This window comes from Neltuma alba, unplaced genomic scaffold (assembly GCF_004799145.2).
Source record: "Neltuma alba isolate B1F8T4 unplaced genomic scaffold, ASM479914v2 tig00013209_pilon, whole genome shotgun sequence".
Taxonomy (NCBI): Eukaryota; Viridiplantae; Streptophyta; class Magnoliopsida; order Fabales; family Fabaceae; genus Neltuma; species Neltuma alba.
In genome coordinates this window covers 1-244,185 of record NW_021637514.1, presented here as the reverse complement: position 1 = coordinate 244,185, position 244,185 = coordinate 1, and the positions used below count along the sequence as shown (strand labels likewise).

The 244,185-nt window shown below is 33.5% G+C and overlaps 19 protein-coding genes, 1 non-coding gene and 6 pseudogenes across 34 annotated transcripts; 10 read left to right on the top strand and 16 right to left on the bottom strand.

The window, feature by feature from the left end:
• Positions 1-4: 4 nt before the first annotated feature.
• On the top strand, positions 5-5,976 carry LOC114735472 (protein FLX-like 3; annotated as a pseudogene).
• Positions 5,977-8,724: 2,748 nt separating this feature from the next.
• LOC114735481 (phospholipase D alpha 4-like) lies at positions 8,725-12,722 on the bottom strand. The gene is given in 5 exon segments (XM_028923181.1): positions 8,725-9,209; positions 9,685-10,879; positions 11,444-11,952; positions 11,955-12,003; positions 12,393-12,722. Coding segments are annotated over 5 exon segments (2,283 nt in total). The 5' UTR covers positions 12,480-12,722; the 3' UTR covers positions 8,725-8,766.
• Positions 12,723-18,832: 6,110 nt separating this feature from the next.
• LOC114735465 (inactive protein kinase SELMODRAFT_444075-like) lies at positions 18,833-24,780 on the bottom strand (annotated as a pseudogene).
• A 23,027-nt stretch (positions 24,781-47,807) lies between these two features.
• Positions 47,808-49,841, bottom strand: LOC114735480 (inorganic pyrophosphatase 1). Its single transcript, XM_028923180.1, has 4 exons — positions 49,564-49,841; positions 49,140-49,261; positions 48,832-49,033; positions 47,808-48,354 (listed from the first exon to the last, which is right to left on the bottom strand). Exons 1-4 carry the CDS (start codon positions 49,699-49,701, stop codon positions 47,998-48,000), a joined length of 819 nt encoding a protein of 272 aa, XP_028779013.1. The 5' UTR covers positions 49,702-49,841; the 3' UTR covers positions 47,808-47,997.
• Positions 49,842-58,321: 8,480 nt separating this feature from the next.
• LOC114735471 (uncharacterized) lies at positions 58,322-59,581 on the bottom strand. The gene has a single exon (XM_028923173.1). The coding sequence runs from the start codon at positions 59,579-59,581 to the stop codon at positions 58,322-58,324; it is 1,260 nt and encodes a 419-aa protein (XP_028779006.1).
• Positions 59,582-66,012: 6,431 nt separating this feature from the next.
• On the top strand, positions 66,013-72,789 carry LOC114735475 (vacuolar protein sorting-associated protein 51 homolog). The gene is made up of 20 exons (XM_028923174.1): positions 66,013-66,189; positions 66,429-66,568; positions 66,842-66,896; positions 67,031-67,138; positions 67,377-67,475; positions 67,633-67,710; positions 67,877-67,954; positions 68,191-68,313; positions 68,404-68,504; positions 68,597-68,664; positions 69,396-69,469; positions 69,597-69,663; positions 69,934-70,040; positions 70,433-70,702; positions 70,815-70,931; positions 71,376-71,447; positions 71,539-71,589; positions 71,816-72,043; positions 72,128-72,304; positions 72,470-72,789. Exons 1-20 carry the CDS (start codon positions 66,013-66,015, stop codon positions 72,566-72,568), a joined length of 2,289 nt encoding a protein of 762 aa, XP_028779007.1. The 3' UTR covers positions 72,569-72,789.
• An 8,857-nt stretch (positions 72,790-81,646) lies between these two features.
• Positions 81,647-89,885, top strand: LOC114735477 (serine/threonine protein phosphatase 2A 55 kDa regulatory subunit B beta isoform-like; annotated as a pseudogene).
• Positions 89,886-101,758: 11,873 nt separating this feature from the next.
• LOC114735455 (NADP-specific glutamate dehydrogenase) lies at positions 101,759-121,743 on the top strand. 9 transcript variants are annotated; one of them, XM_028923157.1, is made up of 17 exons: positions 101,759-101,764; positions 112,099-112,102; positions 112,989-113,519; positions 114,145-114,274; positions 114,386-114,587; positions 115,484-115,570; positions 115,647-115,706; positions 115,785-115,871; positions 116,547-116,618; positions 117,036-117,091; positions 117,461-117,546; positions 117,797-117,887; positions 117,972-118,129; positions 118,229-118,320; positions 118,983-119,063; positions 120,139-120,212; positions 121,304-121,743. In XM_028923157.1, exons 3-17 carry the CDS (start codon positions 112,997-112,999, stop codon positions 121,377-121,379), a joined length of 1,875 nt encoding a protein of 624 aa, XP_028778990.1. In that variant the 5' UTR covers positions 101,759-101,764; positions 112,099-112,102; positions 112,989-112,996; the 3' UTR covers positions 121,380-121,743. The 9 variants fall into 9 exon arrangements, with proteins under 9 accessions (XP_028778990.1, XP_028778991.1, XP_028778989.1 ...); XM_028923156.1 differs by lacking the exon at positions 101,759-101,764 and having other exon boundaries at positions 112,002-112,352; positions 112,888-113,519; positions 114,163-114,274; XM_028923155.1 differs by lacking the exon at positions 101,759-101,764 and having other exon boundaries at positions 112,003-112,315; positions 112,916-113,519.
• LOC114735457 (dof zinc finger protein DOF3.1-like) lies at positions 104,700-106,319 on the top strand. Its single transcript, XM_028923161.1, has one exon. The coding sequence runs from the start codon at positions 105,247-105,249 to the stop codon at positions 105,901-105,903; it is 657 nt and encodes a 218-aa protein (XP_028778994.1). The 5' UTR covers positions 104,700-105,246; the 3' UTR covers positions 105,904-106,319.
• Positions 121,744-123,326: 1,583 nt separating the features above from the next.
• LOC114735454 (uncharacterized protein At1g51745) lies at positions 123,327-130,567 on the top strand. 3 transcript variants are annotated; one of them, XM_028923147.1, is made up of 5 exons: positions 123,327-123,650; positions 123,765-123,838; positions 124,016-124,339; positions 127,342-128,375; positions 129,074-130,567. In XM_028923147.1, the coding sequence occupies exons 3-5, from the start codon at positions 124,149-124,151 to the stop codon at positions 130,159-130,161; spliced, it is 2,313 nt and encodes a 770-aa protein (XP_028778980.1). In that variant the 5' UTR covers positions 123,327-123,650; positions 123,765-123,838; positions 124,016-124,148; the 3' UTR covers positions 130,162-130,567. The 3 variants fall into 3 exon arrangements, with proteins under 3 accessions (XP_028778980.1, XP_028778979.1, XP_028778981.1); XM_028923146.1 differs by having other exon boundaries at positions 123,327-123,838; XM_028923148.1 differs by lacking the exons at positions 123,327-123,650; positions 123,765-123,838 and adding an exon at positions 124,469-124,570 and having other exon boundaries at positions 124,285-124,339.
• Positions 130,568-133,277: 2,710 nt separating this feature from the next.
• LOC114735463 (uncharacterized) lies at positions 133,278-133,989 on the bottom strand. Its single transcript, XM_028923168.1, has one exon. It carries the CDS (start codon positions 133,883-133,885, stop codon positions 133,634-133,636), a length of 252 nt encoding a protein of 83 aa, XP_028779001.1. The 5' UTR covers positions 133,886-133,989; the 3' UTR covers positions 133,278-133,633.
• Positions 133,990-135,456: 1,467 nt separating this feature from the next.
• LOC114735462 (60S ribosomal protein L28-2) lies at positions 135,457-137,641 on the bottom strand. 2 transcript variants are annotated; one of them, XM_028923165.1, is made up of 4 exons: positions 137,583-137,641; positions 137,340-137,498; positions 136,690-136,853; positions 135,457-135,876 (listed from the first exon to the last, which is right to left on the bottom strand). In XM_028923165.1, exons 2-4 carry the CDS (start codon positions 137,485-137,487, stop codon positions 135,736-135,738), a joined length of 453 nt encoding a protein of 150 aa, XP_028778998.1. In that variant the 5' UTR covers positions 137,488-137,498; positions 137,583-137,641; the 3' UTR covers positions 135,457-135,735. The 2 variants fall into 2 exon arrangements, with proteins under 2 accessions (XP_028778998.1, XP_028779000.1); XM_028923167.1 differs by having other exon boundaries at positions 137,595-137,613.
• On the bottom strand, positions 136,099-136,188 carry LOC114735482 (small nucleolar RNA R24). The gene has a single exon (XR_003739273.1). It is a non-coding gene; the product is annotated as a small nucleolar RNA R24 (small nucleolar RNA).
• A 294-nt stretch (positions 137,642-137,935) lies between the features above and the next one.
• LOC114735460 (ESCRT-related protein CHMP1B) lies at positions 137,936-138,935 on the top strand. Its single transcript, XM_028923163.1, has one exon. The coding sequence runs from the start codon at positions 138,058-138,060 to the stop codon at positions 138,667-138,669; it is 612 nt and encodes a 203-aa protein (XP_028778996.1). The 5' UTR covers positions 137,936-138,057; the 3' UTR covers positions 138,670-138,935.
• Positions 138,936-144,401: 5,466 nt separating this feature from the next.
• On the top strand, positions 144,402-149,277 carry LOC114735456 (IAA-amino acid hydrolase ILR1-like 4). Of its 2 annotated transcripts, none has more exons than XM_028923160.1 (6): positions 144,402-144,468; positions 144,648-145,032; positions 145,426-145,551; positions 146,188-146,502; positions 147,866-147,994; positions 148,588-149,277. In XM_028923160.1, exons 1-6 carry the CDS (start codon positions 144,443-144,445, stop codon positions 148,993-148,995), a joined length of 1,389 nt encoding a protein of 462 aa, XP_028778993.1. In that variant the 5' UTR covers positions 144,402-144,442; the 3' UTR covers positions 148,996-149,277. The 2 variants fall into 2 exon arrangements, with proteins under 2 accessions (XP_028778993.1, XP_028778992.1); XM_028923159.1 differs by lacking the exon at positions 144,402-144,468 and adding an exon at positions 144,499-144,542.
• A 546-nt stretch (positions 149,278-149,823) lies between these two features.
• Positions 149,824-151,002, bottom strand: LOC114735458 (glycosyltransferase BC10-like). Its single transcript, XM_028923162.1, has one exon. It carries the CDS (start codon positions 150,603-150,605, stop codon positions 149,982-149,984), a length of 624 nt encoding a protein of 207 aa, XP_028778995.1. The 5' UTR covers positions 150,606-151,002; the 3' UTR covers positions 149,824-149,981.
• Positions 151,003-151,018: 16 nt separating this feature from the next.
• On the bottom strand, positions 151,019-151,598 carry LOC114735461 (uncharacterized). The gene has a single exon (XM_028923164.1). The coding sequence runs from the start codon at positions 151,579-151,581 to the stop codon at positions 151,042-151,044; it is 540 nt and encodes a 179-aa protein (XP_028778997.1). The 5' UTR covers positions 151,582-151,598; the 3' UTR covers positions 151,019-151,041.
• A 2,443-nt stretch (positions 151,599-154,041) lies between these two features.
• LOC114735478 (uncharacterized RNA methyltransferase BT_0643) lies at positions 154,042-161,459 on the top strand. 3 transcript variants are annotated; one of them, XR_003739272.1, is made up of 12 exons: positions 154,043-154,436; positions 154,898-155,140; positions 155,951-156,112; positions 156,709-156,818; positions 157,486-157,594; positions 158,283-158,438; positions 158,565-158,680; positions 158,826-158,992; positions 160,058-160,188; positions 160,276-160,412; positions 160,667-160,913; positions 161,036-161,459. XR_003739272.1 is itself a non-coding variant. In XM_028923177.1 (11 exons), the coding sequence occupies exons 1-10, from the start codon at positions 154,101-154,103 to the stop codon at positions 160,381-160,383; spliced, it is 1,638 nt and encodes a 545-aa protein (XP_028779010.1). In that variant the 5' UTR covers positions 154,042-154,100; the 3' UTR covers positions 160,384-160,412; positions 160,751-161,459. The 3 variants fall into 3 exon arrangements, 2 of the variants coding, with proteins under 2 accessions (XP_028779010.1, XP_028779009.1); XM_028923177.1 differs by having other exon boundaries at positions 154,042-154,436; positions 160,751-161,459; XM_028923176.1 differs by having other exon boundaries at positions 160,667-161,459.
• A 256-nt stretch (positions 161,460-161,715) lies between these two features.
• On the bottom strand, positions 161,716-166,601 carry LOC114735470 (ELF3-like protein 2). Its single transcript, XM_028923172.1, has 5 exons — positions 166,383-166,601; positions 166,027-166,131; positions 165,203-165,945; positions 163,663-163,714; positions 161,716-163,332 (listed from the first exon to the last, which is right to left on the bottom strand). Exons 1-5 carry the CDS (start codon positions 166,599-166,601, stop codon positions 162,349-162,351), a joined length of 2,103 nt encoding a protein of 700 aa, XP_028779005.1. The 3' UTR covers positions 161,716-162,348.
• Positions 166,602-175,172: 8,571 nt separating this feature from the next.
• On the top strand, positions 175,173-176,435 carry LOC114735469 (transcription factor bHLH87). The gene has a single exon (XM_028923171.1). The coding sequence runs from the start codon at positions 175,173-175,175 to the stop codon at positions 176,433-176,435; it is 1,263 nt and encodes a 420-aa protein (XP_028779004.1).
• A 6,094-nt stretch (positions 176,436-182,529) lies between these two features.
• On the bottom strand, positions 182,530-187,757 carry LOC114735467 (probable LRR receptor-like serine/threonine-protein kinase At1g05700; annotated as a pseudogene).
• Positions 187,758-193,263: 5,506 nt separating this feature from the next.
• Positions 193,264-198,478, bottom strand: LOC114735466 (probable LRR receptor-like serine/threonine-protein kinase At1g05700). The gene is made up of 13 exons (XM_028923170.1): positions 198,412-198,478; positions 197,783-198,323; positions 197,025-197,515; positions 196,795-196,933; positions 196,623-196,694; positions 196,479-196,550; positions 196,287-196,367; positions 195,145-195,296; positions 194,687-194,901; positions 194,422-194,545; positions 194,173-194,235; positions 193,899-194,088; positions 193,264-193,791 (listed from the first exon to the last, which is right to left on the bottom strand). Exons 1-13 carry the CDS (start codon positions 198,476-198,478, stop codon positions 193,404-193,406), a joined length of 2,595 nt encoding a protein of 864 aa, XP_028779003.1. The 3' UTR covers positions 193,264-193,403.
• A 3,052-nt stretch (positions 198,479-201,530) lies between these two features.
• LOC114735473 (probable LRR receptor-like serine/threonine-protein kinase At1g05700) lies at positions 201,531-207,246 on the bottom strand (annotated as a pseudogene).
• A 5,113-nt stretch (positions 207,247-212,359) lies between these two features.
• Positions 212,360-216,005, bottom strand: LOC114735474 (serine hydroxymethyltransferase 3, chloroplastic-like; annotated as a pseudogene).
• Positions 216,006-218,790: 2,785 nt separating this feature from the next.
• Positions 218,791-222,974, bottom strand: LOC114735464 (LRR receptor-like serine/threonine-protein kinase IOS1). Its single transcript, XM_028923169.1, has 13 exons — positions 222,893-222,974; positions 222,278-222,815; positions 221,512-221,990; positions 221,162-221,300; positions 221,007-221,078; positions 220,819-220,890; positions 220,660-220,737; positions 220,328-220,485; positions 219,987-220,231; positions 219,779-219,905; positions 219,622-219,690; positions 219,342-219,531; positions 218,791-219,202 (listed from the first exon to the last, which is right to left on the bottom strand). The coding sequence occupies exons 1-13, from the start codon at positions 222,972-222,974 to the stop codon at positions 218,791-218,793; spliced, it is 2,661 nt and encodes an 886-aa protein (XP_028779002.1).
• Positions 222,975-236,782: 13,808 nt separating this feature from the next.
• LOC114735479 (LRR receptor-like serine/threonine-protein kinase IOS1) lies at positions 236,783-241,630 on the bottom strand. The gene is made up of 13 exons (XM_028923179.1): positions 241,555-241,630; positions 240,940-241,477; positions 239,782-240,254; positions 239,431-239,569; positions 239,278-239,349; positions 238,958-239,029; positions 238,784-238,864; positions 238,405-238,574; positions 238,047-238,285; positions 237,831-237,957; positions 237,672-237,740; positions 237,391-237,580; positions 236,783-237,197 (listed from the first exon to the last, which is right to left on the bottom strand). Exons 1-13 carry the CDS (start codon positions 241,628-241,630, stop codon positions 236,783-236,785), a joined length of 2,661 nt encoding a protein of 886 aa, XP_028779012.1.
• Between the last annotated feature and the right edge of the window lie 2,555 nt (positions 241,631-244,185).

The window sequence follows — 244,185 nt, the reverse complement described above, 5'->3', positions numbered from 1 at the left end:
GGAGCTTCATCGGATGAATCTTGCCATTGTTGACCTTCGTTCAGAACAAGAGCTGCGTTCGAGGGAGTTTATTGAGAAGGGACTGGAGTTGGAATCTGAGCTGCGGGCGACAGAGCCTTTGAAGAAGGAGACTACACAATTGCGAGCTAAGCCCAGAAACTTAATAAACTTAGACAAGAGCTTGCAGGCAAAGTTCAGACACTCACCCAAGATCTTGCAAGGTTACAAGCTGATAATCAGCAAATTCCTATGCTGAGGGCCGAGATTGAAGGCCTGCATCAGGAGCTTATGCGTACTAGGTGTGTGGTTTAATTTCTAAAGGAGTTTTCAATTTGAATGTTTAATCTCTTTCGTGATGTGCAATTTCGCAAAACTGCTTTAAAATGATTTTTTTTTTTCCAAAATTTTTTAGAACCATGGTTGACTATGAAAAGAAAGCAAGCGCGGAGTTGATGGAACAGAGACAGGCAATGGAGAAAATAATGGTTTCCATGTCCCGAGATGTGGAGAAATTACGGGCAGAGCTGACTATTGCTGAGGGCAGACACTGGAACGCAGGTATGGGATGTTTATTTTTCTTTGTTCATTACTCTGCAGATCTTTGATGATCCTTGTGAGATATATCATCATCGTGTCTCTTTAGTTGGTTAACTTTTTAGCAATACTGTTATTAGAATATTATTAAGTTGAAATTTGGATTGAACAAATGTGCTGAATAATTGGAAAGTAAACTCATTCAATTCGAAGACCTGGAAGGAGGCATATACTGAAGCCCTAAATAACAGGGTGAATATTAAAATAATTTTTACCAGATGAGACTTCTCGTGTAAGTGTTTATTGTTGCTCTATTGTACATCATGGACTTTTTCTTGTCTTGCTTCTTCATTTATCAAGGTGGGCCTTATGGTACAAGATATGGTGGCTTGGATTTACCAGTTCCATATGCCGATGGATATAGTTCTCATATGGTATGTTGTGCCCTCTAATTAAAATTTAGTTTATTCTCAACTTTTTTGGGTTTCATTTACGCTTCATGTGCTGCTGTGTCTAGGGCGGTGCTGAGAAAAATCCATTGTATGGACGAGTTCCTCCTTCAGGGGGACGACATGAGAAGCCTCACACATCTCGCCGTTGAGATATGAGTAATTGCTGTTGGAATGAACAAAGGCACTTCCTTCATTTATGGGAACATCGGAATCTGAGATGAAACTTGAAGTTGCTTTTTGTGTGCTTGCAGCATCAAGGGTCAATTATCTGGATATGTTTTAGTCCTAAACGACATATATAAGGTTTTAGACTCTTAGTGTTGCTTTTCTTTTAATCCTAGGTACTCTATTGCTGCAATACATCTTAGTTTATTACTATGATGGAAATCTATGTTTCAACAATGATGGATAGTTTTCCTCCTTCTTACTGTTGTTAATGTTTTTTTTGTTTTTGGCCCGATTATGAATTAAGTCTTTCTTCTCTATAAAGTCATCTTTTCTATCAGTTGAATTGGAACCTGGAAGGCCTTGTTTAGGTTTTTTAACTCCTATGTGCTGAATCATGTGTGCTGAAGTTCATTGTACAGCAAGTATCTCATTCTCAAGCATTAGAAGACTATGTAGTTTGTGTCCTTGACATCAGAGTTCCTGGTTGAAAACCTAGACACATTTAAATGAGCTATGCTGTTTGATACATTCCATGTTAAGGAGTATGAATGAGTGATTTCCGCTTTAGTCTAGCATTTGGTACCTGGAAATCTGGTACTGAAATTATCACCATGCATAAGTCTATAGAGGATTAATCTTTTGTGTTTATGTATTCTCGCTGATTTAGTAATGTAAGCAGAACAAAAAGTTGCGTGTTGCCAGAAAGCAGAGTGTATTTTCTTTTAGGTTAGATTGATATATATATATTTTTTTGGTTACTTTAGGTTAGATTGATAGTTAATGTATATGTGACTATTCCAAACTAGATTGGCCAAACATGTGAGTGCTGATGTTGGTGGCATGAAAGCTTTCATTTGGCAGTAGTCAGTGTGATCATGGAACTGAGAAGGGAACAACCTGCGTACAAGTTATTGAGAAATGGGAATATCAATTTGTGGACCGCTTTTTATTACTGACAACTTCCTGGCCGTGCAAATGAGATGTCCTTTTCTCAGACATAAAGTTGCCTTCTTGATGAGGAGTTTGTGATTTATGGGACTTTCTTGGTTCTACTTCTGGGGAGATGTTCATATGATTGTGATCTTGGGAGTGTTTAGGTTGACATGTATAAGCATCTTTTGCTCCTTAAGTTATCTGCTGATGAGACCTGGAAATTGTCTATATTATATCTGAATAATAGGAATGCGTTGCTGCTCTACCTACCCACTGGGTGATAAGAGCAAATAGTGACAACATTAGACTAATCTAATGTTAACCCAGGTATTGGAAAGTCAAGGAGATAAGGGAAATAAAACAAAGCACAGAAATAAGGAATCTCTGACTTTTGAGAGGCCAGGTCCCCTCCATGTCCAAAACAGTAGCTTCTTCCTTCGTCTCCTCCTGGTGCACACAGCCCTAGAAAACATCTTACTCAGCCCTTGCAATGTCGGTAACTTTATTAGCCTCCAACTCAGCATTTCCAGCCAGCATTGATGGTGGGCCTATGGTAACCTTCCTTCTTGCACTTCCTTCTGGCCTCATTTGCTATCAATTCTATGATTGGGCCTCCTCCTTGAGTAGACTTGGCCATAAATGTACGTAGGTCCATCATCTGCTAAGTTGCCTGTGTACTTTTTTTTTTTTATTTTTAATACAACGGAAAGAAAAAAAACAAGGAAACTAAATAAAGTTGCTAGAGTTTAGAATTTCTCTCCAAGCATATCAGGACCATAAGTTTGAAGGCCCACTTGCCGTTATGACCAAGCTTAGCAAGGAGTCCTCCAGCTGGTTTTCTTCTGTCGGGATGGCTTGCATTTCCACATTCCAGCTTTGAGCAAGCAGGCTCTTGGCCTCAGCAACGACATTCCACTCAGAATGGGTACCGTGAGTGTCATTTCTAACACCATTCCAGTTGCCTGTAGTACTTGTAACTACTGCTTTTTGCTGGCATGAGAAGAGGGCAATTTAAGCATATGCCCTGCTGCTTGGAGTGGTGTTTATCTGTTTTCTTTGAAAAAATGCACAGCTGGCCTTGTGTCTTTGAGTAGTTTTTTGAGAATTTGTTGCACGCTAATTATGTTGATCTATTGCCGGAGGGTTGCCAGAAGCATAATGCACTAATGCACTCGAATGGAGCTGTTACAGAAGTGTATAATGCACTGCCTGGTCTACACTTGAAATCTGATTATTTAGTTAGATCTTGGCAGATGCAAATTGTTAAACGGTATAAACAATGCACATCTGAAGGCTTGCTGCTAATCTGAAGCTCGTAGGCAAGTATTCTGCTTCTTGGTCTGAATGATGTAACAAATATGGAGCTGTGCTTTGCGTGATCATGCTGAATATTATCATGTAAGGCTCAATAACTGCATTTTAAATTTAATTGTTGCTCATATAAATTGAGCTATAGTATTAGATCATCTTGACATTTGTTTCAAGTATGTCATCTAACCGTAAACGTCAGTTTAGAAGGATAGCAAGGAACTTCAAATCCTAATTTAACTGGATCAATATTATAATTTATTTTATTGATTAAATTATACAATCCAAAGCAGTGACTTTTTTCCCTCCATTTCTTTCTATGAGATTGGCCTTCTTTTTTATGATAGGATCGTACAGGTAGCAGCCTATCTTCTTTGCTTGCAAGAATAAAGAGATCTGATTGGGTTGTTAGTTAATTTTCCATTGGGTCTGCTTTTGGAGTTTTCTGGGGTTTGTTAGACAAACCACTTTCTGAAATAAGATATTCAAATTAGTTTTTTGGGATTCTTACTGATTCTCCTTCCACAACCGAAGATTGACCTTCCTCTTGTTAAGTTGGCACAAGTTTTAGATTATGTGGTATTGGTGGACACCTCTGATGGTCCACATAATGGTCCTCCTGTTTGCATTATGCTGTTATTTTGGAGGGAGAAGAAGAAGGGAAAACCGGATATCCTATTTGGAATGTGAGGCTAGAGAAGTAATTGGATGGTATCAAGCCGTGGATGATGTGAAAGAGCGCCTATGGTATTATGGTTTTGTTGCTTGCTTTGAGCTAGCTGAAAAGTTGTAGGATGATAAACCTTTCTTATATCTCTTAATTAGCCTTCTAGTATTAGCAAGAGGTGCAGATCTTAGTTTGTGCTGGTGACAATCCATGGTGAACTATGAAATCATTTAATATTGTTTACTGTTTCTGGATTTGGCAACCTCCTGGTTTCCTTGGAGCATTGGTAGCTGAAGCCTCAAACTAATGTGCTTTCTTTTATCATTCTTCTCGAGTAAATGACTGAACTTCTTTGCAGTAAAGTCCACTGGTTGTTACTTTTTTTTCTCAGGTTTGCATTTGGCAGCATTTAGACTTGGATGAAGGACGTGGAACTAGGGCTGGAAATGTTTTAGGTCAAAATGAACCAGTTATTAATTTTTGCTGATTTGAAGTAGTCTGAACTTGTGCAAAGAAAGTCACTAGAGGCTCTAATGAGGGGAGAGTTGAATGGATAGTTTTTAGTCTTATGAAGAGATGTAAAGGGAAACCAGGAAGGACACTCGAAGTAAGTTATCAAATGCGATCTCTTCATGAAAGATGTTTATTAAGAGTTGTTGATGGAGCATAATAGTGTCATATGACTCGTGAAGCTGACTTTACTTCATAGGATAAGGGAGACCAAGGACACCAAGGAAGTTATCAAATATGATCTCTTCGTGAATGATACTTCTAAAGATTAGTTGATAGAGTAATAATAGTCTCATTTGATTCATCTAGCCAACTTCCATTGGTAAGATATGGTTTGTTTCTCGTGAACAAGTTTTGTTGTTAGGGGAACATGAACGGTCATTTTCCTGGTAAAAGCAAAGTCTATTGTCCTTGGTGATGATCTTAATCTGATTTCACCCAGACCGGAAGATGTGGATGTACATCTCAATCTGATTTCCATCTAGGCCAGAAAATGCGGGTGTACGCGTCTCTTTTATCAAGCTTTGAGGCGATTGACCACATACGAATCTTCAAAAGCTACTGGGATACTCAGTAATATATGTGATGGATGCTAGGGATTTGGAGATTGTTGAAGATATTTATGAAACCTATTGTGGACTTCTACTTCACAGCTTAAGATTTTGGGATGAAGTGGTTCATTACATGATATCAAAGAAAATAGGAGTCTCTTTGTAGTCTGCTTGTGTGGTGCTCAACTTCTCATCATTACAACATAAGGCGGTTCCCGCATATTGGTTTATGCGGGAACTGGCCCCCGCATATTGGTTTATGTTGCATTTTTTTATCCTTCTATTATTTTGTTATATAACATCACAAATTATGCTTTTCAATCGTCTTTTGCTTATGATACCTAACTATGAATCTTTTCTCAGTAATTGATCTGCATATTTGAGTCACTTGCCATTTATTTGAATCTAATATTAAGTTTATTATGGATGCAGATGGGAGACTCGTAATCCTGTCCAACACTGGATGATTTGAACAAATCTCCTATTGGATTTCAATAGGCTTCTGATTGTTTCATGGGGAAGCTTACTCTGGGCTGAACATTTCGTTCAGTGATGCAGGATGTGGCGTGAATTATATTTTAGTATTCCAAAGACTACTTAAATATCGTTCATGCGACAAGCCCATCAACAGAAATAGGTGACATAGCTCAGCGCAAGGTTAATGTGGCCATAAAATGTTTGGTTGTTGCTAAGCATGTCACAATAGATCATGTAAGCAGTACTACCTCCGGTTCTTTATAGGAGCTAGTTGACTAAAATGGTTAGATTAAGAAAATTAATTAAATTAGTTATTTATAATAAATAAGTATTGTCTTTTCTAAAATATTTTTATTAATAAATCAAGTGTATTGGCTAGAACTATTATTATCATAAAGACTATTTTGTGAAAAAATAGATAAATATGAGAGACAAAATAGATTGAAGTCTCATGCTTAAAAACACAATAAAATTCAAATAAGCTCTTATATTAAGGATTGGAGATAGTATGATACTGTGGCTACTTAAGAGTGTTCTATTGCAACTTGTTTAGCGGCAGTTGGATTGGTTACTTCGCTCTGGGCATGTCACCTCCTCATTTCTGTTTATGCCTGTGTTAACGGGCATCATGTGGGAATATTATTGAAAACAAAACATTTCTTGAAAAATTAAAATGAGATGTCTGTCAGCAAAGTTAAGTCCAATTGGTTCATAATTTATAAGGTTATGAGTTTAAATTTTGTTGTTGATGTGAGAATAAACCAAAGAGAGAGAGAGATGTTGGACCATGGGTCGTCAATTGACAAAATATGTCTTTTATAGACCAAAATGTCGATTTAGTTGATGATATGTTTGGCCTCCTAGTGATGGATAAAAAATACCTTCCTGTTGAGTGTTGATAGAGTTATTGAATTGATACTATGAAGGATTGGCATTGCTCTATTGTTAAATACTGTCAACTATCCATCAAAAAACGTAATTATAGAAACCCCAGCAAAGGGTAGGCATGGATGTAGAATGAAAAATGACAGCATCGCCATTCTATGTGCTTACGCTTTTCTTTCTGGTGGTTGGGGGGGGGGGTTTATTTCTTGTATATTTAACTTCCATCACCAAAGGGAAGGGGTCTCATATGTCATTGTCCAGTGACTTCTCAAGAGTCGTGTAAAGTTATGACGATTGATTGAATCGTAGTCCCTTTTGATATTATTGCATTGCAAATATTATTAGTTCACTAGGCGGCGGATTTAGGGTAAATCATTCAGAATATTCATTTGGATGATTTATGTTTGGGCTTGCATGATCTTTTGTGTCCTTCAATGATCTCATACGGCCGCAAGATTTTCTCAAGCCCATAATCCAATTGCCTTTTTCAATTATTTAACTTACAAGTGATCAATTTTATCTATTTCTTTATCTTCCCGTGAATCGTATGTTTGCAATGACAGGGGCAGAATTTTCTCAACCCAATCGACTATATAGAAGATATAAAAAATAAAAATATATATAATATAAAATAATAGAAATAGATGATATTAAATATATAAATAAATATAAAAAAGAAATCTAATAAAAAATATATACACTAAAAAATATATACAAATATATACACAAAGATCCAACAGTATCCAATAATATATCGAAGTAATAAATAACATCATATAATTATTTGAAAAGATTTAAGAAATTGGTTATGTAATGCCATTTGAGACCCTTTCTCAGCATATTTTTCTTATTAACAAACAGGAAAAAATAAGAAAGTTTAAATACTTAAGAAAAACTATATTGGAAGGTTAAAAAAAAAAAAACCTGGGTATAGGTTCCCCCGCATTAAATTTCAACATCCAAGCATTATTTTTTCATTTTTTTAGCTTCTTTGCCATGGCGTTAGTCATACCCTGAGTAGTCTATGCCTCAGAGTTTTGTTACAATATAAATTAAAGTCTATCATAAATAATGATTTTGGGTATTCTCTATTTAAAAATTACGTCAAACGTGCAACAGCTCTATGTAGCGTGTGTTTGGATTAGCGGTGGAGAAGTAACTTTTTTTTTAATATGACTTTTACAGAAGTCAGATTGGATAAAAGCAACTTTTTTGAACTTATTGTATAAGTCCGTTTCAGTGACAGAAGTCAGATTGCAAAAATGTGATTCCAAACACATCCCAAATCAAAAAAGCTCCTTTTGCCGGTAGAGAAGTCAGTTTGAAGGTCCAGATGTGATTCCAAACACACCCGTAAGTGTTAGTTCTCAGGCTTCACAAAAAATCACACGGTAATTTTAAGTAGGGACTAAAATACTCCTCCGGTCTTTAATATAGGATCCAATTCTTGAGTTGGTTTTGGTCCTAAATATAAGACCCATTTATCATATTTATCAATTTTCTCTAAATTACCCCTATGGATGCTCTCTCAACCATAATTAAGTAAAATGGGGAGAGTGGGTATTAAGAAAGATGATTATGGTGTTTTAAGAAAAATGTGTCACTTTTCTTATAATTAACCAACTTACCTAACTTCCTTAATCTAATCAAATTAATTAAACGGGTCTTATATTAAGGATCGGAGGAGTATTAACAATGTCCTTGTACTTTTAATGTACCAAATGGCATTCTCCTTTTTCGTCAACCTTGTTTGTTACCTTCAAGATCTTTAGAAGCATTGCATAGTTGCGATATTAAGAATTGATCATTTAAAACATAATGAGTTTTATTTTTTTAAAAAAATAGTATAAGTTCAACTATCAATGAATTGTACATAAGCTCAGAGCTATTTACAATATTTAAATAAATAAAATATTATACTCTCAGTGTTTTAATTTTATGGAGGATTTGGATTGGTTCTTTAATTTTAAAAAGTTATTTAGTCTTTTAATCACAAGTTGGTAATAAAAAATAATAACATTGAGATCTTAAATATTAATAAAATATTTTTAAAAATAACCATAATTATTAAAAAAATTATTATTTAAACTTAATAATTATACAATTAAAGTAATAAAAATGTAAAAAAAAAAAAACAATTGCATAAAATTAAAGACCGAACGTATGCTTTATACAAAGTTAAAGAATCAGAAGTACTTTGGCTTGAGATCAACATTCAAATTTTTTTAAATTATGCTATTCTAATGTCTTATTAGTGTTTCAAAGCCCATGTGTTGTGAGGCTAAGTAGTGGAGATGGGAGGCAACACCTTCGATCTCTTCCCCTTCACTGCACATTCAGTGTCAGGAAAACGACCCTCACACTCATGCACATCTAATACCAAACCTTCCCGCGTCACCTTCAAAGGGTAGCTCACCAGATGAATGCCTTCCATATCCACAATTTCTTCGCCGCTGTAGATTTCCCACATCCGATCTCCGATCGATCGCATTTTCCGAACGCATTCCAAACTCTCCGGCTCCATCAACCATTCCTCTCCGCACCTACTGTGCTCGTACCACAATGACATCCTGTACGCGTGAATCTCGCCACGATTGATCGCTTGGTTGTTGGAATCCGCATCTTGTGATTGGTAGCAACCTATGGCTATCTCGGTGTCTCTTTGCCCATCCATGGATCTCTGGTTCACGTTGGCTGACCCTATCAACATGTACAGGTCGTCCACTGCAAATAACGGTCGAGAAGGTGGTTAGATCTTCTTACCTGTCTGAGCTTTGGAAATGGGTGGTTGTGTGGTGAATGAACTTAAATCAGGTATTTACACAAGTTTCAGGTAGTCCCGACAAGAACAAATCTTTATCATCTAATTCATTTGGCTGTTTTCGTTAGATTTGCACGTTTTGAGATTAAAGCAAGAAAATGCGTTTTTGGTTTGCTTCTGAGCCCTCTGATGAATATTTTTTCTCAGGCTCGTTCAAAGGCAAGATGAAGTTTTGGTTTGTGTTTAGTCTTCCATTGATTGGATTTATCCACAAAAGATACTAATATATTGAGCTTCATCCCGCTAGCCTATATAGTTCAATATCTAAAGTCGGATTTATTCGGTGAAAAGGGCCATTTTCTTCAATTCTACGTAAAAGAGAGAATTTACGTGATGAAAAGAGGTTAGTGATTTAAATATAAGGTTAATCTTTCTTACCTATCATGAGCTTGGAGTGGACATACACCATGAACCTTCTGCTCTTTTGGGCCTTCCAATATTGTGTTTCAGGATGAGGAGAATGTGGTGGCATGTACTCCCCTTCTCCCTTCTGTTCCCTATTTGCTAGGCAAAAGAAATTCAAGTAGTCTCTTGGGTGCCCTACTTCCCTGCTCTCTTGTATTGCTTCCCCAACCAACCTATACATCATTGCAATTGTTTCTCTGGTCCAATGCAGAATTTCCTGAACTGTTTCACTTTCAGGTAATCCTTCTGGCCACATTGGAATCACTACATACACTGCAAACCTCTCCTTTGCTTTAATCTTACTCACCACCTTGAGTGCTATCTCAATGGGAATCAAATTTATGCATCCACTATGCCTGTCTTTGTCCCACAAATGGCATCCCCCAACGAAATACTGGTTTTCAATGTATATAAACCTATCAGCTCGCCTGATTGCTTCAACATAAGCATCATGGATGCTCCTCTCCACAGTAAGCTTTCTAAACAACTGGTAAGCAGAGATATGGTCAATTGACCTATATACTTGAACTTTCCAATTCCTCTCAATGGGAATGCTTGAACAAGTTTGGGGCATGAGGTTTGCTAAGGCACTTGCAGGCACTAAAAGGGAAGGATCACACTGCTTTGTCCATCTTTGCTCGAAATTTGTTAACACATCCCAAGCAGCACCACCTATAACACAAGCATGAGCATCATGCCAAGGCGATCTTGGCCCTCCTTTGTTAAGGCTAGCTCCTGCTATATTTGTCTGATAGAAATCATAGCAATGGGATTCGCTATTTAGTGTTTGAAACAATGAATGCTGCTCTGTGTCGTACCTGCCATCACACAAATCTAAGCCACCAACAAAGCTTATAATTTCTCTATCATTCACAGATTTCGGTGCTTTGGCATCAACGGTTATAGTCTTCTGATGGTGAGAAAACAATGTGGGGAACTTATGGTGTAATCTGGGACACTTTCTGCATATAACTTTCGTATGTTTGAAGTATGCAAAAGCATCCTCATCATGAGTATTCATCATACCCTTGTTCTTCATAAATGACAAAGATGTTTCATCATCCCAAACCATCACCCTCACTGCCACTCCTTCTTCTGCCTTCCTTTTTAACAGCTCACCAAGCTTTACTCCTCTCGCATATGGGATTTCCGTTTCAGGATCTCTGACCTGCTCCAAAAGCATATAGATTTCTAAAATAAATATAGAATGAAAAAGGGGGCGAATTACTCTATTGATTCCTATTCTTCTCAAATTTTAATTTACTCTTTATAATTAAAAGCTTGTAATTTAGTTCCTACAATTTTAAATTTTAATTTAGCTTATGGCCCAAAGAAAAATTTATTTTTAATTCAATCCCTGATGTTCAACCTTCATTTGGCAAAATTATGTGGACAACCTTAAGCCATCTCGATCTCAGATTATATATAATTCACATTAGCCCGCTTGAGACACTTTGATATGGATGGCATCACATGTCATACTCCTGAGTATGGTTCATATCATTATCTGTCTTACTCTTGTTCTTAACATAAATCGTGTGTATTTGAGAATTTAGAAGACGTATGGTTTATTGCACTAATAAAATTTAATAGCACCAGGAATCCAATTAAACTGTTAAACTATATTGACGGAACTAAAATTTGATTGAACTCGTGAAGACTAAGAAAACTTAAACCAAAAAAGGAACAGAGAAAGGAAAGAAAAGAAATTTTGGAATAAGATAATGATTACCAGAACCATCTTAGGATTAAAGGACCACCCTGCAATATAAACGAAGTACTTTGCACCCTCAATGGCTTTGTACACATCCTCCCATAGCCTTCCTGGAGGTCCACAATGATCAAAAGGAGGTTGATAAGTGAAAGAATGGTGAGCATCATGGTAAAGCTTGACCTGACAATTGGACCTTTGTGGAAACGACGCATCCCTTAAGCCATGAAATTCCCCATCCCTTAGCAGCTTTTCCCAACTTGGTTCAAGCCCTGCTGGTTTGAACCATAATAGAAACCTTAACTTGAGTTGAGGAATAGGTTTTCCATTTTCCATGTGGAGAGGGAAGAAACCATTGATTAAACTTTCTTCCTTCAGTAACTTCTGAGCTTGAATATGAAATCTCCCCAATATGGAGCATGATGTTTTCAATGTGAGGATGATAATCGAATCTGCTGGGTGAGCACATGGGATCTGAAAGGTTTGATTCCAAACACGATCTCTTTCTTGACTCGTCGTTGCTACCTTTTGTTGCCTAGCTTGATGGTCACGTATGCAGGTTTCCCATTTGCACGAATACACTGACGAAATAACAAAAAAATTGTAAGAGTTTGCAGAGAGACACTACAAGAATTTCACATTATGGCCAATGCAATTATGTAATGATGAGCGGAGAGATACATGATTAGCCTCGTTGAACTTTGAGTTCTTTAAAAATGGAAAAGCATGCTCTTCAATTATCAATCTTCAAGATTTGAACCTTTTAGCTCATATTGGATATGTTTCATCAAATTTTATCATTCAATGTTTCCGGATGAATCAGAATTAGTATAGCAATGGATAGAATATGATCTTGAAAGGTGACAGTTGAGGGAAGTTTAATCCCATTATCAGTTGAATTGGTGTGTGCAAATGACATAAAGGAATTGTCGTATATGTTTCCACAATAGTTGTATTATCTGGAGCTTACATTGAAGGGAAATGCTGGTGCATGAGGAGTAGCATTGAAGATGGTGGCTTCAATTGTTCCATGGAGGAGCTCAAGTTTTGTCTCCATTGCCTTGACCTCAAAAATTGCACGAGGGTGAAATTGAGAGAGAGAGGGAGAGCTGTCAATTTTGTTTTGACTTAGAGGAAGTGTAAGATATCATTACCGGTAAATGCAATGAAGGTCATATATAAAGGTAGGTGAGTTTGGTGCTGCAGAAGAAGCAAAGGGAATCTTGGGATGCAATGGAACATTCACCAGTTTGGAAAATCTTGTGGACTTTCTAGCGTCTAGCCGTGATGGCACAGCCAATCTTCAAGTATGTCCATCGCAATTTTTTGCTTCAAGTTCAAATTTCTTAAACCGTGATCACAGTTTTTCTTGCTTGATAAGATTAAACTATATCGCCCGGTCATGTACGTGTTTTCTCTGTATTTTTACATCATTCACTCGTCACTTAAGAAACTGCTGATTTTATCGGTTTTCGAGGAGACCAAATCTATTGGAGAAACATTTCGACAGTAACTAGGGGTGTTCACGGGACGGGACGGGACCGGGACAGGCCCGTCCCGGTCCTGTCCCGGTGAACAGGGACGGGACAGGGTTTTAGTCCCGTGTCCCGTCCCGTCTCGTTTTGTCCCGGTCCCGTCGGGACGGGACGGGACGGGACGTCCCGTTCCCCTCCCCTTTTTTTTTTTTTTTAAAAATACTATAATTTTTTATATGAAATTTTTTTATGTTATAATGCTTATTTTTTGTTAGGCTTTTAAAGATAAAAACATTAAAAAATATTATGTAGAAAGCTCAATTATATAGTATAAAAAGGTGTAAAAACAATACTGTAAAAAACAATACGATAAAAGAAACACTATATATGGTTTTATGAATTATTTTATTGAGGAAGGAGATATTGTTCAGATAATATTACAACTTAAGAGTTAAAAATCACTATAATAATAATTATTATTATTAATAAGTAAATTGAATAATCTAATAATAATTATTAATAAATAATTTTTTAAAAAAAAAATCCTGGGACGGGACGGGACGGGACGGGACAACCCCGTCCCGGTCATTGTCCCGTCCCGTACTTGTCCCGTCCCGAAATTTTTTTTGTCCCGTCCCGTCTCGTCCCAAACTCACCGGAACCGGGACGGGACAAATTGAACACCCCTAAGTAACAGGGTGATAAGTTATTACTCTAAACTCTCGAGAAGATTCAAATCCTTGTATAATGCCATCGAACTTTGTAACACATTCTCTTTCTCCGTGTACACTGAGAGAAACTTTTTTCTTTAAAAAAAATTAAAAAGTAGATACTAACGTCTAAAGTTATAAACGGGACTAAATCCATAACCTCCTATTTAGAGGAGAGTTTTCATACCACTAGGTTATAAGAGGTGATGTATATCAAGGGAGTTTGAATCCTAAATCTCTACCCCATCCCACACCCCCCTTGCTATATAAGCTAGCTTCAAGAATTTAAAGTAAAACTCCCTCTTTAATTCACGGCTTAATTTAAATTAGTAAATACATTTTGAAATTTGTTTCAGTTAAAGATGATCACACAAGGCCACGGAGTTTTAATTATTTCAGTCAGTATTATTGAATTAAGTAAGCATCTTATGGATAACTTGAATCCGATTTTCTCTTCTACATGTCAGTTCAAAAAAACGTTTTATAGTCAAATGTTCACTTAATAACTCTGTAAATGGACTATTAACTTAAAGAAGTAAATGATGGCTTTCCTAAAATGTGAACTTGGTTATCACTTCTCCACTTTTGGGTAAACACGGATTTGAAAGAAATATGGACCTGAGTTGCTAGCGGCGGCTGAAGTCTCTTTTAAGGTCAATTTGTCCACTCTCACACGTTGTGCTTTATTAATAACAAACAAATGCTGGTTAACGTATACGAAAATACTATGAAACCCTACATTTTATAATGATTCCCTCTTTTTTTTTTTGGTGAACTGTAATGAATCCCTTTTTCCTCTCTTTATTTTGAGTTTTCTTAAATTGGATGTGTGCCTTGGGGAGCATGGCGTTGTCTTGGTGACTAAAATTCTAAATCGAGAATATGAAGAATACACACACACATATGCATGGTTACTTTCCTTAGTCAGTCATGGCGTAGGCAAGTTTACAAAGAGAACTCAATTCAACCACACAAAAAAAAAAAGCCACGGCAAAGGTGTAAAACTATTTTTTGGATTATTTTAAGTAATCAAATAATTCAAGAATTGGAAGGGGGGAAAGGATTAAGAATAAAAGTTGAATTATTTATGTTAATTTCTAACTTTTTCTTCCTCACACTGTCTATTGTGGACCTGAAACTGATTCATATCTCATTACAACGATCTAAATAACGCGACGCAATTATATTTTATCAATAATCAAATGATATTCTATCTTTCTTTCTTTTTTTTTAATAGGCGTTATGCCTGCTTTTCTTCTTATATGATCATTTTAAATTTTTTTTTGGGCATAATAACACATTCATCTCAACATCATTCCAATATAATTATAGCTCATTGATAAATTTATTTAAATTTAAATGCCTTTTTGTATTGAAAACATTTAAGTCACTGTGCTAACCATGGCATACGAGTCGAAAATGTTTGTCCATCTTTCTTCGTTTAAGATAAAATTGTCATCTTTAATTAAAATAAATAAATTAAAACCCATTCAAATTGGATTTAAACAGTAGATACATGCATTTGCCTTTAAGATAAAGTATGGAAAGATCAATTTTTTTCAATAAAAAAAGATCAATTTCTTTTTATTTAACATGCGCTTGTTTTCGTCCCTAACGAGCATTTGCGTGCCCTTGTTTGAGAGAATTACAAGTTTGGAAAAAAATTACTCCCCCCAATCCCAACAACTACCGTCCCTCTTTTATCCTTAAATATAAACAACATTTACAAGTTATCTTAAATTTATATAGCAAATTTCTTATTTTACCCACATTCTCTCTTTCATAATTCTCTTTATTATAATAATTTTCTTATACTCTCTTCCCCCATAAATAAAGATATTTTGGAGAAAAAACCTCCAATTTTCACACATTTATTATCTTTAACTAATTTTAACTAACTTTTTGATCTACATGATAGAGTGTAAGACTACCTATAAAAAGGGACGGAAAGAGTATATAATAATGATAGTTTAGGGTCCTGTGCGTGAGTGCACGCGTACATATATATATATATATATATATCTCAATTTTTTTGCGTCGAAAAGTTAGTTTATTTGTTAATATAACATTAAGTACTCTCCTTATCTTTTTTTATAAGTAACCTTGGACTCTATCATATAGATAAAAAAAGTTAGTTAAAATTGGTTAAAGATAATAAATGTGTGAAAATTAGAGGTTCTTTCTCCAAAATGGTCTTATTTATAGGAGGAGAGTATAAGAAAGAGAATAACAAAATTATTATAATAGAGTTATGAAAGAGAGAATGTGTGATGGAAAGAAATGATGGTTTGAGAAATGAGATAATAAATATATTGAGTATTAAAATAAGTAATAAATGAGGCAAAATAAGAAAAAAATTTTACACAAATTTAAAACAACTTACAAGTATTATTTATATTTAAGGACAAGAAGGGGATAGTAGCCGTTTATTTATAAAAAGGGACGGAGGCAGTATAATTTAACCAACAAAACGTATTCCTAAAAGACCTCGTTTAATTATTTGCATTAGAAATGATTTACTAATTAAAACTCTTTTTATTATGTACAGTTAATAGAAGTACTACCTCCAATCCTAATTATAAGAGCTAATTGATTAATTTGAGGAGATTAAGAAAAGAAGTTAAGTTAGTTATTTGTAATGAATAGATGTTGTTTTTCCTAAAATATCCTTGCTAATCAAATACTTTAGTTAAAACTATCATTGTTAGAAAGACTATCTTAGAAAAAAATACATAAATATGAGAGACAAAGTGGATTGAAGTCTTATATTTAGAATCAAAAGAAAAGTCAAATACAGTCTTATATTAAAGACTAGAGACAGTAGTTTACAAAAAAAAAGTTATAAATCTGAAAACACATTGAATTCGGGCCTAACATTATTGAATTGAGTATTAACGTACTTCAACTAATTTTAATAAAACCAATTTGGTAAGATAATTAAATATATGATATATTAATTACTTTTAACTATTTTCTTTATTCATGTCAAACTTATATTTATGGCCGACTGGAACTCTTAAACTTGGCACATCAAAAAAAAAAAAAAAAGGACTCTTGAGGTTCAAGGGAGCATAACATAAATAATGGGCTCCTTCCAATCCAAATATAGAGCTCTTTGAAAATGGCCCATGTCATAAGTTATTTGGTGGTGGGTTATTAACAAAATCTCCCCCCCCCCCAGAAGATATTGACCTATTGCAATTTGCTTGGAGATTTGAAAGATAATGTAATATTACCTCCAATCCTAAATATAATAGTATGAAACTACATATTATACTTAAGGGTAGAGGTAGTATTTCTTTGGACTCTTAAATATTTATTTAGTCTTATTTACATGTTATTTCTAACATATTTTTTTTGGCACAACTCATAGTATTTTTAATTTACTTTGGATTTGAGATTAATCTTTATCAGACCAGAAGCGTTAAGATTAAAGCTCTCCTAACAAGTCTGATTCTCCATATTCGAACTTGTATTCTCTTTCTTATGAGAGTGAGACTGCTTACCATCTCAATCAACAACTTGTTGATTATTTATAACGCAGTTTACTAGAACTAAGGAAAAACTCAAACATCATCTTGCTTTAAAATTTAATAATTTTTCAACTTTACATTTGTATATCTTTTTTTAAAAATAACAATCTACATAATAATAAATAAATAGTAAAACAATATATTCATACTCAAAATTTAATGATGTGATTTTCAAAAATTATCTCTTTATCTTATAAATAAGATTAAAGGAGTATAGGCCAAGTCATAAAATGTTTCATTTTCAGAAGAAGAAAAAATTAATAAACTAGCTACCTCTTAATTTTAACATGATAATCAAAGGCGTCTCGTCATATGAACTAGAAAATAGTTTATTTACAGAACTTCATGCAGCACGAAGACCTGGAATAGGTTGTCATCAAATTTTGAAAACAGAGAACAGACGCCACTAATTTCTGGGACATAGAGACAAGGGGAAGAACAGACAGGATTTTTAGGGATAAGGTGAAGAATAGGATTTTGTCTTCAGTCAAAAAATGCCATAACATGTGAAGAAGCGACATTTGACATTTCCTATTAATAAATGTTGCAGTAATTAATTCTGAACTTCTCGGGCTTCTTGTCATCATCAGCCAACTAAGATTTTATCTGTCTTTCATCTTTCAAATTTCAAAACTTCTGACAGTTCTTTTCCCCCCAAAATCACAATCAATGCTTGCAGCTTCTATCGCCATCCCTGTCCGTGAGCTTTAGATCCTCACAGCTCTTTATTTTGACACTCATAAATAATACTCCCTCCGTTTCTTATTATAAAAGACAAATAACTAAATTACGTTGATTAAAAAAACAGTTAAAATTAGTTGAGGACAATTAATGTGTAAAAAGTATAATATTTTTTCAACAATACCCCTATTAATAAGGAGAGAGAGTATGAGAGAACAATTAAATTATTAAAAGAAAGAAAAGTGGGAGGGAGAGAGAGTATGAGTTGGAAACAAATAAATAGAGGTAAATAGGAAATTAATACAAAAAAATAAGAGACAACTTTTAAGTCTCTTATATATAGAAACATACCATAAGCATCAAATGACTCTTATAATAAGGAATGGAGGGAGTACTTGTCTTGTTTACTTAATTATTAAATTAATTTTAATTATAAATATAAAATCTAATTTTTATATTTATTAATTTTTTTAAATTACTCTTATTAATACTTTCTTATTCATAATCAAGTAGAAAAAAATAGAATATTAAGTAAATAATTATCCTATTTTAGAAAACAAAAATCATTTTTTATAATTAACTAATTTATCTAACTTATTTAATCTAATCAAATTAATTAAATAAATTTTATATTAAAGTAAGAGTACATCTAAATACATTGCAAAGGCATGTAGCCCTATCCATTTCTCATGAATGAGGGGGTTCATGGGGCAATTGCTTATGGATGTAACCACATAAAATCAGAATTCAAGCATGCATACACATGCAGCCTTTAAATGGGAGAAAGATTGAGATAAAAGAAGCATTGAAGCCTTCTGGATCGGGCAAGCCATTTAAACAAGGCCATTAGGCCGTGACTTTCTTAAGGAATTTCAAAAGCATCTGTATATATTATCTCCTAACCTACTTTCCCTTCCCCTATTATAAACACAGATGCAAAAATTACATGACGGCATTGCAGAGAAACGGGAAGCCAAAAACCACCAAAATAATAGAAGCGAGCAACATATTTCAGGCTTCTAGCATGTGATCATGCAGTTTTTCAATGTCAGCCTACTTTACATATATCACCATCTTCACATGGAAGTTCGCCTAGGCTTTGTCCCTTTCCCGGTAAGCAGACCTGTATTTCTCCAGAGAAAGCTTTCCACTGAATGAAGATTCCAGGGGCTCATCCAGCAGGGGACCACTGTAATGATGCTGCATCTGCTGCTCTGCCCAGATCCGACCACTCCGGTTCCCGGCATCATAACCAGCACTTGTTAGGTAATTTGCCTCCATGACCATGTCACCCTCGAGCATTCGCAGAACCTTGAGTAAGGAAGCATACACATGCAAAACAAGTTAGCAGAGCAAACCAGATGTCTGAATTTGAAGTGAAATGCGAGGGTTGAAGATTTTAAATATTTAAACTTAATAATTGTTTCCAATGATGCCGCATATTTCTTATATATAGTCATTCAGAGGTGCACCAACTGAATTTCTACTCATGTCAACTTTATATGTAGCCACCAATCAGTTCACACAACTCGGTCTCGTTAAAAATTGTCTCTATCCATGTCACTTTTGGCACAAAGGGAGAGAAGGGAAAAAAGGTACGTGCAGGGGACCAACCCTGGAAAGGGAAAATTTGGAATGCAGTTTTTAGGTGTTTTAAATGAGATTTTCCGACAGAATTACGACACAAAGGAATCGTTTAAAGCCATAAATAACATGACCGTTATTGGCAAATAAATGAACTTCGCCTACATCTTCTCCTTTTGGAAATAAGGACATCTTGAGACAATGATTAAGAAGACAACCTGAGAAAGAGGATATGAGATTATACCCCATTGACTTCTACAACGGTCAACTAGTTAAATTAAGTCCAGTGAATCATGGAAATTGTTTGATTAATTAACATACATCCACTTCCTAGTTCTGAAAAGATATGTTCAAAGTTTCTCTTTACCTGTGACATGCGAGGTCTTGAATGAGGATCTCGCCGTATGCATAATGAGGCAGCATGCAGCATGCAATAGACCTCATTTTCCGAATAGCAATTTCCCAGCCTCGGATCAATCAGTTCCTCAATGGCATATTCCTCTAACAGGGGTCGCGCCTGTTCAATATCCAAATGCTCACCATTAACCCAAGGCTAGACATCAACAATAAAATATACTTTTTGTCTTTCCTTGTCACTCAGTGTCATGCTTCTCATTGACAATATATAAAATTAATAGACCACCAAATCAATGACGAAAACATAAATAAGAATTTCAGAAATAGGCCCAACTTAAAAGCATGCAAGATTATACATCGTTATTATTAGTTAAGTCTACTCTTTCTTTGCAGACCGAATCTAACAAAATTATCATACTAAGTTAGACGCTGTTATCCTCTAGGCTCTAGCTTACCCATTCAGTAAGACACTGCTGCCCTTTAGGTCGATTCAGATCCACAGCTTTCCGCCCAGTAACAAGCTCCACTAATACCACTCCAAAGGAATAAACATCAGCCTTTTCAGTGATTTGGCCACTTTGAGCATATTCTGGAGCCAAATACCTATATAGAAGCAGCAAAGATTGGTTTCAAGTCCACGGTTGCATTGAAAAATAACTGAGTATTACAAGTTTACAACACTTACCCAAACGTTCCAATGACTCTAGTTTCCACTTCAGTGTCTCCATCAGGCTGCCACCTTGCCAGTCCAAAATCACCAACCTAGAATTCAAAAAACAAAAAATAAAGAACTATTAGAAGAGAGACATATCTGATGCACCTCAGAATATGGCTTATACATTATGGCACACAGTCTGTAGGATGCTCTGATAATCCAAACATTTTATTCCACAGAAAATTCTTAAAATGTTAGATAACCTATAATTACTTAGCTCATTGACATAATGAATAAAGAAACATAATTATGGAATAATGGTGACTTTTATTTCCATTTCTGCATTATATAAAGGAGTCAAAAGATCCAATACCAATGGTTCAAAATCATGGGTGATGAGAATATTATTTGGGCGCATGTCCCGGTGGATAATGCAACCCACTCTGCATTCTTCATGAAGATATCGCAGCCCTCGAGCAGCTCCAACAGCAATTTTTTGCCGTGCAGACCACTCTAATACATCCCGTTGTCTCCCTGAAAAATTACAAGGCACTAGCTCAATTGTCAAAGGATAAAGAATGGTAACATTCATACATAATAAATCATCATGGCGTTCATCACAAAGTATCTGACTATCTAGGATTTTGCATGTCTGCAGTAATAATGACAAAAAAGATCACGCTCCATCCCGTTGTTTAGATATAATGGTTAATTACTATCTCAGCATACATTTAGCATATCTGATTTCATTTCCCAATTAATTAGCTAATTATGAGATCTTCAATTATAAGTATAATAAGCATACAATAACTCATTAACTGACGGACTACATTTATACTGCATGCTCAATGACCTCAACAGTTTCAAGCCAATAAAAACATGTATTGTTCCTTGACAGCATATGGTATAAGACAAGAAATTACCATATAAATGAGAATCTAGTGATCCATTGCATATATACTCATAAACCAGTAGCCTTCTCTTATCCTCTATACAAAACCCAATCAGCATAACAACATTTCGATGCTGGGCACAGCTTAAGACTTCTACCTCTGAGCAAAACTCATGATCACCCTGAGAACTTGCCAATTTATGTTGCTTGACAGCAATGACTTGCCCATCCGATAGAACCCCTCTGTGAACAGATCCAAATCCTCCTTCGGCCAAGAAGTTGGCTTGTGAAAATCCCCCAGTAGCAAGCTCTAACTCAGCATAGCTAAACCACCTTGGAGGTTTTCCAAAACCGGTGCTTTATGTTGACATATTGAGCATAATGGAGGTGGACCAGGAGGAGCATTTCTAGATAATGCTATTGCATCTCTTACATTTCCACTGAAATCCAAGTCACTTCTAGAGGTCGAAATTTCAAATCCAGAATCTCTCTCAAGCCTGGAGAGCTTTTCAAGCAAGGCTCTGGTTGTAGATGTTTGAGGCTTCTTATGAGATCTCTCAGATCTTTCATCTGCACATTGAGATGATCGTTGATGCAGAAGCATTTCTGAGATCCAAGGCTGGAATCTCAAGCTCGCTGAGGATGTGGACATATTTTCACTGTCTGTGTCCGAATTAGTATCATCAAGTTCTTCATTTTCCTTAATTGTCTCCTCTTTCTTTAATTCACCATTTATCTCTGAGACAAAAAATGGTGAAGTTCCAGGGTCTGAGCTTGAAACTGATGAGGTGCCACTTCAGTTGCAGTAAATGGTGTCTCTTGCTCCGGGCTGCTTGTTGGGGTGACAACAGGTGCTTTTATGGAGTTTAAAGATTCGCTCTTCTGTTTGGCTTGTTTTCCGGGCATTTCTTTCTCAGAAGGTAATGGACTGGCTTCAGGATCCTTCTTTTGCGATCCAACCAAATTCAAGCGGAGAACTTTTGGTTGAGATCGCTTCAAGCAACAATGTTGCATTGCAATTCTTCCATGCAGCGTTTTTCCTCATGTTTGAGATCTCTGCAAAATAAGCATCAAGCCAAGAACCATCAACAAACATTATAAGAATCTCATAACAACATAGTAAACCAGAAAGAAGAAATTAACTCGTGATTACATTTTGTAGTCACAATAGCACGCCTTTCTGAACAGAAAATATCTGTTAAAAAATGTATTTATAAGGAGGGGGAAAAGGACGATTACTTGTCCAAGACAACCCAACTGGCCTGGACTTTCTTGGCCTCTGCAGCTACTCCTCCACAAGGAGATCCAGGTACAGTTTGAATCTTGACATTTATCTGTTTGGAAAATTTGTATAAGAGGGGTAAGCCGCCAACATTCAATATGCAACAGGCTCTAATATATCAACGCCACTACTAACCTTATTTGAATCATAGACATCATGAAGCCGAAGGATCATCTGGGAGCAAGAATCATTGATATCGCACTTCTTCTCTGAAGTTGTTCCCGAAGGAGACTTCTTGTTACCGCTGGCGCAGTCACCAGCAAATCTTGGAAACATCCATAATCTTCTACCTGCGTATTCACAGACTAAATGTTAATTGCACGTGTGGAAAGCACCGGAAAGGTTCAATTACTTGTCAACAACACTAACAAATTGACATATCTTATGTAACAGAAGCATAAAACTCACTTGTAAAATAAATTAAATGAAAGAGAGAGACAAAATTACCTGAGCTTTGTGGAGGCAAAACCACTAACAAAATAATGCAATCCCCAGGTTGAACAACATGAGTTAGAGACCAGACAAGAGCAGTCTTAGGGATTTCCTTCGATGCCTTAACGGCAACAATGACCTTCTCAGCACCATCAGAATCTTTTTCTTGCTTCCCTCGCTTCTGTTCTCGATTCATGAGCACCAATAATCCTCAAAAGCAAGCAAAATGTCTTGTTATAATAGTTTATCAATGAATAACCATTAAAGCATACGTTGGTAAACAACAACTCCAATATCTGCCACTAGGACATTAACACCGTCATGCCAATGAGAAGAAAAGAGCCGCACTTAAACCCACTTTCAACTTTCTCAATCTAGCTTTTTCTGTCACGAATAAGAGTGCTTCAGTAGTACGGTCAAAATAATAGTAGCAAATCCGTGAACAATCAGATGCCCTTTTGGCTCAGAAAGCAAGAAGTTGCAGTTCGAAGCTAAGAGGCCACAAATTTGATGTATTTCAAGGCTTTCTTCAAATTAAGAAGATTCATAGCACTGTTTAGCATGAGATGTAGAAGACACAGGAGCCACAGGAGGCCTTCCAGTCTAGGACACTAGAATGCGATTGTGCCTTCAAATCAGCAGGTCAAAATATTAGAAAGAAGCAGCTTAAAAAAGGAGAAATGGATGTGCTTTGGATCCAACTAGTTGGCTCCACTATCGATGAAAACACTAGTTGGCAAAGATTCCACAACACAAACAGTATAATGTCTTCATCTTCCACAGAGAACGTCAAATCAACACCAGTAAGACTGAAGGTAGACGCCGTTTTGTTTAGCTCTCTGGGGAAATGGAAGTTACCTTCAAGTTTTACACTTTACCCCTGCACAGTCCAGATTCAACTTGGATTAAAGAAAACGAACCGGGAAAAAGAAAAATTAATACAGAATTAGGCAATGTGAAGAAACAAATAGCAATAAAACATAAAAATATGAATCACTTTTCAACGGCCATTTTGTTGCTTTAGAAGATCAAATGCATCATTGGCGACTAAAAAACAAAAACAGGAGGAAAGAATGGGGACGCCAGAAATAAGATCCAAAACAATTATTTTTCTTTATTGCCTATCAATTCTGCTTACTGCTTAGGCATTTAAACGAACGCCCACGAAACAGAATAATATTATACACTTTTTTATCATTATCAGCAGCATCGTCACAGACTTTCCAGCGAAGAAAAATAAATAACTCCCAGCCCCGGGGGGAAAAAATCGACAAGTAACTTAGTGAAGCCTGTCAGTAACAAGACGGAAGTTGATTAAATTCGCAAGAAAACGAACACCCAACAAGCCCCATCAAAAGATTTCACAAAGGAAAGAGATAACACAGTCCGGCCCGGTTCTTACGGTTCAAGAAAACTGGCAGAAACTAAAGCTGAGAAATATTGCTCTGCTTACTTCGCTGTACTTCACATCACAGAATGTGGAAAAAAATCAAATACGGTTGAAGCCAGGCAGAAGAAGAACCACTAAAACGAAACAAATATGGGCCATTTAACAACAACGAGCCCACCTCAAGAAGAAACAGGAAAGTGGGTTGAGATGAAAAAGAGCAAGGACAAAATAGAATTCTATTTTTCAGAAAGAAGCCCGGGTAAAGAAAAGGGTAAAGCGTAAGAGGAGAAGCAAAAGAAATCAGCTTAATTGTGAGCTGTGAGTGCTAAATGGAGAAAGAGAGAGAGACACAGAATGGAAGAGAACAGAAGAAGGAAAGATAGAAATGCAAGGAGAAAACGCAAATCTTGTTTTACTGGACAAGGTAATGGAAGGTGAAAAGCATACATACATACATATATTTGCAGAGAGATGAGATAGAAGTTTGAAAGAAGAAGGGGCTCAGTGCCCAAAGTGAATCGAGTTGCAAGCAGGGGGAGAGAGAGAGAGATTGGGAATGGCGTAAATCGGCGTTGAGAGGTCGAGCAGATGAGGCGCCCTGTTCTGGCAGTTTTATTTCGGAAGTGACCCTCGTTTCTGGTGAAGCATTCAATGCATGAGATCTCATTACTGTTTGTTTGAATCGCAGTAAAAGCCTCCGAAACTAAATTTACTCAGGTTTTTTGGCCGGCAAAAATTCGCTTGGTTTTTTGGTCTTACAGGAAAAATTAATCTTTCACTGGTTTGCAACTTAATATTTATATTTTGATTCGATATAATTTAGTCTTTATAATTTTGATTTAGTTGTAACTCAATTCCTTAAATTTCACTTGCTGCAATTTGCTGCAATTCGGTCCTTATGTTTTTAATTATTTTATAATTTAATCCCTCTTTTTATTAAATATATAATTTTATTTTCAAAAACACAATTATTAAATTATAAAATGGATAAAACTAAAGTGGCCGAGTTACAGCAAGTCAAACTTTTAGGATTGAATTATAACCAAGTCAAAACTGTAAGCATTGAGTTGCATCGAATCAATGTATAGTGACTGAGTTGCAAATGTATTAAAATTATAAGAATCAAAAGATTAATTTTTTCTTTTTTCTTATTGAGAAGTGATTGCGCGATTTCAATTTACTGAGCTATTCTAATATAAGACCTAACTTACAGTGTGATTTACATTATAAATAGGTCTTATATATAAGACAGGAAGTGAACATCTCTATCATTACAAATTCGAAAATTTATTCACCTCATTTTAATAGTTAATACTTTAATTTTAACTTAAAGAGGTACTTGGTATGAATTAGATTAAACAGCCTAATGATAGTTTTAATTTTAATGAACAGTGAAAATACAGGGAAAAACCGAAATGAAAGTATAATATAATAAACAGATTAATATTAATATAAGTTTACTAAGAAATTGACTGATGTCCAATCTCATAAAAACTTGACTTCATATATCCCATTATAAGTAAGAGGATGTCATTGATTTATAAATAGTACTTTTGTAAGTTCTCTGGTCAAAAATTTAAACAAATTAACTTTATGATTTTAATTTTACTATCTCGTTTTAGTTTTACCTTATATTATTGGATAAATATGCAAATTTGTCTTAAAAATTTTCACTCACAAATATTGGGCATCCGAAAGTTTTTTCGGGAGTTAATTTATCTTAAAAATTTAAAATCATAATAATATTATCTCTTATTATTAAAAATATTAACGATTAATATCATCATTTTAATGGTAGTTTTTTTAATAATAAAAGGTAATATTATAATTATTTTAAACTTCTAAAACAAATTTTTTTAAAAAAAAACTTTCAAATACCCAATACTTTTAAGTAAAAACTTTCAAAATAAATTTACTCATTAACCCTATATTATTTGGAAGGGTACATATACCAAATATCATTTTGTTTATTACTGTTTTTATTATTTTCCATTAAACTTTTTATTCATTTCAAAAAAGTACCCTCGCCATCAGTTAAAAAGTATTCTCAATAAATGAATCAAAATTCAATTTTTAACCTCCGATCCTAATTATAAGATCTTATTTGTAGTTTACAAATAAAATTTTATAATTAGGATAAAAAATAGAATTGTTTATTAAGCAAATTTAGCTTAAAATAAATTCTATCATGCGCTCAAGAAAAGGCTGCTTTTAATCTGAAAAATATTTACTTCTTGTAATGTGGGTAAAATTTGCTGTTGAGAAAAGATTTACGGACTAATTTTCAATTTAGGGAAATAAATTAGTTAGTATACCAGATAATATATTTATTTTCTTCGACATTGACTTGTATAATTATTATATAACTAGTACGGGTGTATTAAATACATGCGTGATATTAGTACCCGAGTCGTAAATGATTGAACTCTCAATAAATGCAATATCCCAACTACCCAATGAGAAGCAATGCGAGATTAAATTGTACATAATTGTGGTGATGGTATGGCATTGTCAACTAATTCATCCCCCCATTTTATGCAAGGAAAAAAAATCTAAAAACCTAAAAATACTATGCATAGTAATAAATTTATTATATCTCTTATCCTTAACATAAGAATTAGATAACTAATTTAGAGATATTAAAAAATTAGTTAAGTTAATCGTCTGTAACAAATATATTGTCTTTCCTAAACTATCATTTTGAACATGTGCATTGACATTATCTCTTGGCAAGAACTCTTCACAATTAATATGAATATTTTAGTTAAAAAAATATAACTTTAGAAGATAAAATAAATTGAGGTCTTATATTTAAGATCAAATCTAACCTCCTAACTAATTTTTATATTAAGAACCGGAGGTATTATAATATTAAAAAAAATAGTGAAAGTGGTAATACTACCTCTTGTTATTAATATAAGACTCAATTAATTAATTTGAAAAGATTTAAAAAGTTACTAAATTACTCAATTTTAATATACATAATATATGATTTTTCTAAAATACTTATATAAATCATTAGAATATGTCAATTTATAAATAAAATAAATTAATTTGTAAAAAATAATAAATATAAATAATTAATTTAATAAGTTTTTTATTTTTTCAAATTAATAACTACGTATTATATTAACTAGCAGAGTTAGTATATCAAGTGTAAGTATTTAAGCCATTAGCAGAAAACATTGATCCTTTTTGTTCTTGTCTTAGATTCCGTTCCAAATAGACAGGTTAATATCAATTTATACAAATATGATTATAATTGAACAAATAAAAAATGAGCGACGCACAGGCCTTTGGGCGAGGGGAATGGTGAGGATCAAAAATATGCCAAACAGGAGAAAAAAACCAGAAAATTACAGTTTTTGGTTTAAAATTATGGTTTTAGAATAAGTGAATTCATTCTATTTTTGGATCAAATTAAAGAGTATGATTATACCTGTCAGAATAGATCTCAATGGTAATATGACTTTAACATCCTCAATTATTTTCTATGAACATATTTAATCTCATATCTTATAAATATATATACACATATTAATTCTTTATTAATTATATTATTTTTATATTATTAATTATGTTGGTAAAAAATATATTATTAACAATTTCATTCCTTCAAATTAAAATTTATTATAAAATCTATCTTATAATTATCATATTGACTTATGTTCTTTTTACTAATTTGTATATATAAAAAACACTTCTAATAACAACTATTTAAACACTTTCATTTTATTAAAATCACTTGTTCACAAAATCTATTTTTTATAAAATTTATTTTCTAGAAGTTATTCTTTAAATCATGATTTAGTTTCGTACAAACGCTTCTTTTTTAAAAAAAGCACAAGAGACGGGGGTGTTGGGCGGCCGGGTCAAAAGAGAAAAAAGGTAAATAGATCCAAAAAAAATTTTTTTTTTTTCAAAACGACAACTATTTATTGATTTCTTATGATTATACTTTGTTTATGAAGTTTGTCTCATCCTGACGTGCTTCCCACCCGACCCCACCCCTCTCAGTCCCCGGCTCTCAGCTTCGCCTCACGAACTCCACGCCAAGGCCATTCCCTCTGTGGACCCGACTCGATCTTCTTCTTCCCCTCCTTTTTCCAAATTTCAAAATAATCACAACTTTTTGTCTTTCTCGTTCAAACAATCCCCGCCCTCCATTTTCTCCGATCCTATTTATAAAATATTTTTAGTATATTTCACAAATATTAAAAAATTTTAAATTTTTAACTTTATTTATATTTAGTATATATTATTATAAAAAAAAATTTTAACCTTATAAATAAGACCAAAAAAAATCTCATCTCTTTGTTTTATAGATAAGACCATAGGAGTATATGCTAAACTATTTTTTAATTTTTTAAATATAATAATTTGTGTTGGTCTAAAAATGATACGAACTGAGTTTTTCATTCTAAAAATTATAATAATAACCGTATATATTTATATAGCATTTTGCAGCAGGCGGGACAAGCACCCCACGACCTGCTCCTTTAGTGCTACACAATCCGTTTAAGGGGGGTGTTTGACAATATGAAAATCATGGTTTCAGAAACACTTTTTCGTAAAACGAGGCAAACTCCTCTATATATTTACTTCGTAAACCGTAAAAACACTTCTAAAACCATGGTTTGGTTTCTATCCAAACACCCCCTAAATCTGCACTAAATTAATTGGAGGAACGCACGAGCTAATGGAGATGTCATCTCCCTACTTCCTAGCAGCAGCAACAATAATAATATTACGTTCAATAATTAATACAAAAGCTCATTTGATTTTTATTTTAGTTATAAATATAATATTTAAATTTATTTTATCTTTCATATTTATTTATTTATTTTATAAAATAATTGTTATAATAATAATTCTAGTTAATACATTTGATTAGCAAAGATATTTTTTAAAAAATAATACTTATTTATTACAAGTAACTAATTTAACTAATTTTTTTAATTTACTTAAATTAATCAACTAAAGGATTAGAGGTAGTGGTAATAGTAGTAGTACTAATAATGATGATAGTGATAATGTTTATAATAGATTCAACTGCAGTAGCCCCCACATTAACCACTCATGTAAATCATCCTTGCTATTTGATTAAAAATTACAAAGTCAGGACTAAAACGTAAAAGTCACATTACATGAAAGACAAAGAAAATCACTAAGAAGATTCAGAAAAATCTGCTCTAATAAGGTGAACGTAGCACCCAACAAGAAGGGGTTTCTGTCACACATCAATTCTGATTCCAGCATTCGACCCACTTTTCAAAGGAGTGCTATCCATGAGGGATCCTTTGTCTATGTCAAACTTAAGAAACATTTATGATTGAAAACCAAGTTGGAGTAGACAAGGAACACCAAACCTTTTCATGTGTACTGATATGTAACAACCAAAAATTAATGTTCTGAAGTTCCATCACATTTTTCACACATCTTGAGATTTTTACAATAGAAATCATCAATAAAAATTTAGGTTTATTAGGTAATGAAGGGAGGGGGACTTGCCACGTGCCCAGTTGCATGACCTTCCAAGCTTTTAACTTTCTTATTAATAGTCTATATTATAATCCACAGGAATTAAGTTTAATGGAAGAAACTAGTTTTTTCTAATATAGCGAATCAAAGTCTGATTTTTTATTAAAAGAGATGTTCATATTTAGTGTGTAACAATATTTCGAACTGAATTGCTTCTAATAGTAAAATACATCTTAACAAAAAAATTATAAAAATTTTACATTTTTATTGTTAGAATTTGCAAACTTCATATTATACTTCCTTTCTTATCTAATATAAGATTTAGTTCATTTATTTTATTTTACTTCGCAGTGATTAAATTAATAATATATAATCTATATTTATCATGAATTGTACGTGAAGCAGGTTTTTATGGGAAAAACGCGAGCAGGTAAAATGAATTAAAAGATTAAAAAATATTTAGTCAGAAATGTTTGGCTAAGTCTGATATTAAGTATCGTCTTTTATGTGAGTTACTATTGTTCGCTACTTAATTAAAAAAAATTATCCTTATGTTTGTATGATGGAAATAGGGAAGGAAATGACAGTAAAAATTTTAATGAATTTAATTAAAAAAATTAAAGAAGTAGAGTAATAAAATTTTGATAAAAAATATTTAAGATAAAAAAAAGTTCTTGGACTGGAAAATTGACAGAATTTTAGAGCATTGAAATGAGAGGGATGGTGGGCCAGACGGCCTTACACGTCAGGGGGAGTGAGAACTGAGAAGAGACATGGGGCGTTGGAAACGGTTTGTCATAGACGACCGAGGCTGGGCATAGGCTCTACGACGTCGTCTTCTCCTGCTCCATTTTGGCGCCCCCTATCCCGGATCGTGTCTCTTTGTTTTCCTCGCCTCTCTATGTATGCCCCTTATTTCCCTAAATTAAAAATATATATATATATATATACTACTACCTCCTATCAAAATATACATATTAATTGATTAATTTGAATAGGTTAAGAAAATAAGTTAAATTAGTTATTTATAATAATAAGTGTTGTTTTTTTAAATATCTTTGCTAATCAATTTTATTAGTTAGAAATATCATTATTAGAAGAACTATCTTAAAGAAAATAGATAAATAAAAAAGAAAAAATAGATTGGGGTCTTATATTTAAGATTAAAATAAAAATCAAATGAGGTGTTATATTAAAAACCAAAGGTCGTACTTCCAATTTTTAATATTAGATCTTATTTGATATTTAACTTGATCTTAAATATAATATTTGAATTCACTTTATCTTTCATATTTATTCATTTTTTAAATGATTTTTTTAGTAGTTGCTCATAATAAATATTATATTAAATAATAGTTTTAGTTAATACACATAATTAGTAAGAATATTTTAAGAAAAATAATTTATAATTATTATAAATAACTAATTTAATAAAAAATTTTAATTTATTTAAATTAGTAAACTAATTTTTATACTAAGAGAGAGAGGAAATATAAAAAGAAAAAGAATTGGCGGAAGGGGACAAAGTTAGGAAGGAATAAGATACTAGTAATTGAGAATATGTAGGGCAGTGAAGATCATCTTGTTTCTTACAAAGTCTTTATTCTTGACTTAATTTAATAATGTCTTGTCTCATCTGTATGTTGTGTCCCTGTAGCTGCATGTGTCGGATCGGTGATTAGTGTTTTGCTTTTCCACAAAATGCCACAGCGTTCGTCATTTTTTTTTTAAGTTATTTTTCCGTTTTTTAATATAAGATCTATTTAACTAATTTAATTAGATTAAAAAATTTAGGTAAATGAGTTAATTATAAAAAATGTGACATATTTTTTCTAAAATACCATAATCATCTTTCTTAATACCTCATCTCCCCCTTCTATTTGATTATAGTTAAGGGAGTATCCATAAAGGTAATTTAGAAAAAATTTAATAAATAATAAAAAATGGATCTTATATTTAAGACCAAAATCAAATCAATAATTGGATCCTATATTAAGGATCGGATGATTAGTATTTAACCTCTTTTCAATCAATTACATTTTAGAGATGTATATGGTTTTAATGCGTTTTTTTCCATTTGTATCTTCAATTAGTTCAATATGAATTACTAGCTCTGGTCTTTAATATAGGATTTTGTTTAATTTTTATTTTGATCCTAAATATAAAACTCCAATCTATTTTGTCTATCATATTTATGCATTTTTTTTCAAGGTAGTCCTTCTAACAATGGTAGTTCTGGCCAATATACTTGATTAGTAAGGATATTTTAGGAAAGAATACTACTTATTTATTACAAATAACTAACTTAACTTCTTTTTTTAATCTCCTCAAATTAGTCAACTAGTTTTTTATAATTAGGACCAACGGTAGTATCTTTTTCTTACGCATTTTCGATAAGAATACATTTGAAAAAGTTCGTTGTTTTCATGTTGCTTGCTTTTAACTGCCTTCTTAAATTATATAATTAGGTTATTTGTAACTTATAAAAAAAATCAAAAGGATTACTTTAATCTTTATTAATATACGACACATCAAATTTATCCACATTTAAGACTACAAATTACATCTTAGAACTGAACACGAAAATTGCCTTAAAATTTAATTAGGAACTATTTGTTTAAAAAATAATATAATTAATATCTCATTTACATTTAGTCACTGAATCTCATTTATTTAAAAAAAATCTTATCTATAATAGAATAAGAGGGAGTATGTGATTTAATTAATGATCATGCGTGCTTGCTTCTTTGTTTGGTACTTGGTTACTAAGGACAACTTAAAATTGTTAATTGAGTAAAACACACATAATAGAAGGATATAATAAAGGGACTTCTGGGAAGATGTGTTGGATTGTTAGTGTTATTGATTCTAAAACATGGTTTGTTCCACAAGCAACGGTGCATGCATTTCTTAATGGCTGTGCCTTTTGTCATCCATCCAAGTTTTATGTTTCTTTCATAATTATTGCACTTTCTATTGTCACATCCAAATTCAAACCTACAACTTGTTCTTTTATACTACCTCCGGTCCTAATTATAAGAGCAAGTTGACTAATTTGAAGAGATTAAGAAAGTAAATTGAGTTAGTTATTTGTCCTAAATAGGTGTTGTATTTCTTAAAATATCCTTACTAATCAAGTGTATTGACTAGAACTATTATTGTTAGAAGGGCTACTTTGGAAAAAATATATATAAATATGAGAGATAAAATGGATTGTGGTCTTATATTTAGGATCAAAATAAAAGTTAAACATGATTTTATATTAAGGACCAGAGGTATTATAAGTGACTTAAAAAAAACATATTTATAAATACGAATCATTTGTAAGATAATTAATAATCTTATTTTAATTTTATCCCTATTGAATACAATAAAAAATATGTGAAGAAAATGTACATCATATTTTTTCCAATATTCTTTTTTTTAGCATGGGCAATGTGAAGACTTTTAGAAAAAATGACAAAAAAGTACATGCTGAGTTTCAAAACCCACAAATTGATGATTTTGACATATAAAAATCATTACAAGAATAGTCAGTATGATCTATTAGTTTTTTTTAATTTAATAGATTTTTTTTATCATTTTTTCAAACTTTTATCAATTTAATGCATTCGTGTGATGTGCAAGAATGAGGTATAAGTGATTTATATGTAAAAATAGGGTGGTGTTAGGCACAATCACATTCTCTAACAAGAATGGATCAATTTGAATGATAACATATATCTTCATAACTTAATATAAAAAGCTACTTAATTAATTTAGAATTATTAAGAAAGTCAAATAATAGCACATTTTTCTGTTTATTGATATAATACTTGAAATTTCTCATGATCCCCATTCAAGCCAACTCAAGGCTTCACAAACTTTTTCCTTTCTCTTTCGCCTTATAGGATAAGGTTATTAATCAATATTATATGAGTCATCTTAGGGCAAAAAAAAAAAAGTATTATATGAGTAGTTTATTATCAGAAACATGTCCAGTAGTTACTTCAATGCATGCATTGTCCTCACCATTATATTTATTATTTAAATCCCAATACATAAAAATAAAATAAAAAATTAGAATGAGGTTGATCCAATTCTTTTCTTGGTACAGTATCCAACCTAGCTTATTGAGCACCCCACTTCATATTATTATAATACTACCCTTAAAATATAATTCCTAGTTCATAGTTAAAACTTGATTAATTAATTAATTAATTGATTATGAGGCTAGAGTTTGAAATTAAACAAAGCTTGATTCCAAAGTGTCTTCTTGTTTGTTGCGGAATTGGATAAACAAGCACATATAAGCACTCTCAAGATCAAAACAGACAAATTGCCTCAACTTCACAAATTAATTATTTAATTAACAGGATTCATACCCAAAATTACATTATATATTTGCACCTTCCAACACTTTTTCGCTTTGATCTATGCCCTAATTTACGCTTAATTATTTTACTAATTACATAACTTTTATAATTATAATATAGCATGTGATTCTTAATTTAGAAAAAAAAAATACAGGATGGAACGGCATATACTTAAGAAGGATTCAGAATTTAAATCAGTACCATAGCTTTTTTGACATGTACAGAGTTTAAGTGTTGAAAATAAATAAGAGACACCACATAGTTTTGGATTTTAATTGATACGTACGCCAAGTTGAATAATCCCCAAAAAAGGGATTAGCGATAATTAAAGATATCTTAATTAGGAAATTTAAGCCAAGCCATGAAATTCTTTAATTTAATTCAATGCGGACGCGTGGGAGCATGGAATCCTAATTCCAAATCTGAGTATCCCATTCTTCATTTAAATAAATTAACTATTTGTCCGTTTGGGATGGCATTTAAAAGTACTTATAAATACGTTTTGCATTAATGGGAATAAAATTTTTTTTACATATTCACTTTGTATTTTATAAATTATGATTGAAAAAAATTTATAAGCTATTTTAAATAGATCGGCTGCATGGTTGACACAAAAATGAAATAAATACATATGGTATGTAATTTCATCTGAAATTTGTATGCTCCATGTAACTACACAAACATATATATATTATAAATAGATGCATTATGCTTCAAATAAAGACATCACATTAATATTTACATCAACATATTAACAGTCTTGCTCCGTGTAAATGCCCATGACCAAGAGAAAAGTAAAATCATTTACGAGCTCTAATGATCTACTTAATCAATTTGAATATATTAAAGAAATTAGTTAATTAGTTATTTGTAATAAAAATGAATTGATTTTTCTAAAGCATCCTTTTTAATCATGAATATTCTTGAATAAAAACCCCGTGTAATTAATAAGGATACTTTATGATGAACTACAAATTTGGAGGGACAAAAATGCATTAAAATTTTATATTTATATTCAAATTAAATCTCCAACTAGTTTTTATATTAAGGATAGAGGTGGTATGAAATATCATGAATCTTCATGCATAGCATTACACTGAGTTTAAAAATGAGTTATATTTATGAACAATATAGTTTGGTAATGATTTTATTATACATTTTGAAATCTGGGGAGATTAAAATGAAGGATACACGCTGGCGCATGCATACACACACGCTTATTTATTGAGGAAATTATTAATAAAATTTTTTGCCTTGGGAGGGCTGAAAGCACATTAAATGTTCCGGGCCTCAAGCTGTCTAGGAAGACAGCAATATATCCTCCAGCTCGCAAAACACACACACGACAAGTTCCCACACGCCTCTCTCTCTCTCTCTATATATATATATATATATATTTATATATGTATGTATGTATAAGTGTGACCCCATGTCATCGCAAGGGCTAGGGAATTGTTTTCTTTTTAAACAAATCACTTAATCCAAAATTATAGTGTACCATTTCTCTCAATTTGAATTTGAGACGGGTCACGCTTAGGAGCAGGGTAGGACCATGTTCCTACGCATGAGTTGCTTCTACCTCCTTTTTGCATATCAAAAAATGTAAAAGTTTCCACAGCTGCTCCTATTAAAGAAAGGGTATTAACAAAAATATGATGTGCATTTTCTTTCACATGTTATCTTTATAGTATTTAATAGGGATAAAATTGGAAAAAAATTATTAACTACTTTCTCTGATCCTAAATATAAGACCCATTTTGTAATGTAAATTACATTACAAAATGGGCCTTATATTCAGGATCGGAGGAATATCATACAAGCTGCTTATATTTAGGAATCAACTTTTTTCTCCTATAAGTGACTTACATATAGGATGTGAGCGGCATGTCTTTTACATCATGTTTAGATTGAAAAAAAGTTAAGAAAAAAGAAAATATGGAAGGATTGGAGTGTTTCCTTTTTTTTGGATGGGAAAAAAAGCGAGGAAAAGAAAATAAGGGGAAAACATTAGATCATGTAAGGCTAAAAAAAGTTAAGGATTGCTAATAAGGTTTGGAGTACATATGACTATGTAAGGTTCATGTTTTGGTCAGTTTTTGCCTCCTAAATCCTACCCTTGTCCTCCGAACTTCTCATGCTTTTATTATACATATACTCTCTTAAGTCTTAAATATAAAACTTATTTTATAGTATAATTTATACTATAAAATAAGTCTTATATTATATACCTTTTCGCTTGTGTCTCTACATGTCTCCTCTCACCTCAACGGCCGGCTTCCCACATCATCTATAATTCAACCCCCTATATCTTTACCTTTTTTTAAAGCACAAGGCTTTTGGTTTTGTGGTTCCTTAGCTGAATTCCAAGGAATATAAGAATCATCATCTTGTATCACTTCAGCAATTTGCTTAAATCCCCTGCAATCATAATGTATATATATAGTATTCATATTATATTCCCTCGTATATATACAGATATCCTGCAATTTTCTCCTTAAGCTCTCTGTTTTTCTCCTAGACACAAATCTAATTTTATATTGAAAACAAACATGTTCTCGACGCTCTTAAGCTCTCATTTGATGCGCCTCGATTCTTGTTTTTATGAGTTAAGAATTTATAATTAAGCTGCATATCTTCATCAGATATTGTAATGTAAAGACCGGCAAATCGGGTCTTGATCATTAGAAGTATTCCTCCGGTCCTTAATATAAAACCTATTTAACTAATTTGATTAGATCAAGAAAATTAAGTAATTTAGTTAATTATAAGAAATATGACACTTTTTTTTAAAATACCATAATTATCTTTTTTTCATATTCTCCCTCTTTTTCTATTTGATTATAGTCTAGAAAGTATCTATAAGAGTAACATAGAAAAAATTGATAATTATGAGAAATAAGTCTTATATTTAGGACTAAAATTAACTCAACAATTAGATCATATATTAAAGACTGATGGAGTATCAATAATTGAGTTTGATGATGATGATATTACCATGAGATGCAAATTATGCCACCATATTTCTTTAATTTCCACTAACTCTTAAAAAGTTATTCAATCACACACATACAACAAAAGTGAGTTAAAGAATTTATGTTAAAAAAAAAGAAAGCTCATATCTTAATGACATTTTAGAGTTTTGAATTACATAGCTATAGTGTCACTATCACGAGTCTCAGATCGGATGAGTTTTCTTGAAAGAGAGGCCTTATAAGGCCTAATTGAGTTCCCCAACCCTGCAAGCTAATAACTTTTAGGTCCCGTTTAGTACAAAACATTAAAAGTGATAGATAGAAACTAGAATTGTAATTGAGAAAAATTATTAAAAAAAATCTTTAGTATGAGTAATTGCTTGTCACATAGGATTAGGCAAACCCATGAAAATAGGATTGAAGAATATTACTTCTTCCTATAGTATTCCTCAATCCTATATACATGGGTTTGTCTAATCCTATGTAACAAGTAATTTTTCATACTAAACACTATTTTCTCAATCTCAATCTTTATTCCTCACTTTCAACATGTTGTAACAAAGGATACCTTAGGGTACAGTTTTGTAAGAATGTAACTTGTGTTATTTACAATGGTGTTTTAATTCCATTGAGAGTCCATCAGCCGAAAAGGGTTGACAGCAAAAGGCCAAGTGAAGCAGTTAACTTTTTTGGCCCTGTAATTCTTCTAAAGACTTGTACTTCGTTTGAGTTACAAATATACAGTTTCAAGTCTAACGAGGTTGAATATTTTATCATATCTCCCCAAAATCCCAACCCACATGCACTGGCTGTAGTAATAGAGTGAAGATAGATCGTGAGCAACAAATAATCTCACTGCGATTGGCTTTTAATGCAGGCATACGTACGTGCCAGCTTAGTGATTCATGAATTATTAATAAAAGAAGCCAAGGGGGTGGGGGCATTATTGTCCTTCACACGCACAAAAATGGGTTACAAGACAAACAATATAGGACGTTTAGGCTGTGAGCATTATTTTCATATATAATCACTACGTCATTTCCATTTCTAACCCTAATTATTAATATTATCCTCTGCCCTACCACGTACAAATTACAACCCACGCCATGTTTTTTTTTATTTTCCTCGTTTCATGCTTCCTGCTGTCCCTTTTTCTGTTGCCACATAAACTTGCAGGTCTCACTCTGAAAACTCATTTTCCAAACACAGTATCCATCTTTGTACGTATATATGTCTCTTATTATCATCCGTCTGTCATATATAGATATATATATATATATATTTATATATTCGTGCCTGTGATGATGATAATAGAGCAATGAGTGGATAATAAGACTCAAAAAGAAAAGGGGTAATCATCAAACAGTTACCATTTTGATTGAAGAAGCAGGCGAATCAGAAAGAAGTTGTGATTCTGTGATCTGCTTCTTCCAGTAAAAGGCTGGATATAATCAACTATATATATATATATAGCAGTAGCTGGTCATCATTATACTCTTTTATATATATATAAATATATAAATATATATGAAATGTTAGTATACGTAGAGGTTGGCATAATGACATTCGACAGTCCCACGTTGTAATCAGTAGTTGTGTTCCTCTTCACCATCATTAGTCTAAAGTGTTATCTTATCTGGTTATTATTATTACTATTATCGTAGTAAAACTAAAACATGCTCAGAACTAATAATTTGTACGAGTAAATTAATTTTGCCTTATGAATATACCTATGGGAGCCTTGGCTTTAGTAGCATATACAGAGGTACTCTTGTAAGACAATAGTTGTATAACAATATTTTATACATAATTCTTTAAAAGACATTTTAAAATATTCTTTAATTAATCCTTCCACATGCAAAGTACCCAGCTCAAGGCATTGCCGACTATATATATATATATATATATATATGTCATATGCTGGAAATTAAGGAATCTGAAAAGCCAAATGGAAGAGGTCAAAAACAGAGTCTCTGTTCAAAAAGGCGCAGAGAGAGGGTTTGTGTAAACAGGGCATGCATATCATAACGCAAACACAATAATGATAGAAAGAGGGCGGGGTCCATTTAGGGTATGTGGCCCCACATGCCATTAAATTCATAACAAGAAGCAAAGATACCCCACAGATTCTTCCTTCTTCCATCAAATCATTGTACATCTGCTTTCATGACTCTCTGATCTCTCCCGCATCGTTTACCTTTCCCCTGCTTTTTTCTTTGTCTCTTTTCTATCACACCCTTTGATTCCTTATACCCTATCTTTTGTGTCATCTTTTCATCCTCTCTTTAATCTTCTAACCTAACACACAGATATTGGCATAAAAGTTTGAGATCTTTACGTGTTTATTAACTTTCTGGGATTTGATTTTCTTAAGGTTTGCTCTCAATAATAAGGTTTCTTTCTTTTCCCCCCCTCTCTTTTGTGAATTTAATATTTGAGGGATCATTGCATTATTGTATACATATACAGGATGGATCTGTTATAAGATTGTGTCTGTTGAAGACTATGCCTGTAAAAGACAAAATTTTTGCTCTCAACAGACACAAGCACACAAAAAGGTTGACTCTTGTCCCTTGCCCAGATTAATTGTCCTCTCTCTCTCTCTCTCTCTGATTTTTCATCATATTCTTACAAAACACATGTGACGTCTCACCAGGAGTAGAATTTTATTCTAGTTTTTCATGTGACATTGCTCTACCAAATCATACTGGAAAGGAAACTATTGATAGTAATTCTACTTGTAAATGGTTAGACAGAAAAATTTCTACACAGGAAGGACCAAACGGGCAAAGAAAAAGAATTATTAAGAGACTAAACTAGCAACCATCCATGAAGAACCAAATTAAACTCTGCAAAGAAACATGTTAAACAATAATAAATGATTAAACCAAAACTGGATTTTGCCCTTTGATCCAGCGAGACGAGTTTCATAAACCAAACGAGCAGACTGGCCACTAATAAAGCACTCTAGAGTTTGGGCCTACATAATGGATCCTAAACGTTAGATTGGGCCCAACATTCCCCACACTTGTGTATCTGGATAATGCGATGTTTGGTTTCTGATTCAGCCAGGTGTTCATAGGTGGGAAGATTTATCATGACAGGAGAGACTAGTCTCCCGTAACATGACCAATGTAGGTTTTAATTCTTATTGAGAAAGATATCCATATTTAGTGTTTGATAGAGTCTTGAACAGGATTATTTCTAATAAGATAATATTTATACTTAGCAAAGAACAAAAAAGGGTAGACAGTTGACATACTAATAGAGAATGGAATCTGGAATCTAAATCCCATTGCAGGAAACAAAAGCAGTAATGCCACGTTGATCTGGCAGCATACTAAACAGAAGAGAACTCTAGGATTTTATGAAGAAATCACACTAGTATTCCATATAAAGGAGTTTGATACTCCTTCGGTCCTTAATATAACACTCAATTCTTGAATTGGTTTTGGTCCTAAATATAAGACTCGTTTTTCATATTTATCAATTTTCTCTAAATTACCCCTATAGATACTCCCTCAACCCAAATCAAGTAAAAGAGGGAGAGGGGGTATTAAGAAAGATGATTATAGTGTTTTAGGAAAAATGTGTCACTTTTTTTATAATTAAGTAATTTATCTAACTTTCTTAACCTAATCAAATTAGTTAAATGGGTCTTATATTAAGGATTGGAGGAGTATATGGGAAGTTCTTCCCCTTCACACTCTTGGGACTCTTTTTATACAGACTTTCGACTTAGTTTCAAACAGGGATCATGACTTGGCATCCTTTACATGATATCAAGTTGACATAAGATTCCGACATGACTAAAAATGAGAAATTTTAAACCAAAAAAAAAAAAAGGATGAACGGTTATTATCTTTGGTGATTAATAAAGATGATGTGGCGAATTTTGAGAAGTGGCAAGAAGATATGCTGTTGAACAAACATACGTACGGAGTGTTGAAGGCCACTTAATGAGGGTGAGGTTAGAATTAATGTAGATGCCCGGCCCCTCTTCGTTGTAGTTTTGTGGGTAAGTGTGTCCCCAAAAAAAAAAAGTTTCACGTTTTGCTTAAAATTGGGAAAACCTTAGATTATATATACTAAGATACGAGTTTGGATTGGTGAAACAATCAAGAGGAGGAGTGATTTCAGATGCATGACAATGAGAGGAGCATGCGCGACGAAAATCTTTAGTGGTTTGATCATTAGCTATGATTTCTTTTTCTTGGTAGCAAGATAAGACAATCAATAAGCCAACCCCTCAACTAGCTCTTACATTTAAAACTAGAAGTTCATTAATACTACTTCCGGTTCATCATATAAGAGTTAGCTTAGTTTTCAATTTAGCTTTAAATATAAGACTCTAATTCACTTTGTCTTTTATATTTATCAATTTTTTTTCTAAGATAGTCCTTATAGTAATTGTACATATTAAATATTCAATCAAATGTTAGTTCTAACTAATACATATGATTATTAAAGGTATTTTAGAGAAAACAACTCCTAATTATCGCAAATAACTAACTCAATAAACTTTTTTAATCTACTCAAATCAGTTAACTAGTTTTTATATTAAAAATCAGAGGTAGTAGCATATTGAAGGGCAGCAAAAAGAATGAAACTGCTAGAGTTAGTTGCTTTCTTTATTTTCTGTTTCTGATTATTGAGGGTAATGATTTTCATGAAAATCATTGAAGGGAATTAAAAAAAAGCAGTGGACAGACATTTGACAGTGACTGACATAATCTTTAGCATGAACCTCAACAAGATCCAGCAGCCTAGAAATTTACAATTTAGCAGAGCTTGAGTTGAGTCTGTAGCTTTTTCTTAAAATTTACAGATTAATCCCAATAATGGTTTAATCAAGGTCCATGTAAAGGTTTGAGCAAGGAAAACTAAAAGATGCTCAGAACTAATAATTTGTACGAGTAAATTAATTTTGCCTTATGAATATGTCTATGGGAGACTTGGTTGTATATACAGAGGTACTCTTGCAAGACATTAACTGTATAACAATATCTTATACGTAATTCTTTAAAAGACATTTTAAAATAGTATTGTTTAATTAATCTTTCCACATGCAAAGTACCCAGCTCAAGGCTTTCCAACTGTATATATATAAATATATATATATCATATGCTGGAAATCAAGGAATCTGAAAAGCCAAATAGAAGAGGTCAAAAACAGAGTCTCTGTTCGAAAAGGCATAGAGAGAGGGTTTGTGTAAACAGGGGATGTAAATCACAACGCAAACACAATAATGATAGAAGGAGGGTGGGGTCTATTTAGGGTATGTGGCCCCACATGCCATTTAATTCATAACAAGAAGCAAAGATGCCCCTCAGGTTCTTGATTCTTCCTTCTTCTCTCAAATCATTACATCTCTGCTTTCATGGCTCTCCGATCCCTCCCCCATCATTTACCTGTTTCCCCTGCTTTTTTCTTTGTCTCTTTTCTATCACACTCTTTGATTCCTTACACCCTATCTTTTGTGTCATCTTTTTCACCCTCTCTTTAGTCTTCCAACCTAACACACAGATATTGGCATAAAAGTTTGACATCTTTATGTGTTTATTAACTTTCTGGGATTTGATTTTCTTAAGGTTTACTCTCAATAATAAGTTTTCTTGTAGATTTTTCTCTCTCTCTATTTTGTGAGCTTAATATCTGAGGCATCATTGCATTATTATATACTTCTCCGGTTTTAAATATAAGACCCATTTTGTAGTGTAATTTTTACAATATAAAATAGATCTTATATTTACACTACAAAATAGGTCTTATATTTAGGATCGGAAGGAAACATATACAGGGATGAATCTGTTTGGAGATTGTGTCTGTTGAAGACAGTGCCCGTAAGACAAAATTTTTGCTCTCAACAGACATGAGCACACAAAGAGGTTGACTCTTGTCCTTTGCCCAGATTACTAGTCCCCTCTCTCTCTCTGATTTCTTACCATATTCTTACAAAACACACGTGACATCTCACCATGAGTAGAATTTTATTCTAGTGTTTCATGTGACATTGTTCTACCAAATTATATGTGGAAGGAAATTATTGATATTAATTTCACTTGTAAATGGTCAAACCAAAAAATGTCTAAGGGTGTGTTTGGATGAAACCAAACCGTGGTTTGGAAAAGTGATTCTGGAGAATAGATTCTGGAAAGAATAGATTTTATGAAAAAGTGATTTTGAGAAGTGAGAGTATTTGGATAGTTGTTATCAGAAGCACTTTTTATATATACAAATTACTAAAAAAAAAAGACATAAGTTAATATGATAATTACAGAAAAAATAGATTTTATGATATATTTTAATTTGAAGGAATAAAATTGTTAATAATATATTTTTTATTAACATAATTAATAATACATAAGATAATATAATTAATAAATACTTAATATGTATATATATTTATAAAATATAAGATTAAATATGTTTATAAAAAAAATAACAAGATACATATCCTATAGGCTTTCACACTCTCCCTTTTTTCTCCAAAAGCAAAACATTTTTGCTTTTTCCAAAACCACGGTTTGTGCAAATTGGGTGGGTGTTTGGGTGACTTATCACCCAAACCATGGTTTGGGGTGTCACCCAAACGGTGCCTAAATAGAAAGAACCCAACGGGCAAAGGAAAAAAAAAATTAAGAGACCGGACTATTAATCATTCATGAAGAACCAAATTAAACTCTATAAAGAAACATGTTAAATAATAATAAACGATTAAACCAAAATAGGATTTTGCGCTTTGATCCAGCGAGAAGAGCTTCATAAGCTAAACGAACAGACTTGCCGCTAATAAAGCACTCTAGAATTTGGGCCTACATAATGGATCCTAAACGTTAGATTGGGCCCAACATTCCACAAACTTGTGCATCTGGATAATGCAATGTTTGGTTTATGATTCGGCCAGGTATTCATAGGTGGGAAGGTTCATCATAGCGGAAGGGACATGGCAAATCAATATTTGAATCATCATTAAAAAAAAATGTCTATATTTAGTATCTGATAGTATCTTAAACATGATTGCTTCTAATAAGACAATACTTATACTTAGCAAAAAGAAAAGGGTAGACGGTTGACATGCTAATAGAGAATGGCTCTTCTAAGATTCGAGCTCAAGACCCAAAAAGATTTAACGGAGCCTTACACTGCTAGACCAAGTCTTTGTTGTTGGAACTCTTTTTATATACTTTCAACTTTGCTTACTTTCGAACGGGGATCATGACTTGGCATACTTTATATGATATCAAGTTGACATAAGATTCCGACATGACTAAAAATGAGAAACTTTAACAAAAAACAAGGATGAAGGGTCATTATCTTTGGTGCTCAATAAAGATAATGTGACGAATTTTGAGAAGTGGCTAGAAGATATGCTGTTGAACCAACATGCATATGGAGTGTTGAAGGCCACTCAATGAGGGTGAGGTTAGAATTAATTTAAATGCCCGGGCCCTCTTCTGTTGTAGTTTTGTGGGTAAGTGTGTCCAAAAAAGAGAGTCTCACGTTGCTTAAAATTGAGAAAACCTTGGATTATATATACAAAGATATGAGTTTGGATTGGTGAAATAATCAAGAGGAGGAGTGAGTTCAGATGCATGACAATGAGAGGAGCATGCGCGACCAAAATCTTTAGTGGTTTGATCATTACCTATGATTTGTTTTTCTTGGTAGCAAGACAATAAATAAGCTAACCCCTTCAACTAGCTCTTGTATTTAAAACTAGAAGTTTATCAATACTAATTCTGATTTATAATATAAGAATTAATTTGACTTTTAATTTGGTCCTAAATATTAGATCCCAATCTATTTTGTCTTTTATATTTATCATTTTTCCCAAGATAGTTCTTGTAGTAGTTGTACATATTAAAGATTCAATCAAATGTTAGTTCTAGTTAATATATATGATTATCAAAGGTATTTTAGAGAAAACAACTCCTAATTATTACAAATAACTAACTCAACAAACTTTTTTAATATACTCAAATTAGTTAACTAGCTTTTATATTAAGGACTGGAGGTAGTGGTATATTTGAAGGGCGGGAAAAAAAATAAAGCTACTGAAGTTAGTTGCTTTCTTTATTTTCTGTTTCTGATTATTGAGTGTAATGATTTTCATGAAAATTATTGAAGGGAATTGAAAAAAAAGAAGCAGTGGACAGGCATTTGACACTGACTGATATAATCTTTAGCATAAATCTTAACAAGATCCAGCAACCTAAAAATTTACAATTTAGCATAGCCTTGGGTTGAGTTTGTAGCTTCTTCTTAAAATTTACAGATTAATTCCAATGATGGTTTAATCAAGGTCCATGGAAAGGTTCGAGCAAGGAACACTACAACAATGCATGGAGGCATATATGGATTTTAACAATTCAAGTGTATCTATCTGTTCTACATTACTGAAAGAAAAGAAGCTAATCAACCAAATCCTTTATTGAATTTATTTTATTCTTCCTGGAAGATCAAAGAATATGAAAGACCTAATCATCAAGAAGCAAAGAGGAGACATGGAGACAACATAATTGCATTTATTTTAAACACCAAAGTGACCAAATTCTAAATTTGTGTAGAAGGCCAAAGAAGTTGACAAGTCAAAGAAAAAAAGGAGAAGGCATGAATGGCGTAGGACAAAAGTGTCGTCATCTCATCTTAGTAAGATCACATAATATAATGTTTGAAAGATGATAGTACATCCGCTACTAAATATATAAGAGCTATATAACTAATTTGTAAATATTAAAAAAATAGTTAAATTAATTATTTGTAATAAATGAATGTTGTCTTCTTTAAAATAACTCTATCAACTATATGCATTGAAATTACTTCTTGATGAATACTTATTAACAATGTAATCATTATAAGCATTATTTAGAAGAAAATGAATAAATATTGAAAAAAAAGTATGTTGAAATCCTATACTCCTCCGGTCATAAATATAAAACCCTTATACTCAAGTATAAGGTTTTTATATTTAAGATCAGAGGAGTATTTAAAATCAAATTAAATTTTTAACTAACTTTTATAAATAATAAGGATAAGATGCACTGATGTTTGAAAAAATATATTGGACTCTGACCAATTTAAATCAAACAATGTAGAACTGTAAAAGCAATGAAGATCTACCAGTGAGTTTTTAACCTAATTTTATGCTGTGAGCTCAAATTTAAGATCTCCGATTAAACCGGCACAATCTGCTACTAGCTGAACTATGCAATGTATCCAAAGATTTTAGATGCGATTGTTTTAGCATTTGTGGCCATCAATATTATTTTTCTTGGTTGAAGTTGACGTTTGAAAGTTGAGGTACACTGATTTGATCTCTGCTTTTTCTTTTTTTGGCTTACAATTGATTCGATATTTATTAAAATTAATTAATGTGGACCACTAAATCATGGCTATCTCATATGGAAGGAAGTCCATTTGGGTATTGGTCCCCATCCCCAGATTTTGAGAGCTTGTTGGATAGATCGTGGATGAAAAATATCCAAGCATTTAAATCATATCTTTTGGTCTCCAAAATAAAGTCATATCTTTTGGATCAATCATTTAAGTGGTAGGAAGACAATAAATTAAAGTTGGATTAAGAGTAATATCAAACTATATATCAATTTATAAGCTAAGTAAATTAAATCTTACATTTATAATTAAAATTAACTCCCTAGTTAGTTCTTACATCTATCATTTATCATTTATTGGGAGAGTATTTCCATACTTTTGAGCTTTTTTCATATTCAAATTCATGAATATCTTATGAATTTTTGCGATCCTATCGTTATTTAACTCGCAAGATTTTTTTCCTATGATATAATGTAATTCTGTAAAATAAGTATATATTTAATTAAATTTTCATCTTTTTTATTCTTTAACATTTGATTTGGGGCATTTTTATTTTTTTGTATACATTCTACTGCTTTTTAATTTTGTTATTTAAATATATACTTAAAATTGCTTGTGCATACCTTATCAACTCTACTTTTTGCACTCACAATCCAACCCTTGCTGAGATACTTAGTCCTTACTCATGCCCAAAAAAAAACAAAAGAAAACGACTTAAGTTTGTTAATATTTTGGTTCTGTATTAGGGAGAGAACATGCAAATAGGTCCAAATGAAATTGGGGATTTGAGATCAAGTGGGGAGAATGATACTATTAATATGTGTATTAATTAATAAAAAGGTAATTTTAGAATCTGTTCTGAAATATTCTTGATTATATTAAAAATTAGATTAAAATATATATTTAAAAAATAATGGGGAAGTCTCTGATTAAAACAAAACTGAAGGATTATCAACATATTTTTTCTAAACATTGCATACCTTAATATTGATGATATTAATATCCAACTAAGATATTCATATACAATTCAAGGTTGGAAAAAAAGACTTGTTCAATATGATGGCAATAATGGAGAATACTAGAGAGACGAAAACATTCATTCATTTAATCATTTTTGACACCTCATATCATGGCCAAAAAAGAGCCATATGATTTGACTGTGTTATAAACCCTCTTAGCCCACACTAATAAAAAATGCCAAACAAGAAAAAACAGTTGTTTGGCAAAGATGAAGTGAAGAATCTCACAATTGTCCATACTCCTTTCTGAACCGGGAATTCTGTAATCTCTTTTGATTATTGAACACTATAACCACAGGCCTTCTTGGACCAATTACACCATTAGAGACATCAGTTAAACCTGACTTAGGGAAAGACCCTAAAAAAGGACTATTTGAATCATGTTACATTTTCAAAGATGTTAAATCATTGAATCAGCCATTACTGCTGAACTCGGAGAGCTTGAGGCAGAGCCTCATGAGCAGACACACAGAGAGTCTGCAACTTGCAATCAGCTGAGATGAACTGAGATGCTTCTTCCTTAGAAATCTTGTTGATCAAGTGAATCAAAACCCTCTCAAGCTCTTCCCCATCACTCCATTCATGGATTTCGGCCTTCACAAGCGAAGGGTCTTTGCATATCAAATCCCACACAGGAAAGTTCTTCCTTGGCATCATGAAGTCTCTCTCTTTCAGCCTCAAGCTTGGGCAGTAGTCCCCACTTCCATCACCAAGATAGATAATCCTCTTGCTTCCTTCAGGGCATATTGAATCTTGAATCCTCTCTATGATCAGACCCTGTAATGGAAAAAAGATTGAATCAATTACAAATGATGTATAAACAGGAAGGTACCTGAATTTATCACAAAAAAGTATAAATTTTCCGATCGGATGTTGATTGGTGGTTACTTTATTCCAAGTGTCTAGAAAATTTTATAAGTATTGCTTATTTTGACTATTATGTCTGAATTGGAGCATACGTCAAACTTTAATCATTATTTTTTTCCTCCTCAGTGTTGAATATAATGATCTCTATTGAGGGAGCAAAGAATCCAGATTCTTCCGTGTTGACAAGCTTTTAAATACAGCACAACTCATGTCTAGATTCTTTGGTGGGGTCACTGAGGCCGGACCCACTTGTATGTTTGCCAAAATCAATTCAAGTTGTTTGATTATGATTAATAATCAAGGGTGAGTTTTCTTCTTCTTCCTCTTCTTCTTCTTTTTCCATCTAGAGCAGAAAAGCAAGAGAATTGAAGGATGAGAATAGAGTACCTTGCACATGTTTGGAGGGCAGAGACTGCATCCATGGGGAGCTTTGCTGAAGTCATGATAAGGCAAAATCCTCAACCTTCCTTCCTCATTAACATAGCCAGGATTAGTGTTAATCTCAGAGAAGCACTCCTTTATTCCCAAATGCTTCAAAATTGTCTCAATGAAGAACATATTTGCATCACTCACAACCCTTAAATCACACCTGTAAAACAAAAACGCCACCATATATGTCTTCTTCTCCCAAAGGAAAGAAAAACAAGGAAACAGAACTTATGTTTGTTTAAATAGAAGAAGAGAAAGATGCATACCCTAAAGCAAAAGCTGCTTTAATGGCAGGGACTACTCTGGGATGTATAGGAATCCTCTTCAGGACTTCTTCAATTTTCTCAATGGTTACTCCTTGTGAATGAAGCTCCATCATCATCCTATCCTATAAAATCAGTACCGGAAAAGGAAGACAGTTATTTCTGTCATAAAACAATAATACCAGAAGCACAAACTTTGGAAGCAAAACTTGTGACACTAAAATGACCCAAAACATTTTTCGTACTATGACCCCAACATCAATGAAATGCCTCAGGGAAATTTCACAATTTCATCCTTCAAGAGGCAATGAGATGATAATATCCTTGAGAGAGCGGATATTCTCTGAACTTGAAACAAAACCAGACTTGCATGGGCCATCATCATTGAAGAAACAAAAGTTTAAATCTTCCCAAATAAGAATCTTACCATGAGAGAGTTCCAAGGCATGGTGGGAAGAAGCTGGTTGAACAAGTCCGTGGCACCGAGCTCGTCGATGACCCAATTGTCACTATCGCAGTCAACAATGGTCTTGTCGAAGTCGAAAACCACCACAATTCCAGACATTGTTACGTAAATCTCAATGACCCAGAAGAACAAACCCTATTGAATGTCTCGTGGTTCTCTCAAAATCAATTCTTGGCGTGGATCCTACAACTCTTGGGACGTGGGTATTTATAGTGAACACCATGGCTAAAACCTAACCCCAAAAAAAAAGAGAACAAAAAAACGGTTCTTTTGATTCCAAAGGAATATTACCTTTAGGGCTTAAGGAGGAGGTTACCGTGAAGGTCCCTATTTCTTGCAGATTGCGCTCTCTGGAACATATCTTTCTCCCGAATCAAAATCCTGACGGCTAGATTTCAAATCTCATCATGTCCGTTGGATCTGTTGCCTTCTAGCTTTGGTCAGTAGAATCGAACGGTGAAGAGATTGGAAAGGATTCTAAGCCAAGAGACCAAAAACGCGGGTGGGAACAAAATGGAATATTCCAAAGGAATTCAATTTTAGGTGGCCACCTTTGAATTGCACTTGCCACTGTCTCCAAGAATATTCTGGGTATGGTTCGGTTTCGGTGATCCTTTAAGAAACTGAGGAAAAATTATAATTAGGTCCTATTTAAGAAAATTAAATAAAAAAAATCTCTTGAAATTATGAAATTATTCTGAAGTTTTAAGAAACCTTTTTACAATAAATTTTATTTGTTTAATTATCAAATTATCCTTTTTTAAATTTGTATTGACAAATAAAAGAGTAGTGGTTGACAGCTTAGAGTATAATAATTGACAACTATCGTGGCTGATTTGACAACTCATGCATTACATTTTGTGATATGCTAAAAAGAATATGTTTTCAAACCAACTGTGATAGTTGTCAATCATTATATCCTAAGTTGTCAATCACTGCTCTTTCAATTGTTAATACAAACTTAAAAAAAAAAAAGAAGGGTAATTTGATAATTAAACAAATAAAATTTATTGTAAAAAAATCTCTTGGGATTTGAGAATAATTTTATGATTTTAAAGGATTTTTTTGTATTTAATTTCTTTGGACGGGACCTAATTGCAATTTTTTCAAAATTTATTTATTTCCTAGTGAAAGGAATTTATTATTTAAAATTGCTAATTTTAGGCATGTGCGGTGTTTGTACAAGTTTCCAAGTGGATGAACGTGACCGCGTACAAATGTTTGAGCTCAAATTGGATTCTATTTGCTTCGTTCTCACATTTGTATGTTTGTGATTTTGTAAATTATTGGTAAATATGTGATCAAAATTCAAAGTGGAGTCTAATCTTTGTCACCATGTGCTTGAGGATGATGGATACATCACCCTCCACCCTGCAATGTTTATGTTATTTTGAATTTTCCCATGGCTATTAGTTTTCACATGTCGGTCAAAATAATTAATTAATGTAAAATACCATGAAAATAAATCGTAGCATGAAATTTCTAACACGGCGTAGAACCATGTTCCATTTGACCAGTTCTATTTAATAATTACTAACACTGTTAATTTTAAAATTATCAAAATTTAACCATAAAGATTAACAGCTAATCTCTTCGTCTTTTTTAATAAATATGGTAAATTATGAATGTTAATGAATTTAATTTCAATTATTTGGATTTAAAATATATTTTGGATGGAGTTGTTCTTATTTTTATATTTTAATTATTTAATTATATACTTTTTAAAGACCAATTTATTAATAAAAACAAATTCTTACGAGTTTATAATCTGAATTTACGATCGAAGTTTACATTGCAAATTTAACAATCTTGATAATGTCCCTAAACATAAAAAAAAACAATTTTTTTTGGTCTGAAATTTTAAATTGGTCTTTTTATTTTTACTCCTATTAAATATATGTTACTTATTATTTCTCTATAGTAAATTTTCACTCATTATCTTTCTTTTTTTTTACAGATAAAAGTATAATTAAAAAGGTGTGTGTATATATGTTTTACGCATTTATTTTTTAACTAATATTTCGAACCATGTGATGCATAATTTTAATAGTTATTTTTTTTATAAAAAGTAATTTGAAATTTCAGTTTTAATTTGAGGTAGGCAAGCATCAGGCTCACCGTGATATATGTTTAACTTGAGATAGTAAAGTCTTTATTATTTGTCATTTAGAGAAGGCACATCTTTGTGCATTACAGCTATTAGATTTAAGCTCTTTGCAAAACCTAATCCTACAAGTAATCTCAATAGATCAATTCAAACTTTTAATATGATAAGACTGTCCACAAAATTATTTATTTATTATTCATATCACAAAGCATATACGCACAAGTTGGATCTTAAAATTCAGTTCAAAAAATATTTATAAAGATACTCATAAATTACCTGTTGATAAAATTCTTGTGCCAATGATGATATTCGAACCTATGCATCTGTGAAGAGTGAATTATATCCTTATTAACTTAATTAACTTATTATGGCAAACCAATACCTGATTCTAATTACTAACCCATTTTTTAAATTGTTTTTATTATCATGTAAAAAATAACAAAAATACAAGTTTGTTTTGTGGCAGTCATAATTAGCTTTATTGTTCTTAAGGTCTATTTATTTTTGCATCTTGATAATATGTTTTTATTCATTAACCAAAAAAATATATAAATTGACTGGTTAGAATTATATTTTTCAATTAATTGGACAAATAAGCCTTTTGACTTGCTTTTGCATGTGAATTGCCTCAGTTAATGAATGAAATTTCTGGAACCCTATTCTTTTCTTTTACCAAGTCAAATCTCTAAAAATTGACTAAAAAGGGGATGAAGTCTAATTTCTTGGGAGTTAATCCATTAGATTTCTCCTGATTGATTATGACCAGTGTTCCGTCTGAAAGAAATTAACTTAGCTCAAACTAATTAGACTTTGGTCCCCTTTAAGGACAAAAAGTAAATCTATAATCAAATTATCATTAAATGACAATTAAAGAATAATTTAATAATGAATAATCAAAGAATCTTAAACCTTGATATCAAATAGCGTAGGTTAATACTCCTCCAATAGTCCAATCCTTATGATAAAAACTACGTGATTGATAAAAATTATTTTTCATACGTGCAATCAATATGATAATTTTAAAAAAATTATAAATTCGAGTGACAAATTGAATTGAAATTTAAAATTTTATATTTAGAGTCAAAACAAATTTCTCAATTAAATCTGCTATTTAATATCAAAACACTTTGTTGAGTTTGGTACTTTTAAATTTAAGTTTTAAAAATAAATGAGTGATTTATCTTTAATATACATCCCATGCCACAAAGATAATGATGATTCATATTTTTAAATTTTGATATTCAATCTTTAATTAATTTAGTGGGTTTGGATGTACCAATGGGTTTTGTCCTACAGATTTTGATGTTCCATCTGCGTCATCACTACCATTATTAAATATTAATAACATATTATAGTTGATCATGACAAATCAAATTTCCTCACGCGTGCATGTTCTTCCCATTGCTTGCAAAGTATTAAAGAATTTTAAAAGGCTTCAATCATGGAAAACGTTAATAAATTTTAATTCTTTTTCACTAAAAACACAGGTAATATAGTAGTCTATATAAGGTTACAAGTGTGATCGAATTTGCAACTTTCTACTTATAGGAAAAATTTTATGCCACTAAATCATAAGTTATTAACAGGGTTATAAAAATTAAATAATTTAAATTATAAAGCTTATTTTGTTGATTTCATAATTTGAAAGATTATTTTATGTTATCATCCTGCAAAATAAAATGCCATTAAACTATTAAACCAATGCACACACCCATACATATATGTATATAGATATGTTTGGTAATAGCTTTGCTTATAGGCAAAGTGACGTCTCTAATTGTGATAGGTGATTATGTGTTTGTGGATTGATTAAAGAAATTATTAAAATAAACTAATGATTATTTTATATGAAAACTTAACTCCCACATTAATATGCAGGTAATATATGGAAATCTACTTAACCTAATGAGATTAAATTTGTTGCTGAATATGGAAATATCCAAATGACGGAAATGAACTATGTGTTCAACAATTTTATACAAAAATAATATTTATGTTTTTCATGTTCTTAGTTTATTAATTAGTTTATTTTATGATTTTCTTAATTATAAATTGAATTTTCATCTAAATAAGTTCTTTTGAAAAGATTGAAAGAGGATTCAAGCAATCCTGCCGTGAAGTGTCACTTCGAAGAGTTTGAGAGAGACTCAAATTGCGAAGTATCAGCCCGTGCCAATTAAGTACTTTTTTTATTGCACGCGCGATAATTTTAAATATTTGTTTGAGATTATTATTTTTAATTCTTGAAATTGAACTTTTTTCCCTAAAATTTAAAATTAATATCTTTTATTCTTGAAATTTGAGTTTATTTTATCTTGATCTCTGAAATTTATTTTATTTTAGTTTGCCTAGATTTCAAGAACTCCGAGTTTTAAGGATGGAAATTAAATTTTAAGAATTAAAAATTGTATTAACACTATTTCTTTTGTAGAAACTAATTAAAAATTTCTTTTAATTTTAACTAAAAAATTGCATTTAATTCTATCTCTTAAATTTATAATTTGTTTTAAATAATTTCAATTAATTATACATATTAAAAGGAGATTTTTATCAATTGCTAGTTTTCAATGCAAATAATTAAAAAAAGTATCTGAAAAAAATATACACATTTTTATAAATAATTTTTTAATGTAAAATAGCCATCTAATTTTAGATTTAAAAACGTACGGAGCGTGATTTTCTTCCCTTCCCCTAAGTGTAGACTTAGAAGAGATCTTAAAAGAGAAAGTACACGGACATTTAAGAAAGTAACATTTCATTGAATTTTAAAAATTTCAACATTAATCTTAATTTGAAGATTTAATCGAAAAAATGTTGCGAAAGATTATTTCCTGCCAAAAAGCCTTGGTCTTTGCCTTTTTTTTTTTCTTAAAAAAAAATTAGGATTCACAGTCCTTAAACGTAATTAAAAATTTTAGAATTTTGCTTTATAGATCTGGATAATTTTGAATATTTATTTTTAATTTTTCCTCATATTTCATAATTTATAGTATATACACACACACATGAGAGATTTGTTTAAAAATAAGTAGGTGAACCTACCACTTGTTTTGAAGATGATAACATGCCTACCACACGTGTCATCCTACTAAGGCTTCTTCTAAAGTTGCATGTCATTTTAATTAAAAAAATGGCCAAATAAAATGCTCCTTCATGTACGTATTTATAATTAAGTTTATGTGAATAAATAATAATAAGCGTGGGTTTGTGAACACTTAAAATACATGTTTTTACATTTTACAAAATAGAACTCTTTTCACGTATTTATATGGTACAGTACACAAGTTTAAATACATAACATTATCTCCAATTCTTACTATAAAAGTTAGATAATTTGAGGATATTACGAAAATTAGTTAACTTAATCATTAATAATAAATATACATTAATTTTTCTAAAATATCTTTATTAATCATGTGACATTAAACTATTTTCTAATTAAACCCTTCTAACATATATCACTCTAGTCTTAAAAATAAGTGATTGTAACACATTCTCATATGCTAAAGAATGCATTAAATTAACACTTTTTTTCAATTTTATCCTTATTAAATGGACAATTTTTTTTTTTCAATTTTATCCTTATTAAAGTTTTCTTTCTCTCTACATTTACAAATCATTCTTATATCTCTCCATTCTTTTTTCTTCTTCTTTCCAATGTGAATTAAATAAGAGTAAAATTGAAAAACAATAATTACATATACTACAAGTGACTTACATTTAGGATCAAAATGATATAATTAATAAGGTTAGGAAAATGATTATAAATTTAGCAGATAAAGTGAATTAAAATACTATCTACAGTCCTATTTATAAGATCTTATTTGTAATTTATAAAGAAGGTCTTATAAATAGGACAGGAGGTAGTATTATATTTATAAAGATCATGTTTAGTTGTAATTATTATACTAAGGATCTTTTAATCTTTAACGAATATTCCAATTCCAATTTCTAAGAATACTAACAATTTGTACAACTTTAGCATTTTTTTCCTTTTTATTTATTTATTTTTTAATAAATCTCCCAATCCAAATCCTTGCGGGCAGTGAACGCTGCATCAGTATTGGGTTTGGTCACGTTCCATTTTTTTCCAGTTTGATGCTAAAGAATATTCATAAATTCTGATCCTTTAATGTTAGATAAACATCAAATCAAATATTATATTAATTTTATTAAACACTTTTCCAAATCAAGCAAATAAGTATGTCTATATAACTAGCCGTGGCTTGTTTAAATGATTTGCCATCTATTTTCCCTAAGCAAGGTTTTAACTTCAAATTTCTATGAATAATTAAAGAAAACTAGCCCAACTTAATTTGGATTAATCAGAGTCTAAAAAAACTTTAAAAATCGGTTATTATATATCTAATAATTACCGTCCGCAGTGCCGATGAGCACCGAGTGCTCAGCACTCAAAACATCCCCGTTTTGAGTGCTGGGCAATAAACATATTTTTTTTTTTTCAACGTTTCTTCTTCTTTTATTTTACAATGTAACATTTTTTTAAGCACATGCAGCCTTTCAAAATTTCCCAATGTATTTGTATTTATCCATATTTTTTACTTCATCCAAATATTACTGGAAGATATTCTCTTTAATTTAATTACTTTTTAACTTTATTCATGTTTAATATATATTTTATCATGATGATAATTGATCTAACTATAATAAATGAAGAGTACAAAATTACATATTCATATAAAAAATTTAATTAACTTATAAATAAGGTCAAAATTTTTTTCTCTAAATAAATAGGACCATATGAGTATTTTATCATTTAATCAGAAATATGATTATCTATTACTACTTTTAGTCTTTAATATAAAAGCTAATTTGGCATTTTATTCGGTTCTAAATATAAAATCTCAATCCTCTTTATTTCTCGTATTTATCTATTTTTTTTAAGGTAGTCCTTGCAATAGTTACACATGTTAAATATTTCATCAAATTAGCTAATACGCATGATTAATAAGGGTATTTTAGAAAAGACAATACATATTTATTAAAAATAACTAACTTAACTAATGTTCTTAATCTACTCAAATTAGTCAATTAGTTCTTATATTATAGATCGGAGATAGTATTTATTTTTATTCTTAACTCTTCTTCTTAATAAATGGATTGTAAATCTATAAATTTTCAGATAAAGTGACATCCAACATTGATATTATTTGTAAATAGTATCCAATATTTTAATCTTATTTGTGGTACATTTAATTTTTTTTATCCAGTGTTTTTGAAATTATTTTTCAGCTACATCCAAGACCACAATATTATTTATGATTTAGAGGTGCTAAATACATTATAAATAAGATTAGGGTATCAGATGCATCGCATATAACATTAGGATACCGTATATACAAATGAAAAATAGTATAAGGATACTAAACACTGTTTTACTCTAAGTTTTTTCACACATCAATACCATTTTATTTAGTTTGGGTACTCTTTTAATAATGTCCGATAAGGTTAAAAAAAAACTACAGATGAATAGAATCAGGTTGAGAAATTATGGGAGATTGCTGCATCTTGCGTGTCAGATGGGAAAAAAAAAGTTGCAGTGAAAAAAAAATGGCTGCCCAGCACTCAAAACCGAAACATTTTGAATGATGAGCACCAAATGCGGACACCTAATAATTATAAACTGAACCTTGTTTAGAACATTCCTTCCAAGAATATATATGCCCTGTTTGAATTATCATTGGAAATCATTTATAAACATATTTTATATCGATCGAGATAAACTCTTATCATATATTTATTTTATGTTATGTAAATCACGCTTGAAATGGGTCCATAGAAGGTCAAGTGCCTTGGAATGACAATTTTTTCACTGGCAATGAATCCACCTAAATTAATATATTAGTAAACCAGGCCCAATATACCCCAAAAATAGGCCCAACAAGCCCATCAAGATTGAGAGGATCTTTGGGGCCAAGATGGAGAATCTTGGCTCCGCATTTTCTTCTTCTTCTTTTTTTTTAATTACATAGAGACAGGCTTCAACCTGCATCACAGCACCAAACACCCCCCGGGGGGCCCCAAAACAACACGCACAGGGACCATTCGGCCGAACAACTGGTGGTTGGGCTCCGTATTCTCCGAAAAGGAGGGGGGAAAAAAAAAAGCGATGACTAATATGACTTATCCAGTAATCCAAAAAAAAAAGAAAAGAGAAAGACTTATCTCTTATATTTGGTTAGACCTCCATTTATTATTGACAGAAGGCCTAAGGCCTTGAATGAAACGAAATTATGGTATGCATACAGCTCCTTTGGCAGTTAAAATTTACAACACAAATAATTTCAGTCACTTGTGCTGCAGGCCATAGTTGAGATTCTTTCTCCCTCCGAGGTAGTTAGGATTTTTGCGAGAATGGCACAACTCAAATGATGTCAGTGAAGTTGATATGGTGAAACACGTCAATTGATATTTGCAGTTTCCCAGAGACATTCACCTACTAGTATAAACAGAGTGGGAAAATAAAGTGTCAAAAATGAAGTAACCGAACTCATTCTGGAGTTCCATGATTCTTTTGACCATCAATGATCAAAGAATCACCATAAAAGAAGTATGCAAGAAGCAAGATATGGCAAGCCAGTATTAATTTTCTCAATGGCTAATACCATGGACGAAGTACTTGTTTCCTCTGTACCTGAGTATCCTGTCTTCTGCTCCAACACACCATATATGGCCTTCCAGATCCAAGTTTCCTTTCATTTTTGCAGTTTCCCAGACAAACTTGAATATTCCAAGTGCCTGGTCTAGCTGCTTCACCCCACGCCCAATCATTTTTTCGTCATCTGAGGTCAAAATTCTTCCCATGGACAAGCAAAACCTATCTTTAACTCCACTTTCATAAACCCCACCACGTATATCCACTTCAATATCTGAAACTCTTCTGTATAGGTAATATAACAATAGAGTGAACAAACACCTAGATGAGTGTCCTAATGTTTTGGTAAGCTTCTTCTGCACTAGATTTTCTTGATGTCTAGCTTCCTTGTATCCGATACTATTGTCAACTATAACATCTTTGATTTGAGAGAGACCCTCCTTCATTACCTCGAGCTTGGTCACATGCAACTTAAGCATAGTTTCGCTTCTGAAACATTCAATCAAATCATTGATCATCTCGAGAATGTCTTGCCATTTGTGGGGATCAGAAGGATCAAGGGTTTTAGAAGGTGTGAGTTTCATCCATGAGGCAGTGTCAGGATCAGAGGGAGCTGCAGTGTCAGTCAGAAATTTCAAGCAGTTGTGAACAATTTGCTTACCCATTAGAGTACTTTTGGTTGATCCTCGAACAGTTAACAAATCCAAATCAACTTTCATGGCATTCAGAATCTCCTCAAGTGCACCTGTCCATACACGGTGCTGGGTCACTTGGGGGCACACTGTTAAGCGAACTGATTTCCTCTGTTGAGCGGTGACATTGAGAGAATTGCTTATTTTAGTAAGTGAATCAACAACCATAGGCTCTCTAGCACTTGCTTTGCTGAAAGGAGATATTGAATCTTGACTTGTTTTCTGTGCGCGTTTCACCTTTTGCTGAAGTGACGGACACCCAATAAAGGTCCGGACAAGCGATTTCAATATACCCATTTCTTCTTGGATTTTATCATCAACTATGATGGCATTACTGGTAACATCAACAAGCCTTCCATTAATGGCATCCACGTTTTTCAGCAGATGTGTCAATTGTGAAATCCTCGGAAACACATTCGCATACCATTTCAAAGGCAAGACATCTTGGGAAGAAAAAGATTCTTCCAAAGAGTGATATAGCATCGATTTCAGATTCATAACACCAGATTTCTTAGTTCTCATATGAGTGCCATTGCAGAGTAGCTTATGAAATCTCAAGGCCATGTTACTCAATGTCACAAGATTGACCTAAAAACCTATTTTCGCAAATGGGTCGTCTGGTTTATGTGTGTTCGGAGATACAACATCATTGTGGCGTTAAATCAAACGGATGGAGTGCACTTCGTTTCAAAACCTTGAAGAGGCATCATTATTGAATCACCAGTACTTTGGGGAATTGGCATGCACCACAACAGCTCTACCTTCCCTGTTTCAGCTTAGACTTCGTCTACAAAGTTAAGCATTTGAGATATTCAAAGCTCCCGAGCAGCTTAGAATTCAAAGGGTTTTAGATTTTCAGGTCGGTTCAGCGGTGGTGAGGTGTGGTTTTAGGACTTCAGGTTGGCAAATGGGATTGAAATGTCAAGATGCGCCCCTTACTGGCAGGAGCCAAATCATGGCATTTGAAGCAAACCTGTAGCCAGTTTATTCAGTCCAGTCAGCAGCAGAATTCACAGTTTAAAATTCATTCAAAACCCAAATTCAAACTCAACAATTGGAGCACAACAAAAATAGCCATGAGTAATTACCAATCAGTAGAAACCAAGTTTTAATATTTGTAACAAATTCATAATAAATTTTGAAAACAACCAGAAACCAAATTCTGTCATTTGCACCAAACAACCCAAAAAAAAAAATCAACAAAATGCAAGAAACGTCAACATGTTGTAATCAAAATTACCTATCAAAAGACAGAAATATCTCTTCAAAGCCGCATCATTTTCAAAATTTTCTGCTTTTCTCCTCCTCGATTGACTTGCTCGCAGCGCGCTGCGGAGAGGTTGGGAAGAGGAGGAGGTTGGTCCCAAGGCAAGAACGATGGAGGAAGCTGTCCGACATGGAGAAGGGCTGCGAAGAAATTGGTTGCTGCGGATGAAACGATGAAAGCAACGCAACGACATCGTTTCCGTAAGTGTATAGAGAAATCTAAACCGTTGGAATACGAAAAATCTTAGCCATCCATTAAAGCAGTGCTCATCCTCTTGCTTCAAACATTTGAAGTCAATTATGAAGTCAAAAGCCTGACACTAATGGCATTGATACTCTTCTGCAAGTAAGACCTCGCGCAACTGCGAAGGGCGAAGGGCGAAGGCTGCGATCGAATCAGGGCCGAAGGCCGAAGGATCTGCGAGACTGCGACTGCCTAAGTGTTAAGTGATTCAAGCGAAGAAGAAAAAGCAAACACGAAGATGAGAACTGGAAAGTGTTAGGATTTGTTTGGAGCTCCGTTTAAAACAGATTTTCAAACAAGTTTATATAAGTCGATATAAAACTCTCCTCACATGCTTATTTCGTATTCTGTAAATCACGTTTAAAAAGTTAGGTACAAGTCAATCTAAATAAACCCTAACGCTATGTTTGGTACGGGGTTTTCAGAGGGGAGGGGAGGGAAGTTGCTCCCCTCCCCTTGTTTGGCTGGTATAATTTTTTAGAAGGGGAGGGGAACTCCTCCCCTCCCCTTGTTTGGTTAAGATGTTTTTTAAAGAGGGGAAGGGTTCTTCTCCCCTCCTCTTCCCTTCTAGCCTCCCCTCCAAAAGTGGGGTTTTTTGGAGGGGAGGTGAGAGATGATATTTTAATTCCTTATATGCCCTTTCGATTTGTTAACCTCTAATCAGTCATAAACATTTTTACATAAGAGAGTTCTTTTGAGTATCTAATAAGAGGTTATTAAGATAATTATCTCCAAAATTAGCGAGCATTTGTAAACTTTTTTTCTCTTCTTCTAATTCTAAGAGGCCGTTGGTATTTTCTTTCACCTTCAAGGTCTTTTCTCTGATTGAAATCTATCACTTGTAACTTTTTATCTTGATATTCTATAAGTGTGTGACTGTATCTTGCAAATCAAAATTAGTGAATTGTATTTTATATATATAGTTATATCTTAACAAAATAAAAAGTGAGAAAATTCATTTAAATTTTATGAGGCTAAAATAGTCAATTTTTTATTAGAACAAAATAAGGTATTATTAAAATTGCTCCCTCCCCTCCCCTCCAATCAATCCAAACAGGAGATCATTAAAATCCCTCCTCTCCCTTCCCCCTCCCTCCCCTCCCCTTTACAGCTATTCTCCCCTTTCCTCCCCTCCCCTTCCCTTGATTAAAATCCCTCCCCTCCCCTTCCCTCCGTCGAGCCAAACATAGCGTAAGGGTCTATTTGGTTTGAGGGGAGGGGGGGGAGGAGAGGGAGGGGAGGGAGGGTTTCATCCTCACCTTGTTTGGTTTGATTAAAAAGGAGGGGAGGGGAGGGTATTTAATGATCCCTTGTTTGGTTCAAGGAGGGGAGGGGAGGGATAGTAATAATCAATTTACCATTTTACCCTTACATATTAGTTTATGTTTTTTATTGATATATTATATAAATTAATTTACATCTTAATTTAAATCATATAATTTAATAAAAATTCAGTCTTATCATGTTAATATGTGTATTAAAAATTGGTACAGTAATTTTTTATTCTAATTAATATAATAATATATTTAAAATAATCAAATTAACAAATTTTATATGCTCTAAGAAAATGAAATTTTATTTTCTTTAGGCTATCTTTTTTTCCAGCTTTAAAATATATTTAATAAAAAATATATTTATAAAAAATTAATTTTATAATATTATAATTTTTTATTTAAATACTTTTTTATTTTTAAATAATTTTTATAATATATTTTTAATTATAATAATGTATATATTTTTTATTTTTTTACTTAGGATAATATATTTTTTATTTGAAATAAATATTATAATAATATATTTTATGGGTAGAAGTGGAATATTAAAAAAACTACAAGGGTATAATGGTCCAAAATTTTGGCTCCCCTCCAAAAACCCCCAATTTGGAGGGGAGCCAAAATGGGAGAGGGGAGGGGACATTTTGGCTCCCCTCCCCTCCAAAATTTTAAACCAAATGAGGGGAGGGGCTCCCCTCCCCTCTCCTCCAACCAAACACACCCTAAGTGATGCCAAAGTTAAAGTTGAGTAGTAAATAGCTCACATATGTTGTATCAAATTTATCATTATAACCATAAAAACAATAATAATAAAAACTTGACTTGATAAGATAATAAACAAATTTTTAAGAAGGCTTGAACCTATTTTTATATTGAAACAGGTCATGCGTAAAGGCGTAACACTGTTTCTATATTGAAATAGGCCATGCTTCTGTATTGAAATAGAAGCCAGGACTCCTGATAGCCAGTCATTGAATGGCAAAATTCTCTCTGCGCATTAAAAATACTATTCTTCTGGTCTTTAATATAAGACCCATTTAACTAATTTGATTAGATTAAGGAAGTTAGGTAAGTCAGTTAATTATAAGAAAAGTGACATATTTTTCCTAAAACACCATAATCATCTTTCTTAATACCCCCTCCCCCTCTTCTACTTAATTATGGTTGAGGGAGTATCCATAGGGGTAATTTAGAGAAAATTGATAAATATGAGAAATGGGTCTTATATTTAGGACCAAAACCAACTCAACAATTGGATCCTATATTAAGGACTGGAGGAGTATTAAAAATAAATATGCACCATTAAAAAAGCTAATCACAACATTAAGTGTAAAAAAAAACAAATAACTCGGTATTAACACACTCAAGTTATTGATGCAAAGCACACTTGGGAACATATAATGTAAAAAATACCACGTGTTGGGATCCACGAAGTTTAATTTGAATAACCCAAGTTATTTGATTAAACATTTGACACTTTTTTCTCAATTATCATTGGTCCTAGTCGATGTTTTTATCAAAACAATATGACATAAATCCATTAATTATTAGTAATTATTATTGAAAGGCGCATCTACCTTTCTTTATAACATTCTCCATTTCGTTTGATACAATGAAGAGTGACTAACCCTTGCTTGAATTGAGAGAAAATTAGGAGGGAAAGAAAATTAAAAAAGAAAATATGAGGAGAAACAAGTTTTTTCTTACTTGGATAGGAGAGAAAATGTGAGAGGAAAGAAAAGTATGAAAGAAAATAAAGTGGGTCCCATGCCTCATTTTCTTTTCAAATTTTCTCTTCATATATAGAGAGATTTGGAAAGAAAAACAAGAATTCCATGACTACCCCTCTCCTCTCTTCCTCTCCATATTTATTTTCTTTTATTATATTCAAAAAGTTATTCACTTTTTATTTTTTATCTTAAAATAATATTTTTATTAAATAATTTGGTTTTAAAATATGATAATATGAAAATATATATAAACCCAATAACTTGATTTTAAATTATTTGATGATGTTAATGTTAATATAATTTTTCTATTGCAGTATTTCATTTAATTTAACTTTAAATATAATATACTTTGATCAGGACATTTTGGTCATTTAGTGCTTATTTGGTTTGATGCAATGCATTAGTATTCCCAGTAATTTTGATGCAATAACCTCTTTCAAGCGTTTGGTTGGCATAGTTAGGTGGTAAAAGAGATTACAAAATACATCATGATTACTTCATACAAGGTAATAGGGATTACATCCATAATAATAAAGAATAGGGATTACACGTGTGAATCAAAAAAAGACAATATTTGCCCTTACCTTCTTAATCATCTTCATTGACCACTGCCAACCCTCCTCCACCGGTGGCCTTCCTTCTGTTGAGGACACCCCTCTGTTAACTGAACAACTTCATCTTCCCTGTTAACTTCATCATCATGAGGATGAAAATGAAAAATGAACCAATGCTAGCAAAAAGTAAAAACAGAAATATAAAAGCAAAGATCCAGGCAATGAAAATGCGACTAGAATAATCTTTACTGGAGATGATGAAGATGACGCACTTGGACATGAAAGAAAGTAGGGGTGAGGATTTTTTTGGAAGTGGGATGTTTTTGTTTCTAACTTGTGGGATTAGTGATTCTACTCATGTGACACACCTGGATTGGAAAGAACGTAGGGGGTGAGGAATGATCACTCCGGGGGAGGAAGGATGAAGATGAGTGAAGGCTAACAGTGATGGGAAAGTACTCCTCCGGTCCTTAATATAAGACCCATTTAACTAATTTGATTAGATTAAGGAAGTTAGGTAGGTTAGTTAATTATAAGAAAAATGACACATTTTTCCTAAAACACCATAATCATCTTTCTTAATACCCCCTCTCCCTCTTCTACTTGATTATGGTTGAAGGAGTATCTATAAGGGTAATTTAGAGAAAATTGATAAATATGAGAAATGGGTCTTATATTTAGGACCAAAACCAACTCATGAATTGGGTCCTATATTAAGGACCGGAGGAGTATTATGTTAATGGACGAGGAAGAGGAAGAGGAAGGAAGCAGTAAATCAAAGAAAAAATTTATTTGTGTAAGGGCTTTTTTGTAATTTTAATTGTATTTGATTAAATATAAATAATAAATTTAATTTTATCATTCTTAATATTGTGCCAAACAATTTTATTGTAATCATAATTGCATTACCTTATATTCCCAATCATTCCATTCCATTATATGATCATTGATCCCATGAACCAAATGGGCCATATTTACTAATTTTCTTTCCTTTTTATTTTCTCTCATCTATCTAAGCAAGAGGGATGATAATATCTTCCTTTCAGTTTTTTCTTCTTTTTATTTTCTCTTTTCCCATTTTCTTTTCTCTCAACTTTTCTCCTCATCCAAACAGAGTATAAGTCTAAAAATCAAAACATTGTACTTGTCCCACATGTTAATAAACAGTAAGATTCCAAATCATGAATTCATAAATAATAGGGCTTAGATTTAAAAAAGGAATTAGTTTCTCATAATATGGTAAAATAATATTCAAATTCCTTTAGAAAAAATTAAAAATGCCAAACTATTTTTATTATTATTTTTTTCCAATTCAATGCTTGAAATAAGAAAATTTTATATATCTCGAGTAATGTTATTTTTGAAGCTTTGTCCACTGACTAATGTGTGGTTACGAAACATAAGATTCATAACAAAGTGTACAATTAAATGGTGTGATTCCCCCTGTATTCTCTATATACTATTCCCGATCTTTAATATAAGAACTAGTTGATTAATTTGAGTAGATTAAAGAAACTAATTAAGTTAGTTATTTGTAACAAATAAGTGTTGTCTTATTTAAAATATCTTCACTAATCAAGTGTATTATTAGAATTATCATTATTACAGGGACTATTCTAAAAAAATAGATAAATATGAGAGATAAATCGATTAAGATTTTATATTTAAGACCAAAATAAAAATAAAATAAAGTCTTATATTAAGAATCAGAGGTAATATTATTGTAAATTTAATTTTTTTTGGAGCCACATCTTCGTTACAGTTTAATGCGTACCCCTAACAAGACGATCCTTACGTGCTACGTACCTGCAAGGAGGGACGGAAAGTTCCAGTCCGATCACGGAAGGGCTTCATTAGCCATAAATTAAAACTCATCTTCTCCAATTCACGAAACAGATCGGAGGAGAAAAAACAAAGAAACACAAAAATGGGTGCAGACGAGGTACCGCTAGACGATAAAGCAAAGAGAATGAGAGAACTCCTGTCCAGTTTCTACTCTCCAGGCCCTCCAATGTCGCCCAACTCCAGAAACATCTCCAAATACGCTTCGCTCGACGACATTAACTCCACCTCCTTCGATCCTGGTCAATACATGAATCTCGTGGTAATTCTTCTTCAAAACGAATCACTATTTATTTGTTTGCAGTTTTGAGATAGACTTTAGTATGACATTCTTTCCTATAAGAGGCTGATGAAGAAAGCAAATAAGATCGCTGAGAAGTGCACTAGGCACATAACACCATGTTTATGTTGAAACTTGCTTTCGTTGTGGAAGACGAGTTTGAATTCGGAAAGCAAACGAACAATCGAATTTCTTATTGCGTCTGTCCATAAACTATGAAGGCACAAAAGTCGAATTTGGAAGGACTACTCCAGAGGCACGTTGACTTGGCCGCTGAAATAAAGAATCTTGACACTGATTTGCAAATGTTAGTCTACGAGAATTACAATAAATTTATCAGCGCTACCGATGCCATCAAGAGGTATATTTTTATTAGTTTCCTCCCTTGGGCGTTGTATTGTCAGCAAGCTTTTGTTACATCACATTACATTTTTCAGCTTGCTGGCTGTCACAATGCCATGAAAATACTCATACATTTTTCAGCTTGCTGGCTGTCACAATGCCATGAAAATACTCATAGAAGTCTCATCTGATCCTAATGTTCATCCTATTTTTTTCTAATAAGTATGCGCTTGAGAGAGTAGCGCATTCTTCTCCTTACCTTAAATCACGATAAAATACACCTGACTTACAGGATGAAAAGTAACATTTCAGGGATGGAGGCAAACATGGAACATCTTCTTGAGAAGGTAAGCTTCGCATAAATCTATCAAGTACATGTTGAAATTTATGTGTTCCATAATCTTTAAAAAAAGAAAAGAAAAGAAAAGAAAGTAATGATAAGTTTGATGGGAATTCACGTCCCCCTTGCCTCTTAATGCAGATATTATCTGTACAGTCAAGAAGTGACAGTGTTAACACTTCTCTATTTGAGAAGAGGGAGCATATTGAGAAACTGCATCTCACGTGCAATCTCCTTCGTAAGGTTCAGGTATTAAAACATTGATAAAATATCACGGCGGAACATCATTGATCAACCCAAAATTTTTGTTTTTGGTTGTCATCCAGTGATACAGTCGTGAGTTTTTCGCTTAATGGAGCCAACAGTGATGATGCTTGTTGTTTATGTTTTTGGCATCAATAATTTGCATTTTATCACGTAACATAAATCTAACTCTAGATTTTTTTGCAATATGATGCACGCACTTTTAATGCTTGTGAAAGAGCAGTTCATATATGATCTACCCGACAGACTTAGAAAGTGCATTAAATCAGAGACCTATGCAGATGCAGTCAGGTTTTACAACGGAGCAATGCCAATTTTTAAGGTTGTGTTTCGATGACAGCTTTTCAATCCGTTGGCTAGTTTTCTTTTGCGTTTAGCATATATATTACCTTTATATGCGATTAAGCATATTCTTTTTCACATTACGCAATGAATCTCTACCTCATGAGAGATAAATTTCTCATCTTGTTCTTTGTCAGGATTATGGGGACACATCATTTCAGGATTGTAGGAGAGCCTCTGAAGAAGCGATATCTATTATTGTGAAAAAATTGCAGGTATTCACCATCATAATCGACTGTTCATATCTGCTTGCTATTTCTTAAATATCTATGATTTGCAGTCCCCTTAAAAACTCTGAAATCATGCCGTCTAAATAGCTAGTATTCATAGTATATCTGAGAAGCTCGTTATGATGAGTTCACTACATTTTTTTCCAACCAGGGAAAGCTATTTTCAGACAGTGAGTCAATGCAAGCAAGAGCTGAAGCTGCAGTGCTCCTTAAGCAGTTGAATTTTCCAGTTTGTACTGATTTTCTTTATATCAGAATTACTCTTCGTATTACTTTTTTTTTTTTTATTCTTAAAGTGTAGTGTAAAAAGGCGAAAAATATTCTCCTATGAAATACATTTGTTGCCTGCATTTTCTAGACAGTTGGGGGATCATCCTTATCAAGGGTAGTAATATTAAATTGCATGAAGTGTTACTCTATATTACTCAAGGTCATATGATGATAAGTTTTTCTATCTACGGGCAGGTGTCAGACTTGAAGGTAAAGCTACTTGGTAAGTTGGAACAATCTCTTGCAGATATCGAGCTGAAACCTAAAGAAACAAATAATGCTTCTCTGGATCCTTCAGCCTTTTCCTCAGTTCATGAGGTAAGACAGACTTGTGTAAAATCATTTGCATCTGAGAACAGAAGTTAAAGAGAGATATAGACACCGTTTGTTTTCATTTCCTTATCATAGACTACCATTCATGAATTTGTGGAGGCAATTCGCGCTTTTCAAGTAATATTTCCTGATTCAGAAGAGCAATTGGTGATACTTGCTCGAGACCTGATTACCAAGTTAGCATCTTCATTCATCAAACTTACTGTCTCGATTTACTCTACGGAGATTATTCAACTGTGCTTTCCCCCCACCTTTTTAATTGTTTTAGGCACTTCCTAATTACTGAAGAATACGTGAAGAAACCAATTTGTGCAGCAGATTTGCTTGGGCTTCTTCGTAAGTCCCCCCCCCCCCCAAAAAAAATTTGTTCAGTTTTTTAAATGAATATGCATAACTATCTATCATTAATCACAAAAGACTATACAGACTACAATATGCAACAGAAACAAAGATAAAACTTCGATCAATATAAAGACTTTGACGCTACTTTGAGTATGAGTTAATTATGTTTGTGATCTTGCATTAGCTTTCATATGAATGGGTATATTTGTTATTTCTCATATTTTAAGTTTTATATTAACATAAAGACTTTTTTAAAAAAAAAATCATGGTAGGTTTTTAAACACCATTAATTTAAATTACATCTTTTATGCAAAATTTTATTAGATGACTGGGACAATGCCTTCAACAGAATACTTTGAAATCTCTATAGTTTACTTTCTAGTTTGAATGGGTTTTCCAGCAAGATTCTCAAAATTTATTGTTTACACCTTCTTTAATAATCTTGCAGTGATTTAGAAAAGTGTTATTTCAAACATGCGGAGATCTTCTCAAGTGAAATGATCATGGCACAGAGAAAAGCTTAATTAAGTTTTGTTTTTCAATAAAGGGAATCACTCTATTATTTCAATTGGTTCTTCTTAGTTCTTACATCTACCCATTAGCCATTTTCAAAGATATCAATTTGTGTGCTTGTTACTTAAACTCAGTGAAGTTTAATTTTGGATACTAATTTTCATGCTTTGATGATTTCTTTGATATATGTACCACGCGTAATTTGAACGCAGGAGTTATTTGGAACGATGTGCTCCAGATGGATGAAGTCCTACAGGAAGCAGATCTCTCTAACTATTCTCATGAGGTCCTACCGTTACTGGCGGAAATCCCATCTATGCCTATAATCCTTCCCCCTGCTTTTCTTCAGAACGTTATCCTTGTCAAGTTCATATCTCCAAGACGGATTTCAATGATTAACCCTTTATTTTCAGGCTGCCAAAGTTGCCATCAGGTTGTTTGTTAGCAGCACATTTGCTCATCTTCTGCAAGACGTCTCAGGTTACTTTCATAGCTATCTATGCAAAAGGCTTGTGAATTCTAGTTCTAGCATGAGGTTTTGAATACCAACACTTTGACAGCATAAGAAAAGCAAGAAAACGAACTTCTTGGAATCAATTCGTGATAGGGTGACTGTTTGTGAAATAATCTATGAAACAATATTGAAATCATTAAATCTAGATATATGTTCACGTAGTTTCCATTAGCGGAAAATTTTATTTAATTGAAAACCTTTTTTGATGACCGCAATCTGAGTTCTCTGTTTGGTAGATTCCCTCTTGAAGGTTCTGAAAAAAGATGGAGCAGAGTACTCTCTGGAAGATGCTTTAGATGCTAGCTCAAAAGCTGTTCTTGAAGGCAGTAGGAATATCTTACTTGTACGTTTTGCTATACCATCCCATCCTTAATATAAAAACTAGATAACTAATTCGAAAAAATTATGAAAATTAGTTAAGTTGGTTGTTTATAATAAATGTCTGTTGACTTCTTTAAACTACCGTCTATCTTCTTTAATCATGTATATTTGGAACCATACCTTAGTGGGAATCTCTTATAATCAATAGGTATATTTTGAAAAAAATGTGAGACAAAATGGATTGAAGTCTTATATATAGATCACTAATCCTCAAATAGCTTGGATTTATAGTAGTTTGCATTTATATCTATGTGTCCATAAAATTCCTCTTATAATTTATCTATCTGGGTTTCATATAATTCTCTTTCTTTCTTTCTTTTTCTTTTTGTGCTTTTTGGGATTGGATCATTCCAGGACTTCTGCAAAGTTCTAGATGACGACTTGGGCCTCTTAGCTAGACTAAGGGAGTTAATTGTTGATTTGGTTAAAGAAGGGTTTCTAGACTTTTTCAGGCAACTTGAGGATCAGTTCAATTTATTATCAGAAAGCAATAATTCTTCAGCCATTCAAGATCATAGTTTGACTCAGGGAGCTCAAGGTGACAAAGCTTCTGCTGGTCTTGTCCTGGTGCTAGCACAACTTTCTGCTTTTATCGAACAAACTGCTATTGAAAAAATTATGGTGGTAAAAATTCATCTGATGAGCTTAGATTAGATTCCTGAAAAAACATCAATATTTGGTTAATTTAACTTCCATAACCTCAGGAGCATGAAATACAAATCCGTGTATTTTTCAGGAATTAGCAGTTTCCTTTTCTCGTTGTGGTGCTAGAGGCCATGACCATGGACCTGCATTTATTGCCGGGGAAATTTGTCAAAAATTTCGGTCAGCTAGTGAAAAATTCCTGCACCTGGTATAGCTTCAATTTCGTAGTTTTATTCAATAGGCCTGCAATTTGCATGGATTACTTCTGAAAATTATCCTTGTTTGCTTGGTTGCAATTTTTATTTCCCATTAACAGAAGATGAGAAATTACGGATAGCCATTTGGATTTTACAGTGTCTGTAATAGTGAATTTGACTCTCAGGCAAAAAAAAAAAAAAAAGAATAGTGAATTTGACTCAAAATAATGTCGTGTCTTTGAGTGTTTTTAAATATAATGAATGCCACAGTTGTAGATGTCCAAGTTTAGATTTTAGGTTTTCATCCAAGTTTCAAACTGCAGGGGACGGAATAGAAGATGAAAGCACGGGGAGGAAAAGGAATGATTGAATGGGAAAGAAAAAATTACCTTCCAGTAAATGATATACATAAACACATATGAGAACTCACATATCCTTTGTTTTACTCTTTTCAGTACATAAATATGAGAACTCTAAGGATTTCACTTCTCTTGAAGAAGCGGTTTACCACGCCTAATTGGGTGAAGGTCAGTCTGATATATGTCTTTGTTTCAAATATAAATTCTAAGTGCTTAGTTTTTAAAATAGCTTGACAAAGTGTTTCTGTGCTTTGCACAGCATAAGGAGCCTAGAGAGGTTCATATGGTTGTGGATTTATTTCTTCAAGAGGTGGGTATATCTGTCTTTTTCTCAATTATATATTCCATGATTGATGTCTTTTCAGTCAAAGTATTTCCGAGAATTGTACTTGTCATTTGTGTCCTTTGTAATCATCTGGAACATATGAGCACAAACACTTAAATCTGTACTGGATATATATTTGACAGCAGCAACTAACAGAAGTTGAAGCAAAATAAATTATCTTTAATTTTACTTCTCTTGTATTCTTTTTCAGCTGGAATTTATCGACAATGAAGTGAAGCAGCTTTTCCCTCAAGGCAATCGCAAACATCGTGGGGCTGGGAGTAATGGAAGTAGTAGCTCATCAAGGAGCAATGCCTTGCGGGAGGATAAATTAATTCGGTCAAATACCCAGAGGGCAAGAAGCCAGCTTTTGGAAACACATCTGGCGAAACTATTTAAACAGAAAGTTGAAATTTTCTCTAAAGTAGAATATACACAGGTATTGATTGTGTAGTTGAGGTGATTTAAAATTTAACTAACAGGTTCCAAACCATCTCATACTGAGTTTGCTCACAAACTACAGGGATCCGTTATTACCACCATAGTTAAACTGTGCCTTAAAAGTCTGCAGGAATTTGTCCGACTCCAAACTTTTAACCGGAGTGGATTTCAGCAAATTCAGTTAGATACCCAGTTCTTAAGGACTCCTTTAAGAGAAGTTGTTGAAGATGAAGCTGCTATGGACTTCTTGCTTGATGAGGTTGGAAAAATAATCCTACACTAGATTCTAGTTTTTAGCGTAATTAAATGTCCTCTAGGTGCCCTCCATCTCTTTTTTTTCACATTGGGTAATTTTTTGTGAACTGATCACTCTATCCTCCTTTCTGTGTCTGCATCTATATCTCTTGTCATTTTGGGGGCGCAGGTTATTGTTGCTGCTGCAGAGCGGTGTCTTGATCCGATACCTCTGGAGCCTCCGATTTTGGACAAACTCATACAATCGAAGTTGGCAAAAAAAACTTGAGAGCTGAACTGAAATCCTGCCCCACACGTTTTTTATAGTAGGCGAGGCAGAGTTCAATTTTGATCGTTCTATATCTACTACGTATGCCATATTTCCCTTGGATTATTTTTTATGACATGGACAATATAAGGTTGAGGTCAAGAGAAGCAGCATTCGCAGCAGTTGTTCTGGTGGCATCCTCTCTGTTGGAATAATTCATTCATTCATTCATTAAACATTCTGGTCTTGGTCAGTAGTCATCTCATGTGCAACCGTTATTATATGGGTCTGCCACTTTTGTGCTATTGCTTACATCCGGTATCTGGTATTAGAGTAAAACTATAGCAATAACAGCAATTGACTATTTCATTCTATTCCTGTGGCAAAAACAGTATCCGGTACTTGATGATGCTCCGGGTCGGTTTCTTAGAGTGGCCGTGCTTCAACATCTTTTTTATTCCTGTGGCACAGTGTGGAGAAAAAAATAATAATAAGCACAGTGATATCCTGAGATGTGAGCGAAGCTATAAAATGAGTGAAGTATAAGGACATTCTGTCCTCCCATTTTATTATATGCTATGTACTTAAATAACCAATTTTAAAATATTAAAAAATTTATTTAAGTTAATTATTTGTCACAAATTTGTGTTGGTTTTTCTAAACTATCATTTTCAATTATATATATTGAATAGGAGCCTTTACAATTAACAAGGATATTTTCAAAAAAGATAAAAGACAAAGTGAACTAAGATCTCATACTTAAAATTAAATCTAACCATCAACTAGTTTTTATATTAAAGACTGGAAGAAGTATTATTGAGCTTAATTTATTCTTTGTAAAAAATTTTACATCAAATTTGAATTTACTTAGACATTCTAAGAATATTGCTTTTGAATGCCGATCTATTAGCTCTCACATACTGCAGTCGGAGTCAGTCCCATTTTCAGCTTTCACACATTACAAGCTTTCAACAATGTCTTTTCCCCCCCAATGTCCTAAGCAAAACAAATTTCGATAGGATAATACGGTTTCCCAATGTACTAGGACCCTGGTGCAGAAAGATGTTATGGCCTTGCAATCCAATTGGTTCCCCCCCCCCCCCCCCAAAAAGGTTTTGTCTTCTCCGGTACCCAAAAAAGGGGTTTTGACAGGATAGCCTAACAATATCTCCCTCAAATAGGCTTGCCATCAGCATTTTTTTCTGAAAAATTTAACCAATAACTTTGATAACATGTAACTCTTGTGACTGCGGCTCAAGAATAACAAAGATGATAATTGACGAAGTTTTGTTCTGAAAAAAACCCTTCAGGTCAAATAAAATTCTAACCGAAAAATTGACTCAGGCTCTATTTAAGATTAGGTAAAAGTTAGATTGGATAATGTGACTTATGTTTGAATTGATTTTTATGAAAGTTAGTTTGTAAACTAGAAAAATTGTTTAGATTATGGTTGGATAACTAAGTTTAGTTTGTAGAGCAACTAAAATAGGTATAAATTTTATTAAATAATTAAAAATATGAATTTAAAAAATATAATAATTTTAAATTATCATAATAGCAAAAACTTATATTTAATGAATATAATATATTTAAATTAGAAATACTGTAAAATTTTTAAATCAAATAATACTACCTAACTGTGAAATTTCACATTCAAATTTTGCATGGATATCAAGTCCAATCTCATTTTAAGGGGTTGCCTTTTAAAAAGAAAGCAAAATGCATGTTATATAATTAGATAACACACCGATAGGCAGGGGCATAAAGGGTAAAAACAAAAGTAAAAACGCACACAGCCCAAAAACACGATTAATAGGCACCTACAAGCTACTTTTGCGATTTTGCCTTCTTATTTAGTTATTTTTTTGGCAGATTGTGACCCATAAATCAAATATCCTAAAAACCTATCCAAACATCCCATAACATGTGCAACGTACTTTGAAGTTATAAAAGCTGCCTAGCCACTATTGAAACGTGGATTCAAATAGGCACCAAGTTTTTGTAACATCTTTAAAATGCACCAAATTCACAAACAAATCAGACAAAGTAAAATGGAAGAGATTCACAAAATCACAGATTCTCAAGATCAAAAATCATTTACAGAAGCTTTTAAAATCCAGATTCCTATGCTTCCACGACTAACCTCAGGTTACTTATAAAAGGGCAACAATTGTGTAAACATATATATATATATGTATGTATGTATATTAAAAAAAAAACAAGGTTATTACTACCTCCGATCCTTAATATAAGACCCTGTTTGACTTTTATTTTGGTCGTAAATATAACACCTCAATCTACTTTGTCTCTCATATTTATACATTTTATTCCAAAGTAACCCTTTTAACAATGATAGTTCTAGTCAATACACTTGATTAGTAAGGATATTTTAGGAAAAACAACACTTATTGAGGACAAATAACTAATTCAACTTATTTTCTTAATCTCCTCAAATTAGTCAGTTGGCTCTTATAATTAGGACCGGAGGTAGTATTAATAAGCAATTACATTTGACCCTTTTTGGTATCCTAAACTAACACGTAAGAAACTTATCCTTCAACGATAACCTACTCTTGCATCCACCATCCACAAATTCATGAAGTTCAACGGATTCCAAACATTCATCTAAGCATACATCTACAACAAACATCATGGTAGTATAAGATATGTACCAAAGGAAAATAAATATGGCAACGCTTCTCCACAACCAACCCAATTTTCCGATCATTGCAAAATAATCAACATCACAAATTTAATCCATATGACATTTAAACGGGTTCCACAGTCGTCAGAAGTCACAGTGAAAATCCTAATGCAGTAACCTTTTTTTTTGAAAAAATTACAATGAGATTCTAAAAAAAATTACTGGTAAGTTCTGATGATAAGTGAGTAGTTATCATTTATTACTCCTTCGGTCCTTAATATATGACCTAATTGTTGAGTTGGTTTTGGTCATAAATATAAGACTCATTTATCATATTTATCAATGTTCTCTAAATTATCCCTATGGATACACTCTCAACCATAATCAAGGAGAAGAGGGAGATTGGGTATTAAGAAAGATGATTATGGTGTTTTAGCAAAAATGTGTCACTTTTCTTATAATTAATTAACTTACCTAACTTTCTTAATTTAATCAAATTAGTTAAATGGATTTTATATTAATCAGAAGAGTACTATGAAACTTGTTATTACAAGTTATTCTTTTGTTATTGAGATTTTTTGATAATTATATTCTTTGTTTGAGGCTTTATTGTAATTCTCCTTAACTTTTTACTCCGTTTTAGAAACCAAATTGTTTGAATCATTTGATGGTCATGGACGGCTTCAAACAATGTCCAGGCAACATCCTTCAACTAAGCTCTTCTTGTTGCATTATTGAAAGAAACAATCTTGGCACCATGAACAAAGACGAATGTATCTTAGACTATACTAAATCATCAACGCTATATTGTAAAGTAATAAAATTTAACCAGCACACTTCCAATAATAAGTCGGTGTCTTCACAAGAATTTTCTTTAGTTTTTTTATTAAAAAGGCCAAACTATTTTTATTAGTTTTTTTTCCAATTCGACAGTTGAAATAAGAATTTTCTAGATATTTTTATATATGCAGTGGTTTTTTGAGGGCACCGTTTTTTTTTTGGGGGGGGGGTGTTAATGATTGGAGAGGTGGGAGGCATGTGAGTGTGAAATAAAAGAAGACCATATGCCCTACACAAAGGGAGGTGTTTGGTCAATTCCAAGAAAGCTTTTGTTCATTCGACATGAAAACTTAACTCTTCACTTTAGGGAACATGTCCTCCTTCTAAGCAATCTCTCTCTCCAGCTTCCTCTTACTCTAATCCCATGTGTTCCAACTATCTTGTAATTATTTGAGTCTGATTCGTCTTTAACATAAAAACTAAATAACTAACTTAAAAAATTAAAAAAAAATAGTGAAATTGGTTACGTGTAACAAATATGTGTTGATTTCTCTAAAGTACCATATTTAATCATGTACATTAAAACTACTTCCTTACAAAGACTTCTTATAAGTTATAATCAATAAGATATTTTGAAAAAAACATAATAGATTTGAGAGACAAAATTTATTGAGGTTTTATATTTAGAATCAAATTCAATTTTTCAACTAGTTATTATATTTAGAATTGAAGATAGTATAAAAATTTAATTTAGATATTTGCTTTTAGTTTAGATATAGGATCCTAACTCACAGTATTGGTTTCTCAGGATATTTCCTTTAATCATTTGTAAAGAAAATTACCTCATATTATAAAAAAAAAAAACCCCATGTGCAATTTACAGGGATAATTTGAAAAAACAAAATGAATTTAAATCTTACAATTAAAACCAAGACAAACCCTTCCCAATTAGCTTTTATCTTTAGGACTGAAGAAAGTGTTTACCAACAAAAATATCACATCAATATTGTAATTAAAATCCACAAAACATTATTTGATATAATTTGAATATTTTGTTATCACACAAAGTCATTATACATTTAGAAAATATTAGTAAAAAGCTAGGGTAAGATTTTTTTTTCCCTGGGTCAAAAAAAGTGAGAATACAATGGGAGCTATTTTTAAATGACTCTTACGTTAAATTATCTGGCATATTTGTTGGACCAAAATGTGACGTAATTAAGATATTGATATTGACATTGTCAAGAAATTTCAAAACACATGGTGGAGTAGTTTGTAATGTTAGTGACATAATGTCTCCCATTGCATAGGGAATTAAACAGTTATGTCTGCTAAAATTTAATAGATATATAAGTATTGAAATTTAAAAGATATTTTGTTTAATTAATAAATTACAAAAAGGTAAGCCTATTAAATTTAAAATAAAAAACGACTGGCAAAAAAAATAAATTGTTAAATATATATGGTGTATCCAGTAAAAATTACATCCAAAAAATAAAATCAGGCTAAAATTGTACCTAATCTTGTTTGCCTTTTTTTTTTTTCCCCATCCAACATCTTTATTTAACATTATTATTAAACTCTCGCACAAGGTTTTTTTTTTGTTTTTTGAGCAAAAACTTTCGTACAAGGTTACTCAAACTTTCGTACAGGTAAAGAATCGCGTGATGCTAAGTCATTAAATTATTCTAGTTATTATTTCTGATTCTTAATATAAGATTTAATTAATTAATTTAAAAATATTAAGAAAATTATTAAATTACTTTAAAGTATTTATATTTATTAATTTTTGAAAACTAATTTGCTTCATTTATAATTGATATATAAACTAACGATACAAATAATTTTAAAAAAATATGTAACATGTACCCCAGTTAATAATTTAATAATTTTTAAAATTTTTTAAATTAATTAATTAAGTCTTATAATATAAATTTACTCTTGCATGCCTGTAGAGTAGGCATAATAATGACATCAATTTGAGCGTAGAACGTTTCATACTTCAGATAATATTGATTTGCGCTCTAATTAATTTAACAATAAGTCCGTCCTTGATTCGATAAGTTTGGATAAGAATGAGGAAAATTTCCTCACCTTCTTCATAACACATGAAAAAAATTAAAATATCTGAACGGCATTTTGACTTAAGAAGAAAAATCATCTCATTAGTGTCAATAACTTTGTGATTTACCGGCAGGAAAGCTAATAAATCGAATCTCAGTATAAGAGTTGGTTAGGAGATTTAATTTAATATTATAAATATAGGGACTACTTGGGTTTTAGAAAAATTGTTTTAATTTTAAATATAAAATCTCAATTCATTTTATTTTTAAAATTTATAATTTTTTTTCTGAACTATTCCTATTGGAAGTTTCTATTAAAGAGTAATTTCAATACAAAATGATATTATCTCTAGTCTTTTAATATAAAAGTTAGTTGACTAGTTTGAATAAATTAAGAAAGTTTGTCAAGTTACTCCTCCGTTCCTTAATATAAAACCTAATTATTGAGTTGGTTTTGGTTCTAAATATAACACCCATTTTTTATATTTATCAATTTTCTCTAAATTACCCCTATGGATACTCTCTCAACCATAATCAAGTAAAAGAGGAAGAGGGGTATTAAGAAAGATGATTATGGTATTTTAGGAAAAACATGTCACATCTTTTATAGTTAACTAACTTACCTAACTTTCTTAATCTAATCAAATTAGTTAAATGTGTATTATATTAAAAACCAATGGAGTAGTTATTTGTAATAAATATGTGTTGTTTTTTTTAGAACACCCTTGCTATGTATTAGCTATGATTACTATCTGATAGAATATTTAACATGTACAATCACTATAATGACTATTTTGAAAAATGATTAAATATGAGAAACAAAGTGAATTGAGGCTTTATATTCAGAACTAAATTGAAAATTAAATTAGCTCTTATATTAAGGATCGGATGTAGTATTAAAGAGGATGCTTTAGAAAAATCAATACATATTTTTTAGAAATAGCTTACATAACTAATATTTTTAATTTTTATAAATTAATTATCTAGTTTTTATATAAAAAATTAATAATAATATTAATAGTAAATTCACGGCAATGGTTTACTTAAATAATTAATAATGAAGCTTTATTCCCTTGGCAAATCTACTAAAGTTCATAATGACTTGAGTACTTTTTCTAGCAACTTGGGGAAGGAAAAAAAGACTAAAGAGGACGTGTTCATTTATTTATTTATTAAAAAAAGTGTCATGCAATTGTGAAAGAAACATCATCTATCGCAATCAAGTCTTTGATCCTGCACTCTGTCCAAAAAAAAAAAAAGAAGTCTCTGATCCTGCACAAGTTTGGGTGGTGTGGTGCCTCACTGATGCTCGCTTTTGTATTTACTAGGTCATTTATTTTTTTTCCTAGCTATTAAATCATACACTTTTTTAAATACCAGGAATATTTTTAATAATAGAGACTAATCTTTCTTAAAATATTAAGATGACCAACTTCTTTTAACTAAATTTGCTCAAATGAAAATTAAAAGTTGAACAATAAATTATATGTGTATTTATATATTATAGGCTATGTGACCGCATACTGTGATGTTAAGCACCAAGTTTTAATTTGACTTCCAAGAAGGTTAATCTAACTTTCAATCAAATGTCTTGGTTCTTACACACACGCATGCAATCATATTAACACTTTACTTAGGCTTAAAACTCCATCAAAGAATATTATGTGAACTGTGCAACAGACAAGAGTCTATCACTAATCTTTATATTATTAGGGGTATTCAAGCCCGGCCCCTCCCGGTCGGCCTGTTCCGGTCCCGGCCTTTATTAGGACGGGATGGACCCGTCTCGAAATTTTTCGAGACGGGACAAAAAAGGGATCAGGATAGGACACGGGACGGGGTCCCATCCCAGTTCCTTTTTTTATTTTTATCCTATTTATATAATATCATTTTTTTCATATTTTTTTAAGATTTGAGATTGTTGTATGGAACTATAGATATATATATTTAGAGCTTTTATATTTGTTGATGATTTGAGACTATTGATAATTAGAATTTTTAGTAAGTTTTTATTGTGTTAAAAGCTTTTGTTTAGAGTTTTTAATGACTGTTATATGTAATATTTTGGACTTTTATTTAAAGGTGCCCAAACAAATAAAAAAAATAAAAAGATATTTTTATAAGGCCTAAGCCCAAACAACTATAATTAAAAAAAATCAGATTTTATTAGAAAATAAAAAAATTTAAAAAGAATACATCGGTATGTCCCGGATCCGTCCCGTTTTGACCGGGACCAAAACAACATCAGAATGGGACAAGACATGGGACAAAAATCTATCCCATTACTGTTCATCAGGACAGAACTGGAATGGGCCTGTCCTGATCCCGATCTGTGATATAAATTATTTACACACTTTGAATGAAGGAAAAAAGAGACTGAGGCCAAAAAAGGAAAAATGGAGACAATGCATGTGCGAGCCTCTTTCATTAATAGCATTAATGGAACTTGCCATCAACTTCTACTAAATATCACATGTTGTTTTTATTTTATTTTTATTATTAATATATACTATTCCTGATCTTAATTATAAGATTTCGTTTGTAATCTATAAACAAAATCTTATAATCAGAACAGGAGGTAGTATATAGTTAGAGCTTGGACTTTGGATGATCAAATTGAAGATTTAATCATCTGGATGAAAACAATACTTCTCGCAAATTTATATTTATTTTTTATATTTTTGAAAAGATTACTAAAATTTTTCTGTTACAAAATTTATTGCTAAAAGGTATTTGAAATTTACTTAAAGACTTGGTTGTAACTCTTCTTTACCAATATGCAAAATTTATCATCAACTATGCTTAAAGGAAAAAAATATTTGAACGTAGCTGAAGATGTGCTGCATATAATTGAAATAGAATTATAGCTGTTAATTAAAGAAGCTAAGTTTTTAGACATTCTTGATGTTTTCATCAATTTCCTAAATTATTAATATTTTAATTATTAACTTTTGTAAGGTTTTCAACACCATAACATGTTATTTACTTTCTTGAGAATCCAAAACCATATATTATCTTCGTCCTAAATATAAATTCGTAGTGCAATTTATATTTAGGATTGGAAGTAATAATATTTAAATTTAAACATTAATATCAAATTAATATGAAATATAAAATTTATGACTAGATATTTTATTTAAAATTATGAATGATATAACTTGCTTAGTTACAAAAAATTCAGACTTGATATAGAATATATCCGTCTAAGGATAAATTCTTTTCTACAAAATCTCAGCCGCTGGATCATGTTATTGTTCTCATTTACCCCTCGGGAAATATCTTAAAAGGAAAAAAGGCAAGGACATATAAGTCATTTGAGACGGTCTCACCTCACCTTTTTATCTTTAAGACAATTTCAATTCCTTTTACAAAGTTCTTAATTTAATTAATCAATAATTTAGTGACCATCTAAATTATTCTTAACGTCACATGATTGTGCCACACAGCCATCACAGCCCGAAGAAAAGGGGATAATGTCCAAAACGTGTTCCAATCAAGATGCGTGATTCATCTAATTGCGTGACAGGCAGGTGAGGTTAGCATAGACGAGGAAATTATATGATTTCATGCGAAAAAAACAAAGAGAAGCGTATTATTGAGAGGGAGTGGACAGGGAAGTGTGTGTGTGTCTGTGTGTGGAATTGTGATTGTTTGTGTGTAGTGCCTCTCCAGCGCCAAGGAACGGCTTGCTCAGTCATTATAATCTGGAAATCCCAATTTTCTCCTTTTAGAGAGAGAAAATCTTGGATAGAGGATTGTTGTAGGAGGAGAAAGAGAGAGAAGTTTTGGTCTTTTGTGCGTTCCAATGGTTCAACTGGAAATCCAAAGAAGGCTGTGAAAAAAAGAGAATTTTTTTTTAATTTTTTGATTATTGATGATATAAATTTTTGTTTGTTTGTTATGGATATGGATGGGACTTTGAAGCTATGATCTTGTAAGCATAGAAAGCGATCTTCGATGCAGTGATCAGATTGGCTGATTCCGTCGTGTTTTCGGGGGCCGTTGATTCGTTTTCCCGGGAAATGAACGGTGGCGATGAGGTAGTCGCAGCTCCGGCGGGTCCAACGCAACCGCTGGAGTGGAAATTCTCTCAGGTTTTCGGCGAACGTACGGCCGGCGAAGAAGTTCAGGAAGGTAATTGGAAAATTATGCTGTATTGAGGAGACGTGTTTGTGTTGTGACTGGTTGGATCCAGTTGATGTAGTGTGTCTATGTTGGGATTAGGGTTCGGTCGCGTGATTTCGATCTATTTCTGGTCGTGCCTCGTCAGTCACTTGTTGTTTCGGCTTCTGGGGATGCATGTATCGGCTCGTGGGTCGTGGTGTAATCATTGTCTGTTTGTTGGTCTTTTTTTGATTTGGGTAGAGTAGTGGGTTTCCTGAGTGGGTTTTTTTTTCAACTGTGACCCGAAGGTCTTTATATATTACATAGTTGCCTTCGTCAAGGTTGTCTTGCATTACGGATTTACTGGATTTGAATGATTGCGTGTGGAGCTAACATATGTAAGACTTAATGGTGTTTATCGTCTTGTGTTTTCAGCTCGTGCTTGTGTTACGAGCACTTCACTTCTGTTGCCGTTAATTGGCTTCTTTAGTTTGTCTGGATGTTTCCATGAGACTTTGTGTCCTGTGACAAGATCTTCGTTATTCTATATGTCTTTTATCTATTGAGTTCTCCTTCTCATTCGGATTTTGCCAAGTTATCATTAAGAGTACGCAATACGGTGTACTAAGGGAAGGAGAGTGAGAAGGTGCATCTGGGTGGCTGCACTAAACTACGTGTTATAATGTTGACTCAACACCATGTCTTCTTTCTATTTAGATTTATCCTTATTCAATTTTTGGTGCAACCACTAATATGCTTCATGGCTGGGAAACATTGTCCTCGACTGGCTGTCTCTTAATTCAGACTCCAGATGGCTGTAGGCTGGAGCTGTGGTTATCTGACACGTAAATAGAATGATAGTTGAAGCAAGAACCTTTAGCTACCATTAGGAATTTGAACTCCTCGTTAAATTCTATTTTTTCTAATGAACTGAGTAACTGTATTTAGTTCGTGGGAGTAGAAACGATAACAAAATACTGCATTGATGTGTGTGCTTATCTGGAATGCCATAAGTAAACTCTCAGATTTTGTGGATGAGAGCAGTAAACTTGTATAGAATTCAATCGTTATTTTTCTTTCAGTTACTCTTTGTGTTGAAGAGGGGCAAGGCTGTAGTTCGTAAAGAAGAACTCATTGGACAATTAAAAAAAAACTAAATTTTTTATCAATATAGATGGAAAGTCCAGACACTTTTGGTCAGGGTATAAGAGAGCTAAGGATATTTGATGCTTAAATTTATGTGAGCTGTTTAAATTTATTTTATACTGGGGTATAATTGGAAGTGTGTTGTAGTCTCTCTACTTTACTAAGGATAATTTATTTTATACTGGGGTATAATTGGAAGTTTGTTGTAGTCTCTCTACTTTACTAAGGATGGTTCAAGGTGCAGAAAAGACACTGTTCTTGTCAAACATTAACTGAGATGTAGTTCATGGTTTATAAGGAATAGAATGATTGTTGATGGGGCTTTTGGGATTTAGGGTTTCTATATAGGACAAACTCTATACATTTGGACACCATCAACAGAGTTTGGTAATCTTCTGGTACAGAATTTTTTTCCCGACAAAATACTGATACAGGGTGATAGGCAGACCTATTTTAGCTTTTGTTGCTCGATAATGTCAGACCTGAGTGTGTGGCTGATTTTAACTTTTCAGTGGACATAATTTCTGCTATTGAATTTGACAAGTCTGGCGACCATCTAGCAACTGGTGATCGTGGTGGTCGGGTTGTTCTCTTTGAGAGAACTGATACAAAAGATGTAAGTCTGATTTTCAGTTCCGTTAGTTTCCATGACCATGGCATTAAAACTTGATGTTATGTACTTGAATATTTTAATATTTATGTGCACGGTACCATACAGCACGGTGGATCAAGACAGGATTTGGAGAGGATGGACTATCCTCTAAGTAGGCATCCTGAATTTCGTTACAAAACAGAGTTTCAGAGTCATGAACCTGAGGTAAATATCCTTCGCTAGTTAAGGCTTTTCCAATGCCCCCTGCTCACAAGTGTTAATATTAATGTATTATCATTTCTTTGTGCCAGTTTGACTATCTTAAGAGCTTGGAAATAGAAGAGAAGATCAACAAAATTAGATGGTGCCAATCCGCTAATGGTGCCCTGTTTCTTTCTATCCACAAATGACAAAACCATAAAGTTTTGGAAGGTATGAATAAATGCTTGCCTGTGGTTCTCTGAATGAATGTCTTCCGATCATGGATTACGTGCATTTTAACTTATTGGTTCCAGTTTGGTCCCTTGTTTATGTCTGGAATGCTTCGACAGCGTGTCTGTTTATGGACATATATTGTAGTTTGAGGCACTAGTCGGAATCTGTTGCCAGGGATTAGCAGAAACTTCCAGTTTGTTGTAAAATTTCTTTCCTTAGGAATATAATGAGAGCATTGTTCTATGAACCGGCGGACTTGGCATGTAGAGGAGGACTTCTTAATGTTCAAGATTTTCATTTCCTAGTTCATAGTGTTATGACCTCCTTTCTGGATGCTTTTATCTTTCAAGCACATTAAGTTTAGAATTGAAAGATGAATGTGCTTTTAAATATATCTTATTGGTCAAGCCCTGTGGACTAAAATGTCACCAACATTGAGTCTTTGCTCGTACATATACACGAAATGAATGTGGTTGGTTTTCATGTGAATTAAAATGAAGATCTATTTCCAAGGTCAATCATTTATTATTCTGCCCTTATGATTACTGAACAGGTTCAGGAAAAGAAGATCAAGAAAATTTCTGAAATGAATGTTGACCCTTCTAAAGCTATGGGAAATGGCTGTGTTGCTAGTTCCAGCAATTCATATAATCCTAGGACACATCTTGCTAATGGAGTGGATAATTCATGCAATCATCTAAGTGATGACTTCACATTTCCATCTGGGGTCATTCCCTCGTTACGATTACCTGTGGTAGTTGCATTCAGCCCTTCCATTTGCATTTCTTTTTTATAATATAATATTTATAGTATGAATTTCTCCTCCTATTTTCAACTAAGAAAATGAAAGGCCAGCATGATTCTGACAAAAGCTCTGCAATGCTTACAGTGGACCTGCTTGTTATTCTAGGAGAGCCGCAAGTTTTTTTTTTTTGGGGCCCCGCTTTGGGATTGGAGGAAATCATGTGCAAATTTATTAGTTGAAGCACAAGAATACCTGATAAAGATTGAGAAGCCACCTGAGACTCCTACTTAATCGAATTTTAGTCAATTTTGCACTTAACATCAATATTCTAAGCATGAAAAATCTCTATCGAAGTCCTAGTTATTAAGCATGAAACCATCAACTTCTCTGTCCCCCCCCCCCCGGCACCCTTCCATTCATACTTTTGGAGATTAGAATAATACATCTCAATTAAGTTTTGAATGTTTGATGAAGTTAACTTTTTACTTTCTGTGTTGATTTTTGCCCTTTGATAAAGTTCTAGTAGGTGTATGAAGCAATCCAAATTGACATGTGATTATGGGACATGTGAAAATGGCTAATGACGTCCCCCTTCTTTGGTGTAATATTATTCTTGAATTTACAAAGACAAGAAAGTAAGAAGAAATTTTGAACGTACAAGCAGGTGTAGGAGTGTTTTTCCTAGTGGAAGCAACCTGATTTTGAAACTTCTCTCATTTTTGGTTATAACCATTTGAAATGTCCCCCTTTTCACATACGCTTTTATTGCTATTGCAGTGGGAAAGGAAGGAATTCACTTTGATATGGCACTTGCCTTTCAAATGGCACTGGTCACTTGCATTTTCGGAAAAAAAAAGAAGAAAAACGTTACTGAAGGGGAAAAAAACGAGACACTAATACTTCATTTTTGTCTTAATTATTCTATTCATTACAGTTTTTGTGTTATGTTTCTTACACTTTAGAAGAGGGGAAGGAGAGAAAAGATGTTGCTGCTGTAGTCTCTTTCTCAATCTCTGACCTTGACAATTGCTTGTTGGAGACTTAGCTCATTGCAATACTAACCTGAGTCATATAACGTGTAGGTAACCAGCCATGAGACCAGCCTGGTGGCTCGATGTCGTAGAGTATATGCCCATGCTCATGATTATCATATCAATTCTATTTCAAATAACAGGTGAATATTAGAGAGACAGACGGTTCGTTGTGAAATCCTTTTCCCCCTTCTGTTACCTTCAAGTAACAATTGACTGGTTATGTATTTTGTGTTGATGGAGTGTTACTTTAAGTGATGCAGTTACCTTGTAAAACTAAACATGTTTCATTTCATGTAAAATGATGTGATCTTTTTTTTTTTTGGGGGGGGGGGGTGTATTGAATACTGATCAAATTGGATGATTTCATGATGCTCGCTTTTTGTAGTGATGGTGAAACTTTCATATCAGCTGATGATTTGCGAATAAATCTCTGGAACCTGGAAATCAGCAATCAAAGTTTTAATATAGTTGATGTAAAGCCTGCAAACATGGAAGATCTGACTGGTAAGCTGCTACTGCCATATTTTTCATGAACACCGATAGGGTTGTATTTCATAATTTTCTTTGTCTTCTGTTATCTGAGTTGCCACCAACAGGTTCTTATGAAATCTTGATCTTTTGAGAATGAGATGGAATCATAGGTGCGCATAGTAGCCTTTTTGACTGGGTGGATTTTTAATTTATGTCTTAGAAATTATGATTCTTTGTTGGTCATGATCAACAGTATGGAGAGGAGGGACATCCTTGTTGGTTTTGCAGGAGGCTGGGTATTATGATACCCTCTTGTCAAGTTTTTATAGTTTAGAAGCAACTGATCACTTCACTGAACATTGCAATCTTTTAGAAACAATATGGCGGGATGATTAACTAGGTTGCTGTTAAATCGTGGAATTTTTGTTCACTCTCGTTTCAAGGACGTCAATTGATGTTTTAAGTTCTTTGAAACATCATGACCTAAGTCAGTTGTTTCTAATTTTATATGATTTTTTTTTCCCTTTTGAATTAAACCCTTTCTCTAAGGATGTAAGAGACAATGCATTTTGCAGTCCACTGATACATTACCCTTTTATCCTTCGGTTTTTTTTTTTGGGGGCGTTCTCATAATATGTTAGGGGGAAACGAGATCTTGTTTATTTTCACTCCCTGTTTTGCTCCAGTACACTAAAAACTTCTCTGTCTTGTTCCTTGTTCTTTGCCATCTTGCCTCCTATTTGACTCATTTGATATTGGCTTTGCAGAGGTTATAACATCAGCAGAGTTCCATCCTATGCATTGCAATATGTTGGCATACAGCAGTTCAAAGGGTTCAATACGACTTGTTGACTTACGGCAATCAGCATTATGTGATTCTCATGCCAAACTGTAAGCTTGTCTTTTGGTTATGTGTTTGTTTTTTTTTTTAATTCAAAAGGTTATCTTGTTGATTCTCAATTTTTTATAGGCTCTTAATATGTGTGATAGTGGGCAAAATTACAGGAACAAAGATGACTTATCAGTGTGCACAATCAAAATGATAATTTTATGAAGTTTATTCTACCTGCATCTGTGCAATTTCATATTTCTTGTAATCTCTAAGGGGCGTTGCCCTTTGTTTCAGATTTGAGGAACAAGAGGCCCCGGGCTCAAGATCATTTTTTACAGAGATTATTGCTTCTATCTCAGACATAAAATTTTCAAAGGACGGGAGATACATTCTTAGCCGTGATTACATGACTCTAAAGGTATTAACTTCAAATAAAAAAAAATTCAGTTAAAACTAATTAAAAGCAATAAATAGGTAAGAAATATACTTTTGTTTCCAAATATGCTCTTACAATAAACTAAAAAAAGATGAAAGAGAGTATGGGGAAATGTAATGAGAGAAAGTACGGCAAAAGAGAGAGAATGATAATTATGGGCAAAATTGGGAAGAAAAGTATTAAATGTTGAGATAAACCCAAATTGAAGCTTATAAAATAGACCACACCTCTCTCCAAATTTGAAGCTTGTAAATAGGACCAGAGGGAGTATTAATTTTAGATGGGGATGCTTTGGGCTTGCTGAATTTTTACAAGCAAGGACTTTTTTATTATTTAAGTTATCGATGAATTTCCTTGCTATGTTCGTGTAATAGTGAACTGTATCTGGTTTTCTTCGGGTATCTCCTGCTTATTTTGACTTCGTTTCATATCTGAGAGATCTTATTCAAGGATTTAACTATGATGTAACCAAATTTTGTGGACTGTAGAAAGAAATTCTGCGTTATCCGTGGTTTCTCATTCGTTATTGTTGTGCTTTTTTTATTTCCGTCAGTTATGGGACATTAATATGGATTCTGGTCCAGTTGCGGCTTTCCAGGTTCATGAGTATCTAAGACCTAAGGTTAGATTCCTGTTTATGGAGAAAGGATTAAAACAAATGGATTTTTGGTCCCTTGTTAAATCATAATGGGCTGTGCTTTGTTTCAATGTGCCAGTTATGTGATTTATATGAAAATGATTCAATTTTTGACAAGTTCGAGTGTTGTCTGAGTGGCGATGGATTGCGAGTCGCAACTGGTTCTTACAGGTCTCTGATGCAAAACCATTTCTGTTGCTTGGTAATTGAAAATGTTTAGTCTGCGTCTGACATTTTCTTTTCATTAATGTACCAGTAACCTTTTCCGCGTGTTTGGCTGCACCCCGGGAAGTACTGAAGATACAACTTTGGAAGCCAGTAAAAATCCAATGAGGTGATTTTATGGGAAAGTTCTGATGCCATGTATGATACATTAAGGCACTAAAGAGTAAAAGCACAGATGTGATTAACCTTTTTATTTCCCCAGGCGACAAGTTCCAGCCCCTTCAAGGCCTTCAAGATCACTTGGGAGTAGTTTAACACGGGTTGTAAGACGAGGTTACTTCTCTATCTTATCACTCATTTGCTCTTGAGCATGTTTACACAATACAAACTTATTTGTCATGACTCCCAACATTTGGTAATCCTAATAGGGGCAGAAAGTGCTGGGGTTGATGTAAATGGGAATTCTTTTGACTTCACAACAAAGTTACTGCACCTAGCGTGGCACCCAACTGAAAATTCAATTGCGTGTGCTGCTGCAAATAGCCTGTACATGTACTATGCATAAAGGAAGGATGCTTGAAGAGGACATGTCTTGCTCGCTTAACCTGCTCGTGGTTGCTATGGAGAAGGCTTCTGTTCCCCTTCCTACCACCGTTGAATTGGAAGCTACTTTGACTACTCACTACAAAAGTGCCCTTCAGAATCTTTATAGCAGGAAGCTTCTTGAAAAAAGAACCAAAGGTGGCTGATATAAAGTTCTCGGGTAGGCAGACATGATTTTGTTCCGGACTGGCGGCGTCTCTCTTCTTCCTTGTTCTTTTTAGTTTTGTCATTCCCCGTCTGATGATCCTAATATTCTTTCCCACCCCTTTTTCTGTATCTTCTTCTCTGAAAGAAGGTGCAGTTCCTCAATGTTTCAAAATTGTGTTTGGCTTGCAAGTGAAGAAGAAAACGTGATTGTAGCTCTCCTACAACGATACTAAAGGATGTTCAATATCTGCCACTAGGATTAAAGATAAAATGTAGTTTTTCCACCCTTTTGCTGGAATTTCTAGGTGGGATGAAGCAGTTGAATCTTGCAGTGCATCATTTTTTCATTGATTATTTTTGTGTTGGAATATAATTTGACAATGTTTTAGAATATACTTTTTTGTTGTATCAGTTAATTGTACAAGAAACCTAATAAAGTAATAGTTTTAGGCTACTGCGTGGGAGATATTTGTTTTGGATTACAGACATCTGCAAGTTTTGTCCAAGTTCCTTTCTTGGTGTCTTTAACAGTGTATTCTTTTCCATCACCATGGCCTTAACTTGTATGGATTTTCATACAGGCTCACCACATAGCTCTAATATGAAAAACCCTCAATGACAACCTTTACTTTTGTAAAACGAAAATGCTCTCAAAAATAACAACCTCTACTTTCATCATTAAGCACCATAAGGAGACCCACAACTATAATCTCTAGGTTCGGGTGAAAAGTATATTAGTGTGGCCAGATTTTTTTTTTTTTTAATATTTCGAAATAAGTCAGGAATTTTTATGTTTGAAAACAGGTATTAAAAAACTTAGAACTCGCTTGCTTAGTAACATAATCATTTTCAATCACACTAATGAGTGGATAGAGTGATGGCATGTGTTAGATCTGTATGCTTTCATATGACTGTGCATCTGATGAGCTGCTTTAAATTCCAACACCCCCCCCCCCAAAAAAAGAAAAAAAAAGCCCACCTGTGAAGAGCTGGACAGGCTGATTTCCAGATTCTGGCTGGGGTTGGAGCTTGCTGGTTTTGACATGGCACTTACTGTGAAATTTGCTTTCCTGGTGAGAGTAGTATTTTGGAAAGAAGGGACGTTGATGTAGCCGTTGGGAAATGGAAGATCATTTAAATTGTGTTCATGGCACAGTATGCTGAAGCAGGAAGCAGTGCAGGTAGTAGAAGATGAACTGAACTTGAAGGCAAGTGATTCAACAGTGAATGGATTATGGAAAAGGAGAATGTATTGGCTCCAATAGGCCTTGTGTTGTTTGTGAAGAGGAAGCGGAGTTTTTCTTTGCTATTGAAATTTGAATTTTTTGGAAGAGCTGTTTGGCAGTGTTTCAAAAGAAGGAAGTAGACATTATTGGTGATATAAGGAGACAAGAAAGTGAATCTGAATTCTCCAAGATTTTAGATGGAACCTATTATGGTTAAAAACAGTTAGTTAATTTTTTTAATTTTTTCATTTTACATCTTATCTTTATTATTGATTTTGTTTTCTCCTCTAACATTTTTCAATCTTTTTCTTTCAAATAAGTCATATTCCCACAAATTATTATCTATCAAAAATCCAGTTTATATTTGTAAATCATCCGAATCACTTGCCCCTCTTGTAACACCAATGCAATAGAACAGACAAGATTTAAGTGCCTATGCTGATAGCTAAGTTAAGCTCAATTTTTCGTTTCTATTTAAGCTTTTGAGCCTATTTCAACTGTGAAATTACAAATGTATTTCAGCGCAGATTTCATGATTGTTCGTCAAAACATCTAAGAGCATCCTAGAAGCTATTCATATGCATCTCAATAACTCATGAAGTAAAATTCATCCCTAATCAAAATAATGCTTTGAACAGTACCTCTGCTTTTGTCAAAAGCTATCTTGGCTGGTTTCCCCCTTTCCAAGACTCTAAAGTAGAATAGAAAATACTAAATTCAATTTTAAATCAGATCCACTAATCTAAAGCACCCGAAATTCAAACAATTTCCAAGTGCAAAATTATCACTCTTAATAGTTCAATTCAAATCCAAAAATCTACAGAGCGAATATGAAGTTTAGAAAGTCTCCGGTGTGAACTAATCATTACCGGATTGAACATTCAGAGCAGGGCCACTTTAAGCAGAGGTATTAGTCAGCTCCCCAGTCTTACAGCTGGAGGGTAAATAACCAACTTCAAATGTCGTCTCCACATAATGCTTTAAAACATAATAGTGCATTGGATCACTAATCAATCTAGGGCTCGTTGGAACAAGACCGTAAACAATAACAGCAGAGAAAGATGAAATCAAATTATTAGAACCCTAGCATTTCAGGGGAAGAAAAACAAATATTTGAGAAGACTGGAGAGATTGGCATCAGAAGGAGAGGGAAATTGAAAATCAGGGAGTGTCAAGCCGAAGAAAAGACAAATTAAAATGATTGAGCGCACAGGAGAGGGCTAGAGAGAAATTACGTTGTACAATCGGCCTTAAGTGGGTAGAAAACGGAAAAACAGGCGTCTGGCTTGTTTCATGCTGAGAAATGATGCTGTACTATATTTGTCGTAGATCTGAGCCGTTTGTTTATTATACGGTCAAGATTAGTTCAGTAAATTGAAATTTGAGGTTCACCCTACCGAAACCAGAGCCACACTTGCATCACACAGTCAGCTTCTTCTTGCGTCGAGAAAAACATAGCAGGACGAAGCAAGATGATACAGTAAAAAGAAAAGCGGATCACTTCATTTCGAAACTGATATAAAGACGAAAACAGCAAACGCTTTAGATGATAGTATTACTAAAGTAATGTTAGGAATTGACTTTCATATTGAAGAAGCATGAACTGGAGATGCAAGTTCTGGCGTGATCAAACGTAGGGTTTGAGATGAGATTGTAACCAAGAGCTGAGAGATGATAAAGTCAATGTTAAAGTGGTAGGATGAAAAGTCCCACATCGTTTGAAGTCCTGACACCCACAAGATTTAAATATCCTTTGGGTACCTCCAACTCACGAGCTAGCTTTAGGGTTGGACTCAGGACCAAATATGGTATCAGAGCCTTGGTTGCAGGGGAGTGAAGAGCGGTGGAATGAAAAGTCCCACATCACTTGAAGTCCTGAAGCCTTGTGAGTCCTGTAAAACACCACCAACACCATATCCGCCGCTTGTTCCTGCCTTTATTTTTGTTCTCTTCCAGGTTATGCTGGCATCGGTATTCATTTTCAACAAACCGGCCGGAGAGGCTACCCAAATAACATTTCTCGTTAATTTTTTTAACAAAACTGGCATAACAGCAATTCAATTGATTCTTTTTCTCCTGTGGAGCTTGCCCTCACCCTCGCTTCTTGAGCTTGGAAAAAGTGTCTTTGAGAAATGTAAGCTCTTTGTTTGTTACATATCCGCTAAATTTAAAAAACTCAAGTCGTATTGCTTTTTTCCTAAGCAGGCTTTGGCTAATTCATAGATCGTTTTGGCCACGGATGACATTTTTAGCTAAGAGAATAAAACAAAGGAGGATAAAAAAATAAAAGGTAATGAACGACATGACAAATAACATGACTTTTCCCTGCGATAAGTGAAGGTTGAAATTTCAAAACTAAGGTCCTTACAATTTAGACCAATGTAAATTACTTTCATATATCTTTAGATCTGAGCCGTTTGTTTATTATACGGTCAAGATTAGTTGAGTAAACTGAAATTTCAGGTTCACCCTACCGGAACTAGAGCCACACTTGCACCACACAGTCAGCTTTTGGGTTGGACTCACGACCCAATATGGTATCAGAGCCTTGGTTGCAGGGGAGGGTGAAGAACGGTGGGATGAAAAGTCCTACATCAACTGAAGTCCTGACGCCTTGTGAGTCCTGTAAAACACCACCAACACCATATCCGCTGCTTGTTCCTGCCTTTATTTTTGTTCTCTTCCAGGTTATGCTGGCATCGGTATTCATTTTCAACAAACGACCGGAGGGGCTACCCAAATAACATTTCTTGTTAATTTTTTTTAACAAAACTGACATAACAGCAATTCAATTGATTCTTTTTCTCCTGTGGAGCCTGCTTTGGAAAAAGTGTCTTTGAGAAATGTAAGCTCTTCAGTTGTTACATATCCGCTAAATTTAAAAAGCTCAAGCACACAGTCGTATTGCTTTTTTCCTAAGCAGGCTTTGGCCAATTCATAGATTGTTTTGGTCACGGATGACATTTTTAGCTAGGAGAAGAAAACAAAGGAGGATAAAAAAACAAAAGGTAAGGAACGACATGACAAATAACATGACTTTTCCCTGCGATAGGTGAAGGTTGAAATTTTAAAACTAAGGTCCTTACTAGTTAGACCAATGTAAATTATTTTCATATATCTTTTGATATGAGCCGTTTGTTTATTATACGGTGAAAATTAGTTGAGTAAACTGAAATTTCAGGCTCATCCTACCGGAACCAGAGCCACACTTGCACCACACAGTCAGCTTTTGGGTTGGACTCACGACCCAATATGGTATCAGAGCCTTGGTGCAGGGGAGGGTGAAGAGCGGTGGGATGAAAAGTCCCACATCACTTGAAGTCCTGAAGCCTTGTGAGTCCTGTAAAACACCACCAACACCATATCCGCCGCTTGTTCCTGCCTTTATTTTTGTTCTCTTCCAGGTTATGCTGGCATCGGTATTCATTTTCAACAAACCGGCCGGAGGGGCTACCCAAATAACATTTCTCGTTAATTTTTTTAACAAAACTGGCATAACAGTAATTCAATTGATTCTTTTTCTCCTGTGGAGCCTGTCCTCCCCCTCGCTTCTTGAGCTTTGAAAAAGTGTCTTTGAGAAATGTAAGCTCTTCGTTTGTTACATATCCGCTAAATTTAAAAAGCTCAAGCACACAGTCGTATTGTTTTTTTCCTAAGCAGGCTTTGGCCAATTCATAGATCGTTTTGGCCACGGACGACATTTTTAGCTAAGAGAAGAAAACAAAGGAAGATAAAAAAACAAAAGGTAATGAACGACATGACAAATAACATGACTTTTCCCTGCGATAGGTGAAGGTTAAAATTTCAAAACTAAGATCCTTACAATTTAGACTAATGTAAATTACTTTCATATATATATTTAGATCTGAACCGTTTGTTTATTATACGGTCAAGATTAGTTGAGTAAACTGAAATTTCATGTTTTCCCTACTGGAACCAGAGCCACACTTGCACCACACAGTCAGCTTTTGGGTTGGACTCATGACCTAATATGGTATCAGAGCCTTGGTTGCAGGGGAGGGTGAAGAACGGTGGGATGAAATGTCCCACATCACTTGAAGTCCTGACGCCTTGTGAGTCCTGGAAAACACCACCAACACCATATCTGCCGCTTGTTCCTGCTTTTATTTTTGTTCTGTTCCAGGTGATGCTGGCATCGGTGTTCATTTTGAACAAACCGGCCGGAGGGGCTACCCAAATTTTAGATGGAATCTATTGCAATTTTTTCACTCCTCCATTCACCTCATACCATAAGGGGAGTATGTTGTGGGACCGCGGAAGTTATTCTGTTATATTCAAAACTGTTATTAACATGTTAATTATAGTCCCTTGTTCATCTTATTTAGGGTTTCTCATTCATTTATATACTTAATCCTCCCACAGTTGCTTCAATACTCTATACTGTTTTGAATTGTAACATCATTTATGCTTCTTGTTTCTTCTTCAGCAATCTTCTTTCCAAGGGTTTAGCCTAATCTCTGCGTGTGTGTGTGTGTGACGCACACACTTGGATTAAGGCTCTGTTTGGATAGCAGGCCAAACCATGGTTTGGAGACCCAAACCATAGTTTGGGAAAAATACAACCCAAAGAGGCACAAATTATCTGAAACCATGGTTTTAGGAGAAGTGAATCCATTCTACTTCTGGCTCAAATTGGAGAGTATGATTGTGCCTATTAGAGTAAATCTCAACAATAATATGACTTTAAAACCCCTTAATTAATTTTTTATAAACATATTTAATCTTATATCTTATAAATAAATATACACATTAATTATTTATTAATTATATTATCTTATGTATTATTAATTATGTTGGTAAAAAATATATTATTAACAATTTTATTCCTTTAAATTAAAATATATCATACAATCTATGTTTTATGTAATTATCATATTAACTTATGCTTTTTTTAATAATTTGTACATATAAAAAGTGCTTCTAATAACAACTATCCAAACACTCTCACTTCTCAGAATTACTTTTTCACAAAATCTATTTTTTCCAGAATTTATTCTCCAGAAGTTATTCTCCAAACCATAATTTGGTTTCATCCAAACACACCCTAAAAGATAAACATAACTGTGGGAAAGAAGACAAACGCTATGAAAATGAAATAAAATGGGGGGTGGAACCCTAGGGGCTAGCTAGGTATAAGAAATATTTTTAAGACAGGGTTAATTCAAACTTTGTTTCTCCATGTTTATTATCATTTTAGGTTTGTTCTCTTAAAGTTTAGATAATAGGTTTTAGTTTCTTAAATTTTTTTCATTTAAAGCGTAAATCTTTATAATCCAATAAAAAGTTGGATCATTTTATTTCTTGAAGGATTAAAATTTATAATTCAAAATTTAAAAAGTTAAAATCAAAATGAGGATAAACTCAAATGATTAAATCTTATATTAACCGTTTAGGATGTTACGAAGATATTTTACGCTGAAAAAGAGTATCTTTGATTTTGTTGGCGTATTAGATATTTTTTTTTTAACCGAAACTTATTAGATATTTGTTGAGCTACTTTGAAAAATAACCGAACATATTTATAATACTTAATATCACATCTTTTGAAAAACAAATATATTCCTTGGGCATCTCCATTCTTGCCGTGTTGCCTGGGCAGGAGACACGACAAGACGCGCCACGTCAGTCGGATTTTTGTAAGAAACAAATCATTTAATAATTAATATAATGTATATTTTATACAACATAACTTATCTATTATAAATTTACCGTATTATTTTTTATTTATTATAGTATAAATAGTTATTTTTTAAAAAAGAGTATATATTAAATAAGGGTAAAGTTAAAAATTATTATATTTTAATAAAGAGTTAATGTAATTTAAAGTTTTTCTTAGTCTGTGTGAAACACGTTGAAAGTATCTTATAAATAGGATAATAGGAGTATTAAAATTTGCACCATTAGTCCATTATCAAGCTAAAAAAATATGGCCCCACTTGAGATTTTTGTGATGTTTTTTACCCTATTTTTTCAACACATTTGACTAGGTTATAGATAATTTTTCTAAATATTTTACGTATTTTAATACGACTAAATATTTAAAAACGAATTAAATTTAATACTAATATGAAATTCAAATTTAAAAATTTATAATAAGATGTGTTTGGTAGTTGTATGATGTAAATGTGATTCATGATATTCCTACTCGGCTACTCCCCAGAGAATCACGTTCCTCCAAACTTTAGGGTGTGTTTGGATGACACCAAACCGTGGTTTGGAAAAGTGATTCTGGAGAATAGATTCTGGAAAAAATAGATTCTGTGAAGAATAGATTTTGTAAAAAAGTGATTCTGAGAAGTGAGAGTGTTTGGATAGTTGTTATCAGAAGCACTTTTTATATATACAAATTACTAAAAAAAGACATAAGTTAATATGATAATTACAGAAAAAATAGATTTTATGATATATTTTAATTTGAAGAAATAAAATTGTTAATAATATGTTTTTTACCAACATAATTAATAATACATAAGATAATATAATTAATAAATAATTAATGTCTATATATATTTATAAAATATAAGATTAAATATATTTATAAAAAAATATGTTTATAAAAAAAATAACAAGATACATATCATATAGGCCCACACACTCTCCCTTTTTTCTTCAAAAGCAAAAAAATTTTGCTTTTTCCAAAACCATGGTTTTGGAGTCAAAACCATGGTTTTGATCCAAAACCATGGTTTTGGTTTTTGGAGAGGCTGTTTGGGTAGCATTTTCTCCAAACCATGGTTTGGGTCCCCAAACCATGGTTTGGGGTGCTATCCAAACAGAGCCTTAGTTGAATCTGATTCTATTATTCCATCATATATAGCCAATGGAATCAGATTCTGTTCTCCCTACATTATTGTACGCAAATTTCCATGCTCCGTTTTATACACGCAATTTCTGGTCCTTCCAATTGTACTAAAATTTTATTTAAGCTAAAGTATATTTTTAGTCTTTTAATTTTACACAAAGTTTCACTTTAGTCTCTTAATTTTAAAAATAAATTTTAGTCTTCTAATCCTAAAACTATTAACAAAAAATGATAATATTGAACTCTTGAATACTGGTAAAGTATTACTAAATACTAACATATTAAATTTAATACTCCTCCGGTCCTAATTATAAGACCTAATTGACTTATTTGAGGAGATTAATGAAGTAAGGTAAGTTGGTTATTTATAATAAATAAGTGTTGTTATTCCTAAAATATCTTTGCTAATTAAGTATATTGGCTAAAACTATCATTATTAGAAGGATTATCTTGGAAAAAATGCATAAATATAAGAGACAAAATGGATTGGGTCTTATAATTAGGACCAAATAAAAAGTCAAATTGGGTCTTATAATAAGGATCGAAGGAGTATTTAAAATAACTATGATTGTTATAAAAAAATTATCATTTAAAACCAACAATTTTAGAATTAAAGGATTAAAAGTATACTTTTTAAAGTTAAAAAACTAAACTGAAACTTTACATAAAATTAAAGGACCAAATGTATGCTTTAACATTTTATTTACATGTGTCTATCGAAAAAATTATTCATACCATAGATATTCTTTTAATACCCAATTTTACTTTTTTTTTTCACGTTCCAATTCTTTGTTTCCCATATGTTAATCCCTTTAAACCATTTTTTTAAAAAAAAAATTAAAAAGTAGACACCAACTACCTGAAGTTATAAACAAAATTTACTTGTGACCTTTCTATTTAGAGTTAGAGGAGAACTTTTGTTGGTAACAAAAAACCAAAAAAAAAAAAGGTTATAAGGTTATATTGTCTCTTTAAACCATTTTCATACTCTTAGAAATTTAGGACAAAGCATTCATATGAACTAAAATCAAAATGCGTTAAATGTATAAACACTATTCGTTAAACTGACTTATAAATTATCAAACTACAGCAACCAAAATTATTAATTTAAAACTATATAGATCAAAATTAAAATTCGATCAAATCATAAAGATTAATAATAATATCAGTTTGGGTTAAAAAAAAACTTGTAATCCGATTGAAGCACATGAGAAATGAATGGTGAAGCAAACTTGAGAGAAAAGAGTACTAATTAAAGAGGCGCAGGTGGGGCTCCGTCATCTTCCAATCCATTGTTCCGCTTTTTACTTACGCTTCACTTATACTTCTCAGTTCTCACAGTCACCACCCACACTACACGCACGCACGCGCGCACACACATTGTGTGTGAACTGAGTGTGCCTTCACTCTCATGTAATTGACTCGGTTAGGAGTCGTCAGTGGTTTGGGTGTCTCCATGAGACGTGCCATGAGCACGCGCGCGCGCACACTTCTCATGTTTCTCCCTTACTTACCATCTCAATCATTTGTTTTTTTTTTTAATCCTAAATATAAGATTTTGTTTATAATATAATTTAGTTCATAATTTATAGTATCTTTCAAAAATAATACTCTGCCTTTAATAGAAGACCTATTTAACTAATTTGACTAAATTAAAAAAATTAGGTAAGTTAATTAATTATAAGAAATGTGACACGTTTTTGCTAAAATATCATAATTATCTTTCTTAATACTCAATCTTCCTCTTCTACTTGATTATGGTTGATGGAGTATCTATAGGAGTAATTTAAAAAAAATTGATAAATAGATCTTAAATTCAGGACCAAAATCAACTAAACAATTAGATTTTTTTTTTTTTAACATGGAAAGGCAAGCCGAAGCTTGAGGAAAATAACGCCTTTAAAAGGCTACACAAACGAACAACAGAACAGTCATGTTAACATCTTGTATAATTAGATTTTATATTAAGAACTGAAAGAGTAATAGAAATGAGTGGGACCGAGCTTATCCCTTCAATTTGACCAGCGAGGTCAAGAACGTCTTTGTGCAGTGCTTCTTCTTCTTCTTCTTCTTCTTTTTTTGTGGCCAACTTTTCTGTGGTGCTTCTCTCATTCGTCTTTCATACAGTTTCGCTCCCGTGACCAACTTTTGGTCAACATATTTTATCATTTTCATTTTCTTCGTCAAAACATTTCCATTGAATAAACTGCGCCTTCCATCTTTGAATTGAGTGATTCGGCTAAAATGCATCTCTTCTTTAGCTGTGCATAATACTAATTATAAGATCTCATTATAAATAAAACCTTATAATTAAAACAGGATGTAATATATTGTTAATTATATATAAATATCTCATTTAAATTAAGGTTGATTGTTAACATACTATATCTGATTCTAATTATAAAACCTCATTTATAATTTATAAATAAAATCTTATAATTAGAACTGGATCTACTGTTTTGACAGCTACCTCCATCGTGTCTTTTGGTCAGGTGAGATTCGTCTCGTCGTCTAGTGAAAATGTATGTCGGAAACAGATGATTTCATACCCACAGTGGCACGTTTATGAAGGATTTTGCATTTTAGTTTTAAATATAAAATTCTAATTAATTTTATCTCTTATATTTATCTATTTTTTTAAAGTAGTATTTATAGTAGTTGCACATTTTAAAAATTTTATTAAATGATAGTTCTAACTAATACACATAATTAGTAAGAATATTTTAAAAAAACAATACATATTTATTATAAATAATTAACTTAACTTCTCTTAGTCTATTTAAATTAATTCAATAGCTGCTATACCAAAGGGCATGAGTTAGGAAGCTGGCTGGACGTTACAGACTAATGTCTAATGGTGTGATACCCACCGGGAAAAATAAGTCAAGAGAATTGGGAAATTTTTTTTTTAAAAAAATATTTTTATATATAATAAAATTATTTTTAAAATCATAATTTGGTTCATCTAAATACTCTAATACAACATATGATATCCCTTTTACAAAGCTCATTCAAAAGTTGTCATATAAGAAATCAAAATGAAAAACTTGTCGTGCAAATTTACATTGGGTGAAAAGACGCCATCTTCAGCAGTGCATAGTGACAAAATATGTATCGGATCATAATCTCAGAATTTATGCAAAAGCCCCCTTCAGTCCAATCTAGAACGTCCCTTTCTGCGCCTTCGACAGCTTGCGTCGTTGGTCTAAAATTTTCCCTTCGCTTACGATTTGGCAAAAGCCATCCTCAGCCTCTATCTTATGTGCTCTTGCTCTTTCGAAGAATCAAGTGGTAACTTCTTTTGCTCTTACGCAGAAGAGTTTAATGATCTCTCTCTTGGCTGCAAAACCCTAACTTGTACCAGCTTCCAAGCAGATTTTGGCCTGTCATTCTCTAAAACCCATCCATTTGGGTCGGTCTAGAATCTCTCCTTTTCTTTTTTCATCTTTTCTCTCTTCTTCTTCTTTTTTTTTTTCAAACTACTATCTCCGGCCTAAATTATAAGAACCAGTTGACTAATTTGAAGATATTAAAGAAGTAAATTGAGTTAGTTATTGGTCTTAAATAGGTGTTGTCTTTCCTAAAATATCATTGCTAATTAAGTATATTGACTAGAACTATTATTGTTAGAAGGGTTACTTGAGAAAAAAATGTCTAAATATGAGAGACAAAGTAGATTGAAGTCTTATATTTAGAACCAAAAAAGTCAAACAGGGTCTTATATTAAGAACCGGAGGTAGTATTACATTAACATTTTTAACAATCCAGACTTCAATCTTTTTAAAATTGTTATTAAAATAATAAATTATAAATAAATAAATTATAAATTTTTATTAAAATTTAATTTTAATAATTTATAAATACATTAAAAAAATTTATAAACAATTTATAAAAATTAAAATCTGAACTTTTAAAATATAAAAGAGTGAAGTACCGATTGGTGGTTTCCTTGATGAGGAAGAAGGAGTTCAGCCCACGCGAAACGCTGAAGGCTTCATCATGACGTCCCTGAGCCCTCCCTTCATCAAACAAGCAGACAAAAACCAATCAAATCAACACGGTTGTGGGACCCGCCTCATTCACGCATGGCCCCCACCGCACCCTCCCCTCGCCTTCCCCTTCCATTGCGCTGCTCATGAAGCGCTGCGGCCACTCATGTGGGGTTCCTCCACGTGTCGCCGGTGTACGCCGTGGGGTGACGGTGACTCAACGCAATGTTCCGTCGTTGCTTCGCTCGACACTTGGACGTACCTGATTTGTGGCGCCTCTGATGGACGGTCCTGATTTGGCATATGCATTAACCTCCAATGATGGCCCCTTTTTGTGGGTGGGAGGTTCCTTTATTCGCACGCAAGCTGGTGGTGGACCCCACGCCTGACGGCTGCCCTGCCTTATCCCTTTCTGGGAAGAGGATACTCTCAGCGTCCCTCGGCGTTCAAATTGCAGCCGTTAAAATAAATCTAGCGCGGATCATATCATACCACATCATGATGCTATTAAAAATTAGAAATAAATTTTAAATATAGTGTAGAATTTTTTACTAGATTTCAATTAGGATATTTTTAGCATGAAATATCCAATTTTTTTCACCAGACTTATTTTAGTTAAAAAATTTATGAATGTTTAGACTCCAGACTTATTCAAATAATCATAAAGAATAAAAAAACTTAACCATCATATATTTATATATAATTTTTTGGATTTATTCATCTTAAACTGGAAGATTTATCTAAATTCAATATGATACAGATCGAGTTAGACAGAAGTATAAAGAGTGGCAAAACTATATCAAATATTTTATTTTTTAAAATTTTTAATTAAAATATTTGATGGCAAAACTCTACCTCTTTTTATTATCCTATCTGACTCAATTTATATTAATTTGAACTATTATTAAACTCTACAATTAAAACAAATAGATCCAAGAAATTAGATGGTGCACTCAAATTTTTTTTTTCAAAAAAATAGTTCTTTTTTTTTTAAAAAGCAATTTTATAGCATTAATTAGATTTTTTAAATTTTTAATAGCTTGATGATGTGGCATATTGTGAGCTTATAAATTAAATCTGATGGTAGATATTGGGACACTGAGGGACGCTGAGGGACGCGCCGCTGAGACAATCCGGACCCCCTTTCTGACTTCCTGCCACCTCATATGTTACTTCGACCGTGCCCTCTCTCCCTTCGCTCTTTGTCCCAATAAGGTTAAGACGTAATTTTAATCCAAATCTTATTGCGTGTAATTTTATTTTTGATTTTTTTAGTAATATAATTTTGATCCTAATCTTTGTTTGGGTGTAATTTTGCTCTTTAAAGTTAAAATTACATCCAAAGATCATAGTAAAATTGTACCCAAAAAAATTAAGGATAAAATTACACCTAGAAAATAAAATTAGGAATAAAATTATACTACTAAAAGATTAGAAATAAAATTATATCTCAATCCATAAGTAACAGAATAATTTTTATTACAAAGCCAAAGCTTTCACGTTATGTTTCCACGCAGGCTGACAAAAATCTGTGCCAGCTCGAGGTAAGCAAAATTCTCTTAGTAAATCATACATATTCTTCATCCACTAGTAGAATTACATTTTTACCACCCCAATCAACATGATTTACGGGAATCACATTTAAAACCATTTGTAAACATGTTTTACACAAGTCAAAATAAAAATTATCTCATATTTTTTAAATTACGAATAAAAAACTGTCTAGAAATAATTCCAAACAGGTTCTCTAAGTCATTTCAAATTGCCCTTAAGCATGTTGTTTAATCAGTTCTTTTGATGATAAACTGTACGAATAATTAGTGTAAATTGCTTATAGTAGTCCCCCATCTAAAATACCCTTGACACGCGTAGTCCGCCAAGGGTATCTCTTCATCATCAAATGTTCTAATGCACATGATCTTTTCACGGCTTCTGAATAACTATTTTATAAAAATTAAAAAAATTAGTTAAATTAATTATCTGTAATAAATATGTTTTGATTTTTCTAAAATATTATATTTAGTTATCAACTATCATCAAACAATCATCATCAACTATATTCTTAAAAACTTGTAATAGAGTATAACATTATGAGATCTGAATATATTTAATTAATAAAATTTGAATAATACTTTAATTAGAATTTGGGTATATTGAATTAAATGAGGAACATTATTATAAATGAAATGAAATTTAATTGGAGGCTCAAATAAAAAAAATTAATAATTGATAATTAATTTTTAATTTGAATATATTGAATTAAATAGAAAGTATCATAATTAAATAGTATGTTAACTGGGACCCTAAATAAATAAATAAAAATAAATTTAAATTTTCATAATAAATAAATAAATTTAAATTTTCATATGTATTTTTTAATTCTGCATGTCTAGTTCAAATATCATTTGAATGAATAAAAAAAATCACAGTCGTAGGAAGTAAACATTAATTAGAACTTAAAATATAATTAAATATTTTAGTCCGTGCATTTCGTGTGGGAGAAACTTCTAGTTTTATTGAAAACCATTGTCATTTATGAAAATTCTCATTCAAGATGTGCAATCAACATAGATCATTTGGGAATTATAATTTTGGAAAATAATGTGAATTAATGTTAACTTTTCAATCACGATTTACAAAATACAATATAAACATATAAGAAGAGTTTTATTTTTAACTTACATAAAATATGTTTATCAGTGATTTCTATCGCTCTGCTAAATAGGACCTTAAACATTGCCATTTAGCTTTTTTTAATATGGTATGGAAGATCGAACACTTGTTTTTTTAATGAATGGATTTAAACAACTTTTATAAAGATAGAAATTAAAAGTTTTTACTGGGAAATATTTTTGAACTACATCTAAACTTGAACACCCTAAGATTTGTATCATTTATAAGAAAAATTTTCATATTTAGTACTAAATATTTTAAATAGGATGATAAAAGAGACCATGCCTCAAGTAGGTTTCTAATAAAAAGATACCTATACTCAATAAAGAGAAAAATACTTTTAGTGACACACTGACACAAAAATTCACAGTTCAATGATTTTTCAATCCATGAAAATTTTAATATTTTTAAAAAATTTATAAAGGCATTAATTTTAACTCAAAGTTGGCCTGAGTTCTTGTTTAGAAATTTTATTAATTAGAACAAATGAAAAAATTATTAGGTTTTCTAATTACAAAGTAAACTTTTTAGTTATTGCCTCCTCCCCCCCTTTTATAACAACCAACGTTTCTTCATACTCGTTAGCAGTAGGAGTGGTAGGCTGTGTGGAATTGCACCGGAAAAGGATCAAGCGAAGAGCATATAGAGAGAGAGAGAGGGAGAGTTCGGTTTCTATTTGAAGCCTGGGCTGGTCGTCTCTCCCCGCAGACCAGCTTGATAGATAGCTTATCGCTGTCGACAATCTCACTCTGCAATCCAATATCTTCTTTATCCTCTTCCACTCAGTTTTTTCTCCAATTCGGTCAGATCTGTTTCCTTTTCCCCTCATCAAAATCAACTAGAAAACCCTACGAGCATGTGAACCTTTCTCTGTCTCTTTAGCTTCTTTTTCCCGACTATAGCTTTCAGTTTTTTTTTTAATCTTTACTATTTTGGTTTGTTCTACTAGTATTAAATTAACACCCGTTCCAGACCCTGAACAAAATATCCTTTCCCTTTTTGTTTTGTCATCTTCCTCACTTTCTGCTCCCTAAACTGTCCGCCACTTACTAGCTGGTTCGTCTTTTCCCTGTTCCTGTAATACTCCGACACGATACCGAACCAGAGAAGGGTTTTTGGTTTTAGGATTGGATTCCTGTTCAGGGATATAAGAAATGCAAGACCCAATGGCATTCCAGCCGATGAAACCCCAGTTTCCCGAACAAGAACAGCTTAAATGTCCGCGTTGTGATTCTACCAACACCAAATTCTGCTACTACAACAACTATAATCTCTCCCAGCCACGCCATTTTTGCAAGAATTGCAGAAGGTATTGGACCAAAGGCGGTGCTCTTCGAAACATACCAGTCGGTGGTGGAAGCCGAAAGAACACCAAACGATCGTCGACCACCAAACGCCCTTCTGCTGCTGCTGCTTCTTCAGCATCATCTCCTCCTGCATCGGTTCCACCTGCCTCAACAGCTCGTCCGGATCCTGACCCGACCCGGTTTTATGCCAACCCCAGTGGTCCCCCGCGCATCGGTGGGAGTTTCAGTTCCCTTCTGGCATCAACGTGGGGAGGTTTATTCGAGGGTCTGAATCCAAATGGGTCTGGTTTGAAAATGATGCAACTGCATGAATTTGGGGAGAATGTGGGTTCTGGCCATGCGAAGAATTCGGATTCGGGCCGAAACTCAGGGCCGGAAAGGCAGAGCAATGGTAATTCGGAGAGCTTTCTCGGTAAGCAAAATGTTGATTCAAGCTGTTGGAATGGTAGTAGCAATGGGTGGTCTGATCTTGCAATATATACGCCAGGCTCAAGCTATCAGTAGCAAGTGACAATTGACTGAACCTTTTAGTATGGCTATGTTGCTGATTCTGAGGTTCATACTTGAAAACCGTTTATCAAATGGGTGATTATAGTTCCTCAAACAGCATTTTCTGACGCTATTGGATGGAATATCTCATACCAGAAAGATCCTCTAAAGAAGCATCATCGTATAGGTAATCTAATAGCTCTCTTTTGATTTATGACCTGTTTGTGAATGGTGTTCTTTAATGACGGAAAAGAAACGAATAGAGAATCATATTGAAGGTGATTTCTGGAGGGATAGTATACATATGAATGTTGTTATGGAATGGCTGTTTTTGTGATGTGGGGGATTTGTGAGCGTGGTTTGGGATTCTAATTTATATGTACTGGATACACGTAATATGGTATATGTTTATGCATAGTTTTTCTTGAATCTCTGGCTGTATGGGATCGAGTTATGACGATTCATTTATGCATTCTCATTAACTACACTTTATGGAATGGAGGAAGATATGGAAGAAACCAAAGTGCTGAAGTTTTCTATATATTAAAAATTCCCCCCCTTGAAACCTTTGAATTAAAGTCCACATGGTTCAAGTGTTCAAGTTCGATGTAGTTTTTTTATTCCTAAAGTTGTCGGCTGACAATCTTTACCAAAAGCAAAGGATAAAGAAGTAAGGATCAACGCTATGTTAGGTGTTATTATTATCCTAATCCTAATCTCATGATTTCTGTTAAGCCTGAAAAATTAACATCTTGGCCAAACCGCATTTTATATTTAGTATCCATGAATATGTGCTCTGAGCTGGCGTCTGTTGATTATTTCAAGTTTGAATTTTGAAGTGATGTCGATCTTATCAGTTTTATGGTGTCCCAAGGGTTGCAAGTTCACCTAGAATTTATTAGAGTTTGCCTCCCAATCCTAGATGTCAACACGTTGTAGTTATCTCTATATTATTTCAGAGACATGTTTGTCTTGAAACGGATCTATTTCGAAGGTTTAGGATGTTCACATTGCACACTTAATTTTCTATTTTTTTAAATAAGAAACAGCATCTGAACTGTCTAAAACTGCCCTGTTGATTATTAGCGTGAGAGATATTGTCCGGTTCACACTTTCAGTTGTTGAAAAAATTTGATGTTATCCAAAGAGATTCAATTCAAAGGCGACAAAGTTGAAGCCTAGCGCATGAGATGGTGTCTTGTGTTAGAAGAATATAACTACCACCACTTGTAATTACGGCAAAGAAAGAAGATGTGGGCATGACGTAATAGGGTTTGAAAATTTGATTTATGACCTGTTTGTGAATGGTGTTCTTTAATGACGGAAAAGAAACGAATAGAGAATCATATTGAAGGTGATTTCTGGAGGGATAGTATACATATGAATGTTGTTATAGAATGGCTGTTTTTGTGATGTGGGGGATTTGTGAGCGTGGTTTGGGATTCTAATTTATATGTACTGGATACACGTAATATGGCATATGTTTATGCATAGTTTTTCTTGAATCTCTCTCTGGCTGTATGGGATCGAGTTATGACGATTCATTTATGCATTCTCATTAAGTACACTTTATGGAATGGAGGAAGATATGGAAGAAACCAAAGTGCTGAAGTTTTCTATATATTAAAAATTCCCCCCCCTGAAACGTTTGAATTAAAGTCCACATGGTTCAAGTGTTCAAGTTCGATGTAGTTTTTTTATTCCTAAAGTTGTCGGCTGACAATCTTACCAAAAGCAAAGGATAAAGAAGTAAGGATCAACGCTATGTTAGGTGTTATTGTTATCCTAATCCTAATCTCATGATTTCTGTTAAGCCTGAAAAATTAACATCTTGGCCAAACCGCATTTTATATTTAGTATCCATGAATATGTGCTCTGAGCTGGCGTCTGTTGATTATTTCAAGTTTGAATTTTGAAGTGATGTCGACTTATCAGTTTTATGTTGGTGTCCCAAGGGTTGCAAGTTCACCTAGAATTTATTAGAGTTTGCCTCCCAATCCTAGATGTCACACGTTTGTAGTTATCTCTATATTATTTCAGAGACATGTTTGTCTTGAAACGGATCTATTTCGAAGATTTAGGATGTTCACATTGCACACTTAATTTTCTATTTTTTAAATAAGAACCATTTGAATTGACTGTCTAAAACTGCCCTGTTGATTATTAGCGTGAGAGATATTGTCCGGTTCACACTTTCAGTTGTTGAAAAAATTTGATGTTATCCAAAGAGATTCAATTCAAAGGCGACAAAGTTGAAGCCTAGCGGATGAGATGGTGTCTTGTGTTAGAAGAATAAACTACCACCACTTGTATTATACGGCAAAGAAAGAAGATGTGGGCATGACGTAATAGGGTTTGAAAATATGAAGCCTTTTAAGAAGATGGGAGAAGCTAAAATTCTTGGGAGACCCATTTTTTCTAAATTGGAATTGGTTTGGTGGTTGAGGTGTGATAGAGTTGGCCCTTTTGGGGCTGTGCATATTTGGTGGGATTGACACAAATTCAAGTGATGTGTGCAAGAGTCACACACTAACACTGTCATGAATCATGAATTTGGACCACTCTGTCTGCCCTCACATGTGAGTTTTGATGTGTCAAATTTGTCAAACCCACTCAAGAAGCAAAAAAATAATTATGAATCAGGAAACTTCTTACCCCTTAAGTTACTTGATCACTGTCAATTGTCCTTTCTAGGCTGGAATTTTAATACAACCTAGAATGAGGTTTGAGGTGATTTGTTTATAAGATGTGTTTGATTTTAGTTTAAAATTATTAAATAAGTTACCTGCTCATACTAAAATTTATTTTTTGTGACTTCCAAGTTTCAACATGGAACTCCACAGTCATATGTCTTTTTAGGGAATATCATTTTTGAAGCACCCATACTTTTTCTTAACGGTGCTAACGGATTAATATACTGATAAAGCAAATTAAACGATATATGTATCAAATTAAAAATTAAGAAAGAGTGTGGCTATTTACAAAATAGTTTTTCCTTTTTTATATAAATGTTATGTAAGTTCAATGTGAGAGGATTGGATTGTGAGATGAAATCTACGGCCAAACAAATACTTTTTTTATTTTGAAAATAAAAAATAGTGAGAAAAGCGAAGTTGTTTAAATAATAATAATTGAGATTATAGTAGATGTGTAGGGGTGGATCAAATCCCTAAATCACATTTCAATGCCTCGTCAAATGTGTAGAGGACTGAATTTTATATGTGAAACGGACGCGTATCAATGATCCGAAGTGAGCATAGATTTTGTCACCAAAAACAAAAAGGTGAGCATAGATTTTGGTTAAAACGTACTCTATTCCTTTTTCTGTATAGTATTGGTTGGTTTCTTGAGATAAATCGAGAAGGAAAAAGGAAATTTTGATCAGCTGGCAGTCATTTTTGTTTTTGAAATTTTTAATAAATTTTTTTGATACAAAATTAAAAAAAAAAACCTTTAAGTGAGAATCAACTTCTGTATCATGTGGGCCAAACAAAGTTTCAGGTCACATTCCCAAGGATAGCCCATATGAATCGACAGCTGCAGCCCTTTTATGTTGTCATGCTGCTTAAATAATAAAAATGCTCAAACACTGGCGGGTTTAGTGCCCGACAATATCGAAATAAGATTGTTTTTAATAAGAGGATATTTATACTTTAAAAAAAAAATATTCAAAGACTAACAGGTTGGATCTAGGAGAAGGGGTTTGTTCCCTAATACGTGATAATCAAGATTCGAATACTAACTAGGGGATGTGTTCATATTTAATGTTTCACAATGTGTCAAGTAGGTACTCCTATTTGAGACATTGTCAAACATAGGCCCAATCAAAGCCCAATTCATTATTTCTATATGTGGACCATGGGCCAATCAAAGCCCAATTCCTAATCGATGTGTGCTTCATTTTTCCTTAGCCTGCTAAAAATTCTATGGTTTAGTGAAATGAGAGCTTTTAACAAACAAATAATTATTCATAAGTTCAATGCTTCTTAGATTTATATTTTTTAGTGTCAGTCCCTCAGATTTAAAAAAAATTTAAAATAACTTAGTGGGATTATTATAGTCTTTTTCTTCTTCTCTTTTTTCTTCCAGTCAAACCAAAACCAAATAAAAAAAAATGTTAAAACTCACCATCTTTTATTTCCTTAAACCCCGCGTGTCTTTTTCAAATAAAGGTTTAATAATCAAATACCGTTAATTATCATCCTTACAAGTAAATATTACCGTTATACTACTATATGTGCTTCAGTGTAATGTTTTCGTTCACTGTAATTTTCCTTATCATTTTGTATAAAGATTGTGTGTATCTTTTATTTCCTTGCAATAAAACGTTATGTAAAATTAACAGAAGCTGTAAAATGAAAAATGTTCTATGCATAAGAGTAGTCTATAGCAAACGTTATCAATTAAATGAGATAATGAATTACATTTTTTAATATGCTAATTTTTAAAATAAAAATTCAGTTTCACAATACGTGTAATTTAATTTTCAAAAATATAAATTTTCTGTTGAATAGTCTTCAAAAACATGCGCTGATAGACATCAATTAAATACTTTTCTTTTGAATTGTGTAAGATAAATGATAATTTGAAATGTTTGGGAAGACTTTCTTTTGATTGAAAATGGCATGGACAAATTGTCTTATTAAGCCATTTAGGTAACTATTAAGCGTGTGACCGATTAGACTATGTGATGTTTTGGAAGAATTCGCTAAAGCTATTGAACATTTAAATCACACTGAAATATGTGGGGAAAAAAAAAAACTAAGAGAATATAGCATTATACAAGCGAGTGAAATATGTAAAAAAATTTGAAAAAATGGTTGCATGAATTTAAAAAATAGATAATACATTATCTGGTCCTAAATATAAGACCTATTTACACTACAAAAAGAGTCTTATATTAAGAACCAGAAAAATATTATTTATGGTTTATAAATAACATGACTTCCTATAAATTTTATAATTTATATTAGAGTTAATATAATATTTGATACATAAAATTTGGGATTATTTTGATTTTGGTTCATTAAATTTCAAACTCATAATTTTAGTTTTCCACATTTATCTGTTTTAAATATTAGTTTTGAAAATATAATGGAGTTAAAATCTACTAATCTGTCATAAATAACATTAAAATAATGATATTGACTCACCAGGTGACACAAAGGAGGGAAAAAAAAATACAAATCCTCATTATGTAGCTTTTTAACTCTCCCTCAATTTTTCGCCCTCTCTTGTTTCAGAAAGATATTCATTGCATTGCATTTTGAGAATCGATCCTCTTTGTATAGTTATTATTTGTGTTGCGCTTTCGGAACTTTGTTTTTTTTTTTTTTAATTATCCATATAAAATCTAGTTAAGTATTATTTATTAGTCTACATTATCACTTTTAAATTTTGATGTCACTTTTGCAGCAGATTTTGTAGCTTTAGAAACTAATATTTATGAACTAAATTTCAGAGATTAAAATCATAGACTTGAAATTTGAGGGATCAAATTTTTATACCACCTCCGCTCCTAATTATAAGAGCTAGCTGACTAATTGAGGAGATTAAGAAATAAGTTAAGTTAGTTATTTGTAATAAATAGGTGTTGTCCTTCCTAAAATATCATTACTAATCAAATGTATTGGTTAAAATTATCATTATTAGAAGTACTATCTTGGAAAAAAATGCACAAATATTAGATACAAAGTGGATTGGGTTCTTATATTGAGAACCAAGATAAAAGTCAAATGAGGTCTTATATCAAACATCGAAAGTAGTATTAACCTTTAATATTGTATATATATTTTGAATAGCTGAATAATTTTCAAAAATCATATTTTGTCCGCATCATTATGGACGAAAAATTCTCTCAGTGACAATTTTTCATAGACTAAAACTCAGGAACTTTTTTTAGTTCATATTTTAGTTCTTCGAATATTGTAGTTCATATTTTATATGGATTTGTAATTGTAATTGACATAATTCTTTTGGCCAAATGATTGATATATTATTGATTATTGATGATGATGCCGCGGGAGAGTCAATGATTATGTTTTTAAGAAAAATATTTACACAATTGTTCTCTATATTACTAAAATACGTATGGTGTTTTGTTAATTTTAGGATGCCATTTTTGCCCATGAGTTCATCGTCTGGGATTGTCTTTCTTCTTCAAAAGTGGGAAGATGAGAGAGAGAGCTTGAACCAGTCACTTGCACTCAGCAACGATCACCTTCAAATAAAGTTTACTCCTTTATTATCATATCCTTGTATCGCCTCACTCGAGGATTTTCTCATCAGAGAACTTTCACTCAACTTGAGGCCCAAGATCTCACTGAAAATTTCGTCGTCCATTCTGCAAACTCGCTAATAAAATCAACGGAAACAAATTCGAGGGAGGATAGAATACGCAAGGAAGAAGTCTGAAACTCTGACTTGGGCTATTCTATTCCACCCTATCCGCTCAAATTTCGTAGGTATTTTAGTTTACTGATTAAATTTAGTTTCTGGGTACTTCTTCGCATTCAATTCTAACCTGTGGGTCCTTTGCAGAGATTTTGTTTTGTAATTTCTTATTGAGTTTTTTGCGCCTTGACTCGGTGTATTCAGCCGTACTTTTTTGTGTCACTGATTGCCGAAGGAAAGCTGTAATAACTAAATCCGGACTTTTGGACCCAAAAAAAAATCCGGACTTGAGAGAAAGATTAGGGGAATGTCGTGTGATCGCTATGTTGATCGTGAGCGATTTTAAATTCGACTGGGATTTTTGTTTGTAACGGTATTTTAAAATTGCCGTCATAGTATATCTGGAGTGACTTAAAGGGGGTTTTGTTCTCTTTACGTGCCACATTATAACTATTATTTTCTTGCCTGATGTGGCATATCTAAGGATCTTAGTGATCTGCATTTTCAAGTAACGTGGGGAGTTGAGAATCAGACCAACACTTGGTGTTGTTCTTGTTTGCCTTGTAAATCTTGTCACTTCTTCTTTTATCTTTATCTACCGAATAGGTCAACTACTTGCTTTATTGTCTTCACAGAGAGTATTTGATTAAAGTCGTGGGGAGGGTTGTCATGCTGAATGTTGCTCCCAGCCACAGGAGTAGGGATGAATTCTGCAATGGATGATATGAATTTGATTCAGCAAGCTCAGAGGCATCATTTGGTTGTCAGGGAGATAGGCGAAGAGATTGACTTAGAAATTGGACCTGGGGATGATGATCCTTCTTTTGGTAACGCAACTTTAATTGGTGCTCCTGCTAGAGAATCTTCTGCTGAAGAGCATGGTGAGAGCAAGCAAATGGGGATGGGTTCTCATCTTCCTAATGATGATCAGGATATGTCAAAGACACAACCAGCGAAGAGGAAAAAGAAGGTTGTGAAAAGATGGAGGGAGGAGTGGGCAGACACCTACAAATGGGCCTATGTTGATGTAAAAGATGGGACAGCAAGGATTTTCTGTTCTGTCTGCAGGGAGTATGGAAGAAAGCATAGAAGAAACCCTTATGGAAATGAGGGCAGTAGGAATATGCAAATGAGTGCCTTAGAAGAACACAATAATAGCTTGCTTCACAAAGAGGCTCTTCGTCTCCAAATGGCCTCCAAGGATAAACTAATTGTCGACAAGCCCATTTATGTCAAAGGTTGGCCATCTTAGCATTCTCTAACCATTCGGACGTGTATATAAATTTTTTTTTTTTTAAAACTTGATAACATTCTCTAATCACTTCCTGGAACACGTTGGATCATGTTTTTCCTAAAACATGAATTGTGCTAAAGACGCAATCTATCATTTACAATATTATTGGAAAATGCTCTTCTGCTGCATTTTATTGATACTTTGAAGTTAACTGAGGTACAGCCAGTTTACTTTTAGATAAATCTCTAATATGAATGTAATGTTGCTACTATTTTGCTTTTTTTTTTTTTTTTACCATTCTACTTTTCTTGGAATTCAGTTATTTTATTTATTTGAGGGGATCCTAACTTTTTGACCAAGTTTAATGTTAAAGTAGTTTTTCTTAATTTTGCATATTAAATGCTTAGGTTTTAGATGATTAGTAGTTAGAGAATTTTAGCTATTCCTGTTGTTTTGCTTGATTAAGTTTCATGAATATGAATTCAAAAAAACCAATTGCTTAGTTTTTGAAAAATTTATGTTAATTAATTGTGTGGAAATTGTATAAAATCTTTATTGGTTATATTAATAATTAATAATGCTAACATCTACATCCTTTTGTGTGTGATCTAACAATTCTATAATTGAAGCTCTTATGTCAAAAACAGCGGGATCAATTGTTGAAGCTGCCCTAAAAAGGGATCCTCATGAGGTTGAATTCATTCAGTCAGTCCAGGAAGCGGTTCATGCTCTTGAAAGAGTAATAGCCAAAAATTCACAGTGAGTTTCTTGCAAATGAATTTATAATTATTTACTTGTTGTTTCTTTTCCTCAAAACAAAGAAAGATTATACTTTGGTATTGGTTGAATACGAATTGTTAAATGTTTCAGTTATGTCAGCATCATGGAGCGCTTGTTGGAACCAGAACGCATGATTATTTTTAGAGTTCCATGGGTTGATGAGAGGGGTGAGACACATGTTAACCGTGGTTTTCGGGTACAATATAACCAGTCACTGGGTCCATGCAGGGGTGGTATTCGTTTTCATCCATCGATGAATTTAAGTATTGCCAAGTTCCTTGGTTTTGAACAGGTATTATGAATATATTTAGTATTTAATTTAATGAAGGACATTTTACCCTAAAGTTTATAATAGCTTTGTCAAATTTTAGCCAATGTTAATGTTATCACCATTTTGTTCATTTCCTATTTGACACTTGATGCACGTGGAAAAATGCTCAATTAGAATCATGTAGTATATTTGTTGACCACTGATGATATGTCAATTGTTATAGAGGTTCTAATACAATTGATAGGTTTAATATGTAACCATAATGTGCACTTACACATGTTATGCATGTTTAGAGACGAGCAAAGATGTTTACTAACCAAAAGGTTTAAAAAAGGATAATACATAGGCAAGACCAAAGAGAAAATTGAGGAGATTTGGTGCTGAAAGGTGATAGAAGATACACGAGGGAGAAAGAAGGGTTGGAATTTGAGAACTCGGGTGGCTTAGAATGAACATCTATGATTGCTGGGTTCATAAAATCGAATCTAAGAATCATTTGTTTGTTTTGTTAGATGTACTTTTAACATTGCTGGGGTGTTATTGTTTCGATATTTTCTGTGTTCTTTTGTCCTGTTTCACATCTATCTTGGAGGTTTCATGTTTTTGTGGTTTTGGACTTTCACTTCTTTCATCAATAAAAATTTCTTTTTATGTTTTTTTTTGGGGGGGGGGGTGGTGGGTGGGTGGGAGAAGAGGCACTTGTGTGCTTGTACACTTATCTTTGTTGGGGATGAAAGCTATGGGACACAAATATTTGAGATGCCCCTCATTCCAATTATAGAAGAAGCCCTTTTGCATGGTTCGCAAAACTTGAAGGGCAAGGAAAGAAATTTTTTATTTATCTTGTTATTGTAGTGTAAATGTGTGATTCTCAATGTACTGTTTCGAGATTTTTCATCATACCTTTTCCTCTACAGACTTTAAAGAATGCTTTATCACCTTACAAATTAGGAGGGGCTGCTGGTGGAAGTGATTTTGATCCAAAAGGAAAAAGTGACAATGAGGTGAATCCCTACTTTTCATTTAATATCCACTTCAGTAATTGTATGATTTCTGAATGTTATTTTGATATGCTGACAGGTGATGCGCTTCTGCCAAAGCTATATGAATGAGATGTATCGTTACTTTGGTCCTGACAAGGTAACTGGAAGTGGACTCTCTTTCTGCACATTCAAAGTTGTTCAGCATCTTTTTATTCTTTTAGTTGATGTAAAATAGGACCTTCCATCAGAGGAGATGGGTGTTGGTACTCGAGAAATGGGATATCTCTTTGGACAGTATAGACGCCTGGCTGGTCATTTTCAGGTAATCCAATCATTCTGGTTCCAAGTTATTTGGGGCTATAATAACATATTTTGCAATTCATTAGACTTGTTTCACTATAGCCCTTGAATCTATGGGTGACTTTCCTTGTGCACTTAATGTTTGCTAAATTGGGCAGTTTATTCTTCTTTTTTTCTTCCCGGTGAGGTAAGTCAGCCTTCTTGCTGCATAAGAAATAGTACTATAGCAGAGTTGATGTTTTTGCAACGCTGAAAGAAAAATTTCTATCAACAGTCCATTCCCTGACAACATCAATTTGTCTTAAGAATCCACAGACTAAGAACTTTGTCCCAACAGAGAGGCGGTGACGTAAACTATCCTTGAAAATTCTGGTTTATCTGAACCTGAAGTTGCATTATCTTTTTGTCATCAAGTGTAAATTTTATTTCTTTTTTGAAGCTGATTAACATTGATTTTTTCTCTTTTGCTTGATAGTTATATCCCTGTGCCTTTTACCTTTATTTATTTAGTTGATTTCCTCAATGTGCACAATTTAGTGTACATATTAGATGTGCAGTGCATCATTTATAGTGCTTTAACAATTCTAATTAGGCCGTGCACAACAAATTGTTGGATACCTATTATTTCAGTGATATGGAAGAGCAGAAAGCTAAGTAATTTTTCTGTAATTTTTATATTTATGCTTTACTTGTGCAGGGAAGTTTCACAGGGCCAAGGATATTTTGGTCTGGCTCTAGTCTCCGAACTGAAGCTACTGGCTATGGCCTGGTAATTTTAACTTAAATTCTTTGATATCCTACATTTGGATGTATGATGGATGCGAAAATGTGAATGGTGTACTCTGCAGTTGACCTTTTAACTGTTTTTCTTTTAACTTCTCAGCAAGATATTGATTATTGTCCTCTGTGCATGTCTTTTCTTTAAAAGTTGGCAATCCCTAGGGCTTGCGGCAGTACTGTATCTTATTTATGCCAACCTGCTGTTAAGGACGCAAACTCAGTAAAGGACTAAAAGACAGCTAGAAATCAAAGTATAGGGCTGAGTTGTAGCTCTGATTTGTTTCTGAAGTCTGAACCACATTACACACCATTCATCGTTCTTGCTAGGAATGTCATCCGAAGTTTCTGCCATTCTTGATTTAAGTTCTTAGTATGATATAATGAATTGTTTTCCATCCATCTGCAGGTTTTCTTTGCTCAGCTCGTACTCTCTGACATGAATAAAGAACTCAAAGGATTAAGGTTCCTCTCTTAGTTTAAGCCATTTGTTAAAGATTATTGCTACGTCTTATTTAGCATAGGTGTTATCCCTTTTATTGCGTGTACTATTCATGTATTCACGTGAAATGTTTGAGCCTTTTTTTCTTGTGCTTAAAGTTCCTGTGGAGGTGTTAAATATATTGTTCAATTAGTTGGAATCTGCTGCTTCCAAATTTTTTTCCCTTTTAAAATTTTGGGTACATGTTAGAGCAAGGATTTGATTCTTACAGCTCTTGCTTTCTGCCCATTCCTCTCTTCACTGGACTACACCTAGGAGCTTGCTTCTTAAATTAGTTTTACATATTTGTGATTATAGACTATTTTGGTGGTTTTTTTTTTTTTTTCCTGTAGATGTGTCATAAGTGGTTCTGGAAAGATTGCATTGCATGTTTTAGAGAAGTTGATTGCTTATGGTGCTCTTCCCATCACAGTTTCAGGTAATTTTTACTCTGTTAGTTATAGCACCTACTGCATTTGGTATGATGCCGTGTGTAATCATTTATGTCCTGGATAGGAATGAAATCTGCTTTTCATTTCATGCCAGTCAGATTTTAAATTAAAAATAACTGACCGTCAGATTTTAAATTCTTTCAGTTGTCAGAGATGTCAGGATTTTGAGTTCCTTTTATGTACTCTGTTCTTATGAAGTCATGCACAATGTTTCTTTTTAATCAAATATTTTCTCAGATTCAAGAGGATATTTGGTTGATGAGGATGGATTTGATTACATGAAAGTATCTTTCTTGAGAGATATCAAAGCTCAACAGAGGAGTCTGAGGTTTGTCTCACTCTTGATCACCATGTATTTTGTGCTGGAATGTTTGCGTAATTGTGGTACTTGTTTATAATCTCACATATGCAGAGACTATTCGAAGACCTATGCTCGATCCAAATATTATGACGAAGCGAAACCCTGGACTGAAAGGTGTGATATTGCATTTGCTTGTGCTTCCCAGAATGAAATTGATCAGTCTGATGCAATCAATTTGGTTAATTCAGGATGTCGAATGCTAGTAGAAGGTAGGTTCTCTTGTAAGATGGAATTTGGATTTGTCTCTCTATTCTGCTTCTATCTTCTTTCATACTAATGGAAACTACTCTTAATCGTTTGTATCCTAGGTTCAAGCATGCCTTGTACACCTGAGGCAGTTGATGTTCTGAGGAAAGCTAATGTTCTCATTGCTCCTGCAATGGCTGCTGGTGCAGGCGGGGTGCGATTCTTAGCTTATATATCCTAAAATATGCATAGAAACCCATAATAATGATAACAATGACAAGGATAATGGTGGACGTAGTGTAAAACTACACACTTTATGATGCATGTGATCGCATAAATGCTATATTTGTTTTATTTTATACATTGGGTATCATATTTAGGCTTCAATTGGCTTGGAGATGAATGGGGTTTAGGAAGAACTAGTTTCTTAAGAAATTTAGTTCCTTGTCTGAATCCTTATTCTCGTCAATTTCCCCCGATTTCAGCAACAGCATGAACTTAATGAAAGTACTTTACTGATGCATTGAACCATGGGCAGATAGCATGCTGACATGAAGCTTTCATTTTTTATAATTTAATTGACTGGAAAGTCTCATTCTTTTTCAGTTTAGCATTGTATAGCGGTTCAGTGACGTTTGTCTAGTATGATATTTAAATGAGTGTGGCTAAAGCAATTATCAAAACAACCCAATAGTACTGTTAAAAGCTCTGGTCAAGCTGTGCCTAACATAAATTTCAAATTGAAAATTATGATCACATGCTTATGTTGGATTAATTAGCATATTTTATGTACAGTTTATGGCAGGTTGTGCAAGAGCATGTTGTCAAAGCACTGGAAGGGCTTTTTATCTGATCCTATGTTATCCTTGCTTGCAGGTTGTGGCTGGAGAACTTGAATTAAATCATCAGTGCAATTTGATGCACTGGTCACCAGAGGATTTTGAATCTAAATTGCAGGTACATAAAATATGTTTTTCTATTAATCATAATTTTTGTTTTTTAAGAGCCATGATATGGTTTGTTAGGCTTGTTTTCAAATTTACGTAGTTTTCCTAAACCAATTTTCTGTACAAGTGAATAGCATTCAATGTTCCAGTGTATTGGTTGCTCTGTTTCTAGAAATGTAGTATTTCCATTTGTCCCAACGGTGTAGAGTTAATTATTTTATAAAGTCTTGTAGGATATGCAAATAGTTAGTGTAATGCATTCAAAGTGAACGGCAGGTGTCTTCGTATGGTCATATTATTAGTGCAAGTTGATGGGTCTACATTTGTCGAGTCTTTCAATAATATCCCAAACTTTTGCTTTTTCCTACCTTCTCAACATGTTATCAAAGCTCAAATATCGCCTCCTTGAATCCTTATTTTTGCTTCTACGGAGAAATAAATAAAAATTACAAAAAAAAGTCGTAGTTAAGAAGCAAGAAACTTTATTCAAATTCAGTTCAAATTATACTAAAATTCAAAATAAACTTATCCATGTTCCTTATGACTTAAAGTAGTAGTTCCAATAAAGTTTATACATAAATAATCATTCCATATAATCAAATCTCAAACACAAAGAACAGTTCGACGGACATTTTCTCTCCACCTTCTTCACCACTGTTATCAGTTATCTCCACCTATATCACCACCAACCTTGTTATCATCAGCTTATTCTGGATGGGGCGTCTTGTATAAGCATCTTGAAGTTTCTTTTAACCACGCTAACATAATTGGTGGGCTAAAAGGGAATATTTTCAAACTTGCCAAGCAAATCAACTAAGTCTACCCTAGTTCTAATTTTGAGTTTACAAGATATCTGACATGTTTCTGTTGAAAGAGAACATAGTAAATTCAGTGAAACAACTACTTTGATAATTTGTTCATGTGCGTGCTGTTATGGGATTCAGTTGCTTGATGAAGTTTCGTTATTTGGATATTGTAAATTATTACTTCTTTGCTTTTGTTTTCTTCCTTCCCTTTTGGGGAAGTTGTCTTTGCATCTGTTTCACATTTTCGTCTGTAATCAAAGTGGCTATTTTCATTTGCAGGAAGCAATGAAACAGACTTATCAGAGAGCTATCAAAGCAGCATCTGATTTTGGTTATCAAAAAGAAAGTCCCGAGTAAGTCCTGTACCACTCATGCAAAGTACTGTATACTGTTTGCTACATTTTTCCAATACTAGTAACGTTACCAAATTGATTAGTTCTGGCCTCTATTCCTTTCAATTTTCTTTCTTCCCCTATAGCAAATTTGTGACCTGCCTCTATGAAGAGCCGTCCATCATTGGTGATCATGGAATATATTGCCTCCGATCCTAAATATAAGATCTGTTTTGTGATCCAATTGCACTACAAAGCGGATCTTATGTTTAGGATTAGAGGTAGTATTAAATTAAGAGAATTCGATGATGTGATGATAATTATTAGTAAAACTAACAATTGATGTCATAGGGGCAGTTGGTTACACGATTTTAAGATTTGTCCTCGTATGAATGTATGATAAAGCTTTTTATTTATAAAGGTTGTGTTCGATGGTAAGTGACCCCAAACCGGTCCTCCATTTTATCAACACCACCTTAATTCTTTTCAGACGGCCTTTGTGTGACGCCTTAAAAAAATCTGTATGGTGCAAAGGAGAGTGAAAAAAACAATTCTGCAATGTCCATTATTAAGTAAAATAATAAAGTGTTATTTTCCATCTATTTTATGCATTTTTTCCATTTCCCTTCCAATTACTTTCTTCTCATTCCTTTGTTGACGAAACTAATCATATATGCATGTGAAAGGTGCCTTGCACTAACAAATGCATTTGAAATGTTGACGCCTATTCATCATTAGCTTGATTTACAACCATATTCTAATGAGGGTAGATAAAAATTTCTCAATAGGACGACGTTGCTTTATCTTGTTTATACATTAAGATCTGGATTCTTTCTGTTTCTTAATAAATTGACAACACAAGTTTTAAGACATACAGCATGTAGGATCCATTTGAGCGGTGAACTCGCAATGCATGAGTTTAGCTCACAATCTCTCTCTCTCTCTCTCTCTCTCTCTCTCTCTGTGTTGACACTCGTAATTTCTTCAAAACTAGTGTGGATCTCATGTATCTGTATGGGGTTTTGTGAATAGTGTGACTTATTAGGGTTATATGTATTTGGGATGATCCAAGTCTTAAATCCTGCTTAAAACCTGTATGCTTGCTTGGTCAGGGCTTTGGTACATGGAGCTGTCATCTCTGCATTTCTGACCATTGCTCAAGCTATGACTGATCAAGGTTGTGTATAGGAGTTAACACTGTTAAAAACTCGAGTGCTTCTCTTCGCTGTGGGAAATCCACTTTGCTCCTGGTAGCTACAAGCTTAGAGATTAATGCTGGCACTGCAATCTCAATGTCATGAAGAACCTTGTACTTAGAAGATGATTTGACTGTAAAATATGCATTGTAATAATTTATACTTAGAAATATAAGTCTTAGAGGACAAATTGGAATAGGCATTTGTAAGGAAGTTTATAATGTATGGTTTAGATGTATAACAGAAAGGGGGCCTCAATTAATGCCAGGAATGAGAAATATTTGTTCGTGGCTTGTCCAATTGCTTGCAAGTTTCAAACTTGGAATAGAGATAAGTATCAGGATTGAATATGATTATTGTATTGTGTGTTCAATCATAGTTAGGCCAAATGCTGGAGATGCTGTGAACTGTACAGGTCCATATATATATTATATTTATATTGATATTGAAGATTGGAATAGTTTTGTAGCTTTTTAGATGGAGAAAAGTTTGGTATGTATGGCAAAATGAGATGAAAAAGAAATGAAATTTAAAAGTAAATATGTTTATTTATATATTGATAAAAAAGAATTGAGGTGAGATTGGTCTTCTGAGTTTATAAGAGTTAAAGTTGCAGGGTTCAATTGACACTTATAAAATGTGTAATATAAAGTATTCGCTAAGTTTTCCTATTAATTGTTGGATTTGAAATATGAGCCCCTTGCAGAGGATGAGTTGTATGATGAACTTTCGTTGGCGGTATATTTATATTTTGATCTCAGAATCCTCTCTTATTTTCTCAAAATAATCTATAGTTCAGATTTAATATTTTATACAACTATCATTAAAACATGTTATAAATTTAAATTTTTTGTACTACAGGTATAAACTTTTCAGATTAAATTAAATTTATAATAATTTTTTGTCAGATATTATACCTGAACTATCCATTTTTCAATGTGAGGTGGAGAAGGGATTTTGAGAGGAAATGAGAGAAAAATTCTGAGAAGATCCGTATCCGTTTTTAATTTCATTTCTCAATTTATTTTATTTTGTGTTTAATCCTTTTTAGAAAGTACATTTAAGAAAAATCGTACCAATTCAAATGAAAAGAAATGTACTCTTAAAATTTCCTCAAAATGCAAATGGTTGGAACAAGCGTGAAGATGAGCAAATGGAATTATTTAGGGGGGAGGGGACGATGCATGCATCCCTGGAGAAGCGAACGACAGGGGAGGTGTAACTGTACTTATAAAATTGTAAATTTGGGCCCACAATGCATGTGGCCACAATTTTATAAACAAAAAAAAGAAAAATACTTATTATTGGCATTGGGAATCAATCAGGGAAAATAAAATAATTGGATACACATTTGGTAAAATGCGTACGCATGGGTGAATATAATCAAGATAGCTAATTAAATTTCACAAAAAAAACTAATTTCTTATAATAAGACGAATGAAAATTTGAACTTTTGTTTTAGAAGTATTCAGTATTTATTTTTTATGCCCCTTAGGAAAAGTATTCTCTTTTTATTTTCTTATGCAGGTTTCTATCATACCCTTATATTTTAAAAATAAAAGTAAAAATTCTAATAATATTAGGATTTTTTGTTGTTGTTGCCAGAACCTAATAATATTATGTTAAAAAGTAATAGCAGGAGAGGTATAACATTATTATAACTACAAATTGGGTGAATTTCGTATTTAAAAAATATGATAAATTAGTAATTAGTAATTTTGTTTATAACTTGTGAAAAAGAGCTATATTTAATGTCCAGTGCTGGCAGTGCATATGATGTTACGTTTTAGGAAACACTGTTACCTATGAAAATGCGTATACGCTTCCGGGTGAATAACTTGCTTTTTTTAAAATACATATTTTGTGAAAATTTTCCTGCCTTTCATTTTCTTCTCTCTTCTTCTTACAGAAAGAGACCACCTTCTGAAAAAGAAAAATGTCCAAAATTGAGAAAGATAGATCACTTGACAGGACGAAGCAGCAAAACCGTATAAATATAGCCGTATGTGGTGTGATACGAGTATTTGCTGTTTCCCTTCTCCGGTATTTTCCTACCCAGAGGCAAAGGTGCGTTTGATCCAAAACACCAAACCAGGAGCCGCTATTTCTGTTTCTCTCTTCTCTCTTACTACCTCACTGGCTTGGTGTCCGTACGCTCGGTGTGCCACGAGTGACGCGGCCTCCTCCTGATGATATCTCACTAGGAAGAGACCAACAAGGAAGATCAGAAAATCGCACAAACGATCAGAGTTTATTCGGGAAGGTGGGGAAAATATATTTAACGAAGACTTGGAAAAAAATGCAAAAGATCCTTCTTTGGGCGGCTATTGATTTCCCATTTGCTTCTTCTCATCATCTCATGCCATTTCTCTTATAGATCTCCACCCGTTTTAAACCCTCTGCTTCAGTTGTCTCTCTCTTCTTCCTGCACTGGAACAAAGCTTCATCTTGGTGCGTTTGCCATGTTCTTCTGACCAAGTATCTTGCAGTGAAATGATATTTCACCCAAAAAAATGAATTTCGTGTGTATTTTTTTCTGGGGTTTTCTGCCCTTTCATTGCATGGGGGATTATAAGTCCTTCTTTTATTTATTAGATTTTGTATTTTAATTTCTTATTGGGATTTTAGGCATGGAGGTTTGAGTTTCTCACACAAAAGGGAAGCTTCAGGCCTTCTTCTGGACTGCGGTAGCTTGACAATGGTGGGTCGGGATTGATATCTTGGGATTACAATTTTTCTGTTTAGTTTTGCACCTGGTGAAATGGGTAGCTCGGGAGAGTCCAACACTAATGGAATCGATGCGTCGGTGGGTGGCTTGGTTTGGGTCCGGCGCCGAAATGGGTCTTGGTGGCCTGGCAGGATAATGGGTGTCGATGAACTGTCTGAGGGTTGCTTGGTTTCGCCGAGATCGGGTACTCCAGTTAAGCTGTTGGGTCGCGACGACGCAAGCGTGTGAGTTCTTGTTCTTACTTGTTTCCACTTTCCACTCCTTCCAGTCAATGAATTTGCTCATCTCTGGTCCCTTTTTTGTTGTTGTAATTTTTCATATTAATTTCTTACGGAGCTGTGTGCATTTTGAAGGTTTTATCACCCCTTCTTTTCTTTTGACTACTACTAGTACCACGCTAATTGATATCGGGCTTGTTAAGTGTTCCGGGGGATGTTGTCACAAGTAATGTCTTTGTGAGTTCTACTGTCTGATTACGTGTGTTGGTATGTTGGTAATTGGTGCTGCTGTATCCTCAGTGCATTTCGCTTCAGTGGTTCTTTCTTTTGGTTTTACCAATCATAATCTTGCTCATCTTTCTGATGTTTACTTGATTGTGTTAAATTTCAGTTTTATGTTTTTATTTTCTCTGGGAATTAGAATCAGTGTTCACAAGCAGGCCTTTCTTTTCATATTAAGGCAAGTACAGGTGTTATAGGTATATTCTTTACGTTTGAATGACTGGCACTTTAGGCAGGTGTTGAGCGCTACTTAGTTGCTTCTACCACTATGATATATTCCTAATGCTTTACCGCTAAAATATATTCCTAACAGGATTATCACATGTGTCTTCCTATGTATTTGGTAGGGAGGGGAGGAGGGGGAATTGGGGATTTAGATTTGGCAATATATGAAGACGTGCTGTCAATATACTGCTGATATTCCTGTTTAACTCCATTTCTAAGTTTCACCTTTAACCAACATATCCTTGATGTTCAAAGTTCATCTTGCTAGGTGATAGAGCTATAATGGCTTGATCATATAGTATTTGTGGGGGACGCTTTTTTTGTCTGGGTAAAATGCTTTGTTTTCGCATTGTACAGTGGGTTGTGATCTTCTATAGTAGACTTTCAGTAGATTTTGAGAGATTTGGATGCCTCCCAATATGATGGAGCATTTTCTTATGATTAGTTATTTTGTGTTTTGTAAGGGACAAAATTTTCTGGACATGTGCGTTTTAGCCTGAAATGGTGTTTTTGGTTTTGTACCATGCAATCTATATTATGAGGTAAAATTGTTTTATTCACATCTTAATCTTGTTGGGCTCTTGTTCTCTTAAGGGTTATGCCTTCAGTGTTGACGCCTTGTTATGTGTATTTACATGCAAATGTATGAGGTACCAAATATGGAATCGGTGTTTATATGCCATTGTTATAAATCCTGTCCTTTCCTGTTGCAGCTTTTATAGATTCTAAACTGTCATGCTTGCGTCGCCAGAGTGGAAATTTGATTTTGTTAAGGCCGTAGTTGGAGTCGGTGACAAAATATATTTTCAATCTTGTAGAGACAGATGAACTAGTTCTAATTCTAGTAAACTAAAGCATTTGGGATACAGTTCTGTGAAGTTCAAAAAATTGGTCCATCTACCTAATGTAGAAGAATTTACTTGCCTGTACCATCTCTTTCTCCTCTGATGTAGTTCTAATTCTAGCAATGCAACTTTTTTGAGTTAGAATGTGTCCTATGATTTGCACAGATTTTGGGTAAGTGCACTATTCATGGCTTATGAATGGTATTCCTATATTATATATATAAATATATTTATAGATTCCAAGCTTAATATGAAAAAGACGAATTTTAATTTTTCTTAGAGCAGAACAGCCTAGGTTTAAGTTGGCTTTGAGATTAGTGCGATAAGTTGGACGCTTCCTGATGTGTTGTATGTGACTTGCTGTTATTACAGAAGACATATAAAATTTTGCGTTAGCCCCTCTGTTTGCTATCAAATTACAGAATTGTACAAGTCCATCTCGGCCCATGCTTCATTTTCCTGTCCATGAAAAGCCCTCTATCTTGTGTTCAGTCTGTTTTCCAATATTTTTCTAATTTGACTTTTGTGCCTTGTGAAAAGAAAAGAACGACAAAGATTATAATTTTCAGTCTTGTGCCTTTGTTGTGCAAATGTGTTTAAAGTACTTGCATCATTTTCAGATATTGGATAGCATTGCTAGCTGCTTGAGCTTTTATGGCTTTCTTCTTTTAATCTCTCTCCCTCTCTCTCTCTCATTTTTTTTTCTTGGCTTGGATATGATAAATTCTTTTCTGGGCTTCTATCAATTGAAACCTTCATTCATATGCAAATAATGAATTTTGAACCTATTTTTTAAATTTAAGAATTTTCCTTCTAATAAGGAGAATGCATTATTATTGTTATTGTCCTTAGTTGTTACTTGTTATGAATGTTTGATGGAGGCTTAAGTGGTATGTGATGCTTTATAGAGTATTTGAGTGGATTAGTTCTCCCATCTTAATAGCTTGCTTTTGCGGGAGTGTTTTCCCATCCCACTTGATATCATTTTTCCTCTATATGTTTAATTCTAGTTTCTTCTGTGTTTATGGTTGTTTAGTTGATTTTCATTGAGAAACATTCCTGGGATAGGTGATTAAATATGGTGGTTTCACAGCCATGTGTATTTGGCAATGTTGTGACATTTCATGCTTCAAGCTTGCGAAACCTGTCCATATATTGTTGTCAGCATGAGAAATTTGTGCTTGTATTGTTGTCAGTTCCTTGTGTGCTTACTACATGGAGAAGTTGTTTGAAGGAAGGGAAAGGTGAGGGAAAATATATCATGTTTGGTAAATGGCATAATGGCTTTGTAGCAAAGAAAGCTTCCGTGTTTATGGGAGAGAGCTTTCCCGTTCCCATTTTATACCAAATGGGCTCTTAGTTAAGCTGGTAACAAATTCTATAGAATGAAGAGCTCATTTTAGAATAAAAACAATCGTTCTACGAGGTTTTTGTTCCAATGATTTGAATGTTGCTTTCCCTTTTCAGAATTTCAGAACTGCAAGCTTTGAGCAGGAAATTAGTCTTTTCTTAAATTATGCATGTGAATCATATAGATCTCCTGTATTTTTATTCATTGAGGATGACTTAATTGTCTCTTTAATTATATTGTCAGTGTTGTGGGGATTTATTGATCCTTGCTTGAAGTCTGATTTTGGCAATTCTATCATGATTTAGGGATTGGTATAATCTTGAAAAATCAAAGCGTGTTAAAGCTTTCCGTTGTGGAGAATATGATGAGTGCATTGAGAAGGCAAAGGCTGCTGCTGCTAATTCGAATAAGAAAACTGTGAAGTATGCTCGGAGGGAAGATGCTATTCTCCATGCTCTTGAGATAGAGAGCTCTCGCCTTGGTAAAGAACCATTAAAATTTTACTCAAGAGCAGACAAATCGGCTAGGGAACATGGTGATTCGGCTGGAGCTTCACCAGTCACATCTAATTCCGGGGATGACAATGAGGATGTGACTGATGATTTAAGTGATTCTGAAGACAATTCTAATTCAGCTCCAGAGTTATCTCAATCTGGTATATCTTTTGAAGAGCCCAATCACAACGGTTCCTCCAAGATGCAATCTGTTCAGGGAAGAAGAAGAACCCCTAATGATTCAGAAGATGATGGAACAGGAGTAAAGCGAATGAGGGGACTTGAGGACCTTGGTATTGGTGTAGCCTCAAAAAGAAAGGTCCAGGGAGCAGGGACAACTGTTGTTCAGCAAGATAGTGCTTCTCCTAGCAACTTGCACACAGGAAATTGCCTGGTCAATGGAACTTCTGTGAATGGGTTTAAGGGTAGTTCTTCAACTCTGAAAAGGAAGAGATCGCAGGTGGCAAATGTTCATGAATTCTTGAAAAGGAAAAACCGACGCCGGCCTTTGACAAAGGTTTTGGAGAGTACAGCCATGGTATCAGTTCCTGTTGTGTGTGATCAGCTTCCTAGTTCAACCAATTCTCCACTTTGTGGGATATCTGATAGCAGAATATCAGGATTAGATTCCAGTGAGTCAAAGAAAAGCTCTCCGCAGGTAATACATAATATGAATGGTACAAGAGTTGAATGTGAGAAGGGGACTGCTTTAAAAGTTCATGAGCAGGGTGACAATGTCAAGGAGGGGGCTTCTGGTGTATCAGAACTGATCAGGAATGATTCTTCTGATAAATTATTTGATGTGCCATTTGTTGGAGTTTTGGGGGAGGAAAAACATACTCCAGGTATGCTGGAATATATAATACTTTAATCGGGATTTTCTTGGGCATGGGCATTGGCTGGATGAAATTCTGAATGTTTCCTATCTCACCATCATCCTTTAACTTTTTTTGTTAGGAATGATTATTTTTCCCTTTTTATGGCATTTTGCCCGTCTTGGTGAATCAGGTCGTTTGACTAATGCATCAATATGGGTGGTAGGTATTCTTTTTTTTTTGGTGGGATTTCTAACTTGCATTTAATCGACTTTAATTATTACGTACTTATATTATAATTTGTTTAAACACACATCTCTCCTTTTGCCAACCTCACCTAGTGGGATAAGGCCTCCTCTTGTTGTTGTGCACACATCTCCCTTTTTGAAGTTTTTGAACTGCTTCTATTGGTTTTCAAGGTCTGGTCTCCCAAAGTTATGGCACAAATTGATGGTTTCAAGTAGAGTAGCCTTCCTGGTCTAGATCTGAAGTATTAACTGAGTGATCAAATAGGTCAATGTTGGTGTAATTAAACTTTCTTTCCTTCTTTTGCCACTTTCCTCCTCGTTTAGATCTTTTTTCCCCATTATTGTTCCTTTTCTGTGGACCTGCTTGCATGTAGCCATGCTGCGTGTGTGCACCCTTGTATGTTTTGAATCTATGGTTTGAACCTTTAAAATTCCTGGGGTCTCCAATTTTCCTAGTGCTGATGTAATTCCATCTTTCAGGTTTCTCTCCCATTCTTGGTTCTTGTTCATCAGGAAAGCCTCAAGTTGCTAGGTTTGGACAACAATCTTTTCATGGTAGTCAATCTGATTCACGATCGTTGCAAGAGGATGGCCAGCACGAATCTGATCCTACTAGCCCCAATGCTCACAATACTATTGGCCATAGAGTTGAAAAAAGTAGTTCAAAGTGGCAGTCAAAAAGAAAGAGGAACTCTAGACATAGAAGTAAACATAGAAAGCAAGGCTCAAGAAAATTTGTGGACATGGATAATGAACCCACTGCTTATTTGGGAGGTCTTGAGAAGCCAGATGGGTTTTCTCGGGTTGCTGGTTCTAAAGCTGAATTAAATGTCTCAAGTGTACCTGCTGCTTCATACAATTGCGCCTCTCAGGCTAAGTGCAAACCAGTTGCTGAAAGTCATGTTGATGCATTTCATGACATGAGCAAGCATACAAGGGGGATAACAACTGGGGCGAAGTTGATTCCTGATGGATCACTCATGACTCAAAGATCACTTCCTTATCGCCAATCCCGCTTTACTGTCAATTCAAGATATCAAACAGTGGATTTCCCTGGTAGAAATTATTTTTCTGATGCTTCATTATATGAAGTTAAAATTGAGGTTAAAGCCAGTTATAGGCCACAACATGTACCTCTGGTTTCTCTCATGAGTAAACTGAATGGTAAAGCGATTGTTGGGCACCCTCTTACAGTCGAGACTTTCGGTGATGGTCAGTGTGATGAATTACTGTATGGCATCAGATGTGTCTCTGGAGTTGGTGACATTTATTGTGCTGCTAAGCCAAACACAGTGACAGGAATAATTCATCCCAAGAATTCTCCTCGTTTTTCACCTGGAAAATCTTCCAGATCGAAAAAATCCGGGCTGTTGTCCAAAAAGATCAGGAAATTGTCATCACTAACCGGTCACAGGCAATCTGATGAGGATCGAAAACCTTTGGTGGATAAGCCAAGGGGTCCTGTTATAGCATGTATACCCCTGAAAGTGGTTTTTAGTAGGATAAATGAGGCAGTGAATGGTCAAGCCCGGTCAACACACCGTGTGTTACCAACATCCAACCCTTGATTTGACTCGAGTGTGGAAAGAGGTTGCAGAGAATGGATTGTATGGAGAACTGGTTCCATTCGTAATTAGAGAAATTTTCTACTTATTTTAACAATGCACAGTTTGCAGCAGCACTTAACTCTGCCATGAAGGTGAAATCTTTTGTACAATTTGAGGATATTTCCGTGTAGACCTGATAGGGTTTAAATCATCTGAGGCTTCTTTTGGCAATGTATATAATGTAACATTAGCTGAGGTGTAAAGATGATCAAGTATTAGGTATTGGTGACCTGATATTAGGTTCTCTTTTTAGTTTTAGCTGTTCAGGAAGCTCAAATAACTTTGACAATTCATATTGTACTCGGATCCTAAACTTTATCACTTCAAATTTTACAACTGAAATGAACTTGTGGGAGCTTCTGGATCAGTCTTAAAGCAACCTTTTCATGCAAGGGCTAATCACCAAATTTTTAAATTTCCTTTAATATATACAAGGATAAAAGTGCTTAAGCACTCTAATTTTATTTATTTATTTTTTTGCATCTAATATTTTAATGTTATTTATAGTGCAAGAGTACTTTTTACTTTTAAAAACAGGATACTCGATGTAACTGAAAAAATATATAAAAAATACATATAATTATGTATGTGAGTGATCATATTACTTTCTTGGGCCTCCTAGCTTTCTTAAGCTAACTTTTTAGACCATGATATCATCTATCATAGTTGGAGTATCATTAACCATCGTGGAAGTCTGAGCCAGAGGCTATTTGCGCCCAAGCGGACCTGTCTCCAGACTCCAGTTCCTTTAACTCGTCTCCAGAAGTCAATACATTGAATAGATTAATAGTATTTGGTAAAAAAAAAAAAAGAGAATAGATTAATAGTAATACTGAAAATAGTTTAATGAAGTATTTTGTCATTTTGTGGTTCAAGGATTTTGGCTTTTTCTTTCAACTTTCTTCTCAAAAGATCTGATTTAAAGGTTGGGGAGTGGGCCACATACTTTTTGTTTGATTTCTTTACTTTGTATTTATTTATCTATTATAATAAATCATTTAGATTTTGAAATGCAATTTGGGTTTTTTAGGCTTCTTAGAATGAAAAAATTTTCCCAAAAGAAAAGCAGCATAAAAACAACAATCTTATCAAGCACCTAATGAAAAGAAAAGATTTTTGGAATTTGATTTAGAAAAGCTTCCTAGTGATCCTAGATTAGGCTAAAACTTTCTTGTTATCATGCAAATGCAAGGAAGATGAAGGCGCAGAAAGGAGAAAGTTTCTATTTTACATACACTTTCAAGTTGAATTATTCCATCAAGCCATTGATCAACAACTTCAAGAGCTGAATAATCGTTTCACAAAAGTAAACACTGAATTACTTCCTTGTGTGCATTTGCTTTTAGTTGAAATGGCTTTCTCTGCTATGAAATATTATCAAGAAACAGAAGCCAAACCATATAGAAGATAAATTGCTGAATGATTATTGTTTGATTACTTTGATAGAGAAAGAAACTTTGTATAGTATTTAAAATGGAAAAAAGAATGATATTTAATATACTCTGGTCTTGATCTTATTTACAGGATAGAAAGAGTTTTTTTTTTTTTTTGGGTTCCAAATCACCTCATTAAATTTAATATATGAATGTGTAATTTTATCCATGATTTATTACTCCATAAATTATTATTTTCTTGAAAGCATATATATTAAATAACAATAACATTAAAAAATTACTAAAATTTAAAACATGATTAACAAGATTTAATATTTTTCTTAATTTTAATAAAATATGTTGAAAGTACTTTGTTAGACCCAGACGGTTCTCAATATGTGCAATTGCTTTATCCGCCACACGCCCGTACAATAGGTAATGGAGGAAGAAATTTTTTGGCCAACTAAAATGCACTTAAATAATAGTATCTTCTGTCATTAATATAAAAGTTAGATAACTAATTTGTAGGGGTGTTCAACTGTGTCCTGTCCCAACGTCTTGTCCCTGTCCTAGTCATTTTGGGACGGGACAATCTCGTCCCAAAAGTTTTCTGAGACGGAATGAAAGCGGGACGGGACGTGGGACAGGGGTGTCCTGTCCTAGTCTCGTCTCAGTATATCATCTTTATTCTTAGTTGTTATAAATTTATTTTATTTACTACTGTAATAGTATTTTAATAATGATATTTATCAATTGTTATTTTTTATTTTTTTATAAGTTGTTTTTGTATGAGTTACATGATATTCGTTGTATTAAATATTTTAGGTTTGTTTATTCTTTATCTCTCATTACTACAAAAAAATATTTTTCTTTGTCATTGTTTCTTCATTTTTATCTATTTTCTTCACATAGTTTTTATGATAAGTTTTCATATTTCCTATAGTTTTAGTTTTCAAATTGAAAAAATAAAAAAAATTAAAAAAAAAGAGAGATGGGACGTTCCTCGCCCGTCCCAATTCGCTATTGGGACGGGACGGGACACGAGATGAGAAAGCTGTCCCGTCCCAATTAGTGGGACAGGACTGGGACGAAGTCATTCCTGTCCCGTCCCGTCCTGTCCCATAAACACCCTTACTAATTTGTGAATATTAAAAAAATTAATTAACTTAGTTATTTATAATAAATAGATTTTATTTTTATTAAATTACCCCTCTTAATAATTTGAATTAAAAATACCTTTTGATGAAAACTTTTTAATATATACAATCACCTTAGGATTACTTGAGGGTAAAATGAATAAATATTAGGACAAAGTGGATTAGGTTTTTTTATTTATAACTAAATTGAATATCTAACTAGTTCTTAAATTGAAGATTGATGGTACTCCTCTGGTCCTTAATATAGAACCTAATTATTGAGTTAATTTTGATTTTAAATATAAGATTTATTTCTCATATTTATCAATTTTCTTTTCTAAATTATCTCTATGAATACTCCCTCAACCATAATCAAGTAAAAGAGAGAGGAAAGATATTAAGAAAGATGATTATGGTATTTTAAGAAAAACATATCTTATTTCTTATATTAAGGACCGGAAGAGTAGTACTTAAGAGTTAATAATTTTCTTTTTAACCTTATTTATTCTCTTTAGCTATTAGGCCATTATGAACCACATGGTTAGAATGTAATGCGCAGAATATATCCTTTGCATCTGCTGCTGAAACTTTTACATGCTTTGAGATGCAGCTTCACACCCTTCTCGTCATATAGGATTCTATCCTTCTTCCATAGCAGAAGAATCAAACTTACAACAGACCCTAAACAATAAACAAATAAATAAATGAAAGAATTATTCATATCACACGCAGCAACATCCATATACACAACAATCTCTCTCAAGCAAGTTGACCAATCTGTTTCATCTTCAATCAATAAATCTGATCTCTTCGATTCACAATCTGTTCTCACAGAATTGGGGACTCTTCAGAAAAAAGCGTTTTTGCGCTTTATGAGACAATACTCAGCTCAAATGTTTACCTTGTACAGCACAAAATCACTTCTTATGTCTGAGATTTGCCACGGGAGCTTCCAAACCGGCCGCTGACTTGGCGGGCATATTTCACAACAGCCTTAGCCCATCTCCTGATCTCAGCCTTCAGCTTGTTGGAATCCATGTCCTTCAGCTGCTTGCCTGGCTCCAGAGATACTTCTGCAAATGAGAGCCGCCGGTTGAAACGCCGTCGTTTCCCAGCTTTGTCTACAGCTCCAGTGGCCTTGTCACCGTTGGTAGAGGCAGATTTCTTTACCGACATGGCTGCTAATTGTTCAAGCGGCAACCGCAGCCAGAATGGTTTGACACTATATATTATGCAGCAGACAAACAGAACCAGGTCTTATATAAGGCAAAGTCAATTGCAGCAAGGCAAGTAATCATAGTATTCTAATGCGTGGTGTTCTTTTGCTTTCATTGACCCTTTGACTTTGTCAGCATCTCTACAATGCATTTTGATTGATCAACAAGTTACAACTGGTGCCTGTAGATGGATACCAATGTAATTCTAGCTTAGGCTACCTTTGTCACCAAAAAAAAAAAAAAAGTTACAACTGGTGCCTAAGCCTAACTAAATAATATTCCGATAGGATAATTAATCATTAATAAATGCTTAAACTTGCATATTTAATGTATTTTCTAAATCAAGTTGAAATAAGTTTATTTTAAATTTGCAAATGAACCGAAGGGAACAATAACAGTAGTCAATATTGGGATAAATGATAAGCACAAAAAATTCAACTTTTTTTTTTTTTTTAGTTTGATTGGAAGAAGGAACCTTAATTATGTAAATTTAAGTACCTGTGCTTTTTTGCCTGATCTTTAATTATGTAAATTTTATTAAAGGAGAAAATGTATCTTTTATCACTTTCCATGAAACCCTTCTAATGATTTTAATGTATCAGTTATAGAAAGACAAATACTTCAATCCCGAGTAAGAAAGTAATTAACTTTTCTTTGTTTATAAGAATTTGTTTCGTTTTAAAATTGATATAGTTTTATATTGGGTATTAATTCAGGAAGTAGAATATAATCCCCACAAAAACATTTTTCATATGCGATAGTCAACACCATAGTAGGGTAAGTTGAAGCTTAGCTTTCAATGTTTAATATATTCTCTTTTGTGGGGGCAACATCTGATAGATATTCTCTCTCCGCCACCTAGTCATGTTTATACGAAGTAAATATGTGGAGGAGGTTACCTCGTTTTGCGGAAAAGTGCTTCTGAAACACGGTTTCAGAGCACCCAAACAGGCCTCTAGTCTGTATATACATTTATATGTGATATAAAAATCAGTCATACCCGAGTAATATAAATCTACCCCGAGTTTCTCCAAAAATACGAGCAACCCTTTTAAGACATTTTCCTTAGTTGATTTCGTTTAAACTTGACCATATAAAACTCGGTGACTTGACAAGATTAAAAAAGGCATTTAGGAAAATGACAGAACCCTAAACAGGTAATAATAAAACCATAAGCAAATAAATCCAACCCACTAGGGTGCACGCCACCAAGACCCTAGGCGGGCACGGCGAAGAGAAATATTTATGACGCGTAATTGAGGTGCTGTCAAGAACAAGAATTCATCAATTCAATTTCGCAGGGTCAAAAATTTTATACATGACAAGACATATGAGATTAAAACTATGATAACGTGCCTTACCTTTTAACTTCTTTCTTTCGTCACCACAACGGCAAAGAAAGAATGAAAAGAATTAACCAGCTTGCATCAAATAAAGCGGCTTGACTGGTTTAATAACCTATTTGTTTTCAAAGCATTGAAGAGAACCAATAATTGGCCTTCCTGGTACCGTTTAACCGGAAGTCCCTTCTTTTGATACAATATCAAGCTTTACATTGCCATTTTATATTATATCATATCAATAGCCAAAAAGCAATTGCAGTAATTTTATCATGATGCAAGCAAATCAATCAAGTCACATGCTCTAACATAGTAGTTTCGATCCAAAATTAAGAATAAAAAAAATTCGCCAACCGTAACAAAACTCAATCTAGACTTGGCAACTACAAGAGGCAATCCTCAGGGGGGAGAAACAACAATGAAACTACAAGGGGCAAAATGGGGGTTGGCTGCAATATAACTTCTTGATTCACTTCCTACCAGCAATCCTCAGAGCCTGTCTGTTCCTCTTTTTAACACCAGACTTGGCCACTTTGAGGCTCCTGTGAACAGCACTCAACCTCGCGAGGGCTGCCTTCTTAAGATCAGGCCTGTAGTAGTTGTCTGCCACCTGCAATATTTCATGGCATATCTGACTTTAACAAAGTTGGAAATATATGAAGTGCAATACAAATTGTAAAGTTGATTAAATGAAGCAACTGCTAAATAAATTAAGGTGGAAAAAGGCAAAAACTCCACACATAGTGAGTTCATGGCCCGTTAATTATCAATCATCAACAAAAAATAAAAAGGAATCCAAAGAGCACATAGAACATATAACTTTTGAATGATAGAAGCTCAGAAGCCAAGCGTAACAAGTATATTTCACAGAAGAAACCCAACTAGGGATTCTTCTTACGTGTTAGCGGCTCATCACAGCTGTAAAAACCAAGCTTTGCTGGAAAACAATAAGATACAAATTCCCTGAACAATCATACAAATCCCCCACAAAATCATATATTGCAACAAATTACTATGTCTACAATGGAATTACGTAGTTTTTCCATTATAAAAAGAACCCTCCAATGTGCCCCTAGGGACAGTTGGTTGTATTTCCCGCACAACGCATCATTCACAGACGTAAAAGCAGGAGATTCTTTTTAACATCTTTTCCAAGAAAGTAAACCGGGATTTTCAATTGACATTCAGCTACTTCGATTGACATAATGCATGAATGCAACAGTTAAAATAATTTTGATCCAATTCTCTCGGAAGCTTCAAAGTGAAAATCCATAGATCTGAAGCATGGAAAGGAAGACAATTGGCATTGGCATTTTAGAAATAGCAAAGACCAATTACTCAGAAGGTACGCCATAAATATGCACAATCAAAAGCCTTGGAAAAGTCTCTGAACCACAACATTATTATGATTTTTTTAAAATACCTGGTTTTTTATGGCGTTTGCCATCATTCTGAACTCCTTTTTCATGACAGACTTATGAAGCAATGCAGCTGGCTTGTTCTGCTTCTTTGTCTTGGTCGTTGCCAGCAGCACAGATTGATCTTTGCCACTAGGCTGAATAGTAATAGTTTTCTTGTTTGCAAGACCTATAATAGCGGTTAAAACAAACTTAATGCATAACCCAGTGAACCACTAGAATTCTGCAAGTCCAAATTTTCCAATATAAAACCACCTCAAGATGAGCTTTTTCTACCCCACAAGACTAAGAGAACAATATATGAAAATGCAATTTTTATACTAATAATAACTCAAGCTCCGTCAATAATTGGTTTTGGCAACATTGCCACTTTCATCACTAAATATTCATATCTGTAACCAATGCAGAATTCAGCAATGAAGTTATACTGAGATCGACAATCTATAATATCCTCAAATTTCTCGCTGTTATTTTAGCACAGCAGTTGACAAATAAAAACTAGGAAACCTCCCACATCTGTCGGGGATATAAGATTTCCGAAATTACTATCCATTTACGCAAATCCCAGTACGCTCCCAATCTAATACCATGCAAATCAAAACTCAGCCGGGCAAGATAAGTTGATCAGAAATGTCGTAACAAAAAGAACAATTACCAGAGTACTTGAAAGAGTTAAGGTTGTAGAGATTGTTGCTCTCTTTACTGAACTGCACGCTCTGAGTCCCCCTACCAAACTCCTTCACCAAGAAAGAGTTGTTCTTCTTCACAATTTCCCACACGAGCTGCCCTGGTACTGTGGCCATCTTCTCCGCACCTGCAAATGCACCACAACAGATTCAATTTACTTCACATAAAATTTCCGACCAAATTCAAGAGGCACGGGATCTCGATCACATACTCAGAAGCGAACCTGCTTGGCTTTCGCTCGTCAAAGCTTTGACGCGGGAGGCTCCGGGGAGGGTGAAAGGGTTTAAGTTACGTTTTGTGATTTATACTCAAAGATGCCAAACCCTAATTTACCATTTGTAAAGGGCCGGCCCATGATAGAGGCTTGGCCCATGTCAAGTGAATGTGGGCCCATGGTGGATAGCCCAATTATCCTACGCAGGATCCAAATAAGTGATCTGTATAATTATACTTGAAAACAGCCTTTTTTTTTTGGTGGAAAAAAAATAATAACAAATAAAAACACGCTTTCAGATCAGTCCGGCCTTTTTCTAACGGCATTTTCCCCAACGGCATCATAAATAGACGCTCTTTCGGCTTCTTCCCCCAAATTGATCGAAAAACCCTAGCTGATCTTGCGATTTCTCCGTACTTTTGAAATTTTTGGTCTTGATCTTACCAACTAGGTAACGAGTTGGGAGGAAATCATGGGCAACACGGAGAAGCTGATGAACCAGATTATGGAATTGAAATTCACCTCAAAATCCCTTCAGCGCCAAGCCCGTAAATGCGAAAAGGAAGAGAAGGCCGAGAAGCTCAAGGTCAAGAAAGCCATCGAGAAAAACAACATGGATGGTGCTCGCATCTACGCTGAGAACGCCATACGCAAACGAACCGAGCAGATGAACTATCTGCGGCTTGCCTCTCGGCTGGACGCCGTCGTGGCTCGGCTTGATACCCAAGCCAAGATGAATACCATCAGCAAGTCTATGGGTAATATTGTCAAGTCCCTTGAATCTTCCTTGGCTACCGGTAATCTCCAGAAGATGTCGGAGACCATGGACCAATTTGAGAAGCAGTTTGTGAACATGGAGGTTCAGGCGGAGTTTATGGAGAGCTCCATGGCTGGATCCACATCTTTATCTACACCTGAAGGGGAAGTCAACAGCTTGATGCAACAGGTGGCCGATGATTATGGCCTTGAGGTTTCGGTTGGTCTGCCACAGCCCGCAGCGCACGCAGTGCCCACTAAAGAGGCTGAGAAGGTCGACGAAGATGACCTGTCTAGGCGGCTTGCCGAACTTAAGGCTAGAGGTTAAAAGATATATTGTTATTGCCTTTGGAATGTTGAGTTTATGACTGCAATATATATGCTATTTTGTAATCATCATAGTGACTGGGAGTTCTAGCCATGAAACACTATCCTTAGGATGAGTGATTTGTGTATATTAAACTGAATCTCGCTCTTGGTCATTATGTAGATTTTGCATTGGGATTTCGATGCCCTGCGCTTAATGCTACGGTTTGGTTGGTTTGTATATTGACTGCGGTGATGTGAGCTTTTAAAATCTGATTGTTATCTGTATCCTCAATTTGAATGAGGATTCTGTGTATATTAGAGATTTAGAGAGTATATGTCTGTGATGTTAGGAGTGACGTATTGAAATGTGAATCTGATCGAACGGGTTTCCAATTTCTAGTAACTTCTGGCTAAGACATTTGTGAAGTTTGAGAGGCTACTACAGCGGCATTATCATTATAAATCTAAGGAAATGCTGAGTTTTTGAAACAAAATTGTTTAAAGGCATTTACATTGTTTATTTAGTATGGAGGTTGATTTCTATAGTGATACTGATAATGCCCTGCATGAAATTAGTAGGATGGGTAATCTAAGAAGTCCTTGGAAGTTTTCAGGAGGATTGGATGTGTCAGTTGTTTCTCTTGTAATTTTGGCGCTGATTTGGTCAGGATGATATAAGTGGAGACTTTTTTTTGGTTAAGAAATGGAAACCTATTTTGTTGACAGAGAGAGTTGATTCTAAAATGCTAAATATAGATTTCATAATTCAGAGAGTCTTGCTGGCGACTTTTTAAGAAATTTGTTTCATGTGATATTGTGGTTCGTGAAACTCTATATTATAATGACTAAAATAAGTCAAGATTATGGAGGGTGAATTATAATTTTCCTAGGAAACATGATATTGTGGTGGTATATCTCTGAGACTGGGCGAGTAAAGTGCGAAAAGTTGGCTTTCAAGATAGTCATTGTCCTGGTTGTTCTTCTCTGAAGTTTTTCTTTCATTCGTTAGGTTCTTAGTATGCTAATCTTTTATGTGGCGTGAACTTTGTATAGCACAATCCCATCTCAATCTCCCCCCCCCCCCCCCAAAAAAAAAATCTTGGTAAATATCTGGGTTCATAGTGAAGGTGTTCTAAAGTTCGTGCAGAAAGTACCCAATATGTTATTGGTTTATGTTGACATTATGCTTGACCTGTGGAGATTGATGCCTGCAAAATGAAAGCATTCATAATTTGGACTTCTTTTCTAAATAAATATATCGAACGTGATTAATCATATAATGCTTTTTGACTTGCATGATGTGAATGCTCGCTGCTTCAAAGTGATTGAGGAGTCTAGTTCTCTTTTCTTTCAACTAGTGTTAGGTTTTTTCTGCACCTCGTAGTTTGATTTTGATGCTTAGTTTCCGCATTTTAGTGCTGTGAAGTGTGTGTCTTGATAAATGAGTTTCTGTTTTGTGCATCTTGGTTTTCACAATTGAATCTTGGTTGGGGTAAGTCATAGCACAAATGTGGTGAATCTTTACGATTTATTGTAAATGATTTGGGGAATTGTGAAACCGGGGAATTTTATTCTGAAAATAATCCTTCTAAAACATTGCCAAGCACTATTCTACCTCTTGTCCTAATTATGAGATTTTGTTTATAGTCTATAAATGAGATCTTATAATTAGAACAGGAGGTAGTATATATTCTGTCGGTTATCTGTATGATATTTTCCACTGTATTATTTGTCAGCATATTAAAATGGGTATGCCAGCTAAACCTGTGTGATATGATTATGTATAGACAAACGTTAATGTTCACTGATAGCTTATGTAATTTTTATTTGAACTTGTTATCTGACAAGCGGGCCGTAGTTATGGCGAATTTATGTTCCAACAACGAAACAAGGTGAGTCATTAACAGAAAATATTCCATTGTACATATTACATCAGCATCTCTTGTTGCTGCTGAATGTATTTAAATGCCTCTCCTTTCGGCTGCAAGAGATCCTAGTATCAATTTCTTGTTGGCTTTGTTCATGAGGCATAAATCGGCATGCATGAGAGGGTGTTTTTGCAACCAGGGTTGTGCTTCCCTGCCTCCCTGGTCTTCCCCTCATCCATACATCTTTCTTTTTGTCACTTCTTCTGACAGCCGGTTGTGCATGTGTCCGTGTTACATTTAAAACTTCATTTTTCATTTCTTCCCAAGTAATTATTTTTGTCAAATATTATATCTTTCTAAGTCTGCCTTTTTAAGTTACTCTTTCATATTATTAATTACTAACTCCAGTTCTCAATATAAAAATTAGATAATTAATTGGCAAATTTTTAAAAAATTAGTTAAGTTATTTGTAATAAATGAATATTATTATTAATAATGTGTATTAGAATGAAATTTTTTTAGCATGTATAATTACTATGGGACTATTTTGGGGGGGGGAATAAATGTGGAAGACAAAATGAATTAGAGTGTCATATTTAAGATTATACTGAATTTAACTAGTTTCGCAATAATTTACACTGCCTTCGATTCTTATTTTGTTTGATTTTTATTTTGTTTCTAAATATAAGATCTTAATTTATATTGTTTATTATACTATCTCCGGTCTTAATTATAAGAACTAGTTGACTAATTTGAAGAGATTAAAAAAAGAAGTCAAGTTAGTTATTTGTAATAAATATATGTTGTCTTTTCTAAAATGTCTTTGCTAATCAAGTGTATTGACTAGAACTACCAATGATAAAAGGACTGCATTGAAAAAAAATACATAAATATGAGAGACACAGTGGATTGGAGCTTTATATTTAGGATTAAAATAAAAATCAAATAAGGTCTTATATTAAGGGTAAAATGTAGTATTTATTTATTTTTTTCTTAGATAGTCCTTCTAATAATTGTGGTTCTAATCAATAAATTTGATTAGTAAAAATATTTTAAGAAAGATAATATTTATTTATTATAAATAAGTAACTTAATTAATTTTTTTAATTTACTCAAATTAATTAATTAATTCTCATATTTAGAAATGGAGGTAGTATTTGTTTCTGCATTTTGATGGGTCTGGGTTTAGTTTCTAGGAATTTTTAACATCTCATACCATCATGTCAAAAATTTACATTTAAAATATTAATAAAAATGCAACTCAGTTTTTGGTCGACTTGTGTTTGTCTTCATGTCAAAAGGTCAGGAGGGCCAGCTCAATTTGTGCGATCCAAATCAAAGATGCTATTTTTCTGTTGGTGGATTTGTATGCATTGTTGATGTGTACCTTTTCAGAATAATCTTGGAACGAATATTTACGCTCGACTACGGTATTTCAGATATCATCACCTCTTTTTAGAAGATTAAGAAGATATTTGTGTGTTAAAAAAATTGAAATATTTTTGTGTAAAAGAAATTGAAATTTTATCCTATTTCTTTTGACTGGAAAATTTTATCATAATTCAATGAAATTTACCTCATATTTTTAAAATTAATAAGTACAACAAAAATAAAAAGATGCTAATTAAAAAAAGTTATTTGAAAATCAATACTCTCCTGCCTTTTCTTATAAAAAAAAATAACTATCAAAATCACACAATTCAAAATGTTCAATAAACTTAATTAATAAATCCGTAACGTATATACGCATTTGTCTAATTATATCATTATTTGTAAAGAGAAGACATGAAAGACAATAACTGAAAATTTATTTTAAAGATATAATAAGAAGTACATATTTAATGAGATAAAAGTGCAAAAAAAACTAGTTTAAATTTTAAGATAACAATAATTTGTTTTTTATTATGACAGAGAGATACCATAAATAGGTTATGAACGACGTGATCACACAAATTAACTTAAAATTGGACGCAGTTGATTCAGGTTGATAATATAATTAACATATTTTACATGTGCTTGTTGATTTGATGGTCTGACCCTTAGGCCAATTGTTGGCTTTGAGCTTTTACATGCATCTTTAACACGTGTGTAATTTATTTGCCGTAATGCTTCCGTAGGATGAGTCATCTTCATTACCTAGGCCATGGGGTCCACTTGGCCAATAAAATACTACCTCCGGTCCTTAATATAAGATCCTGTTTAACTTTTATTTTGGTCCTAAATATAAGATCCCAATCTACTTTGTTTCTCATATTTATCTATTTTTTTCCAAGATAGTCCTTCTTATAATTGTAGTCTTAGCCAATATAGTTGATTAATAAGGATATTTTAGAAAAGACAATATATATTTATTACAAATAACTAACTTAACTTCTTTCATTAATCTCTTCAAATTAATCAATTGGGTCTTATAATTAGGACCGAAGGTAGTAATCAGGAACACCCTAGGACCCAGCGCATCGATCATAGGAATTTAACCACACTCCACCAAAAAAAAAAAAGAATTTAATTACAAAATTTAAATTTAAATAAATATATTAAAAATCAGATGACACCAACACGTCAATCAAATCACAATGAACAGCACAAGAACCTAACACCACAAGAGGGTTTTCCGGGTCAAACACAATCATCCTCGTGGTTAACTTTTTTTTTTGGACAGAAAATCCTCGTGGTTAACTTTAATCACATGATGTTATCAATAAAAGAGGCGGAAAAAAAATCATATAAATTCCCGTATGTTAATTATTTCTCAATTTTTTTTCACACAGCATCTTTTTATTAAAATTAGGAAAAATCACAAATAAAGATTGTGAAATTAGAAAAATTACATACAGGGACTGTTCACAAAAATTGTTGTCAAAACCCATACTAATATTGTGATAGGTCCCGATTTGTAATTTTTAATTTTACGGTCTTTATTTGTGATTTTTTTTAAGATTAATCATATTTGAAATAGGATTGGATACTGACCACTTCTTTAAATTATGAACTAGCCTTTTTTTTAATTAAGCTTCACCTCCATTAACTTTTATTTTTCAACTTTAATGTAATAAGCTTTTAACATTTTGGATGAGCCTATTTAGTTTACCAACTAGAATGTATATTGACTAATTTTTTTCCCGTAAAATTTATTATCTTTGGCCGGTCAATGATGATGTCTTTGGAAAAAACGGAGTTCTGTAATACCTCAACTCTTTCACGTAAATATGATTCATGATGAGAGAATTGTCCTTTCGTCGTGGATGTCAAAGTCGCCAATGTTCTCAGTTAAAAGTTAAAATATAACCCCCACCGCACAGAATTTACTGCGATGCAAAAAGTTAAGAACTTTTAAGGGCAAAAAAAACATAAAAAATTTGAAAATTGTAATATTTTAATTCAAGAACTTAAAATATTAAAGTCACAAAAAAAAATTGTACCTAATATAATATTTTGTAAATGTAGTCAAATAATTAAAATATTCTTGTATAACATTTTCTAAAAAAAATATCAAACTTGTTATTACCCTCTATTTTTTTGTTATTATTTATTTAATGTTTATTATTATCAATTCATAATTTATTAATAAATAACTTGTCGTTATTATTATTATTATTTGCTATTTATTTTTTTATTTAATTATATTTATAAAATATCAAATCGAGTATCACTTACTATGAGATTTTGATATCTTAGGTCAAGTGTTTGAATTAGAATATTATAATTCCTAACTTTTTCATTTTCCCAGCTATTAATCCGCGTAAGGACAATATTAGATTAGATTACGGGAACGAAAGGTAAATTTTTTTCTTAGTTGTGATTGAATTAGAAAACAGATGCATGATGAGTCAAATCCACTCCAAAGTATCTCCAAAGGCAGAAGACTTGATGGCCGGTTATGGGCGTGAACCAGACCGAAACTGACTTGGGAAACGTGATGAAATGGAAGTTGCACGTGTTGCGGCTGGGTGGGACTCCCTTCATCTTCTTACAAACTCAGACCACAATATTTTATGTTCTTCAGGAGACGCCTCGTTTCCAAGTTCTGTTGGTCAACTTTGGGACTTACTAGCTAGCTCTGATAATTTTTATGATCCATGCTTCTCTGATTCATCTGATTTTTCTCGTTTGAATTTCTCCATTCCAGGCTCCGACACCCCAAATTAAACATGGGTTTCTTCAAGTGGGTCTGCTTGATCGTCTTGTTTTATCTCTTTGCTGCAACACTCGTCTTATCAGATTCCTCCTTGGTTTCAAACGATCCATTATCAGCAATTCCCATTGAGTTTTTAGAACAAGCCAAAAAGCCAGGGGTTTTGGATTGGATGATTGAAATTCGAAGGAAGATTCATGAGAACCCTGAACTGGGTTATGAGGAATTTAAGACCAGTGAACTGATAAGAGAGAAATTGAATGAATTGGGTATCTCTTATAAATACCCTGTTGCAGTTACTGGCGTTATTGGCTTCGTAGGTTCCGGACGGCCTCCTTTTGTTGCAATAAGAGCCGATATGGATGCTCTTGCTATGCAGGTCTATACAAATTTCACTCCTTCCCCCCCCCCCCTTGCATGAATTTATGCTCGCTTGGTTTTGGAATTCTGGCACTTTTTAAAGGCTTTTTCTTTACTCAAAACTTTGTTGTTGCTCTTCTCAGTCTAATTTCTGGGTCTGGATTCTCTTCCTGTGCAGGATGCAAGACCTTTTTTTTTTTTTTTTTCCATAAATATCTTACTGCATGTTTGCTTATATGGTGTTGGAACTCTAGCACTAGTATAGGTTGGTCTTCGGGTGAGATTTGAAGTGATATGCATTTTGCTTGTCAATTTTTCATTATAGCCCCTCGTTTCTCTCTAGTTTCTTGGTCCATCTTTCCTAGAGGACACTGTGTATTCTATATTTTACTTATGCTTTTATTATCTTTAGGAAATGGTGGAGTGGGAGCACAAAAGTAAAGTACCTGGAAAGATGCATGCTTGTGGACACGATGCTCATGTTGCGATGCTTCTTGGTGCAGCAAAGATCCTCAAAGAGCATGAAAAAGATATAAAAGTACGCTTCCTTATATTAAGATTTTTATTTCTTTTGTGTATCAAAAAAAAACCTTTTTGTTTCTTTTTTCTTTCTTGACGTTATGCTCTAGGAAGATAATCCTTCAAAGTCCAAAGCACAGTGTTTGATAACCCAGCCATGATGAAAAATAAACTGTAGATTTGTATACGGTACAAGCAATTATATAGCGTCATCTACTTTCACTTAATTGAAGTTGAACCCATGATCTGTTAATCTTTTTAGCGACACGCTGCTTTTCTGATTTACTATTAGAATGCGCATGTGAGATCACTACTCTTGTTTTCCATGTATTCAAGAAATTCGGTCCTTCTGGTGCTTTTGTGTGCCTATGTTTTTCCCCTTTTTTTTTTTTTTAGTTTGAATCATGTTCCCCGGTTTGCCAACCGTCTTTTAACACCATTCTATCATCTGGCAAACAACTTATGAAAGGAAAACGATTTAGCTATCATTGCTAAATTCTGACATATGGAACATATGGAAGGAAAAGTTGGCTTCCTAATGATTCAACTATGCCGGGACAGTCACCCATGTCTACTACGTGTACTGAACTGACCAATTCTGTTGTTTTCTTTCTCTCATGGATTTATGATATCATTTATTCTCTTGTTCAAATAGGGAACTGTTGTGCTTGTTTTCCAACCAGCAGAAGAAGGTGGTGGAGGGGCTAAGGAAGTTTTAGATGCTGGGGCTTTAGAAAATATCGCTGCCATCTTTGGATTGCATATCGCGCCTGCATTACCTATTGGTGAAGTGGCCTCTAGGTCTGGTCCATTTTTGGCAGGAAGTGGCTTCTTCGAAGCAGTAATTAGTGGAAAGGGAGGTCATGCAGCTATTCCCCAACATACAATAGACCCCATATTGGCTGCTTCCAATGTGATTGTTAGCTTGCAACATCTCGTTTCTCGTGAGGCTGATCCTCTGGACTCCCAGGTAAATTTGTTTTACTTCATTATCCTTGTCATTGACCACTCATTTATACTGTTCTTGTTCTATGTCTGCACACCCTGAAGAATAAAGTAAAGTTAAAGCGAAGTTTTAGCTAACAATAATAGACCTTAGGTCAGCCATCTAGTTTCTTAAAATATTGGGACTTCCCTAGCTTCCACTCACCTTTTTTATGGTCAACATCACTCCTTTGCATAAACGTCAGAAATTTTTCTTCCTTGAAAAGAAAAAGAATACACTTTACAGTATCTCCGTATCTGTTCCTCCCCTTGGTCTGATAAGACCCTGGGACTTAGGCCTTTCTCTCCTAGTATTAAGCAATTGTATTCAATCGTATACAATGTAGAATCTTTAAGGCCTTCTACTTATGCTATTACTGACTATAGATTTTCTCATGAGAAGATAATCATCTTTATGAAAAGCAAGCAATATCACAGGAGTTGTTAGAACTTAGAAGTGAAACTATAAAAGTAGTTAAGGAGTCTGTGTCAGTGAAGGAGCAGCATGAATGAGGATTCAGATGGGTTTGGTTATTTTAATAAATCTTGACCAGTCCATTTATAACTTCTCTTGCTGGAAATTTAAGGACTGACCGTAAAAGGAATTTGCTGCGGTTGGTGAGTTGGAACTTGATCCTAACAAGTATTTTGCCCGTAGGTGGGTTTTAGTATTGTCTGAGATTTGGCTGCTATATGTGCAACGCCAAAATTTATATTACTGTTGTGGTAAATTTTTGTCATCTTTCTTTGGTAACTTATTTAAGATTTTACATGATAGGGGTAGTCTAACAACTTCAGTAACAGACCGTGTCAATGGATATAATAAGGACACCGGTACTTTTTAAGCAACAAATACTGAGTGGTTAACTTGGCTGCAAAATACTCTGGAGTTGCGGAACTGTCCACTAGTTCCCAGTCAGAGCATCCAGTATGACCTTATAATTATCCGGTTCATGTGGGATGGGAAAATTTATGTGAATCCGAGACCAGCCAGGGCAAAGCTTGAGTTTAGGGATGCTTGTCAGTGAAAAAGGCATGGGAAGGAATAATGGAAATCTAAGTCCTACCTTTTGACCGAAAATTGCTTAACTCCTCCAATATTGGTATCTATTCCTTGTCAACAACAACAAAGGAAAATAATTGATGCCATTGTGGGATCTACGCCCAGAGGACTCTCTCTCTGCGTCCAAAAGCATGTGTTTGTTGGCATCCACGAACATTCATGTGTGATGTATCTGTATCTCGTAATTACTTATTATTGAATTCAAGGAAAGTCTTGCTTCCCATGAGGACTTTCCTTTTAACATTGCAAACCCTTTCCATCTTGACGAAAAAATATATTCTCATAGGTTGTGACTGTAGCAAAATTTCAAGGAGGCGGTGCCTTCAACGTTATTCCAGATTCAGTCACAATTGGTGGCACCTTCCGAGCTTTTTCAAAAGAAAGCTTCATGCAATTGAGACAGCGGATTGAGCAGGTTTGTCCGTTACCATAATAAATCCGTTTATGGGCACAACGTTAAAGTCATCTTAATTTTTGTATGCATATCATCAAAGCATGATTATATATTTTGTTTTCTTTATTTCGATTGTTGAATTTAGTTAACTTGATTGCAAACAACTTGAAAAAGTATAATGCTTTTAAACCTTGGTAGGAAACGCTGAAAATCATATGTAATATTTTATAAAACCAACTGAGTTTACAAATTTATCCTAAATTAATGATAAATATATCATGAATAACTGGTTAATTTGCTATGCACAACTCAACTTGAACGTTTAGAGATGAAAAACACTGTATTTCACAATTCATATGCATAGAATTATTTATAAGCTAGTGCAACCGTTTAATGGTAAACATGATATGAAGCTTCATATTCTTTCTTGTATGATTCATCAATCAAATTAACTGTGACTAGATTATAGATCAGACAATCTTAGGAGATTTCCTCTTTGAATTTTTCTCAACACCTTCCATACCAACTATTGTGAAACTTAGAAAACAACTGAAAACCTATTGTCATTTTTCTATTCAATCCTATTAAGAGCCTATGCTGACTCACATATGCAGGTTATTACTGGGCAGGCTGCTGTCCAGAGGTGCAACGCAACAGTTAGCTTTCTTGACAAAGAGAAATCCTTCTTCCCTCCGGCTGTTAATGATGGTGACCTGCACAAGCATTTTCAAAAAGTAGCTGGGGATATGCTCGGGATTAATAAAGTTAAAGAAATGCAACCATTGATGGGATCAGAGGACTTTGCATTCTATCAAGAGAGTCTGCCTGGTTACTTCTTCTTTCTTGGAATGGAAAATGCTTCGATTGAACAGCTTGAATCCGTACACTCACCCTATTTCAAAATCAATGAAGATGTACTTCCTTATGGAGCTGCGCTCCATGCATCATTAGCAGCTAGTTATCTTCTTAAGTCTCAGCCGAATGTGCCAGTGGTAGAAGGTAATTATCATGATGAATTATAGGTCTGGTAATCACTAAAAGCGAGTGTTGGATTATTTCTTGGAGCAATGAGGCAATGATTTGGCTTGTTTCACAGTTACGTTGTAAAGCATTCAAACCCAAATCACCTTCACTGGTGCTTGCATAAAAATCATTACCGTTGAATCCTAATGTTCTCTCAGCAATGTTTATTCGTTTGTATCTTTCACCTTAGAAAAAATGTCTTTAATAGTAAATGACCCTCTCATTTTTAAAGTCCGTGATTATGATATTATCATCATAATGGACTTTGTTATTGTCTGCGACTTCAGTATCATTTGTCTATTAAATATTTTAACGCTGGCTATGAACTTGGCCCCCCTCCCCTCTTCAAATAACTTGAGATGAAGATGCGGACAGCAATAGAAGAATGGACTAAATTAGGTTTGTGTCTTGCGTCATAATTGTTATGTTTCTGCTGTAACAAGAAGGTGGGACTACAGGTTATTCAGCTGTTGTCTACCATATATGAAGTTTGGACATTAAAAAAGAGTCATGTTAATGCCTGATACATGTCATACAGAGTCTCATTCTCCTTATCTATGCCAGATCATGTGTCCGTCCACTTTTTGTGTTCTTAGGTTAGATCTACTACAGGAAACAATTTTTAACGTGCCTAGTAGAAGAATGGACTAAATTACAGGGACAGATGCTGCCAACCATAACCGCCCATTGAAATTCCGCGAAACTGGATGTTTGCATGTGGCTGACTAGAAATTCAATAAATCATTAATATGTCTATGCTATAAACTACAGTAGTTTATGTCCTGCATCCTGTACAAGCACCTCAGAATTTCTGCAACCTAGCGGACAAAATCACTTGTGACTAAGATGTAAACCTAAAGGGGGAAAATCTTTGGTAAACTTGATTTACCAAAGGCAGGCTCATCAAATCAATCATGCGTACACATTTACAAAGCTTCTTTTCATAAATAATTTGATTGATCTCTGTATGCCGGACTTTAGTCTTTTAAATTCCCAGAGCTTTGGATGCTATATCTAAAATAGCATCAATGGCATCAGGTGCAAACTTTCTTGCAAACAAGAAACAAAGGGAAGATGGCTGGCCATTGTAGGAGCAAGAGTGCTGCTGTAATATCTTCCTGAAGAACTCCTCTTTGATGTCCTCCTTTACAAAGGTTGCCGGGTGAGCCCCACCTCTTGACCAGTCAACATATGTAAGGCTTCTGTTGGCCAAAAGGTGAGGAGTATTGATGGTAAGCATGGTCTGAAAATAATGTTCATCCACATAACAAACATGTGGTTTGCAGAAATCTCTGAACTTGGGATAGTAATCGCTGTCTTGCACAATTCTAACTGCAAGTTCCCTATTAACTTCAAACCACTGAGGCCCTTTTCTCCAGTCCTCAAGATTGATTAGAGGAGCCATGTGTTCATTATAGCGTCCTCTTCCATAGGGGCCTGGTTCATCAAATGAACCCATGAAACTGTGTTGCGACTGTGATACATAGTTATAGACAGTTGTGAAGTTCTGGATAGGAATGCAAGACTCAGACAAGAGGATGAAGTATTCATTGGATAGATCAAGCATTGCATTGGCTAGCAGTCTTCTTTCTGAATCACACATGCTCATGGTTCCCCACTCTGTTGGCTGTAAATGAGAATATAGATATATAATGCCTTAGTGGTGTGATGATGAAAGTATTATCAAGTGTAGTCTAGTAACGAACTGAATAATGTATATTGAAATTTTAAGGACAACGGCTGCACAGTCTTTCTCATCCGAACAATTTTCCTTCATTTCTTTTCGTTAAAGAGAAGGACTCATCACAAAAGCAAGCCTTTTAGATCCAGGCCTATCAGATATTATCTACTGGATTTTCTTTCAGAGGATTATAAACAAAATGCTTAGCTTGAAAATGTCAGAGAAGCTCCTGAATCATATATAACAAACACAAATGGCCATGGCATGTAGAAATATATAGCACGAGAACTAAAAACTAGCATGCCTAATGAGAAACTAACATATACTTCTATTTTTCTAACAAAAAGGAACAAACAACACAATGCTATATATCAGTTACCTGGCTTGGGACCTGTCTCCTGTAAAAAACTGAAGAAGATGAGTAATCGTCATGGTAAGAAGGGGGTGAATGCACATAGATTGAATAGAGATCTTCATGGCCTTTAAAAAACCTTTCCCATAAGGGTGCCAAAGGCAAGGGTCCTTTAGTCAAGAACATGAAGGCAATTCTGGGAACTCTGTGATAAGGGTAGTCCTTAATTGCTGGCACAAAAGTAGCCCTCCAAAACAACTCTGTATCATTCATGCTGTGTATTAAACTTGGAGGAGGTCTGATCCAACTTTCCACACTGGCTTTTTCCTTGAAGCAAGGCTTGTAGCAGCTAGATGACTGTATTAAAGGCATCATGAGGTTCTTGTTGTGAATGCCGAAATGCCGAATCATGTACATGCTCACCATCGAAGCGCAGAGGCCGAAGATCAGGAAGACTAAGAAGAACTGAAGAAGTCTCAGAGGGAATGACCTGCTGGATTGTGCTGTTCTAAATGGGATAGGAGCCTCCTTCATCTCCTTCCCTTCCTCCATCGCCGACGTCACCAGCCTCTGCATGCATGCATGCCAGTAAGATAAAGTTGCATTCTGATAAATAGATAGATAGATAGACAGATGCCGTGATCATGGTATATAAATACTATATGTTTTGTTTGTATATACTTTATAAGGATGAATAAGACTTTCATCCAATTCACAAGTGTTCATCTTAAATCTTCTGTGTTTATGTGTTTGAAGAGATAATAACACCTCACAAGAAATTATGGTTTATGTTTATACTTATTTCTCTTCATTTTGCTATACGTACTTTCGGATCTAGATTGTGTTTAGTGCAGGTTGGCTTAACCCCTCTTTGAAAAATATGAACAGAATCAAAGGTTTACACGAGAAAATGCATGTAATAATGAAAAAACGAAGGATGAAAATGGGAGTAAAGAAGAAATCTGGACACAGCAATCTGAATAAGATCAAAAGTTGCCCAACAGAACGCATGCAATATTAAAAGAGAGAGATAAAACAAAAAACAATGAACGAATACGATATTAAGAGAAATGCCCTACAACATTTGAGAATCAAAATGAGATGGACATAATCGATAATGCTGGAGTGATTTGTGCTTAAACAATGAAAAGGTCATTACCATATGATAAGTTGTTTGTGCATACGGATGCTTTTGTTGGTAGCTGTACTTTTTTTTTTTTTTTTTTTTGGGGTATGGAAGTCTCAGAGTCTGATTAAAGAAAGTGAACACTTTCAGGTTAGAGAAGAGAAGTAGAAGAAGAAGAAGACGATGATGATGAACACATCAATGTTAAATGATTTGTGTGTTGTTTTCGGTTGAGATCCAACATTACTTTGCACAAAGAGCGTTTATTTATTTATTACTACTATTTATTTATGTTTAATCATTGTTAATTATTCCCTTAATTTTTTATTTTTTATATATTTTTTTTCGAGGACAAAGAAACTGAAGTAAACTACATGCAATCTCTTTCAAGTCCCTAACGTTCCTACATTTTCGGCGTTTCAGCTATTGCTCGGTCTCATGCACGTGTTGCAAATATAGAATTTTGTAAAAATCACAAAAAAAGCCATGAAAATTGTGAAATTACAAATAAGGTATTTTGTCAAAAATATGTTATCATTTGTTATTCGAGTATTGTCAAAACCTACACTATACAAGTATTATAACGGTCTTGATTTACAATTTTATAATTTTCATGATTTTTTTTGTAATTTTGCCTAAAATTTAAAGTATAGATATATTTATATTGGATTATAAATTATAATTTTGAAGGGAGATTTTGTTTGAAGATTTATGTCTTTCACTTAGCAATAAACATTCTTATTCTCACTTTTTTTTTAAAAAAATTCAAGCAAGGATGTGAGAGTCTATAGCTAATAAATATAAATTTCAGGGAGAATCCCATTTAAATGCAGAAATACTAAAAATCAAAATCAAACCTTCACTTTAAATAAATTTTAAATTGGGACAAGAGGCCTAATTAGAAATTTATAAATACTGTTAAAAGATCAAAATATACATGTGTTCTATTAAAGAAAATGTATGTGTATATATATTATTAAGTATATGGAAGATGGATCAAAATTAAAATTAAGCAAAAATTAAACCCATTCAAAATTAAAATTTATCAGTGACCTATATTGTTATATTGATGATGGTTCTGGAGTAATTATTAATGTGAATCAAGGATGTGTTGTAATTTTCTATCATCTATTAAAAATTTACTAATCAAATTGTAGAAAAATTTGGCAAAAAATTTTTAGGAGAAGAATTTGTGAAGAAAAAAAATGTAAAGGTACAACTCAAATTATAATCACAGGGGGGTGCTCTAGAATTTTAACAATATTCATAAATTCCTAATGAGATCTCTTACCCTGATTAGGAATTTGTTCAAAATGTAGGCCTAATTTTAAATTTTCCTAGTTCACTTAGATTTAAATGTGTTCTTCCTAAATTTTAAGTTAAAACATAATTAAATACAAACTTTTTTTTATTTATGTTGTCTATTTTTTTCCTTTAACTATTTTAAGTGAGTGTTTGATTAGTGATTTTACATTATACAAGCTAAATATGTAAGGAAATTTTTTTCTTGTAAACGGTAAAAGTGATTTTTAAAGGGAATGCATTAGTTTCTTGATTTTATTTTTTGACCAGAAGTTTCTTGATTTTATTTAATGTTTTATTTCTCTATTAATCCAATTTAATTAACACAAACTAGGTAGGATTCATATACCCCATTTCCGGCCCAAAAAAATATAATATGCTTTATGTTTAGTGATTCATCGCGTAATTAACGAACTACTTAATTATCAGTGGCTCCAAAAGTTGGCAAATATATATATAATTGGCCCCAAAATTTAAAAAAAGAAAAGAAAAGAAAAGAAAAGAAAGGAGTTCATTCCTTATCGCAAAGCGCCTCCTATAAGAGCCGTTCTGTTGGGCCCTCAGCCTCGTGCTTCTTCTATCGTTTGTCTTCTGTTCTTCGCTGGTTTCTCCTTTGAGCTCAGTGCATCTCCCAAACAACGAAATGGCCATTATACCAAACCAGTGCTTCAGGCACCTATGTACAACTCTGCCTCGACTTCGGAAGCTTCCTTCATCATCGTGCTTCTCCTCTATCTCATGCTCTCTGGCCGAAGAAGACTTGGAACAGACCCACCCCAACTCAACCATAGCCAGCAAGCCCAGTTCCTACTTCCCGAAGCGAGGCCAGACATTGGAATTGGTTTGTGAATCTTTGGCTTTCAAAGGTAAGGGGCTGTGCAAGGTCGCTGACACTGGGTTCGTTGTCATGTGCGACCGCGCACTTCCTGGGGAACGATTCATTGGTCGAGTCACTCGCAAGAAGGGAAATTATGCCGAGGTGAATGCTTGCTTTGGCTTGGTTTTAAGAAATAATTGACATTAGTGAAGTTACAAAATTGATGCTTGACTACCTTTTTTTTTTTTGAATAATTAATGCCTTAACTCTAAAACATCTTGAAACGAGGCAAATTACTTCTTTGATTTGGATATAATGGAAATGTCAAATCTAAGTTAACTATTTGAAACCAGACAGTATTTTGTTGTTTTGGGAATTGAAAAGCATATCTTTTGCAAGTTCAATGTTAAATCGTCCCAAGCATTGTAATTACAATCAAATACAGTGGCCTCCTGTTAGTTTTAACTGAAATTTAATGCTTTGTTTTTGTTACAAATTTGAATTTTATTCAGCAGTTTTGCATTTTAAGGTTAAAATTTGGTTCCCTTGTAAAGAATCCGGAATCTCATCATTTTGGCTTCTCTCTGTTGTGGCTTCTGTTTTAACTTGGTTAAGAAGAGCAGGTGACTAAGCTAAAGACGATAACTCCTCCTCGGGATATTGTAGATGCTCCTTGTGAATATGCACCCTACTGTGGTGGATGTAAAACTCAAAACTTATCTTATGAGGCTCAGCTGAGAGCTAAGGAGGAGCAAGTTCGTGACTTGGTGGTCCATGTGGGGAAGTTTACTCACAAGGAACTAGAGTTGCACAACATTATGAAGCCCATTGTTCCCTGTGATATTCAGTTTCATTACAGAAATAAGGTTAGTGATGTATTAGATCACTTTAAATAATGCATTGGCCAAAGCCTTTTTCCTCATCTCTTTTATATATGTGCTTCCTTTTTTTGTACAGAAAAAAAATAAAATTGCAACAATTACCAAATCCAATTAGCTTGGCAAACGCTTGTATATCTGATCTGTAATTGCAAGTTTGCTGCTAAATTGATTGAAATGGATGGTTTTTCCTATCTACGTTTCCTATGATTATTGGTCCCTGTGCATTATAATTATGACTTGTTTAATGTCTCAATAGAGATATGTCCTTGATCCTCAAAGAAAAAGTTACCTGATTTTTTAAAGTATTCATCTTCATATAATAGGGAACCGTGTCTCCAACTAGTGTCTATAATTACCAAAAGGCAATGCAAGCTAAGCAAAACTGTTGGGGAGAAAGAGAAGTTGGAACTCATTTCCAGTCTCATTCAAACAGTTGCAGTTCTTGCATGTGACATTATGTCTTAGTCATATTTTAACTTAAACTCTTCTCAAGAGTACAGAAGAAATTTATCGTAGAAAACACATTTTATTGTTATTTTTTGCCTCTGTAGCACCATTTATTTTTTGCCTTCCACTGTTAAAGTAGAATTTTTGGTTATTAGAGGGAGAGAGGTAAGTGGGTAACTATGACGCATTGATGCATACATGTCTCCTTAATTCTTGGTATGACTGTTTGCTTGCTTGACATTAAAATTTTGCAATTGTTAAAGTCAATGGATGCCTTTTCACTTTACTATTGGAAGAAAGATATCTGCACTCACACTTGCATACGAATCTGTTTTACTGCTTCTGCAGATGGAATTTTCATTTGGTCCCCATAAATGGTTACCTAGAGAATTATTGCTTGAAAATAATAATGTTCGTGGAAGTCATGCTCTAGGATTGCATGCTCCTGGTTATTTTGATAAAGTTCTAAATGTTGACAAGTGCTTACTGCAAACTGAACCTGCTAATAAGGTATGCAATGTTATTCTCTTATCCAGTATAAAGTTTGTATGGCCATAGAGTACTTCTATGTATTTATTGTGGAATAAATATTTTGAAACTTGCGAAGTTTGCATTCATGTGTAAAGGGAGAAGCACTATCATGGTTGGTAACATACAGAATTAGAAAGACTTCTTGAATTTTTGAGATTAATATTGGCAATTATCTGATGAAATACATTCAATTGGAGTGGAAATCAAAGAAAGTAGAAATCTCTTTGGGTTTACCAAACATTTTCCTATAAGCTTTTGCAGATTATCATATTTACGTTGGGGTCTGGAATAAAATATTTCTTTTTTTCCCCCTATTTTGCTATTTAAACTTTCCAGCAAACTTCTCTCTTAAAAAAAGTAAGAATATTTTTGTGTGGAGAGTTTCGTTGTAGCTTGTAAGTTTAGCTACATTGAGCGCAGTGATTTTGGAAATAGATTCTTTTTGGTCTGTTGTTGAAAGTGGATCCCTTATCCTACTCATCAGAATCATTTGATTGCTTATTGCATATGAATCTCCCCTTTTATTATTTAGGGGAATGTCATTTTCCTGCCATTTTGATTTGATATACAAATAGGTTCTTGCAGTGATACAAGATTGTTGGAGAGACCCACAGCTTTGTCTTTCACCCTATGATGCTCGCTCACACTCTGGATTTCTTAAGCATTTGATGCTAAGAACAGGAAGGTATAGGATATATCGTTATGTATTGTTTTTACGCAACTTTGTTTTTCAACATACATGTGGGTGCTATAGTTCTTGGATCTATACTTATGGACAATATCCATCTCATTTGTCCTACGGAGATACAGCGAACTCGTCTTTTAGACACAACATTATATGAATCCTATATTTGTCCTATGGAAATAAGCATGGGAAAGTCTAGAACATTTTCTGGTCTGTGGTGGAGTGAGAATATGTGGTGAATCAAGGGGATGCGCTGGCCTAACTAATTACTTAAACTGTGGCCAGGTATTGCTAATTTGGCTTTTGAAAAATCTGTCAAATTTTTAATATAAAGCATGCTGACAATAGCATAAAAAATTACGGAAAGTGAAAAAAGTAACTGAAATTGGAGAAAATGAACAGCTTCAATCTTGACTCCTGTTTCTCTACCTTTCCAGTATGTATAACCATTTGTGATTTCATCATTCTGAAGGTAAAGTTGGTTGATCATATATCAAATATGAATGGAAGGTTAATGACAAGAGATGCGGCACTATGTCAAAGAGTCTCTTATTTTTTCATTGTCAAACTTGTGGCATCTATGTATTCTTAATTTAAGACCTTTGATTGAACTCTTATAGGCATCCTCCTTTTTCTTTTCGACATTAACAAATATGGCTTGTTCCAGACATGTCAGCACCGGCCTTCCCGAAGTTATGGTCAATTTTGTGACCTCTTCTTACAAGCCAGAGCTGCTGAAGCCTCTAGTTGATAAAGTTTCTGCATTTCCTGAAGTGGTTGGTGCTGAAGTTTATTAATACTTTTCTTTTACCCTGTTTCTGCCCAACGCACTATGTTACTTATTCTGATTCATCTTGCCTGGCCCTTGCAAAGGACGATTAAGATTTGTTGCAGTAATCTCTATTCCAGCAGAATGGATGAGGAACATATACTGTCGAGTGAGGGCAGGAATTACTGAGCTTACTTGGACTGATGCTTTCTAGGTTTTGTTCTGGTTCTTGTGAGATTCCATGACCTGTCCCTAAATACTGCTTACTGAAGCTTGGTATGGACCTTGAGAGGAATAACTGAAGGATGAAAGATTTTTTCAGGAACTCTTACACATTCAATATGAATTAGTTTTATTGGTGGACTTTAGGATTTCTTTGATGAGCTGATTTTGTTTTGTGTCACTATTCTCAATATGATAACATAGGACTCTTAGACATTCAATAGAAATTAGTTTTATTGCTGAACTTCAGGATTTCTTTGATAAGCTGATTTTGTTTTGTGTCACTGTTCTGATTATGATAAAAAAGTTGTTTATTATGTAGTCTTTTTTCTTCGAATGTGATATTGACTCAAATTTTAAAGCTAGGCTGGTAAGGAGCTTTGTGGGAAATTTAATCTTTTTGCTTCTAAGTTGTTCTTTTACATCTATTATTTTTTTAGTGTTATCCTAATTTTCATATGTGAGAATGATAGGTAAGCATCATAAACAATGTAAATACTTCTGTTGGAAATACATCTGTTGGGGAGGAAGAACACACTTTGTATGGGAAATCTAACATTACAGAGATTCTAAGAGGGCTTACGTTTCAAATATCAGCAAACTCTTTCTTCCAAACAAATACACATCAGGTATGCATTTTGCAATATGTTAAGAAATTCAACATGCTTTTGACAACTCAGATCTGCTTCGTGTTTTTCTTAAATTTAATCATGGTTATTATTGATGATAATTAGGTAACTTTTTAACTTTGTTAGGCAGAGGTATTATATAAACTTATAGGAGAATTTGCTGGCATTAAAGGAGATGGCTCAGAAATTGTCCTTGACCTGTTTTGTGGGACAGGTACTATAGGCCTGACGCTTGCAAGAAGGTAATATTATCTCATTGACCCCCACCCCCAAAAAAAAAAAAAAAACAAAGCAAAAAGAGTCAAATTACTAAAGGATAACAGTAGCATCTTATCTCATGATATTCTAAGCTGGACAATATTCTGATATATATTTTTTATTTCTCAGTGTCAGACATGTTTATGGCTATGAAGTTGTGCCACAAGCCATTGCAGATGCCCGTCTTAATGCCAAGATAAATGGCATTGAAAATGCCACATTTGTCCAAGGAGATCTTAATAAAATTGATGAAAATTTTGGGAAAAATTTTCCTAAGCCGAATATTGTAATTTCAGGTTTGTTCCTCATAGTTCTCTTATTTTGTTGGTTAAATTACTAATAACTCTAATAATTTAAAAGTTCTTACTTTGACCACCTAGGAAATGAGTGAAATGAGTCCTTATGGTTTCTGCTTTGGCAATTAGCTGTCCAACTTTCAGCATTTAGCTTGTGAACTACTCCTCTGGTCTTATTTATAAGGCAGAGAGAAATTTTTTTTTCTTGGTCCTATTTATAAGTCACACATGAATGTATTATTTTGCCCTTCATTTATTATAGTGTAGATAGTTATTTTTTTTAAAGGTTGATATATTAAATAGGGGTAAAGTTGGAAAGTTGTTATGCTTTAGTGGAGAGTTAATGCAGTTTAAAGTTTTTCTTGGTTTGTGTGAAATATTTTGGAAGTGCCTTATAAATAGGACTGGGGGAGTATTTACTACAAAGTGGTTTTTGTCATGTGTTGAATGTTCATGTGAGTTAATTGCCATAAATAGGATTACTCTAGGATATATGAAATAAGGTAAAAAAATTGATGGGGAAGCCTACTTTGTTAACGAATTTGAGTTCTTTCAATAACGTTTTTGAGGTTCTCTATACTTGAACATTAATGTATTATCTTTATCAGACGTATAATTTAGATATAAACTTTTGAATTTTGTTGAAAAAGTTTTAAATAATTTAAATATTTAGATTGCTTGATTTGTTTCTTAAAAGCAAGCTGGCTATAATAAAGTTGATGTTCTGGAAACTTGAATTTAACAAACTGTACCGATTTTACAAACATTTGGGAAGAACTTGCATTCTTTTGATATTTAATGTAAAGGGAGACATAGTAGCGTGTGCTGGTGTTTCCCAAAAAAAAAAAAAAATCATGATAATTTTGATGAATACATTTTAGTTTCTACATAGTTGAGATGCCGAAAGAGCAACCTTGGCTTCATTTAAGTGATAACACGCTGGCTATATACTCTTTAGATCTTGACAATAAGTTGAGATTCGTATTGAGACTCACCGCTGATCCTCTTATGTTCTGTAAAGATGTAGCATCATTTCCAAGTTCTTAAGCTGTTTAATTGATGCAGACCCAAACCGTCCAGGCATGCACATGAAGTTGATTAAATTCCTTCTAAAACTTAAGGCACCACGCATAGTGTATGTGTCATGCAATCCCGCTACATGTGCACGTGACCTCGATTATCTTTGCCATGGCGTGGTATGTATTGATATTGGCACTACTACCACCACCTTTAGCCTTGTTCTTTCAGATTCAATAATTTGGTTTGTGGAAAATTTTGTGCAGGCAGAGCAGAATATAAAAGGATGTTACAAAATAACAAGTCTACAGCCGGTAGATATGTTTCCACACACTCCTCATATTGAGTGTGTTTGTCTACTGGAGCTTTGTTGATCTTTACTCCCGAAACCATTCAAGGATAGGTACCATATCTAATTCTCTGCTTGATTTGCGACTGGTTTGGGTGTCTGATATATTCTGTGCGATTGTATTATTGTTTGAAACATTAGTGCACCTTTTCACCTGGTTATGATGAGGAAAAGGAAAATGTCGTAACAAGTGTCTACTTTCTTATTAAATGTGGGGGCAAACTGTAACCCTGATTCTTGTCATAAAAATGATTCCAAAGTACAAAATTGGAAGGATTAATGCACTGTGAATTTATGTTTCTCTGCAGGATTTCCTACATTTACATACTTACATCCTTGGCCATAAGAAACCACATCCAGATCACTAGAACTTGCTTACTAATATTGTGCAGCATGGCAGAAGTTGGCTTTCTCTTCCTTCCTTGTTCATCCTACCTTTGAACTCCTTCAAGTTTCTAAAGCGTCCTTCAGGAGAAAATTAGCTTGATAAAAGATGTTAGTCATGATAAATCTTCAAGATGATATAGCTGGGCTACAAAATTCTTGTCTTGCAAGGTGCGACTAAAATATATGTTGTGCTCCCTGAACTGTTGCTTTAGTCTACAAAATATATAGGAGGTATGGTAGCCAATCGTGAGTGATTACTACATTTTTCAAAAAAATTTATGTTTATGCAGGACTTCAAAGGATTGGACTAGTCGATAGGAGGAAGTCCATTCCCTAACATTAGAGGTTTGGGCAGGATGTTCAACATGATTCGTTTGTAAATTTTTTTATAGGAAGCTTACAAATTACTTTGAAGAGCTATGCAGCTTGTCATGCTGGGTATCAAAATGAGAAGTAAAAGGCTTCTGAAGGTGCGAAGATGATATATGAGTTGGAGAATTAGAAATTTCTTTTTGGCCTTCGCTTCAAAAGGAGTGGCTGTGCTCTCCTTGTTGGAGTTGTTTAGGATATGCTGGAAGGGTTCTAGCAAAGGGAATGGTTGTATTTTCTCTAGTGTAAACATATCGAATTTTTAAGATTATTTTGATTGGTCTTTCTGGTCGAGGATCTTTTCTTGGCAGTCCACTGAATCTCATTGAGGAGTTTAAGCATTCTCACATAATGTCATGGACTATTCATGATAGCATAATCAGGGCTATGGGAAACTAAATATACTTATGGGCAGGTGAAGTTAGCTTTTCCAACATATTCACTAAATTCAAACCATCTTTGTATGTTGTACTGTGTTTCGCCGGTTCTGGTTTTCTTAGTGTTTAAAGTTGTTCTTAAATCAACAGACACGAAGTCGTCCTGTTGATAAAAGTTAATTCAAACAAAAGGGAATCGTATTTCACCATATCGATTCACCTAATCATAAGATATTAGAATCAAATGAAAGATCTTTGTGAAGAATGCAAATTGCTAAAGAAGGTAGAGCAAGACAAGTAGCGGGGAAAATAATTACTGAACAAAATTGGAATATTACCAAAATATTTCAACTGAAATGGCATAATATAGAATAGATTAATCTCAAATATTTCCTTTCTTCTTGTATCGACCTAAATATTCTAGCTACGGATTCTCTTGGTGACTTAGAATTGAAAGGTATGGTTTTGATTATTTGTGTCTGATGTTCTTCAACAACGTGGGCCTTTTGATGTTCTTATGATGCCCATAATGTTGGTGCCATAGGAAACAAAGAAAGCACATTTGCAGGAATATTTGAACTGTGATGGCATAGTATAAATATACCTGTCAGAAGTGTGTCCTTTCTTCTTGTATTGACTTAAATATTCTAGCTGTTGATTCTATTGTTGACTCTGGAGTGTGAGTTATAGCTTTGATTATTGATGGCTGATGTTCTTCAACAGCTTGGGCCTTCTGATGATCTGATGATGCCCAAAATGTTGGTGCCATAGGAAACAAAGGAAGTGCACCCCTTTTGTCCTCTTTGGTGGACTACAGGGCTATTTGAACTGAAATGACATGCTATTGATTAGCCTAATCACAAATATTTTCTTTCTTCTTGTATTGACCTAAATATTCTAGCTGCTGATTCTATTGTTGACTTGGGATTGTGAGGTATAGCTTTGATAATACGTGGCTGATTTCCTTCTACAGCTTGGGCCTTCTGTTGATCTGATGATGCCCAAAATGTTGGTGCCATAGGAAACAAAGGAAGTGCGTCCCCTTTCATCCTCTTTGGGGGACTACTGCCTATACTTGTCTGTAAATCTTTATCTTCTGACGTGTGATTATCATTTGTAACGTGTCTTGACATCACTTGACTTATCTGGCTGGACATGTTAGATGAACTTTGGTACAATATGGCAGAATTGACAACTCCAGTTGATTGGTAATTTTCAGTAGTACCTTTAGATTGCATCTTGGGGGGAGGGCTTATTTGCTCATGAGCAAAAGCAGATACAGATGATGGATGCATGACGGCAGGGCCACATGGTGGAAATACATATGGAACATGAGTTGCATCCTGAACATCCTTATTTCCTGGGGTGAGGCTTATAGGGTTGCAAGCACTATATACTGGTCCCATCAAACCTGTATTTGGAGGGCATTGTCCTACAATGGGCTTGTATACAAGGCCTTCGGAAGGAGACATGAAGGGCACTAACCACTGATTTCCTGGTGCTGGGTAGATATAGCATTGGGATGGTTTGGTGTTGTTAGTCGGAGCGGGAAGGGCTAGTTGATTGTTTCCTGAGTGATGACCATAATTTGGAAGCTGAACACTTGGGGGGGCTTTGCTCATGCTATTGATCCCAGGAAGGGGAAGTAAAATATTTTCAGCACATTCAGCAGGAGTAGGCTTCTCAAGCTTAGTGTTGTTCAGTTTGGCGTTTGAGGATGGTTGTTCTATGATGTAGTCAGATTGTAGTTTCTTGGGAGCCGATTCTTCTAGCGAAGGTTTGCTCAATAGAAGCTTATCTTGAATCAAGAGACTGGGTGACCCAGCAATTAGTTTTTGTACCTGCTTTAGATTGAAGAAACATTCTAGTTACATCCCAGAATCTGACAGTGTGTTTGGTACATAAAAAACAATCTTTAGATAATAGGAAAAGTTGACAAAAAAGGAATTTTATTGTGTCCAAAAGAGATTCTCATGTTCATGAGATTGAGTTTTCCCGTTTCTATTCCTTTTCCTGTTTCCATTTCATGTCAAACAGGCCATCGGGGTACAAACATGAAGAAACGCTATTATAAGTTCATAAGTGACATATAATAGTGCCTGCTGCCAGATATTTCTTCATGAAATACACACAAGCAGGCAAACGTAATATATGGGAAAAACAGAGAATACCTTTATCAGTCTATGCAGCTCGAACACTTGATGAACGAAAACTTTCTGTTGACTGAAAATAGAAACCACAGTCAGGTCAAAGTAGAGTGCATAATAGAACCAAAGAAGCAAAGAAATAATAATCAAGTGAAAGGGCAAAAATCTATCAATTGACTTTAAATAACGAATCACTTGTTCAAGATTAAAATTAAAAAAAAAAGAAGGTACAGAACGGGGAGTAATAGTTTGGGTTTTTAAGCAATATATTTGTATGATATTTGTGAGTGAATTAGGCATCATAAATAATTTAGGATTGTGTAAAAAAGTTTAGGATAATGTAGCTATAGGTGGGTTGCTTATTTATCTCTAATACCAATGAAATTGATTTATCTAATGCTGAAAAATACCAGTTAAACCAAAAAGAAAAACCCCCTTTTTCACTGCCATCAATTCCTCTCTCTCTTTCTTGTTCTGTGTTAGTCTTGCATGAGGGGTTCACCCCATAAGACTAAACAGATATAGTGTGACGGAGAGTCGGAGACGGACCATGCCAAAGGAACTAACGGCTGGCTGAATTAAACCTCAGTAAAACAGTATTATATAATGGCTATATGGAGCCTCCATTAATTCTTAGAAGTTTCCCTCCCAAATCAGTTATTAACTGATTTTCCTTCCCTCTTGGGCCTCTTGTGTGCATGCCGTTCTTAGAAGTTTTCTTTGCAAAGGTTGCTCTCTTGGCTGGACATTAGAAGTTAACAAGTCCTCGCATTATGAGCTTCATGCTAGGGCAAACTAGTGCTCTAATACCAAATTGATACAGGACAAAGGGAAACAGGGGGAAGGAAGAAGGAGAAAGAGGGCGGAGAGTAAGACAATTTTAGAGAGAGAGAGAGAGAGCAGAGGGAGAATAAAACTTAAGGGACAAATATGATAACAAGTCTCAATCAAATTTTCAGTAGGCTAAAGTCTGAGCTCTAAATAATTTTATAGCTACTTAATTTAAACTAACCCATATGAGAGATAAGATAGGATAAAAATCCTGATACAATTTTTTTGTAAAAATTAAAGATAATTGTTAAAATATAAAATAAATTTAATTAAATTCTCTCTTTTCATAAGCTTAACATTGGTCTTCCATTGCCGACCATGACCTCCCCTCACTCCCTTTATCTGTAAATCTGTAACACAAGGCCTATACATCGTTTTGAAAATCTTAAAAAACACAGTTGCCTTCTCCAAGGATACCAACAAATTTCTCTTTAAATTCGTAGGACGCAACTTCTAAGCAGACAATGATTTCATTCATGTGAAACAAGTGATATTTCACCTGTAGCATACACCAATAAGCTGCTATATTTTTCTATATTCTAGAGGGGGACTAAAATTACAATCAAATCATCTTGGAGATGAGGAAGTCCACAAGTAGGAGTTTAAGTAACTCATGGTTTTCTGGGAACACTAACTCTAGCAACCAATTTAGCTATGTAATCCATAATAGTTTAATGGTAAACAGAATTAAAGGCTGAATTATAAGTAAACACTAGCAGACAGGAAACTTTACTTGATGATAGTTGCTCTTGCTCTCCAGAATTGCTTTTCCCCTATGACTCCCATAACATCATCAGGAGTGATTTTCAAACCTACTGCATAGTCTGGGATGCTCTTACTCATAGCATCATAATGTCTATACGTATCTTCATTTTTATGCCCATCGATCTTGCCCCAGAAGAAATTTCTACCTAATTCTAAAACATCAGGACATTTATGAACATCAGTTGTTGCCGGCTTCTCCAAATAACCATCCCTAAGGTTGATTTTGTCCCCATAGGCTTCAACCTCTTCATTGGTCAGGCCATTGCTACCCTGCAATATTTTCAAGCCGTCTGCTGAAATACTTCTAAAGTCTTCCATAAAAGATGAATGTGCTTTCTTTAGTTGTTTAGGAGTTCTAATTTTGACTGATGAGATTGATGATTCATCTGTCATATCACCAAAACCAGCTAATGGTTGAGCAGACCCGTCCTCCGGCAGATCAGTTTGACTGACTTCTGTATGATCGTCTATCTGGTTCTCATATCTTGCTGACACAAGTTTTATGGGTCTAGTTAAATTCACCTTCTTACTGAACGAATTTTGACTTATAAGTGAACAGCTTGATTTACAGTGAGGAAGTTTGTCCTCATCTTCCTCATTCTGGCTGATGCTGCAGCATGAATTTTTCCCACGGGCAGAGACTGGGGTTACCAAAGCATCACCATGCTCATAATTTTTAACAGAACTGTTACAGCTGATGGGACCATCTGGCTGAAACATTGCATTTACAAGTCAGTACGATAGGAACATGTAGTTCAAAATATCTTAACTCTTTGGTTTCATGGGTTTTACCATCAACTTGAAGTTCACGGCTCTGGATTGATAAGTATGAATCTTCTCAGCCAGATAACAAGATACACCAGAGTTGCAGAATTGGATGCCTTGACTGCTACCAACCTGTGTGACCCAGTATAGCCATTCAGATCAAAACGACAGCAAGGTGTGAACACAATGCAATGTGCATCAAAATGTTGATCTTTAAGTGATAATGTCAATTGATCTTACTATTTATATACTGCAAAAGATTTTGTGATGGGGGAAAAAGGAAAACCAAACTGTGTATACTGTATAGTATCATCGAAGAAATTGAAGAAAGCTTGGATTTTTTTTAATTGAGGAAAAACCTTGAGCAGCATTAATGGACTCACTTTGCCAGACAATGAAGGAACTGGGAAATTTTTTGCTAGCAAAGGAGGAAACTTGGGTGGTGATCCAGGAGCAAGAGATTGAGAAGGGATGGCGAATTGCTCATAGAGAGCCATCTTGTTCCTTGGAGGGGCTTTTGGTCCTCCTTTATCTGCATCTTTAACATGCAGCCTAGGAAACATTGGGCTGATCTCCTTTACCTCTTCAATTCCTCCCTTCATTCTTCTCCTTCCTGACACTCCTAATCCACTCCCAAAAAGTTCTTAATCCCACCAAACTCGGAAGACCTCACGTGTGTATACTTTTCAGAAAAAATTTGGTCCAGTGAAAAACTAACAAACACTTGGAAAGCATTACAGTTTTAACCTTCTCTAAGAAAACAAGTTCTTTCCGGAAAACACAGTCCTTAAAGAACAAAATCAAAGAATGAGAATATCAACAACACTAAAAACAGATCAATCCACTTCAAAGAAATAGAACTTTTGATCATAAACCATTAGGTGCGGGGAAGAAAAACCAAGAAGTACCCACTTTTCAAAATTCGAAGTTTTCGCTAAACCGTATATAGAGATCAAACAAGATATCAGGGAAAAGACCAAAAGCGTATTATTAACAGTGAAGGAAATAGCTTTTGAAGATGAAGGAATCTCTTTTTTCGTCCCCTTAAGTCTGTCACAGAGATTAGCTTCAAAACCACCATTATCAAGGTAAATGATATCTGAAATATAGGAGCAAGTTGGTAATTTGAACGAGATAAGATTGGGAAATGCGTTTTAAAGGCAGTGACCGAGTCTCTTCTCTACACATATCGCAGTGTTTGGCGATGTGCAAGGCGAAGAGACTGCTTCATAACAACACGTTGAAGCTGTAAGAAATTCGGTCAATCTTTTTTTGTTTTCGACAGTAACTTCGGTCAATCTTACTAGTTATTACACGTATGAATCCCATGAAACTCGGTTTTGGTTTCCATGCAATGCAACGATTGGATTCAAATTACAAACTAGCAAATCAAATCTCGTACGTATTTTATATGCAGATAATTTGTACTTTTAAAAACAAAATCTTTCTGAGGCACATTGTTGAGCGTCAAATGTTTTTTTCCTTTTTAGACCAAAAAGTAGGACGTCAAATGTTATACTCCCATCACTTGTCATGTGTACAAGAATTGCATATTTATAAGGAAGAATTACAATCAAGTCTAAAAAAAAAAAATTACTAAAAAGTCTTAATAACAACTTGAGGAGCTTGTAATGATAAGTCTTAGAATAGAAAATGATAAACTCTGAGATTTTTTTTTTGTAATTTTTTTTCCTTAGGACCTCATTGTAATTCTCTCTATTTATAAGATAGAAGTATACATTTGGTCATTTAATTTATATAAATTTTTCATTTGAATCCTTAATTTAAAAAAAATATATTTTCAGTCTTTTAACCTTAAAATCTTCAATGTTACATTTTTTTTTGTAATAATCATACTTATTTGAAAAATTAAATTTAATATGTTAGCATGTGAGAATATTTTATCAACATTTAGAATTTCATTGTCATTATTTTATTGTTAGTGATTTTAGGATGAAATAACTTTTTCTATTTTATCAACATTTAGAATTTCATTGTCATTATTTTATTGTTAGCGATTTTAGCATGAAATAACTTTTTCAAGTTAAGAACCAATCTAAAATTTTGTAGAAAGTCATTTACTACCTCCTGTCCAAATTATAAGATCTCATTTGTAATTTATAAACGAGGTCTTATAATTAAGATGTATATTTTTATTTCTTTATAATAGAAAATAATTTTAGATATATTCCTTTCTTGTATTGAACTAGTTATATATATATATATATATATATATATATTGCCATCAAGTATTGAATTGGCTATAATTACACTAATGTATTTTAGTTATATATGTCAAGATATTAAAAATATTAACCTTTAAATTTTAACCACTACTACTTGGCCATAGTTATAAAATCTCATTTATGATCTACAAACGATGTCTTATAATTAGGATTAGATATAATAATTTTTTATACTTAATTAATTAAAGAGGATAATGTTCAATTTAATTTTCTCTATTTTGGAAAATTATTTGAAACATATACCCAATAAGGAGCTTAATTCCTATCTTAGTTTCGATGCAATTAATGACTTCATAGTTTCAATGATTAGAATTAAAAGAAAATGTCAAAAAAGCTTGACTTGATTAATCGATTTCATCACATGGTAATTAACCTCCTATTGATTCAGGACACGTGGTGTGGAAATCGGATGATGCTACTAACTTGTTTGACTTTTATTTTAGTCTTAAATATAAGACTATGATTTACTTTGTTTATCATATTTATCTATTTTTTACTAAGATATCCTTGTTTTACTAGTAATTCTAACCAATACACTTGATGAGCAATGATATTTTAAGAAACACAATGCCTATTTATTAAAAATAATTAACATAACTAATTTTTTAATTTACTTAAATTAATTATCTACCTTTTATATTAGGGATCGGAGATAGTAATTAAAATGGACAAGGCTTGTATACGAACATCCTTATGAAACAACACATGGGTTTTAAGATAAGTCATGGCTCTCAGCTCAAAAAAATAAAAAAGGGTTCTTCTTTTTTTTTTTTGGTTTAGAGTTAGTTTAGATAAATAAGAGAAATAAAACTGATTAGGATCTCTTATTTATGATGAAATTTAACTCATATTAGCTCTTATATTGAGCAGCGGATGTAGTATTTCAATATTAAAAATTTCTTGACAATTCTTCTGTCTATTGGATTTCAAAATCTCTCTCTCTATTTTTTGTCTTTCATTTATTATAGTGTGTAAATAGTTTTTTTTAAAAGGTATATATATTAAATTGGAGTAAAATTAAAAAATTAATACAATTTAAGATTTTTTTTAACTTATGTGAAATATGGTGAAAGTATCTTATAAATAGGACGAGAAGAATATTTTTTTTCCAATTGAATATTCCAACTTCCCACCTCATGGTTAAAAAAACTTTAAGCTGTTTAGTGGTAATTGGATTACAAGACCCTGACAATGAATTTCAAAATCTTCGAATAATAGAGAGATGTGTTTATGTCTTAAGATCTTGGTCCCTCCCCGCACTATATCATTATCAGTTTTATATGTTACATGAGACTTAAATTGTAGGAGGGATTATAATACAAATCCTTCTGAATTTTGTAATCTGCTTTCATGTATCAATATATTATAATTTTTTCCCCCAAAAAAAAAGTTCCTTTTCTTTGTTTGAAGGTATCTTCAATCTATTCATCATAATTCGTTGCTATAAGAATGAAAAGGAAAATATCATCTTATTGGAAATCCCAATTATGAAAAATTCCCTTTCTTCCACTTTACGCCTAGAAAACATACTATGGTTATGAAGGAAGACCTTTTAGTCCAAAGTAGAATTAGCATAAAATATAATACACTATTTCTCATTCTTAATATAAGATTTACTTTGTTATTCAATTTCACTACTTTGATTTTTGTCATTAGATATTCATGATTTGGACAATAAAAAATAATAATAAATAGGAGTTAATTCATAAAATTAGGCGTCCATCATACAATGCAAATCTTTTGATTACAGATGTTATATTCTACATAAATTGATAAGAGGAAATTTACCTCATTTTTCCTTGACAATTTTATTTGACGACACTCTTAAATTTGAATGCAGGAAGAAGCACTTACAAATCACACCCGCACTCACATATATTGTGATTAATGAACTTATACTATAATTAATTAGTAAAGTTATAAGGAGAAATCACATGTTTGATTCCACAATTCAAAAAATAAAAATAGTGAGTTGGATCATTCTATTTTCCCACCTATAAATGGATGCTTGTATATGAGAAATGGAGAGGGAAGGGGGAACTTGCTTGTAGGACGACGAGGACAAGTCATAGATATGTAAATTCCTTTTTCAAAGATAGATGGCGACCACATCGCATCGTAACCTTTTCCTATCTTCTCATCTTCACATTCTGCCCATTCCATTTTGTACCAACCCTTTTATTTATATGCTCTCGGATGCTATCACATATTCAACAAGAAAATGCAAATATAATAAAGGTTAAAGTATAAAATTTGTTTAGAAAGTTTTTCACTCGAAAGTGTTGAGTATCTGAGAGTTTTTTAGAATGCAAATTTACTCTAAAAATTTAAAATTGTAACAATATTATCATTTAATGTTAAAAAACTAATGTTAGGTATTAAAATAGTGATGTTGATTATCAACATTTTTAATGACAAAGAATAATATTGTGATGATTTTAACAATATTGCCCTTTGTCATTAAAAATGTGTTTTGCCTTGAAAATCAGGATTATGTGAAACCCAACCTATGCACATCCTTAATTGAATTATTCCTAATTATTAATAAGATACTCATCCGATCCTAAATATAAGACTCTTATACCAGTATGTATAAGGGTATTATATTTAGAACTGGAGGAGTACTACTTTTAGTCCTTAGTGTCTACTTCTAGTTCTCAACATAAAATTTAGTTTATACTGACACTTGCTGACAAAAATGAAAAAAAAAAAACTCATGCAAGCAATATATATATATTTGAAGATAGAAAATAAAAGGGAAAAAAAGGGTTAGAGCTGCTATTATTGAGGGGTATTTGGGTTTAGTAAAAAGTGCTTTTAAAATTTTTTTTTTAAATCGAAATAAATTCTTTTACATATTTATTTTTATACCATAAATATATTTTTAAAGTTATGTTTTTGATTCCATTCAAATACCTCCTGAATTAAACCTGAAATAGACCCTGAGAACATAAAATTTGAGGGAATAAAATAATATTATCAGGATAACGTTAAGATAAATTTAAGGAAGAGGAGTGGGATCAGATGGATCACATGGTCCCATCTCCTGACTACAACTTCTCCGTTTTGATATTCCATTCCATGTGACCGACGTCTATCTCATCACATTTATATCCAATCAAAGATTGCCACGTAGGAATAAGGGTGCTGACTTCACGTGAGGATGCACTGTTCAAATTGGAAAACGGGTACCGTTTATCTAAAGCGTAACACATATACCTGCAGGGATTGGTCTACATGATAAGCGGCTTGGTACCGCTTAAACGAGCTCTCGAGTTCGAGTTTCAACGTATATAGAAATCCCTATTAGGAGACTTATCCACCATAGCCAAGTGTGCGACGTGGGTCGGATCCAGATGTAACCGGAACAAAATTCTGGTGAACTGAGTGGCAACAAAAAAAAAAGTGTAACACATATATTTAATTCCAATATTTTTATCTCAAAAATAAAACAAAACAAGAATATTATTGAAATTGCCTATTTTAAGGTAAATAATTTTGTAAATTAATGCTAAAATCAAAACTAAAACAAGAAATTAATAATGAAGCTAATCTAGTTAATGATAGAATATAGAATAATATACGTGTTGACAATATCGTCTCATTTATGTATTATTTAATGGATAACCATCTAAACTGAATCCACACATCTATATTTTATATTGTCTATCTAATATGTATAAATAAACTTGAATTAATTATAAATTGAAAATAATATATAATTTAACTCAAATTTAATGCTATGCATAAGCCTATCATTTACTATATTTAAAAAATATTTAACTGAAAGAAATGAGTTTGTGTTCATTAAAATTGTCATTACCTGATTGTATATAATAATACAATAATATCATTATGAGAAAATGATTTTTGTTAAAAAAAAAGAAGGTAAAATCACTGAATACTTGATATTAGAGCTTGAATGGAGTGAAAGGAACTTAATATTCTTTTAATAAAATTAGATATCCAAATGTTACAAGTAAAAGATTATACTAGAAGAGTTATTCACTTATTCTTTATAGAAATTTGAAATTAAATTATTTTATAATATTAAATATTAAAAAAATGCTATTAGACAAATTTTTTTTTTAGGGATAAGACAGCTCATGTCCACTAGAATGACCCTGAAATAAGGCAGGGGCGTGATACAGAACGGACATTCATTAATTATGATTTTGACAAATTTTTTTTAAAATTAAAATGACATTTTTTTCAGTAAAAATAATCCTGTTCAAAACACTATTAAATATACATGCAGTGTCCTTCAAAAATTTAAATATTGGTTCATCTCAGGTTAGGAAATTTTCTCATTTATTTCTACACGCGTTCTCGTTTCCAAATGGACCACTTGGCCCAGATGTCAGGGCCCACCGAAATTGTTTCCATTGAGGCTGCCCTCATTCACACTCTGCCTCAGGGTCAAACCATCAATTCCCAATAATTTGCAAGTATTTTATTATTATATTAGCATACATTATTCCTCCTTATTTTCTTGGGAAAAATATTTACATTATATTAATCATTTTAATGAAAAAAATAATTTTTTAAGATTTAAAAAGATACATTATGTTGGCAAAAAGAATACATTACAATGTCATTTTGTGCTGCAAAAGATAAATTGCAATTACATCCAAATACTACTAAACTTAAAATTTTAAGAAACATGTAGTTTCATAAGTTATGTTGTTAATTAAATAAATAAACATTTGTGTATTTTGTTTAAGATAAAAGAGGCCATATAACTGTTTATTCTCCTTAATGATTGTAAATGATAGTTGAATTAACTCCTCCGTAAATTTTTTTTTTATCAAAACAATTATAATTACCAAAGATGATTTGAGATGTGTATGGTTTTTTGGAAAAAGGGTATGTGATTAATTTAATAATAGTTATATTATTTACTTAAAATATAATAAGTTGATAATAATAAAAGAAAAGCCAACATAGTTGACTCAAACTTCATTTTCATTAATAGAGAGGGAAGGGAACAAGATCTCGATAAGCTGAAATCATGAATGACATTTTAGATAAATTTTGGTCAATCAATTTGTGCCCTTTAAACCGTTTTGTTGAGCTTCTCACAACATAACTAAAGAGACCATATCTATGTTGTCTAACTACCATGAGGTCAAAATTTTGGACATGGATTAAAAGCAAAATCATATCTCTTGTTTTAAATTATATTCTATTTTTATTACGCTCTTTGTTGAATTGAATTAGATAACAAGGGGGAGGAATTGAGGAATATTGACAATAAGAACAGAGATTTGTTTAGCAAAAGTCATTGGAACCCATTCATACTGAGCTGTAATGATGGCTAGCATGTGATAAGACCCATCTCAGCATATTTGAGAGTGCACTTAGCTAAAAGAATTGTATACCCAACTTGCCTTCTTCTTCATACTTTTTTTAAAAAAAAAAAATTTTTTTTGAGCAAATAGCAGAAGGAATTTAATGTTCCTTAACTGATAGTGGAAATTTTCAATCTCATGAATTGAAAAAACCCATGTTAGTAAAACTATTTATCTAGATTAGTGAACAAATATTGAGATATATGCTTGTAAGCAAGATCCAGGTTGAAAGAGAACTTGGGTTTGCATAGATGTACCCAGAAAGGAATTCCGTAAAAATGTGAAGAAAATAATGTTAGGTTGCAGAAAGTTTGAATCTTTACTTCTGTACTGTGATTCTGATTTTATCAGTATAGATTCCTCTTGAAGTCCCACAAAGCCTTCACTTTCAGTTTGAATGCTTTGATGAGTGGTAGAAAGATGACCCCATTATCTTTATATAAATATGTGTGTGTCACAAGTTTACAAGAATGTAGCAGAAAGTGAAAACATCACAGGCCATGATTAAAACTATGATTAAAACAGAAATCTTTTGGAAAGAGTAAGTGATATTAGTATTAGAATTAGAAGATGCTCTCACTTTCCCTGTAATTTTCACTGCAACTTTATAGTGCGCATGAGAACTTGCAATATGCAGAACAAATCAAAAGGAGGTCAGAGCCTTTACCCCCTTAAAAAGAATACAAGTGATTAAAAAATAACATAAAGATATATATATATATATATATATATATATAAGCTAATAAATAACCAGTTTCAGATTCAAAAATTCCTCTCTCTCTCTTTCTCTCTGCTCTATCTCATTCATTCATATGCTCCCCATCTGCAAAATTTAGTCTCACATAACGCACCCATCTGACCCAAAAAGCCTTATCTTTTTTCAAAACTATAATATTTTATTAGTGCCTATTTATTATTAATAGTGTCTTGACGCAGTTGTCCAAGTACCAATATATTTCTTATTAAATAAATCTCACACCATTTGTTCTTCCTGTTTATATAAGCTTCTCTTCAACAAACTAACATCATTTCTGCTGCAGGTCTTCCATGGCAACTCATGAAGGTACATCCTTTCTTCTTTCCTTTGTATACTCTGTCTTTCGGTTCTTAGATGTATCCTCTCTCTCTCTATACGCGCACGCACTCAAACACACAATCAACCAAAAGCTCCATAGTCCAGTGCTCAAAGTTCAATTTCCATATCTGATATAAGCTTTGGTTGTTTTTCTTTTATTTTATTACAGTTTTCATCATATTCTGAATCAAAAGAAGCTCACATATATATAAAAGTTGGGTATCAATTATGTTCTGCTCTGTTTCTCGCGTTAAAGACTCACACCTGGTTTCCTGAGTTGGCTAGCTCTTGAATTCATATTCTGGTGTTGACAGCAGTTAGATCTAGAACTGGTAAGTCCTTCAACGCTTAATCATTGTAATTTATCTTATATAGTTGACACCTAAATCGGGTCTGTTTTATATATACACATACTCATGCATACACAAATAATGAACTTTCATCTGACTAGATCTCTGAATTCTTGAAATTTGTATCAGAAGTTATATTTAGTCCTTATCAATGGATGGTCTAAGTTGGGATGCCTCACATGCTGTGGAGAACCTGCCCATGTTTTGGAGCAATATAGAACAAGAAGAGCTTGAAGCAAGCTTGAATCCAAGCTTTCCTAATAATCCAATGCAAGAGATGCAGCCTCTAACGGGTCGTCATCATCATCATCTATATGCAAATTCTGGAAAAGGATTGATCAAAGAGATGGTTCAATTATCGGAAGCTGAAGCAGAATTAGCAGCTACTACAAGTTCAAAGACAAATCTGTCACAGCTAGTAGGTGGGTCCAGCTGGGCTGGTGGATCTTACAGTATGAATAACCCATTTGGTAATTTTGATCCTCCAGAATTCAACATGGCCCACCAACATCCACAACTTGTCAATAATGGCTCAAAAAATGGTACCTTCTCTGCTGAGTCACTAGATTGCTTGCTCTCAGCTACAAATAGCAACACAGACACATCTGTTGAAGATGATGGAGTCTCCATGATCTTATCTGATTGCAGAAGATCAAACTTATGGAGCTTTAATTATAACAATGGAGGAAGTGAATCCGAGAGTACTACTAATGCTACCAATGCTGACCATGAAACATTATCTCAGGGTTCCTCAGATCTTTATGCAAATCAAGCTATAAAAATCGCAGAATCCACCAAGACTAAGTGTTCAAAAAGGAGCATTGATGATGCCTTTGACCAATATCCCTACTTCAACATTGAAGAAGGTGGTTCAAGTTCATTCAGGCTCATTAAAGAGAATGACAACAACAATCCACCAAAACCCAAAAGACCCAGATGGGATTCTAAGCTTCCAACTTCTTCAAACATCAATTTCAAGCAGCCCCATTCATCAACATCATCTTCCATGGAAGAACCAGACCCAGATGCCATAGCACAAATGAAAGAGATGATATACAGGGCTGCAGCGTTTAGGCCTGTGAATTTAGGAATGGAGGTGGTGGAGAAGCCAAAGAGGAAGAACGTGAGGATATCAACAGATCCTCAAACTGTGGCTGCAAGGCTGAGAAGAGAGAGAATAAGTGAAAGAATTAGGGTTTTGCAGAAATTGGTTCCCGGTGGAAGCAAGATGGACACTGCTTCAATGCTTGATGAAGCTGCAAATTACCTCAAGTTTCTAAGGTCACAAGTGAAAGCACTAGAGAGTCTAGGAAGCAGAGTTGAGGCTATGAGTTGTCCTCCTACTAGTATTGCCTACTCTTTTAACCCTTCTTTTCCCAGGCAGTTTAACCCTAGCTACCACATCGAACATTAAAATTCAAAGCCAAAATGGTTATCTGCTTCCAATGTTGTAGCTAGTAAGAATATTAGCAGATCATCATTTTCATTTTCTCTGTCAAACTCTGCAAGAAAATTCTAATGAATGACATCTGATGTTAGTTTCCTTTCGCCACATCTTCAATGACTTGTGTTGTTAAATTTCACTATTACCATAACTAATCATGCATGAGAAAATTGCGAATTCTTGTTACACTGTATAATATCTTTTCTTATAAGCTGAACTGGACATGATTAGACTATAAGTGAGGATGAAAGCAGAAAAGGAAGTGATTCAAAAAAGGATAAACTTTAAGCATACAAAAAGTCCAAGCAATTATAGCACCTATGATTAAGATAAAGGGATCTCTAGAAAGTGATAGTAACTTTCAATCATACTAGTAGTTTAATGTAATGCAACAGGTATAAGCACTTGGTTGAAGTTCATCTTTGTCTTCTGCGAGGTATTTAATTAATTTAATGAATGTGGTTTGCTTTATGTTAGCTAACCAATGCAAGACAGACATTCTCTTAAGACAACGTGAGACTGATCAGTCAGTGGTCCTGTCTCCTTGATTCAACCCAAAGCGTGCTCTTGAGAATATCAACCTCAAAACTCATTGCTTAGCACGTGGATTTCCTACCATTATTCTTCCTTTTTGGCCTCTGTGTTTGTCATAGCCACTATGTACAATATTAAAAAAAAAAAAAAAGCCAAAACAGACCACATTCTCTCTGTCATTCTCTTTCTCTGTCTTTTTTAAAGATTACAAAATCCTCAAAACGCTATAATGGACCTAATGATATTCTTAATGATGATGACTATGATAACGACGGCTACGACGATAAGTTATTTTGTGCTACTTCCATAGAACTTGTATTATTTTAATTAGGCTCGAAGATTTATCTTCACTATTAGTCACTCTATTGCACATGCCTATATGTTACTGTTTCTGCATGCGGTTTTAATTTCCATCACATACAATAAAAGTTACAGATTTATTATTCTTCCTTTTTTCTGTCTGTCATGCTTTTTAAGAGTTCTTTAATTCTACTTTTTTGGTTGACCATTAATTCATTGTGAACTTAAGAGGCCAACTATATTTTCCAGTATACAATGGTTTCTTTTGTTATTATGATTGAGTTTATTACTTTATTATGAGTTAAATAATTTGGTTTATCATCAAGCTAAACCTTGTTTGTTATCAATAATTTGTTAAGTGATAAAGTGCTATTTTCTCAACTTCTCGTGTTCATGAGGTGGAACATCAAACTTGTTTTTGATACCAATTACTCCTCCGATCCTTAATATAGGACCCAATTCTTGAATTAGTTTTGGTCCTAAATATAAGACCCATTTCTCATATTTATCAATTTTCTCTAAATTACCCTTATGGATATCTCCTCAACCATAGTAAAGTAGAAGTGAAAGATGAGGTATTGAGAAAGATGATTATGGTGTTTTAGGAAAAATGTGTCACTTTTCTTATAATTAACTAACTTACCTAACTTCATTAATCTAATCAAATTAGTTAAATGGGTCTTATATTAAGGACCGGAGGAGTATTATGACAGTTAATATATAAATTTTGTGAAGCATATGTAGTTATTATATACTACTTCCGGTCCTTAATATAAGACCTTGTTTGACTTTTATTTTGGTCCTAAACATAAGACTTTAATCCATTTTATCTATCATATTTACAAATTTTTTTCTAAGATAGTCCTTCTAACAATAATAATTCTAACCAACACATTTAATTTGCAAGGATATTTTAGAAAAGATAACACTTATTTATTACAAATAACTAATTTAACTTCTTTCCTTAATCTTCTCAAATTAGTCAACTAACTCTTATAATTAGGACCGGAGGTAGTATATAATATTATCTAAAATCTATTATTACCAAGTCAGATTTGAGTATTTATAGTTCAAGTTGAGAGTAGTTGTTTGAACGTGCAAGATTTTTTTAAAATATTTATGATGGCAAAAAAGATATTTTTTTTATTTATAAAGTTTGAATTTTCAAGCTTATATTACTTGAGAGGAGTCAACTCCTTTTTATTCAACTCAATCATTATTGGTAATATATGACTGTTTATTGACGAAAGCAGATTATAAAATTTCTTTTAATGTTAAAAAAATAAAAAAAAATTAATTGATACAGTATATGTGTCTTTTCATGTGTAATAATGTAGATCGCGTGTTGACGTTGATTGGATCAAACTTAAGGAAGCCATATTTGTTGGGGTAGTTGGGGATTTCTTACTAAAATAAAAATAGAAATTTTGTTGTGAAAGACACAACGACCAAAATTTCATGTTGTGTTTGATGTAATCAACAAAAATGGCATCCATTCATATATACAACTAACTTGCGTCTTCTAAAAATATCTTTTGCTGAGCTCATTTATTTTATTTTTCTTGTATGGTTTCGCAATTTGCACATACTGCTTTGATTCATCAAATTCTTCACATACTTATGTCATAGTTGTTGATTCAGATTTGAATTTGATTCATATTTTAGATAAGTTAGTTGACTCATACTATCGATCCTCAATATAAGAGCCAGATCACCAATTTGCTAATATTAAAAAAATTAGTTAAGTTAGTTTTTTATAATAAGTTGGTGATGTCTTCCCTAACATGTGTAATCCACATGAGGATTATTTTGAGAAAATAAATAAGTAAATATAAGAGATAAAATAAATTGAGATTTTATATTTACAATCAAATTAAATATTTAATTAGCTTTTATATTTAGCAACCAAAGTAACATGTCTAGTAGCATATGCTGATATAATAGAATGTATATAACTTATTTCTTTTTTCAATTCTTGAGAAAATTGGATTGAAATTATTTAGGCAAGGACTTTGTTTACCAACATTTTTTTTATCTGTTTCCAAGAAAAAAAAAGCATTGCTTATTTTTTGTTGCCCTTGTGTTAACTTACACACAAGCAGAAGGTAGTATTATTTTTACGAAAGAAGTTAATCTTTAATCTCTAAACTTCACCTAGGTTAGAAATTGGTTATTACAGTAATTGATAATAGGAAAGAAGATAAATGAACTAAACAGTAAAATATCAACTCAATCTACATCCAATATATCATTTCATATCCTATTTATAGACCTACCCTTCTTGTTATTTACCTAATTACCCTCACTAGTGCTATTACCACATATCAATATGCTGCCCCCAACAAGAGATACTTGTCCTCAAGGATCAGTACAAAAGCAGAAAGTAAAACATAGATTTAGCATAGGACTTTTTCTTTTTTTTAAATAAGGAAAAAATTAGTGGACATCAAAACCCAAGCATGTTGCAATCTTCGTCAGTCCAAAGGCCCCATTGTCACGTTCCATATTAGCCCATGTGATGATCCCCATTGCGACATATAACATGCACCCCACATCCATCCACAAGCCCTTGGACCCATATACGTTAAAGGCCTAACCAGTATCCAGATTATTGGGTATAGCACCATGAGGATGAACCCCATTTTCAATAGGTTTCTGCTTGCTGCCACGTGACATCCACCGTAACCACTTTTGGAGCCAATCCTCGTGAACGCACATCGCGGGGACAAATTCAGTAACTCCCAGCAATAATCCGACGCCCATGATTACTTGCACAGCTTTTTCCGACCCATCTCCTCCAACGGCATCTCTACCCGACCCAAATGCAAAGTCAACACCGTTCGTGAAGATCCGTTTCTTGCCATCATCAATCGACATCACTTTCCGAGCAATGTGGTCGGAACCCCTGTGATTGCTGAGTGATGCGCATTGCTCGGATGAAGGTAGAGGAGTTCGCATGAATGAGGAGAAGAATACTTGCGGTGGAGAAGGAGGCATACAACGTTGTTCATCGCAACTTTCCCATCCTTGCACCAGCGAAATTTGAAACCCAGAGGGAGAAGAATTCTCTTTGAAAAAGCTAGAACGATGGGACCACATACTCAAGGTTGAGGTGTTGTTGAGACTCCATTGTCGAACCCATGATGTGAACAGCTTTGGTGAGTGAGGTGATGGCTGAGGAAGATAAGGATTAGGATTAGCATGGCTATGCATTGCTAAGTCAGAATTGAAGTTGCGTGTGGTATTTGCATTACTCGGCAGCTTAATTGGAGAGATTGAGAATGATTGATAACACACAGGTGGCTGGAATGCTGAGAAGGACAGTAATGCAGAAGACAGAGGCGTGCTTGCAATCATTGAGAACGAACTGCTAATCATGAACGAGTAGGGCAGCTGAGGCTTGGTCTTCATCCCAAGTGATTCCCGTAATGGGTCAGACTTAGGGTCCAGAATCGAAGACGATCGTAATGACTCAAAAAAACTAGTTCCAACAATGAACGGAGAAGCGGTCATCGGAGAAAACAGTCGAGCAGAAAGGATTGAGGGTGTGTTATCGGGCACACCTTGGCGAGGTGGGGAGTTCAGTACTCGGGTCGCTCGACCATTTCGACGATGCAAATAGAGAAAACCATGGCGGCGAAGCGCATCGGCACCTTCATGACTTAGCAGAGGCTCTGATTTTGTCAATTCTCGATTTGCTCCCACCTTCTCTTCCATCTCAAGTTTTCCTTCTTCATTTGCGTCAGTTTCATCGACTAGAGTCGGATCGCTCACGTCCGCAGCAACATCGTCATTTTCAGATGGCACGTGTTTGTTTGAATCAGCTGCATTCAGCTTCAAATCCTCAACAGCCTCTGTTTCTAGAAGTTCATCACTCATGTCTTTAGCAACAGTAATGGCGAGATTAGAAATCTCACCGGATGTTTCCTCTATTCCTTCCGATACAGCATGATTCAGGATCTCGAACTCCTTTTGCTCACCTATTCTGTGTTCATTGTCGAGGTCTCGATTGTGTGGTCCATATTAGTCTTGAAAATCAGCCAAACGCATTGCACTGGCAAGAGTGGTTGGAGTGAGGAGGCAACAACTCCTTGGATCTCTGGACAAAGTCCATTAATGAAGATGTCGATGGCTGTTGATTCTGATAAGTGTGTGCGTGACAGAAGAGTTTCAAACTGCTCTTGATACTCTAGTAGAGTTGTTTCTTGCTTCAATTGGAGCAATGCAGTGATTGCCGACAAGATCGATCTTCCGGCGACCATCGGAGGTGGCAGCCAGAAGGCTGGCTCTGATGCCATTGATAACAGTAGAGAAGAGAAATGAACTAAACAGTAAAATATCAACTCAATCCACATCCAATACATCATTTCATATCCTATTTATAGACCTACCCTTCTCGTTATTTACCTAATTACCCTCGCTATTGCTATTACCATATATCAGTAATACTTTTAATTTGTTAGTCTCTCCATCATAATCCTAACTAAATGTTGTTTAATTGAAGCTAAGAAGGCTAATGATGTACTAATATCAAAAGCCACGTTGGATAAGTTGGTGCTTACAAAGCAAGAAGTTGTTGACATGGCGAACCACATGGGTCAACTAATTTTTTTTTTTTCCTGGTTACAAGTGTCAACTAAAGTTTTTGTCTTTGGTACAATCAACTGAAGCTAAATACTCCTTCTGTCCTTAATGTAGGATCTAATTTGAAAGTTGATATTGATCTTATATGTAAGACCTATTTTACGTGTTTATTAATTTTTTTCCCAAATTAACTCTATTGGTATTTCCTCAACAATAATAAGAAAGATGATTAGGATGTTTTAGACAAAATATATCATATTAATTAATTTAGCAAATATTTTTAATTTACTCAAATTAATTAATTAGGTCTTATATCAAAGATTGGAAAGGTAACTTCAATTTGTCTTTTTGAAAATCATAGTTAGGCTTGGGCTGTTGCTGGGCTCTTCATCCATTGACCAAATCCAGTTTCATGTCCAAAACTCGATGGAGAATTTTATAGGCCTCCTTTTTAATTAATTAATTATTTAATTTATATCTGGTTTTTTTTTTTTTAAGGTACAAACATGGGATGTGATTCTGGAAATACAATATTATGTCTGTTCATAATTACTAATCGAATTCGTCTCCACAGAAGCTCTCTCTTTATGTACCATGCTGAAACAAAGAAAGCACAATGTATTTACTATTTAGCACTGAACTATGACTATCTAGCCAAAGAACTCTCTCCACTGATTCGACCAAATGAGTAATCAATTTGACTTTGAATTCCACGGGCTATCTCCATAGCCAAACATTGTCTCAATTCCATCACTACGTGACTCATTGTTGGCCTGTTTAAGGAAGAAGGTGCCACACAAGCCATTGCAGTGTCCAGTGCTTTTGTTGCCGAATCAATATCAAAGTTTCCCTGTAATCTTGAATCCACCATATCAACAATCTTGCTTTCAGCTAGCATGAGATTAACCCACTGAACTATGTGAGGTTTTTCTTCAGTCTTGGCTATGGCAGGTTGTCCTGTGATTATCTCAAGAAGAACAATCCCAAAGCTATAAACATCACTTTTTTCGTTCAACTTGTTTGACATATTGTACCTGCATGACAGAAAAACTGCAACTTAACCTATGGCTTAAGAGAAAAACACAAGAAGAATATATGACTAATTCGGCTTAGGTAGCTTAGAGGGCTAGCAAAAACTTACTCGGGGTCAAGATATCCTGGGGTGCCAGCTATCACAGTAAATATATGCGTATCATCTTCATCACGAAAGATTTTTGACAATCCAAAATCAGCTATTTTTCCACGAAAAAATTCATTCAGTAAGATGTTTTTGGACTTAACATCTCTGTGAACAATCGGTGGCTTACAACCCGTATGCAGATACTCCAAGCCTACAGTTAGAAGTGAAGAAACCTTTGCTGCATAAACGGAAGGTTCAAAAGGAAATTAAGGGAAACATTATTTCTTTGCTAACCTTCTGCGGCATCCACTGCAATTTGTAGCCGTTGTTTCCAGTTCAAGATATTTACATTTTTCTCTGCATTAAAATAAGTTGCATAAAAATTTGCTCAGTTGTATACACCTAGATTTGATTCTTGAATCAACTTTCAAACTTCACCTTAAGATATATACTTAGTTATATACGGGCTGTTTAATGTCTCTTCATAACTTCCTTATAAGGAGTAAATTTTTTATGGACTCGAGGGATCATATGGCAAATACCTGATAAATGCTTGGCTAAGTCGCCATTAGCCATATACTCATAGATGAGGGCAACGTTGGTGCCATCGTCACAATATCCTATCAGAGAAGTCAAGTGTTTATGGTGAACTTTAGCAAGTTTTGCCTGTTAATCAGAAAGTGGTAACTTCAGTTTGTATGAATCTGAAGGTATCTCAAAATCTATATGAATGCATGTAGAATTGGTTGATAAGATGATTTGATAGCATGATATATTTATGATGAAGACTCAATATGTTACCATACCTCTGCCTGAAATTGCAGATATCCTTGACCTGAGGGAGAGAGCATTTTGACAGCAACCTGAGTGTTATTTATGATGCCGTGGTACACTGTTCCAAATGCTCCTTTTCCCAAAACGTTTTCAAAGTTGTTGGTAATGCTACAAACTTCAGCATATGTGAATTCTTGTTTCTTCAGCCCTAGCTCTTTGTTTATTCTGGAATAAGCACTCAGCTTCACTGGATAGATGGGAACTGTGTGATAAGAAAGAGTATGCTTATGCAGTAAAAAGAAACACCCCCCTTCCTTTCTGATTTACTTGTCTTGCAGAACACAGTCAGACTTCCTTTGATAAATAGGATGACTGTGTTCATTAGAAGCAGTCTGACTTTTTTATTTATTGGTCTAAAACTTCTATACCCAAGAAAGAAAATTTTGCCTCCTTACTTGAATTTTTACCAATAGAATACATTAGACATGTACCTATTTTTTTCCTTCTGGAGATGCAGAAAGTAATTGTGGCTGCCAGCAGCATGAAGGCTCCAGCTAGTGATGACACTAATGGAATGACGAACCTTGCCTTCCTACTCTTACATGAGTCTTCTGAAGAGCAAAGATTTGGATTTCCGCCAAAACTTGCATTTAAAATGAAAGTTGAACAAGTCATAACACAACAATCTACCAAAGAACAACTGATGATAAGAGCATTAGCTTAACCAGCGCTTCTAAAATTGAACAGAAATTAAATGCTAGATTGTATAAAGCTACTCTTGACTTTGAGATATGATAGATTACTTCTAAACTCCAACACTGAACAACGAATTCCCCTTGAGATTATAAATTTGTGCAGATAACTCTCCTGTGATCGGTTAGTTATTTCACTAGTAGAAGCATACACTTCAAAAGAATTATCCGCACATTCACACGACCTAAAGTCCAAAAGGATTACTTACCCATAAGCCGAGGTTGAAGATGGTTATTTGCACAAAAAATGTAGTGAAATATCAAACTGACTAATGAAACAAGGTTTATTTACACCAATTTAAAGTTTTAGGGAATTTATTGATAAATTTTAGAAGTATGCTCAAGATCCCAAGTTATGGGGTACTATTCAAATTAGCTAAGAGAATTAAAAAAATACAACCATTTTCACTTCATTTACTAACACTCACTTCAATCATAAAACTTAAAATTATCCATCCTTTGGGAGTTGAGAATTTTGGAATTTAGGGCTGCATATTCCATTCTTGCACAAGAGAAAATGGTATAGAGTGGCATCCCCGTTAACTGAAAGGGTGAAAGTTTAAGAGACTAAATTTTTAGTTTAAGAAAAATGAATTTCTCTCTAAATGAAAACTTCAAAAGGAGCATATATACCTGAGTTTAAGTGATCCATTCTTTGACTTCTCAATAAGTTTTGTAGGAATTGTTCCTGATAGCTGATTGCCTTCCAGTTCTCTTCAATAAACAAAAAATATCAGTTTTAGTATCTTGTTCTCTAGAATATACATGTTTTTATGAGGAATTTAAGAACCCAGGTGAAAATTGAAACAATTTACTTACAGAACCCTCAAGAACTGCAGCTGAGAGAGGAAACCAGGTACATCTCCAACTAAATTGTTGTTTGACAAATCCCTAAAATGATAATAAATTATATTCACGGATCCTCAACTGTAAGTTATTATTTTCTAGAAATTGAGATACTTACAAGTACTCGATCGCCTTCAAATTGGATATGTCTGGAGCTATGTTTCCAGTTAATCCTCCAGACGATAAGTTCCTGAATGCAAAGCAGTATGGAAGTTCATCACTACTGTTAAAGGGAGAATTCAAACTGTAAAATCTTCAACTTTTTCAGGGCTATTTTATTCAAAACTCACAAGGAGGTGATCCTTGGGAGGCCAGATCCATCATAGCTGCAGTTAAGACCGTCCCACAAGTATGCCCGTGGAGTACAAGGGTCTCCTTGCCAGTTTCTCTTGATCCCATAAGATAATTTGATGTTCGTGATTGCATCAACTTTTATAATACAAGTAATCCAGTCAAATGAAATAAAGAACTGTGAATAATCATGATAATACTTGAAGAAACTGCAACCGGTGAACATACCATCTGTTTGCTGTGTTTGTGACTGAGAGAGGTCCTTAGTCATATATATCTCAATGGCATTGAAAGAGGAGGAAGAGTAGATCTATCCGTTGTATTGATCCAAACATCAAGCCAACGTTGAGTTGTCATACCCCTACTATAATACAAGGTTTTAAGGTACAAAGGACTGATATCAGCCATTAAAAGGTCTCCATTCAAGAATATGTCAAATTCTCTGATTTGGTTTGCTTGGAGTTTCTGGATTTCAGCAAAGTACAAGTATGCGTTGTATATGGAGGGATTGTGCCCAAGCTGGAAGCGAAATTCCAATTTGTTGCTGACGTTTGCTGGAGTTGCTGCTGTTCTCATGACAGTGGAAGGTGGGTAAGTTATGAAGTCGGATGATGATGATCCTTCGTCTACAGGGAGTGATGTATTTATCTGTCTCCAGTCTTTTGAGTTAAAAGGTGTCCATATTCGATCATAGATGTCATCTGGGTACCTTCAACATTGGGTGAAACATCAGTGAGTAGTAAATTGAAACTCAAATTTCCAAGAAAGGTTCATCTTTTATTTCTTCAACTATAGGTATTTTCTTGCAATATAGTTCCTTGTTAAGAAGATATCTTCAGTTTTGTCCATTAATCCTATTTCCATCCATAAATATAGACCTTGACCTAGCCATGGAATTCTTAATTAGAAAGCACTAATCTTATGAAATTCTTCCCATTTTCTTTGTTAGTTAGATTTTCATGATGTAATGACTCACCTGACTGATTCCCCATCCTGCAGCCCTATATCATACCGAGCCAAGAGCTGCAGGGAGCTGGCGAGATAGGCATTGCTGTCCAGAACTCTTAGCTCCAACACTGATATGAAAGGTTTACCATTGTTGGTGTTAAAAAGGCACACATGAACGTAATCTGATGAAGCAGCATAAATTATTTCTTTGGTTACTATCTCAGATGCATTCTGAAACGTCAGGGAGTCCCACCATTTAGCTCCCAGATAGATATCAAATTTGGGGAGAGAGTTTTCACCGTCATAGTTTCCATACATGAACATGGCTCTCACTAAGAACTTTCTGCTCCTTCCTTGAGGAGCAGCAAGAGTATAGCAGTTCCTGCTTCCTTCTGGGAAGCTTCTAACATTCCGGAACTGCTTTTTAAGGGTCTGCGTCTTATGTTTAGATGATATGCTGTGACTAAGTCCAGTGGATATGATGTTGGAGTCTGAAGTATAATAGATGGAAGTAGTTTCATCTGTGTAGCTTGGTTTATCCACAAATCCACAATCAATACTGATAAATCCTGCAAAAAGGGTAAGATTCAATGATTCATTTGCAAGAAATATGAAGATGTGATTGCAGTCAGATGAGCAAGATCGGATTAGCCAACCTGATTGGTTCTGAGAATGAACAAGAACTGCAAGAGTCAAAAGTTGAAGTAATGCCAACTTTTGCATTTGAAGAGTTGAAAGGTTTTGCAGACTCCAAAATTACCTTGTTCTTTTGGAAAAAAAAAAATGCCAACTTTTTGGCTCACTAATTATGTTATTCATTGTCTCCATACTTCTTTGAAAGAAACATCAAACAATTAAAAAAAAAAAAAGACGGGAAAAAACACAGAAGAACCGGTTCCTTCTTTAGACCAATTCTAAAGTTGAATTCTTCAACTTAAGATGTAACCTTCTCTTTTATTTAGTTCATCGTCGTTGAGCAGAGGTTAAGGTTGTACCTGTAGATGAAATCTTGGATTTCTCATAAAATACTTAATTCAACAATCAGATGGAATTCCACCAGAATTTGAAATTACATGGCGAACTAGAAGGGTCACTGGAACCAAGCATGGCCTGCAATGTTCGACTTGGGCAAATAGTTGACATTCTGTTAATCAAACTAGTTCTCATATCTCGGGCCAAAAAAAACAAAAAAGTTACGTGCCAAACCTTGAGATGACTACAATTAGTTATATATAGTATATCTACAAAACTTTTGCCATGTGGTGACTGTCCTCCCCCCCCCCCCAAAAAAAAAAACCAGTAGTAGACTTCTACAAAAATCTTATCTGATATCAGTGTTTATCAGGCTGTGCACAATTGGATTTCTCTCCGAAATATCAATTCCGATGCAATAGACATTCTTAGTTATCTTATGATCATAATCTGTTTACTTTGTTTTGATTACAAGAGAAAGACAAAGACGCATATCCACTTTTGAATAAATAAATATTCCAAAGGGCATAATAAAAATTGCCTGTTAGTTATATATCCATATATAAAAACAGATTGTCGCTGCCATTCTGCCACGGCCCCTAAACGATGTGTTGAAATTGTAAGTTTTTTTATATTAACTTGATAATGCGATTGAGTGATGTCTGACGCCATGATTTAGCAATTTTAAATGAGAAAATGATGATAAAATCCCTGGTAGGGATTTTGTGACAATAAAGTCTTATGGAATATGAAAATATCATTACAGTCTATGCTCTTTAATTGTATATAAATTTTGAAATTTATTCATAGAAATGTCCTTTTTCCGGGCCTTCTAGCCCAATGACATTAAGCACCTCCCTTAGGTCTTAAACTGTGAGCTTGACTCTCCATAAGTATGATAGGTGTATGAGTTCCTTTCATTGGATTAAGAATGACAAAAAAAATTATCAAAATGTCTTTTCTTTCAAAAGGTTAGGGAAAAAACATATCATTTCTGTTTAGAATCAAGTATCACATTCTTCTCCATAAAAGCCATCCCTCTGTTTCTTTCTTCTTCTTTTTTTCCTGATAAATTTTTATATGATATCAATATTGATCATATTGTGGACACTTGGACTGCTCTCACCCAACCCAAATACTAATCTCAGAGCAATGGACATTATCAGTGACAATATAATCCTTAATCAGTTAATATTGTTTTGCTGACAAGGTAAGGACAAACCCCTCTCCACATATGAACATAAACATGCTAGATATTCTCAAATTTGGAAATATGAACTTCTCTTTTGTTATTTATCGTTAGCAGGAGATTGACGTTGTAGTTGTAAATTGAACGGTGGGTTTTTCCCAGAGATTTAATCAACAGAAACAGAGCACGCAGTTGACCAGCGTAAATAGTTTAGTTCTCTGTTGGTCAAACTAGTACTTGTATATCCCAAATGTTGAAATGACTCAATTAGTTTATATTTATGTAGAAGACTTTTTTCATGATTATATTCAGATTAGTCATATCAATTCGACATGTTGAAACTCAAACGTGAGAATTTTCACACCAAGCACACCCCCCAAAAAAACGTGAATTCAGATTTTGGATAACAAATCATCTCAATGGAAACGCCGAAGCTCTTGGATTGCTTGTTTTTCCATCGTCTTTCGCTCGTCCTTGCAACAAGAGTCAGAGCAGATTATTTCATAATAGCAGCCAAAAATTTCAATTTCCAGTGATTTCGTCAAATATCTGGAAGTTTAATTCACGCACTAAAACTACCAATGAATAGCTTCTACACAAAAGCATTTGTACTTCCATCCCACAGTACAAAATCTATAAAATAATACTCTATTGATCCAATTCCGCGAATATACAACTTTCACCTCCCAGACCCAAAGTAATAGTTGATGGAACAGAATTGAAGCGAATACAGATCTTCATGTTACTGTCGAAGTAAAATTCAACAACAGTATGAAAGAAAACTTACTTCCAGAACTAAATCATACATTTTGCCCTTCTTAACCATTACAGAGGGCGAAGAGCAAAGAAACTACTCTGTTAGTTAAAAAAGAAGAAATCGGCACCAGCTTCCTAGTTGGTAGGACTTATTATGCAGCCACTGACCTCCTCATTTTTCATTCTTATTTCTTTTTCATATTGGAAAAGTAACAAGAGCGAGGGGTATTGAGCTTTTTATCATCCTACGCCAACTTAAACTCCCGGAATTGGATACTGAGTGGTGAGAGCTTCGACTTTTTTACGAAGGCTTGAAATCTGATCTTTCAAAGGAAATTCAGGGGATGACACAAACTGCATGAAGTCTTGGAGCTTTGTTCCCGGGGCCAGACGTTTGGATACTGAGTGGTGAGAACTTGTATTATTTTAATTAGGCTCGAATATTTATCTTCACTATTAGTCACTCTATTGACACATGCCTCTATGTTACTGTTTCTGCATGCGGTTTTAATTTCCATCACATACAATAGAAGTTACAGATTTATTATTCTTTTTTTCTGTCTGTCATGCTTTTTTTTTTTTGAGTTACATAGGAGCGGGATCGAACCCGCATCACTCACACACCCACGCACACACCCACACCACTGGGCCAACAGGCCGGTGGTTCTGTCTGTCATGCTTTAAGAGTTCTTTAATTCTACTTTTTGGTTGACCCTTAATTCATTGTGAACTTAAGAGGCCAACTATATTTTCCAGTATACAATGGTTTCTTTTGTTATTATGATTGAGTTTATTACTTTATTATGAGTTAAATAATTGGGTTTATCATCAAGCTAAACCTTGTTATCAATAATTTGTTAAGTAATAAAGTGCTACTCCTCCGGTCCTTAATATAAGATCTATTTAACTAATTTGATTAGATTAAAGAAGTTAGGTAAATTAGTTAATCATAAAAAAAGTGACACATTTTTCCTAAAATACAATAATCATCTTTCTTAATACCCCATTCTCCCTCTTCTACTTGATTGTGGTTGAGGGAGTATCCATAGGGGTAATTTAGAGAAAATTAATAAATATGAGAAATTGGTCTTATATTTACGACCAAAACCAACTCAATAATTGGGTCCTATATTAAGGACCGGAGAAGTATTTTCTTAACTACTTGGGTTCATGAGGTGGAACGTCAAACTTGTTCTGATATCAATTATTATGACAGTTAATATATAAATTTTGTGAAGCATATATAGTTATTATATATATAATAAATATCATCTAAAATCTAATATTATCAAGTCAGATTTGAGTATTTATAGTTCAAGTTGAGAGTAGTTGTTTGAACATGCATGATATATTTTTTTATTTATGATGGCAAAAAAAGATAGTTTTTTTAATTTATAAAGTTTGAATTTTTGAGCTTATATTACTTGAGAGGAGTCAACTCTTTTTTATTCAACTCAATCATTATTGGTAATATATGACTGTTTATAGATGAAAGCAGATTATGGTCCTGTTTGTTATCACTATTAAAATTATTTATAAGTACGTTTCACATAAGTTAAGACAAAGCTCCTCTCATATATTTATCTTGTATTTTATAAATTACTATTGAAAAACTACTCATAAGTTATTCTAAACAGGCCCTATAAAATTTCTTTTAATGTTAAAATAAAATAAAAAAATTAATTGATACAGTATATGCGTCTTTTCATGTGTAATAATGCAGATCGCGTGTTGACGTTGATTGGATCAAACTTAAGGAAGCTATATTTGGTGGGGTAGTTGGGGATTTCTTACTAAAAATAGAAATTTCGTTGTGAAAGACCCGCAACGGCGAAAATTTCATACTGTGTGGGTAATCAACAAAAATGGCATCCATTCATTATACAACTAACTTGCGTCTTCTAAAAATATCTTTTGCTGAGCTCGTTTATTTTGTTTTTCTTGTAAGGTTTCGCAATTTGCAGATTGCTTTGATTCATCAAATTCTTCACATACTTATGTCATAATTGTTGATTCAGATTTGAATTTGATTCATATTTTAGATAAGTTAGTTAACTCATACTACGTTCCGTCCTCAATACATGAGCTAGATCATTAATTTATTAATATTACCTCCGGTTCTTAATATAAAATTTTGTTTGACTTTTATTTTGGTTCTAAATATAAGACCTTCAATTGACTTTGTCTATCATATTTACGCAACTTTTTCCAAGTTAGTTCTTCAAACAATGGTAGTTCTAATCAATACACTTGATTAGCAAGGATATTTTTAGAAAGATAACATCGATTTATTACAAATAACTAACATAACTTCTTTCCTTAATCTTCTCAAATTAGTTAACTAGCTCTTATAATTAGGATCAGAGGTAGTATTAAGCAAAACAATTATTCAGTTATTTGTAATAAGTAGGTATTGTTTTTCTAAATATGTGTAATGAATGTGAGGACTATTTTGATAAAATAAATAAATATGGGAGATAAAATAAATTGGGATCTTATATTTACAATCAAACTGAAACTTTAATTAGCTTTTATATTTAGAGCCCAAAGTAGTATATTCTAGTATATATATAACATATTTCTTTTTTCAATTCTTTAGAAAATTGGATTGAAATTATTTAGGCAAGGACTTCGTTTACCAACGGTTTTGTTTTTTTTTTTTACCTGTTTCCAACCAAAAAAAAAAGTGCATTGCTTATTTTTGTTGCACTTGATGGCAGCATTATTTTTACGGAAGAATTTAATCTTTAATCTCTAAACTTAATACTTTTAATTTGTTAGTCTCTCTAGCATAATCCTAACTAAATGTTGTTTAATTGAAGCTAAAGAAAGCTAATTAATGATGTACTAATATCAAAAGCCACGCTCGATAAGTTGGTGCTTACAAAGCAAGAAGTTGCTGACATGGCGAACCACGTGGGTCAACTAATTTCTTTTTCCAGTTACAAAGGTCAACTAAAGTTTTTGTTTTCGGTACAATCAACTAAAGCTAAAAACTTATTTCACATGTTCATCAATTTTTTTTCCCAAATTAACCCTGGTAGTATTTTCTTAATAATAATCAAGTGAGAGATATAGGGAGAAAATTAAAAAAGATGATTAGGGCATTTTAAAAAAATACTCCTCCGGTCCTAAATATAAGACCTTATACTTACTAGTATAAGGGTCTTATATTTAGGACCGGAGGAGTATATATCATATTAACTTATTTAACTAACATCATTTATCTACTCAAATAGTTAATTATATCTTATACTCCTCTGGTTTTTAATATAAGACCTAATTGTTAAGTTAATTTTGGTTTTGAATATAAGACCTATTTCTCATATTTATCAATTTTTTTCTAAATTACCCCTATGAACAACTCCTCAACTATAATTAAGTAAGTAAGGGAGGAAGAATATTAAGAAAGATGATTACGGTGTTTTAGGAAAAACATATCATATTTCTTATAATTAACTAACTTATCTAACTTTCTTAATTTAATCAAATTAGTTAAATAGATCTTATATTAATGACTGAAGGAGTATTAAGGAATGGAGGAGTAACTTCAATTTGTCTTTTTGAAAATCGTAGTTAGGCTTGGCCTGTTGCTGGGCTCTTCATCCATTGGCTAAATCCAGTTTCATGTCCAAAACTCGATGGAGATTTTTATAAGCCTCCTTTTTAATTAATTAATTAATCATTTAATTTAGATCTAGTATTTTTTTCTTCGGGGGTACAAACATTGCATGTGATTCTGGAAATACAATATTATGTCAGTTGATAATTAGTAATCGAATTCGTCTCCATAAAAGCTCTCTTTATGTACCATGCTGAAACAAAGAAAGAACACAATGTATTTGCTTTTTAGCACTTAACCAAAACTATAACTATCTAGCCAAAGAACTCACTCCACTGATTCCACCAAATGAGTAATCAATTTGACTTTGACTTCCACGAGCTATCTCCATAGCCAAACATTGTCTCAATTCCATCACTACATGACTCATTGTTGGCCTGTTTAGGGAAGAAGGTGCCACAGAAGCCATTGCAGTATCCAGTGCTTTTGTTGCAGAATCAATATCAAAGTTCCCTTCTAATCTTGAATCGATAATATCTGCAACCTTGCTTTCAGCTAGCATGACATTAACCCACTGAACTATGTGAGGTTTTTCTTCAGTCTTGGCTATGGCAGGTTGTCCTGTAATTATCTCAAGAAGAACAATCCCAAAGCTATAAACATCACTTTTTTCGTTCAACTTGTTTGACATATTGTACCTGCGTGACAGAAAGACTGCAACTTAACCTATGGCTTAAGAGAAAAACACAAGAAGAATATATGACTAATTCGGCTTAGGTAGCTTAGAGGGCTAGCAAAAACTTACTCGGGGTCAAGATATCCTGGGGTGCCAGCTATCACAGTAAATATATGCGTATCATCTTCATCACGAAAGATTTTTGACAATCCAAAATCAGCTATTTTTCCACGAAAAAATTCATTCAGTAAGATGTTTTTGGACTTAACATCTCTGTGAACAATCGGTGGCTTACAACCCGTATGCAGATACTCCAAGCCTGCAGTTAAAAGTGAAGGGAATTTTGCTGCATAAATGGAAGGTTCAACAAAGTAAATTAAGGCAAAATTCCTTCTTTGCTAACCTTCTGCGGCATCCACTGCAATTTGTAGCCGTTGTTTCCAGTTCAGGATGTTTACATTTTTCTCTGCATTAAAATAAGTTGCATAAAAATTTGCTCAGTTGTATACACCTAGATTTGATTTTTGAATCAACTTTGAAACTTCATCCTAGGGTGTATGTTAGTTATATATAGGCTGATTGAATGCCTATTACTATCTTCTTCGTAAGAAGTGAAATTTTTGATGGACTTGACGGATCATATGACAAATACCTGATAAATGCTTGGCTAAGTCGCCATTAGCCATATACTCATAGATGAGAGCAACGTTGGTGCCATCGTCACAATATCCTATCAGAGAAGTCAAGTGTTTATGGTGAACTTTAGCAAGTTTTGCCTGTGAATCAGAGAATCGTAACTTCAGTTTGTCTGAATCTGAAGGTAGTTCAAAATCCACATGAATGCATGTAGAATTGGTTGATAAGATGTTTTTATAGCGCGATATATTTATGATGAAGACTCAATAATGTTACCATACCTCTGCCTGAAATTGCAGATATCCTTGACCTGAGGGAGAGAGCATTTTGACAGCAACCTGAGTGTTGCTTGAGATGCCGTGGTACACTGTTCCAAATGCTCCTTTTCCCAAAACCTTTTCAAAGTTCTTGGTGATGCTACAAACTTCAGCATAAGTGAATTCTTGCTTCTTCAGCCCTAGCTCCTTCTTTATTCTGGAATAAGCACTCAGCTTCACTGGATAGATGGGAACTGTGAGAGAAGAAAAAGTATGCCTATGCAGTAAAAAGGAACCCCCCCTTCCTTTCTGATTTACTTGTTTTGCAAAGCACAGTCAGACTTCCTTTGATAAGGAGGATGACAGTGTTCATTAGAAGCAATCTGACTTTTTTATTTGTTGGTCAAAAACTTCTATACCCAAGAAAGAAAATTTTGCCTCTTTACTTGAATTTTTATCAATAGAAGAGATTAGACGTGTACCTGTTTTTTTCCTTCTGGAAATGCAGAAAGTAATTGTGGCTGCCAACAGTATTAAAGCTCCAGCTAGTGATGACACTAACGGAATGACGAACTTTGCCTTATTACTCTTACATGAGTCTTCTGAAGAGCAAAGATTTGGATTTCCGCCAAAACTTGCATTTAAAATGAAAGTTGGACAAGTCATAACACAATTATTTACCAAAGAACACACTGATGATAAGAGCATTAGCTTAGCGAGCACTTCTAAAATTGAAGAGAAATTAAATGCTAGATCGTATAAAGCTACTCTTGACTTTGAGATATGATAGATTACTTCTAAACTCCAGCACTGAACAACGAATTCCCCTTAAGATTTTAACTTTGTGCAGATAATTCTCCTATGATCGGCTAGTCATTTCACTAGTAGAAGCATAAACTTCAAAAGAATTATCCGCACATTCACATGACCTAAAGTCCAAAAGGATTATTTACACATAAACCGAAGTTGAAGAGGGTTATTTGCACAAAAAATGTAGTGAAATATCAAACTAACTAATGAAATAAGGTCTATACAACAATTTACAGTTTTAGGGAATTTATTGGTAAATTTTAGAAGTCTATGCTCAAGATCCTAAGTTATGGGATACTATTCAAAATAGCTAAGAGAATTAAAAAAAATACAACCATTTAACTTCACTTCATTTACTATCACTCACTTCAATCATAAAACTTAAAAATTATCCATCCTTTGGCAGTTGGGAATTTGGAATTTAGGGTTGCGTATTCCATTCTTGCACAAGAGAAAAGGGTATAGAGCTATGCCATCCTAAGGTGCTGCTAAATGGAAGGACCTTATCAACGTCCATGAATGATAAATCATAGCATAGATCGAACTACCGGATCGAAAAATTGGGTGCTATCATATGGCTTTGTATTGGTTAAGTTCACAAGTTGGAGATCAGCAGACTCGAACCGTTGACATCTGCCACAGGGTAAACCATTGCTTCTCAGGCCCCCGCCTGATTCTACCATAGAGGCCAATGATAAACAATAACTCTCCCCGAACACAGCTTACAAAAGGGTGAAAGTTTAAGAGACTAAATTTTTAGTTCAGGAAAAATGAATTTCTCTCTAAACGAAAGCTTCAAAAGGAGCATATATACCTGAGTTTAAGTGATCCATTCTTTGACCTCTCAATAAGTTTTGTAGGAATTGTTCCTGATAGTTGATTGCCTTCTAGTTCTCTTCAATAAACAAAAAAAAAAAAAAACAGTTTTAGTATCCTTTTCTCGAGAATATAAATGTTTTTATGAAGAATTTAAGAATCCAGGTGAAAATTGAAACAATTTACTCACAGAACCCTCAAGAACTGCAACTGAGAGAGGAAACTAGGTACATCTCCAACCAAATTGTTGTTTGACAAATCCCTAAAATGATAATAAATTAAATTCGCTGATCCTCAACTATAAGTTATTATTTCTAGAAATTGAGATACTTACAAGTACTCAATCGACTTCAAATTGGATAGGTCTGGAGCTATGTTTCCAGTTAATCCACCAGACGATAAGTTCCTGAACGCAAAGCAGTATGGAAGTTCATCACTATTGTCGAAGGGAGAATTCAAATTATAAAATCTTCAATTTTTTCAAGGCTATTTTATTCCAAACTCACAAGGAGGTGATCCTTGGGGAGCCAGATCCACCATAGCTGCAGTTAAGACCGTCCCACAAGTATGCCCGTGGAGTACAAGGGTCTCCTTGCCAGTTTCTCTTGATCCCATAAGATGATTTGATGTTCGTGATTGCATCAACTTTTATAATACAAGTAATCCAGTCAAATTAAATAAAGAATCTGTGAATAATCATGATAATACTTGAAGAAACTGCAACCGGTGAACATACCATCTGTTTGCTGTGTTTGTGACTGAGAGAGATCCTTAGTCATATATATCTCAATGGCATTGAAAAGAGGAGGAAGAGTTGATCTATCGGTTGTATTGATCCAAACATCAAGCCAAGGTTCAGTTATTATTGAGGTATAATACAGGGTTTTAAGGTACAAAGGACTGATATCAGCATTTAAAAGGTCTCCATTCAGGAATATGTCAAATTCTCTGATTTGGTTTGCTTGGAGTTTCTGGATTTCAGCAAAGTACAAGTATACGTTGTATATGGAATCATTATGCCCAAGCTGGAAGCGAAATTCCAATTTGTTGCTGACATTTGCTGGAGTTGCTGCTGTTCTCATGACAGTGGAAGGAGGGTAAGTTATTAAGTCGGATGATGATGCTGTTGATGATGATCCTTGGTCCACAGGGAGTGATGTATTCATCTGTCTCCAGTCTTTTGAGTTAAAAGGTGTCCATATTCGATCATAGATGTCATCTGGATACCTTCAGCATTGGGTGAAACATTAGAAAGTACTAAATTGAAACTCAAATTTCCAAGAAAGGTTCATCTTTTATTTCGTCAACTATAGGTATTTTCTTGCAACATAGTTCCTTGTTAACAAGATATCTTCAGTTTTGTCCATTAATCCTATTTCCATTCATAAATATAGACCTTGACCTAGCCATGGAATTCTTAATTAGAAAGCACTAATCTTATGAAATTCTCCCTATTTTCTTTGTTAGTGAGAGTTTCATGATGTAATGACTCACCTGACTAATTCACCATCCTGCAGCCCTATATCATACCGAGCCAAGAGCTGCAGGGAGCTGACGAGATAGGCATTGCTGTCCAGAACTCTTAGCTCCAACACTGATATGAAAGGTTTGCCATTGTTGGTGTTAAAAAGGCAAACATGAACATAATCTGATGAAGCAACATAAATTATTTCTTTGGTTACTATCTCAGATGCATTCTGAAACATCAAAGAGTCCCACCATTTAGCTCCAAGATAGATATCAAACTTGGGCAGAGAGTTTTCACCATCATAGTTTCCATACATGAACATGGCTCTCACTAAGAACTTTCTGCTCCTTCCTTGAGGAGCTGCAACAGTATAGCAGTTCCTGGTTCCTTCTGGGAAGCTTCGAACATTCCAGAACTGCCTTTTAAGGGTCTGCGTCTTATGTTTAGATGATATGCTGCGACTAATTCCAGTGGATATGATGTTGGAATCTGAAGTGTAATAGATGGAAGTAGTTTCATCTGTGTAGCTTGGTTTATCCACAAATCCACAATCAATACTGACGAATCCTGCAAAAAGGGTAAGAGTCAATGATTCATTTGTAAGAAAATATGAAGATGTGATTGCAGTCAGATGAACAAGATCAGATTAGCCAACCTGATTGATTCTGGGAATGAACAAGGACTGCAAGAGTCAAAAGTTGAAGTAATGCCAACTTTTGCATTTGAAGAGTTGAGAGGTTTTGCAGACTCCAAAATTACCTTGTTCTTTTAGAGAAAAAAAATATGCCAACTTTTTGGCTCACTAATCATGCTATTCATTGTCTCCATACTTATTTCAAAGAAAAATCAAACAATTTAAGAAAAAATAGACGGGAAAAAAAAAAACAGAAGACCAATTCTAAAGTTGAATTCTTCAACTTAAGACGTAACCTTCTCTTTTATTAGTTCATCGTCGTTGACCAGAGGTTAAGGCTGTACCTGTAGATGAAATCTTGGATTTCTCATAGAATATTTAATTCAACAATCAGATGGAATTCCACCAGAATTTGAAATCACATGGTGAACAAGAAGGGTCACTGGAACCAAGCATAGCCTGCAATAGTTGACATTCTGTTAATCAAACTAGTCCTAGTATCTCAGGCCAACAAAAAAAACAAAACAAAGTTACGTGCCAAACCTTCAGATGACTACAACTAGTTATATATAGTATATCTGCAAAACTTTTGCCATGTGGTGACTGTCTTTTTTTCTTTTTTCTTTTTTCTTTTTTTTTTCAATACCAGTAGTACACCTCTACAAAAATCTTATCTGATATCAGTGTTTATCAGATTATGCACACTTGGATTTCTCTCCGAAATTCAATTCCAATGCAATAGACATTCTTAGTTATCTTATGATCATAATCTGTTTACTTTGTTTTGATTACAAGAGAAAGACAAAGACACATATCCACTTTTGAATATATAAATATTCTAAAGGGTATAATAAAAATTGCCTGTTAGCTATATAAACATACATAAAAACAGATTGTCACTGCCATTCTGCCACGGCCCCTAAATGATGCGTTGAAATTGTACGTTTTTTATATTAGCTTGATAATGCGATTGAGTGATGTCTTACGCCATGATTCAGCAATTTTAAATGAGAAAATGACGACAGAATCCCTGGTAGGGATTTTATGACAATAAGTATAATAGGTGTATGAGTTTCTTTCATTGGATTAAGGACGACAAAATCATTATGAAAATGTCTTTTCTTTTAAAAGGTTAGGAAAAAAACACATAATTTCTGTTTGGAATCAAGCATCACATTCTTCTCCATAAAAAGCTATCTCCCAGTTTCTTTTTTGTTTTTTTTTTTGATAAATTTTTATATGATATCAATATTGATCGTATTGTGGACACTTGGGCTGCTCTCGCCCAAATTAATCTCAGAGCAGTGGACATTATCAGCGACAATATAATCCTTAATCAGTTAATATTGTTTTGTTGACAAATCTCCACATATGAACATAAACATGCTAGAGATCTTCAAATTTGAAAATATGAACTTCTCTTTTGTTATTTATCGTTGGCAGGAGATTGACGTTGTAGTTGCAAATTGAATCGTGGGTTTTTCCCAGAGATTTAATAAACAGAAACAGAGCACGCATTTGACCGGCGTAAAGAGTTTCGTCCTCTGGTGGTCAAACTAGTATTTTTATATATATCCCACATGTTGAAATGACTCAATTAGTTTATATTTATGTAGAAGACTTTTTTCATGATTATATTCAGATTAGTCATATCAATTTGACATGTTGAAACTCAAACGTGAGAATTTTCACACCAAGCACACCCCAAAAAAAAAATTGTGGAATCAATTATTTTTGCCATTTGACTTTATATAAAATGTCTATGATATGGTGATTTTGTAATTGAAACCGACTGTTATGTGGTAATAGTGATAGTGACGGTGATTAGGTAAATAATAAGAGGGGTAGGTCTATAAATAGGATATGAAATGATGTATTGAGAGTTGATTAAGTTGATATTTTACTGTTTAGTATATACTTCTCTTTCACAATTATCACAGACAGCTTAAACAAGTTTTTATTTTCCCTGGCAAGAAAACATAGATCAATTTTAAGTTTTTAAATTTACTTAAACGGAAGTCTCTTGAACAGAATCTTTCAAGTAACAACCTATCTAAAGATTTGATCATTGTTAGAATCTAATGACATCGTGCGATTCATGTAGCCGACTAAATCTAATGAAATAAGACTGTGCTTCCTGTTGAAATTGTCTTGCCTGTTTGAAACAGTTTCCTAAAGTTCTATTCCATATAACTCGGTGACTTCCAATTATGACTCTAATTCTAGCGCATCAGACAAGCTGTTTCTCTAATGCAGTAACCTTTTGCCTGCCGATTTGTGTGATGAACATCATGCTTCTATTTAATTTCCTCATATGATTCATTTTCATAGCCTTTGTAATTTTTTTGAAAAAAATAAAGAAAGATCTATACGTGAATTCAGATTTTGGATAACAAATCATCTCAATGGAAACGCCGAAGCTCTTGGATTGCTTGTTTTTCCATCGTCTTTCGCTCGTCCTTGCAACAAGAGTCAGAGCAGATTATTTCATAATAGCAGCCAAAATTTCAATTTCAGTGATTTCATCAAATATCTGGAAGTTTAATTCACGCACTAAAACTACCAGTGAATAACTTCTACAGAAAAGCATTTGTACTTCCATCCGGCCATCCCACAGTACAAAATCTATAAAATAATACTCTATTGATCCAATTCCGCGAATATACAACTTTCACCTCCAGGATCCAAAGTAATAGTTGATGGAACAGAATTGAAGCGAATACAGATCTTCATATTACTGTCAAAGTAAAATTCAACAACAGTATGAAAGAAAACTTATTTCCAGAACTAAATGATACGTTTTGCCCTTCTTAACCATTAAAGAGGGCGAAGAACAAAGAAACTACTCTGTTAGTTAAAAAAGAAGAAACCGGCACCAGCTTCCTAGTTGTTAGGACTTATTGTGCAGCCACTATGTCATTTAGATAAAAAGCTAAGGTAAAAGAATCACCAATAACAACTCCTCCTAGAAGACAAAGCTTCACCTAGTTCCAGTATCGAAAAAGCTCTCCCTCATAAAGGAGGATACAGGTCTGCAGATGTTATCCAAAGCATATCATTCCTGAAATACACATCATTTGTGTTGATGATTAGGTATCGCATTCTTCTCCATGCTTGGGTTTTTTTTTTTTTTTTGGGGGGGGGGGGGGACATAAAGCATTTAACACTTCGCAAAAGATTTGAACTATCTAGGTAGAGAACTCTCTCCACTGATTCTACCAAATGAGTAATCAATTTGACTGTGAATTCCGCGAGCCATCTCCATAGCCAGACATTGTCTCAATTCCATCACTACGTGGGTCATTGTTGGCCTGTTCAGGGAAAAAGCTGCCACACAACCCATTGCAGTATCCAATGCTTTTGTTGCAGAATCAATATCAAAGTTTCCCTCTAATCTTGAATCCACAATATCAACAATCTTGCTTTCACCAAGCATGAGATTAACCCATTGGACTATGTGAGTACTTTCTTCAGTCTTGACTATGGCGGGTTGTCCTGTAATTATCTCGAGCAGAACAATCCCAAAGCTATAAACATCACTTTTTTCGTTCAACTTGTTTGACATATTGTACCTGCACGACAGAAAACCTGCAATTCAACCTATGGTTTGAGGGGAAAAAAAAAAGAAGAAAAGAAGATAACTTGTGCACTCATCAATTTCTGAGAACGACCATTCAGCTTATGTAGTTTAGAGCTGGCAAAAACTTACACAGGGTCAAGATATCCCGGTGTGCCAGCTATAATAGTAAATATATGCGTATCATCTTCATCGGGAAAGGTTTTTGACAATCCAAAATCAGCTATTTTTCCCCGAAAATATTCATTCACTAAGATGTTTTTGGACTTAACATCTCTGTGAACAATTGGCGGCTTACAACCCGTATGCAGATACTCCAAGCCTGCAGTTAAAAGTGAAGCAACTCTTGCTGCATAAATGGAAGGATCAACAAAGGAAAGTAAGGGGGAGCAAAAGAGTTCTTCTTTGCTCACCTTCTGCAGCATCCACTGCAATTTGTAGCCGTTGTTTCCAGTTCAAGATGTTTACATTTTTGTCTGCATTAAAATAAGTTGCACAAAAATTTACTCAGTTGTATACACCTAGAATTGTTTGTTGAATTAACTTTCAAACTTCATCTTAAGACATATATGGTTATGTATGGGCTGTTTGAATGCCTATTACTTACTTCCTTGTAAGAAGGAAAATTTTCATGGACTTGAGAGATCATATGGCAAATACCTGATAAATGCTTGGCTAAGTCGCCATTAGCCATATACTCATAGATGAGAGCAACGTTGGTGCCCTCGTCACAATATCCTATCAGAGCAGTCAAGCGTTGGTGGTGAACTTTAGCAAAAAGCTTTGCCTGTCAATCAGAAAGTTGGAGGTAAAAAAAAAAAGATCTATATAAACGGAAGCAGAATTGGTTGATAAAGGTGTATGATATGGCAATGATATCTGTATGAGTATGATGAAGATTTGAAGGAAATAATCATACCATAGTACCATACCTCTGCCTGAAATTGCAGATACCCTTGAGCTGAAGGAGAGAGCAGTTTGACAGCAACCTGAGTGTTATTTACGGTTCCATGGTAGACTGTCCCAGATGCTCCTTTTCCCACAATCTTTTCAAAGTTGTTGGTAATTCTAGAAACTTCAGCATATGTAAAGTGTCGTTTCCTCTGCCCTAGCTCCTTGTTTATTGTGGAATAAGTATTCGCCTTCACTGGATTTATGGAAACTGTGAGAGAAGAAAGAGTATGCAATTAACAAAGGCCCCTCCCCCCCTCCCTTTCCTGACGTAGTTGTTTTAATATACACAGCCAGATTTTCATCGGTAAGTAGTTTGATTGAGTACTGTGTTTATTAAAAGCTGCCCCATTCAAGAAAGAAATTCTCGACCTTTACTTATTACAAGGACATTTTACTGATAGATGACCTTAGACTTGTACCTATTTGTCTTCTTCTAAAGATACAAAAGGTAATTGTAGTTGCCAGAAGTATGAAAGCCCCAGCTATTGTTGAGACTATTGCAATGACAATCTTTGGCTTCCCACTCTTGCACGAATCTTCTGAAGAGCAAAGATTTGGATTGCCAGCAAAACTTGCATTTAAAACGAAAAGTGAACAAGTTCTATCACACTATTCACTAATAAACTAGTGATGAGAGCGCTATCATATCCAACACTTTAAATAGAAGCAGGGTATCATTTAAAATTGAGAAGAAAGAAATTAAGATTGTATAGAACTCCTCTTCACTTTGAGTTATGTATAGATGACTCTCCAAACTTCAGTATTTGATATTTGATAAGAGATCCCCCTTCAAATTTTCAATTTTTGTAGATAATTTCCATATATTACTGGTTAGTTATTTCGATAATCAAATTGTGATTCACTGGGGAAAAAAAATCCATGTGCTAAAGTTTAGAAGGACTATTTAGTATTTACACATAACCGGAGTTGTAAAGAGTTTATTTAAAACATATATATAGTGAAATAGCAAACTAACTGAAAAATGTGAGGGTTATCTCAACAAGTTTAAAAGTTTATGGAGTTTATTGTTAAAATTTTAAAGGTTTGTGAGATTATATTCTCAAGATCTCAAGTTAGGGGTACTGTGCAATTTACTTAATTAATATAATTAAAAATAAGACCATGTAACTTCATTTGCTAAGACTCACTTCAATTATAAAAACAAAAAATTATCCATCCATTGGCAGTTGGGAAGTTTTGAACTTAGGGTTGCACGCTTCATTCTTGCACAAGAGAAAGGTTATAAAATGGCATCCTATTAACAGAAAGAAGTTTTAAGTGCTAAAGGATGAAAGTTTCAGAGGCTAGTTTTCTGTTTAAGAAAAATGAAAAGGTTTTGTAATATGACCAGAGTTGATGGAATGTAATGCAGTTCTCTCTCAAAACATGAATGTAGCAATACCTGAGTTTAAGTGATCCATTCTTTGACCTCTCAATAAGTTCGGTTGGAATTGTTCCTGATAGCTGATTCCTTTCTAGGTTTCTTCAATGAAGACAAAAAACACTGGTCTTAGGTTTTTAGTGTATACATGTTTTCTTAGAGAGTTTAAAGACCCAAATGAAAATTGAAACATTCACTTACAGAACCCTCAAGAATTGCATTTGAGACAGGAAACTAGGGACATCGCCAATTAAACTGTTGTTTGACAAATCCCTGAAATGAGAATAAATTATTTCCACAGATTCTCAACTGCAAGTTTCTAATTTCATACAGGAGATTGATATACTCACAAATACTCAATCGACTTCAAATTAGATATATCTGAAGCTATATTTCCAGTTAATCCACTAGAAGATAAGTTCCTAAAAGAAAAATGGTCTGAAGTCCATCAGTATTTTTGAAGATAATCAAGTCAAACCATAAACTCTTCAAATTTTTACGACTATTTTCTGTCAAACTTACAAGGATGTGATCCTTCGTGGGCCAGATCCATCATAGTTGCAGTTAAGACCATCCCACAGGTAAGCCAATGGAGTACAAGGGTCTCCTTGCCAGCTTCTCTTGATCCCATAAATTGACTTGATATTCATGATAGCATCAACTTTTATAATACAAACATGTCAATCAAATTAAATATAGAACTACGATTAATTCGGATAATATGATTATGAACAGAACTTGCAACCAGTGAGCATACCATCTGTTTGCTGTGTTTGTAATTGTGAAAGATTCTTAGCCACATATACCTCAATGGCATTGAAAAGAGGAGGAAGAGTTGATCTTTCTGTTTCACTGATCCAAATATTGAGCCAAGGTGCACTTTTTATGGCTAAATAATAGTTGGTCTTAAGGTAAGAAGGATTAGTATCTGCAATGAAAATGTCTCCATTCACAAAAATGTTAAATTGTCTGACTTGATTTACTTGGAGTTTCTGTATTTCAGCAAACTACATGTATGCGTAACATATGGAGCTATTATTGTGGCCGGGCGTGAAGCGAAATTCCATGTTATTGCTAAGATTTGCTGGAATTGCTGCTGTTCTCATGACAATGGATGGTGGTAATGTTATGAAACTGAATGATGATGATGATGGTCCATGATCTACAGGGAATGAAGTATTTATCTGTTTCCAGTCTTTTGATATATAAGGTGTCCATATTCTATCATACTTGTCATCTGGGTATCTTCAAAAAGAAAGGGTAAAATATCAGTAAGAATGAAATTGAAAATTAATTTTTGTCATCTATTCTTCTTTTCCACTCATACATGTTTAACTTAATCTAGCACATGGTCAGTACTGATAAGATAAAAATCCTTAACTAGAAGCACTATCACTGTGAAATTCTTGGATGGAATACAGAATTTTTAGTAAAAATTAATCTTTCAATCTTTTTAATTTTGGATCAGTTGTAATTTAATTTATAAATTTTAACTCGATGCAACTCAATCCTTTAACTCTAACTCAATTGCAACTCAATCTCTGAAATTAGACTTGATACGACTCAATCCCTATAGTTTTAACCATTTAAAACCTTAAATGGTTAAAACTATAAATACTGAGTTGCATCAAGTCAAAATTTAGGAATTAAGTTACAATTAAATCAAAATTATAGGGTAACTCAATTTAACACATGGTCATACTAATAAGATAAAACTCCTTAACTAAAAGTACTGCCACTATGAAATTCTGGGGATCAAATACAGAATTTTAAGTAAAAATTAATCTTTCAATCCTTTTAATTTTGATTTGGCCGTAATTCAATTCATAAATTTTAACCCGATACAACTCAATCCTTTAACTTTAACTCAATTGCAACTCACACCATGAAATTAGACTTGATACAACTTAATCCCTATAGTTTTAACCATTTAAAACTTATGCATAAGTTTTAAATGGTTAAAACTATAAATACTGAGTTGCATCGAGTTAAAAGTTAGAAATTAAGTTACAACTAAATCAAAACTATAAGAATTGGGTAACAAGAAGTTGAAGTTTAAGAATTAAGTTACAATTGAGGAAAAAATACAAGGACCAAAAGACTAATTTTCACAATTTTCTATGCAAAGATGTAAGTCTCACCTGACTAATTCACCATCCCGCAAGCCTAAATCATATCGAGCTAAGAGCTGCATGGAGCCAACAAGATAGGCATCACTGTCAAGAACTCTAAGCTCCAAGACTGATATGAAAGGTGTACCATTCTTGGTGTTAAAAAGGCAAACATGAAGATAATCAGATGAAGCAACATAAATGATTTCCTTGATCACTATTTCAAATTCATTCTGAAACATCACTGAGTCCCACCATTTATCTCCAAGATAGATGTCAAATTTGGGAAGAGAATTTTCACCATCATAGTTTCCATACATGAACATGGCTCTCACCAAGTACTTGCTGCTACTTCCTTGAGGAGCATTAAGGGTATAGCAGTTCCTAGTTCCTTCCGGGAAGCTTCGAACATTCCAGAACTGCGTTTTAGGAGTTTGTGTCTTGTATTTGGATGATATTCTGTGGGTAATTCCTGTGGATATGAAATTTGCATCTGAAGTGTAATAGATGGAAGTGGTTTCATCTGTGTAGCTTGGTTCATCCACAAGTCCACAATCAATACTGATAAATCCTGCAAAAGGGGCAAGTTGTAAGAAACTTGAAGATGTGGTTGCAGTCAGATGAACAAGATGAGACTAACTTATTAGCTAACCTGATTGATTCTGGGAATGAACAAGGGCAAGAGTCAAAAAAAGTTGAAACAATGCAAATAGGACATGGCCTCCCATTTGCAATTTAGATGTTTAGAACTGAAAGGTTCTGCAGACTTGAAAGATTCGTTTTGCTTTTTGAGAGAAATTGCCAGTTACAAGGAAATTAAAGAGCAAATATTCAGCTATGTTATTCATCTTTTTTGCAGACAAATAGGAATGCTATTCATTATCTCCATATATCTCTTTGAAAATAACATCAAACAATAAAAAATAAGATGGGAAAATAATAGAAGAACAACTAGTAGTGCCTTCTTTTGACCAACTTAAAGTTGAAATATTCAACTGAAACTATGAACTTTCCTTTTGTTTTGTTTATCATTGGCTGAATAACGTTGCTTCAGTAAATTGAATTGTGGGTTTTTCATAGAATATTAGATTCAGGAAATGAAGAAGCTATTCCACTACGAGTTCAAATCAATCTGTTAAAATAAACAAACGAAGTCCGCATTTGACTTGGGCAAATAATTGACATCATTAACAATTAAACTATTTCTCATACGTCGGGTATAGTTTTTCCGTGTTGACGTGGAGATTAATAAACTGTACAACGTACTGAAACCCAAATGTGAGAAACTACTTTCACACTACGAGCATCCTTTTACATAAATTTTTATATGGTATCAATATTGATCATTTTGTGGACACTTGGACTGCTCTCGCCCTAATATGATCTCAGAGCAATGGACATTATCAGTGATAATATAGTCCTTGATCAGTTAATCTTGTTTTGTTGACAAGGGACTTAGGGCAAACCCATCTCCACATATGAATATAAACATGCAAGAGATTTGAAAATTTGGAAATATGAACGTCTCTTTTGTTGTCTGTCGTTGGCAGGAGATTGACGTTGTAGTTGTAAATTGAATCGTGGGTTTTTCCTAGACATTTCATAGAAACAAAGCGCGCATTTTGTTCTCTGTTGGTCAAACAGATATTTATAAGCCTGTTTGGGTATGCGACTAGTGGCTTAGAAGTAGCTCTGTTTTTAACAGAAGCCCGATTGGAAAATTGAAACCTGCTTGGGAGAGTTTTTGGGCCATCCTACTCGGAGGTCGAAAGCTAGATTAAAGGGATGTTTAGATAGAAACCAAATTATAGTTTTAGAAATGTTTTTACGGATTACGAAATAAATATGTAGAGAAAGTTACTTCATTTTGTGGAAAAGTGCTTCTGAAATCACGGTTTTGAGAATGCCAAACACCTCCTAAAACGCACAATATGTTAAGCTCATATGAGAGAATTTTTCCATTCTAAATATAAGAACCCGGTACTAGTATAAAGGTCTTGTGTTTAAAAGCGAACGACTATCTTTTCGAGGTGAAAAATGTGCATATGGTTGGTGGACCGTTGGAATAATAATTAGATGTCAGATTATTTTTCCTTCACTCGTCCCTCATTATTCTCTAATTATTCACTCAAATTAACCACTCGTTCCTCGTACGCTCAAAGTTCTCGCCGCTGGACACAGCTTGCTCCGTCACCTCCTCCCTATTAGCTCCATCTCCTCTTTGTCGTCAGTTCCGTCCCCTCTCCGTCGTCAGGTTCGTCTCGTGTTGGGCCTGGTGTTGGGTCATCTCTTCTCTTGCTCCTTCATCGCTTCTCCAAACCTCTTCCCTTGTCCGGTCTACAATCACCATCTCGCCGCCATCTGACCAGTGCATGTGAGTTGTGTGTGAAGATCTTGATCTCCTAGTGGAATACACTCTCCAATCTACCTTTATCAGCCTTCATTCTCGTCGATCTGGTACAGGTTGGCAGAATTTTTTTCTCTTGCTTTTTCCGTTGGAGTCGCTAAAGTGCCGATGTGGAGTTATTTGTGTGTCCATCTATGTCTTTGCTGATTTGCTCAACGTTTTTGGTCCCTTGTTCCTGGCTAATCTTCACTGTCGTTGGTGGTTAACCAAGTGGTTCATAAGCTTGTGTGTTAATCTCCCCTGTTTTTGTGTCGATCAACGAAATCAAACTTTTTGAAGCAAGACTCTTTTTGACGGTATATACCAAAAAATGCTGAGTTGCTGTTCTAGGATTCAGACGATTTATCGTCCTCAATTTCACAGCACTTGATTCCCTCAGCATTTTAAATACTCTCAGATTTATTATTTACTACTCTTCTCATTCTAAATTCTAAATATAAGTAAATTATAAAATAAGTTTTATATTCAAAACAGTTTTTATAGCTTTAATAATTGGGAGCTTGTGGGTTTAAACATGTCTTTTAACTTGTTCATTACCTTCAATAAACTCATTTTTTGTAAGCCAAATTTTGTTCTTTAATTTCATTGATTTCGGTTTCATCAAATTAATTATTAAGGAGCTTATGGAATGGTAATTGTTAGTAATGTTTCCAATCAACAAAACGTGCTTAAATACATCAAACCAAAAAGAAAACCATCGGGGTTTCAAAATAATAATAAAGTTTTCGATTATTATCATTCTAGTTTAGGGGACACAATAGAAAGAATATTTAGGGTTTGGAAAAATAAATTTCAAATTTTATGAAATATGTATAGTTATAACTTCTAAACACAAGTGTATATGGTTTGCATAACAATATCCATTCATAATCTTATAAGAAGACATTCGAGTTCTGACAATTACTTTTTAGAAGCTGAAAATGATATTATAGTTAGGGAAGATAATCACACTAAAATTATTAAGTATCATCTTCAAATGTAACATAACAGTTTTCATCGCATTTGAATCGCTTTCGTGACACAATCAAAGACCAAATTGTCCCCAGCTTATCACTTAATCAATTATGTAATATTATTTCATTTAACTTTCGTCACAATACCATGAATTTTAATTTAAAATTATTTTATCCATTGAAATTATGTTTCACTTTATATTTGCAATAATTTTTATGATATCTCTAATGTTTTAAAATAGATAAAGTATATATTTGGTTCTTTAATTTTATATAAGGTTTCAATTTGATCTCTTAATTTTAAAAAGTATACTGTTAGTCCTTTAATACTAAAATTTTTAAGAAAAATGATGATATTGAGATATTAAATATTGATAAAATATTCTCAAATGCTAACATATTAAGTTTAATTTTCAAAACATCCATGATTGTTACAAAAAATATCATTAAAGCATAATAATTTTAGGATTAAAAGACTAAATGTATACTTTTCAAAATTGAGGGATCAAATTGAAACCTTGTACAAAGTTAAAGAACTAAATATATACTTTAGCTTTTAAAATATATTTCAGTTATGAAATTTCATTTTTTTATATTAAAATAATTTAATTGAAATTATGTTTACTTTATATTTGTAATAATTTTTATGATATCTCTAATGTTTTAAAATATATTTCAGTCATGAAATTTTGCTTCTTCATATTAAAATAATTTAAATTCATTGTATTATGTAAATTTATTTTTTTTAATTATTTATCATTATTTAATAAAACTTATACTCATTTGGGTAATTTTACAAACTAAACTTACTAATTTAAATTCATTGTATTATGTAAATTTATTTCTTTATTATTTTTATTATCTAATAAAACTTATACTTATTTTGGTAATTATACAAACTAAACTTATTTTTATTCAATCATAATTAAACAACTTTTTACCTAATCTAATTTTTACAAACTAACTTTTATAAAATCCAATCAAAGCACAATTTATTATCACTTGATTTAACTTCTACTCGTTTAAATTTTTCAAAAGTCAAATTAACAATAAACTAATTTTTCAATCACTAATCCAGACGGATTCTGTATATGTCAGAAATGCTGAAATTATTCAATGAATTTATATTTATGTAGAAGACTTTTTTCATGATGATATTCAAATTAATCATCAATCCGACATGTTGAAATTCAAATGTGAAAAATTATTTTGGGAGAATTACAATAAAGTCCTAAAAAATAATTATAAAACAAGTCTCAAAAGTTGTCATTGTTTGTTTTGAAACTTGTCATTACAGGTTGCTTAGGTTGTTATTAGAACTCATTAGTAATTATCTTTCTTCCTTGGGACTTGATTGTAATTCTCCTAATTATTTTTACACCAAGAACACCCTAAAAAAGTGTGAAATCAATTATTTCTGCCATTTGACTTTATATAACCTCTATGATATGGTGAGTTTGTAATTGAAATACACAGCTTAAATAAGTTTTCATCTTCTCCCTTAAGGAAACATTGATCATTTTGAGTTTTTAAGCTTACTTAAATGAAAGTTTTTTAAGCCTCCTTAAAAATTAGATTACTGATAGACCTTGATGACGCCCTGCAATTCATATAACCGATTCTACCTAGTAAAGTAAAACTTTGTTGCTGCTATTGGAATTCTCTTACTAGTTTGAAATAGTTTCCTAAAGTTCTGTTCCATATACCTTGGTCACTTTCAATCATAACTCTTAATTCTATTACATCACAATTTGTTTCTTGAGCGCAGTAACCTTTTGTCCGCTGATTTGTGTAATGAGCATCATGCTTCTATTTAAGTCCTCATATGATTCACTTTCATAGCCATTGTAATTTTTTTTCAAAAAACGAAGAAAAACCTAGCCGTAAATTATGATTTTGGACAGCACATCATCACGATGGAAACGCCGAAAACAAACACTACTTTAATTCTAAGCTATTGGGTTATTTGTCTTTCCATCAGTCTTTCTTTCGTCCTTGCAAGAAGAGTCTGAGCAGATTATTCCGTTATAGCAGCCAAAAATAAGACTTATAATTTCATTTAAGATTTTCGTTCTCACAATCACTTCAATTTTCTCATGAAAAATAAAAAACTAACTAGTTTAAACTTCATTTCCTGTGAATTCATCAAATATCTGGAGGTCTAATTCACGCAATAAAACTATCAATGAATAACTTCTACAGAGAAGTATTTGTCTACTCCCATCCCGCAATACAAAATCTATAAAATAATGCTCTGTTGATAGAATTCCTCGAATATACAACTTTCACCTCCAAGACCCAAAAATATACCACCTCCGTCCTTAATATAAGATCCCGTTTGACTTTTTGTTTGGTCCTAATTATAAGACCCCAATCCATTTTGTCTCTCATATTTACGTATTTTTTTTCAAGATAGTCCTTCTAATAATGATAATTCTAGCCAATACACTTAATTAGCAAGAATATTTTAGGAATGACAATACTTATTTATTACAAATAACTAACTTAACTTACTTCTTTAATCTCTTCAAATAAATCAACTAGGTCTTATAATAGGACCGGAAGTAGTAGTTGATGGAACAGAATTGGAGCGAATGCAGATCTTTTATATTATCGTCAAAGTAAAATTCAGCAACGGTATGAAATAGAACTTATTTTCGGAACCAAACGATACATTTTGCCCGGCTTGACCATTAAGGGGGCAAAGACCAAAGAAACCACTCTGTTAGTAAGAAAAGAAGAAACCGGCATGAGCTTCCTAGTTGTTAGGACTTATTGTGCAGCCACTGCCCTTTTTATTTTTCATTCTCATTTCTTTTTCGTATTGAAAAAGTAACAAGAACGAGGGGTGCTAAGCTCTATATCATCCTACACCACCTTAAACTCCAGGAATTGGATACTGAGTGGTGAGAGCTTCGACTTTTTTACGAAGGCTTGAAATCTGATCTTTCAAAGGAATTCAGGGGATGACACAAACCGCATAAAGTCTTGGAGCTTTGTTCCCGGGGCCAGACGTTTGGCTTCAAGTGCTGTTTGTGCACCCTCATGAATGAAGTCTGCAATTAAAAACAAACTCTTCCTCTTCCTAGTCCTCTTGTTGTCATCGCCGGTGATCCAATGCGAATGCCTCCAGGAACCAGGGCACTTTTATCACCTGTCATGATTCTCATGCGTAAGTGAGAACATGGAAAAAAGTATTTGAAGAACCGGGAAAAAAAAAGGGGGGGGGGGGGAGAAGAAGAAGAGAGGAAGGGGAAGGAAGAAGATAAAAAATGATAAATAAACAAGGCAAGTAATATGGAACACCAGCAACATGAGCCCACCAGGCACTGAATTCTTGTTGAGAGTTATAGAAGCCATGTCAAGAATTTTCTCCACTCGAGCACCATCAATGCCCTAGGAGATGTAAGGTTGGTTATTGTAAGATTTACATTAAATAAAGAAAGAAGCACGCAACCCAAATATATATAGACACAATATATAAAGTCAAGTTCATAGAGAACCATACAGTTGATAACCACAATCATTATGACTTTTCATTAAAAGCAAGGAATTTCATCCCGCCCGCCGGGGGGGGGGGGGGATTTTGGTACATTCACCTTTAACTTTTACTGTGGGAAGCATGAGCGACATTTAAACTTCAGCAACAAAATACTAAGAAGCAGAAACAAAAGGGGAATAATGAAAAACAATACTGAAATTTTATTCTGAAATTTGATATGAAAGAGCAACATTCTTACAGATGGCCTCAGATCAACAAGAGCCAAGTGATTATCAGTTCCACCAGATACCAACTTGTAGCCATGTTCTATCAACGATTAGCTAGAGCTCTACAGTTAGAGACCACCTACAGGATCAAAGTTATATGAGTGCAACTGTCACAATAGGCCTAGGAACAAACTTACAAATGGTTAAAAGAGAAATACCTGGTTTTGGTAAACCTTAAACTCAGGGGATTGAGCATACTTCAAACAAACTGCTAGTCCTCCAATTGTGTGGTTATGAGGACCGCCCTAAATAATGACAACTTTAGTACTAAACTATTACGGCAGGGACAATATTCCCAATTAGAATAGTAAAGAAAGGCCTAAACAGAACCAATATCTTACTTGTAAGCCGGGAAATACAGCATTGTTGATGGCAGACTCTAGATCGACACCATGCACAGAATCTTTCTTGAAGAATATCATACCACCTCTTGGACCTCTCAGGGACTGGAGAAATAAATTTAATTGTAATGAGTCATGGGCATGCGAACACAAAGAAAGAGGAGTATTTAGTTAAGATTAAATGTATGTTTTTGTTAGAAGAATGAAAGCAAATTCAGTTCCCTTATCTTTTTGAATAAAAAAATTAAAGCACGATATTGGGAATATCCTGAGGAAAACCTTGTGAGTTGTGGTTGTCACAATATCACAAAATTCAAAGGGATCAGCAAGCACGCCAGCAGCAACAAGTCCACTAATATGAGCCATATCCATCATAAGAAAAGCACCAACTTCATCGGCAATCTTCACATGGATATCACATGTAATTAGCTTTTTAAACAAAAATCACATATCACATGAAGGGATATTCAATCACAAACAGAATATTCTACAGAATACATATGAACAAGGTTACTTTTCTCATCCGTGGATAGTCAATGTCTCGAGGATAAGCACTTGCACCAGCAATGATGAGTTTGGGTCTGAAGAGATTAGCAGTTTTCTCAAGCATGTCACAATCAATGAGGCCTGTTCACAATTCAAAAGTACTTAAGCTTCTTGTAAGCTATTAAACATAGTTGCCATAATTTAATAACAAAAATGCAAGCACCTGTAGTTTCATCAAGTCTATAAGGCATAGATTCAAAATAAATTGATGTTCCTGATACACGTCTTTTGGGAGTCATGAATCCATGAGATAAATGCCCCCCATGAGGTAAGTCCAAACCCTAGAAGAATTATCATTTTATATCAGTATAGCCTTACAACAGAAACGCTATTTTGGCATAGAAAAAATCACAAAGAGGAAATTGTTTACCATTATCCGATCGTGTGGCTTAAGAATTGCAGTGTAAACTTCAAAATTTGCAGGAGAGCCAGATAAGGGTTGAACATTTACACCCCACTTATTCCCATCCAAGTGAAATGCAGCCAATGCTCTCTCTTGACATAGTATTTCAAGCTCATCAATGTACTCATTTCCACCATAGTACCTTACATGCATAAGAGACTCTAATTAATATAACTAGAGAAGTGAGAAAGGGAGGGGGCGTTTAGTGAAACATTCCTTCACACAAAGGAAAAAATTTAGAGGAAGAAAACTCACCTTTTCCAGGTAAACCTTCTGAGTACTTGTTTGTGAGGCATGAACCAACGGCTTCCATAACTGCCCTCGATGTAAAATTTTCTGAAGCAATAAGCTCAAGGCTTTTATACTGCCGATTCTTTTCCTTGCCAATAATATCATAAACCTCAGGATCAGCTTCACTCAAGCCATAATCCAGGAAACTACTTCTATCACCTGAAAATATCATGTGATCCGATGGACCAAAACGTCAGTCTTTAGGCCAAGAATCAACAAACCAAATACCTCGAACACTAAACCAGGGAAAAGAATAAACTAATTATGGCATCAAAGTGTGTAAGCTTTGGGTATTTATTTTGTCTTTAAAAGTATATACTAGCTAGTCAGTCACATGAAATCATTCCATTTAAATGGTATGCTCAGTACTTACCTCCAATTTCAGGCACCGAGAGTGTAGACGGCCTCCCACCGACCAAACTTCCTTCAACATAAGATGCTTTACAAGTCTTCACGTTACTGAACTTTACTTGAGGCGTAAACCCATAACTGTCACACCCATGAGCAGGAAAATTAAGCACCTTAGCACATGCAGATTGTTGCCATGAGCCCATTATTGCAAATTTTCCACAGACTTGCATCCTCGATTATGATTTTATAATAAAAACCCCTGCATGGTTCATAATACATTATATGATAATGGCGAACTACAGCTCGTCATAATTGCAAAAGCTTCACCTCGAGCAAAAAATTCAACAATACTCAAAGGAAAAGAAACTGAATCATAAGAATAGTTTAACTTGATGCACATCTTTCGCCAACCAATTATTAACATATATTCTACCTGAAGATGATGCAATCAATGATCTCAGGCAGGGACGGTGACGCAGAGTCACTGACGACGAGCACGAAAGAGAACGAAAGACCAAATACACGAGCAGCAAGAACCGTCGGAAAACAAAAGATGAGATACCCCCGGGGGGAGGGGGGTCGCCGAGCTGGGAAGCGGAGTGAAGAGTGAAGACTGAAGACTGAGGAGGGTTCTGTGGTTTTTGTTTTTTGTCTGCGTGAGGGCACGTGTCGTTTTATAGTTTAGTTTTGTCCGAACGAATCTACAGGTGTACGGTGACCTCCGGCGTATTTTACTGCTCCCCCGCCACAGTAAATTATGTGATTTTAGAAAATAGTTAAAATAATTAAAAATAATTAATATGTGATAAATACAATTTTTTAAATATATTCTCTATATATAAATTGATAAATGTGAGAAAGTAATAGTGAGATAAATAAAAAATATATATTAAATATATTAAATTAGAAACAAAATAGGTAATAATTCATTAAATGTTGAGACAAATCAAAGAGTATTTTATAAAAAAGAAAGATCTATTCAAAAAATTAGATTTTATAATAAAAGACGGAGGGAGTATATTTTTATTAATGTTTTTCTAATGAATCTGTTAATATCATTTTATTTTTAATCTTTAATACTTATTAAAATATTTTTAAAAATATTATTAATTACTTCAAAAAAAAAAGAGCCGATGTTCACCACACATGGTCAACATAATCCCTTGAAGCAATAAATATTATAAAATAATTTTATATAATATTTATTGTATTCATATTATGAACATTATTATTTAATTATATCTTTTATTCAATTATAATTTAATTTCTAAACTTTAACTCAATACATGTTATTGTTCTAGTCATTTAAAAGTTTAAACATTAGTAAGACCTAACTTTAGTTATTATATTTTAAATTTTTTTAAATATAGACTAACATTTTCAGAATTGGATTCATGAATTGATTGAGTTCTAACTAAATTAAAATTACAAGATTAAATATTCATTTTATCTTATAATTATTAGAACTTTTAGCAAGGTTCATGCTCATCAACGGAATAAACAAAATATATGTATAATAAACATGCAAGGATCAAATTTCTTAGAAAAGAGTATTATTCAGAAATCCAAAACCAACATGTAAGTCATGTTTTCATCATCATATACATTACCTCCGATTCTAATTATAAAAGTTAATTGGCTAATTTGAGGAGATTACAATAATAAATTATGTTAGTTATTTATAATAAATAGGTATTATTCTTCTTAAAATATCTTTGCTAATCAAGGGTTTTGGCTAGAATTACATTATTAGAAGGATTACCTTATAAAAAATATATATATAAAAATAAAGTGGATAGATATTTTATATTTAGGATCAAAATAAAAATTAAATAAATTTTGTATAAAGGACTGGAAGTAGTAATAAAGTTGATTCATTCACACCAACTTTTTAAATAACTAATCAATAGTGGATCAAGCACGCTGCTCTTGACTTGTGTTTAGCTCCAACCTTTACCTAAAATTTTTAAAATTAAAAAAAAAACTCAATCGTACAATGTCATAAATCTCTTTAATTAATTAAGTTGACATTTCATAATACGCAAATGTTATTCTTTTAAGATAAACGAGTATACATACTTTATATATGATGAACAACGACCATGGCTTGCTAATTAATAGCCCAAGTTGAATTCTTAATTATGCCAGATTAACTAGTTTATTCAGTTTTTCTATATTTTACATATAATTGGACTAAGTCAAAATTAATATTGTGTGTGTGTGTGTGTGTCATTACGGATTTGACTTTTTATGAATGAAGAGAAAATGGAATGATGATTATCGAGCAAGAATTGCTACAGCTGGCTTGAGAGTTGAAATAAAATTTCAATGCTATTACGATTTACGGATTAATTAATTTATTTTAACAAATAACGTCATATAGTCAATAGAATGCAAGGGCTTTTTTTTTTTTTTAGCAAAATCAAAACTTAGTTATAAAAATAGATATTGAGGATGTGATTAAAGAGATTCCGAGTTCCAATTAGAAAAAAAAATAATAATCCATCTCCAATGTAACGCAATGAATAACGCCAAAGTGGAGGTGCTTAATTATTCACAATCTTCCCCTTTTTTATTTTTTAATAAAAAGTAAGGAGTACAGCTTGATATTTTTTGTTGAAAAAAACCTTGACTTGATATATTTAATACATATAAGATTTTTTTTGTTTTGGTTAGAGATCGTTTTTAATTTTAACTCAAGCAAAATTAATTTATTTTGTAATGACCACCTAACAAATAACTCCTTGAATTTTTGGGGAAAAAAAAAAATAAAAGTGCAGACAAAGCCAAGTGGCAGATTGTGTACCAAAAAAAAAAAGCCAACTGGTGGTTGTTGACAGCCAGATGATTATAAAAAAAATTGTTAAGTAATATTATTATTCTACTACAAAGTAAACCTTCTCTCTTCTAACAATATATATAATAAAATATATTTTATCGAAACAACATATAATAAAATATTAAATATTAAATATGTGATACTTTAATATAAAATTTTATTGATAATTTCTTGCTTGTTTCCTTTAGTTAGACTGGAGGATATTACATTTGATTAAATGACCAATATATCAATATAAAATTTCAAAAGTACAAGGAACATTGCTGTGCACATGCCACAAACAGTACAACTTATTATTTTTGAGACATTATATGGAAAATCCAACATATTCTACTAAGACAAGCGTGCATGATAAATTCTTGCAGAGTTTGAGAGTATTTAGAAACTAGGGTCTAACACAAACTCCATCTTTACTCACATATATTCTTTTTGCAGAGTTTCACATTAATTTCATTCTTCTTGTGCATGAGGTAAACTACTACCTAGCCAAGGGAGAGAATTCTGTACTTGTCATATTCAGGGAAACTAATTCAACTGAATCTCCTGTACTAACATCATTGTGTTTGGTTCTACCTCCTTCTGTAGCCAAACACTCCTTTAGTTCATTCACTACCTCATTCATGGTTGGCCTGTTGTTGGGGTTTCTAGACACACAAGTCATTGCCATTTCCACAGCTCTCCAAGCAGAGTTAGTATCAAACTCCCCACTTAACTTTGAGTCAACAATGGCCCTTATGTCCCCTTTAGCAACCATGGAGCTAACCCATTGACTTATGTGAGTTCTCTCATGGTTTCCAGATATTACTGGTAGACTTGTGATTATCTCAAAAAGAACTACTCCAAAACTATAAACATCACTTTTCTCTGTCAATCTGTTTGTTATATAGTACCTAGTAGATAAAGAAGACAAAATAACTAAGATCGTGTTAGTTTTCACATTGGAAACTCTCAATAACTAAGAATAACATTCTTTTAACAAAAGCAGAAAAGGCTAAGAAAGATAATGATTGATTGATTAAAAGGACTTACTCAGGGTCTAGATAACCAGGAGTACCAGCAACAACAGTTGACACATGAGTTCCACCATCAGTTGGAATAATTTTAGATAGACCAAAGTCTGCTATTTTTGCTCTGGAGTTTTCATTCAGCAAGATGTTTGACGATTTTACATCTCGATGAATTATAGGTGGCTTACATCCATTATGCAAATACTCCAATCCTAAACCAAAGTTGATATCAAATAACATTGAAGTGGAAAGATTTAAGTAGTGAAAATTGAAGACACAAGGAACATGGTTCATTTTCTGACCTAATGCTGCATCCAGTGCCATACGGAGTCTGTCTTGCCAAGTCAGGAACTTTGATTTGTTGTCTTTTCCTGCAGAATCAAACTCTGTAACTTTCTATACTTTCTGTGTTTTTTTTTTTGGGCTTAATTAATTGAAAATTGATTGGCACCAACAAACCTGAAAGGTACTCTTGTAGGTTACCATTAGCCATGTACTCATATATGAGCCCCTTGTTGGTTTCTTCGTTGCAATACCCAACAAGGGAAGTCAGATTTCTATGATGAACTCTCATTAAAAGTTTAACCTGAAAATCATACCCATGCTCAACCATAATAGATACTTATTAATTCAAAACTCGTGATTTTAGTACACTATTAATTTTTACCTCTGCTTGGAATTGCTGATAACCTTGAACTGAACATAGAGAGAGCATTTTAACTGCAACAGGAGTTTCAGCAATGTAGCCCAAATAAACTGTTCCAAACCCACCTTTTCCGAGAATTGTGCTGAAGTTGTTGGTCATTTTGAGGACATCATGATATGAATATTGTCTATTTGTGACTTGCAGAGTGGTATCATTTTGTTCTTCAACTTTTTCAACTTGCTGTGAGGTCTCAATTGGACTTGTTCCTAATTTGAGATCACGAAAAAGGTTTTGCTTGGTTCTTTCACAAGATCAACCAAAATTTTGTGCTTGTGGGTGTGAATGATAAAGAGCAGGCTCACCTCTTGGCTTTCTCCTTTTAAGGGTAAAAAATATAATTGCCGCGACCACCATAAGGAGCAGAACTCCAGCAACTGATACAACTACGGGAATAATAATATTGCTCTTTTTCTTCTTGTCGCATGGAGGAGATTCACATAGATATGGATTTTCTCCAACACTAGCATATGGAAAGACACATAAGCTATTATGTTCATTGGTAAATAAACCTTGCAGGTACTCTATAGCTCTATGTGGGTATAGAGATTGAGAAATATGAAAATTTATATGTCATGTTTCCTAAATTCATGTAACAATAACTTTTAGGATATTAGGATTTTTACAAGAGCCATACCTTAGTGACAGGGAACCCTTTGATTTTTCAACCAGCTCAGTGGGAACCGTACCTGTGAAGTTGTTGTTCTGAATGTTTCTGCAAAGTTAATCCAGCTATAATATCCTGCTTTGAACCTATGGGATCTGATTATTGTTCATTTAATTACAAACAACTTACAAGATCTTCAAGTTTTGTAGCCGAGACAGAAAATCTGGAACTGGTCCACTTAAGCTATTATTTGATAAATCCCTGAAAAAAGAAATTTTCTCCCACTTAGAACGAGATTGCCTTATTGACAACCTAAAGAAATCAGTGAAAACATTCTGAAAGAAGGGTTGTGCTAGGCCACAGTGAAAAATACTCACAACTTCTCCAACATGGTAAAATTTGAGATGGAAGGATCTATCTGTCCTGTCAATCCACTTGAAGATAAATTCCTGTTTTGCTTTTCCAATATTATTAGAAGTTCTGATTCAAGTTTAATTGAGTAATAACATTAATTTAGGGAAAACAAGCTTACAGGGCTGTGATTCTTGGGGAATTCTGGCCATTATAAGTGCAATTTAGACCTTCCCAAATGTAGTCCACGGGACTACATGGATCTCCTTGCCAATTTCTTGTCAGCCCATAAGAAGACTTGATTGTTGTAATTGCGTCAACTATTTCTCAAAAAAAAAAAAAGTTAGCCCAAATCATATATCTTCTTGACCAGATGCTTTGAAAAATTAAAGAATTCTTAGGTAAAATTCAGTCTATAAAATGAAATCAGTCTAACTCAACCACAGAGAAACAGATAATATATATCTCTGGCATGTCTATTCCTGATTCTACCAAAGAGTTCTTTCAAAAGATTATATTTGCAGATCATACCATCTTCTTGTTCTGTTTCTGACTGCAAAAATTCTTTAACTGTATAAATTTCAATGGCGTTGAGAATGGGAGGGAGGGTTGAATGCTTAGTCTTCTTAAGCAAAAACTGAATTTTTTCTCCGGTGGTAGCATACTTGCTGAACAAAGTGGTTGTGACTTGGTACTGAGGCACAAGATCAGCATAGAAGAGATCGCCATTGAGGGTAACGGTGAATGATCTTGTCTGATTCTTTTCCAAGACTTGAAGCTCTGCAAAATGCATGTAAACATAGAATTGGTCTGTTGCATTTTTGGGCTCCCACCACACTAACATTGGAGCACTTTCATTTACTGGTGTGGCTGCATTACTCATAACAATGGCTGGTGGATTGTAATGATTTTGAACCAAGGAATCTGCGGAAATTGAAGCACTTATTTGCGTCCAGTCCGGGATGTAGGCTTTATATGACCAGAAGCGACCATAAATATCATAACTATATCTGTGTCAAAATCAATCTCTCATCAGATTTGCAGAATTCTTTTTGATGTAAAGATGAGGTGAAGGATGTCACATGTTATCTTTCCTTTATCTTGTGGAAAAATAATTGATTTATAACCTATTTGGTCTAGTTATGGAAGAAAAGTAATTGCTTAAATTTTACTTAAAAGAGTGCCCTTTACCTCTTATATGTGGAATACTAATTAAACTAAATAGCATGCTCAATGAAAACCAAATCTTAAGAATACAAGCTTTTTTTAAAGTAAATCAATTAAAGAAAGGATTTACCTGTATTTTCTTTTGCTGGTTGAGCCTAAATCCAACCTCGAGTAAAGTGACAAGGATCCAGATTGAGTAACATAAGTATCGTTCATCAAATTCCTTAATTCTATAGCAGAGATAAATGGGGTTCCAGAGCCTGTGTCAACCAGACAGATTTGTATGTAATCTAGTGATGGGACATGTATGATCTCAGGGCTTAGTAACAGAGATGCATTGGTTATTTCCACTGTTTCCCATACGTTAGGCCCAAGATGAAGATCAAAACTTGGTAACTCATTTTGGCCATCATAATTCCCGTACAGAAAATTAGCCCTGATCAAATATTTAGAGCCACTTGTGATGTTTATTCTGTAGCAGTTTCTTGTTCCTTGAGGAAAGCTTCTCAGGTTCCAAAGTTGCCGTTGATACATGCTTTGGAGCTCACTGGTTATGGAGTTACTAACACCAGAATTTATGAACTTCTCATCTGATATGTAATTTATGCCTGTTGTCTTCTCTTTATAGGTGAATTTTGCAGGTATCCCACAATCTATGCTTATGAATCCTGAAACATAGTGGCAAAGGTTAATTCTTGTTAAATAGTAACGCAATGAATTTTATGCCTTTTTGGCGGCAAATTACCTGATTGATCCTGAGATTGAACCAGAACTGCAAAAAGCAGACAACCTACGAGAGAAGAGAAGAAACACTTTGACATTTCCATTACTCTCTGCTAAGGAAGACAAGAAGGTGAGTGACATGTTTGGTACTTATACAAGAAAATGTGCTGTACACTTGTGACGCAGTCAATGTCACCCTGTTGGCATTGGGTTTATTTTAAAGAAAAATCGTAATTGGATTTGATTATTAGAACAGGTATACTAAATCACAGATAGACATATCTTATGACAAAACTTACTTTAAAATATATCTTTTTTATCAATGCAGAGTTACATGCGCCTCAAAAACTGAGTTATGTTTCAATACATAATATGACAGTTGCACAGGGGAATTTCAATAGAAGTTTGTTGTGTGAAAGAATTGTATTCCTCCGTGGATTCTTTCCCAAAATACAAAAAAGTCGTATGCCGAATTGATTTCATTATTATATTGTAGCCTCATAAATTGCATAGTTTGCTGAAGGAGTGGATTATGAACATTCTCATTTCCTTGTTCCTCTGTTTGCAGCTCCTATATCATGTACTTTATGAATTTGCTCAACCTTATTTTTCATCTTATTTCACCTTTTTCATCAAGAGTACTTTCAGATTGAGATTCTGAAAGTTTCCTGCTATAGATTTGTTTTGCTTTCTTCTTTCTTTTTCTTTTTTTCTTCCTTTTTTGGCTACTGTCTGAATTTGACTACATAAATTTCTGGATGATTTATTGGAGAGTCCCATGATGTGTTTGGCCATGATCTTGCCGCTTAATTAAGGTGCTATGGTAAGAACAACCAACTATTACTTCCGATTTTTAATATAAGACCTTAGTTGACTTTTATTTTGATCCTAAATATAAGACTACAATCCACTTTGTCTCTCATATTTATATATTTTGTTTTCCAAGATAGTCCTTCTAATTGTTGTAGTTTTAGCCAACACACTTGATTAGTAAGAATATTTTATGAAAGATAATATCTATTTACTACAAATAACTAACTTAATTTATTTCTTTAATCTCCTCAAATTAGTCTACTAGCTCTTATAATTAGAACCGGAAGTACTATCTGATAAACTTCTGACTTTAATTTCCTAAGATATTTATTCATCATAACATAAGAATCTTATAGTTAGATGTCTCTCTCTCGTATGGAAAAGTCAACCCATGAGAGTCTTTCATAAGTGACGAACTTCATTAGGTAGACGTGCTGATCAATGTTGTGATCTAAGATAATGTACTTTGTTTGGTTCAGGGGAAGGGAGGGGAGAGGAGGTTATGGTTTTGTTTGGTTGGAAGGGAGGGGAGGCAAGGGGAGATTTCTTGTTTGGTTCATAAGAGGAGGGGAGGGGAGGTAATTATAAATTGATAAATATGCCCTTATCTCTATATTTAGACTGATTTATTTTTTTTATTACAATATTTATGTCAAAATTATTATTTCTTAATTTATCAATTTTAAAAAAACCAATTACCTCACTTACATGTGATAAAAAAAATAAAACTAAAAAAATTAGAAAATATGATAAAAAATTTAATATTCTATCTCATTAATTTTATAAATATATGTATTAATATATATGATATGTATATATTATATAATTATAACACGCACGTTATGATATACATATATTAATATATATGCATGTTATCTGATATTATAATATAGACGCTATGATATATAATTATAATACACACATGTTATGATATGTATATACTAATATATATGATATGTATATATTATATTATAATTATCAAATATTATTAGTGGCTAAAAAGAGAAAAAAGTGAAAAAAAAATTTTAATAAGATAGACAAACTTGGAATATTGAAAAGTTAATATGGGTAATTTGATCAATGTTAGATATAATATTTCTCTTCCCTCCAAAAAACCTTAAATTTTGAGGGGAGTATGGGGAGGGAAGAGGAGCACTAAAAGACAAATTTTTTCCCTCTCCTCCCCTCTATATTTTCCCAACCAAGCACACTTATCCCTTCTTTCCCCTCCCCTCCCTTCAAAAACCCTCCAACCAAACAAAGCCTGACCAAAGGCCTTATAAGATTCATTGCTCAAAACTTGAATTGGAAGCAACTGAATCTGCAATTTTTTTCATTTGAAGATGCAGAGACTAGTGACTTAAGGTTACAAATGGTATCGAATATGTAATTGACCTCAAAAAAGGAAAGCTTTCCAACCACTTGGCTATAAGACTTCGACAATCTGCAAATTAATTTTTACCAACAAAGCAGTTTTGGTATGCTTGATATTGATTTTTTTTTTCCTTATACTCCTCAACTCCTTAATGTAGAATCTAATTGGAGAGTTAATACTAGTCTTATATTTACTACTTCCAATCTTTAATATAAAAACTATTTTGATATTTAATTTGGTTCTAAATATAAGAACTTTATTACTCATTTTTATCTTTTTTTCTTTAAAGTAATCCTTATATAACAATTGTACATGTTAAAGGTTTTGTAATTCTAACTAATATACTTGATTAGTAAAGGTATTTTATGAAAGACAATATTTATTTATTACAAACAACCAATTTATCTAATTTATTTAATCTCCTCAAATTAGTCAATTAATTCTTATATTATTCACACGAGGTAGTACTGATTTTCCATTAGATTGTAGGAGATTACAAATAGGATATTTATCATGCTTTCTGTCTAGTTGTCCCTTGTTCGAGTGGCCTAGACATTTATAGCCTTTCAATCCCAAAAGAGAGAGAAAAAAAAAAAAGAATTTACAGAATTCACACGAGAATGAAAGAAGCGCCTCGAGAAAATTAATATTCTATTCGGTGCTATATATACAATTCTTTTAGGAAAAAACTTTTAAAAAAATATTGTTAAATTTCAAATTTTCAAATCAATATTAGTTACTATATTCATAAATTATCCTTGAAAAATAAATGACTACACATTTTTATAATAATTTTTTATTTAAAATTTTAAAATTCAACAGTTATTTTTTTTTAAGGATTTCCCCATTCTTTTAACCAATTTTTAACAATTAAGAACATAAATTAAATTCGTTACTAATTCTTTTACGAAAACTAATCAAATAACCCATTTAAAAATTATACTATTTCCAAATGATCTTCAATGTTCAATAATTGAAGGTTTGTAATTAGAATTAATGATTTGATCTGACAAGATCCTTAATAAAATTAATTTGAAGGCCGACTAGTGGAGTCATCTTGCGAAGTTAGATCCTATAAAAGAACCAGAAGATGAAGAATATCGAAAGTCAATATTCAAGTTGATGATGAGGAATTTGAACAAGAGACAAGAAGGTCGTCTCAAGATGAGGATTAAAAAAAGAAAGGAAAATTCATTGCCCTAAAATCTAAATTTTATGTAATTTTTGTAATAATAATTATTAGAAAAGTATGATTAAATTTGTTCGAACCTTTTTATTATTAATAACAATTTTGTTCAAATATTTTTTTTAGTTTTTATTATTAGCAATTAATAAATCAATGAACTAGTTAATGATGATCTTAAATAATAACAAATAAATGAAAAAACGTTACATTATATTCTCTTTTTCAGATGAAGATTTCCAAGGGCGGTGGGAAGAGAAAACTGATTGAATTTTTATTTTTTTGCCATCAAAAAATTGATTGAATTTGATGACTCTATAAATTTAGATATATGGGTCAGCTAAGTTTCATAAATTAAAATTGAATTGAAATGGGATTATATCTAAATATAGGTTAAAGTATACACTTGGTGATTTAACTTTAAATAATATTATAATTTAGTCCCTCAACTTTTAAAAGTATATTTTTGATTCTTTAACCCTAAAATCATTAGACTTAAATGATTTTTTTTGTAACAATCACGGTTGTTTTGAGAATTAAACTTAATATGTTGATGCTTGAGAATATTTTGTTAACATATACAATCTCAATTTCATTATTTTTTGTTAACAATTTTAGGATTAAAATATTAAAAGTATATTTTTTAAAGTTAAGAGACCAAATTAAAACCTTATACAAAATTTAAAAGAGAAAACTAATCTCCAAGTCCCTATACTTTACAACAATTTTTAATTAGGTCCTTTTAGTTTGATTTGTTTGAATTGGGTCCTTATATTTTACTCTGTTAAACTCATCACTCCTTGGGGCTTTAACACCGTTAAAATTAATTGAAGTGGTTGACATATCGGTTGCTTGGCGACTAATTGTGCACACAAGTAGGTATTCTTGTCCCTGGAGGCAGGCAGTGACTCATCTCTCATTTATGCAGAATAAAAATTAAAAAGTTAGCAAAAAAAAAAGATTAAAATTAAAATAAAAAAAAAGCAATGTGTTGAAAAGTTTCGCCCTCATCGGCGCTTCTCCCAGGTGAAGTGAAAGAATGGAAGAGGTGATCACTGCATCTAATGCATCATAATGGAAAAACAAAAAAGCTATTGTTTGAATTTAGTGAAAATTGCAACTTTCTTTTTATTCCTTCTGGGAAAAAAATGAAGTGAAATATTTTAGCTAAGATTGAGAGTAAAAAACTAAAAATGAGATCCATTCCATCTAGGAGAAGCATCGGTGAGGATGAATTTGGTGAAATCGAAAACAGTGGTGGTGGTGAAAATCAAAGTGCTAAGGGTTGACACTGCCGATATAGATGAGGTTGTAGAGAATGACGGTGTGGCGACGAATGAAGTAAGGGAGGATTCGTAGGTGCCAAAGCCATGGGAGAGGACGATCCAGCTCTTTGGTTTGGTCGATTTGGGGGGCTCTGGTCTCTAATTGTTCATGGGAGGTGAAATAATTTCTCGAATAGTTGATGTTTGAATGCTTAAAGGTCGGTATCCGATGAATTTGGTGCTTGATGAGGTCAATTTAGGTCTCTGATTTGTTTCTTGAATCATTCATGTTGAGTCTCCACCTTGTGGTAATCGACGAGGATGGTGTCCTAGAACGATAATTATTTTAACTAAAAATGAAATTTCAATCATTTCAAATTATATTTATATAAATATATATAATAAAAATAAGTATCTATATGTGAACACAGTCAGCCGCCAACTCATCAACAGGTCAGTCGATTCGGTTAATTTTAACGAAGTTAAAGGTTGAAGGAGTAACAAGTTTAACGGAGTAAAATGTAAGGGCCTAATTCTAACAAATCAAATTATAGGGACTTAATTTAAATTTAATGTAAAGTATAAGGACTTGGAGATTAGTTTTCCCAATTTAAAAACTATATATATATATATATAACCTATATATATAGTTTCATACAGCCCTAGTGCAATTATTTTTTGCCATAAATGTAAAATATTAATATGTTTTATTTGTTATATTTATCATTTTTTTCTTCAAATTAATTTATAAAACTTATAAATTAATATTACATAAGAATATTTTAGGAAGATAATAATATCATATTTATTAATCTTTTCAAATTAATTAAACAGTTCTCATATTAAAAATCGGAAGAACATATACACACGTATTGATTACATTTCAGGCAAAAAAACTATAAATATTACTGTAATTGACCCCCATGACTTGAGGCATTTTACATGCCTTTCCAACACAAAAGCATGCTTAATTTCGGGGCAGATGGCTTTCCTGCGGAGAGTGGAAAGTACATTTTCAGATTCAACCAAACAGATCGATCAATGGACAGGAAGCCCTTTTCCCTTTCCGTGGGCCAATTTTCCTTCCTGAAACAAAACAGCACTTGATAGCAAGAATATAAATTGTCTTAGTTAATTACGCTGGCGCTATTTTATGCTCAATAATAAAATGGCATACGTCATAATTTGGATCAATATCGATATGTCTAATAAATTCAAGGTTAATATCACATTTAATATCTGAAATTTGATCCATTTTGATTTGGTCCCTGAAATTTGAAAGTTGAAGCCAATAGTTTTCCTCCTTTTCAAAGACCAAAATACTGTTCCAAGGACAAAAAAATCTTCAGGTGGATTCAGATACCAAAGCCATTGATGTCAAATTTCAATGGCCAAAATTAAAATGAGATCAAATTTTAGAGAGTAAAAATAATATTAACCCTAAAATTTATATACTATTTACAAAACAATTAATTTAATTTTCAAAGTAGTTATGTTTAGTGTGTGTCTAGTGTAATGTAAATCTAGCATAGTAGCATCCCCTTGATGGGAAAATCATATAATAAATTTAAATATTATTGATCCTTAATGTAAGGCTTATTTAACTAATTTGATTAGATTAAGAAAATTAGGTAAGTTAATTATAAGAAATATGACCTTTTTTTCCCCCTAAAACACCATAATTATTTTCTTTAATATCCTCCCTTCCTCTCTTATTTGATTATGGTTGATGGAGTATAATAGGAAAAATTTAGAAAAAAAATTGATAAATATGAAAAATAAGTCTTACATTTAAGATCAAAATCAACTCAATAATTAGGTTCTACATGAGATCAAATTTTAGAGAGTAAAAATAATATTAACCCTAAAATTTATATACTATTTACAAAACAATTAATTTAATTTTCAAAGTAGTTATGTTTAGTGTGTGTCTAGTGTAATGTAAATCTAGCATAGTAGCATCCCCTTGATGGGAAAATCATATAATAAATTTAAATATTATTGATCCTTAATGTAAGGCTTATTTAACTAATTTGATTAGATTAAGAAAATTAGGTAAGTTAATTATAAGAAATATGACCTTTTTTTCCCCCTAAAACACCATAATTATTTTCTTTAATATCCTCCCTTCCTCTCTTATTTGATTATGGTTGATGGAGTATAATAGGAAAAATTTAGAAAAAAAAATTGATAAATATGAAAAATAAGTCTTACATTTAAGATCAAAATCAACTCAATAATTAGGTTCTACATGAGATCAAATTTTAGAGAGTAAAAATAATATTAACCCTAAAATTTATATACTATTTACAAAACAATTAATTTAATTTTCAAAGTAGTTATGTTTAGTGTGTGTCTAGTGTAATGTAAATCTAGCATAGTAGCATCCCCTTGATGGGAAAATCATATAATAAATTTAAATATTATTGATCCTTAATGTAAGGCTTATTTAACTAATTTGATTAGATTAAGAAAATTAGGTAAGTTAATTATAAGAAATATGACCTTTTTTTCCCCCTAAAACACCATAATTATTTTCTTTAATATCCTCCCTTCCTCTCTTATTTGATTATGGTTGATGGAGTATAATAGGAAAAATTTAGAAAAAAAATTGATAAATATGAAAAATAAGTCTTACATTTAAGATCAAAATCAACTCAATAATTAGGTTCTACATTAAAGATAAGAGGAGTATATGGTAAAAACTCCCCTTTAACATGTACTATTCATTGGGGGAAAAATATATACTACTTTTTCAGTCCTAAATATAAGACCATTGTATACACTAGTATAAGGGTTTTATATTTATGACCGGAGAAGTATTTCATAAGTCATTAAAAAGAGACTTATTTATCTGAGTCAATTAACATAAGAAGCCCTCCTAGTTCTTACAATTTAGGGAATATTCACTTGTGATCCGGTATGCAAACAGAGAAATAGAGCAGTTAATCAGGGTTGGGCTACTTAAGCTCTTTTAATTTTAAATGGGAGATTGATATGTTATAAGGATTATCAAAATGGGAGAATGATGAAAGGATTTCATGATGTGAGGTCTTTAGGAACTTTTCTCATAAATTTAACTTTCTTTTAGATGACCTTAATACCCTAATGTTCTTTACGTCTAGTGACCAAAGCTTGGCACCAGCAGCCAAAGAATTATTAGTAAGGTTTGGGATTTAAATATTAGTATAGTGAGTGGATGAAAATTTAAATTTTTAAAATAAGTTATAAAATACAAAGTAAGTATGTAAAGAGAATTTTTTTTGACTTTCGAGTCAACAAGATATTTTTACTAAAATAATGATACTTTAATATTTACGTACGTGAACCGTTATCAATTTATCAGGAAAGCTATATTCATGATTTACAAGTAAAGGTTATCAACCTGGATGCTTTAATATTTGCTAGTTATAATTGAAACTTTATCCATTTTTACAAGTAAAAGTGAGCTTTTACAACTAAAATTTTCAGATTATTGTTAACCTCTTAAATTTACAAGCCAACCTATTAGAATATTAAATTACACGATAATTTCTATACAAGTCACCCTATTTTTGTCGTTATTAACTAGAAAATTTTAATTTGAAATGTGGTTTGTAAATTTTAGAGAAAGACTTGTAAATCTAAGAAATTGGCTTGTAATTTAATATTTTCAACATGTTGACTTATAAATTAAAAATGTTGACTCGTAAACCTCACGGGTTTACTTGTAAACCTGAAAGGTTACCTTGTAAATCATGAAATTTTTCTTGTAAATAATATAATGAGGATTTCTCTTATCAATGGATGATTTTTTTATATACTATAAGGAAAAGCATAACTTCGGTTAAAGAGCAAAGACTACAACATAGAAAATCTAAACACAGCATAAATGGATGATTTTAATGACTCCCCAACAAAAGCTACTTCTTTCAATTCTAAATATAAGATTTAATTTGTATATTTAGGGCTAGGGTGGTATAATATAAGCATACATAGTAAATTAACATAACTATGGCTACTTTTGACAAGCTTGGTTTGTCCTTCCTCACATATGTCTTTCTTGCAGAGTTTCACAGTAACTTCATTATTTTTGTATGAGGCAAGCTCCTACCGACCTGAGAGAGAGAATTCTGTAGAACTCGTCATATTCACGGACACTAATTCAGCTGGCTCGTTTGCATTAGCACCATTACGTTTGATTCTGGCTAATTATGTTGCCAAACACCCTTTGAGCTCTTTCACTACCTCACTCATGGTTGGCCTGTTGTTTGGGTTCGGAGACACACAAGTCATTGCAATTTCCACAGCTCTCCAAGCAGAGTTGCTATCAAATTCTCCACTTAACCTTGAGTCAACAATGGCATTTATATCCCCTTTAGCAACCATGTAGCTAACCCAATCACTTATGTGAGTTTTCTCATGGTTTCCTGATATGGTTAGTAGACTTGTGATTATCTCGAAAAGAACTACTCCAAAGCTATAAACATCGCTTTTGTCTATCAATTTGTTTGTTATAAAGTACCTACGAGACAAAGAATAATAAATAACTTACAACATGTTTGTTTTTATGTTGGAAACCGCCAAAACCAATGCATTTTCATCGTTTCCAACATGAAACAAAAATGCACTCAGGATAACCTATTCTCATCATCATTTATCTTTTTGTAACCCAAGAACAAAAAAGATTAAGCAAAATAATTATTGGAAGGACTTACTCGGGGTCTAGATAACCAGGAGTACCCGTAATAACAGTTGACACATGAGTTCCATCATCAGTTGGAATGATTTTAGATAGACCAAAGTCAGCTATTTTTGCTTTGAATTTTTCATTCAGCAAGATGTTTGAAGCAAGATGTTTGAAGATTTTACATCTCTGTGGATTATAGGTGGCTTACATCCATAATGCAGATACTCCAACCCTAGGCAAAAATTTATAGCAAATTAACATTGAATTAGAAAGATTTGAGCTGTGAAATTTGAAGACACAAGTAACTTGGTTGATGTTCCAACCTAGTGCTGCATCTAGTGCTATATAAAGTCTGTCTTCCAAGTCAAGAACTTTGAATCGTTGCTTCTTCCTGACAGAATCAAACTTCTTCACTTTCTATACTCATTGTTTTCCATTTCTGGACCATTAGTTATTTAAAAAAGGATTTGCACTAACAAACCTGAAAGGTACTCTTGTAAGTTACCATTAGCCATGTACTCATATATGAGCCCCTTACTAGTTTCCTCATTGCAATACCCAACAAGGGAAGTCAGATTTCTGTGATGAACTCTCAATAAGAGTTTAACCTGAAAAGCAATTTCATATCCATGCTTAACATAACGGCAAACTTCTAGATTGAAAACTCGTGTGATCTGGGTCCATCGTTCATTTTTACCTCGGCTTGGAATTGTTGATAACCTTGTACCGATGACGAGGAGAGCATTTTAACTGCCACTGGAGTTTCATCAATGTAACCCAAATAAACTGTTCCAAACCCACCTTTTCCAAGAACCGTGCTAAAGTTATTGCTCATTTTGAGGACATCAGAATATGAATATTGCCTATTGATGATTTGCAGAGGTGTGTCCTTTTGTTCATCAACTTTGTCAACTCGCTCTGAGGTCTCAAGTGGGCCTATTTCTAAATTTAGATCACAAAAAAGCATTTTGTTGGTTCTTTCATCTGGTCAACCAAAACTGTGTCTGCGTGTGTGTATGAATGATATATATAGAGAGAGAGAGAGAGCAGCCTCACCTCTAGGTTTTCTCCTTTTTAAGAATAACAAATGTGATCGTCACAGCTATCAGAAGGATCAGAACCCCAGCAACTGATGCCACTATGGGAATGGTAACATTGTTCTCTTTTTTGTTGCACGAAGGAGATTCACATAGATTTGGATTTTGTCCAACACTAAAATGGAGAGTCAGAGAAGTAATTATGTTCATTTGTCATTAAATCTCTCAAGTACGCTATAGCTCCATTTTAGACATCAACAAATGTCTTGAGCATTGAGCACCTTGTGTTCAATATGAACATTCATGTGTTATGTGTTCTAATTAAATTGATGTAAGAACGAATAATATATTGGACATTAGGATTTCGATATATAAGAGCCATACCTTAGTAATAGCGTACCTTCCTTTGATTTTTCAAGCAGATCAGAGGGAACTCTACCTGTAAAATTGTTGCTCTTCAAGTTTCTGCAAAAGCAATCCAGCTACAACATCCTTTTCCATTTACAAAGGTATGATTAAGATCTGTTTGTTGTTCATTTAATTAACGAAAAATCTTACAAGCTCTTTAGGTTCTGCAGTTAAGACAGAAAATTTGGCACTGCTCCACTTAAGCTATTGTTTGATAAATCCCTGAAACAAGAAATTTTCTACCTTTAATGATCAAGATTATATATCTTACAGAATACCTGTAAGAAATCAATGACAACATTTTAAAAGAAGCTAAGGGTCATTGGATGTTCTGAGCATAAGTTCAAAAAAGAGAGCCTATCTCAAAAGACTTGTATGTTCCCCTTAAACTTATAAACTATACTTCACTTGTGAGGATGCCCAATGTAAGACTCATAACATTAGACCAAGTCAGAGTAAAAGGAGACAAAATTGCAATAGATAGAAATGATTTTAAATGAGGCGCACTGTTCAAGGCCTTTTACTATTCTTAATATAGACAAGGGTAAAACCCCAATTTACAAGAGATGATAACACGTGTATACTATTGTACAACATGAATAGAACATACTAGAAATAACTATCTAGACTTAATGGATTTGGGCTTTTGACTACTGGGCTGTTTAATGCTTGGGCCCACTATATTCTTAACATCCCTTGTCAAACTGGGCCTTGGTGAATGAATGAGACCCGGTTTGTCTCTAAAAGCCCAGAACTTAGAATGTGACAAGACCTTTGTGAAAATATCAGCGAGTTGCTCGGACGAAAGGACGTATCAGACTATGAGTTGTCAGTCAATGACTCTGTCTCTGAGATAACGAACATCAAGTTCTATGTGCTTCGATCGAGCGGGAAAAATCAGATTAGAAGCTAAAGCAGCTACACTTAAATTATCAGACCATGCAATCGGTGGCTGTTTCAATTGAACACCAAGCTCACCAAAGAGAGATTGGTACCAGGCAAGTTTTGTAGCTAGATTAGCCAAAGCTCTGTATTTAGATTCAGTAGAAGACCGCACCACTACATGTTGCTCCTTGGCAGACCAGGAGATTAGGGAGTCACCTAAGAAGATGCAGTACCCACCAACCGAACGTCGATCATCAGGGCAAATAGCCCAGTTGGCATCTGAGAAACCCTGTAAGCTGAGGTGAGTACTCGGCTTGATATGCAAAACCAAATTTATAGTCCCTTTCAAGTACCGAAAAATCCGTTTGAGTGCTTGCCAATGAATAACAGTCGGTAATGATAAAAATTGACTTAATTTATTAACTGCAAACATGATATCGAGCTTGGTGTTAGTTAGATACTGCAAAGCCCCAATTGCTTGTCTGTACAGAGTTGGATCTTGAAATGGCAGCCTGTCATCCTTTGAGTAGTGTCTATTGATTACCATAGGAGTTGGCATTGTAGAACAATTTGTTAGTGTAATGTAAATCTAGCATCCCTTGATGGGAAAATCATATAATAAATTTAAGTATTAGTTTTGTGTCTATTCAACTTTATCCGATATATCTATTACTCTATTAGTCCTTAATGTAAGATCTATTTAACTAATTTGATTAGATTAAGAAAGTTAAGTAAATTAGTTAATTAGAAAAAATATGACATATTTTTTCTTGAAACACCACATTTATCTTCTTTAATATCCTCCCTTTCTCTCTTATTTGATTATGGTTGATGGAGTATAATAGGGATAGTTTAGAAAAAATTGATAAGTATGAGAAATATATCTTACATTTAGGATCAAGATTAACTCAATAATTAAGTTCTATATTAAGATCTAGAGGAGTATATTGTAAAAGCTCTCCTTTAACATGTAGTATTCAATGGGGAAAAAAAACATGTACTATTTCATAAGTCATAAAAATGAGAGTTATTTATCTGAGTCAATTAACATAAGGACCCCTCCTAGTTCTCATAATTAAGGGAATATTCAGTTGTGGTCCGGTTTGCAAACAGAGAAATATAGCAGTTAATTAGGGTTGAGCCACTTAAGCTCTTTTAATTTTAAATGGGAGGTTGATATATTATAAGGATTATCAAAATAGGAGAATGATGAAATGATTTCATGATGTGAGGTCTTTAGGAACTTCTTTCATAAATTTGAAAAAAAAAAAATTTAACATGACCTTAATACCCTAATGCTCTTTACGGCCAGTGACCAAAGCTCTGGCACTCGCAACCAAGGAATTATTAGTAAGGTTTTGGATTTAAGTATCAGTATAGTGAGTGGACGAGATTTAATTTTTCAAAATAATTTATAAAATACAAATTAAATATGTAAGAAAAATTTTATTTTGACTTTTCAATCAAAATTTTTTTTACTAAAATATTGATATTTTAATATACATACGTGAACTGTCATCAATTTATCCGTAAAGCTATATTCATGATTTACAAGTAAAGGTTATCAGCTTGCTTTAATATTTGCTAGTTATAAGTGAAACTTCATCCCGTTTTAAAGGTAAAGGTGAGCTCTTACAACTAAAATTTTCATATTTTTGTTAACCACTTAAATTTACAAGCCAACCTAGTAGAATATTAAATTACAGGATAATATCTATACAAGTCAACCTATTTTTTGTCGTTATTAAAGTACTGTAGTAAATTTTAATTTGAAATGTGGTTTGTAAATTTTAGAGAAAGACTTGTAAATCCAAGAAATTGGCTTGTAATTTAATATTTTCAACATGTGGAGCTATAAATTAAAAATGTTGACTCGTAAACCTCACGGGTTTACTTGTAAACCTGAAAGGTTACCTTGTAAATCATGAAATTTTTCTTGTAAATAATATAATGAGGATTTCTCTTATAAATGGATGATTTTTTTCATATACTATAAGGAAAAGCATAACTTCGGTTAAAGAGCAAAGACTACAACATAGAAACTCTAAACACAGCATAAATGGATGATTTTAATGACTCCCCAACAAAAGCTACTACTTTCAATTCTAAATATAAGATTTAATTTGTATATTTAGGGCTAGGGTGGTATAATATAAGCATACATAGTAAATTAACATAACTATGGCTACTTTTGACAAGCTTGATTTGTCCTTCCTCACATATGTCTTTCTTGCAGAGTTTCACAGTAACTTCATTATTTTTGTATGAGGCAAGCTCCTACCGACCTGAGAGAGAGAATTCTGTAGAACTCATCATAGTCATGGACACTAATTCAGCTGGCTCCCTTGCATTAGCACCATTACGTTGGATTCTGGCTAATTCTGTTGCCAAACACCCTTTTAGCTCTTTCACTACCCCACTCATGGTTGGCCTGTTGTTTGGGTTTGCAGACACACAAGTCATTGCAATTTCCACAGCTCTCCAAGCAGAGTTGCTATCAAATTCTCCACTTAACCTTGAGTCAACAATGGCATTTATATCCCCTTTAGCAACCATGGAGCTAACCCAATCACTTATGTGAGTTTTCTCATGGTTTCCTGATATGGTTGGTAGACTTGTGATTATCTCGAAAAGAACTACTCCAAAGCTATAGACATCACTTTTGTCTATCAATTTGTTTGTTATAAAGTACCTACGAGACAAAAAATAATAAATAACTTACAACATGTTTGTTTTTATGTTGGAAACCACCAAAACCAATGCATTTTCATCGTTTCCAATGTGAAACAAAAATGGACTCAGGATAACTTATTCTCATCATCATTTATCTTTTTGTAATCCAAGAACAAAAAAGATTAAGCAAAATAAGTATTGGAAGAACTTACTCGGGGTCTAGATAACCAAGAGTACCCGCAACAACAGTTGACACATGAGTTCCATCATCAGTTGGGATGATTTTAGATAGACCAAAGTCGGCTATTTTTGCTTTAAATTTTTCATTCAGCAAGATGTTTGAAGATTTTACGTCTCTGTGGATTATAGGTGGCTTACATCCATAATGCAGATACTCCAACCCTAGGCAGAAATTTATAGCAAATTAACATTGAATTAGAAAGATTTGAGCTGTGAAGTTTGAAGACACAAGTAACTTGGTTGATGTTCTAACCTAGTGCTGCATCTAGTGCTATATAAAGTCTGTCTTCCCAAGTCAAGAACTTTGAATCGTTGCTTCTTCCTGACAGAATCAAACTTATTCACTTTCTATACTTACTGTTTTCCATTTCTGGACCATTAGTCATTTGAAAAAGGATTTGCTCTAACAAACCTGAAAGGTACTCTTGTAAGTTACCATTAGCCATGTACTCATATATGAGCCCCTTACTAGTTTCCTCATTGCAATACCCAATAAGGGAAGTCAGATTTCTGTGATGAACTCTCAATAAGAGTTTAACCTGAAAAGCAATTTCATATCCATGCTTAACATAACAGCACACTTCTAGATTGAAAACTCATGTGATCTGGGTCCATTGTTCATTTTTACCTCGGCTTGGAATTGCTGATAACCTTGTACCGATGATGAGGAGAGCATTTTAACTGCCACTGGAGTTTCATCAATGTAACCCAAATAAACTGTTCCAAACCCACCTTTTCCAAGAACTGTGCTAAAGTTATTGCTCATTTTGAGGACATCAGAATATGAATATTGCCTATTGATGATTTGCAGAGGTGTGTCCTTTTGTTCATCAACATTGTCAACTCGCTCTGAGGTCTCAAGTGGGCCTATTTCTAATTTTAGATCATAAAAAAGCCTTTTGTTGGTTCTTTCACCTGGTCAACCAAAACTGTGTCTGCGTGTGTGTATGAATGATGTGTGTGTGTGTGTGTGTGTGTGTGTGTACATATAGCGGCCTCACCTCTAGGTTTTCTCCTTTTAAGAATAACAAATGTGATTGTCGCAACTATCAGAAGGATCAGAACCCCAGCAACTGATGCCACTATGGGAATGGCAACATTGTTCTCTTTTTTGTTGCACGAAGGAGATTCACATAGATTTGGATTTTGTCCAACACTAACATGGAGAGTCAGAGAAGTAATTATGTTCATTTGTCATTAAATCTTTCAAGTACGCTATAGCTCTATTTTAGACATCAACAAATGTCTTGAGCATTGAGCACCCTGTGTTCAATATGAACATTCGTGTGTTATGTGTTCTAAGTAAATTCATGTAAGAACGAATAATATATTGGACATTAGGATTTCAATATATAAGAGCCATACCTTAGTAATAGCGTACCATCCTTTGATTTTTCAAGCAGATCAGAGGGAACTGTACCTGTGAAATTGTTGCTCTTCAAGTTTCTGCAAAAGCAATCCAGCTACAACATCCTTTTCCATTTACAAAGGTATGATTAAGATCTATTTGTTGTTCATTTAATTAACGAAAAATCTTACAAGCTCTTCAGGTTCTGCAGTTGAGACAGAAAATTAGGCACTACTCCACTTAAGCTATTGTTTGATAAATCCCTGAAACAAGAAATTTTCTACCTTTAATGATCAAGATTATATATCTTACAAAATACCTTTGAGAAATCAATGACAACATTTTAAAAGAAGCTAAGGGTCATTGGATGTTCTGAGCATAAGTTCAAAAAAGAGAGCCCATCTCAAAAGACTTGTATGTTCCCCTTAAACTTATAAACTATACTTCACTTGTGAGGATTCCCGATATAAGACTCATAACATTAGACCAAGTCAGAGTAAAAGGTACTCACAACTTCTCCAGCATGGTGAGATTTGCGATGGAAGGATCTATCTGTCCTGTCAATCCACTTGAAGACAAATTCCTAATTTGCATTTCCAATATTATTAGAAATTCTAATTCAAGTTTCATACAGTAATAACATAAGTTTTCAAAACAAGCTTACAGTGCTGTGATTCTAAAGGAATTCTGACGATTAGAAGTACAATTTAGACCTTCCCATATATAGGCCACTGGACTACATGGATCTCCTTGCCAGTTTCTTGTCACCCCATAAGAAGACTTGATTGTTGCGATCGCATCAACTGTTTCTCAAAAATCCAAGTTAGTCTATACCATGTATATATCTTCTTGACCAGATTCTTTGAAAAACTAAATTTTTTTGGGTGAAATTCTGTCTATAAAATAAAAAGTAGTCTAACACAATCACGAAGAAACAGATAATATGCATATCCAACACGTCTATTCTCGATTCTATCAAATATTTCTTTCAAGAGTTTATATTTGCAGAACATACCATCTCTTTGATCTGTTTCTGACTGGGAAAATTCTCTAACTCTATAAATTTCAATAGCGTTGAGAATGGGAGGGAGGTTTGAATTCTCGGTCTTCTGAAGCCAAATCTGAATTTTTTCCCCACTGATAGATTCGCGGTTTGTCCTAGTGTTTGTGACTCGGTACTTAGGTTCGACGATAAAATAGGGTTCGCCATTGATGGTAACAGTGATTGATCTTGTCTGATTCTTTTCTAATACTTGAAGCTCTGAAAAATGCATGTAAAAAAAGAATTGGTCTGTTGCATCTTCTGGCTCCCATTCTATTTTCATTGGAGCACTTTCATTTATTGGTGTGGCAGCATTTCTCATAACAATGGCTGGTGGTTTGAAAACATTTTGAGTTAAGGATTCTTCAGAAATTGAAGCATTTATTTGCGTCCAGTCTTGGTGGTAGTCATAGATCCAAATGCGATCATAAGCATCATATCTATACCTGTGTCAAAGTCATTCACTTATCGTCAGCCTTACAGAATATGTCCAAGTAAAGACAAAGTAAAGGATCACAAGTTTAGTGCTTGTTTGGCATGACGTTTAGGCTCTCAAAAGCTATGTTAGAAACTGAAAAAGCTTATTGGACCCCTAAAATCATGTTTGGCATAATGCTGGAGTCAAATAACTTTTTTGGCCAAGTTCAAGTCAAAACCAGCCTGTAGAGCTTCTGAAGTCGTCTTTTTAGCTTTTCTTCATATTTAGAACTGTTGAAACTGAATTTTTAATATCATTTAAACAAGTTTTTGTTGAGCTTATTTTTGATAAAAATGTTTCTAAATATAAATCACATTATGCTAATTTCTACTCCAAATTGTTTTACAAAATATAGTTAGGATAAAAATCACTTTTACAAATTTTAATTCCAGCAAACCAATGTTTTCTCTGTGCAGAGAAAGCTCCTTCAATTCAATGTGAAAACTATTTAAACAATTGATTTGGAGCCTATTTGTTGGTTAAGTCAAGAAATAATAATATTTGTTTATTTTTACTTAAAAGAGTACCGTTTAAGTGAAAAAGTGATTTTAAAGAATAATAAGTTCAATTAATCTAGATCTTAACAGTACAACTTAACAAACTCTTTTGAAAGTTCAAAATAGAATTGTGACACATATAAAGAGAGGATTTACCTGTATGAGTTGTTGCTGCCTAAATCCGACCTGAAATGAAGTGACAAGGATCCAAGCTGAGTATTATATACACCATTCCTCATAACCAAGGCCCTTAATTCTATAGCAGAGATGAATGGCGTTCCAGAGCCTGTGTCAACCAGACAGATTTGAATGTAATCTTGTGATGCAACATGTATGATCTCAGGCAGTAATGGCACAGATGCATTGGTTATTTTTACTGTTTCCCACAAGTTAGGCCCAAGATGAAGATCAAAAGTTGGCAACACATTCTGGCCATCATAATTTCCATACAGAAAAGAGACCCTGATCAGATATTTAGAGCCACTTGTGATGCTTATTCTGTAACAGTTTCTTGTTCCCTGAGGAAAGCTCCTTAGGTTCCAAGCTTGCCGTTGAAGCCTACTTTGGAGCTCAGTGGTTATGGCGTTACTCACTCCAGATTCTATGAACTTCTCATCTGATATATAATATATGCCTGTTGTCTCCTCAAAGTAGGTGGACTTTGCAGGTGCCCCACAATCTATGCTTATGAATCCTGAAACATGGAGGCAAACGTTAATTGTCACTAAAATGGTTCAGGTATTAAAGATTGAGTTTTTGGCGGCAAGTTACCTGATTGAGCCTGAGATTGAACCAGAACTGCAAAAACCAGCAGGAGGAAAGAGATGAAGCTCTTTGACAATCCCATCACTCTCTGCTTAGGAAGACAAGAACGTGAGCGACGTTGTTATTACTTATACAAGAAGTTCTGCCCACTTGTGACGTGGTCAATGTCATCACCCTCGTGCCTTAAGGTTGATTTCTTTAAGTAAATCTTAAAATAAATTTGTCTATAAGAATAGGTATAGTCTGAATCACTCGCAGGAAGACAAACAAAATATTTATTATCCTCTCTCTTAGGTGCTCTCCCTTATCTCTGAACGCCCTAGTCATAGCCTTTTGCTCCAAGCAAAAAGGCATTGTGGATGCATCAAGTAAGTGTCTTTGATTAAATTAATACTACCTCCGGTCTTTAATATAAGATCTCGTTTGACTTTTATTATAAGATCTCGTTTGACTTTTATTTTGGTACTAAATATAAGACCCCAATCTACTTTGTCTCTAATATTTATATTTTTTTCCAAGATAGTCCTTCTAACGAGGATAGTTCTAGCCAATACACTTGATTAGTAAGGATATTTTAGAAAAAAACAACACATATGTATTACAAATAACTAACTTAACTTCCTTCCTTAATCTCCTCAAATTAGTCAACTAGCTCTTATAATTAGAATCGGAGGTAGTACTCTTTTACATTGTAAGTCTAAAAGCTAAATAACTAATTTGTAAATAATAAAAAATAATTATTTTTGTTCATAAGTATTGAGAATACAACCTTCGATGATCCCTCAAAAGACTAGGAGCATCGTTTCTATAGAGATTCAGACTTGCAAGACGATAAACCAAATTATTACAAGCTAGTTCAAAAGCACACTTATATAACTCCAGGAGCACCTTGTCTTTACCTTCATCCTTTACAAATAGGCTCGGGCCTGGCGATAGGTTGGAGTAGACTTCGTCATAACCCACACAATGTGGAAACCCTCTTACTATGTACAATTAGTAAGGAAACTTTAATGAAAAATTATAAATTAGGAAGATAAAGTTGATTATCTTGTACTTAGGATTAAAATAAATTTCTTGTCTAACTCCTATATTTATGATTAGAGGAGTAAAAGTAGTTACAAGACTATTTCTATTAATCCTATTTTATGATTCACTTCCCAACATATTTTTACATATTTTACCGGAATAAAAAAAGTCCTAAAACTTAGGGAAAATTTTAAAAAATATCTCTAAAATTTCAAAATCCCAAATCAAGAATAACTACAAAAATGTATTGTCGTTTGCTTTTTAAATATTTGTCAATTGTTATTGACATGTAGTGAACAAGATTGATTGAAAATTTTGAAATTCAAATTTATTTTTTGGGATTCTTCCTAAAACTTATTAACTTTGTCTAAAAATTTAACATATATATGTATATAAAAGTTTTGAACTTTATTCTTATTAAATATGCATTACTTATTACTCCTATTTCAATAAAATACACTAATATTTAATGGGATAAAAGAAAAAACTTACGATAAAAAATCAATTATGTGCCTTATAATCACGACCAACAAAAATTATTCTCTCTCATCTTATAAATAGAACTAAAAAGAGTATACCTTAAAAAAATTACTATTGCAAAATTTATTAGCTAAAGGCATTTAAGAACTCAAGTCCATTAACAGGTGCAACTTTATTCCATCTGATGCAACTCCCCCCCCCCAAAAACTACGTGCAAAACAGAAGGATTGCACCTGCTCAAAATAAGTTGCATATGGGTTCTTAAACAAATTGGAAGTATTTTTGAACAATAAATTTTATAATGAGAATTTTTTTAGAGGTTTTTTTCTTATATTTTATTAAGCGGTTTAAGTTTAGCTTTTTCTTTTTTTAATTTGACCAACTCTTTAACGTTGTTTAGTTGATATGACAGTGATATTATTGAAGAAAATTAAGTTGAAGGCATTATCGTATGAACACTATATAATATATATATTAATTATTAAGAGAGGCATAAACAGCTTGTATGAACACTACACACACACAGAGTACGTAATATAGCAATTCTTTAATCATTAAAACCATGCAATTTCAACAACTTCAGAGGAATTTGTCAAATGGTTCCAGAGAGAAAACATAGGATTGGTAGTGATAGGCGATAGCAATTTACGTACATTAAACTGACCTGAGATTAATAAAATGCATTAGTCAACTTGATTATCGTCGTTTAATTGAAAATTTGCAGCGACTTTGATTTTACTCTCTCCATTCTGCAACTAATTTTGTTTCAGATGTTTTATATTTGGAACCGTGCATATAATTCTAAACAAAATAATTAATGTGCATACGTGTAATGGTGGTTAAATTAATGAATTATTAATATAAAATTTGTTATAATTAATCCGCATGTATCTTTAGCTGAAAAAGTCCCTAATCTCATCAATCTAAAGCATTGAAATTTTCTCTTTTATTATAACACACTGTTATCCTCTCGCTTGAGACAATTCTGTTCGACTTATTGTTAAAATCATTTAAAACTTGTTTTCATATGAAAAACAAAATTAACATTTGCATGCCTTCCCTGCTTTGCAAGTCATTGTAATATAAAATACTTTTCTTGTCCTTAATATAAGACCTATTTAATTAATTTTA

Coding starts and splice junctions, on each gene's coding strand:
- LOC114735480 (XM_028923180.1), bottom strand. CDS start 49,701: ATGTCTGGAATTGTGGTGGTTTTCGACTTCGACAAGACCATTGTTGAC. Junction 49,262..49,563: donor TGCCTTGGAACTCTCTCATG/GTAAGATTCTTA, acceptor CTGATTTTATAG/GATAGGATGATGATGGAGCT. Junction 49,034..49,139: donor AAAGCAGCTTTTGCTTTAGG/GTATGCATCTTT, acceptor TTTGTTTTACAG/GTGTGATTTAAGGGTTGTGA.
- LOC114735471 (XM_028923173.1), bottom strand. CDS start 59,581: ATGGCCTTGAGATTTCATAAGCTACTCTGCAATGGCACTCATATGAGA.
- LOC114735475 (XM_028923174.1), top strand. CDS start 66,013: ATGGGTGCAGACGAGGTACCGCTAGACGATAAAGCAAAGAGAATGAGA. Junction 67,476..67,632: donor GAGCAATGCCAATTTTTAAG/GTTGTGTTTCGA, acceptor GTTCTTTGTCAG/GATTATGGGGACACATCATT. Junction 68,505..68,596: donor GCTCGAGACCTGATTACCAA/GTTAGCATCTTC, acceptor TAATTGTTTTAG/GCACTTCCTAATTACTGAAG.
- LOC114735457 (XM_028923161.1), top strand. CDS start 105,247: ATGCAAGACCCAATGGCATTCCAGCCGATGAAACCCCAGTTTCCCGAA.
- LOC114735455 (XM_028923155.1), top strand. CDS start 112,958: ATGTTGCTCCCAGCCACAGGAGTAGGGATGAATTCTGCAATGGATGAT. Junction 115,571..115,646: donor AAGGAAAAAGTGACAATGAG/GTGAATCCCTAC, acceptor ATATGCTGACAG/GTGATGCGCTTCTGCCAAAG. Junction 115,872..116,546: donor GCCTGGCTGGTCATTTTCAG/GTAATCCAATCA, acceptor TTACTTGTGCAG/GGAAGTTTCACAGGGCCAAG.
- LOC114735454 (XM_028923147.1), top strand. CDS start 124,149: ATGGGTAGCTCGGGAGAGTCCAACACTAATGGAATCGATGCGTCGGTG. Junction 124,340..127,341: donor GGTCGCGACGACGCAAGCGT/GTGAGTTCTTGT, acceptor ATCATGATTTAG/GGATTGGTATAATCTTGAAA. Junction 128,376..129,073: donor GGAGGAAAAACATACTCCAG/GTATGCTGGAAT, acceptor TCCATCTTTCAG/GTTTCTCTCCCATTCTTGGT.
- LOC114735463 (XM_028923168.1), bottom strand. CDS start 133,885: ATGTCGGTAAAGAAATCTGCCTCTACCAACGGTGACAAGGCCACTGGA.
- LOC114735462 (XM_028923165.1), bottom strand. CDS start 137,487: ATGGCCACAGTACCAGGGCAGCTCGTGTGGGAAATTGTGAAGAAGAAC. Junction 136,854..137,339: donor TAACTCTTTCAAGTACTCTG/GTAATTGTTCTT, acceptor CCGCTATTATAG/GTCTTGCAAACAAGAAAACT. Junction 135,877..136,689: donor CAAACGCCATAAAAAACCAG/GTATTTTAAAAA, acceptor GAAATATTGCAG/GTGGCAGACAACTACTACAG.
- LOC114735460 (XM_028923163.1), top strand. CDS start 138,058: ATGGGCAACACGGAGAAGCTGATGAACCAGATTATGGAATTGAAATTC.
- LOC114735456 (XM_028923159.1), top strand. CDS start 144,514: ATGTTCTTCAGGAGACGCCTCGTTTCCAA. Junction 144,543..144,647: donor AGGAGACGCCTCGTTTCCAA/GTTCTGTTGGTC, acceptor TCTCCATTCCAG/GCTCCGACACCCCAAATTAA. Junction 145,033..145,425: donor TGGATGCTCTTGCTATGCAG/GTCTATACAAAT, acceptor TATTATCTTTAG/GAAATGGTGGAGTGGGAGCA.
- LOC114735458 (XM_028923162.1), bottom strand. CDS start 150,605: ATGAGCATGTGTGATTCAGAAAGAAGACTGCTAGCCAATGCAATGCTT.
- LOC114735461 (XM_028923164.1), bottom strand. CDS start 151,581: ATGGAGGAAGGGAAGGAGATGAAGGAGGCTCCTATCCCATTTAGAACA.
- LOC114735478 (XM_028923177.1), top strand. CDS start 154,101: ATGGCCATTATACCAAACCAGTGCTTCAGGCACCTATGTACAACTCTG. Junction 156,819..157,485: donor TTGATGCTAAGAACAGGAAG/GTATAGGATATA, acceptor GGCTTGTTCCAG/ACATGTCAGCACCGGCCTTC. Junction 158,439..158,564: donor TCCAAACAAATACACATCAG/GTATGCATTTTG, acceptor TAACTTTGTTAG/GCAGAGGTATTATATAAACT.
- LOC114735470 (XM_028923172.1), bottom strand. CDS start 166,601: ATGAAGGGAGGAATTGAAGAGGTAAAGGAGATCAGCCCAATGTTTCCT. Junction 163,715..165,202: donor GCAAGAGCAACTATCATCAA/GTAAAGTTTCCT, acceptor TTCTATTTTCAG/TCAACAGAAAGTTTTCGTTC. Junction 163,333..163,662: donor AGCTGCATAGACTGATAAAG/GTATTCTCTGTT, acceptor AATCTAAAGCAG/GTACAAAAACTAATTGCTGG.
- LOC114735469 (XM_028923171.1), top strand. CDS start 175,173: ATGGATGGTCTAAGTTGGGATGCCTCACATGCTGTGGAGAACCTGCCC.
- LOC114735466 (XM_028923170.1), bottom strand. CDS start 198,478: ATGCAAAAGTTGGCATTACTTCAACTTTTGACTCTTGCAGTCCTTGTT. Junction 196,695..196,794: donor TCCCCAAGGATCACCTCCTT/GTGAGTTTGGAA, acceptor CTTTGCGTTCAG/GAACTTATCGTCTGGTGGAT. Junction 195,297..196,286: donor AATGGATCACTTAAACTCAG/GTATATATGCTC, acceptor TTTAAATGCAAG/TTTTGGCGGAAATCCAAATC.
- LOC114735464 (XM_028923169.1), bottom strand. CDS start 222,974: ATGGAAATGTCAAAGTGTTTCTTCTCTTCTCTCGTAGGTTGTCTGCTT. Junction 221,991..222,277: donor ACCAGCAAAAGAAAATACAG/GTAAATCCTTTC, acceptor ATTTTGACACAG/ATATAGTTATGATATTTATG. Junction 220,891..221,006: donor TTTACCATGTTGGAGAAGTT/GTGAGTATTTTT, acceptor TTCTTTTTTCAG/GGATTTATCAAATAATAGCT.
- LOC114735479 (XM_028923179.1), bottom strand. CDS start 241,630: ATGGGATTGTCAAAGAGCTTCATCTCTTTCCTCCTGCTGGTTTTTGCA. Junction 238,575..238,783: donor GATGGTACGCTATTACTAAG/GTATGGCTCTTA, acceptor TCTCCATGTTAG/TGTTGGACAAAATCCAAATC. Junction 237,741..237,830: donor CTTACAAGAGTACCTTTCAG/GTTTGTTAGAGC, acceptor TGATTCTGTCAG/GAAGAAGCAACGATTCAAAG.